The 288358-nt window shown below is 39.7% G+C and overlaps 2 protein-coding genes and 2 long non-coding RNA genes across 8 annotated transcripts in view; 3 read left to right on the top strand and 1 right to left on the bottom strand.

Annotated features, from left to right (window-relative positions):
* Nucleotides 1-30051: 30051 nt before the first annotated feature.
* mid2 (midline 2) lies at nt 30052-165556 on the bottom strand. Of its 4 annotated transcripts, none has more exons than XM_072395613.1 (11): nt 165211-165556; nt 94446-95323; nt 70093-70158; nt 68244-68339; nt 58390-58497; nt 54157-54305; nt 52620-52747; nt 52049-52192; nt 46626-46787; nt 33866-34073; nt 30052-33540 (listed from the first exon to the last, which is right to left on the bottom strand). In XM_072395613.1, exons 2-11 carry the CDS (start codon nt 95265-95267, stop codon nt 33117-33119), a joined length of 2307 nt encoding a protein of 768 aa, XP_072251714.1. In that variant the 5' UTR covers nt 95268-95323; nt 165211-165556; the 3' UTR covers nt 30052-33116. The 4 variants fall into 4 exon arrangements, with proteins under 4 accessions (XP_072251714.1, XP_072251713.1, XP_072251715.1 ...); XM_072395612.1 differs by lacking the exon at nt 165211-165556 and adding an exon at nt 115843-116092; XM_072395614.1 differs by lacking the exon at nt 165211-165556 and adding an exon at nt 115605-115782.
* A 22101-nt stretch (nt 165557-187657) lies between these two features.
* On the top strand, nt 187658-222289 carry tsc22d3 (TSC22 domain family, member 3). 2 transcript variants are annotated; one of them, XM_072395620.1, is made up of 3 exons: nt 187658-188498; nt 219972-220023; nt 220546-222289. In XM_072395620.1, the coding sequence occupies exons 1-3, from the start codon at nt 188158-188160 to the stop codon at nt 220825-220827; spliced, it is 675 nt and encodes a 224-aa protein (XP_072251721.1). In that variant the 5' UTR covers nt 187658-188157; the 3' UTR covers nt 220828-222289. The 2 variants fall into 2 exon arrangements, with proteins under 2 accessions (XP_072251721.1, XP_072251722.1); XM_072395621.1 differs by lacking the exon at nt 187658-188498 and adding an exon at nt 219057-219398.
* On the top strand, nt 188511-194620 carry LOC140318023 (uncharacterized). The gene is made up of 2 exons (XR_011917811.1): nt 188511-192731; nt 192763-194620. It is a non-coding gene; the product is annotated as an uncharacterized lncRNA (long non-coding RNA).
* A 45874-nt stretch (nt 222290-268163) lies between the features above and the next one.
* Nucleotides 268164-288358, top strand: part of LOC140318603 (uncharacterized) — a 20215-nt gene continuing 20 nt past the window's right edge. The window contains exons 1-4 of the long non-coding RNA XR_011917841.1: nt 268164-268224; nt 274704-274747; nt 287675-288136; nt 288215-288358. The exon at nt 288215-288358 is cut by the window's right edge and continues 20 nt beyond it. This is a non-coding gene — a long non-coding RNA (uncharacterized lncRNA). The remainder of the gene's footprint in view (nt 268225-274703; nt 274748-287674; nt 288137-288214) is intronic.

The raw sequence follows: 288358 nt of genomic DNA on the forward strand, positions 1-288358 counted from the left end.
CACCACGTGTCTTTCTGGGAAAAAAGAGAACTCTTAGATATTGATGGGGTATTTCTGACTTATTGATAAAATGATAACTGAATGGACAACAGAAACATGTTAGAGTAAATTCAAAGGGAAAAGTTGTTCTTTAGACCTGCATCTTAAACCTAATAAACTTAAAGCTTGAACATTAAAGCTGATACCTCCTTTTAGTTAATAAGATCATCTATTAAGCATGTGCCTACATTACCGAAGACTCAACAATGCATTAGACAGAGAGAGAAGGTTATCAGGCTGTAGGCTGCACTGCCACTGTGTGATCCGAGTGGGTTAGTGTGTTTGACTTTTTGCACAGTTTCAACATAACCACATCCAAAGTCCATTGTTACCAATCTGAACTGGTGAGGTCAGCCAATGACAGTGACTTTCAAGTGCTGATAGAGGCTGAGAAAGCCCCTAAACATAGTCAGCCCTAATCCAGTGTGTGTGTATGTGTTCTCATTATATTATATAACATCCACATACATGAACTCATTCAAATACACGTTGAGTATGGTTTTAAGTTTATTCATGTTCAAGAGTGGTCATATGTATTTCTGCCCTGTGATAGAGTGGCGACCCATCCAGGGTGGACCATGCCTCTTGCCAAATGGCAGCTGGGATAAGCTCCAATATTCCTACAAACCTGCATTAAATGAAGTGGGTATAGAAAATGAATTAATGGCTGGATAATATGTATTTCTACTCACTGTCTATCTTACTTACTCCTTGTGTTCATGTCAGATGAAAAAGAATATTAATGATTAAGGTTCAATATCAAATGTTCGGGTTAAAAAGTCACCAGAGCTTTTACGCAACTATCTCACCACAAAGTCCATTCAGCTGTTGGAGCATTCAGAAGAGGGAGACTTAACATTTACTCCTTTTACTTGTGATGACACGGTGTTGTTGATCATATTTGGCAGACAATCAAAGCAGAAAATTAAAATCAAACAAATGTAGTTGTTATAAAAAGAAGTGACACCTGCTATTTATAATGTAAATTTGAATTGTGATTCATAAAATCAGTTGGAAAATGAGCACTGCACCATGGGACAAGCAGGAAATGCATTTCAAAGAATCAGACTGTGCTGCAGTGAAGAGGCCGTAAAGAGTGGGATAAGTGAAAATATTGACACAGCTATTCTTAGATGTCTGCAGCTTTACTGAGGGGAAGCTGCATGACCTGGAAGCAGAAATTCATTCAGAGCCATTGTTTGCCATCTGATTATGACTACTGGGTTGTATGTGTTAATGTTTGTTGATTGCTTGTGGGCACACAAGCGCTGCGTCTCGCCCTCAAACAAGAAATAAAAAGCGGCACGAGAAATAAGAACACAACTCAATTGACCATTGACTAAGAAAAGAGGAGTTTGGTCAGAGCAATGTCTTTTACTCATTGCAAAAGCTAAAAAAGTCAAGAAAAAAAAGAAAGAAACAACCTTTAAATATACATTTGTGAGGTAAATTAGAAGAGCCATTGTGTTTTATTATTCATTGATCAATAGCTCAGTTTGGAAACCCAACATAAGGTTGTTACGCAATGATTTCTTTTCCTGCTGCAATTAGAATTTAAATTGGACATTTCTGAGGACTCCTATCAAAGGACACACACATGCAGGCATGGAATTTATGGAATACTCAAAAATCTGTTTTTTAAAAAAAAATTAATTTACCAGCTCAGTGTTTAAGCAGCACATTTGAAATTCCTTTCAAAATTATGATTCAACAATTCATTGTTCATACTTTAGAAACTGAACTCTATATTTATTCCTGTGCGGCTGCCAGTTTGCCCCCATGTCAGGAGACATTGAGCTATGTTTCCAAAATCAGCTTGTTACTTTCATTTAGACTCATAATAGGCTTTTTTTTTCAAAATTATGAATACCTTTCTTTTGGGGATGAAGCATATGTCTTCTGTAACATTATTACATATTAATAATCAATTTAGTTAATCAAAAGGACAATACTTTTGATAGATTGAAGGTTGAGTTTATAGCAATTTGTGTCAGCTAGCTGCACAAACACATAAAGCCCCTAATAAAAACGACAAAACAATATATAAATGTATGATAGCCTTTCTTAGATCCGTTGCCAGTGTTTGGTATGTCTCATCTGCAAGATCTTTTTAATATAAATAGTCCATTCTAAGCTAATGAAAACTCATCAATTCTTTTTTAAATGCAACTCTACAGTAATGATTAATCATTGTATTGCAATTCAGCCACCAGATCGCCCTAAATGTTACACTCTGGCACTTGAAGGTGACAGTGCTTTCAGGATGTGGTTTAGCTAGTGGGTCAGAGTGGTTCAGGGAGCAGTGCCAGGTGACACTGCAGCTGTGGGGAATTTCTGATCAGTCTCCCTCTTTCTTTGTACAGCATGCTGTTGTGTGCGGAAGCCTCCCGACAGCCACTCATCAGCGATAGCGTGTGCCTCTGGGCATATCCTCTGCAAACTCTTTCTATTTTTCTGAATGTAAATTGGAGTGTGTGAACCCTTGTGCCTGGCAGAGGTACTGTGTTTTCTTGTGTTGGGCAAATTAACAGGCTGTCTGACGGAGAAACCATGTTAACAAGGAAAGTGTTACACAGGGGCAAAAAAAAATTCACTGACTGACAAGATTGTGTTGAAACCTCTTTTTTTTTTTTTTACAGAGACTAAGGGCCATCAGAGTGCATCCTGCACCAAAGCCAATGCTGTGTTTTTGCAGTATTAGGAAAAATCATACATTTAATAGGCTTTTACTCTGCTTGTGTTCCAACTCTTAACAGGGAATGAAGTCCCTTTTGTCCACTAGATGTCAGTAAGTGTTAAATCAATTTGGTGCTGACTGAAGAACAGCCGTACACAGTCAGCAGCTGCAGGCTGTGATATTCACCTGCTGTAGCAATTTTTCCAACAAAATGAATAAATAAGGGAATGCAGGCAATGGTATTTTTCTACAGTCTTTTAAAGAACATGTAGAATCCCACTATCATTGCTTTTGATTCCACAAATGGGCCAACAAACAGGCTCTGCAGGCTAATCTGTTCAGTGGAGCTCGAGAGATTCATGTGCTTTATTTGACCAAATTATGTCTTTAGGCTGTCGTTGTACATAGCTGATCCAAAACTATGTTTTAAGAAGGCTGGTGTCAAATTTTGAATTGGAGAGGATTATATGTGCTTTTCTTTCTTCTCCTTTAGATTACTGTAACACATGCCTTGCAAACTCTGCAGCAAGGCTCTTAACTGGAGCCAATAGAAGAGCACATGCAACTCTTATTATGTTATTTTCTCCTCTTTGGTTACGAGTTAATATCAAAATTATTTTTTAAATCTTTGAGTTTTAGGACTCTACATGCTCAAGGTCCTTATTATATTTAAGACTCGTTAAAGCAGTGATGTTCAGCTCTGACTCTTTGGTCATCTGAACAGAAATTGTCAGTAGGTGGATTGTAGTCACACTTAGACTGTGGAATGTTTTTACACTACATTGTGACTGTGTTGATTACTTTAAAAAGCAGCTGAAGACTTTTTGATTCCGAAAAGCTTTTAGGGAGAGATGGCTTTCAATGATGTGTTTTGTTTGTATGGGTTTTCTATTTCATATCTTGTTTTTATCAGTTGATTTTTCTTTGTGAAGGCCTTTGTGATTCTTATCTGAAAAAGGTATCATATGAATAAACTTTACTTGCTGACTGGGATTTTAGGGCAGCAAAGAACAAAACCGACAGCTGAGATAAAGTTTGAACATTGAGTTTTGCAAACTGTAAAGCTGGATGTTTGAAGCTTCTTGGATATTATGTGCAAACGCAAAAACAAGGATAAAATCAACATTAATTAAAAAATTTGTCTGGTTGTGTATGTGAGTGTTTTCATATTTTTATTTAGACATGCACAAAGCTGTCAAAAGCATTGGCATATCATCTGTGGTAAAGATTTCTTATATTGAGAAAAGAGGAGATAATGTAACATTTTCTGTTCTAGAAATGTTCTGTGAAGAGCATGCTTAAAGAATCAAATAAAGATTACTGTATACTTGAGTTAATGTTGACTTTGGATATTAGAATTCCAAAGTCCTTGAAGCGTTCTGTAAAATGTAGGTAAAAACTGAATGTAACGATTTGCAGATCTCATACATCAATATGTTTCTCACAAACTGTCATAGAAGACACGTCAAATTAAAGTGAGATATTTTACTAAAATCTTACCTCATCTTGGACTTGATGGCAGTCACATGTCTCAAAAAAGTTGGGAAAGGGCCAACTTTGTGGCATCCCCTCTTCTTTTAACTACAGCCTGTACAATTATAGAAACTGAGAAGAGCAGTTAATGGACCTTTGAGAAAGAAATATCCCATTCTTGTCTCATAAAATATTCTAGCAGTTCAGCAGTCCTGGGTCTTCTTTGTTGTATTTTGTGTTTCAAAATGTGCCAAGTTTCTTCAGTTGGTGAAAGTGCAGACAGGTCAATCCAGCCCCCAGATTCATCTACTATGAAGCAATACTGTTGCAATAGATGGAGTATGCAGGTTAGTGCTGTCTTGCTTAAATATGCAGAGCTGGGGAGCATATCTTGCTCTCAAACCCGTATATACCTTTCAGCGTTGATGGTGCCTCTCCAGGAATGCAAGTTGCCAGTTCCATCAGCACTAACACACCATCAGAGATTCAAGCTTTTTGAACTGAGTGCTAACAAGCCGGGTGGTCCCTCTCCTCTTTAGACGGGAGGATGCGGTGTGAATGATTCTCAAAAAGAATTTCAAATTTGGATTCATGTGACCATAACAGTTTGCCTCAGTCTATTCTAAATGAGCTTCGGCTCAGAAAAGACAGCAACATTTCTGGAACATGCTCACATATGGCTTCTTCTTTACATGATTTAGCTTTAACCTGCATCTGTTGTGCTTATATAATTTCCAGTGATTTCTGAGATGCATATCATCCATGACAGAAACTGTCTGCTTCTTATGCAGTGCTCTGCTTGTCTCAAGTTGCAACATGTTCCTCCAGCTCTTTCCTTTGATCGTACCACTTATTTTTCCAGCCATTTGTTGCCCCTGTCCCAACTGTTTTTAAATGTGTTCAGGTGCTCATATTATTCATAAAACAGTAAAATGTCTCACTTTCAACATTCAATATGTTCTCAGTGTTCTGTTGTGAATTAAATACTGGTTTATGAGATTAATAAATAATTGCATTTTACACAGTCAGCTTTTTAGAATTAGGGGTTTTTAAAAAGGGAAAAACCGATATGGACTCGAAACATATATACTTAATTAATAGCTCTATTTATCAGATTTAAAAATATTAGTTCAATCCTGTTCAGAATATTCAATCCTTTGTTTACAGGAAGTGATTTTCTTTAAAGTTTTTAATCAAACGTCTGTGTTTCTTCATTGAGAAAACAAAAAATTAACAAATTAAGGTAGAAATTAAAGGCATCTTCAGTTAGGCGCTGCACAAACTGTATGTATAAGGCTTACATTTCTTGCATGAAGGGAGGTTTAATAATCCACTGCTATCACTCATAAATATTCACAAGGTCTTTCATGTGGAGACGGTTTTGTTTTGTGTACTGAACTCTAAAATTAGCCACGACTCCCGGGACAGAAGAGCATCTTTGTCCGATTTACAAACAACTTCTCCTAACAGAGGAAGACAGGTGCTTCTGCTGTCATACATTAAGTTCAGAGATAAGGAAAGCATTTGCATGTTTCAGTATGATATGGGAAATTACCAGAGACATACTGGATGTGCTTGGTCCCGGCGAGAGAATAAAGTAATCGCTCTACACTTGAACTTGAGTGCAGATGAGTCATTGCTGGAGGGAAAAAGAGTCTTTGCACATAAAAGATTAATTGAATATCTCACAAACTACATCGAGTTGTTCCAGGTTTCCACATTCCCATGAGGAAAGACAGAGGGAAGAATCAGAGTGATTATGCTATACAGTCTGTAAAATCTATTTATTTATTGATTGTACTTCTGGGGATTCAATTTACATCTGAATTATACAAAACCATGTGTGTATGTTCGTACCTGTCCAATGTGTACTTCTTCATTCACTCACCTATCCTTCTGTGCATCCATCAGGCCTGCGTGCTGACATCGACTGATCTCTGTGCAAACACTCTGTGGACCTTCTTTAAAGCCTACGTCTCCTCACCTGTCAAACAGAGGTTGTCAATAGTTTTCATGTGTCAAATGTGGATCATCTCAAAAACATCAGTCGTCCAGATTAAACTACCGGAACTGGTTGTGCAACACAGGAAGTTTGTGAACTGCCAATGAGCGGCATTGTTCTTGGAAATTACCACCAGGTAGCGTTGTCACTATTGCATCTGTATTAGTGTGCTTGGATGTTTCAGGGTGAATTGTCCAGACAATCACTCTAAGAGCAGGACAAAGATATTCCTCATAGCTTTGCAATCAGTTGCCCTTATTCAGGCTCTTAGGATTACTGTGACCTGGACAACTGAGCATCTACACCAACATATAGCCTTGGAAGCATGCAATCACTCCTCTGTGCATAAACCAAAATGCCAGTCAGTCCTTGAAATTCTAATATTTCCTTTCCAAGCTTAAGATTTAACATTTTGCTTCTGATTTTCAGAATCACAACAATCTGAGCTCAGCGGGAAGCCCTTTCAGCTGAGACACAAACGGTGAAAACGGTTTAGAAAAGAAAGTTGAGGGATTCATAATTTGCTGTCTGAGACTGCGTAAGTCTTGCTGAATGTCCTGATTCACTGCTGCACAGAACAAAGACTTCAGATTTTGCCGTCCTTCTTCTCTGACACTGGAGTCATGCTGCGAACAAATCAATAAATCTTTCATTGTACCTGTGGGTACGTGAGCATTAGGGAAAGAGGAACTAAAATGGGACTTCCTGCCTTGTGTATAGCTTTAGTCTGTGTGGTTGTGTTGGTGAAATCTAAAATATGAATGCTGGGGCCACCTGAGAGGTCTCGTCAGAATGTGATGTCTGGAAGGAATTGGAGTGACAGGAGGCGTGTGTTTGCCAGCTGAATAAACTTGCAGGACTTAGTAACATCCCTCAGGAAACCGACATGCTTTGTGAGCATGATTTGATGCATGGAATAAGTATACCTGTTATGGCAAATGCTCTATTTGCTGCTGAGGGACTTAAACCATTAGACAATGTGGGGCCGTGACTGGAAGATTGTTTAGCAACATGAGGAACAGTGCAGAGAAACAGTGAATAGAAAGAGGTTGTCTATCCCTAGTCAATAGAAACTGTCTAAGGAACTGTCCAGAAAATGTTCCATAATACTTGAATAAACGAATATTTCTTACTTCACAACTTTTATGTGGTTTTTCAGATCCTCTTAAGCTTTATAAAGATACTGTAGTGTTTGCTCCCAGAAGTTGTTGGTATTTAGTGGAATCTATTCTTTTCCAGTTAAATTTCTCGTGTGCAATGGCTTAACAATTAAGGAGATGTTGTGTTTAAGAAAATTGTATCAGATTTTCTCTTCCACGAAGGTCAAATCTGCGCAGGTGTCACTGCGCAATAGAACGTTACAACATCCCTCCAGAATCTACTATATCTTCTTGAAGGTCTTTTGCTGTCAAACAGGAGCTTCATTTTGTCTTTCTAACAGTTCTCTCTGATTTTGATCATCCGTCCATAACTTGACCTCCACTGCTGTTAACTGACGTTCCTTCATACATAACAAATCAAAGAGGAGGCACCATGGAAACTTAAAAACATTTAGCTGTTTTCTCATTACCTTTTGTCATTTTATTTTTAAAACTTTGTTTAGAGTGCTCGGCAGTGGTTTAGAGAAGCTCATGGCAGCTAATTGTTACGACGTGGGCGAAGGAGTCAGAGTGTTTTTAGTGATTTAGATTCTGCGTCACCTGGTCTCTCCTAATGATGAACATTAAGTGCATTGTTCTGCACAAAATCAAACCTTCAGGTGAAATAACATAAAGCAGAGGAGGAAATGCTAAAGGATGCATAGTGAGGAACCCGTTTTACACCCAAGAAAAAAATAAACAAAAGACCCAGCTTTTCCTGACATTTGAACTTTTAAAGAAAAGATATTATCGTATGCCTCTAATATTCATTAACCCATGTACTGTGTACTTTATAAACTAATAAAATGCAGATGCTGCTTTTGGTTTCAGATTTACAATCATGCATTTCTGCATATGTCTTCTGCACATGAGTTGGGATTTCAGAATGATCAAAAACATTCCAGAAATCCCTGCAGGAATGAATCATCTCAGCACTTTCGTTCAACGTAGCATTCAGTGTGGTACTGAATGTTACATTTTTTTAATTAGAAGTTTTTAAATTTAGAGTTAGATTTAAAGTTTAAATTCTTGCTCAAGCAAACACGAAGAAAGGACGCACATCGTTGTACAGTAGGTGGCAGCACACACCTTGATTCTGCAGCTATATGTAAACTGTTGCCCTAAAACGTCTGCCGACAGTTTAGAGTAGTAATTTGTTGTCTCCAATAGTGCCACCTGTTTACTTAAATGACCACAGCATTAGGTTTTTTTCATGTACACCTTTCAAACAAAGTTGTTACCCAAAAATGAACTTGATGTTATTGAGGAGGATCATATGGTCCAAAGACTGGGTAAGAAAATTTGTAAGAAACATTGAATAAATCAACAGATTAAAACTGTGATACAGAGGATACACTTCCTATTAACAGTGAAATGAAAGACTGTATATTATCTTGTTTTCTTGTTTGTTCTGCTGTGAAAGCTGAATGCTAGCACTAAAAAACAACTCTGACCTTTTGCATAAACATGATATTTAAAGCATTGAATATATGCAAGTGTAACAAATAACGCATATATGTGAAGATAAAGTCTATAACTCTCTACCTTGACAGTCCTCTCTTCTTTCTCTGAGCATATACGTGTGATAGAGCATGATGTGTTTGTGTTAAGGTAACTGAAGACCTAAAGTGCCCGAAGGAACAGCTAGGGAGCAAATTAGACAATGAGAAAAGACTGCGTTATTCAAACGCATCACATTGGATTTAAACCTCTATCCCCAGTGCTGTCCAACACCTCAGAAATTATGCAATCACAAGCAGAACTGATCACCTTGTTGTTGCCCTGGTGCCTGTTTTATTTAGCAAAACATGAAGCAAAGCATGAATTTGGAGAAAAACATCTCTGTGAAAACACAGATGACCTTTTTCTGCCATCCTTAAATAGAAGAAATGAGATGTAGCTCAGCAGGGGTTTCTGTGAGTGAGCCAGAGATGGCTGGTGACTCACAAAACTGAAGAGGACAGGTGGAGGACCAGCCCACGGTGTCATGCTAATTAACACTTGTTCGCTACTTATCTCTGCTCTGTTATGTTCAATGAAAAAATAAGCCAGCCATTTATGCTGATTTGATTTTTTGAATTCTAAGGAGAAAACTGACAGTGGGTCAGAATATTCAGCATGCAAACAGTCAAGGCTACATCGGGAGCATTTAAATTAAATCTGAAATTCAGTGAAGAGATATGTTTTGGTGAATCGTAAAAATAAAAACTCAGGGATATTCCCTGCATTTTCTTACAAACCCTGGCAAAATACGCTCAGGGGATCTAAACAAACACATAAGTCATCCTAAAATCCTTAATTGAGGTACACACAAAAGGAACAACAAACAAAATAGAAATGATCACAATAAGTCAAAACTCCTCCAGCTGTTTACATCTGTAAGCTTACAATCACTCCTATCGCATCAGCTTGATAAAAACTGTGAGACTGTATTCATGTTTGCAGCTATTTTTGAACATTTTATGGCAGAGGGGATTTATCAAAGCTACCTATTAGCAAGTTTACTAGCAAGTTGGCAAACACATCTTTACGACTGAATCAAAAGAATGACTTCAGGAATAGTGTGAAGTCATTATTGTTTTCTGGTTTTTGATGGACTATGGAGATCTTTCCTGATGGTGTATTATTTTCAAGTTGGTCTCACAGAATCACATACTTCTTGATTCTGAATTAAATGACGGAAACAAGAGATGTGTTAAAAAGAGAAGCAGAGAGCCTAACACGAGAAGAAAAGGGCTGCAGCAAGTAAAAAAATAATTCTGTCCTGTCTGTCTTGTGGGCTGAGATAGTTTGGTTACCATGGTGACAGTATCCCAATACCTGGTAAGGTTGGGCCCTAACCATAGGCAATATATATATATATATTTATGTGAGTGCATGTAATTCTTCTTTTGGCCCCACGATCGCTTTGCAAACTGTCCGTTCCTTTTTTTTTGTTGAAGCATTTTTGCTATATTTTCACACCGTTTTTCTGACTTCCTCTGCCTCTACAGACCAGCCTCCTCTGGCAGGCCACAGTGAGTCCAGCTCTTAATCTTCCCTTCTCCCCTTTTATCTGCACCTCGGTCTAAAAATTAGCCGCATTCAATTTTGCACAAAAACAACTATTCTGGATAGGCAATAACCAGCTTTGGGACTTGGAAATCATCTCTTGCGGGCCAGGGCCACCAGGGCAAAAGTAATTACACAATCTGTTGTGGTGTCATCAGCTCATAATTTCTGTGATCACTCAAACATGAAGGAGACCTTGAGAAGTGTGTGTGAGTATATGTGTTTGTGTTCCTCTTTGCAAGCTGCTGTCTATCAAGGTGTAGAAATGTAATAAGAGATGCTTTTCTTAACTTTATTGATTTCAGATGTCCTTGCAAATAGTCAACAACAATCTGATAAACAAGGATGAATTATAGTGGAGAGGATGAAATCTGACAATTTACCAAAGCCGTTCGTATTGATTAAGTGACACACAGTTTAAAATCTGAATCAGGAAACATACTGTCAGAGGAGTTATAACAATTATAACATCAATAAAGATGACTGCTAATTTTACAGTTGGTCAGTGTTATTTCATCAATGATTCATCTTTATTACAGACAAAGAAAATATGGCAAATTAAGAAATGTGTCTATGTCTGGAGGGACACAATGGCCTGAATCACAAAAGCCAATGCTTGCAACTTGAAATGATCTCTTTGCAACAGGAAACTTAAATGGCTGGTGTCAAAGCACATGAAGACTATCACAGGCCCCCTGCTGGATCCCCTGCAGTTTATCTACCAGGCAAACAGGTCGATGGATGATGCAGTCAACACGGGACTGCACTACACCCTGTACACCCCGCCCCCCCAAAGAATGTGCTCTCTGCCTGCAGCTTTTAGTCCTTTACACTAATGATTGCATCTTTATAAACTCACCTGTCAAATGCCTTAAATTCATAGTCAACACCACAGTCATTGGCTTAATCCAAGATAATGGTGAGTTTATGTGCAGAAGAGAGTTTAAACAGCTGAGCCTCAGGTGCAGTCAGAGCAACTTAGAACTTAAGCTGCTCAAAACAGTGGAGATGTGGAGGCCTACAGCTCTTTCCGCCCTACATTCCCAACAATATTGTCTCTGGTGGAGAAATTCATACTTCTGGGATCTTACAGTCCTAAAATTGACCCTCAACACTGACACAGCAGTCAAAAAGGCCCAGCAGGGGATGTACTTCCTGCATCAGCTGAGGAAGCAACCTGCCTCAGGACCTATGATCCTCTTCTATACAGCAATAATACAGTCTGTTCTCACCACATCCATCATTGTCTGGTTTGGATCAGCCACAATGGATAGTTATTTCTGCAGAGATAATCATCAGTGCCAACCTGCCCTCCTTTCTGGACCTATAAACGTCCAAAGTCAGGGCAGAGATAATCTCTGCAGACACCTCACACTATGGAAAACACTGGTTCCAATTGCTCTCCTCTGGAGAATAACCTTGTACATATTGTTGAGAGCAAAACACGCTGGTCAAATTCCATGTTTGTGTAACCATACATGGCAAATAAAGCTCATTCGAAATATGAAAAATTACGTAATTAAATGATGATAAAAACACTGAGGACCAACGATTTTCTGTGGCACTTCTTGTGTTAATACCAACAAAAAATTTAATATTTAAATCAAAGTATATGCTGCAACTGCCATGATATCAGCTAGCATGTTTAGGTGCTGTTACATGTGCTGCCGCTGACTAAGTACATAGATTTTGAAAATCAGAATTTTTCTATGTTTGTAAGGTGGCTTATTCAACAATACAAGGAGAAAGCAAATGTGTATTGTGCTGCTAGGAGAGAACTGGCGTTGTCAGGGAGAGATGTTAGGATACTCCAACAATGTCAAGGTCGGTGTAATTGTCAATGCAAAAGAAAGGAAGGCCCAAGACACGTTTGAGCTCTGAAATCTACTTCCTTATTCTTGACAGGGCAGTCAGCGCGAGAACCAGAACAAACAAGCGGCAGGCAAAAAAAGACAACAATCATATAATAAAACAAGAACTGTAAGAAATAATATCTGTAAGGTCGGACCCCTGGGAGTACAAAGATTTTGGCAAAGACAATGAAAAGGTGGGGGGAGAGGGGTATAAATGACAGAGAGCAGGTAAGTAAGAACAAATAGACGTTACTGGAAAGTGCAAATAAAACATTTCAATTAAAAACTGAAAGCATGTTTGAGGCTAAATGAAAACTGGAAATTTTAGCAGCAACAGTTTCCTGGCAAAACATAGCTTTACCTGTAAATGGGTGTTATATTGTGGTTGATGAAGTGACAATATCTACTCAGGAACAGAAGACTCAAACACACAAAGCAACAAAAAGGTGGGATAAGAGCTGTGAAGTTTTATGTTGCATTTTAGGAAGAAGTCAGTTAAAAAAAAATCAGGGGGTTCAGTACAGAGAAGAAGCAACCAAGTCAGACAGGGGTTTAGCACTGCTAACATGGATGATTCAGTGCGGGGAGATGGGAGAGTGGAGCTTATTTGCTAAGCAGGAGTCACACCAACTCCTGTCACAGATATGGATGATCAGGTAAAATCAGTCAGGCCTTCAGGAGATGCTGCAGGAGCGAGTAAATCTGGTCAAAGAGGAAAGCAAAGTGAGAACTACAAAACAAAGATTTATAAGGATAGTAAATATGTAATGAAAAAGATAACACATCTAAGACTGTGATTTGTGATGCCACAGATTGTTGTACACGTTCTTTAAGCTTTTGTGGTCTGCCAGAGGCCTGGGCATTTTAGGGTTCTGGGCAGTTTTAACACATGTAAAATGAATCGCTTCATCAGTCTGTTGAAAGACAACATCCAGTCACCCGGACGTATAACATCAGTCAAAAAGCACGTCTGCATAAGCACCCATTCCTTTAAATCATCCTGATCTGCAAATCACTGCATTTGAAATGATAAGTAAATGTCTGACCTAGTTTGGTTGTAATATGAAATTGTTATGGAAACGGACTTGGGTGTTCATTCGCACATGATGTTGATAAAAACATTGTATGTCTAAAATGATGATTATGTTCCCAGGACTGCAGTATTCTGGACTGAAACCTCTGATATTGGAGATTACACTGTGTAAAGCTCCTATTACCACTGAGACAACTTTGCACTTCCACATTTGTTCCAGTTGTCTCATTAACTCCTGCTACAATTTGATGTTTATGCTCCTGGTGTTACAGAGGAGACTTGCGTGTCTTACTCATACAACTGCTGTCCTCTGCTCCTTGTCTACTACCTCTACATCTGTTTGGTTTTTCAGTCTGAGCTTGTAATCTCACGGGATCTTAGCTCTGTTGTTTTCAGTTTCAGGTTTCCATTTGTCTAACTGAGACTTGGGGACATCCTTACGCACCACAGAAGTTTATGTACACCATCCCAGCCTCTTGCTTCCCGGTGCTGCTTTCCTCGCTTGCATTTCATATCCTCAACTGTATATAAATAATGTGACTTGTTGGCGATGCCTTGGAGGAGAACAATCTATGGTATTTCACGCCAAGAATAATTAATTTAACTCAAATTTAAGACTTCAAATGATATACTTACATTTTATTTGATTAGTTCTATGCACCAACTCAGAAACGCCGGTGCTTAGAAGTGTTGTGCAGAAGGATTTGATTGATTTCTCACCTTTGGACCAGCAGTGGACCACAAGCAATCTCTTGTTTTATGTGAAAATCAATTTTCAGACTGAGTGTATGAAATCTTTCAGGATTTATTAGACTGCATTTTCTAATCACATTTTCTCCCAACAGGCTTATGAATTAGAGTGATTTATGATAATATATGGACTTAGCCATAAACACATTTTTATCCTTACCCAACAGTAAGAGCTACAGGAAAGTGCAGTGGCACTGGCTTCAGTATTCACGTAAATGAATCTGACCAAAAAATGTTAAAGTTATGAGAAATGTTTTGCTCTCTCTGCAGTAGCACAATTTAAAAGCAGCAGTGTTATCATTATTTTAATACAATTCCTGACCTGTCAAGGGGTCATAGTCTGGGATTAATGGATCAAAACTTAAATTTAGGACTTACATTCCTTAAAATCTGAGCACAGAGAGCAGGATGATTTAAACCACACACGTCCTGGTATTAGCTGAGCTGCAGTGCTGCTATGCATTGGGCCAAATTAAGTTTACATTCATCTTACAATTAAAATCAAAACTGTATTGCAGTCCTCCTGTGAGAAAAGTGCTCCATTGGTTCTGCAGTTTCAGAACTTGAAGATTATTCTACATAACCTTTTTATAATTTCTTTTGGATTATAAGGCAAATGTTAGGCACGGAGATCTGACATTTAAAAGCGGTTGCAGGTTACCAGTCCCTGGAAGGCAGCTGTGTCTCCTTTCTGACACCATGCAGCAGAGCTTTCCGTCATGCTTAAAGTGACACTTGCACACAGGCCAAGAGATAATGGTGCAGTGAATCAGACATTGAGGTGCATGAAGTTGCAGCCCTAAATCTGCATGGCAGCATAAATCAAAACCTCAAGGTAATTATTTTTATTTCTCCATCAGCTCAGGGATTAGTACCCTTGAGGTGGTTTCCTTCCTGCTAACTCTCTATCTCCAATAAAAAAATAAAAGCCCAGTGAGGGCCCTCCAAGGTTGATGGGCATGAATGCTTTCTTTTAATCAGAAAGCACATGTTCGTAATGCATGTGGACAGAATTATGGAAAATTATAACTGAGTGTAGGACAGATGCTTTGTTAGTATGATGTGTCCTTCTCTGTTATGCTTTATTTTTGGTTGGAACACAAATCTTTTTAATGTAACAGTCCCACCAAGTGGCCAAAAAATCACTGTATCACACTCAGTTGAAAAACTGGTTAAATGACTGTTATATAGCTGGTAGTTTACAGCTTAGGTATTAGAACAGGGCAGGAACTATTTTTTAATAAGAACTGAAGTATCTCTAGTTTTACTTTTGATGCTGCTCCTGATATCTCTGTCTGACTGTATCGTCTGAAAGCTGGGAAGAGAGGTGCTGGAGTCTAGTATATGATCCTACAGCCATGTGTCTGTGAAACACATAATACTGCATTCAAAATATCCCTGCTGAGTCTATAATTTTTTGAGTGACTCTTATGAAAACAACTACATTATCCACAGTTTCAAAAATTGTAAGACTGCAGTGCTGCCTGGGAACTGCATCATGCAAAAGGTAACTGAAGCAAACAACATGACCTTTAAAGCTGTCATCCGAGTACATTTTCTGTCCATGGCACTGAGAATGCATAACTAAATTGGATTAATATGGATGTGTACAGTTAAGGGAAGTCACAGATGATAATGAATACCTAAAGCAAAAAAAAGGAAATCTTCCACAGAACACAGAGTGCATTTTTAATCTAATTTTTCTTGTTTGATATGTGAATGGTAGCGGTTTTGGAACTACATATGGAAAGGAAATGCACGCAAACATCGATTTCTGATAGTATTTTGTTGTTTTCATAGATATTCAAAATTATTACCATTTGTGCTGTTGTTTAGTCTGTCATTTCAACCCCATTGTGTCACGTTTGGGATGGGGAGAGGAAGGAGGACCCAGATGCGGACACTGAGCGACAGCCAAGAGGCGAAATAAAAGGAAACTATTGATTCAAAACAAAAGGCGCGGCAATGCCGTAAATCCACAAAAGCCAAACTGGAGGAAAACAAAACCAAAATACTGACAAAACCAGAAAAGACCAACTTAACCGGGGGGAACCAAAATCAAAACACTGAGAAAACTTGGATAAACTAGACTGACAGGCACAAGGAACAGTGAACGAGAAAGTAACGATGAGGATCTGACAAATGCTGAGAACAAACTGGGAGACTAAATACTGTGGGGAGAGTGTATAGTGAGTAAGTGCAGCTGGGGATAAATGAACAGGTGAAGGGAGTGGAAATGATGACTGGCAGGAGGGAACTGAGGAATAAACTGAGGAAATGGCCAAACTGAGACCAGACAGAAAAATACACAAAATACACAGATCATGACTCATGACACATTGCATTCAATACTTTATTGTTGAAGCTACAACAAAACCAAGTGGGCTCATCATTTTAATCTTGTAATCTTTGATTTCTAAAATGCCGCATAATGCTGACACAGTAGAGATGACAGCACAGACTTTGGTCAATCTTTCCAATCTGTTTTTCTGTCTCTCTGTGCTGTAAAGCATCACAAACAGGGCACTCTTTCTTATTATTGTCAGTATTTCTTCTATATGTCTGACTGCCACTGACAATAGCCTCCATCATTTTCCTTGTACCTTCTTTTGGTGACACACTTTTCCATATGATGCCCTAATAGGTCCTTAACTGCATATACCATCAGCATTATATCACTGCAGATTCCATGGTCTGGCAAGGAAGAACAGAAACAGGACTGAGGCATGGATACACATCATAAATACATACAGTACTGTATGAACACACAGTGCCACGGTTTTGTTAATTTTCTCAGAAATCATTCAAACCACTAATTAATATCCAGAGCAGTGTGAATTATTTGTAGCTTACAAGGCATGAAAACTGTTTGATAGTGACAAAGGATCCTTATTAAAATAACGCTAATATTTCTTTTCTAAATTAAAGAAGCAAATCACTCAGACCCCAGTTTTTCAGCTGCGTTTCCTGACATCTACAGAGCGTTTCAATCAATCATTATTTGAAGCTTTTGGAGCAAAGTAAACTGTTCTCTGAGCTAATGTTGCGTGGTGTCTGTGTTTTCCAGACCCATTTATCAGTTGCTTCATTTTTCTCAAACTTGTGCACTGACCAAAGAAATGGGTCGTCTAGGTGAAGTTACAAAACAGACACAATCTGTCATGTTTGCATCCACTCTTTTCATCCTTATTCAACGCAATCATAACTTTCTTTTGCTCCAATGTCATGTCTATGATTTAATATTTGGGAGCATTGAAAAGGGGCAAACATTCATCTTTGTAATTTGGGTAATGTAACTCTGGGGATCTGTCGTCAGTCAATTTGTAAATGGAAATATAGACCATAATTACATGTAGGTCCGTAGTTTACACCTTATAATGTATTCACACCCAATTGACTCTCTTTTGGTTTGCTTTTAATTTCTCTGTATGTCTGCATTTATTTATTAATTTACTGTACAATCTACATGTATTCTCTATGATCTACATTTGTTGATCTATTCATGTATTGATCTTCCTTTGTCTGAGTTGTATTCCAGAAAACAGCTTTTTCAAAATAGCATATTGCATATTGACCTTGGGATTGCTGAGAGCTCAGGGTTTGGGGTTAAGGTTAAAACAACCTTTTAATGCATGAACAAATTTAAACAAAAAATCAAATTAAAGCTAAGAAACGTCTGATTTCACGATACAAGAAATTGACGTAACATTTGATTAACTGAATAAAGTAAAGTAGAGTGAAAAGAAATGTTTTCTTGCAGATAAAAATATTGATGAAAAAATAGTGTGAAGGACTTTTCTGACTTGAAGTTGAATGAATTCCATTTTGGACTGAGGAAACAAGGAGATAAACCAAATGCAGCGGCTTTGTGTATTGCTTGAGCTAGACATACTGTGTTACACTGGACCATGACCTCGAGGAATTAGTTTGTGAATCCTTCAGCAACCCTCAGTTTCTTCTCTGTAATTCTGACTGTTCTGCATCTGGAGCTTAAGCAGCCACGAAGGATGAGGAAAGAAGATTTATGTTGCTGCATTATAGTGAAGCGTAGAGTTAGCAATACAGAACAATGAAGCCTCACATGTGTAAATTAGGACTGGATAGTGTAGTGGTATGATTACCACCTTCCATGTGAGAGCCCTGAGTTCAGATCCCCTGCATGAAAGGTACCTCCAGTATGGGTCCCTAGGCAAGACCCCCTTACCCTACCTGTAAGTCGCTTTGGATAAAAGTAGTGGTGCAACGGATTATCATTGATCCGTGATCCGTTCGGATCAATAACTTCGGTTCTGCAAAAAGAAAGTTGTGCGCATGTTCAGTCCACTCATTATAGTGAAGCCCCGCGTCATTTAAATTCCCTGTATGGGGAAAAGAGGTTAGTGGATAAAACCGTGACGGTGTAGGCACTGTGGCACAAGAAAGTCAAATGACAGTGGAGACACATCAAGCATGTATTTGAAGCAACATCACCCCGGTTTCACTGACAGGAGTGAAAATGAAGGCTGCTATCATCGCGGCAATTATGCAGTCCCTTGTTGCACAATCCGACCGGATTAAAGTCATCACAAACGCTATGAGTGTATTTATAGGTGCAGACATGAAGCCAAATTCTGTTAAAGGAAGGAAATACGCCTTTTTATGTTGCACTTTAAGTTGTCCATTAATTCATTGATTTCATTAGTTTCATTAATTATATTAAATATAATATAATTATATTAATAAAAGAAGATATTATGCCTTGTGCACATCAAGATGATTTTATGTATTTTAATTTAATAATTTAAAAGTGTTAATAAACAAAAAGACCACACTTATGTTTATTTGTCTTGTCTTTTTTTTTTGTAGATGATCCGATCCGAACCGTGAGTTTTTTATCTGTTGCAACCCTAGATAAAACTGTCTGCCAAATGCATAAACATAAATTCATCACTTGTTGTTCAGCTAGAAACATGCAGACTTATTTGATAGACATATGGACAGTAGACCTATCGCTCGTCACTGTTACACTGACAACTTGATTTACGACCTCCTGTCAGTAGGCTCTCCACTCAGATGCCAGAACATTGGCAGAGTTTCCTGTTTCTTGCTGAACCACTGATACTCTGTCAGGGACCCATTAACATGGTAATAAGCTAAGCTAAGTCTCCATTGCTGTTCTGCTTTGCCTTCATTTATTGCTTGTGCCAAGGTCACTGCTCCACTCTGGAAAATGCAACTTTAGGATTCATGCTCAAAGTATAAATAGCTGCTCTGCTGCAACCTCCAGAGAAAAGTACCATGCATTTAAATGCACCAGGGAAGATATTAGCACTGTCAGCCTGTTAAAATGAGAGGACGAAGTGGGCTAACCTCAAGGCCTTGAATACAATTGTCAGTGACAGTTGCCCCATGAAATTTCCGGCAACCGGTGCATCTGGTCAGCCATCACATTGATCAAAGTCATTAACGTTGTGGTCTGCGGTTGACAACAAAGTATTTTCCTGTTGGTTTCAGCAGCCAACCAGGCTTGATTTCTCTTTTTTTATACTACAGTCATGATGTTCTTAGCAATAACTCAGACCAAAACTTACTTTACAGTACTCCCTGAATGGACCTTAAGCTACAGCTAATTTTTACCCAACCTTAATCCAAACCCAAATGTAGAATATTGTTATACCAAAATCAAGCCTTAGAATATCTCATGTTGTTTTTTAACTATATTTCTGCAAATAGACCTAGTTGTGGCAATGCTTTCCACTCATTTTCCAAGAGCACACACATGGCTTGGCATAAGACTGCTAAACGTCCACAGTATTGATTTGTTCTTTGAAGGTTGTTGTTATGACCACGTCTAAATCCATCCGTCCATTTTGTATACAGACCTAATCCAAGGGCCACAGGGCTCCTCACTGGGGTTTCAACCTCAGCTGGGATTCAAACAAGGAACCTTCTAGCATGCTACAGTGCTAACCACCACACCACCGTGCAGCCCTCACATGTAAAAAGTAAGATTAATATGAGTCGAGTTGATATTATGACACAGCATTTGCATTTTACAAACTTCCTCTTTTGTTTAACCTGGCATGTTGAACACAAATTACACACATACTGCTGAATTGGCTCTTAACCAAAACTTGACAAGCAGAGAGGGATTGAAAGATCCCACTCTTTGCGTGGTTTGTTTGCCCTGTTGCACCACTTGTGCTGAAGCTTGCAAAAACAGTTGAATATCCAAACAGAAACCCATAAAAAACACGCTGTCATGGCCACCATCTTGTGATCTCACTTCTCGCTTTGTAACACATGGTAACGCCATTTTTTCACACAAATGGTTGTTTGTCTTTTCATTGTTGTCGTTGCTTTTATAGTTTTCACACAGAGTGAGAAATGGTTTTTGCCAGAGTTTCCTTGATGGAAAACTGCTGTGCAAGCTTCTATTAATTATATTGTACTTTGTACTATTTCAAGAGACAAGTTATTACTGATCTGCCTGACAAGTTATTACTTGCTCTGCAAGTGTCATATCTGGACCCGATATGCACATATTAACCAACAGACACTTAAGACTGATGCTGGTGTCCAGTTTTTAGTTCCTGGTTTCCATTGGTGCTGTGTAATTGATGATTTTCCTTAATAATATGATTGAATATTTATAACTGTCTTTGGGTTCTTATCAATAATTGCTAATAACTAGCTCAGCTCCTACCAAATTACCAACACACACGAATCTACATGTACATTCTCAGTAATGAACCTGACCTGTCATAGTATGTCGCTGGGAGTAACTGCATTAAAAAAGAACCTAATCTCACACTCTAAACTGCTAAGGGCACATTATGTGTCCATTAATGAAGTAGAACTAATTTTCCCTGATTGATCATTAATGACATCATGTTTCAATAAATGGGAATAACAAAAAAGTCCACAGGCAGACATGTCCTCAAAAATTGTATCTTTATAGCAGTAGTTTGAGATATGTTTCTGATGTCACAGCGACTTTGCTTCGATGTTGTTAGATAAGCTCTCAAATGATGTGTTTGCATAAAGTCTTTCTAATTTGTTTGAAGAACTAAAATGATGTATGTATGCTGGTAATGGGGATAATTTGTGGTAAAGACTTGGACAATGTCCGGCTCACACAGCCTTTCATTGAACATTTTGTAAGTAATCAGTGTTTTGAGTTTCAGACCATATATTTATACACTATATTTAGTATAGATATTTAGTAATATTTAGTAATATGTTTAAAGATTATTGGACAAGACATGGAATCCCAAGATTTCCTTGATAAGCATCGTAACCCTGCAACATTCAATGCATCTATGTGTGGGTTGCTAAAATTCATAATGTAAAGCATTTGTTTATCAACATGGAGAAGTGCACGAAAAGCAAGCATTAACAGATCATTTAATGAAACACTATTCCTTTACCATGTGTGGTAGCAGTGAGTTTTCTCACACACCATCAGTTCTGCGTAGAAAGCTTGTCTTTCTTCAGCTTCAATGAGTATGTGATCTATATTACAACTACATGAAATCTGTGTCCTTGTTGACTTGCCTTTATAGTGACCTATCTTGAAATAGCCTTTGCACTTTGTAGGAACCGGCTGACACGCATGCAGAAAGCTGCATAGAAACTTTTGCTCAACTGTGTGGAAAACAGACAGCTTGCATTATGTATTGTGTAAATCAGGATTTTGAAGGCTGCTGTACTGAAGAAATGGCTCCTGCTTTATATTGCTGTCACTTCTCCTTAAGGAATGGCTATGTGAAAATGGCAAAGAAAATTGCCCTCATGCCGCAGAAATGAAGAAAAGGGCATGAATATGAGCACAGATAGGTGCACTGGCAAACTTTCCCTTTTTTATCATGCACTGACTCACAATCAGTCTTAAAAAGTATAACAGGCAAATCAATGTTGTTTAGACTTCACCTTAAGTAAACTTGTGGTCCAGAAAAGTTCAAATTCAGGGCCAAAGCAAAAGAAAAGCGAGTATTGATCAAATGACAAGCATTGTTAATTTGTTTACAAGGCATATAATAAGCAAAATCAGCCTTCAGCCCAGGATTTTATAAATGCTATATAAATGAAACTGTATTGAACTGAATAGAATTGATTTGACTATTTTGCAATCCAACACAAAGTTAAATGTTTTGTAGCAGTGTCCTTTACCGTGGATAGTCCGACTAAAAAAATATATATTTATCCCTCTGCTGCAAGTTAGCTGTAACAAAAGGAGGATAGACCTGCACTGTGTTGAGAAAAGAGGGCAAAGGGTCTGACAAGACGAGCGAGCATTGTCGCAAAGTGATGGGACACAGCTGGGTTTAACAAGACAGAGTTGGCAGAGCAAAGCCAAATGCTCTGCCAAAGCTTCATGAGTTAAAATCAGGTGAGCACACGAGGAAGTCCTTACTTTACTCTGTTAAAGATGAAGGGAAATACAGAACACATATGCTCAAAGCTACATGATAATTAGCCATGATTATAAACCTGGACACAAAAAAGTATTTTTATTGATGAAAAATCTTGATCTATCAAACAATCCATTCGTATACATTGTGATAAAAATTGGTGGACCTGACGTTGAATATTAAGTTTGACATTTAATAAAGGAATCACTTACCTCTCTGACAGGGAGAGGTAAAATAATCAAGACAAATATTTTTCAATGTATTCTTTCATTTCTTCTTAGGTCCATCTTCAAACCCACTGATTCTGTCTTCTCTGGTTTAGGAGCCCTGATTAGGCAAAGCAGTCCTACGAGAGTAGCGGATGAGCCAGGAAAAGCCTAGCAAACCTCATGTTTTATTATTGGGCAGCAAATGTGCACAAATGTGCTGCTGTTGGCTTGAAAGTAAAATGTTTTGCCACTTTTTCTCAAACCTTAACCTTAGCATGTTGTGCGTCGCCCCTTTTTTCCCCCTGATGAAACACAACTAACCCCATTCGTATTGCGTGAACGAGAACGGACAGAATAAAGGCGCTGTTTCAACTAGTCTGCCCTCCTGTCCTCATCAGTGATCTGTAACAATCATTTGTTCCCTACAATGTAATCTGACTTGAGGTTCAGGTCCATGATGAGGGGAGGACTGTGATTTTTAGAGGACTTGTGTGTTGATGAGTCATTGTCTGCCTCTGATCAACTTCAGCCTTATTCTTCAGTTAAGTCAGATTTGCCAGATTTAAGTCAGATTTCTTTGGTTATTACCAATAATGGAGTTTTACTGTGAACCACCATGCTTTTTCCCAAATTCCCCCCCCGCTATAGGCATAGATCTTGCATCCCAAGCTAACAGCTTCCCTCAATGCCATAACTCATCTTTTTATCCTCTTCTGATACTATTTCAGACATGTGTGTTACAGTAAATGTGCACTGTGGAGAACTGAGTTCTGCCAGAACATGAGCTATATTAGATACATGATACAGTTGTATCCCTGAAAAAGTGACATTTAAAATTTGGCTGTCGTGAAATGTCAGCTTATTGAGGAAAGAGGGCAGCTTTCCACCCTCTGAATGCGATTGCTACTGTAGCAGACAGCAGATTTAGAGCTGGTTCCATATGTTACCTGTTGACCCTTTCTCCACATGTAGTGTGCTTTATATTATGATATTAAACCGTCATGATGGGGCTTTATGTGAAGCTGCAGGGGTGACTTTACAGTAGCTGTCTACAGGCTGCTGTACACCATTGAAAAATATCTGTTCAGCTCTATTTAACTCAGTCGGCAGCAGGCAGAAAGCATTGTCAACACCAGGTTCATTATCACAGTGAAAGGTTTATCTATGTATAGAACATCAAAGGTAGATGGAAGATATTGATGTGTAGCTGTGCAGAGTGCTGCAGCCTGAGGATAACAATATCATCTCCTCTCTCAGGGATCCTGCTGTTCATGTTTTGGAGGTAATAGGGGATGAAAAAAGAGTGAGGGCACTGGAGCATTCTAGTGCTAAAATGGATGACGGGATTATAAAAATGTTGGTTCATCCATGTGATCTCTGATTCACATCCCACTATAATGTGACCAGCATTGACAGATTGAATCACCATACTGTATAAAAAAGTGGCAGCTGGTCAAAGATTTCTGATGCCTGCTGAAAAAGACACATATTGAATTTTATTTGTAAAATCCTCCCCAAAACGTCACAGAAATTAAACTCTCGCAGCAAAAGGATTGACTTTGCAAGTCATTTCTCTGTTCTTCGACAAATTTTCAATGTTATCAAACAACCAAATCCCTCTCAGTAATTTTAAACAGACCTATTTACTGAGTTAGTTTAATCTTTGGATCAAATTTTCATTTAGAGAATGCACACACAGTAATATGTAGACCAGTCGTGCTCGTCTTTCATGTGAGACATCAACCAAGGATAAACAGGTCGAATCACCATTTTCAAGATAGACTATACCTTTAAATGTGATTGCATGTGTTTAATGGGTTGGATTTAATGGTGGCACACAAAGGTCAGACAATAGATAAAGATATTACCTAAGGTAAAACAAAGCAAGAAGGAAAATCCAAAACCAGTCATAATTGCAGCAACAAATGCAATCAGAATTTTGTTTACCAAAAGATTGAATGAAGATTTTATTGAGAATGTTTGCCTGTTCCTTCAGATCCTTATCCAAATTCTTCCAACAGGCAGGCTGCCCGTTCTACTGCCAGCAAATACAGTTACTCCTTCAAACACACATGCCTACCAGAGCACGGTTCCTTTTCCGAAATGTTCAGAGCTCAGAGTTTAACAATGATATTGTTACAACTGTCTGGTTTCTAGTACAACAAAAATGCAAAGGATATATGGGACATTTGATCTAACAAAAATCACAATCAAGGCAGCTCTAAAGCAAGTGAAGTTGTGAACCATGACTGCTACAGTTGGCGAGCTTGATTTATTTCCTGAATGGGTCACTTTTTGCCATGTTCTACCAAATTTGTAAGTGCTCCAAAAATCCTTCTTTATAACAACAAAGGTTTTGGAGAAAAACTTTTTTTGTTATAAATAAAATGTATTAGATGGCAGTTTTTGAGATTAAAGTACAGTTTAACATACTCCTCATATTTTTCCCCATTTATGAAGAAATGACAAAGGGGTCAGTAAGTGTAGGTATCACACAGCGCCCAGGTATATTGGCCTAAAATCTATATTAGACAATATTTAGCTTCTTGACTGCTATCGGCATATAAGTAAATTGGATAAAATCAACCTATGGCAGTGGCTGACATCTGTCTGGTGTGTTCCAGTTGTGACTTTGACTTTGCCCTGAAACGCACTAATTCATTAAATTCCCATTTTATATACATTTAAATTTGTTAGGCACTAAATACACTTGTTGGGCTATATAAGCAGTGAAAAAACATTTGAGTTTGTAACAATTTAAGAGGCTAAAAAGTCTTTCCAGACAGATATTCTTCAAAATCCAATAACTCCTATAAACCTATATGAATACCACAAAAGATTTTTAAAAATTTGGTAACTTCCCACCTTATATGCCCACCATATGTCCACAGTGCTTTATTTTCCCCTCTATGTTCACTGCAAACCCCCGTTAATGAGCATCTCTAATCCAGGGAAGGTCTATTAATTTTGTGACCCATTTCAAATGAGGTCAACACGTCAAGCTAGAAGCATTTACAACTAATTGGGTTTCACCTGCATGAAAGATGTCTAAATAAACATTAAAGATGAGGAAAGGTGATGCTTTGATATGAATGATAATAGAGCGCATCATTTAAATGGGGAGGGCTGTTTGGTGCATGTATCAGATATACATAGATCAAAGTGTCATCATGGTTCACTAAACAAAATGATCGGGGTGCTTTTATCATCTCTTCCGAGGGAATTATGTTATGGGTTTAGATAATCAATCCACAGTCACTTACACTGTGTTTAAATGTTCAAAGTCCTCACAGGTCCAAAGGAGGGCTTGTTTTTATTGCCTACAGTTACACAGTTGGAAACGATGCTTCAACAGAGCTCACTTCTCTGTACTAAATCTCTTGATGTCAGTTTACATTTTTCTCTTTATGCCACAGCGATTCTCGGTAGAATTTATTTAGCAGAAAGAGATTGTTTGCAACTGCGAGGTTTTGACATTTCTGTACTTTACATAACCTACTTGAAAAAAGGTTATTACAGTTTCCATCTGTACCTATCTGTAATGATAAGCAGGATTGCACGCACCAATACCGACTTCAGCTATGCCTGTTTGCAACCATTCATTCTAAAATGTTCTGTAACCTGCAGCCCAAGGCTGCTCAGTGAGAAAGTCATGAAGTATTTTCTTGATCCATTAACTTGTTAAAGTGGCTTTGGGGATGATGAAGAGCTCCTCTGAGACACATTCCCTCTGCCTGAACCTAAACCTCTTGTTTCATCCAAGTAGAAGTACTCAATCATAAGGACAGTTTGGCCAAAACACTGCGCTCTCTCTGCAAGTTTCAGAGACACCTTTATGGAACATAGCTGTCGAAAGTATGGGTAATGGACACTCGAGTCATTTTATCCTCTCCAGGCATCTCATAAAACTATAGATCCATTAAAATATCAGGTGTTTGACATCTCCAAAAAATAATAAAGAAAATGGAGGAGTAACTGTATGTGTAAATGCAAATGACTGTTTGCTAATCCCACCATGAGTTTCATTCTGAAGGCGCCTTTAGCATTTATGCCCATAAAAGTGCAGGATTTACTGTAAGTCCTTTAGCTGGTGTTATGAAAAGAAAAATGTCATATAAAACTGTCATTTTGTTGTGCGAAAACGGCTCATATTGGGAGGTTGCAAGAGAAGAAGAATGTAAAAAATAATTAGCAAAGGTCAACAGATGAGAATACCCATAATCCCACATTTTCCTGAGATTGTCCTCCAAAACTATTCATCAAAATATCTGTGCCTGTAATATTGTCAGTGTGAAACAATCACCCTGTCATCTTCATAAGGAAAGATGGAGAGGTTGAGATTTCTGATGAGATCTCCCTGAAAGACCTGGACATATCCCTTTCTTCCAGCAGGATCACCAAGCCACCAGAGCTCTCTGAGATGCCATAGGGTGTGCTGATTGATTCTACCCTGAGAGATTATTCTAGATACTGACAGTGTGCAGTGTGAGTGTTAGAGTGTGTCTGACTGTTGGAGTCAAATATAGACAGGTTGTGTCTGATAGAGACAGAGGCAGAGGGCTCGGTGATCTACAACCAGTTTAGATCCTCATTTCTCTGAGTTCATAGCTCTATTCCATCAGTCTGCAGGCAGGGAGCCAGAATTTCACTCTCTCCTCCATGGTGGGCTAATTCATTCTCACATATCAGGTAAAAATAGCCTTTGTCTGTCTCAACAGGTTCAAAAGCAACACATTCTTATTAGTTCATTTTGATCAGTCTTGTCTGTTTTTCTTATCTTTGATAGTTTTTGTGTGGTGCAGCTTCTTATGTTCGTATGCTTCCTGTAATCAGTATGAAAGCAATAACAGCAGCCTCTGGGGAGTTTCCTTAAGCAAAGGTTAAACAGTTGAAAACGAAACAGAGGAAAGAAAACAACCTTAATATCGCACACATGCAAGTAGCCACCTCAGAAAACAGACACACGACTGGGCACATTTACTCCTACTCATACTGTCAAACTCCCATCTGAGAGGAGATCAGCCTCTAAATCAGTCAGATTTAAATAAAGTGACTGCCTTTCCCCAAAGCAGATGGTAATGAAATTACTACCTTTTTTGTGTGGATATCATCACCCACTGAGATGGCACTGTGTCTGCAGCTGGAGCAGGTGTGTGATGGTGACACAGTGCCAGGGGCTTGATGCAGATTCCTGTTTCATCACATCCAGCTGTGCATATAGCCCTAACACACCTGGATGGCAAAGTCACATCATTAAAACACAGATGGTCGTTCACAATGGATGACATTTTTTTTTTTTTTTCAAGGAGTTAAGGTTTAAGTGAGCATTGATGGCTCATTTTAATGTAGGAAAGAAACGTTTTGCCTATTGCAAAAACAGCAAATCCAAGGCCCATTTATATTAAGTCCAGTCAAAGGAGCTGTGCATCAAAAAGTTTAAAAAGTGATAACATATGCAAATGGACACCATATGACTCTGTCTATGCATTTGCTCTGCCAATTATTGTTTGCATATTTCATTAGGTTATTAGTGGCAGTGCTATTAAGCTTAATATTGCAGAAATGAAAAGTCTGATTCAGTCAGAGAGCAGTAGAGATTTCCTGATTTATGCATATCTGTGTTGTTTATGGAGCTTCCAAATTTACTGCTTTTATGTAAATAATATAATTCCAAAAAGACCTGAAAAACTGCAACAAAAACATAAGTCTTTTATTAAATTATTTGACAGGAAGTGAGGGCCCAGAGCAAGGACTTAAACCTGGGGCGACTGCATTAAAAAGCTTAAGCCTCGATGAGGGGGCACCTCCTCAACCAGTTAAACTACCCAGCATGCCAAAAACATTATTCTTAAATCATTCATATGACTTAACCCCTCTATGGTATAACCACAGTTTTAACCAACACACTCTTCATTTAAATTTTTCAATAAAACATCACATTGCTGTTGCTTCGACAACTTGATTGCTAGCTGGCTAGCGGCGTGAAGAAGCAGATACAGAGGTGGTATCACATTTTTTTGCCAGCTAATCTGTAACACATAATTAGGTAAAGAGAGATCCAATCAAAAGTCCAACACTCAACCCAGTCATCTAAGCTGGACGAAGTAAAGTCGCTCAGGGTTGTAATACTTTAATCAAAACATAAAAAAACTTTGCTAAAAAGGCTAAAATTATTCCTCCACCTCCATAACTGTTGTAATAACTTCAAATGCACATAAAAGGTTGATGTTTTTGTACTCTCAATGTGCAATCACTCACCCCTCAGCAGCACACATAACATGCAGTCCATTTTAACTGCACCACCACTTATACATTACATAAAAAATATTGTGTTACTCTTTTCTAAAATCACTGCCTTTTTCTATTTTCTTATCATGATTGATAACAATTGTCTGTAGCTTTAAGAGTCTGAGATTCCTCTGGAGCCCTCATTAGTTGAATTGTCCTGCTTTCCCAGTGGAAATTATCAACAAAACAAGAGAGCACATTGTTCATCGTTTCAGGGTCAGTGTGCATGTGTGCCATGCTTGCAGGCAGTTTTTGAACCCATGCAGTACAGTTCGGCGTAACAGCGAGGAACTTGTGCCATTGACGACAGATGAAGGCTAAGCGGGTATAGCCCCTTTAACCCTACCCTGAGCTCTGGATGACCTGCCAGAAATTGTTGACCTCACTACACCATCAACACGCAGCCCTTTGGGATACTTAAATTAAAAGTGTATGGAAACACTCAGTGATGACGTACTGTTTCTGTATGACTTGCCTTATAAAAGGAGTTTTATCGTGGATTGTATGTAGTGTACTCCTGAAACCATTTACATGTGATAAGAAAATAAAATGTTTCAAAAAGTCAAACATATCCTTTTGTCTGAGAAATCCTTTGGGCCCTTTTTTTCATTTTCTATCAGTGTCTCCTGTAAGTGAGAAGGCAACACAACTGGAAAGAATCTTAACTCAAACACTTTTGGGATCTGACTTTTAATTGGACTTAAATTCACATAAATAACATTGGTTCATATATATTTCATATATCATACAGCTTTATATAATATATATTTCCTCCTATGATTTACATTCCTCTCTGGCCAAAAGTATCTCTGTTATATCAATGGAAACAGAAAGCATTTCATGAAGGCAAAACTGTTCTTTTTGTGCTGGTTTTCAAGGTTCCAGTGCCAAAAAGGAGAGGAGTACTTTTCTCTTTGTTGTAAAAAAAAAAAAAAAATATCCCAAAATTACACAAACAGGAAAGCAAAAAGGAGAATCTATTGCATTGTTTCTAAGGTATTAACACTGCACTACGAAGAGTTGGTAGCTACTGAAAATCATTCACCATATATATTTAACTGGACTAACATGTGACACAAAAAAAAGAGCACTGCAAACAACCTGATATGCATGGCATTGAAAAATTTTGTGTGTTCTTGTCATGTTTTTCTTTAATTGTAAAAAGAAAAGAAAAAAGAAGAAAAAAACAGAGAGATATAATATGTTTTACTTGATAAGAAACCTCACCGTGAAGAGTTATGAACCTGTAGCAAGGTCACATAATCATGCAGTGACCCAACCAAGGGGCTCGCAAAGATGAGTTGAGCTTGTCCGCCCAGATCACAAATCAACACACGGTCAAGCCTGAGACTGACATTATTCAACAAGATCTATGGATATCTGTAAATCAGGTGACATTCAATAATCTCCCTGACAAAAAAACAAAAAAAAACTGCTCTCATATCAGAGGTCTCACTGTGTTACCTTTGACACGTGGATTATCTTTAGCCATCACTCCTGTCATCAAATAAGCCTACGGTTTCCCTTAATGAATAACTGAAGCACACCGATATTGTTCAATGTCAGATTATCACCACTCACCCACAACTAAATGCTCGCTGGATGTACCAGCAAATTATTTATCAGTGTGAGCCTGCAGGTTGCTGCTTTTTCTGTTTGCTTTTTCAAGGCAATGACATCATTGCCTGCCTGAAGAGACAAGTATCATGACAGTCAACATTATGCACACATGAGAGAAGGGTGGTTGAAAATAGTCATGAGGTGGGATGTTTTGTCATATCTATGTTTAAAAGTCTGCACCTGACTCCATACCTCCAGTGTCTGTTAACTAAAATCTCATCTTTTCCTTTGCAACCTGTTAAATCTGCACGAACTACAGTATAATACACATTTGATTGTCTGAATCCGAGCTGCTACCTGAATGTCAAACCCAAGACTGTCACCCACACGAGGCCTTGAAATCCAAACAAAAAAGCAAACAATGGCTCCAGCTTCAGCTGCTATTTGACAAAATGAGTTGGACATCAAGTCTGCTGTAAGCAAATGAGTATAGAGACAAGGACTTGATCTTGACCATTACTTAAACCCCGGGACTCTACAATATGTCATGCATCAATCACAACAAAACCAACCTGAACAGAACATGACTCATCTTGGTGTGTGTATGTGCATGTGTGTGTGTTAACAAATCACAAGAGGAAAACACAATCATGCCATGACATTGCAACAGACTAAGAATTTAAGTGTTAACCCTCTTTGTCCCTGAAAAGTCATCAACAGGGTGAACTTTTTTTTTTAAACAGCCTTAGTATATCATTATATTGTCTATATTCAAATTTTCATAAATGTCAGCATAATCACATCCTTTAACCAAACCAGATTATTTCACTGTGTGCTATTGAAAAATTGCAATGGGGAGGGCAAATTCCTGGCTGTAATTGAAGTTTGGACTGTTTTCTATTGCAAAGCGCTGGTTGCACAAAATTGGCATGGCGATTTAATCATAATTAATTCCAGACAAGAAATTATTTCGTAAATACGAGCTGGACAACAGAATGAGTTAACACAACCAATAGAAGAGTTTTGCAGTCACCTACCCTCCCCATTACATCCCTGCCACTAAGCTCCATCTATTTCACTACACATAGAGGGCAAGTTGTGTTCATTAAAAAGTGCATCATGAATATGTTGCCATCAATAATAAACCATCTTCTTTTTTTAAACATAAATAACATTTCTTTTCTTGTATATTCAATAAATCTCTTATTATACAAGTGGAGTAGTCATATGATGCAAATCTGCCCCCTGTGATGTTGTTCATTCAATATCCAGGAGCAACGTTTACACTTCCTGGAACACGGAAGCTGTAACCCACCAATACAAAGACAGCTGATGGGCCAAATCTGGGAGGAAGATCAAGGAGAAGACTTCAGCAACAACCACCGAAAGCTACCAAAGACACATGAGCAGTGACAGCAGAATATTCACAAATCCACTACAAGCATCTGATTTAATCGGCATTATAGTAAAGTCTAGTGAACACAGTAAAAGGGACACAAAAAATATATCTCATTATAGGAAAGTATACTGACATATTTGGTAATATGTCTGTATTCTCCTCACTGTTTTCTGAGATTTCTTTTCTTTTTCATGTGAGTAAATCAATAGCACTCAGTTTCCTGCCTAAAGCGTTGAGTGTTACGCAGCATCGGTACACCCTGATCTGGAAGGGCTATTTGGGGAATATATCTTACACTAGTATGATACAAGTGTTAAGCTGAAGTATGGAAAAATGTATTATTATGTTTCCAAAATGTAGCCCGTCAGCCACATAACATTTTCAATTAAACTTCCTTTGACAACTGTATTGGAGTTGTGTGCATTGTGTAAAGTACATAAAATAAGTCTACCAAGCAAAAAACTGTCCTAAGTTAAAAATATGTACGAATCACACACTGCTTAAGCAAACTTAAGGTTTTAAATGCTTAGTTAAAACCTGAAAAAATTTAAAGCTTTTGTCATTTTGAAGTGAAATTTCATGGCTAATTTCTAGATTTGTTTGCCCATGTGCAAATGAATGAAACTGCTAAACTAAGCCAGCTAATGGAACACGCTGCTTTACAAAGCAAAAAATCTTTAATGAATCCTAAATCAATTAATCAATTGATAATTTTACCAAATCTAATTTGGCTTTTGTTTTATTTGTTAACTTGACCTTTCATTAAACCGCAATGTAGCAAAAGATTTCTCTGCATTTTGTTTGGTCTATCTCTTTTGAAACATTGTCTTAAATACATCTAAATTCACTGTTCATATGTTGTAGCTTCAAACTTTAAATGGTAGACATGAAGATTCTCACCTTGGTCTTCTGCCTAGAGGTCAAATCATGAAGAAATACAATGAAAAGGGAAGTGGAAACCAGGAGTCCAGCCCTGCCCAATGACTGACCTCGCTTTGCCAGTGACTTCAGGGCATCAGATAAATTCTACATACATGATGTTTACAGTCAAGACAACTTTTTCCCATCCCCTAATATATCTGCAAAACAGAATGACAACGAACTAACAGGACTAACAATTTTCCAGATGGTGGTGTGCATATTTCCAATCCTTTTCATGACAAAAAAACACTCCAGGGGTTTAGAGCAGAACTCAGTCACGCTGGTAGCATCTCTCAGCTCCCAAATCAACCTCTTAGTCACTGGACCAGTCAGTGGCAAGTTTTCATCCCGGTCAAATATGGCGATTCCTGTCGGCACAGACCCATTTGCTGCTGTTGCTGCTCCTGAAGATCTGAGGCCACCCCGTCAACAAAATCTGGGACAGGCAGCCCTGAGAGAATCATGACTGACTTGTTCCAGATCATGAAAGTGGGTACAACAGGCAGGAGGAAGGAGATTTCGAACGTGTGAATGTGCTGGGAATTCATGGCATCGTAAAACGACAGGGAATTGTTGTCGTAGTCCAGCAGCACACCCAGCCGCCGCAGCTGCAGGCTGGCCTCCACTAGCATCTCCTTACCATCATGACGCACCATGAAGTTGTTGTTGCAGCGTGACAACACCCATGTGGATGAGTTCTTGCCACTCCACTCGTTTTTTGGGGCTGATTTGTAAGCCACGCCGATGGCATACCTTCAGGGAGGGGACAATTGGAACATATTAGTCATCTGAAACAAGTGTCCTATTTAATATCTTGCACTGTCAGGTAACCAAATGCTGATGACACACAAGATAGGAAAAGACCCTTTGGGTCTTTCCTGCATCTACTTCACAGCCAATTATTAGGGGAGTATAATTAGGAGAAGAGTATTCACTGTGCTGAGTGTGTGCTATTGTGTGTGAGTGAGTGCAGTTTGCATAACAACCTAAATTTAAACTCCCAAAAGAAAGATATTTCAGTTTACCAAGCCTCCTTACAAGCTTATATAATGCACTAGTGTGCGGGTGTGTTTCTTACCATGTGGAAGCTCCCAGCAGCACCTCCCAGTAGTGACACCCACTGTCAATAAAGACATTACCGGCAGCTCCGTAGGAGCCTGTGCCGCTGAAACGCTCTGGGGTGTGGCTTTTCTTCAGTGAGCTCTCATCTTTCTCCATGGTTAGACAGTCATTGGACAAACGCAGCTTCTTGTGGGCCGTCTTTGGGTCTAACTTGAAGGGCTGACCTGAAGAGAGACGCATTCAATTTAGTAATGAGGTGCATTTTTTGTCAAAAGGACCTCCTCTCAACTGTTAAATCATAAATATAAAAAAAACATTGTTACTAAACATATGATTTTTAAGTCCTTTATGAAATTTGCACAGTTTTGTTTGATTGTTTTAAGTTCTTTTAATTGTACAGACCATAGCTGCTGAAATAGAGCGGATTATCATTCTAAAAGGACGTATTTGTTAGCTACAGAGTGTGAGAGGTTATGGACAATTGATTTTTTCAATTTCAAATGTAGGCTGTCTGGGGCAAGAGCACAATCTGTAAACAAGTCAGATTTATTACCTCCTTACAAATGTGATGAAGGAAATGTATCTTCTACAATTGCTTTTTGATAGTCCAGCAGTTCCTGAGGAGTATTAGCATTCATGTGCAGTAAAGTTAACGAACACTGTGGTCTCTATGATCCCCTGAGCGAATAACATGTTCTTAGCTGCTGCTGCGATATTTGCAAGTCAGTTATTAACCTCTGCGTGTCTGATACTCTTCTTCAAGATCATTCAAGATTGTTGGGTGGAAAAAGGTAAAACATAGCACAAGATCAAAAGGTGTAAGAGCTGAGAATAAGAATAAAAATTAGGGGAAGATTTTCAGTTAGAGCAGCAGCAACTTAAGTGGATAAATAGGACATGGGGTGAGAAGTGCTTGCATAGAACACACAGGGAGAGACAGATGAGCAGACTGTTTGAAATACAAGGGCGAGAGTCTAAACTTCAAAGCCTCATGCTGCCTTTGATGAAATCATTTCATAACAGTGAAGGAAGTCACTCGGCATTTTCTTCTCTTCCTCCAATCACAAAGACTTGTAAATTAGCTGAAGAAAATATTCTTCACTTCCACTGCAGTAGGTGGTGGTTGGAGCTATTCGGTTTAAATGCTTCTAGCCGACTGCCACAATTCAGTTTGCAATGACACCAGTAATTTAGGTGTAATGGGTGGAAAATCGAGAGGGCACAACTAGGCGAGTGCAGAGAGGAAGGGACCAAAAAGTGAGATGCAGAGGAGAAGTTGAGGGGATAATATGGGATGGTACAATTGGTGGAGGATCACCTCTCTACCTCTCCATGTCTGCGTCTGTGAGTGTGTGTGTGTGTGTGGCTTCTTGAAAGTCAACCACATCCCTTCCAGACCTGACATTTAACTCTGACACCTCTCATCTCATCACTCAGCCTCTCTGAGTCTCCCACGGCTTAATGAGCAACACAATGAGGACCCTGACTCCACCTCCCTTCTCTCTATCTACCCTACCCTTCATCTCTCTTCCCCCATTCTTTCATTCTCATCCTCTCTATCCTCTCTCCACTCTCACACTCCTTTCCAATAATCTGCGTGGTGAGTGTGTGTTACTGCGTGCGGATATGAGACGATGAGGCCAATGTGCTGCTGGCAGCCAATTACATTAATGCGCTCTCTTTGAACTGCTTATCGCTGCCAGCGCAGCCATTTCCAAACACTAGGGCTCTGTCATGCCTTTCCAGGGGATGACTCCTGAGAGCCTGTGCCGGGCCTGGGCTTGGGGAAGGGGAGACAGATGTGACAGTAGAGGACAAGCAGACACATACACACAAACATATTCGCACACATGACATCAGCTACAGCCTACACAAATGCAGGCATATAACAGTAATTTACCAAGTGGAAATGTTTTGAACAAGTGTGAAAATGGAGAAAGTCAAGCATAAGAAGTCTGCACTGCAAATTAAACAAGCTAAATGGCACTAAAAGAGCTGTTGCTTTCAGCAAGTTTCCTCTCACTTTTAGGTACTTCCATTCTTAAACCTGCTCTAGTATTTTGATACTCCCAGATGTTGTCATCTAAATGCTGTACACTTTTAATCCTATCTTGACTACATAATGGAAGCATAGACACTGCTGACCACTTTTAAAGGTACTAATTCGGGACTTTATTTTCTTTTTAATTTGTGGACTAATTATGAGCAGTCAATGTGTTACTTGCAGTATTCAGTGGTCAGAGTGCTTTCAGCTTGGAGAATCAGTAAGTATTCTGTCAGGCTAGCTAAAACTTAAAGCTACACAGAAAGGTTGCCACATAGCGTAGCAACCCGAACTGTATCAGAATGGACCTCAGATCGAGTTGCAGTATGGACTCTTTGCTGTTGAGGAAAGGTAGGACAGAGTAAACGATTGTCTGGTGCAGTACTTCCATAATGTAGCTCTTGCTCAAAGTACAAAGAAATGTCTAAAATTTGTTTCAGATGGGAAACAATGTGTTCTTCTTAAGATAAGACAGAAGCTCTTCTAAACTTTTAGCTGTTGGTTTTAGAGACACAATGAAAGCATGTTAGGAGTTACAAAGAGTATTTGGAAGAAGTCCAATTCAAATGAAAGTGCAAGTCTAAACATAAATTCTGAAACCTTTTATATATCGGCTTTTAAGAAAAAAAGCACATCGATTTAACATCAATGTAAATTTAATATATTCTTCTCATTAATCTACATTAAAAACAGTGCTAATGTGTACAAATGTAATTCATTATGTCGGGACATAGTGTGAGCAATCAACTATATTTTAACTGTGTCAACAGCCTGCCTAACATTTTTGCAAAAACATAGATTAAGCTACTTCAAACATGATCAAGATTGAAAATAGAATAAATCCTCCGCATATATTAATTAAGTAAAAAAAGCAGCAATATGGACTCTTGACACATCAGCAGTCTGACACAACTTTACACAGGTTTCTACCTCCCTGCTGAACAGACAAATCCTTCCTTGTAATTAAAATGTATGACAGCCTGCCCCTCGGCTTCTAAAAGTCCAATTCATATGTAAAGTGGTATGTAATCCAACAATGCTGACTACTGTCATCTGGTTGAGATGCAGATGTACACTGGAGAGATTAAAAATGCATCGATCATCTATCGACCCATAGCACGGCAACAGTAGCTCACAATGTCTTACTAGGAATGTGAGTTTACATGTTTTGAGACTTGTCTTCTCTGCTTCCACTGAAAAAATTATGACTTTTTCTGTTCTACTTCCAAGACAACTGAAAAAGTCCTGGTGTGGTAAAAAGCAAAGACAGAAGCTTTGATCCTTGACCCTTTGATGAACTAAGCAGAATCTTTAGAGACTAGTACTAGTGTTAATCGACATAAATCTTTCCTTTGTGAGATGCTGAAGTTTCTGGCTTTCAGTGCCCACATTCAGTCTATGGTCTGACAAAAAAAAAGAATCTTCCAGCCGACTGGTGCTTTCTTCATTCAACGTCCACCTCCACTTACTGGCATTTTCACCTGCTGTGTGAATGCAGGACGGTGCTTTGAGTGAGCAAACATACAAACAATTCGTCATGAAACCCCAAAAGGCAAATGACAAAACATATTGAAAAATCTGGCTTTTGAACCTGTTATGACCAAGGGTGACGCATCATTTGACCTTTCAAACCTGGAGTGACGCACATGTCACATTTTCAAAAAAAATATTGATAAAACAGAATGCAAAGTCAGTAGTTTACAATAGAAGTTAAAAGTTTAAAATACTAAATGTTTTTTTTTTTCATTTCAAGTTTATCCAGAGTCAGAGAAAGCCTCAGATTTTAGAAAGCGAAATCAGTTTTCAGGAGAAAACCACCTACTAGATGTAATATGTAATTTGTAGAAACTATATGCCATCTGTTAGATGGATTATGATAAAAACATTAAAACTGGTAAGAGCTTCTCCGTTATCTGCTTAAAATAAAATGTCAATATATTATTTCAATTATATAATTATAATAAAAAGTCAACATCATTTTTAGCTCTTTTGTATTAAGTGATAAAGACAAAACAATGTAATAAAAATGATCTTTCTTAAATCTTTGGATTTTTGCAGTGGTTGAAAAATGAGGCGCTTTACAGTTTTATGCTTCAAAAAGGAATTAAGACCAAAGCAAATAGAAAATTAGCCCCCTGTCAAAACTCTCATATTTCTCAGCCCTGTTTGCAGTTCAACTCAATTCCACTGGTGTGTAATAAGGATCATTTGTAAAAATGTGTCACAAATATGTAGTTTCATGATAGTTTTGACTGTGCTGACACGCCTACTGTTGAAATACAAAAGTTTGTGCAGATGATTAAAAAAAATAATCATATGAATAATTTTCAGTGAACCGTTCATGCTGATTTATAATTATTATTCCTCCTGTTGCTGAAAATGTTTGTATTTTCTTTGCTCTCGGTGCATTTTTTGTCTTTATTTCACAAGAAAGTTTCCTGCTGCAATCAGACTGGGGATGTTTTAAATGCACAGCATTCACCATGCTACTATTTCATGTGGCGGCCCACTTTCCTTTTTAATCTGCAGCCTCACTTCTTCCTCTGCTCCCAACACTTTTATTCCCTCATCATCTCTCCACCTCCATCAGTTTAATTTAAGGGCTCTGTGGTAGCTTGAGGCCTGTCATCAGAGATGCAAGCTGGGGAAATATTATTGCAGGTCCTTTAACAGGAAGAGAGATGTGCAGCCATTGGATACCTTGACATGTGATATTTTCAGCATGGATTTTAGCTGCTTACCTAGCACAGTGACCAGAATCAAACAAAATGTACACATGCTTTACACATGCACAAGCTCTCTGGGGTGTTTGCCCACTCCTTGCTTTGTTCACACAATGTGGATGCCCAGAATAGTTTACCAACAGAAAGACCAACGTTGTAAGGCGGCAGTCAGTGTTTCACTGTCAGCAAAGTAGCTGCTCGAAATAAAGCTTGCATGCATTCACATTTGCCATTGTTTGGACACAATATGCTCACTCAAAATACAGGTTTGTTTTTACTTGCAAACAAAAGAGCTGCTAAATGAAAACATATTCAAGACTGGATTTATGATGATTTACTCCTCCTTCACACCATTCTGCAGCCTCTAACAATGAAATGACAAAAGTGGGTGTTGATGTTTGGAGGCTTTACAGAGGGACAGGTGCAAATGTCAAGGTTCCAGAACGCGGGTCAAGGTGGATGAATACAATCAGATTAGCAGCTTATCGCCTATCAGAATGTGAAGAAAATGTGTGAACCTACACATTTATAGAAACAGTTGAGTTGGGTTCTTGGCATCTTCAGTACATATCAGCGCACAACAGGAAACTTAAATAACCTTTACAGAAATTTTGAAATGATGCTGAATTTGAATTTGTAGCTGGATAAATCACTGCTTATAGCTGACTTTCACATGCACCTGCATTAAAGTCAGACGCTATAAAAAAAAGCGCATCCTGCTTTCTTAAACCAGATCTGAAAATCAGCGGCCTAAACGTAAAAGAGAAAACCCATAAGAAGTCACAGCAAGATAATACTGCCAGACTGCCTGCAATCTACACACCTTCTGAATATTACTCTCTCTAATTTCCAACCTGTTTCTCTGTCTTCAGTCACTATAGTCCTCCCCCATTCTGCTGCTTGCTGATTTGAATTAATGAGTGAGGAGATAGCCAATTAAAAAGCACAGACAGGGCACGGACAAATGAAAGCTACCTTCAGTGATGTTTTTGTTCTTTCAGTCACAACTCTAATAAGAGGTGCCCAACCCCAGTTGCAACTTTAATTGATTTTACGCTTGTTAATGCCAAAAAATGTTGAGTCTTTAACACAAATGTAGAGAACATTGTGTCACCAGCCACATGTGCTTGAGTTTTTTCTTTTTCTTTTGAGTAACTGGAGGCAGATCTTGTTCTTTGTCTTTCATACAATATACATGTGGGAATATATCTATATTCAATATATCAAAAAGAAGATACAACAGTCTGAAGCGACTGCGTGAAAATTCTGTGCTAAAAGTGCTGAGCCTTATAAACAGGATTCAAAAAGGTTTTGCTTAGTATTTTGATGGTATTACTCCTCCTGCATTAAATAAATGGCTAAAAAGCAGTGGACCAAGGGGACTGATGTCTGCAGACACTCATCCCTGCAAAGAGCAATCTGGTGTCTTTTATTTACTCGACACTCTGCCTCTTTCACTCTCAATCTGTCACTTTTCATCCACTTTCAAACTCCCTCCTTCCCTGTCAAGGTACATCTTCTAATTTCTGAAGACAGAACTGTGGAAACCTGGTCACAGTTCACTCTGAGGTAAATGCAGAAGTGCCGTCATGGTGATAAAAGGTCACACGCGAGCACACATGCACGCACACACCCTCTTTTCAACTGACTTCTTCATCATGCTTAATTCATATGTTTTTCAAGAAGCTGTGAGTTACTTTACATGTTAGCGTTCAGCATCTAAGAGCACAGTGATTCTTGGATAAAGTACAGCATTAGTGTCGCTCCTTACTTTCAACCGCTCAATGTTCAAAAAGTGGTTGCTTTGGAGTGACCTAAAAAGCTTCAAAAAGCAAAGACACGATTTCAAATGTATCAATAGAACCAGCTGCAATGCACGTGACAGGATGTGAAGCCATTCTAGGATTCAACATTCATGAAACTAAAAAAATAAATAAATTTAGATGAATCAAATAAGATAAAACTAAATTAAATCAACTTAAATAAAAAAATGAACACAAAAGACATCTTTTTCCTTGTATTTAAGGACTGTAATTCTAAAAGGGCGAACAAAAGTCTTTGCAAAGTACAAATAGAAAAAGACTGAATGGCAGGGCTACGTCTGGCAAAAAAGACAAACGGCGTGCTAACACGAACGCCTCATAACAATTGCAAAGCATGGTGGTAGAGGGTTGATGATTTGGGCTTGCTTTTCAGCCACAGGACCTGGGCACCCTGCAGTTATTGAGACAACCATGAACTCCTCAGTATGTCAAAAGTATTTTAGAGACAAATGTGTGGCCGTCTGCTTAACAATTCGAGCTTGGCTGAAAATGGGTCATACAACGGGACAATGATCCCAAACAATGCAGCAGATCTACTACAGATCTTCTAAAAAAGAAACTGATCGAACTATTGCAATGACCTAGTCGGACCTCAATCTGACTTAAACGCTGTGGTGGGACCTTAAGAGAGCTGTTCATAAATGGATGCATGCAAAACTCAATGAAGTGACGCACTGTTGTAAAGAAGAGTGGATCAAAATCCCTCCACAACACCATAAGAGACTGATGACTTCATACAGATAATTATTTTGACTTATTGCTGCTAAAGGTGGCTTTGCATGCTGTTGAAGCATGCTGTACACTATGTTTTTTAACTTCTGCATTTAGCCTACCTTTGCCTTTGTTTTTGTTATATGAATAATGACACAGTATACACAATATGTCATGCTTTGTTCTTCATCCTGAGTTCAAATGGATAGACCAGGTAAGAACCAAATATCCTTTTTTTATTGTGTTCTGATATGTAAACTCTAGAACCGATAAAGTGTGGACTTACTTTTTCACATGGCTACATCACTTGAGGCAATTTATCAGCTTTAACACAGATCCCCCTGAAGCGACTAAAGGCTTCTTTTCCCACATACAGAAAAAAACCTTGTAAACAAACTCTGATGCGTAAAATTGGTGCGGTTCTCCTTTAATGTTCCCCGAGTGCATGATATACCACACCTTCATCGCCTACATACATTTTTTATAGCATTTTAAAAACAGCATGCCTTTGCAGCAAATTCTTACATGCCATTTCATAAGGAGAGTGCTTTTAAACGCAGCTGTAAGGTCTGCGCAGCCAACGTGGCTGAAGCCAAAAGGTGTAACATTTTAAGACAAACAGCTTTATCACTGGGATAATTTGACAGATGGCACAGAATTAAAAATAAGAGGGCACCAGATGAAGAGAGGAGGGTCATTTGTTATAGCCGGCAGTAAAGGAGGAACAGGGAGAGTTTGAGGACATGACAAGTTATCACATACTGAAACAGACTTTAGCTCCCTCTGTCAGTATTAATGATACTTCATGTAAAATCATTCTTCAGACATTTGACTGCTGCTGTCCCAATAAAGTGGACAAACAGTCAGTTATGTCAGGTTTAATTTGTGATCACTAAGAAAACAGTTCAAGTTTAGTAATTAAGTAGAGTTTTTACCTGTAGATGTGTATTATATGTTGACAAGTTCAGTAATAGAGTAATTCACATTATACTGCTGGGAAATGATTTGCAATGCACCCCTCCTTGTTAACTTTTACCTTTTAGTAACACAGACTGCTGGATTCACATCCATCCTCTACATGCATGTGTAGTGCACCTTTTTGGTTATATTTAGAAATTACTCTTCAGAAAGTGAGTCCCCTGATGATGCATGGCTTTCCAGGATCTAGTACTGCTTCATGTCATAATATTTGCTTTGCAACCCTCTACCTGAAATATGATGAGCTTAGGCAAAAAGCTTCCCGGGTTTCTCATCCTGGAAAGAAAATGAGACAGTTAATCCTTCCAATCTATCTGACAGACATAAAGGGAGACTTTAAGTGCAAAGAAAAAAGAAAATAGTTCTCAGCTGAAAAGTTTGCTATTACAGCAGAGCCTGCACAGCAGCAACGTGTGGAAGAAAAACCTAATGAGTCTGTCAAAGTGAGACATGTGTGACCAGTTTTCTCTTGGCCCATTTTAATCCAAACACTACTCGCTATCAACAGAACAGATGAGAGAAGCTCTTTAATATGAATACCAATTCCTCTGACAAAAACAGGGAGGGGAGAGAGGAGAAATACATGTGAAGAGGCACACGAGGTGAGTCCGTGTCATGAGGTTTCATAAAGAAAACCTTGTGGGTAAAATTTTTGAATGTTTTGTGCTATTTTGACGGCTTGTCTAAACATCACAGCAGAGGGAAAAGCTGACTGGCAATCACAGGCTCAGATCCTCCACTAGTGTTGGCTGTGGGTGGACAAGCTTTTCCCATCATAACACAGGCTGCCGGAGAAGGCCAGTGAGTGGGAATCATCCTTCAGCTTGATACTACGCACGTACACTGGCCATTTACTGATTTAGTATTCATATTATACAGTATAAGTGCTAAAATACTGTGTTTTACTGGCAAATATGACACTTCTGCTCAAATGTTTGCATGAACATATATAAATCTAACATACACATAGCTTCAGATATAAGTTTACTGTTAAGCTCAGATGGGATTTGGGATCCTAACAAGATAGAGATTGCAAGCTATTTCATGATTTACTTTATGCCTACCAAATGACCAATATGTTATCATATGTTTACGTGTGACAAATGCATTCCTGTATTACAATAGTTAGGCACAGTGGAAATTTAAGTAAGATGCTTCACTGAACTAACCAAAATGTGAAAGACAAGAAGGTAAGAAAGAAAACAACAGAAATACGTCTTTGTGATAGTTCATGTACAAATCTCAAGTTCAAAGGATCAGATGGAAGTAACACATTCGTGGGAAGAAAACGTACTAAATATGAACTGATAGGATAAGTTCACACGGACCGAGCAGAGGGGGTGTAGTGTTGTGCCACCATGCTTTTAAACAGCACACCCTTGTTGCAGATTGAGAAGTGTGACAATAGTGTTGCTTGTTTGGTGTTATATGTTCCACTGCGACGGCTCTCTGTTGCACACAGATGTAGATTTAGCTCTGTGTCTACCTCCAAAGGTGCAACAATTTCCATCTCTGTACCGGGAAAATAGGGCTGCAAAGTGGAAAAAAGGTGCAAAAGCCTCACCCTGGATAGGCAGTGCTACAGTGGCTGATGCTCATGTGTCATAGTAACTCAGAGATAGCATTCTGCTATCATTCTGCTATATGTTATCTAAGAGGAGATTGTTCCCCTTCAGGAAAAACACTTTAATAAGAGGAATCTTTATACTACACCTTGGAGTCAACAGCAAGTTGAACATCTGAGCCAGGCTGAAATACAGAAAAGGACCAACAACATGGACCTGATCACAATCACTAGAACTGAACTGCTTAGTATCCACTGTGTTATGCCAGCAGGTCTTGATGTTACATTAAAGTTTGACCCATGCATCATCAAATACATCAGGAACTGCATATGCTTGATCTATCACAGCCTAATTGTTTGTCAGCTTGAAGGGAGCAGGAGCACGCTGTAAACACAACACTAAATCAGCATTTAGGCTGATGAGGCAATCTTGTTCTTAAACAGTAAGTTATTCACATCTGTCAAGTTACAAGTCATTTACAACAAAGAATCATATATCATATAAATTCCTGTGGGGTATAAAACATCAACAGCTTGTCACTAACCTTAGAAAGAAGCTGCAGATTTGAGGGATAGTTGTCTATAGTTTCATCACAGTGAACAACCCCCTTCAAACTGTCTAATCGTTATCAAGATCTTCTGAAAATGTACTGGCAAACCCCCTAAACTTATGTTTCCTTCTTCACCTTCAGATTACGGCTGATTAAAATGTTTATTACCCGTTACATAATTGTTACTGGAGCTACTGTGCGGTTGCATTTAATCTGCGACTCAGTATTCAGGCCGTACAGTAGATGATGATAACCAAATAATAACAAGGAGAGAAGCACAAGTCATTTAAACGCTGAACTAATAACGTGTCCAAAAAAAGAGTGTACTCATGTGAGGAAGGGGGAGAGATCATCTTAACTGTGACAGTTCCCACACGCCTTTTTTAGCAGGCTAATGGCATCCAGATTACAGTTAATCCTAAATGCTACAGCGAGACTCCTGACAGAAAGCGGGAAGGAGTTGGCATATCAGCTTCGTCTGAGCTTCACAGCACTACGACTGCAATTTTTGACTGATTTTAACATTTTATTGAGCCCCTTAGGGGAAGTTTGAAATTAGCTGTATAGCAAACGATTTAACTCATTTATTGCCACAGCTGAGCCGGTGGAATATTTCTATAAAAAAAGACTGCCGGGCGGTAGGATCATGTGGACACAGCCACACTGTCTCTTCTTTATCCCATCATATAAAAGTAGATATAAATGCACCTTCTTTTACTGGTGTGTTTTTCTTTTTTTTCTTTCAGTTCACGTTAAACTAACAGGTCTCTACCAGCATCAATCATTCTAAGCAAGTGTATTTCTTCATTCAAAGTTTTATAATCTTTGCGTCTTTCAGCTTCTTTCTTTAGTTTATTTACTGTGAACTGTTACCGAGAAGGGGAGGCATATCAAAGAAAAATGTAGTTCAATTTAAGGACGTGATTCAACAGCAGAGCAACCGGCTTCAGGGTGAAACTGAGAAAAGAAACAACAAAGAGAGGCTGGTAGAGAGGCCAAAAACTAAGTGCAGCCTTTTTTGTGCTGAAAAATTTGCATTCACCTTGCTAAAAAACAAGTAGACTCATAAAAAAAAAAAAAAACAGCCAGTAGTTCTTTAAAAGAGAAGTGATGGAGGAGTTGGTGTTTGGAGTGCTGCAGGTTTAATCCTTGAAGAATCCTCGGCTGTGCAAGTGAGTGCAGAAGACAAACGGCAGCATAAGTCACTATAAGCTGACAGGTGAGTGGGAGTAGAAAATAAGTTAAGACGCGCTGCATTGCTTACGAGCATCTCTTAAATAAACCATGGCAGCAAAACCACAGATAACTTGACGAAGGCCCCGGAACTTGCAGTCTTTCTGCTTTCATAGTGACATGGTGGAAAATTTGAGTGGTCTTGCTAGCTGTCCATGGCTTGTATGAGGGAAAAATGCAGAAAAAGATGGAATCATTTAGTAAGTGACAGTGAGGAAAACTCACAGGCATCACAAAGCCGGTCTGTTTAAAAGCCACAAAGAGCGAAAGAGAGAACAAAATCAGCATAGAAAAGCATCTCATGGATCGACGTGCCAAACTTGTTTGCATGGCATGACTTAGCTCATCATAATTACAGGTGTGCCAGTGTGATAGATAATACAGCTTATTATGTCATTAAAGGTGAGCAATATCAGTTATGGGTGATCAGGTTTACCTCATGCAGAACTGTTATTGGTAGTTGTGGCACATACATTTCTGTCAGTAACTGTTTAAATAAGGGACTTATCAATACATGCAGCTGAAAGAGACACAAGATTACTACGAACCGTGTAAAAAAACATGTAAAAGCTTTGATTAACTTCATGATCTTATTATTCAAAACAATCCAATTAATGATATGACAAATGTAATGTGATCAAGCTAGATACTTTTCCTGCCAAACTAATGGAAATTCTGCTAATAAAAGTAATAAGACATGAGATGGCTGACAAAGAACAGTCCTTATCGGGCTCTTTCTCGCCAAAGATCTGACAAACCAGACTTTAACTCAAGTTGTACAGGTTCTGAATGGCCTATAGCTGATAGCCAATATTCCTGAAGCATCTCCATAGGATATCCTGAGGGACAGAGTCAAGACTTTTTAAAGTGCTCAATGAACATGTTGTCTGGTTGAACAAACAAAAATGGCACGATATTTGTTCTTAGATATTGTTCATGCTAAAAGTAAGACTGTTCATGTGAAGCTGTCACAAAACATGTCAGGAAATGTTTCTGAGACGACTGAAATATGTTCGCACACACACGGGCACACTTGACAGACACAAGAAACCTTTCAATCGTCAAAATAATTTTCAATAATCAAAATTAACAAAGCTTGAAAATGTTCTTAGAAAAGCCGTTAAAAGCATCAGATACGCTCTCACTTACTGTTGGTTTTGAGGCGGGCAGGCTCACTGTTGCGGCTTCCTGCCTGGTTAATAGCCTTGACGAAAAAGATATATCGGGTGCCACTCTGTAAGCCGTGCACTGTGTAGTGGTTCTGCTTGATGTTCGGTACGATCATCCAGCTGTCTGCAGAGTTGTACAAACCTGGCAGAGCCACACACACACACACACACACACACACACACACACACACAGACAGACACACACACAAAGCATTACTATCATGGTTCTGTTGATGCTTTCAGGGAGTATGCAGAGACAGTGAGTTTTGCTGAGAATCCCTTTTTCATTGATGTTCAAAAAAAGCAAAAAACATTTTTCCCAAAATTCAGCTGGAGAAGAGTGTTATTTTTCTTCTTGAAATCTCAAGTGAGTCATCTCACGCTAAGAGGCTTGGAGACCAGATGGGCTCTTGATGTTTTGCAACATTTATGTGTACCTACAGATCCATTCCATTACCCTGCCATCAGATTTATCACGACAAGCGCCCTGTGGCACTTCTGTGCATTCACCAAGCTGAAACCATAAGTCACTTGGAAAAAGGGGTTTACCGTATAACTAGTACAGTAGGTAAGTGCCTCAAGGCATAAGAGTGCGATATCTTTTAATACTCAAACATGAGCAATATCAAAATGACTGTAGTTACGGGGAACTTTGATTCAAGACAGAGGGTTAGTAAAGCTGGCTTAGCTCCGCAGTCACCTGTTTGAAAACAGCCTTCTCAGTCAGAAAGATAAAAAGGAAAATCTCAGCTCTGGGCTGAGGAAGAGATCACCAACAAAGGGGCTGCAGATGATTTACACTTGAGCAGCACGGCTATTTTCACGGTACTTAACACATCGCTCCATCACTGCATAAGTTTAGAACAAGTATTGTTCTCAGATCTTAAATTATAGATAGCAACATGTGGTGAAGGCAGCAATTTATTCAGAGCACTTGTTGCCAGACAAGCTGGATTTTAAAATTCCTAGACATTAATTACAGATCACCTTCAAGCCAAATGTGCTTGCTGCTAGTTTTTTAATAACACAGACCATATGATATGCACCATTCTGGAGGCTGGACAAGATGATAGTTAGCAGACATCAGCAAAAGGAACAACTCTGATCTCATTCAAAAAACCTTTGGCAAAACAAACAAAGTATCCTGTTTGTAGGAGCACTACAGCTGCTGATAACATTTAAAGAGTTAAAAGTAGAATAAAAATCATCTTCATAGCCTCAGCCTATAAATAAAAACCCTGAGAGGTGGGGAGGGGCTCTCGGGGCTGTGCTCACCTTATCCCTTCTTGTCAGGATGTATTCTGAATTATTGAGCAAGATGGAAACAGCATGCATAAGTAATAGCAGAGAGTCTGCTTGTAAATATAAATACTACACAAGACGCAAATAAGGCCTTTAAAAGTGAGGCGTTTTTAAGAATGAATGAAGGTAAGGGACTCTTAAGCTGGAGTGGAAGCTGCGTCTTTATCTGAGCTTTTCTCAGACAAAGAAAACACATCAAGGGGGTTCATCTTCTTTAAAGATGATGGAGTAAGCAAATGGACTTTGTTTAAGCCTGATCTTAGAAATGTTCATGTTCAGTCAGCTGTGAACTCTTATAGTCTGCCACATAAAAAAGCAAGGCAAGTGTTCTACTGCGACAGCTGTTCTTTGTTGTTGGAACATTTCTGCCGCCCACTAGTCACTTTATCAGCATCTTGTAGAAATTAGATGTGGAACTGTGCAATTTGATGTGGGCTTTCAAGGGATACAGGGGAAAGATGAGGGAGAAGGACTACATGCTGCTTTCCATTGTTGAAGCTTTGATCTTGATAGAACCTCTTCATTTCTGCTAAATTAGGTCAGAACGCAGCAGCACACTATTCCTAGTTTTGCAGCCAAAAAGGGGTTTTCTGACAGAAGCTCCGGCACTAGAGAAAACTGTGACTTCAAAGAAACAGGAGAGGTAAGAAAACGTGACACTGCAGAGAGAAAAAGAAAACAGAAAGCAGAAGGGAAAAACTTGCATCCAATCATTGTGTGTGTGTGCGTGTGTGTGTGTATATACGTGCAAGCATACATTCTATGTATGTGTGTATCTGTGAGAAGGAAAGTACAGCTCAAAGTGTCCTGGGAATGGATGTGGACTTGTCTTTGATGATGCAACACAGAGTTAACAGTGACAGTGTCTGTCTGCTTGTAGGCCTGCATGGGTGTGCATATGTGTATCTCTTTCCATCGCTTATAGAAGAAAACAGGGTCTATGTGAGAGCAACAGTACACATAAATCCATTGGTGTGTCTACATTGCTTCAGTGTTGCATTGACTGAAATCTCAACTTCCACAACAAGGTGCTTATAAAGAGAGATTTCACCATCCTGGAGTTTTGCTCCAACACTCACTGCGATTCTGATTTTCTTCTGTGTGAGGGACAACTACACTCCAACATTCCAGTAAATACCATTGTTAGTTTTCTTACAGAGTGTTAGAGATACAGCATACTCTAAAAAACACTGACGCCTAACTTAGTTCAGCATAAAAGTTGGAGATAAAGGCAAACAACTAACCTTGTTTTTGGGTTAGTTTAAAGTTTACTTCTGTAAAGCACTTGATTAATCTGCATCAGCTATCACGTATCACACAGATATCACAATCCCTTACTTTTACCGATGACATTATCAGGTCTAACATCTAATGAACAAGTATAAAACAGAGCTCAATCAACAATGAAGTCATCACAAGTATCAACATCCTAAAGCATTTGTTGACTTTAGGAGCAGAAGTTTAAACACTTTAAAACATTTGGAAACTTCACTATAGAGCAAGCTCAAGATACCGGGGATACAAAGGCGCCTGAAGTAGAACCGAGGAGCCATTCCCCTTGAGTCTGCAAAACAAAAGCCCTTTTAACACAGCTGTCGTGCCATATATCACAGTTATATGCTTTCAAATAGCAAGTCGGTGTTGTGAAGTTTGCATCAGTCCCTAGACTTGGGGGTGTTCCGCCGTGCCGACAGTCCTTTACCACCACTTTGACCTCCTCGTTCTGCCTCCATATTCTTACAAAGAGGCCAAGGATGCTTGAACTTTCATGGGCTTGGAAGCTACACAGTAAATGCAAGAAACTTTAAGTCATTTTTGGTGTATTGACATTGCTTACATTTCTCTATGGTATTTGGTCTGGTTGCCAACTCTATTTTCTGCTGCCATGCTTGGATGATCCTGCAAAGGCATGACTCACAGGACCCCATGACCCCCTTTCCACTCCCACTGAGAAGGCCAAGTCTGAGTATGTGGCCAGGGGAAAAATATACAAAAAAAAAGAGACAGAGAGATTGGATGGCACTCATCTGGGAGCATTTAGACACTAGGAAAGTTTGAGGAAAATACAACGATAGAAACTCAAGTGGTATGGCAGGCTAAATGGGTTTCTCTCTTTCTCAGTTTCTCCTATGAATCTCTGAGGACTCTGTGGCAGCACACTGCTGAATATCTGAGTCACTCAGACTATCAGAGCTGAAATGTATACTGATGTTTCTAATGGCTAGGGCCCTTGAGTTGCAGGGTTAGTTGGAGAAATGTCAGGCTACACAGAGGAGAGAAGAGCAGATGACGAAGGATCAAATTGTAAAGAGGTCCAGGTGTGTGTGTGGCTACAATCTTGAAAATGTACAATTATGTGCATGAACTCATCCTCCTCAAATCAGTAAGTGGTAATTTTCACTTCTCCTATATACCTATTATCCAGAGTAATTTTCTCCTGTTCTCGTGTTTGTCTCCTCCTCCATAGTCTTTTAGTTTCTTTTGGTTCATATATTGGTGCAGCTATAGTGCTGATTAGCTAGTTTAGGCCAGCCTGTAGTTTAATGCCCACGATCTTGTTGATGAAAATCATGTGCATGCTTAAAACTTATACTTACAACTATACTTTTTATTTTGTGCAACATGTAAAATGAATGATGTTTAAAAATATTAGAAATCCAATCTTTTACAAATTCTTTAAAGATTTTCGCTTAAAAAATCTATCAAAATAAAACAGTTTTTAATCCTGCCGGTGGGATTGACCAAACAAGGGATTAAGGTCGACCTTTTTTCTCTGAACTTTGTGCCCTGGATGTCTGCATAGACAGCTGCTTGAAACTATTGAGATATTGGATCCGAAATGTGCTCTGAAGGGTAACTCCATTGCATGCGGTACACCTGCAATAACAAGAAAAGCACTCAAACACTTTCATCATCGTAGCACTCTGCCAGATAACGTCTGTCAGATTTTAACAGGCCTTGATTTGGTTGCAGCTTGCTATTTGCAAAATAAATCACTCTGTTTTTACAGCCCCAAAACCAAAATGAAACGGGCTGCAAATAACTGACCAAGCGTGGAGAAGAGCAGCTCTGATTTTTCATTCTCATTTTTCTCCCTGCCGAATGAATCTATCTTTAGAATCCCCTTATTACCACATCCACTTTATGTCCTATTTTATAATGTGTAGTCTTGATAACTCAAGTTTATGTCTCTATAAATACAATCACTAATGAAAAAAACCCCACTAAAGTTGGACATAAAATCTAGGTTATGCTATGCGGTTGTATAAAATATTGAACATGTGATAAAAGGCTGAGGAATCGGGAAGAATGGTGTTGTTTGTTCTTCTCTGTAACTGCAGACAGGGCCGATTGCAGTGGTGTATCTTATCTGTCCGCCTTCTTGGTTGTAGAATGTGTGCGTGTGGGTTCACATAAATCTAAATATTTTCATGTAAAAGTTGTGAAATCCTTACAAAGGTAAGAACTATCAACAAACAGTTTGCTTTAAAGCTCTGTTCACTTAATATGTGACAAAGTGTGTTAAAAACACAGTCAACAATAGATTTACTGGGCAAGGTATTGTTTTATTGATAGAGCAATTCAGTTCAGTCTGATTTGCTATCTGGCAGCGATTCCCAACGTAATTTGTCCCTCGGCAGGTTGTATAGTATGGTAAACACCTTAATTTATATTACAGAGATACCCAACGTTGGCAGTAACTTTAATGTTAGTGGTCTTAAAGACATTAATATGAGTTATGTGCTACAGATGTCATTAGGGTGTTTTTGTTGGAGACTGCATGGCTACTAAATCACATGGTTGCTTCAATAATGTAGAGCAAACTCCTTTAAAACCACAGCTAAAACAACCCAATTGTTTCAGCCAGGTTCCTAATTCATCCATTAATTTGAATCATATCATATCTTACTCTTTTAATATCTTATAAGATATTAAAAGACAGGTCAGCAAAGTATTTGATCCATCTTAACCTGATCTTGAATAAAATATTCGCCCTGAGCTACTGTTAAAATGTATGTCAAATTAAGTGAGCGCGCAACTTCCTTTCTGTTTTACCAGGCCTGCGTATGAATGTGTGTGATGCGTGTGCACTTGACTCACTGATGAAATTTGTCTGGCCGGTGTAGATGGTATACTGCAGCTCATAGGAGGTGACGCTGAACTCGTCCTCCGACGTCCAGTGAACAGTGATGGTGTCGTGGGAGGCGGTGCACAGCTCATCTCTGATGGATGGTGGGTTGGGAGCTACGTGTAGAGGAAAGACAAACGGTAAGACAGCATGAAATGAAAGTTTTAGATTTAGATTTCAAATAGATGCAATCCTCAGAAAGAGAAAGAGTCCCCTAAATATCTGCATATATTATATATATGTAGTATATCATTAAATGAAGCAGAGAGGGATCAGCTGTCCTCTTTAAATGTGCATGATGTCTGTACCAGCTCATGACTGGTGAACATTGTAAACCCAAGTAAAGCTCTGTTATTTTCACAGTCTTTAATTAAATAAATTAAATAAATATCCAAAGGGGTTGACAATATAATAAAGAATGGTAACTTCATAAACATAAAGGGATTTATTACAATCACAGTTAAGGTTTAATCACATTAACAGGAGAATTTATAGTACATAATCAACTTGATCGTTGTATAGCAGACAGTATGGATGCTTTACCTGTTAGGTAATCTAATCCCTCAAGAATTTTCTTCTCTCGGGAGAAGTCAAGAGCAAAGTTGTCAAACGCGTCATTCAAGTTGACATCGGGAATGAGTACCTGGGAGGAGGCTGTAGCCATGGCAACCCTGTAGGGTGGTCAGAACAGAGGTTTAGGTAAAGGAAAAGTCAACAGAAGGGCAAAGACGTGAGGCATTCATTGGACAGGCGAGAGGTCAGAATAGGTGTTGAGTGGAAAAGAGGGGAGGACAAAAAGGTGGAGAGGGGAGGACAAAAAGGTGGAGAGGGGATGGAGAAATAAAATAAGTGAGGTCAAAAGAGGACTGAGGTGGCAGACATAAGCAGAGAAACAAGAAAAAGTGTGTGAAACCACCTTGGTAGTCTCAAATAAGGCATCCATCAACACAACACCCCTGACTATATATCTCTAACACTGTGTTGTCAAAACAGACATACACTGAAAACATTTAGCCTGCTGCCTCTACAGCTCTATGGAAACTTGTGCCTTCTACTGCTTTGAGCTTCAGGATGCAGCCTATGGCAGGATCCAGTCTGAACCACAGCTTTGGCAGGGTTACACAGAACAGTGCAGAGAGAAGCATAGAGCAGAGCTGCCCCATAAGACGTCTGCTTCTTAGTAAAGAAAAAAAAAACAGTTGAACAATAGGAAACTTGGTGAGGTTCTGGATTTAAGGACAAAAAAAACAGTTGAGCCGGAGCCAAATAAAAGATGCTATGCTGGCTGCAGTTTTTCCAAAAAGTTTTTTGTCTAGAAGAGACACAGAGTGAGAGAGCTTCCGGCCTGAGGTGGGAGGAAGGGATGAGGGTAATAAAGACGGTGGAAAGAAAAACTGCAGAGCTGGCCCTTAAATGATAGATGATTTTCAACAGCAGCCTAACATTGATCGCAAGAGCAGGATGCGTTTAATAAAATGTTGATTTCACCAGCGGCTCTTCCACTGGATTACAGAGGTAGAAATCAAATATAAGAGAACTCGTTCCAGGGCAGAGAATTTGATTTAAAAAGTCAAACAAAGTCATGCAGTCAGATATATTGAAAGTAAGACAATTTTGAAATAAGATGTAATGACTGCATGCACTGCGGAAAGTGAGGCAAAATACGCCAGGATGGCTTGTATTCATCTAAGTTTGTGGTAGCTGCTCTCGATTGGCAGCAAGCGCCAAAGTTGACACCTCAGTACCTGACGGACGAGGCTGCTTTCATGTTTTTGTGTGAATGTGCAAGCATTTCCATCTATTTAGATATTTGCACAACCCATAACGGAACAGTTTGCTGGAGCAATGATTAATGTGTTTAACATAATCACCCCCTAAAACCACAATTTGCTTGTAATTTTAATGGAAAAAAATGGGGGATAATACAGGGACAAATATCTCATGAGTGTATCATAATAAAGTGTGTAGTGATGGGCTTTTTTAATCTACTGAATTATCATGAGATACAGTTGGGTATTTACTACTCCTCTACCTTACAGTGGCTGCATGCATTTTTCTATCTACACAGTACATCACTCACCTTTCTGCAACATTCCTGGCAGACTGGAGGAAGCGGGCGTGGTCATTCTCCTTCAGGCTCTGTTCAGCCTGTGTGATGAGAGCACTGGAGCGCTCCAGACACTGGCGACAGTTTGCAATCTGCTGAGCCAATTTGCGCAGTTTCATCACCTGGAACAAACACAAACATGTTGCTATGCTGCGACACGCATGATTTATAGACATTTACGCAACCTGAGCCTCCACAGAATAGATTTCTGTGGTGATAACTGTTGAAGCTTTTCTTTAGTGGTGAAAACACTGACAACAATACCAGCTTTATGCCACCTTGCCAAGGAAAAGTTTCACAAATGCAACCGCCACATTCTTCTGCAGGAACTTTTAGCTGTCAACGACCTGTCTTCCTCGCTTCCAAAATTCAGAGAAAAGTAGCTCTTTCAAAGTGTCTCTAAGTGGCTGTCCAGTGATGTCAGTATGAGGTATTCAACACTGTAGAAGTCACTAATCCACAACTGCATACTGTTCACACTGCGAGGAAATACAGCCATGCTTTGCAGCCAAGTTTCTGTAAAATATTGACAGAATGTCAGATTTGGCAGTCCCTATGAGTTGAATGCTGCTGGGTGAAAGCAACGAGTTTCCGTATCATGGATTGCATCAGTGGCTGGGGTTTAATTACTGCAAAAGAGACACAAACTACTCTTGAATATGCTGGAATCTAACCAAGTATTGTGTTGTCAGTGGAAACTTTGGAAAACAAAAACAAACAAACAGCAAAGGACTGACAGTTTATATGAGGAGGAAACTATTCTGCAGAAGGAAGTTATCATATACGAAGCATAGCTAAAATATTTGCCTGATGCACAATCACAGACAGTGTTTTAGATGTGTGCACATACAGGAAAACAGAGCTACAGGAAGACATAAAGAATACAGCAGAGAGGAGAATGGCCTGGTCACAGGGCCAGGGCTTAATGAACCCCTTGCTTCTTTATTCTCACATGGACCTAATAAGCAAGTTGTGTAATACAGAGGGGCAGAGCTGCATAGAATACTGGCGTGCTATCAGATATGACAACAATCTGAGCTGTCTAAAATCTGCATATGTGCACATGTTGGTCCCTTAAAGAGGAAAATACAGAGAAAAAAGATTTGTAGGAATAAAGTTGTTTCAGGATGTTCTTTTTTTATCTTCACATTCTGTCATAGAGGGAAGCACATTCAATACGTTTTCATGTTCTTGGTGTGCATTAGCCAAATGTACCACAATGGCCAAACAGGAAACAGATGACTCTGGGCCACAAATACAAATCCTCATCACAAATCACCATTCTATGCACTAAGAGTCAAGTCAGGGTTCACACATAAGCACACACACACAGTTTTGTTATGCTGTCCCTTTTGACTGCAATTTATCAGTAAATGTGCTGTAATGTCATTTCCGTCTGAGCATAGGGAAGCCATTCTTTGTTCATTTGAAATTAAAGTAATCTGTTTATCTTCATTGCAGCTCATATCCTGATTCTGGGTATGATCTTAGTTTGATGAGACTCTCCACTGTAAATGACAGAGGCTGCTTTTGAGCTCTGAGAATGTCAATAAAAGGTGAGCTGCAGAGCAAAATACAGGCGCAGCTTTATGTCCCGTCCCCACAGGCACAGACATCATTCATCCCCGATAATCATGGGTAAATTAAAAGATATCATGCGACCAAAGGGACTTTTTCAGCAGACATTGTACATTAATTTCAATGAGCCTTGAGGTCAACAAAACAGTCAAATGCTAACCAAAACTGGAAATCTGAGCCATATGTGGCAAGACATCAGTGACTATCTATTTAATACATCAACTTTCAGTTTGTGACTTTTGATAGGATTGGCAGGTGATGTATAAATATTACTGTAATTAAATGAATTCATGTCCACTTGCTTTCTTCTAGCAGAAAATCTGCGTTAGATGGCTCTCCATGCTACAAGACTTAATGGTGCTTGTAACTTACGCCTTAGCCTCTCTTCTAATTAGTTAATCAGAATGCGTTTTCTCTATAAACAACATTTGAGCTGGCTGTTGACTGCAAACAGAGATGAAGCAAGGTGGCTTTAATGGATGGGTTAGTATTTGGCAACATATGCAACAAACAACAATTTTAGAGATGATTATTCCCCTCCTTCAGAATAATAGACAATATGGCTCAGTGTGAGAGTGTCAGTCTCAGGGCCGGCTCATCTATTTGAGCAAATATAGTGTACTAGAAAGATTCTTGAGTGGAAAAGTGACACATATGGCTTAAAAATGTGTCTTACATTTATAGATAGATAAATACTTTATTGATCCCAAAGAAAATTATGATTGCCAAATTATACATTTACTTCAGTTTGTGCCACTGGAGCTTTATGATTGGTTAGCAGATCTTTAGTCTCTGGTTATGGGACATAGACTGGCTGTTGCAAATCATTTGACCGCTTTTCAGTCTGAATGCCTTCAATTTCCCAGTGTTCAACAGAGCTGTCATTTTTTTCTTCAAAGTTCAAACATATATTTGAACATGGAGAAATTTCAGCCATCAGTGACTGATGGTCTGTTAAGGGCTTCAGAACACAGGCTGTGCAGATGGATGTTTTAAATGTCAACAAAAACAGTGGAAACTAGTGGGCAGAGCTGTTCGAGGAGGACAAACACAACTGAGAAATTTGGTATTCGGAAATAAGTACTTTGGATTTTACGGTAAATAGCACCGTAAAAAGACGTTTTTAGACTTAAAACTGCATATGGCATTTTTCTTACCGCGCAATAACAACGAATCTGTAATCTTATTTGCTACCCATCCACCCAAGTGAGACAGCAGAAGCATAACATATGAGCAAGTTAATGATAGGTGTTTAGCATCGACCGACTGCCTGTTATCCAGCAGTCTACAAAGTCTAAGACCAAATAGACTGCAGTCTAAGCCTAAGGGTTGTAGAAATCAGTTTTGTACTTAAAGATAGGGTCCAGTGATATGGCCAATGCACTTAAGTTCCTTTGTTATTGAAATGTGAGAGATTACACCAATAATGTCAAGATCCAGACAAAGTTTCTTGTCTGGATCTTGTAGCACCCTACAGCCCATAAAAGCCCTCCTCTGAAATGCCAGTCGGTTAAATTTGTCTCATAATTTCATGTCTTAGTTTCTCACTGCTGGAAAGAGTATAGTATTCAAAGGCTTTACTTAAGTAAAAACATTAATGCAACACTATACAAATGGTGTACACAGATGCTATACAGGTAAAGGTAAGTATAATGTACCCGTATTTAGGAAAATGCACTTAAAAGTACTGAAGGCCAATTGAAAGTGTGTTTTGATTAATCTCCCTAAGGAGATAGAGAGCTCATTGTGAGGGGGTAAGAGAGAGGAATAGAACATCTTTCACAAAACTGTCCGCAACAGGAAACTGGAGCCGTAGTCGTTAAGCAGAAAATGTCATGTTTCCTTGACAATATGGCTGTGTGAAATAGTAATATTGTAATATTTCTTGAGCCTTTAAGTGACTCTGGTATTTTGCATGTGCTCTATTTTTTATCTTTGTCTGTTGTATTTTCTTTGGTACACAGCCTTTTATAGGTCGAGACTCTCAGGAGAACAAGTCTTGCTCTTTGTCTGCGATCACTGTGGACACACCTACACATCTCCTCTTTCTTACACACATACACAAACACACTTATATCTAGTTCAGTCTCTCAACTAAGCTTTTCTGCTGCTTCAAGGGATTCTCCAAAAGAACCCTAAAACGTTGCCTCTGGAAGAGTCTGTCTTCAATTGCTGGGTTCTCAGGTGGGAACACGTGCACATACATGTGGACACAGTCACAGCTACCCGTACAGTAGGTTCTGGGGCCAGATGCATTAATTAATTCAGGACTAAAATGGTCTATATTCAAGTCAGAAACATGCATAGAACCCATTTCCACACAGTTTTAGGGTTTTTGCCTCCTTACGGCCCATTTCAAGCTGCACATGGAGTGAATAGTTAAATAACTCCAACTGGATGTCAACTTAATGCACATACAAGCTTGTTAGCCATACACTTTAATGCTATAAAATGCCAAAAAAAAACAAAAAAACAACCAAAACATAAAGAAATAATAAGTCATTAGCCCCATTATGTCAAAAGGTCTGTCATTGTAACTTTAACTGGCTGAAGTCCTATTAAGTCACATTAAAATACTCCAAAAAGAAAACAACAAATAAAAGCAAGTGCATCCTGGTATTATGTTACCTTAGACTCTTTGATCTTCACTGCGATGATCTGTTTTCTCTGTCGGATGATCTCCACGAGCTCATCACACTCCTCCACCAGCTTAGCTTCATGCATTGCTGTGTTCACCTGGACAGGGAGGTAATAAATCACAGGAAAACAAATTAAAGGCTCATTCCCAGAACTGAGCACATGCAAATATAACATTTACATATTCGTTAAAATCTCATGAAATCACACCAGTTTACTGTATCTTACTTTTTAGTTTTTGCAGATCCAAAAGATTTTTTGTGAGATATTCTGAACTAGATGATTCACATGATCACAAACAGAGCATCTCATTCATTGATTCACTCTAAGATGCCTAACACCTGGAAAAGATGCCTCTGGCAATATGTGCATCTGGATTATTTTAAGATTAATTCAGGGAGATAAGTGATTTCCAACTCATTAACCATGTTGCACGGAGGACCATTAATCATTACACTGCACAGCACACATTGGTCCACAGGGGGATAAGATCATACGTACATAAAGCGGGTTAACTTATAGTTGGCAGACACAGCAGGTTGTGAGAGAAAGACATGTCACCATAGAATAAAGAAACAGTTGTTTATTGCTTGCAGGGAAAGTTTACTGGGTAGCTCATAAAAATGGGTACAGTGCTGTTCAATTTGAACCACTGCTTGTTATGTATTTAACCTGCATTATTATTAACAGACTTACCATTGTTAGAATAATGAGACCTTCATTAAAAAAAAACCCTGAGAGGGCATCTGTTTTTAACGGGCAGAACACGCTTAAACCATGCCAATTTAATATATTCTGTGATTATATCAAAACCAAAGTTGCCAAGGCAACTTGTCATCGACACACTGTTTCTGGCCAACATGATTTAAACAGCCAACTTCAGACCTGGGTGTTGCTGAGCCACCGAGTGTGTTTGCTGAATTGCAACAACAAACCCCTACCAAGAGGTTTTCCAATTGCAGAATATAATTACAGCAAACACCTCTGAAACACTTTCAGCAGGGGTTCACATGAATATCTGCTGAAAGGAGAAAATCTAAACTGCAAGGTGTGCAACTGCTAAACTTTCCTTTGTGCAATTTGACCCATCACAGTTAGAAGGGATAGTTTACCACTGAGTTGTCTCTGATTGTTGTGTCACCAGCTATTGGAGAGGTGCACAAATGTATGAGTTAGAAATAACATTCATCTACTTAATGAAGCCAAAATATCACGAGGTGAAGTTGCCCTCTGCACACAGAAAAGCATTTTCTCTGCTTTGTCTGCTCCAAGAGTTGAAGTTTAACCTATATTTGAACATGCAAACTAAACTCTGTGATGCTGTGCATCTCTGTGAAGATTCAAAAACTCCACGATAAAATGGCCACAGAACTGTGCTCAGCTGTACTCATACTGAGTTGCTCAGAGAATCCAACGTTTTGTTTTTGGAGACAGTTCAGGGCATCACAGAAATTACAGTTACTTTAGAACACAGAGAAAGAAACAGCCCAACACAGTGAGCGTGGGAGGCTTTAACTAGAAAAGTAAACTTCAGAGCTGTCCAGAAAATGCACACAAAAGGCACGGAATTTCATAGCAAATAAATGCCTACCATCAAACATGCTGTTTAAAGCCACAGAATTTCAAAAACTCTACTGTTCCTTTAACTGCTTCACTGGCTTTGATAGCACTTGTTGTCCACATAGGACTGTTGTGAGGTTATTCTACACTACAACAACTGTGGCAAGAGTACTTCTGAGCTGGCAACCTATATCCTACATCAGAGAATGGTCTATTTGGAAGCACCCCTCACTCTTATCTCACATCAGATTAGATCAAATCAGTCATTTATGCACAAAGACACAAGACTTTATGGGGGTCGGTCAGAGGGTTGCTGGATTAACTCCATATGTAAAGTGTCCTTTGACATATCAACTGTGTTATTAGGAATTCTGATTGGCTTTTTACATTGGGATTTTTTAGCATGTAAATTATTGAGCATAGTTGTTATCAAGTTAAGAAAATTGCAACGTTCACTTCATTTGAATTTGCCGTCTTCACTGTCATCTCTGCTGTTTCTATTCTGTGTGTGCAGAAAAGCAGCAGCACAACCCAAAAACTTTTTACCCTACATTCACTCGAGTTCTTGTCCTGTTTATCTGGCTCAAATGCTATAAAAAAATGCTGAAGTGGTGCAATGAATGATGATAAGGAAGAGTATGGAGAGCTGTGGCATTCAATTTTAATCAAAATCCTCATACATGATAACTGGGTGTGTGCAAAGAATAGGGGCCCACAATATTTGAGAGTGGAAAAGTGTCCTCAAGAGTGCACTGAACTACCAAAATGTCACGGTGTCATCCTCTAGTGACACTGCTGGGCCTGACATTTGTTCACACAGCGGTGGAATGCTCTCTTGCGGGGATAGTTTTTCTACTTTTTGAAACTATTTTAACATCACAGACTGCGCTGTGATCTACTTAATAACACAGTCTGTCAGATACCTCTGATAAGCAGATCAGATGCCGAATAAAGGCTCAATACTACTCTAGATTGCCTGTATGTAAATGTATCTTTCGGCAGATTTCTAATTTTAAATGACACTGGTTCCAACCTGGTAAGATTTCGGTCAGAAGTAGTTGTGGAACAGCACCAGCGTGCACATTCTAACACCAACACGTTTAATCACCATTAATGTCTGAGTAGGGCTTATGAAACTACTTACTGTAACAACCAAGTTCCCCTCATCGCTCCACAAAGCTCATTACAACTCGGCAATCCACTTAAGCCTCATTATTCACACTCACTCACATACACACACACGTACTTTTTGCTGCTGTCTTTGTATGGATGCTCATTGAACTGGTGTCTTCTGCCTAACCTTGACCACAACAGCCAACTGCTTAATCCTAACCAAAATATAGTTCTAAACTGAACTGTAAAATCAAGTCCCAAGGGTTTTACAGTCCTCGTGAAAAACTGAGAATCTGCCACTTTTCATAAAGATCCTCATTTAGGTGGCCGAAAGCTCAAATTAGTCCTCAGAAGGACAGACAAAGACAGACACATACACACACACTGAAACAACACAATTAATTCTTCTAACAGCCATCCTATAACTGCAGGTTAGTAATTAAGCAGGATAAATGCAGCCATCCAGGATCACAGTGAATTACAACTGGGCTGCTTGGCAGTTACAGAAACAATCCTTTCCTCTGTCCTCCTCCTCTTTCACCAACCCTCTACCTGCTCTTGACATTATTATTCACCTCCTGGAACTCAGACACTGTCACCTTCTGCATATTTCCCTTTTTATTAGGCTCCTCTGCAGGTGCACTGAAATCACCGTGCCAGCTTGGCACTGAATATGGGTATACTGTTGGAATTACGAAGAATAACCACAGAAGAGAAAACCCGTCCATTGTCAAAGACTTTTCCAGCTGCTTTTGCTATGAAAGTAGCTGTGAAAATTCACAACAGGCTGCTTTATAAGAACTCTGGTAAGCTTGCACGAAAGTAGAATAAAGGACCAAGTCATACAAATCATAAACATCACATAAACCAAACTTACAAGGATCACATTTCTTACTGGATTTACTACCAATCAACCCACCCTATAAAATCAAAGAATATTCCAAAATCAACATCACACGGCCCATTTCTCACCTGACATAAGCCTTTGGCAGCAAGGCAACAAAAACTGAGGCTCTGAGGTAGATAAATAAACTGTTCATTTATCTATTCATTTGCTTATTGACTTATATCTGGCTCAAACAAAGTCGTTTGAAGCGGATATGAATATAGAACTCATTATATTGCGATCCATTCACCAAACGGCAAATAACTCCGTACAGACCATCAAGATCCAAATTTCGCCCCACATATTGCAAATTGGCTGCAGATAATTAAATCCCGGAGAGCTGTATGTAATCTTTCACATTTCGTTCTCTTACAAGAGGATCACACTGTGCATGAGTAGTCTGCTCCCAAACATCAGTCGTGTTGGTTAAGCTAAGGCATCAAGTCAACAATGAATCTATTTACACACATTTTTACACTGGAAATTGTTGCTGCATTATTTACATGCCAAAGTTAAATAAAAATGAACAGATCTGACATCCAGATCACTTTCCTTTCTCACACTCTCTGCTGTTTCAGCGAATAATGACATTGCTCATACGTGTGCGGCCGAGCAGAACCAGCATCCAATCATTCAGATGAGATGTTGTCCATCGCGCTGAGGTGAGTTAAACAGAAAATAACTCAGTGCCTCTTAAATTATCACGGCAGTGTGATTCAACACTGTAATTTCTTTCTATGCCGTGACTGGAGAATATCTATTCTCTCCAGGGAAATGAGGTGAACAGTATGTATGAGTTTTAATGATGTCGCAATGCTCATTCAATGCTGAAAGTGCTATATGCATTTGCCACATAAACTCACATGCTGCATCCCCGTAATAAACCCATCAACTCTGGCAAAGGCTACTAAATTACTCTCTCGCAAAAGAGCCAAACAAAAACAAATCCCAACCTTCTTTCTTACGCTGAAAATCTTTCTAAACTCTTGTTGCTCACAAAAAAATGTTCACTCCAACACAAGTTTTCGAATCATTGTGCAGATCTCAAGATTACAGCACATACCAGCTGTGACAAGTGCATAAAACCCTTTACAAGGTGTTGCAGAAACAGTAAATTGTAGATAGTTTGCATAGTCTAGAATATTAATTCATTACATACTGTATAGATACTTGATGCATTTGCAGTTCTTTCATATAATGCGCAACAAGAATGACATCACCTAGGTGGGCGAGGCCATTTACATAAATAATCATAACAGTTCTGAGACAGACTCCTCACAGTCGAGCTGCACAATCATTCAAAATGAGCTTTAACTGTTCTGTTTCTTTTAAACAGACTTATGTCTGGATTATTGATTTCAAACAAATGATGACTGAAAAAAAGCAAAAATAGGAAGAAAGCAATAAAATAGTGAGGCTACTGGCCCAAATATAAGAAGAAGAAGATTCAGACCACAAATGTACACATCTGTTACACATCTATTCTCTTTTTTCTACTGAGACATATCAGTGTGATGAGTGAAATATGTGATTTATGTTCTGATTTTAGTTGACTGGAATCATGAAAAAATGATAACACATCATTTATAAATTGGCACCTGTTTTCTAAAAAGCTGACAGCACATTTCTATTGAAGATTTGTATAGAGTATAAAGTCAGCATAACCTTGATTATGACTGTGCTCTCAGTTACAGCCATTTGATGTGTGGAGAGCTGAAAAAGCCCAGACAGAACAATGTATGGCTCTCAATGTAAGCTATTCTTGCCAAAATGTCTCTCATAGCACAGCGAAAACTGGTTTGGGTTCAGAACAGCTGTTAACCTCTCGCTGACACCAGAGTCTTTACATCTTGAATCAATTCTGTGCTCAATGCACTTCCGTCAGCCTCGCTGCCTTCTTCTCCTTGTCTCTGTTTGACTGGCCCTGACTGTCTGCTTCACACTGACTGCTCCATTTTTTCTCGTAGTCTCCTTATTTGCTTCTTTCCCTCAGATGATGATGTCCTCAAACAGATGCTGTCCACAGAATCTGGAACACTTCCTGCAGATTTAAGACACCATGTGGCACCTGGCTCTAAAACCGGAAATGGCTTGAATTTTTGGAAAACAATAGAGGGAAATGCAACTGGGATTTCATTGATGCCACTGTCTTTGTTTGACCTTTTATATGTCAGCCAGACTTAAATGGAAAACTTTTATTTCAATTGTCTGCCTTGTTATAAAAAAATATCATTATTGAGCAAAGATCTGAGTTTCATCTATGTTGGTAACATGTTGTTTGTTGCCCCAAAATACGCCCACCAGTTCAGGCATTTGATATCTTATCAAATTATCACAGTAAATCATATGTGTAGAGGTTGTACTTTCACAGTATACTTTTGTCGGTGATATCTTCTTGTGGAAAATCAGCCATTTTTATGTAGAATGGTGTGCATGTAATAAGACAAGCACAAGTCTGCTATCACAATATGTTACTGAAACCTCCAAGAGCTGCAAAAGTTCTTCAGCTTAAATGTTATGAATATGAAGAATTGGCCTGGCAGAATAATAAATGAACAAAATCATGAATATTTTTTGCAGAAACACTAAGATTTATAAAGGATTATTAAACACAATATGAGCTTCTGGTAAGAGCATAAAGAAACAGTATTGACTCTGTGAAAGCAAACAGAGTCCCTCTGTGCCATTAGCCATTGCAATTATGTTCCCATCTTTTACCTTAAAGTGGAACTGCAAATGGCACCGAAAACCAACAGACTAGCGGATCTCCCTTATGCTCCAGCAGAGGGGTAAAGAGAGGCATTGTGAGACCTGTTAGAAAGAATCATTGCAGTCATCTCCGATCAGCTGACGCATATTTTGCACCCAGAAGGATCTGCGCTACAGTTGTTACACACGTAGATGTGTCCTGACAAATGACTTACAGCTCACTGTTTAATCAGTAGATATACATGTCTGAGCATTTAAGTGCAAAGTCTGATGTGATCCTTCTCTTTTTCCATCAGGTCAAATACACACACAACTTCAACTTTGATCCTAAGGGTAGGAAAGACTGCTCCCTGAAATAAGGCTTACTACACATTAGCTGTGACTGAATGATACTTCCAGGCAACCTAAACCTGGTTGAGGTAAGGCTGTATAAAGCTGCAGGTGACTATGCCTTGTATGAGTACAAATTGTTCAGGAGTAGTTGAACCTGTGTGAGGAACATCCCTAAAGTTAAATGGGACAGAAAGTCAGTCACCTGTCAAGTTCCAAAACAAAAAGTCATGCAAAGAAAAGTCTAAGGTTCCAAGTCTAAGGAAGCATAACTAAAATATGAAAGAGAAGGCTCTTTGGACAGGAAATGGAAATACTGTATGCTGAAAACTTGTACAACGGTAAGAAAAGAATCAGTTCATGTTTTGAGATGCTCTTTTTTTGCAGATGAGAGTAAAACTAGTTTAATGCAACAAAATAAAAATGAAGACCAGTTTCTGATTTCTCAAACAGCTATGTGCCAAATGTTACATCAAATAATCAAGCAATTACCATAATTGAAAGAGCTTTGAACATGATGGAGGCGAACAATGTGCAGACATTAGCATGATTGTGAGTATCATTTCAGCTTCCACTCAGGCTGCTTCATTTATCCTAGTATCAGTGTCTCTTCAACATCAAAGTGCTTTTTAGGGAAATGCTTTTTAACAAACAGCCTCACTGAATGTCTCCCCTCTACTGACTATTAATATCCATGCTCTGGATGAATAACACTAATGTGTGTTATCTCAACAAAAATCCTTTCAAATGCCCAGAAATCGCACTATTCGGTCAGTGTTTTCAAGATCACTGAACCTTACTCCGAATGTTGTTAAGCCCAAAGATCTGACTCCAGCTATTGTGATAAGGATAGAGGCCTTCTAAGAAAAAAGCAGCCGACTCATCATCAAGTCAGCTCATCTTTTCTGAAACTGTAGAAAAGATCATTCCCAGAAGAGAACCCCACACTGCCGTGTGTGCTGACACACTGGAAGAGAATTTCGCGTTTGATCATATCTTTGGCGCCAAAAAGGGACGACGCAAACAGAGAGGAGAGGAATCCAGGTCACACTCGAAATCCTCACTTATTTTGCACACACTCGTCTGACTCTATTAAAACTCTCACTTTCTTATTCCCCTTTTTGTGTTATGCTGCATTATTGCTGAGCGTTTCCTTCAGCATGGCGCCTGTGCCTGTTTCGACCAAAGAAATCAGTGGAAGTCACGCTAACATTTACAGGATGTCCTTTTTACCCCTGTTCTCTGTTTGCCCTCTCAACCCCTGCTTTTGTCTTTCTTTTATCTTACACTTTCCCTTGCAGCTCTTCCTCCCCTCTTTGCAGTCCCCATTTTCTTCTGCTTGCTTGCTCTCTCTTCTTCTCTCCTCTCAGCTCTTTCCACCACTCATAAAGAACCACTGTGCAGTGGTGTGGCTTCGCCCAAAAATATTTCAGCCCCTCATCTCTCCCGTAAATAATTAACAAACTGGCCTTTTGTGACTGAGATCACATCAGACAAAAGCTGTGAGTGAGTACAAACATGGTGGGGGAACATAAAGTTTCTTTTAGTAATTTGTTGAAGAGTAACAAGGGCATGTCCCCACCCATGCTACTGCTCCTCATTACTTTTTGATAAATAACTTATGAGATTACTCCATTGTTGCTAGTGACACAGCAGTGGTGTGCAAAGACAAAAGAGGACATGTTTTTTCCCTCTTTCCATGCACTGTTGATGAGCAGTTTGTTTGTACTTGGTGAATCACACAGCAATCATTTCATTTGTACTGGGTGCGCGGAGTTGCTGCTCGTGAACCTCTGAGTTACACAGAGAAAATGGAGTCATGCCCTAGATAAGAAGAAATGAACTACGCACAGAGTGACGGCAACACTAAAATGCATTTGTCCTCCTTGGCCATTAATGTCAAATCTTGCAGAAAAAATATTGCATCGACTAAGAGTGAGTGTGCGGAGACAGAAAGTGTGCGTGTGCATGTGTTAGTGATTCTTAACAGTTGAGGCAAAACTCGATGGCTGCACCTAAGCTATGTACTGGCTGTACCTCCGTAAATCACAGCTTGAGCTAAAATGGAAGAGGTCAACAGTGACACGACTGACAGAGGGACACTTCTCTGCAGACAGGTACAGGTTCACACAAGGACACCAGACTGCAAACACTTTGGGGTTGTCACTAAATTGAATCAGCTGAACTGTGAAACTCTACTAAAGTAGCTTGTGACGAGTCAAGTAAAGCCTTATTTCTCGGCCTAACTGCTGCACATCGTACACTGTTGCCAGCTTAATGACTTCTCCTACTTCTTCAGTGACTTTATTTGTTTTGGAAAAGCCATAGTGACACATCTGTGGATGATGGTGACCAAGAATAAAGAAGCAAATCCTGCACTGATGAGTTTGCCATATAGGTTAGAAAATGGGTGCAATACAAATATAGTTTAACAAACTTGACTCTTGTCTACTCAGTGACATTGAGAACTAAGAACAATTAGCATCGAATAATTGTTCCCTTTAAATGGTATCATTTAACCATAATGACGTCATGCGATCTGATCATGCTGGCGTGATCATAGACCTCAGAGGGTTAAGATACTGGATTAATTTGGATTCTGGAGAGTTTGGAGGCTGTAATAATACTTTTACAGGGCTTTTTACTTCTAAAGCTGTTGTTGAGCAGTTATTGTGCTGTTGGAGCAGATTGACTTGTTGCCATCAGGTTGTTAGATAGATAAACATATCTATCAGGATGTGTTAGACTTTGAAATTGCAAAGGTGAGTTGTACAGTATGTGTCAAAGTGGCATTCACATGGATGCAAAGGGATTTCCACAAGAGAACTGGATTGCATTGCAGCAAGAGAATCAATGTTATTCTTACTCTAAGAAAATTGAAATTCAGTCTCTATGTTGAGATTAATCAAAATCAGAAGCTTGTGAAAGCATTGAGTCGATTTATTAAATCCCAATACAGCCATGGTCACGACCCAGCAGGAGGAAGTGAAATAATACAAAGAGCTTGAAGTAAAATCTATGATAGCTTTACAATCTGGCAAGTGAAACACATTTATTTGATCTTTGATACAAAAGTGCATATTTCCATCTGATTTTCCTCAAAATATAAATGAGTGGCAGCTCGACATCTGTAGTCCTATAAATAAGCCTGACCTCTGACGAATTATACATAGTTTTATGACATTTCAAGTTACAGATAATGATCACCATTCAAAATGTGCATGAATAAACATGATATAGTGCATACCTCAACCTGCTGACAGATCTGGATGAGTTTAGCCATTTGGTTCTCCAGTTCACTGTTCCTCTTTACTAGGTTGGTCAGGTTGTTCTCCAGGGTTTGCTGTTTGGAGGGGGAATGAGGAGGGAGGAAGAGGAGAAGGAGAGGAGGGAGACAAGGAACAAGGAGAAAAGATTAGCTACTCAGCAGACAGACACAACAGGTTTGGATTAAGGTCACATGAATTATTCTAACTTCCCAGTGTATTCACATTTTCATTCATTTGTACAAATTTAACAAAGGTTTTCATTAAATATATTATAAGATTTCAATAGCTTTGCATTACATGACTCATGTTAAGGACATATATATTATGATGTCTGCGGCATAACATCTTTAATGAAGTTTGTGATGTTGGTGTTCCTACTCATGAGGTTAACCCAGAGAACACAGAGGGAACACATGCATTTAATACTTGTAATAATATACTATGTGTGAGACAAAAGAAGTTAGCATTCTTAAGATATAACAGCAGGAAATATTACAGTGCTGTTTCAATGCTTTATCCTCTATTCTACTTGACAGTTGATCATGACATACATTTTGGTTTATGCAATCTACAATCCATGCCCAAAAATCTCTTTAAACATTTGTTCCTTAAGTGTTCCTTAAAACCAGTACAGCAAATGGGTCCAAACGACATGAAAGCCTTTCAGACAGAATAGATTTGTAATATTCCTGGTCATATTAATGCAGAACAGGTGCAGAGGGAGGGGTGCCTATCACGGTAGTCATGACACAATGCAGTAAAGAGTGGCCGATAAACTCTCCCTGACATGAAATCATGTTGGGAACATGTCACATGTGGTGTGATCACAAATGATTTCAGTTCAAACCAAAGTGCAGTGTGTTTCTCAAAAGTTTTCTGCTTTTTAAAAACATTTCGTACACTAATCTGTCTAGATCTTGCCCTGTATTGTCAAAGTGCATTTTAAGGCTTTACTGAGGAAAATGCAGCATTTTGTGTATGTGTACGTGGTTCTCGTGAGACATCAAATTCAAAATTCAATCCCATGGTGCAATTTATTGGTTTTAACAGGTTCACAGACTTAAAGAGTATTTTGTTTTTGATATTATGATTTAACTGTCGAACCTTGTTATACTTTACTTGAAAGCCTTGACAAAACCTCTATGATCCCTGAAAATGAAACCAATCAACCTCAACTGGCAATTTTAATGATCGAACGCTCAATTACTACCACTTGACTACGACTGCTTATCTGATGCAAAACAAAAGATGCGCACCCACATAAATAAACCCATTCAAACGCATATGCACTTGTCTTAAAAGATGAAAATGGAAACAAGCAAATAAGAAGCCAGAACTAGGACCGCTATTCAGATGAAGAAAATAATGATGGTGGCATCAAAACAACATTTGCAGCTGCAAAAGAAAAGAAAAAAAGGCAGCAGAACAAAGCAGCAGACAAGCGGCGGTTGTTTGAAGTATCTACTCGTGGATGTGAAGTGGGGGTGGGCTGGACAAGCACCTGGTCAGAGGGCTGACTGTCTGATAGCACCTGCATTTGTTTCCCTCATCTAACAGGCATCCTCTGTGCTTTCCAGTCTTTCCTCTACCTGTTGCTCAGTCTGATTTACTGTGTTTATCTGTTGTCTGTTTGACTTTGCACCCACTTAATTACTTATCTCCCTGCTCATCTACCTTTCTGCATCCCTTCCTTATTCACCCAGGGGTCCACCTAAGTGCCTGTTTGTCACTTTGCACCCCAGCCGTGGGAATAGAGGAAGAAGGGGGAGGGAGGAGTGGTTAGGGGTTTTGGGCGTGGGGTTGGTAAAAGGCAGCCAGGGAACTCACCGCAGCGCTTGTCTTTGAAGCCTCCATTACAGCATCTGACACTCTGCCCGGGCTCACCTGATAAGCCTACAACACACACACATACACCTACATAAGTGCACACATAAACAGACACACAGACGAGCCTGATCACACAACGTCTGCCACCTTTAAGCACAACAACTGAGGAAGGGAATTCCTTTTATGACAAAGCTGCTACAACTTTTTAAAGAGATTTCCCTCCCCTTTGGTCTTGAATGGAGATAAGACAGTACAGCTTAGTCTGTTTGCATTTGCTTCCTTGAAACTGCTGTTGGAGTTGCATCATGGGAACGTGCACATTTCAGTTTGTGTCTGAGGGAGTTTTGAAGTTGGAGCATTGGTGAGGGGGGACAGATGGGTCATTAATTAGCAAGCTGGAGACCAAAATGATTAATACATCAGAACACAGCTGCCCCCTTGAGACTGCAGTGAAATAAACTCCTCTGTCCTCCACATGCAAACACATGTGCTTCTGTTTTACATATGCGACTCAGAGGGTGTCGGCTTATAAATATTTGCAACACATTTCAGCATGAATATGGTCAGATATTTACATGTTAGAGGGTGTTGAGATTATGCTAATGAAAACTTCCTAGACTGAATAAAAGAGACAAGACACCCTTCTGTGTTCAAGAGTACAGTAGCATGTAAGTTTCAGTAACGGAGAAGGAACTAATCTCCTAACAGCCTCAATCTGACAGGAGAAAATATTATTTTATTGAAAAAAAAAAAAAAAGAAATTAGAAGGGACTGAACTGTCTGATATGTTTTCCCATATCTGTTTCCACAGATGTCTGTTAACAAGAACAGTACAATCCGTGTTGAAATCTGGGAAGGCCAATAAAACTTTCACAGAGAACTGCTCGTACGATTGCTTAAAAGGCTAAAAGTGAAAACCCTGTCTGAACGCATGTAATTCTGTTATTCTAACTTTGTGGTGCTGGCCACATTGAGCAATGATCTACAAGGACGCAACTCAAACAAAAAAACAAAACAAAACAAGGTAACAGTGACACTTCACTGTGAAGCACAGGGTGAGAGGATCACGTTGTGCGCTTCTGTTGCAGCCAATAGGTATGGGGGAACATTTCACAAATAAAAGGAAAATACTGAGGATGAAGGGAGGTTTCTCCAATAAAAAAATTATCCTTAACACCCTCGAAACTCCACAATGTACTAACTCAAGAGGTGCAGACTAACGGTTTTGCCAGGGCCCTAATAGCCTCCCAACCTAGGAATCATCAAAATTCTATAGACAGACCTTGAAACTGCAGCGCATGTATGGCAGCAAAGGAAAGTCACAGAACTAGAAGGCTTTTGCTTAAAAAAAAAAAGAATCTAACTCAAGCCTAGCTGACATTACAAGATTTTAGGCCTGACTGAACAACGCAGAAAAATGTTGGGAGGCAAAAAGCCCAGACCTGAGGCAAAACAGTCATACACTGGTGTGTGTGAATGCTCCAAAGATATTAACTGTGACGTTTATGGAGACGTTCCAGTATCAGACTGACTCTCTCGCCTCAGGTGTGGGAGATTTGAGTGAGCTATAATGGCAGAGCTACAGCCAATGAGAGCGTGACAGATGTGGTCAGCAGACACAACAGGGTTAGATGTAGAAAAAAAAAAATCAAACAAACATGAAATAAACATGTTAAAACCTTGGCATAAACATGATGGAGCGCATGGGAGATAAACTCTGGTCTGCTAAGGAAACTGAGCAGAATTCAATCTTATACTGGAAAGAATATCAATGTGTCCTTAATGTGCAATGTTATGAGAGACATGAAACTAAGAGATTTTAACAACCAGATATACAAAAGAGGGGATATTCCTATCAAATAGTAATGAAGATTTCACGAGAAGAACTCGTCTGCATGACAGTGGTAACTGCTTAATAAAGATCAGTCAGATCAATAAGGGGCGGTGAAAAACCTAGTAGTGGGTGACACTCTATCACAGATTAGCCGTGTAATGTGAACACACTTCGGAACTCCCAAACTCATGAGAAACAAGCCTTGTAGTGTGTACAGTAACAACAACAATCTTATAGTTCAACCTTTGCTTCATGGTCCTTAGAGGAACACAAATGTTGAGAGGAGCATAAACCTGTAAGACTGAGTTGAAACGGCTCAGTGCAGACCCAGAAGTCAGTCTGTAGGAAAGCATTAGTCACTTGAATTTGATTTAGGCAGCCGTGGGTAGTCAGAGGAGGTCAATGAGTAATGGAGTGACATGTGCCCTTTCTGCTTGATCAAACAACATATGCGCAGCTGTGTTAAGGACCATCTGTAGGGGTTTCACTGTACATGTTGACAGACACAACAGAAGGATATTGCAGTGCTCGAGAGAAGAGAAAACCTTGGTTATTACCAAGCGTCGGGTGGCATACTGAATCAAATGCATTTGTGTTCTAGCTTGAAATTTTAAAGAAATATGTCTCCTTCAACTTCATGCATCCGAACACGATGTAAATTGTCCCATCTATCTACAGTGACAGAAATTGTGTGCAGAGGCACACAGGGTCCAGCCCGATTGGTGGCGTGATTAGTGGTATGATTAGTGTCAGCGAGAAGGTGAGGGAGCAGGAGCAACTCTCATCAAGGACATTATTATAACACACAACAGGCATCAAAGAAAGCTAAAACCACTTGAAGACAGTGAGCTGGTGCAGAAAAAAACAGATGGGAAAATATGAATAAAGCAGTAATGCAACTACGTTGGATGGATGGTGGTTGGCATGGGGTAATGTCACTTGATCACTGATTCAGCTTTGGACATGTCATGAATAGAAAGCCACAGAGACGGAAGGGGTTGATGAGATGTAAATAGGTCTGAGCCTGGGCTGAGAGATGCAGCTCAGAATATTTCCAGTCTGGCCAACTCAAACTCAGTCTTCACTCACTCTACTCTGCTCTCCTATTTTCCATTATTATCCATCTTTTTCCCTTCTACTGTACATCGCCTCCTCACCCTGTGCCTCACTACTTCAGTCCTTACCCTGTCTGTGCCAGCACAGTTTCAGCTGCAGCTGCTGACAGCCCATCAGCTCGAGTTAGATCAACACCCGTCTTTAGATTACATCATTGTGTTGAAGAGCTCCTGGGTCTCATTCTTTTACAGATGATCCATTTTTTCTCATGACAGATCACTACTTATACCACAGCAGCGAGAGAGACTGCAGAGAAGGATTGTGAAAGTAATAATGGACACCTTGTTCTTGATGAAGGGATGACTGAACAGATTTAGTCTGTAGTCTGAGACTACTGTCACAGTTTAATCTGTCATTGTCTGCATTTGTAGTTTAATTCATATTATTGCTAAAGAACAAATTACACAGAATTCAAATGCTGTCCAAAAGACTTAACCCACCGCTTATTTCTTTATCTCTTGCTTCCAAGGAGCCACGCTTTCTTGTAATCTTTTAAAGTGGTCTTGAGCAATAGTCCTCCAGGCTTTCTGAGGCCTTTAAATTTGTCTTTTTTTTTGGACATAGGCTGCTTTTTCACTAATTTTCAGTCCAATCCTTGTGCCTGATCATTCTCAGAAGAATATATCTTTTTATTTTTTTTGTTTGCTAAGCCATTCGATGCTAACCTAAAGCAAGGGTTGAACCACTGTTATGTCTACTTTAACAATCAACTCAGCAAATAACCAATTCTGAGTTGATTCTTTAGACACTTTGTTACAAGCAAACAATTTGTTCTCATTTCTTAAGTTGCATCTATAAGAATATCACAGTTGGACAGACCTAAAGTAATATTTTAGTACCAAAAAGTGATTCTCAAAGAGCCGATTGATGAAAACTTTGCATTTACAGGCACGTTGTGCCATGTATCCTTGGAACTGGAGAGATGGAGAACGAAAGAAGAAGTCTACATGAGGACGTGAGAGATAAATCTGACCCTTTAGTTGATCCATCTGCTGCTCACTGAAGCCTCATCAGAAATGGTCTCCATGAAGGGTGGCTGTCAGGAAGCCATTGTTAAGGAAGGGAAACAGGGAGAAAAGGCTGAGCTGTGCCAAATGTCAAGAGCTGAACAGAAAATCAGTTGCAACAGGTCTTATGGAGGGATGAATCCTACCCAAATGTGGACCTCAACATTATTGAAGCAGTGTGGGATCATCTTGACAGAGAACGCAACAAAAGGCAACCAATATCCAAAGAGGAGCTTTGAAATGTCCTTCAAGAAGCCCGGACAACAATTCCTGAAGACTACTTAAAGAAATGAGAAGAAAGCTTGTCTAAGAGGGTTCAAGCTGTGTTGAAGAATAAAGGTACTTATATCAAATATTGACTTTCAAGCTAATTTGAATTGTACCTTATATACTGTATTTCCATCTAGGTATGTGCATGTTTCAATAAATTATTGCACCTATTACCCATTTTCCTGGCAATATATAAAGAAAAGTGTGGTCACTCGAGACTTTTGTGTCTAAAAACAATCATAATATCACTGCCAATAACAATTATCACAAATTACGACATAAAAAATTCTTCAAAAATATAGTGTTAATCAACTTAAACGAAACATTAAAATGTTTTTTTTTTTTTTTTTTTATAAATCTAAGGCTTGATTTTCGTATAATATGTAATGTAATAACTGGATCATCACGAAACAGCAAGACAACAAGTTGTGAAATTTCACGTTTCACACTGGACTAGATGTTATTCTAAAGACTTGCCTTCGGGGCAACAATTGAACCAAGGTTTTATACTGGACTAAATATCTTGCCATATAAGATGGCATCGTCCAGTGGTTGAATCTCTGAGTCATTTCAGCAATGTGACAACAAAAATGCTGCTGCTCCCACATTGAAACTAGAACAGAATGTCCTGAGGCCAAGCATCCAACTTCAATGGGTTTTCTTTTAATCTATTCTATATTGTCCCCTTTGTACAAGAGAAACAAGATGCTAAGAGAAAACGAAATGAAAGCAAGAGAAAGAGTAGAGATTTTACATGAGAAGGAACTGTACAAGCTCACTTTACAGCTGTTGTTAACAAGAGGCTTTTGAAAGTCTGGACGTGTCAGTAACTTGAGCCCTCTGGGAAACAGGGTTTTTGTCTGAGGATAATATTCCATAGGGCAAAGCTTTAGAGGCCAGCGAATTGTAGCAGGGTATAACAAATGAAGATTCATGCTGGTCTCAAAACTTGTAAGCATTGGGATCAATTAATGAGACCAGTAGGGCTTAAAACCAGCTAAAATATTAACACTTTTTGCTTATATGTTATGTACAAAAGCATCATATTTGCAAGTCTGTGCTTTGTCCAGTGTGGCATAAGTAGGGATATTCAAGGCAAGAGCATTCTGCCTCTAATAACCTGACATGAAATATGCATAAAAATAGGCATAAACACCCCATTTAATGTCTTCACTTTCTAACTGTCACATATGTTCAAACTTGCAGTGCTCTCATGTGACCTTGAAGCTACATCTGACTAAGTAGCGCTGAAGATGCTTAGTTTAATTTCTAAGCCATGCGCATGGGGGAATCAGAAAAGGTAAGACAGCAAAGCAGAGACTGGGGATGGAGGAAGGGAGTCCCAACTCCTAAACTCTTACATCCCCTTAAGTAAACTTAAAGGCCTTTGCTATATGAAACTCAGTACCCCCTCTCCGTTTATTACAATAGAAGACCAATCCTAAATGGACACAAATCCAATAATTATTCAAGTTTTTAGCCTCACAGGGGGATTAGGATAGAAAAAAGTCTGAGTTTCAAAGGGAAAAATAAATTGCCATGACTTCTGAGCAGTAGTGAGGAGGCCTGACACAAGCTGGCATTTGAATTTGTTTATAATACTCTTTGATATGCAGGGTGTGTGCTTTTAACCTCCCAGTTATTAGTTGGGGTCAAGAGCAGAATGACCCAGGACTCCTGAGAACAAAGAAGCAAGGAGATAATGAGACTGAATGAGAAAAAACATGTATACATAGAAAAAATGATATATGAGAGAGAGGGATAGAGAGACGGGTAATGTAATTCTTTGGATTAAGGGTGCCTGGCCTGAGATAAAATTGGTTTAGAAGAAAACAGCAATATGGCTGAATGGGCTTGAAGGGATGTTTCATTTAAATCGATCTAAAGTAGGCTCTTGGAGGAGAAGTGCAACTCAGTTTTACAAATTAATACTGGGACAGAAAACAACATAACGTGTGGCGTGGCTGGTCTTCATTATAATCAATACTTTGGCTTAATAGAGAGGGCAGCTGGTTTTTGACCATTCATACGTTTTCTATACCCACACTCACTCCTGGGGACACTTTAGAGTCATCAATTAACCCAACGTGGATGTTCTTGGACAGTGAGTGGAACCCACACATACACAGGGAGAACATGCTAACTCCACAAAGAAAGGCCCCAACCAGGATTTGAATCTGGAACCCTCTTGCTGGGAGGCAACAGTGCTAACCACCACACCACCATGCAGACCTGGTGTTTGACCCATAACAGAAATGTATTACATGTGCTGCAAGCTTGATTCTAGGAAAGAATGTGATTAAAAAGAAGAAAAAAGTTTTACAAAACAAATTGGCTGCAAACGTAATTTATACTTGAACAAATAAAAATCCCTCAAATTATTGGTACAATTTTTGGTATATTTAGTATAAACATCTGTCAAACAGAACAGAGCTCTGAATATAGGTTATGTAATAACCTTGAATGCAATACTGTGGGAGTTTTCTGGCTGCCAAAACTAAAATCTTGGTGTCAGTCAGTGCATAAGAAAAAAAAAAAAGAAAAAAAAGAAAAAAAAAAAACCCACACCAATAAAAGTCCCATTCATTGGATGTTTTGACGATAAAATGTCTCATATATATTTAGCTGATAGGGATGTTGGTTGTAATCGTACTTGTTAGTAAAAATCAAACCTAAGAGCCAAATCAAGTAAAGAATGCCAGCATTCTTCTTTATGGTGCTGCATTAGTGACGACTGCCGCTTTGAAGAGAGAAAGTTCTGCATCTGAACTGGCAGGCAAATCTGTGTCTTTTCTGTTTGGAGATTATATGCTTTCCCTGTGGGTTTTCTTAGGCAGTCAGACCTGTCTCCCACAGACCAATTCATTGGTGAATCTAAATTTGGCTGTGGAGCACGCCAGCTTGTCTGTCTCTCTATGTTACTCCCTGATGAACTGGCAACCCTGTTGGGACACACTCCCGCTCCATGCTACCTTCCACAGGATAAAGTCAGTATAGTCTAAATCAAATGATAAATGCTCGTACTGTATCCCTAAATTTATTGAATAAAAATTGTACCTTGTGGTCAACAATGAGGAGCTCAACCCAATTCATGACCAAGAGATGACACTTGAATCAAATGACGGAGAGAATGTTTAGATATATATTGATTCATGTTTATCTCTATATGGAATGTAACAGGGCCAAATTGCAATATTGCTGTGACCTCTCTGACTCCCATTTGAGCTGAGTGTGTGTCATCTGTTTACTGTTCTTCATTATTTGTGAACTATTCGTTCCACATACGTCACAGAGCATTGCAAATTACACATCGGCAGGTGTGACTGTGTATTTAAAATAGCTTTATCAGTCAGCACAACCAGACTTTTCCCTATTAGATGATAACAAAAGATTGGTGTGACTAGCTGTGGGCTAGATAAAGAATGCTAATGTACTTCAGATTAAAACAGCAATCAAAGACTGACTCCTAACTGAGGATACTGTCGTCATCTGCTCTCTTGGTTTGCATAGATGGAAGGTGTTTTGACAGATTAGCTCCAAGTTTCTCAGATAACATTATTATTTCAGCCAGTTAATAGTTTACATCCAATACTGACTGTACTGGGAAACAAGGAATGTACATCTGTACAGATGATAGTTAAAATCAAACCAGCTATGCTGAAGAAGAAAATGAATCTCTTTTAAACAGTGACAGACATGTGACAATGCTTTGGCTTGATTAATTATGTATGCCTTAACCACAAAAACAACTGTTCAAAGAAAGCAAATGTTGGAATGAAACAAGATTATTTCTTGCAAAACTATAATGTAGCTGTCTGGAGCAGAGCAGATAAAATGTGTGTGAGAGATGTGCAAAAATACATCAAGAAGGAGGAAAAATAGGGAGAAAATAGAAACTGAGCAACACCAGAAGCCTGTGGTGTATCTAGTTCCAATCATGTGGTAAGATAGTCCTAACAAGTTGTAATATTGTCTCTATTGGACACAACAACATTAAAACGCTTGATTAAATACGGTGTTGTTTTACTCTTTTATGGTAGAACAAGTTCAGGTACATCTACATTTATGGGAGTATATCAGAAAGAGTGAGATTCTAAGGGTGAGGTGTGTAGCTCACTGTTTATTCAGGTGAATTGATGTGAAAAATCAAATATACAAGAAACAAACTGATTTAATGTGAATCAGTGTTTCAAGTATTTCAGTTGGTGCCTTTGATTTAAGCCAAGCTCAACCTACTGAGCACAAAGTACAGGTTAACATTACCATCAAATCTCCTGTACTTCACTTTCATTACAAATGGATTTTGTATTCACGAAAAGAAAGAAAATGTTCCAAGAAAACAGCAAGATAAAGTCACTAAAACAGGCCAACAGCAGAGTACAAATATCTATCTGTAACTATTGGCTTGATGGTATATTCATAAGACATGGTTATTTGCTCAGCCATATCGGATCGAGCAGTGTTTAGGTTTGACTCTGGCTGATTGGAATCCAGAGGCTGCTGCTTGATTGTGTTTCTAAAACCTCTCCGATTCACTGCTTCAGTGAAAAATACCAGCATATTTTCAGCAAAATACAGCTGAACGTTCACAGACGTAATCTCAGCAAACAGCGCTAATTCAATTTTGTCTGACTTAGTCCAAATCCATCCATCCATTTCCCGAACCCGCTTCATCCTTCTTCAGGGTCACTGGGGACTGGAGCCTATCCCAGCTGTCACCGGCTGAGAGGCAGGTTAAAACCCTGATCAGGGCGGCTGTCCATCACAGGGCCAACACAGAGACAAACGACCATAAAACACTCACTCTCACCCAAATAGCCTGTTTAGAACCACTAACTAATCTAAGCTCAAACATGAATGTTGAGCAAGTCAAATTACCCAGAGAGCACCCACAGCAGTACAGGAAACACAAACTCTGTGAGGTGACATTACTAACAGCCACTTCATAGAGCAGCCCAGACTAGTGTAAAAACAAAAAAAAAGTTGAAAAAAGAAAGAAGAATGTATTGAATTGAGAGAATGAAAGGCAAAAATCACCTACAGGTTGACTGCTGCCAAGAAAATACAGCCAGCCTGGTTGGTTAGCTGGATGAGGTGTGAAGGTTTTGCACACTTAGAGCTCTCCGATTTCGACGCAGTTGAGTATAAGCTTTACAATTCAAGATTGGTTAACTTCTTTTTGCTTTAATAAACACAATCAGAATGAGCTCTCTGTTAAGCACTATAATCCCATTTGAGCGTAAGCATTGAACAAAAAGTTGTCACAGAAGTGAGATAACCACAACCGTCAGCTGTGCCTGGTTAGCTGATCCAAAAGAATGCTGTGCTGAAACCCAGGTGTTGTTCTCACTAAATCTCCTCTTAAGCCTTTAAGCACCAAAGCATCCACTGAAAGTGAGGATGAGAGGGGTGTGGAGGAACCAACGCAGTTACATTTACATGGAGGTGACGAACGGCGACATTATGAAGCAGATGTTGGTTGACATCAGACAGAATCCTCAAATTGTTATAGTCTGGTTTCAGATTCATCCCGACGCTGGGCGGTATTTCTGTGCCCCTCAGCTGATTGTGGTTGACTCAATGGCAGCTTGAGAACTTGACAATGGGGTTAGTCCCACCCAGTCGCATATAATGAAATTATAGTTTTTTCACTTAAAAACTGCATTTCCACGTCACAATGCCAGAGAATTTTCTGTCAACTCAGTGTAAGGATTCAAAAGCCTGGACCAACTGTCAGTTTATCTTAAATGGATTTCACTATGAAGTTAACTGTGTCACACAAATATTTAATCCTAAATATATATGGAAATTATATCTAGATATACATGCAAAACACTATTATATTTGGGGAACTTAAAATTTAACACACTACAAACACATAGCGGCACATTATTCGCATTTTGTGTCACCTTGGCCCTCTCCAGTTTATCACCTTCATATTACGCTCGCTGTCTTTTGTTAGATTTAATAACAGAGGGAAACATTGTTACCAAAAGCCTCTGGAAAAGCCTGAGATAAAGCAACTGTGTTTTCCTTCCCTGGAGACACTGAGATTGAAAGCTTTGTAGTTTCCCTGTGAAAACACAGGGAGCGGCGGACATGACAGCTGAGGGGTTTTCATCAAGACCCTGCAGCTTTGAGAGTCCTTCGCGATGTTTTACCATATCGCTCAGGGCAAAGTGATGCACCACATAGTCTCACTTACGACACATAGACCAGAGCCCATTTACACAAGTGGAAAATTTATGAGCACTTCACAAACACTGGGCTAGAAGGGCTTTCTGGTTGAGCTGGTATGCAATTCAAATCTAGTTCCCCTTTCTGAGATGAAGCAAACTTGAACTGGCAACAGACTCAGGCTGGGCCTCATTGCCATTTTCATCATCTTTATAATATGTCTTTAAATGTAGAAAATGCCCAAACTGACATCAGAACATGTTCATGTCAACCTAACTGTTAGCTTGATCTTATTACCCTACATTTGCAGTTTAAGGGCGATCGTTTTTTCCGTTTTTAAAAAAAAACATTAATAATGAACTAAATCAGCCTTAACTGTCACAGTTATGGATGCTGGATGGGTGGGACTTTTTTGCTGTCAAAGTGACAGACACCATTGGTTGTTACTACAATTTACATGTTTAATGCTAAGAGGATGTCTTAATTCAAATATCATTTACTTTTCAGAAAAAGTTCCCTTGTAACAACAATCAATATGGAAGAAATGTACATAATAAGCATTTGTAAAGCCATGAAAGAAAAAATAAATCATAGAAACACAGACCATGCTCTCACTTCTTATGATAATGTCCCAGCAAGAAGATAAAAGTTCTTGTTTTTCCCTGCATTGTGAGTTTGAGTGTTCAAAAACACTACCACTGTTAAGCCTAAACAAACCCTAAGCCCTAACCCACCCTGAACAGTATAGTTTTACAGAACTCGACTGAAAAAAGTGGCTGAACTCAGACCGTCCTCCTTCTCCACGTGGATGTGAGTGCTGGCTTGTGCCTAATCAAAAGGATCAAGGTAAACTGCTTGAAGTCAGAGAACTTTTCTTTCAATGAACTTATCAGGAGCTAACAAGACTCTCTGAATGTGTCATTTCCCGATTTTGCAAGCAAATCATTCACCAGGAGCGCCGCTGCACTCTCGTGACTTGCATTGGTTAAAGACGAGCTCCAGCGCCCCATTCTGAACCTCTTAGTTTAACGTGACCTCTAGTCTGATGTCCCAAGATAGTTATCACACATAAGGAAGAGTTCTGTTAAGCTTTACATTTGACTCAAAGCAACACGATGGAATCAAGCCCAAAGAACCCCAAACAATTGAAACTGTCTTTGAACTCCAGTCAGGATATCTTCTATCAAATTCAAAGGTATCATTTTTCCAGGTACTACCTATCCTCTTCTTCTCTTAACTGAGCTGTGTCACCTATCTTTAACGCAGTGAAAGATCCTGTAATTCTGTACTTCTATCGCTTCAATGTTATTCTTGATAACAAGCGTGTCAAGTGAATACATCAAATCTGGGACATAAATAATTATCCTCTCCAAGTAGCATGAATCTCCTGAAATGAATAACATAAATGTTGTGTTTAATAGGCAGTGCTGACAGCTGAAGCCTAACCTGTGGGTTTACTGGAGGCTTGAAGGGTAGAAGCGAGGACTTGTCATTTAAATCTTCAGCGATGACGAGTGACTCACTGTGAATGTTGACACTGTTGAATCCCTGCTCATTCAGTTTCCTGTCCTCATTTTTTGCCAGTTCTACTCTGCCATCTCTGATCTATGACTCTAATATCTCTGCTGTCTCCCGCTCCTAATGTCTTCCCTAATACTGAAACATCGTTTGATTTTCTTACTGTAAAAACTAAATAACAGTGACATGGTTCTGTGAGTCAAGTCATGATTCTGTGACTACTTCTGAAGTTAGATTTTACATGTCCCATCTTATCTTTAATTATTAAAGGTCTTCACATTCCATTGTTTTTTTTGGACTCTGCCATGTGTAATAACACTTTACATTATTCACCCTCTTGTTAAACCCTCAGAGAGGTTCATCTGAGCTCATCGACAACAAATGAGAGGCTTGGTTCTGTTAGTGTGATATGGACGTGAGCAACTCTGTTCGTTGAATTTTTTCTGTTGAAATTGTTCAGAGGCAGTGACGCCCTCCAGCAGGACGGTAAGATGAAGAGAGCAGCTCAGGTCAAGGTATGAGCCGAACCTTGCTGCAGGGCATCTCAGTATGAAAAAATGCATCACTCTATGAGTCAGGATTTGTGGGGTAAAAGGAGATACAGAGGGTTCAGACCGAGAGCATTTATGATTTGTAGCGACATTTTTTGCAACCTAAAATTTTGCTTCAGACTAGACTTTTTTCACTGAGAATATTGCCAGTCTTGACAGGCACTAACCCAGTCCACTACAGATATACTTCCCCATTTCCTTATGTTTCAGACTGAAAAAGGTACTTTCACACAAATCTTTTCATTTTTTTTTGTCTCTAATAGCCTTATTCCCTATTATGTCCCTGAGCTCTGTCCATCGGTGAATAAATTAACTTGCAGTGGAAAAACACCAAGATATACAAAAGAAACGGCATCTTTCAGCCGGCTGCTGTTTCAGGGGTATTGGATGCGACAGTAGATAATGCCATCCCGACACCAGTTTCAGACATACTGTGAGATTTCCAGCCCCAAGCATTTTATCTTGGCTACTGCCGTGTGACCCCCTTTGGGAGGCGCAGGAATTCAGAGGTAGAACAGAAAGACACCCAGACTCCCATCTGCCCAGGCTGATGTCGGTAACACCCACACAACAAATCAGTCTAATCTTAACACACAGAATGCAGAAAAACACGAAAGCACAGCCCCCCTTTCTTGTTCAAACCCAGAGGCATTGGTCAGTGACAAGACAGAGAGTCTCTGTTAGCATCAAAGCTGCTCTATCCACCCTGACAGATGAGTTTGTTTCCTTCAAGGTAAATGAAGTGATATACTGTAGCTCAATGGTACTTTGATTTATCTAATTGGTCTGACCATGTCTTGGAGGCAGGTCAGTAAATCATGTCAGAATCGTGTATTTATAGGTCATGCCATGTGACTGTTGTGCTGATGGCAACTACATATCATCTATATATGACACTTGTTACCATGCTAACTGCTGGCAGGGTGCCCCAAAAAATTGAGATGGATACTGCAGCAAAAGGAGGATGAGGAGCAAAATGGAGGAGGGAGCAAATTCAAGAGCCTGAGAAAATTAGAACAGGAGGAAAAACTATGTGATCTCTACGTACATTAAAACTCTGACATACTTAATATTGTTTTCACTTTGATTGTGTTCTGACATTGTGGACTTACATCCTGTGAATTTAAGCTCCAGCAGACTTAAGAAAATAAAAACTCTTAAGGAATAGCTTCCCAAGTACAAAATCATGTAACCTTTGCTGTGGTTCATCTTCACTGCTATTCACCACTGATTTATAGAGCGGGGAACCACTCTGCACAGTGTCTGCGATGAGCTCGCCACTAATAGGAGAGACACATTCTCTGCGTTCCAGCAATTCCGCGTGCTTAGCTCTGTGCTGTTGATATCTGGAACAGACATTCCTCTCTATGCGACTCCCTGGGGAGCTGAACTTCCTTAGAATGGCCCCATTGAAATAGAAGCTTTCAGGGATGGCGTTGTAGATAAGCGTTGACCAAATTTGGCCCATGAATTCACAGGGTTTTATATTTAAATTATATAGCTCTCAGTGAAACCCAGCCTTCCAAACAACCTCCTCACTGATGGGGGTTCTATTGGTGTAATGCAAGTACAAAAACTCTAAGGGATTTATTTTAGGGTCTGCACGATTGTGTGATGGTCACCGCACAGCAAGAAGGCCTCTCGTCTGTTGTGGGAAAATTAATGTTGAGACTCAAATAAAGAAAAATGATTGTCTTTCTGTGCATTTATTACCTTACAACAAAAAGGTTTGACAGTCAAACAATGTGAGAAGTAGCCTGCTGAGTGCGAGACACCAAGTGATGAACAGGCAGTCTCTTGCAATCATAATAATCCAATTCTTTATGCATTTGAGACTTTTCTTATCATTTGTGACGCCTACAGCTGTCAGTTATGTACCGTACAGTAGTTATGGTGATGTAGTTAAGATGTGGGCTGCTAGAGGGAAGCAAACACAGTGTATCATAATGTCAACTGTGCACCCAACGAAGATTACCAAAAGGCACTTAGCAAGACATATGAACACTGGGTACAAAGCCAGGCACAGAGCAAAAGCAACTTCACTAAACACGCCAAAAGGCTCCAGCACCCCCTGGAACCGGATAAAGTTGCTACAGAAAATTGATGGATGTTAGACAGAGATCTGAAATCATGGACTGTAACCTGTTACAGATGAATTGGATTTCATAATATCTGACTCTGTATAGGTAAAAACACAATGAAGGGGAAAAAAAAAGAAGCTTAATGGCTTTAAATTGTCGACACGAGATATAGAGCTGTGGAGAAGACGCCAAGTATGGCTAAAAACAAAACTGATGATTGTGAACTGACTTTTAAGAATCTATCCTTTTCATTCTTAAATTAATTAATTTAAAAAATTGTCATTTTTTCCGTCTGGTCCGTATCTCTGGTAAAATGTGGTCATGTGCACATTTCCAGCATGTCAAATAATTCAACAAATTAATCATTCTGTCTGAATATATGGATGCTGTCTTTGCACTGTTTGTGCATCGCCTCAGACACCGAAATGACTGCTTCTCTGTGGAACCAGTGGACAGGGTGCTGTCTGCTGCTGTCACCACCACTGACCAGAGAGGATAGGGGATGTGTCCCTTTTTAGAAGAGATAAAAGAATCTCTGCGTACTATTAAGCATGCATCAGCGCCCTCCTTTCTCACTGGCTTTAAGAGGAGGATATCAGGGCACCGCACTGTTAACTTTGAGTTCTCAGTCTCTCTGTCACGTGAAATGAAGTTGTTTGGAGAGTAAGTCCATCATCTTCTTGTTCAGTCTCTGTTCCTTTCAGCTCTTTTGGCAAAGATTTTGAATATGTTGGAGAAAGAAAAAGAAATTTCATGGTCTTTCGTACAAAGTTTTGCAAAGAAGTTTGACGCTGTGTGAATTATATGAAAACGGTCATGATTTGCAACTCACTGAAAGTTTGTAAAGAAGAAGAAAAAAAAGTGGTGAAACTGAAAAAATGCTTTTAACTGGTAACAGGTCAAGAACATGACTGGTTAGAAAAGACTTTGCTTATTTCACCAAGATGATACCATACCCTACTCATCAAACAGTACAACAGCATGGCTCAAAGAGAGTCTACGTGCTACACTGATCTGCCTGCAGTTTAGGTCCGTCACACACTGAAAACCTTTGGTGTATTATGAGGAGAAGATATGACAACAAAGGCCACCAAATATTGAGAGGCTATTATCTTATATAAAGCATGTAAGGGAAAACAGTTTGCTGGCAATACTACAGAAATTGGTCTCCATGGTTCCCAAATTGTTAGTGGTGTTTGATACAACTTTAGTAATGTGTTGCTCACACAATCATAATCAGGGATATATAAGAATACATGGCATATTCTGCATGAGAAATGCCTATGTTCCAGCTTTTTACACATTGTGTTCTTGCTGTTTTACGTTAACTACAGAGTTAAGCTAATACAAAACACTGCATTCCATTTGCGTGCTCCACTATTTCTACCTTGTTAGCAGGCTTAAGCAGGAGCAGAAGATGAGGGTGCAGTATGTAAACATTTCCAATGAGAATACCTGCCAGAAGCTCTCTTATATTAACACTTTACTACCTTATTTGATTTGCTCTGTCGTTGGTTTCATAATTTTGTTCAAAGGCAACTTATTTCTGAAGACCTGGCTTGAACAGAGAAGTCAGTTTTCTCTGGCATTCTAACGGGATTCTGCTTAGGTCTGCTGCAGTGTGAGGCTTTGTGGTGGAAGGATAAGAAACGTTCCTTCAGACACTTGAAAGCAAAAGAGAAGGAAATTCATGAGATGATGAGTAAACTGTGATTGTGAAGCAAACATTCAAGGTTGCTCTCTCACACAGCTGTACATATTGTGGCCTTCATCCACTCATTTGCGTGTCTAAAACCCCAGAGTCATGGAACTGCTTAGCTCTCTGATCAAAGAGAAATGATGAGCTGCTACAAAGAAAAAAAAAACTAGCAAGCTTTTAGCCAAAACTCAAATGAACAGAGCTGCTCTCATCCAAACATCAGAAACAATGACTGTATGACAAGAAGAGAGTATTGAAGAGACAATTCATTTGTCACAAAGAGTCCTTATAATACTCTTGTGAGATGTAAATGAGTGTCATTTTGTCATCTGCATTCTTAGGTAAGCAGCTTCATCAAACAAAACATAATGAGAAACTAAGTCTGCATCAAAAGATGAGTAAAGCAAAGGATTCAAATGAATGAAGTCTTTTAATTTTCAATCGCTCAAGCTCAGCCACACTTAATGGGGCAGATTTCAGCTAATAGTCATTCTCCTATTAGATGTGCTTTGCTCTGCAAAATCCTGAGTGATAGGACTGCCTCTTTCACTCCAGAATTATTCGTTATGTACACTGTTTATTTATCTTTTTAATCTATTTGGCTGAATGAAACTGCAGTCATGTAATAAATGAGTCATAAAAATAAATCATAAATGAATAATGTTAATAATTGATTAATAATAATAAAAATAATAAACTATGAGTGATCCCTTTGTCACTTTAAATATGATTTAACACATTTTCAACAGTTGTAATATTAAATAAATCAGCTATAAAAACCTCAAGTAATATTTACAAACAGAAAGCATCAAATCAAACTTCAATCTCATAAAAAAATTCAATCTCATCAGATAACAGAGATGATTCAGAGGTGAAAACTATTATGAAACTGTTGTCATTGTTTACTGTGAGAACCTGAGACAACTAATCAATGGTCTATTTAAGGTTTGGAATGAATTAGAAGTCTCTGTGGGTGAATACGTGCTTTTCATCTCACACTGGAGTCATTAGTTCAAACTAAGCATCTTCCCAGTGGCGGCAGGCTGTTCCTGCCTGGCGGCCTTACAACAGCACACAGAAGTCATCACGCAGACAGAACACACAAGAAGGAAGTGTGTGTACAGGTACAGGCACAGAAAGTGACTCAAGGTTCCTTTCTGTGTATACATGTGTTGAGACAAATACAACACTTCAGTGCATGTGTGTGTATGGGATGAAGATATTCAGAAGCGGGGTGCTTACATTCCAGATTCGGTACAAATATTCCTGTTATGATACACTCCCCCCCCCCCCCTATTGTCTCTGAGCCACAAGCCAAAACAGAATCCGAGAGATCCAGGCAGCTTCTGTAAGGAATCTCTTATATGATCAAAATGCGAAAATGTCATCAAGCCCGCCCAGTTTTATAAATCCACTCGAGATGATAAAATTTAATTTCTGTATCAAGATCCATAATAATGTTGATACACTGCATGTGTCATCAGTTTCCTACAACACTCCCTCCTTTCTCCTCATGTAAATGTGATCTGTGCTGCAGACTATAGCAGATTAATGCCAGGAAGTGCTTGCTCATCAGATATTGCAAGAAATTAATGAGGCACTATATGAAAGGTTGGCATCAAAATGCTTGGAAGCCAGTGGACAATAACATCAGCCTAGCTAAATGACTTTCCACTGATGATTAAAGTGCAAACCCCCTTGTCGTAATGAGCGTTGCTGTCAGCCATCTCGCTAAATACATGAATTCCAATCCACCATGATTTGACAAGCAAGTACAGCAGAAAATACAATCAAATGCAGATGGTTTCTATGACAAAATATGGTCACATATATCAAAGAGACAGCTTTCTCCAAACTGACTCTTGCAGGGATGGATTCATTGTAAGTTGTCTATGTTTGTAGGCAGAGGTCACAGAAATCCAAAAGTTTCATTTAGAAGGTTCTAAGTTAAAATCATTTTCCTCGAGTGTCAAACGAGGCTCAGCTAAGCTTTGCTATGCTGTCAGCTTTTTACAGCTTTACCCTAAAATACATACAAGCCTTCGAGTGCCTGAATTCCACTTTTAAGCCTTGCAACGAGAATAGAAGAGGTCGCAATAAAGCACATGAAAAAAAGAAGCAGGGTATGGCCCGGAATATTTCAAGCTAATATTTAGTCACTATTTACTAGGGGGAGTAAAGAAAAAATAAATATGTCATCACATCGGTACGTGGACTTTGATTATATAAAATTTGCAATAAACTGGTCAATGGCCCGTTTTTTTCATTAAACCCACTTGAATAAGGTTTTGCTGCAGATTCTACGCAGAGTCAAAGACAGACTTCTTTGTCAGCGACAGAATAAACACCAGACTGGACCCGCACCATTACTATGCTGACGCATGCTGAGTGAGCAGAGTCTGGATGCCATTTCAACCGCAAATCAGCTGGCCTGCCTGTTGGATGGCCTAATCAGAAGTAGATATGAAGGTGGTGTGAATGCTCACAATCACACCCATCAGTGACACAGTTTGCAATGCACCATGACACCAAATGTCTGCAAATCATTTGGATTCAATAAAACACTGGACTAAAGCCCGTTGATTAAAGTTTCCCACTGTTAAGAATCTTATTTTTCTACTAAGTTCTAATTCTAAATCTGGATTTTATGTGTTACAAGACATATCCTGAGCAAAAATGATTGTATCTAGATAAATACTGAATCATCTTATATGGGAGACAAATACACCCTTAACGCGATAAGAACTAAAATTGTCAAAAATATTATCAATAAGTATGATTTGTGGCTTTCAGATAAAGCACACAAAACACATCTAAAAGTAAGGAAGGCTAATGATGAACATATGTGGAATAAATGTTTTTGAATAACTTTACTGAATGTCATGTTAGCTGAACTGAATTTCATCTATCAATTTGCTCCCAGGAACAGGAAGAAATTGATTTGCAAATGAAAAAAATATGTGGATCACATAGATAAAGCTATAGTTGATGTAGTCCAATAAATCACACAAACCACTGATATCATTATCATGCGATTGCTGCTTGCACTGAGAGTTACATAGATCCAGTGACACAAGTGGAACATGCACACAGGAATATAGAAATATATTTGATACATTGATTAAATGGATAGTTTTGTACATTGGTTTCAAACAAAAACCCAAACCTCAAGGATGAGTAATGTTATTTGGATCCCTCAGCCTGTGATAATTGTATTCCTGCTGACACTGAAGCTTTTAAAGCATTTAGCTGTTTCTGCATAAGAAGCGCATGTATGATGAAGTGGCTGGAAGTGATCTGATGTGCTTTTTGTGCCACTGAAGTGTACGATAGACTGCTGTGACATAGTCTATTTATACTTGATGCTTGAGCCAGGCCTGCTTGTGCGCAGGGTGAGGCTTTTTTCTCAAATAGTAATTCCACAGATGCGTATTTACTGATAGGCAAGCTGAAGCATATATACATACAGGTACGCTCCATCTCACACTCTAATTCAGGTAGAACCATGATTTCTGATGACACTATACACTCAGCCTCCAGTCATGTCTCACATTTAAAATTATAGCATCTGTGCAGATACATGCTTGTGGAAGCACACACACACACACACACACACAGTTACAGACCTGTAACTACTGCTCGGTGGCACACATATTTGAAGGCAATCACATGAACACACCAGAGGGCTGTGAATCTCTCTTAGCAGCAGTATCCTGATGCAGTGTGTGTGGGTTTGTGGGTGACTGAGGCTGGAAAGGAGTGGTGTTAAAACAAGGCAGACTGGCTGAGGGCCAGGAGAAGGAGAGAGAGGAGAGACAAAAACAGTGTGACAGAAAGCAGGTGGGAAGGATGATGTTTATCTGCCTTTATGCAAATACGGAGAAGGTGGGAGAACTATATTGACAGTGATGGATACAGTGGGAGCATATGTATGAGGGAAAAGTAATATAAAATCTGTAACTTAATGAGAAATGAAGAGTTGGGAGTGTTCATATTTAGCTTGAGTACTTGACATAGTTGCTTTTTCATTTTCTCTTATTATGGCAGTATTTGGTGTACAATCAGATCAAGAGTGCTATACTTTAAAAATACTAATAAAATACAGGTGCGTTTGGTGGTGTGAATGTGATAAAAGGAAAATGAGTTTACTCATGCACTCATGTATAAAGCTCGCCTCTGGATTTGGCAAAATGAAAACAGGTAGAAATACGGTGGGAGAAGACTCAGCAGTAGGAGCAGACAAAGCATCCAATGCACTAAAAAAGAGCTAGGCAGCGCCTTAAGGAGCTTAGGTTGGGTGAGACCAAATTATATGAGAGGTGAGGAGGGTGAAGGAAAGAAACAGTTGGAATAAAGAAAAAGAAGAAAGGCTGAAGGGAATGAAAAGGGCGGAGGGGGTAAGTGAGTATGGGGGTGGACGCGGTTGTGTCTGCGACTTGCTTCATCCTCAACAAGAATTAATTCAGTAATCACATGGAAATGTTTTGCAATCTTTCTCAAAATGCAATAACACAAATATGTGAAATACCTGGGGACCTACAGTATAAAGACATTAGAGACAAACCCAGCAGAGTCTCCCTGCGATAAAAGAGCTCAAGATATAGAGGCAGCTGAAGGTCAGGATTCCTCAAGGATGGCTGTTGCTCTGAGTGTCGGTTTTGCCAAAGGTATGCCACCATGTCAGCCCATTAGCTCATGATGCTAAAGCTTGCTTAAAACCCTCAGGAGCCTGAGAGCTTATAAAGTTGGAGCCAGCAATGATGATAAGAAGAGCAAGAACACTTATCCTTTTTATTTGATTTATGTATCATCATTTCTCTATTTCCTTCCATATTAATCATCTCCTTCATCTGCTCATTATTCCAACCTTGTTCTTCTTTGTGCATATTTTTTCCAGGGGGTTTAACCCCCCCACAGCACCCAGCAGAGGGGGAAAAAACAAAAGGGCAGCATAACCAAGCCACATGTTAAATGTGTCAGTGCTACTGGTAATGCTAGTTCTTGAAAAGCAAGCAATTAATAATATGTTGACCTAGATGACTGTAAATCAACACCAACATGTTACTGCTTCTGATTAATAAATCTGGTTGCTTGTGAGAGGCTGGAAGATTAATTGAGTTTCACTCAGTCAAATGCCAGTTAAAGGCTAGGTCCTTCATTTATTTGTGACTAAGATGTGAAGAAACCAGGTTATAGATGTTTTGTTGCACTTTTACTGTGGCGCAGAGTCATCACCCCTTCATGCCCTGATCCTGATGAGAGATACTGTCACAATTAAAAATATTTAAACCATTATTTTTTCTTCTTTATACAAACAAATGTGTCAAATATATTCTTTAGTGCTTTATGTAAATATGTTGCAAAAAAAACAAAACAATGTACTGCAGTCACACACACTGCTTGTGTGTCCACCTTCACAGATTGAATTTCCAATGAAGGAAATGTGCCAAATATGTTTATGATTGTAAAATGAAAATGAGCCAGTCCTGTCAAAACCTTACAATTTACTTCTTGATTTTGTCACCCAGCCTCTGAATGATATTCCTGAAATTACATTTCAATGGATCTGCAGCCGACGCATTTAAGCAGTAGTGATGAGATATTCACTCCAACAGCTTGCTTACTTACTTACTTTACCCGGAGTGACTAGTGAATCTGATGGTGTGAAAACAAAGATCTCAGGAGTAGTTCCTTGGGGCTGCAGTCTTTTAAGTATATCAAAGTAAAATACGATTACTCTGCCAATCATAACAGACCAATTTCTCCACCTCTGAGCAAAGAGCTCCACTTAGCAGCTTCTTGGGGAATTAAGTCACCTCCCTGCAGCTTCAGCTGTGGCACACTCTGTCTTTAACAGTGCCAGCTCTTGTTGCCATTTTCACTCATCTTGCTTGAGGGAAGCTTACCTTTCCTTTTAATATGGGTGAAATCATAGTGACAGTGTAGCTCTGAAGCTGCACAACATATACAGGAGGTAATGTAAAGAGTGATCAAGAAGTCAAAAATGAAACGAGGTGAGATTGGGGGACAAACTGAATGAAATTTAGTGGTATTGACAAATGCACACACACACTTGCTGTGGTGAGAAGAAGATTATAAGTAAGCAGCGACTGGTTGGTTAACTGGAGCCTGGAATGGGGCGATTTTCCCTCTGGATTTAGGGCAGATTCAAAGTCAACAAAGTACAAAGTCTTGGCTGGGCAACGTTCAAAGAACCACAGCCAGCCGCGTAGTGGAGAAGGAAGGGGGGGAGGCAGCAGACAGCTTACAGAAAACCTTTCCACAGCCTGAGCAGAATAAGGTAGCTAACACCATGGGGTCAGTCGGTGAGAGCACTGGGCAGGAATTTTGCTGACATGAATGACAGTCATAGTTTTGGTAGCACAAAACACCAGTAACAAAGAACGAGGGACAGCATTTTCACAGAGGTAAAAAGGATGTTCTGAGGCGTTAAGAACATTACTGCTGCCGCTGTGTTCACCTCAGAGCCCCAGTGAGATGAAATTCTGCTGCACGTGGAATGTTGACAATGGAAAAACATGCTTCGCTAACATATCTCACGCCCACATTTTTGTACTGTGGAGTGCCACATAGATCAAATGTGAGGCCATTAAAACACATCTCTGTTTTTCTCAGTGAAACAGAACAAAGCCACTCAGAGAGAACACATCTCACCACTGGTACCATGTGTGTTTCTCTCTCCCTGCCACATAAAGCCATTCATTAGATGAAATAAAGCACAACGAGATCAGTGCACCGTGGGAACTGAAAACATTAAGGGGAATTTATGAATCTTGATGATGGCAACTTTACTGTACGAACAAATATAATGTATACACGAAGAATAAAAGTCTTCATAAAAAAGTTAGTAATCGACAAAATGATACCGTATATCAATGGGCTTATGAGCTGATTTTCAGTGCTTCTGAGTATTCGTAACTTCAATCCCTCCAGAACAATATCCAAGTTGGCTCCAACAGAGTCAACATCTGAGCTTGAATTGCTGTGTCAGAAATTAGTGTCCAGACAGCACCTATTATCAACGGTGCACAGAAAGGCTTTGATTCATTTATTATTCTTTTCATCTTTCTGTTTTCACTATTTCAGTTTTAGTTCTGTGAAACCAGGAATTTACACAGCATTACAGGACAGTTGCAATCTTTCTCACTGTCGTTATCCTCCAGTGAACTAATTATTTAAATCCCTGTATGAGGCTGGTCTCATTATTTTTGACCAGCACGCGGGAAAGAAAACATGCACTGTGGGCTGAGTACAGTATATCTTAAATGCTGTAAAATAACAGGTTAAACTGTGTTTATCCCTGTTTTTGCACTAAATTCTTATCCGTACAATACTGTACTGGATTATATGTATGAATATTGTTCTGTGTACAGTCTTGTTAAACATTGTTTGAAATATAGATGTTAATCTTATTACATCAAGGCTAAATGGATGAAAATATACACAAAACAACCGACACACATACAGTTTGTGTACATATGCTTGCCAGACACTCAAGACAAAAACCTTTCTGGCCAGCTGGTGCCACCTCTTCAGGCCTTTAGAGGTGGAATTAGCTCTAGCTAGTGCCTTCCTCTGTTGTTTTCACCCTGATTCAGCAGTCCCGGTCTTTACTCAGAGCCTCTGAAAGCTCAGTGGCCACAGGGAATGCCAGCTCATCGACTATTATAATGACGGCCCTCTCTATTGGTCTCCATCTCTCTCTGCCCTTCTCACCAGTGAACCATACCAATTGTTTCTCTCTGTCCTTCTTGCTCAACAAAGGTTCCTATGTATGATGGAATCTTTGTGCTGCTGACAATTTGTGGTCAACAAAAATGCACATTCCCATGGCAGGAATGGGTGGATTAAAGACTGCAGAATTTAGTTAACTGCATACAAACATGTTCCAATGAATGCAGCATGCTATGCATGAGAAAATGGGAATAACTTCAAAGCTTAGCAACAAATTGTCATGTTATAAATCCAGCTGGCTGTGACCTACCGAGCTCCACATACACAGAAGTCACAAAACACAAAATAGAGACAGTGATGACTTTATTGCATGCTTTGTAAATCGAGGAATAGTGAAGGACGAACCTTGAGTTTGTCGAAGCGCTCAGTGAGGGAGGACACCTGGTGCTCCCTGTGGCGCCCCACCAGCTTGCAGAGGGCACAGATGAGCTGGTCATCCACCAAGCAGTACATGTTGACCTTCTCATTCTCATGCTCCAGGCAGGTCAGGCCACGGATGTGAGTGTCTGGTACGGGCTCCACCAGGCGGTGGCTGGTGAAGGGCTTCTTGTTGGGGTGTGTTGCACGCAGGCAGCGGTCACAGTACGATACCTCACACGTAACACATGTCTTGACAGCCTCGCGTGGTGGATCCTGCTCACAGAACTGGCAGCTGATACGCGGATCCATCTTTGCCACAACAGCTGGGCTGTGGTTTGCGTTCGTGTGGTTGGAGTGGTTCACGTGGTTGGCGTGCGGGTGGGAGTGGCTGGAAGTGGCTGGGCTGCCACGGGCACTTCCTCCACTTGTCCCACCACTGCCGCCAATCGTTCCAGCTATTGTACCACTAATGGTGGCGGTGTAGGGCCGCTGCGGCTGCAGGCGACGGCTCTCAGTGGGGGAGTTGGGGCCGCTGAGGGAGGCCTTTTGGAAGCGGTCAATGATGTTCTGCAGCGTCACATTGCGCTTAAGGCCCTCCAGGCCGCGGTGATTCAGCGTGATGACGTAACGACAGGTGGGGCACTGAAAGGCTGAGATGGATTCGAGGGGCTTGCTGGTGGAGCAGTGAGACACCAGGATACGGTGGGCACAGTTGAAGCACAGGCTGTGGGCACAGGGCAAGAGGAGGGGGTCTTCAAACAACTCCAGGCAGATCGGGCACGTCAGCTCAGACTCCAGTGTTTCCATCTTCAGTTAAACCAATCTAAAGGTGACATCAAATCCCACGGAAGCTGGCCAGTTACCTGTGAATAAATAAAAGAAAAGTATATGGAGTTAAATAAGCTTATAACGACTATACGCATTTGGTCTCAGGCTATTCATTATTGAAAATGTGAAGAATTCATCAGTTTGCAATTGTTGATTGTAGTTGTGACACACCTGATGTACATATATTGACTGGCCTTTCCAGATTTAGCAGAATCATCTCTAGCATACAGATAGCCTAATAACACCACATGGGTTATAGGGCTATTATAGATGAACTGTTCAGCATGTATTGCTATGGGCTCAGCTCGTCTGCTGAAGCCTTTTAACACGTGATTCTACTTGCAGCGTCGTATGAAAAGTAATGGCCAAACCAACAGGGAGAAAAATGATAGAGGTTGGCTGAATGTTAGGAAAGAAGGAAAAAAATCAATGCTGTGAGAAAAATAGAGCAACTGAGATTTTAAATGCCTAGCAGAAGAGGACACACAGGCTTTTACAAAATGACCTTTACCTCTTTGTAACACTTTGACTCTTAATCTTATAGGTTTGATTATTAGAACAGCTTCACATATTGAGTGTAAACACTTAGCTTCATGGAAATTGCAAGCATGATCCCAAAAGCAATTTCAAGCAGGGCAGGGAAAACGGAGCCTAAGCTAAACAAGAAAATTGATTTCGGGTCCTCCCCCTTATTCTCCAAGACCTCCAAATCTCAGCACGTTGCAGCCTGCATATCAAACTTTCCTCCCCTCAAGGTGGCCTTAAAAATCACTGACATGTGAAATCGCCAACCCCCGTGCTCCCAACCTGCTGATTTAGTGACACAGGTGAGCAGTTTGCCGGGGCTTTCTATCCTTTAAATGAAACCAAGCAGGCTGCAGAAATAAAGCAGATGGCAGCCAAAGACAATTTCTTTGTTCCTGGAAGATGTTCCTCATCTCCTTCATAAGAAATTTACGGATCACTTGGTTTTAGCCATAATAATCAATCAAAACAGTAAAAAAAAAACAAAAAAAAAAACCTGAAGGCTTTTCAGCAACTATAAACACAGACATTTGTAGGTACCGTAAATCTAAAAATCCAAGAATAAAAATAGTGCTTTCCACAATCATCAATAATTCAGTATTGAAGAATTCAACCTCCCCTTTTTCTCTTAATCCCATACTTAATAACTACCACTTGACTTTAAGGTACTTTAACCACATTGCATTCAAAGAGGTGATTCAGTTTTGTTAAATGTACTTAATTTGACACTGTTGCCTCTCTCTTCTTTGTTAGTACAGGTAATAACATAGAAAAGTTATCTGCATGCATATTTACTCTTCCACATGCCTAAGTTAATGTTTAATGCATTAATTGCTTTAACTTGTATCTTGAAAAACAACTAGCTCAACGACTTAATGTTGTAGCAAAGCAGCTGCATTGCATATAATGTGCATTGTTCAACCAAATGGGTTAGTGTGATGACCATACTCAGTTGAGCATGACTCTGAATAGACAATAAAATTGACAGCTCGTTGTCAAAACATCATCATGGTCTTCCTTATCAGTTTTGTTTCTGATATTAGGAAGTGACAAATTTCCAGTGGCCTCCGGTGCCACATTTAGAATAATTCGAATGTGCAGCAACCTTTCCTTTCCTTGGTAGCATCTGTTCAATGGAACAACAGCTCCAACCGACCCATAATCACTGAAACTAACAGAGGAACAGCTGAAGACGGGCTCACATAAAGATTGAAGCAGAGCTCAAAAGGTTCAAACTCATTTGCACAAACTGAAGTCTCCTCTCGCAGTACCAAAAACCACGCCTCGACACTGAGCTGTTTTCAAAGGGAACATGATTTGTGTAGCACTTACATTGCCTGGGAAAGGCACTCAACTGAGTGGAGCAGTTGTACACATGCAACTGCTTCAAAAAAAAAAAAAAATTCATTATGTGGAAAAGAAATAAATAGCTGCCCTCAAATCATCTAGATATATTTTGCAGATGAAATGCAAAGCACGTTATGATCATCAAATAAATGTGTGGAAGGTTATGTTTCTGTGTATAAATGTGCACATGCACACAGTTTTTTCTCCTCTTATATTCACCTTGGCTGACATTTACCGAAAGCTTAATTTGGCTGATATCTAACAGTCTGGCTGTGTTTGGCATAAACAGAGTGAAAGTGCATCTGTAAGCTACCAGCCAGCATTAAGCTCTGCTTCATCACGCCCACAATAACTCTAATTTATCTGCACTGTATCAGATAGCTGATAACCAGAAGTGGGCAAACGGAACTAACCGGAGAAAATGGATGTTGGGGGGGGTGGGGTGGGGGTGAGGACAGCTTTCAGGACCTTTTCATTGAAACCAAGGTCCCTGGCTCCTCAACTCAAGGTAGTATGGAATGTAATTTAGCTCACAAACTCTGTAGCTTTTACAGTAATGTAAGACTGTAATTTCAATTTGATTTGGTTTGCATTAATTTTTTAGTGGGTGTTTGATTCATTTTCTGAAAAAAGAAACAAAAACATTCAGCACAGCAGATTTTGGTTAGAAATCTTGCTAGATTGTGAAAAGATTTCATGTACCTTAATACCTACAGATGACGACGTTCCACTTGCACAATTATCTAGAAATGCTATTACAAACAACAAACTGATATCACTGCTTTCATATGTTCAGCTCAGCTGCTTATGACTGCTGCTTCAGTGGAATAAATCCAACGAGAAACAAGCCACACATTCATTAGGTTAGTTAAAGTTAAATGAATTCAAATATTATTGCCAGGGAAAAAAATGCAAAGAGAATCAATCGACGCACTATTTTCTCTGTTCTCTAAGAAATAGAAAAATGTTACACTAATTTCGTACTTACGTTTTTGTCAGATATGAATGGAAGTATTAAGCATGTGACTGTAATTTGGACAACAAGAACACAGAAAATAAACAGCCCAACAGTTCAATAGAGAATGCATGACCTCAATTGTGTGTTCCTTTTCAATTCAAGTGCTGACTGAATCAGCATTCTCCCTTATTTCCTGAATATAAAACTCAACAGTGCTGCTTATCCTGATGGTAATGTGACGATGCCTAACAAAGCTTGGTGTTATAATTAACACCAAGCTTTAATACACCATCAGCAGGCCCATTAAGCTTCAGCTATGTCACTCTGGGGAAACAACATCAGCAATGATGAGAGCCACTTAGGGGCTGAATCACTGGCTTCATGGCACAGGTGTCTGTTCTGCAAAAAGGCACCCGGACACACGCACACGCTTTAGCAACACCACAAGCACACAAAGCCAGTGCTGCACAATTACAAGCACCAACTCTCTCAGTCTTGTCATCTCGTTTCATCTGCCAGTCTTGTTATGGTGAAGCAGCCCATCTGTAGGGTGAGCAGCTTGAGAAAAGCACACACATTAAAGCATGCGCACAAAGTACCATGCAAACCTAAACAGATGCACACGCTCAGTGACATATAGCTGTAAGGCCCTCACACCGTTCTTGTGTTGAGGAAATCGCCATAGCAAAATGTTTTGGTCTTAATCAGGGCTTAAAAGTGACTTGATTGATGATTAATTAGTCTGTCTGAAGAGAACAAGAGAACAGAAAGATCGATTTTCCTTAGAACACACACGCCAAGACTAAACTTTTGTCTGCCTAACAGCTTTTTCATGCAAGACGGTTTTCGTATCTAATGCTAATGAGTCAGTTAGAGTCAATAAACGCGGCAGTAGTAATGAAGTAATGGTTTGTAAGACATAACCTTGGGGAATGCCCCAAAATATAAAATGCTCCAGTCACGCTTTCTGTCACTTTTTAATCTTGCAAACACTGAAACAATGACAAAGGCTGTTTATCTGAAAGCACGCAAATCACAGTCCCATGGGTGTATGTTTGCATGTGTATGAATTCCCTTAGTTGACGCACGCATCAGTGTAGAGCAAGAAGATTTGTGAAAAAAAAAAAAAGATTATCCCTGTGTAAACAATCCACTAGTAAAAACCAAACTGCTCCACAGTGAACTGCAATCACACAGCTAAAGAGCCAAAACAGGAGCTCAATGGACACTTGACGATGAAGCAGTAAAAAGTTTAAACAAAGCACCACACCTTACCCTTTGGGAGAAATATACAACTGTTTTTCTAATGCAGGTGTAATATTTATATTTATATACAGTCAAAAACACAAACTCTAGAATCATTTTATCAGCTTAACAATTATTAACTGATGCATGTTAAATGTATCAATAAATCTCTCTAAAGCCCAATATGTTCCACTGGATCCAATCCAGACAAAACACATATCTAATATTTGCCCGTTTTGCCCGAAGCTGAAAATTCCAGGCTAGGCTCACAGAAGTTGACTGAATGTGCATGGAGGCCTTAATATGTGCCTCTATTGTGGCATACCTGTTAAAAAGTACATGATGTTACAACAGAAAGCAACACGTTTTTCCATTAATGATTTGGTGACCAGGGAGACACGTCCTGCCTTAGGTGGTGAGGATGACATCCCTCCTGGAACTGCCATATGTTTTCCACAAAACTCACCTCGAAGTTTCTGGTGCTCAAACCTACCCAAGCACACCCTGAAAGTAAAAGTAACAATACACTAAAGAATAAGGTATGAGTCTCTTGGTTGAACATTTTGCCTCTGGGCCACCATTCTCACCGGTGACTTTTGTAGGAACTTTGTATGTATTGTGACAAAGCCATTGACTTACTCACTCGGTGAGATTTGGTTGGAGAAGGAAAATTATTTTCCTTTTCTGACTGGAATGGCAAAAAAATCTTATACCAAATAATTGAAAGCATTTAACTTCAAAAGATGCGAGAAGTAAAAGTTGACACTGATGTTAGACATCTACGAAATGGGAAAGCTGATGGGAAAGCTGGATAAAGGGTTACTCAAACAGAAAGGCTATATTTTACTGGAAAAGTAGATTTTACAGTATCAACAAAGAGTTGTTTATAAATCTGCACGTGTACCCCCAACAAACACATGTTACAGATGCACTCAAACACGAATGCAAACCAACATACTGAGATGTACTTTGAGTCCTTTGTCACTCCTCCAGTACCAGCCTCTTTCATTCGTTTCAAAGGGCTCAGTCTAACCACTGCGACAATCTGCAGTGAAACCCCACTTTTTATTGTCAGACTGACAGTCTATATATCAGCCTAGATCCCACAGACCTCAACACAATCCCTCCATCTGCATTCACTCTACTCCCTACAAGTGTAACCTAAATCCATCCATCTCACTGGAGGCTGTCAATCACAGGCTTATCACAGTAAAGGAAGAGAAGCAGAAAATCATGTGGTTGAGGTTTAAAGGCTCCAGATAGCAAGGTGACAGTAAACAACAGCAGCAGGGGGTTTGACCATCTTCTTTTTACACATGCTCTAGAAAGTAAACCGTGAGACTCTGCCATGTTTAGTACTGTCAGATGTTAACGTTGAGGGAATAACAGTTGCGTTCCAATACAACACATACCCTAGCTGAACTCACACCCTTGCTGACAGTAGCTAAATGCACCTGAGGACAGAAAGAGACATAATAGTGTGATAATAAAAAGCACCCTATGCATGTATTAGGAAACAGTGGTAGGAGGTGCTTGGTGTCGCATGAGAGCGCCGTTCAAAAACAAATAGAAATCCTAACTTTCAACCTGTCAAGCAGATTGTGCATCTCTTTTCCTCGAAGAAAAAGTAGAGTGAGGTGAACTGTTTGTTGCCTCTCTTTGTTGTAGGGTTTTCAGCCAAGGAATGTTGTGGTTTTGTAAGCCATGCTATATGCATGTCAGTGCTCACATGCACTTAAAAACAATTGTCCGGCTAGGCTGCGGCAACACAGACAAGAGCAGCTTGAATTACATTAAACACAGAGGGAGAGTGATTGTGTTCATGCCATTACACCAAATCTTCATATAGCAAAAAAAAAAAAACAAAGACAGTAAAACATACAAAGACACAGGAGGGAAGTTGTTGTCAAAAGAAAACAATTTCAAAAGGAGGTAACTAGATATTAAACCTACAGACATGTGATTGGTGGTGAAAAGATGTAAAAAAAAGTCTGTAAACAGCGCTAGCCTAATTTACAGGACTTTCAGCTGACTTGTGATAAATGTTGCTTATACTTTAACCCTGTTATGGAAGGTTAAAATAGTTGTATGCTATCAGCTGATTGCTCAGGCTAAATGAAGACACATGCCATTCAACTGATAAACCTGTGGACCTGTTGTCATGCAACGCACATTTCACCAATATCTCCATCCAGGTTAAAGACACTAATAAATCAAAACCTTTTGTGACTTACTTGCACAACAGTAATATGTTATTAATGAAAAAAAGCTCTATGGATGAAACAGAAAGAAACGGGGCACGAGAGGTTTGCGAAGTATAAATTATGACATGGCACAGCAGGGCGGTGGTTTTCTTTCCCTCTTGCCTCTCAAAAGGGCTTTCTAATCTAAACAAGGAGTTTCCATTCATTACTTTATGGGGTAACCAAACATCAGAATGAGAGCCAACATGTGCGTATCCACAGTGAGTGGCTCGCCTGTGTCCGCAACGCTGAATCACCCTCACACATCTAGCTGAGCCCACATTAATCATGGGTACACACATTAAAGTGACTAATAAAAACAGCCTAACATAGTACTGCTGTATGAGTGCTTTCATCAGTGGCAAAGTTAGCAAACATAACTCTCAAGCCCTTCCTATGGCATTTGCCCTAATCACCTCAGCTGAGCATTGAAAGCGAGAATAAACGCGGCATTGTTTGAGTGGAATCACTGGAATTCAGTGTCATTAGTGGACTGAAATGCTGACATTTGGGAGGGCAATTAATTCATGCAGCTAGTGATAAAATTACTGACAAGTATAAAGCGTGTCAGGAGCAGGCAGTTTTGCCAGACATCAAGCGGCTACATTTATTCACAGTTCTGTCAAAAGGAAATTGGACAGCTGTGAAAATAAGAGCTCTCCTGTTGACCAGAATAAAACAATAATTGTACATATGATTACACGAGTGGGACTAAACAGTACATTAAGATTGCCATGTGCCTCACTGCAGCTGCTTCGTGGGATTAAAAAAACAAAGAAGGGTTTAGCACATGAGAAACTTGTCAGTGCTCACCACCTCCATCCTTAAAATGATCCTCCTTTCTACTGCTCTTCCTCTGCTCTCGCTCTTCTTCCCTCTCACTAACAGGCTGGTTTCATCCAACATGCGATTCCTATTCATAAAGTGTAAACAGCTCTGCAGCCGAGCTGGTGTTTCCATTTCACCTTTGGTGCAGCTGAGGAGACTGTTTCAATCTTAACCCTCTGACTTCTACAGTGGAGACTGTGATATTTCAGCACTTTCCAAATGAAATATAAATCGTATATCAACAAACTGTGTTTTATTGCTTCCACCTTATACCATTTTGCTCTTTTCTTTTAGTGCAGGATTGGTGTTGGGTTTTTTTTGTCAAAAGCGTACATTTACAAATCTGACACTGTGCTGGAAACCTATTCCACATAAATACGCAGCATTACATTGGCTGAAATAAGCCATTTCTCCACTTGTATTTGATTTTATGCTTTTAAAATTCACACGAGACAGCAACAACCCAATGAGATAAAAAGATGCAAAATTTGCTCTCTCTCTCTCTAAATATATATATATATATATATATATATATATATATATAGAGAGAGAGAGAGAGGGAGAGAGCAGGATATATATAAATAAATAAAAACATGTATACAACACAGCAGGCTTTCTCCCAAATGCAGGATGCAGACATCCTGCTTCCCAAATTCAAACTTCCTGGATTAATGAAAAACCAAAACAATGTCAAAACACAAACAACCCTTGCTCCTAAACTGCAGCAATGGGTACAAGCTAATTTTCATTTAAACAGGGTGTCCTCCTAGTTGGACAAGTAATAATGGTCTCTGTGAGCAGCCGGCAGTGTACAAGGACCATTTAAAGCAATAGTAAGGAGCACAGCAGCTTCCGCTATCTATCGCGCTTTAATGGGATACACTGCAAATACGTCAGCTGGATTTAATTTGTTAGAAAAAAAAAGAATCACTTTATTCTGTAAACTGGTGCAGCTTTGTAAATGTATATAATAGTCAGTGTTTATATCAAACATAGTTTATTTGTTCATTTAGGAGAAGTTACAGTGCGTATATGAACAATTACAGCTAGAAGAAAGAAAGAAAACTGGAACCAGCCTAGAAAAACACAGTTGGTGCATCTCTAAATGATGTAAATAATGTAACAGACTTGTTAAAAGTTATATTGCCTCAAGCAGCTCCGAAGAGTCCATATTATGAAAGATTGGTACATCCCATTCCCAGTGATCAAGGCTAGCACTTAATAGCACAAATTCAATTATTAGACGTAACAATTTACATTGGCACAATGGGGACAGTTTTGGTCAAGTTATTGATGTACTGAATGGCATCCTAACAGGAGGACTTTAATCATACAACATGTGCAACTTTCCTCCTCTGCAGAAATGTACAAGCTCCTGTTAAGTATCCGTACAGATGCACATTTCAATGGATCAGCATCTACAGAAAGAAGTATTCCTCACACTGTCCATAGACAAGTCAATGTGGTCACAACAAATTCCTACGTGCAAGAAACTTATATCTATTATCTAGTTATTAGTGACAGACCGATTGAAATTACATACCTCAAACTGTTCTTTAAATCTACAACATGAATGTCCGAAATCTCTGAACATTTCGTGTAGAACCCACATCCCGTATCAGTCCGTTTTCTTTACCGACACAAAAGCAATAAATCAACTTCACCTGTCTTCTCTATAGTCAGATTTCTTATGGTTACCATCGATTGCAGAGGGTCCCTGGGTTATTTGCTGTTCGAAGGCCACAAAAACATTTGATGAAGTCCTTATTGTGCTGCACAAACAGCTCTGGCTTTCGATATTTTTAAGCTTTTTTCTTCGAATGACATTTGAAGAAAACTCTTCATTTGACATTTTTCTAGACAACACGCTGACTCATCACCACCTTTTTTTCTTTTCCTTTTTTAAAAGAAAATCCTGACTAGCCAGTTCAGTGCTTTTTTGTCCATTTGGAAAATATATACAATTCTGCCTGCCTCATCCTGCAACTCCTTTAGTTTTTTTTCCCTTTTATTACACCTGGGCTCTGCAGCCCCTGAATGCATCTTTATACAGTCTATTTTCTTCTTTTCAAAACACTTTTTATGGCTTTGCTGGGAAAGTGAATTAAAGAGATCTTGTTTTGGAGTTTTTGAAGAGGGCTGTTGCTTCAGCTCATAGCACACTGAGCAGATTAAATTGTGCAGTGATGGTCAACGTAGCACGCACCGCTTCAGGAATATTCCGATGGCATTCACATCATGCACACCTCGGAGCCTCACACAATTGCAGAATCACAAGGTAGAGCAACTCTTTCAGTAAGTACTGGACTGGACACACTTTCTCATTCACTATGAAATATTAAACGTATCAAAACCTGAATGGTATTCTATATATGACACAATCTTCTATTCTTGTTGACAATTTAAAGTGCTTTTTTTCTACAATCCATAATCCCCCCATTTTTCAGACTTCATTAGTGAAGACAAATCTATTGTCTTCCTAAACAGACAGTGTAAATATGTGTGCACTGACCAGTGCTGGTGGTGATTTGACAGCCCTGGTGCAGGTTATTGGAGGTGCACATGAGGCCGTTGCTGCAGAAAGCCGTACTCATTTTAAAAGCCATGTGTGTCTCCAATATTCTTTTTGCTCCCCGTCAGTAATGCTGATGAGGGCTCTATTGTGGGAAGGACATTTGCTGATGCAACACACTGAAAGTAAAGTAAACAATCAATTTTTGTCAAGAGCAAGACCAAGCCAGACTTGCTAATGAATTTAATACATCTATACATGAATGCAGACTGAAATGCGATTTTCACAGAGTTGTGACAGTGAATAGAACACACCTCCTCTCCCTTACCCTCTATTTAATACTTCTGCCTGTTAACAGCTTGGCAGCCTGTGGGTAATAAAGTTAATACTGTCACATGGCGTCTCGTCAGCTCTCGGAGGCTTTTTTCCTGTGGTGGAGAGCCTTATCAGGCCTCAACACAGCTCTGTAGCAACTATGCCCCTGCCTCACTTCATGCTGCTTCTATTATTCATGTGCATTTGCCCAGGTGAGAACAAACCTGGGATCAGAAGTTGGCAGAACAGCTTATTAGATATTTAGACGCAGCTGTACAAGCTGGAGGGAGCAAAGGATGAAGACAGGGGGAGAACAGAGATACAGCCAACAGTCAACAAAAGGAAATACATCACTAGTGAGGAGGCTTCAAACACAATGGTAAGTGTTTAGGTTGTAACCTTTTGTCAGTGATTGTCAGTGTCATAACACGCACTGCAAGTGGACAATACCAAGTATATGCCAACTCTTCAATTACATTCTTTTCTGTTAGAATGCTACATGCAATGTTATGCAATACGTTATGTGCTTTACATGACGAAGAATCTTACTCCCTTTAAGTTTTTCTTTCTTTTTAAGCATCACTTTGGCTGCTGAAACTCATACACTCAGTAGAATTGACTCAAGTCTTCAAAGCCATATGTTCTGTTTTCTTCTACTAACTTCTGCAGGGCTCCACAATAACTAACACTGCGGGGCAGAAACAATTCCCTTTATGCACTACTGACTACAATGGCGGAGGATGAGACGACAAGTGAAAAAACACATGTTGCTGAACTTGAGAAATCCATTTCCTCACAGGAAGCAAACTTTCTTCTATTGACACTTGACACCAATTCAGCCTCAGTATTATATATTCCTATCTAACACTATATAAACGCACAGTACATAGTGTCGAGTTAATGGCTAACACTTTACTGGGATTTTCTATAAATATGCAAATGTACGGCAAATCAAGTGAAAAAAGCAATCTATGCAGTGCATAAACAGCTCCCTCAGCATCAGAAAGTACTTTTTTTAGTAGGATATTGCATTCTCTGTGCCTGTACACCTGTACCAGGTATTCAAAACTGTAAAAAAAAAAAAAAAAAGACAACCTTTTACATGAAGACTGACAATATATTCCTAAGAAGATTCCCTGGTGCCAAACACGGCTGACAGCTTTAAATGCATCACTTCCGCGCTCTAAATGAGGCAGCCAACAGATCTGTGTGCCAGTCGCTTTATCGGCAGCTTGAAAGCTGTTTTACTAAATGATAATGTCCGTGCTGGTGTTATTGATTCTGGAGGAGTCAGACGTCCCAGTCAATACTGAGGTCTCAAAAACATCAACAATGCTCATGGTCAAATGCAGTTTACCTTGTTAAACAGCATCTCAGTGTACTAGCTGTGCCAGATGAGCACCTTGGATTAGTCTACCTGAAAGTGACGGGGGTTGGGCGTTGTTCTTGTCTTTGCTGCAAGATTTAAAAAAAACCGCAACCTTTAGGGGGGAAAAAAAAATGCTTGCAGCAACATTTGCCAGCAATGTACATTGATAAGACTAAGACAAAAGAAGACAAAGAGTCAAACGAAGAATGTCTTGGTGCGGAATGTGTGTGTCCTTGTGTGTGCTTCCTCTTGTGCACCATGTTTCCTAAACCTCCGTACACCAGCAGCTGGGGTTCAATCTTACAAATTGTGTAGCCTGCCAGCCGTGGGAAATAAATTTAGATGCATGATACAAAAGATAGCACAGATGAAAGACTTGTTGGAGTTCTCTGAATCACTCATAGCCCGATTACATATAGACAGAGCAGCTAACCTCACTGAGGGGACGACTCAGTTTTCAGAAGAGGTGGAGAAAAGAAAAACTGTGTGAAATGAGAAAATGAAATCGATGTTTTAATAACCTAAACCAAAGATGGATTTCTTCCACTCTCCTATGGGTGCCCTCTTTATCAAAAGCCAAAAGTTGCATGCTGTAGGGCCATGCATGCAAGGCCAGGCATACATGAGCTGCATTTATCCAGATGCAAATCGCAATTTCTCCAAACCATAAAATTAAACTGAACTGCCAGCAGCAACAAAAACTGCCTGACAAAAAGCTATTAAACACCAGCCTCCTTACACTTTCACTTTGGGTCACAGTCTGTACTCTCCCTAAATCCAGAAGAGCCATTTGCCGGTTCAGCTGTAGTAGATACTGCCATCAATAAAGCATAAGGTGTTTGTGAAGTGTTACGAGAGTATTCAGTTATTCATGGTGACTGAGTGTTTGAGAAAAAGCAAGACAGAGTTATAAAATATAAGTAAACCAAAGGGGATGGACAAAAAAACCTCAGAGGCCAGGAGAAGTCAACACAAAATAAAGCAGGCACTTCGAGATGGAGACAAAAAGAGGAATGAGGACCTACAAGAGAACAGCATGGAGGAGAGGTGGGAGACCTTGCCATCAGTGTGACCCCGGGGAGGGGGTTCCTGTCCTCTATCTTGCTCTACAAAGTCAGAGCCTTCTATTTATACAGCATTGTAATGTTTGGCATTTCCTTCAGAGGGGGGGGGTTTAGCCATTGTTTTCCTTGGCTGCTGTTCGACTGGCTCCATGTGCTGAAATGTCAGCAGCTCGTGGCTCTATTTGTTCAATTAGTTCTTTTTATCCCTGAGAAATAATCATGTGATCCCACTCATGATGAGAAATCTTTTCCATGGTGACGAGATGTGCTGATTTATAACAACACGGATGACCTCAGACAGCCATTTAATGGACTGAGTTTTTTTCGGCTCTCTTGAGACACGATGCGGGTCGTCACGGTGAGCATCCCGACTTGGCTGTCAAAAGGCCCATCTGATCTTGCCGACAGCGGCTGCAGCAGAAACGATGTTGCAATCATTTGCAGCAAATAAACAATAACTCATTTGTAATGATGAACAGTCACTCAAAACTTAAGGGTCAGACTGTTCCACTAATAAAGAAGAAGACACCCGTCGTGCTATGGAACAGGGAGAGTCTTTATATACCTAGAAAGTGTATAAAGTGTTTGAAAAGATCTTGCATGATATCCACCAATTATACAGCTTTGGATGCCACATCTGTGTAATTATTCCTCTTCTTTCACCTATTATCAAACTGATGAGCATTTAGTATATTCTTTACATGATAATTGTGAAGCCGCACATACTTTGCATATTCTGTATAAATCACAACTGAAGTACAGATTTGAGCAGCCTATGGAAACACTCTGGGCCCCCATTATATACTAGAAATTAAAAGTTTTAAAGTACCAGTAAAAAAAAAAAGAGGCACATTAACCGGGGTCTGAGCTCTCATACACCCTGCACACATTCAAATACTATACATAAAGTGTTTGAGAAAACAAACACACACACACACACACACACCTCTTCTCAGTGTAGCCTGTCAACAAAGGCTGATACAAATCAATAGGTTGTTAGTTTTAACAATAGCTGCCCAGCATCGCCATCATCTTAAAAATAGCCATTCCCCAGGCAGTACAAAACCAGGGAGTATAATTGTGTAAGTTAACAATGCCTTTTGCTACACTACTGAACTGAGTCAATGGCCTTGAGACATAAAAAAAAAAAAAAAAAGAAATATAAGGAACTCAGTTCAAGGTTGTTTTTCTTTCCTGGAGGCAGGTTCACAAGCACTGCTGCTCAAAGTAATGATGGGTCTCTATAATCTGGTCAGCAGGCAACATCACATTTTAAGTAACAATATAACCTCATGCAGGGAAAGACAGAGAGAAGCGTAGTAAGAGATATTTCAAGAGTATCTGAGACTCCTAAAGATCAGCATAAGTAGCTGTGCTGCTTAAAAATGCCTGCTGGGTGAGTGAGTGTGTATGATGATGAAAGTACACACGTGTCTATGAGCATGAGTCAGTCAAAAGAATTTTTTTCCCTCCTTCTACCCTGCTGACTTTTTGTCTTTACTCTTTGATCTAGGTACGGTAGCTATTAACTCTCCCCAGGATGCTACAAATATCCTTGTAGCTCCAAAACCTTTTTTGACGCCTCCTCCTGTTTGAACCTACCTTGCTGATCAGTCTCTTTATAGCCAGTTCTCTCTCTGCCTGCAGTTTCCAATCGCCATCCCTCTAATGTTGTCAAAACTGCTTTACAGCTTGTGCTGATGACTTTTTTTTTTATAGCGAGCAGCAGCTCACCACTGTTGAAATAGCTAAAGACAAAAAAAAAAATGTGTAAAACTTTGTTCTACAGGTTTCCATTATTGTAAGAAGCTTTTATGAAAACAATCCAGTTAATGTTTCATGCTTTTTTAAACTTATGCAAATTTAATAACCCTCCATACATATTATGATAATCCATTAAGAATTTAAAACCACTATAAAATCGAAAAACTACATCCAGCTCACACCACCCTGCCAGAACTCCTCATATCCACGGTCTCCTGCTCTTTAGAGGGAGGAGGTGTGATACACTCAACCCAACAGAGGCTTCTCGGGTGGGCAGCATGATGTCAGAAATGGGCCTGATCCCTGGCTTCTGGAGCCAGCAGGTGAGATCATGGGAAACACGTGTATCGCTACAGGAGTATAAACAGGCAGCTGGATGAACATTGGCTGCCTCCTTAGTTCAGCTGCTGTTGTTACACTGTGGTGGAAACATGCCTGATCTATGACCCAACGCCTCGCCCTCGATGGGTAGATAGCCGGGAGACTGGCTCCAGTGTCTGCTATACTTCACATGAACAGGACAAGCTCACAATCACACCTATGTTTAATTTTTCTCACTTCAAACCACAACACAAATATGTAGAGTTCCAACCAGAGGTTTGTACACACCTGCCCATTTATTTTGAATGAGTAGGTAGTGAAGGCTTGTTGCGTCAGCCAGAGGATAATGTCAACACAGTAAAATAAGTCACATCTCAGTCAGGTGTTTATTTTGGCCATAATGTTGAAATTCTTTCCTTCAATTTTTTTTTCTTTTAAATAAGAGAGTTATTGCATTTGAAATCTCCTGAGCATACGGCCACAAACTGAGGCTAAGGTCATTGATAGTAGTTTCTTTACTTTCAGTGTATTTATTTATTCATGAAGTGGGGTTGTGTGAGAAATCTGCGTCTTACCTGAAGTCATTTTAGAGAATCCGGAGGGAATTCCAGTGGGGGAGCAAAGCTAATAGCTACTTACGACAGGGCCATAGAACGTAATACGTAATACCAACACTTAAATCTCTAATGCCATAACAAGAGATTACTTTTTTTTTAATACCGTGTCACTTTTGCATCACACATCACCGTTTTGTCCATGTTGCTACACATCATTGCATGCACAGTAACTGCATATTGTATCCTGGTGCTGATCAGCTGACTCCAATGCAAAAAAGAGAGGAAAATCTAATTTGCCTTGCAGAAGCTATACAAAACACTGTAAGCTAAGTTATTGCTCTGGGATATTCATCTGCAAAACATGCACTCAGGAACAAGGAGAGAAACAGCTGGAGGCCTGATTGATGAGTGGGATCTGAGATGTGAATTGGATCTTGATATTAATATGCACAATATTTGGACTGCGGCTCTGACGGGTTAAATACTGACTAAATTAAATATAAAGGAATCTAGCTCTATAAAACCTCCAGCCTGAGCATGTCTTTAGATTAATGCCATTACCACCGAACACAAAAGGAGGACAGAGCAGAACAAATAACACCAGCCGACCAGCACACACCTCAGTACTTTGCTAAGGTTAGCCCAAATCTGATGAGGAAACAAAAACCACATCTAACAGTCTTTCTTTTGAAAGCACTACACCCAAAAGTCTATTCTCTTGGAAACAACTATTATAAGTAGGCTATTATAAGTAGGTACATGAGTAGAAGAACTGACCACCAACGGATTAAAATCAAAGATTAAACCATTTTTCAACATTTTAAGCAAGATGTGTGTATGATGCTAGTCATAGAGCTCTTAGAGAGTTCGGGCACCACAAGAAAAGTATTCTATCAAATATATATACTTCATAAATCATTAGTTATTGAAAGACTAGGTGATGCAAACTTGACAACTTTACAAATATTCTCTCTCCTGATTTAACTATCAGCAAACATCATGAGGCTCTTCAAGAAACTGCGGGCACTGAAAGTTAAACTGATCGATTGCAACAAAGACAGAGAGGTTGTGGAAAGATAGCAAAGCAGTTTCAGCTAGCCATTTCCTCCATTCATAACATCATTTAGAAAAATTGCTGATTACACAAACAGAAGGGATTCTGAAAAAATGCAAAAGCAAAAAATACCTGTTTTACTTGTAAAGTTTGCTCGCTCAGGCCAAGAGTGCTGGTGATCCATGACATTTGAATCCATACCGGGTGTGACATGACTCGAAAAGTTCTTTCCATTCCCCCTAGTGTGTAAAAAATGTTCTTCAAAACAGGCAGAAAACCACCTCAAACAAGCATATTAGGTTGTTTTTTTGGTCCTTTTTTCTATCGTTTCCATCCACCTTTTCCTTCTCAGATCTTCTAAATACAAATGCAAGATTGCAATGGAAACCAAGCCACAGTCTCCTAAGGAAAACATCTGTGGACATCAATAAAGCAACACACGCAACAAAATGAGATATAATCTCCCAAACAAGAACTGAAAGACTGGCTATGGTTCTCTTTAAAGGGGGCTTTGCTGAGTACTGACTATGCCGGGTGGCCAAATTTAGCTTCAGACCCTTTTCATTCCTGTTATTGTGAAACTGGAAAAGAAAGAAATATCAATCTTGCCATGCGACAGACAGAAGTTTATCAACTTAAACGTAAAGTCACATTGATACTGTTTTTTTTTAATGAGGGGCGAGCACCGAGCCGTAGGCTGCCATGCACAAGAACTCTTTCCTGATCAACATGGAGTGAGAATGAGTGGACAGGCCATGCCTCTCCTGGCAAGAACCCTTACTGCACTCAAAACAAGGTGAAGACAAAAAGATGAGGCAGAGTGCCACACCATCCATCCATCCATCCATCCATCCATCCATGCTATGTATGCTTCAACTCCCACATTCATTTGTTTGATAAATTCCACATCACATTTGAACTATTTTGTCAAATGAATGATCCCCATTCAGATATCTATAGTGATCTGCATTTCTGATTCAGTCTGTTTACTTTTCACAACCAGTTACCACCACCTTCATATCATAGTTTATGGAACACTTTACCTCCATAATACTCATTGTAGCCAGAAATATAGATTACAGTCATTCTGCTCACAAATGTGTCCGGTCTTTGTTTTAATGGTTGCTGAAAAACGTGAAGAAATCGACTGTGAGAAAGTAATTGGCCAGTAATTGCATTTTTTTTTCACTTGCACATCCATCTGTTCTAAGAATTCAGCTTGGTCTTGAAAGGCTGGATTGTCACTTTCTATCTTAGGCAGATTCTTGTTTTAGATCCCTGTTATTTTCTTGCAGTGTTTATACATAGATGTGCTTTTGTCAATGCATGTGCATTAGTAAATGTTCAGTAAGTCTCAGGAATTACTCAGCATTGTGATTCTTCTTACTTGAGTGCTCTCAACCCAACATTTTTCCAGGTATCATGAAAGCAAAACCTCCAGGCAATTATTACCAATATAAAATGGACAAATAAATAAGATTTCATCCATTCACAGTAACACAAACACTATGTAATTGCAGGCCCAACATTTACCAAAACATTAGATTATTCTCAGCACATGAGCGTCTGTGCATAAACAGAACAGCTGAGATTAAAAAGACTCGAGGAACCATATCTGCCAGCCGAGATGATTTGACAGAACTGCTGAGAAGAATTAGCTGAATGGCTGCATCCTAGATTTGTTGCAGAAAGCTGGAACAATGTGGCAGATATTGAGGCACGGAGCAGAGGGTTTTGTCAGATTTTAAACCATCAGGAAGTTCGGGAGCATAGCTTCTCTTGGTATGTGCCTTGACTGTATGAAACTGACCACCTCTCTGCACACATGCAAACTGTATTTGGGGTCCCAGTTGCTCCTGTCGTGAGGCTCAAATTATACTATGTGCTTATAAGTATATTAGTGGCAGCTGCACAAACTTCAGACTGACAGGATTACTGCGCCTCTAAGTTTCATCCATACAAATGGAAGCCCGTTGGACAGAGGACGTTTTAATGCCACTTGGAATTAGACTAAAGACTTGTGTAACGTCTGAAATAAAGATGAAAAAAGTCCTTTCAGAAAACAGGTGGCCTAGTTGAGATTAGTTCTGAGATGCTGAACACAGGATTTTATTTTAGGTTTCGTGCTCAAGGACTTTCGAGGACTTCTAGATATGTCAGAAATACAACACAATTCATTATCCAATGACGTTTGCAGAACAAATCGACGAAATCAGACGAATATAACAAATCACTAAATACAAAAAAGGCCAAAGGGCAGCCAGAGATTTTAAAGCACCGCAGTAAGAGACCCTGCTGTGTTCTCCTGGTAACTGAATTCCTGTACTGAATTATCAACAACGACCAATGGTGACATTAGTCAGTTTTATTTCAGTTGCTTCTCACATTTCTGAATTAAAGGGAAAGACTTTAGAGGCAAATACGCTGTAAACTATCAGCAGTGTGAGGCCTCTTGAAATCCTAACCCCAACTCTTTTAAGATGTCATGCCTTAAAACCTTGTGTTAATAAATAATGTTAAAAGTATATCCGTTGGAGCATTACATTCAGTGATCCACCATGCATCATTAGACTAAAAAACTGTAAGACTACCACTTTAGACCAAAGGACTGTAAAACTACCACTTTCCCTTAATCTTTTTGCTGTCCTCTGTGAACAGAGAGGCGTTTATGTACAGAAGGTCAAACAAAATAGACTAATAGGCAAAAAAAAACACAATTGTGGAGCTCACTTTGACAGGCCTTGAAGCACTGACAGTGAACAGCACCCACTTTTCCTCGGGGGTAAAGAGAGACTTGGACAGAGGGAGACAGGAGGGAAGGAAGGGAATAGGATCAGAAAGAGGGAGACCACAGAGAAACAACCCCATAGACAGAAGGACTGTCAGAAAAGCAAATGTATGGTATCTGAAGGTTTAAGTAGCATCCCAGAACATTGACTCTGGTCTTGTCTCTTTGAGACGGAAGCATTCATGTGCGTGCTGAAGTGTAATCAGCCTGATGAGCCTTGTTGTGTAATGGTATGACACAGTCAGCTCCCAGGCTTCATAAAAAAACAGAACTTGATAAACTATTACGACAACTACACTGGAGAAACGCAGCGCTGATTGGATTTGTGCTTGGGGTTCATTTTACTGTGGTTGTGCTCTGCTCGAACAGCTGGCACAGGCACAGTGGGAAGACTGAATCAATCTGGAAACAGGACTACAGATTCAGCAAGGAACCATCGACTGAAGTAAACGCTGCAGCCAGAGAAACGCAGCAAAGTACAAGCATACGACCAGGCCAACATTCATCTAAAAACAATAGTGGTTAATGTTTCCAAGTGCTGCAATGTAGAGGCATTCGGAGCAGCAGAACAACAATCCTGTTTCCTCACACTGTCAGCTGAGGTCAGCAGGACCATCAGAACTCAGCTGAGTTCAGTGGTTGGCTCTCAGCTCGGGCCACGGATGAGTTACGTGCAACACGTCAACACCTCGCTGATGTGTTTGTACATTTCATCACAACTTGACAGCGTATCAATCCCGGAGCCTACTTCAGTGCTGCTCAGTGGCAGATTTAGTTTTCACTCTGACATTAGGGTTCATTGATTTGGATCAGTTGAACTGAAACAGGAAAGGCTTCTTTCGTACAAAACAAATACATCAAAACATCAAATACTGACATTTTTTAAGGAAAAACTCAAGAAAACTTCTCGATAACTGTTTTTCTACTGAATAAATAGCCACTGAGTTTCAGGACGCAACAAGGACCTTGATGTAGTTCTCATTCTAAACAAAAATGAGATCAAATGTACACAACAGGAATGTCTGCTTAAGGAAAATCTTTCTGTTCCCAAGCAGAGACCATACAAAACATTTAACGTGATTTTGAAACTCTTCTACATACTTGGCAAGACAGCAGCACACGAATCTCTCAGCTGATATCGAAATATCAATAAAAATATTAATAATAATAATTAAGCCGATGCGCATAAAGACGAGCCTTCTGGTACCGGTGAAGGTTTAAATTATGTTTTAATATAGGTAACATTTTACGAAAATAACCGTGTCCTAAACAGACTGTCGACAACTTTGGTAAAATTACTGAGCTTCATCAATGACTAAAATATATCTCCGTGAATGGAACAATATTAGATGATTATTTTAGGTCAAATAAGAGAACCTGTCCAAGCCCCAATCCTTCAAGTTAGAGCAATATACGAGCAGCCTACCTCAGACATGTTCATGACCGTTTGACTCAGGTCCGCACACAAGAAATCTTTAAGCACAGGCGTCAAGAAAATCCCAGCAGATGATGGGGAAAAAATAACCACCGGATCCTGTCTCTATCCCAAGGCGCTTCACCCCCGGAGTGTCTGAGCGCGGCCACCAACCAACCTGAGCCCCATTTCACATCTACACCAAGTCAGACACCCCAGAGCGTGGAGGGGAGGGGTTTCAGACACCTACCAGCTTTACATGCCCAACGCTCTTTTCCTCTGACATCTTGGAAGTATCCCGAAATTAACTAGGGAGAAACGCGGGAGGTTTGACAGGAGGGGGGGGACTGAACCGAGCCGGGATACTGGAGAGGTCTCTTTCCCACCACGTCTGCTCCACAAAGCGCAGCGCGAACTACCAGCCCCGTGCGTTCAGTCTGTGCTGTCAGCTGCTCCACTGGCGACAGCTCCCAGACAAGCGGAATATTCAACTTTGGAAAAATGAGAGAGGGAAAGAGAGTGAGAGGGACAGAGAGGGGAGGGAGGCAGACAATCGCAGGAAAGCGGCTCCTCCTACCCACACAATGTAAAACGCAGAAGCAAGCAGATACAAGGCTCAGTGCGTTGAACGAACAGCTGCGCACAAAGTAACGCGTGGTTACTTCAGCGTGCACTTCATCAGCACAGTTAAATATCCTCAGTATAATACTATTTCTGAAGCTGTGGGTAAAGTAGGTTAGATCAAGTCACCCCAAACGTCCAGCGCCAGTTCAAAAGGTCAGACAATGAGGACTCACGTGGCTAATTCACCTTTATGGTAGCATTTAGAAAAGACAACCGTTTTCCAGTCTGGATAAGAAACTAATGTGTGGCGACATTCACTTTATTCTGGATATGATGCAATGGCTGGGCAATAAAAGCAGGCTTTCAGATATGCTCTTAAACAGTACACTCTACATTATTATCAATCAGTAAAACAAGGAGGTAAGCGCAGCAAAAAGGCCCAAAGGCAGCAATTATAATATTCATAGGTTTAAACTTGAGCAAAAGTGGCTTATAACAACAGCAACATCACACTTTAATTCCCTGTATTAATTACATGATTCTCTCTCTCTCTCTCTCTCTCTCTCTCTCTCTCTCTCTCTGTCTCTTACTCTGTGTGTGTGTGTGTGTGTCAAGTAAAGCCTGCATGTTCTTGTGTGTGCCTAATACTTCTATATTCTGATATTATTTCATTACAAGATGTGAGAGCAATACGAGTATGAGCAATAAAACATGCTAGTTTGCTTAAACTTTGCTTTGAGGAGGTGGGTGGGCTGTTTGTGAATGCAGGTGTGTGCTCCGCTGTCTGGGTGTGTCTGTGTACTTGGAAACAATGTGGAGGTTAAGAGGTTTTGCAGGCTTTTCCAGCAGACTGCTCGTGCAAGTTGTCGTTTCTATTTGCCAGCCGTGACCTGCACCTGCCTGACCTATCGGCTGCTTGAAGTTTTTTCGCGTGTACTGCTCTTTGAGTGTTCACATTTGCTCAAGTACAAGTGAAATAAAACAGATCACATACAGCGTTTGCCTCCAACATAGTTAAAAACGGCACATTTGACATTTCAGAAGGCTGGTATTTTATTTCCAACCTTTTAATGTCCTGGTCTACCATTTGATAGAGCAAATATTTCTGTGGCTATACTTTTTTGCAGCATTTGAGGAGGTTCATATACCCAAACCACTCAGTTTACGTATGTGCTGCTGAAGTACAGCACATGTTAAGCCTTTACTTTTCAGGTTTTCATAATTTTACCATAAAATGTCACCCCAACCATTTGTGATAAAAATGCTGAGTCTGATTCTTATTGCCCCAAGGAAAGTAGAAAATGCTACGCAACACTTTTCTTTAGCATTTTTCACAGTGCATACATTTAAGTTTTGAGACAAAAAAAAAAAAAAAAAGAGTTCAATAGCAAAAAAAAAAAGAAAGAACTATGAAGACTTATGTGTACGTGTTGGTCATGTCAAATACCAAAATATATTTTTTTCAATGATAGCAGCATACACAACCAAAGTCACTTTCAAGGCCTCACCGATGCTTTTAAGAGATCAAAATGAAGAAGAACTATTTTCCTGATTAGGACAGAGGTTACAGAGTAATATTTCTGAAATATGAAAAGCATATGTGATAGTAAGCCACCGAATAAAACACGCCTATAACAAAACAGAGAGGCTACTGTGGGTAAATAGTGCCAGACAAGGAGAGGCCTAACAAGCAGGTGTGTTCTCTATAGACTATACACAAGCGGGTACCACACAAAGCGTCTGAAAACCTGTCGGTTTCTTTAAGCCTGCTGCTTACCATATTTACCCAACTTTCCTGTGGGATACATCTTTAAACACAAATGTTAGGGCCTATGCTTTTCTTGATACCCGTTTGTGGCCAGTGTCCCTGCCAAGCTTTCTTTTCAGTAAGCAAATCCTTCTGCCGATCTGCTCTCAGATCTGTTCCAAGTTATCTGTCGGTCTGCATTTTTGTTCCACCAAGGTACCAAAGAGTCATGGTGGTGTTACACAACAAACAGGTCCAATGGAATTTAAGCACGATTACAGGATAACAAACATTTGATACTGTTTGTGCTAATCCAAACCGTGGATCAAAGTTTCAGTTGACAGAAAAAATAACAAGTGAATGAAAAAGATCTGATTTGAAAGTCAAAGACATGCTATCTATGCCATGAATAAATGGAATCATCGACTATTTGCTTTTGTCAAAAAGTGTAAAATTGACTTTTTGCATTCTGATAAGAGCAATGTATATTATTTTTCATTTCTGCTTATATAAAACTTCTGTATCCGTTTATGTCAAATTATCAAAAAAAACCCACGTATGTCAAGTGATTATCTAATTCCCTGTGGAGGTATTTTGGATTTTAATGGGTCGTTTACCCTTTAAGCCTGACAAAATGGCTGGCTGATTGAGAGAGCATATTAAGCCTGGACTCAGCCCCAGGCACCCATCAGTGCTGTCTTCACTCGCTGACCACATGGACTTCTGAGATCTCTCTGTGACTGGCAGTCAGCTACACTACACAGCAGCTTTTAGCATCCAGCACTCTAAATGAACTCAGCAATTTGTGGGTTGGCGAGTACTAATGTACGTTTACTCAGTGTGTGTGCAAAAAGCATCTCTTCTCTTCGCCACAGTGATTGGTCAGGGGATTGCTATCGACATTTTGTTAGAGGCCGCTTTCTTTTCTTTTTTTCCTCTCACGCTGAGTCAAAGAGACTGTCGTGCAACTGAGCTATCATTCCCATGTGATTATAGCAAATCTATCACCAAATACACAACTGAAAACAATGGGTTACAGTCTTAAGATTTCCCTTATTAAGAAAAGGCTTTGAGTTGTATGGATGGGGAAGTTAAGTGGAGGGATGAGATCAGTAATTATACACTAAATATCAGTTTAAACATGGTCTACATTTAGATTTATTTTGCCCTTTGGATGGCCTCAATGTTGAGCTTATTGAGCATATATTTCTATCATAAACACAGTAATACTAGAACAGCTGGGGACTTAACTGCCAACCTTCTGATTAGTGGAACACTTACAACAACAAAAGATGCAACACTCCTATTACTGCACAAGCATGGATTGTATTTACATAAAGACGGCCCTTCAGAAAACAGTGACATGATGAAGAGTGATGAATTCATATAAGGGAAGTGACAGAATGAGGACGGGCTGGAGGAGTGAGGCTGCTGTGGACAGTAAACACATTCGCCGCTAGAGACTTGGCCAAACCATTGTGCCTCTGTGGCCAAGGCATGGGGCAAAGCACATATCATATTAGCATCAACTTAACAATGCTTGTGTGTGTGCATGCATCCGTGTGCAAGTCCCACACACACTCACTCACACACTTAGGCATGCCTGCTGGCATGGCAAATAACCAGCACCACCAAACAGTGTGTGTCCAGAGGAAATGCATCAGCTCTTCTCTTCCTCTTTCCTCTCCCAGCCCACTGCTCATCAGGGACTTATTGTAAAGCACCAGTCTTTCTGAGAGCTGCCGCAACATGAAGTGATCAGGAAAAAAACCCCCACTTTTTTCCCTTAGGAACACGGGAATATTTGGCCCAGTGTGGAAATCTTAGAATGGGTGTTTCCACATTCCCTTTCTGCATGTTTCTTTTTACTCGGTTGAGCAAATATATGATTACACCACTAGATAACTGTACATTTTTATTCCAACATTACAGAATTGAATTTCTTTGACTCCAATCACAATTTGTAAACTTGGATGCACCTGTGAACATTTCTCTGTCATTTGTTTAAAAAAAAAAAAACTAAAAGAGCAATAAGTTTGTCATTCAAACTCAGATCAAATGTGCGATCTCATCTTCATTTTAAAAAGTTGTCCACATAAACAGATAACTGTTTATCACTGTTTCATCGCACCATCAGATTTACATTTGTCTCAGTACCGACTATGTGATAGTTGTCACCAATAGATGGCAAAAATTCTGTTGTCATTGTCAATGATGTGGAAAATAATATGCATGTGACACAATAATAATAATCTTGTTCGGTGAATAAAACCACCTCAGATCTTTAAAAATGGAGCACTGCAACCAATGTGGGCTTTTTAATGTTGGTACTTTGACATCTGTGTAATTGAAAGGATGGGATTTTCCCTCCAAAGATCAGAAAGTTTAGCTCAGAAAGGGCTAGCTGCATGTTTCTGAATGATGTGTACTGTCTTTAGTAATGCCAAAAATTGCAACTAATGAAAATAGACATATAGCCTGAAGGAAAATGGCAAAATCCATTAATCTTTCTTCTCAACTTAGTTTGGCATGAACATTAATGGATTTAGAATTTTAACAGGTTAGATAAGAGTCACAGTACAGACAAGGTCAGATTAGCAGTCGCTAAAATACTGGATGTGAACTGGGAGAAAATGAAGACCAAGTGACTTTTTGATAAAATAATACAACGCCTTTTGAATTGCAACAGCTCTGTACGCATCTCTGTGTTCTCAGCAGAGAAGCTGCCGAGACTTTCTTATCACAGTCACATTGCCTTCTTCACCCTCTGGCTCCACACCAAGACAGACTGGAGCCGAACACAGGCTGCTAATGGACATACACACCAAACTCTGAGGAGTGACGACTGCCTTGTTTGCTGCTACCAACAGAGAGAGAGAAAAAACAAACCAACACAGTCTTTACAAGGTCACTTGGATGGACGCTGCACGGACCAATGTTTTTCATCTATAGCACAATGGAGAAAAAGATGCACTACTGTACAAAAACTGTACAAAAAAAAATACAAAAAGATGAGACAACTTTAGAATAAGATGTATGAAGCAAAATAATCCCATGTGCACTTTTTGACATTTGCAATACCATTTAATCCTGGAATTTATACTATCAGTGGACAGGTTGAAACAGAGTTTCAAACAGCTTATTTTCCACAGGACTATTTGTAACTAAATGTAGTGCTTATCTAGTTATTTGGTTCATTTGGAGCATTTCAGAATTCAGATGCCTATTAGGAGTTTTGGGGGCATCACATTGTGATCGTCATGCAAAACCAATTTTTCTTAAATTGAAGCGGAATGAATATCTGATGGAAGAAGACTGGAGACAGTTCTTCCCGCAATAAACAGATTAATTTTGTATCTGACTGACTGTAGAGAATGTGTCTCTTATCTTAAACTCTTCAGATATGTTATAACATATCACCAATATACTGTATAAATGTGATCCACTGAATGCAGCGGAATACTATTATGACCGAAGCGCATATAAATAACGCAGCTAATGGCATAAACCATCGTCTTTGGAGACAAAACTAATGTTTCATGACAAAGCTGTTAATACTTCCGTAACTTCATCTGACAAGCTCTCACATTAATGTGGCCTTCTGAGACATTATACTGGAATCTGAAGTCAAATCGGGCCATGCGCTTGGTTACAATGTGTCACATCCATGTTCTTTCCTTGAGCAGCTGACCAGCTGCAGAACATAAAACTCATTGTTGGCTGTCAGAGGCTAGAGGATGACTTGGTTATGTGGGTTGCTGTTAAATTAAAATACAACATCAGTGGGACCAACAGGCCTCAGTTCTTTTAAATCAGCGAGTCTCACACTGCTCTTATGTTCAGGCAGAGGTTGAAAACGACTTTGAGTCTTTGAACAGACTACACAGATGAGACTAAATTATTCTATGCTGGGCATTCCTTTAAGTCTTTGTGCATTCTGTCATCTAATATTCCTAAAATCAACATTTAAAATAAATTTCCAGTCTGTTAGCTTTAATTTGTTATGTGTGATATTTAACACAGTTTTACCGTTTCTTGTATGTTTCCAAGTGTGTTTGTTATCAGTTTTTAGTGTTCGGATTTGTGGTGCTGCCAGCACACTTTAGGTAGCAGGCCTTTAAAAGACACTCCACAGAGTCTGATTCAGAGGTCTGCTTAGTACTGGTAAGTCACAAACATGGTATATTCTGTAAAACGAGTATCTCAACTCTGCTGTGCAACACAGGTGCTGTTTAGGATTAAGAATATTCAGAATTGGCTCACTTCCCTTTTGTCTGTCACACTAAACCAACAGGGCCCACCTGCTTTGAACATTTATTTTCTTCTTTGATAAAAACCTCATGTTTCCTCTGGAAGGTTGCCTGGTAAAAGCTATAACTCTCTTTACATTACATTAGCTGTAGATCTCAATGACATTTTATTTCTGTTTGGATAGCTCCACTGAGCAAAACTGATTGTTTTGAGACAGAGAAGTGATATAAAGGAGGATAAACTGAGAGTGTTCTTTATCACAGATCATGACGGACTGACATGGTAATCAATTTCTCTATCGAGACCAGACGCTGAGATATTGGCATTAAAGTCTTTCTGGTTTAGAAAAGATAATATTACTGATTACTCTTTGACAAAGCATGGATATCCTGCAGCAGAAGGCAAGCCAACTGAGGTAGGAAAGATGGAGAGTGCGAGAAATATGGGTCAGACAGAGAAAGACAGCAAGAGCCCAATGTAAATCGGAACGTGTAAACACGTACAGGACTAATCTCATTATCCCCCCCCCCGTCCTACTCGGCCTGTGATCAGATGCACGATTAAAGCAGAAGATGAAAGAAGAGAGCTAGAGGACAGAGATGGAGGTAGGAGGGATGGAAAGAAAACATAGGATGGCCGAGGTAGATTCTGAGAGATAAGAAGGTATGAAGCAGGAAGCAGAATGTATTGTATCCTATGTAAGCTGTTTATTAAGATAAACAGAGTCATTGGAGCATGAAAAAGGGAGGAGTTTGTTAAAACAGAGAGCTTATTGTATATTGAATGGAATACCTAATGAGGGCAATATAGTCTCTGATTTACACATTCACATTTTCAGTCATGTGAGTGATATAGAAAATATCATGTCGCCATTTTTAACATGAAAGGAAACATGGCACAGTACAGAGCACAGACTCCCCAAATCTTTCCCCGCAACTGATTATTCATACTCTACACCATTTGCTTGTCCTTCTCACTCTTTATATTGCATAATTCTCAGTTCTGCAGCAAATGATCTCATGACTTTTTAAAGAGACATCAGGTATATCCGAGTTTGAGGCTTTTTTTTTTTTTTTTGCGCATAGTACAGTCAGAGTGGTGTAGTAGTGCATGAGGGGTGTTATGTTACAAACCTAAAAATCAGCCTTTTGGTTATCACAGGTTGTGGTACTCACTGGTCATTTGAGTATAGCTCTTGTATGCTGTCCAGGTCATTCTGACCCATTTTCATCGTTTAGTAAAAAGAGAAATGATACTTTCAATCTGAGCCTGAATCCTGGGCTGATTTTCTGTGGAGAACATGTCAAAGAACACATTTTTGTTGAGAGCACTCTGTGGACCTTTCTATAAAGTTTTTTACAAATGTGGTGTTCAGGTCAACTGGACACGAGGGTAATAAAAGTGTGGAAGTTTTGCGTGTTGCGAAAACAAGGTTCGGTAAAAGTGAAAGCACAAGCTTTGCTGTGTACCTTCCTACTGTTCTCCCCTGCTTGAGCATACTGCGATTATAAATGTGTGTGTGTCCATGGCGATTGCTATAAACGGTATTTGCCAAGAGGACGGTTTTGAGAACGTTTTTTGCGGGCGTATAGAAGTCTGCCAACGTGTTTTTGGACAGAATCTGTCAACATGACAGCATCACAGACGTGAAAAGTGAATTCAGGTTATGAAGTTGGGTGTAAACAAAACAAACACTGGAATATAATCTTATCATGTAGCTTTGTGACAAAAAAGACTCAATTTAGATGACTGCCACAGTCAATAATCTGTTCATTTATTCAATCCAATCAAAATGCCTCAGCAAACATGGTGCCAACATTCACTAACTCAGAGGAGGATGCTGAGTCAGGATAACCATAACATGGCTGTGCAGGACTGAGCAAGTTTTAGTCCATTTCATGCAAACAGCGGAGACACCAGTATAAGACACAGTGTTTGCTTACATGTTGTCCGGAGGCCATTTAATCCATTTTTTACAATGAAATTAGTTGTCATTGTGAAAATGGAAGCAGTATTATGCAGATACAGACTCACAAAGACCTCCTGTGTGACATAAATGCCATATGCAGAAGTTATAATCGCATCAGCAGAGCCATGCTTTGGTGTGTGCTCTCTTTACTTGCAGACATCCAGCTTGCAATAATAACCTGGCAAAAAAAAAAAGGGGTACACTGTTACTGACTATTGCACACAGGTGTTGAACCAAAACGAACAAAACAGATTTAATAAATGCCTTCTGACTCAAGTTGTTTGTTTTTTCTTTTTTTTTTTACCCGGAATCTGTGAAAGCGGCAGAGCCAGTTGAAGATTTATCAAGTCGGTCTTTCAGGTCTTACATTCAAACCCACACATTTTCCCAGATATAGACAACTGACAACACAACTAAATCAGGCGCACTGAGTTATTGAGTTGGGGCCAATAATGCAGTGTCATTTCACAGTAGAAATATGTGCTCCCACTGTTAGAGCATGAAATAGTCAGTAAAGGTGTTGTTTAAACACAGATTGGCCCCAATCTAAAAACTGGGCGAAGAGTTGTTGCAACAACACAGGCCACATGAAATAACAGCTTGAACTCAGGTCATGGCAAAAATGTCTTGAGTGTTGTTGTTCTGGCTTGTCCTTCCTCAGCTTTTCTTACCCTTTCTTCTTTCATTCTCTGAAATCCCAACAAGACCCCTTTCATTTTCCTCAGCATTTGTTGTACGGCAACTGCACCCTCTTGCCTCTTTTCTGCTAAATTCAATTCACTGGTGTCCACACCTTATCAGACTCACCCTAGTCCCTAGCTCTGCTTTCCCATTTTACCCCATCCCCCGCCACCTCTTTCAGAGGAGTAGCAGAGCTCTTCATCAGGCAGATGTCAGGCATCTGTCACAGTCCGGCCCAGTCTTGGCATGATTGATTTCGGGCCCACCTGCGTCTTTCGTAATGACCAACTGTCAGTTGTTTTACTGCCTGCACTGCCTCCATCTCCTGTCGTTGCAGTATCCAGAGGCTAAATCTCTCAGCTCAGTCCTACAGTGCATTATCCTGTTTGTCTTAGGATAAGATTTATGTAGGTATCCCATAAAATCAGCCTGTCTCCTATCATCTCAGCAGAGATTACCTTAATAGACAGCTATTTTAAGGAAGCACATCATTTGCATTCTGCTGACAAACACATCTCTTTTACCCTTAAATGTTTTTATTATTTGTTTGAACAACAAAGGTGTTGCGATTTGACTAGAAATTAAAATTTGAAAAAAATAAATAAATAAAAAAAAAAAAAAAAATGAAACGGTAACATATCAGAGCACTATTAAGACATATTCTCTGTGTGGCAACCCAGTTTCTTTTTTTAGCAGAGGCTTCTCTGCTTTGTATTGATTATTTCGGCAAGGATGAAATTCAGAGCTTATCCAAAGACAACGTGATATAACAAGGGAACCAAGACTGTGCCAAAGTAAATTTGGCCAAACAATTTTAAGCTCGTCTGCCCTGAGAGGAGGTCATGGAGGTGGTTCTCACTGTTCCCTCTATTTTCACAATGTTGACACCCCTTTTGTGATACAAGACAAGTGAAAATAGGCAAATATAGAGATTAAATGATGTTAATGTCTATAGTAAGAAATCTTCCTATTATTTGTAGTAGGAGTTTTAAAGTTTACAAGATGGCTTTCTTGTATATTTTTCTGATGGAAATAATATAACATTCATTTATGTTAGACGTTGTATATTAATCATCTCTCCTCCAGTCTCGGATTTGAAGTGTCCAGTGTTGCATTACAAATAATGTCATTACAAATAGCAGCTGTCCACCTTTCTTCATACCAATGTGACGCAGCGATACAGGAACCAGACAGCTTCCGTCTGCTAACTGAGCCTCTGCGAGACAGTCAATGTTTGGTGATTTGTGTGTAGCTAAAGGATATGTGGATAATGCATATCACAGATAAGACTTAATGCAGAGGAAGCCAGTTACTGCAGTGTTAATCAAAAGGCTTGTAAAAAAGAATAAATCAAATAAACCAACATAATTGTCAGACTATGGTCCACTGAATTTGAAATGTTATGTCCTGCACCTTCTAACCAAAGCTTTCGCAAACATGATGGGTGACTGCTACTCAGATGTCAAAAGGACAACAAACAGAAACCAGAAAGCTTCTCTAACCAAACTCTTGCCCCTGTTTACAGAGATTAGTGTCACAATTGCTGTAGACAAGCAGCTTAATGTTGTAGGAATTCAGAGAATGAGCCATGGTGCTACTTTTAAGATTGCTTGAACAGGAACATTGGACACCTGTTTTAGGAAGTTTTAGGTTTAGAATGGTGCATTTCTCTGGATGCTGCATGTCAATGTGATACAATGGCCTTGACAAGCATATTTAATGTTCCAGGAGAAAAAAAAAAAGGGGCAATCTTTAATTTGTAGAGAAACATTAGAGGCCTAGTCTTTAGAATCTTCTTGATTGCTTGGGAGGAGTTACATGGGAAAACATTAAAAATATTAGAGGTAGACAATCATTTTCAATAACCATGACGGCACCTGTTTCACTTGAAGAGAGAGCAGTTTGGTTGCAATGTGAAACAAAGGTAATAAAGTTGAACGAGGCATTTAACTTACTGGATTTATATGAGCGTATAAGATGCTCTTTAAGTGAACTCAGACCTCTGCCTGACTCTAAGACATCGGAGGTTAAACACATGCCAGGAACAAGACCAGAAGCGGATTCATGTCTTTTGGCGGCATTCAGACTAAGTAAGAGGAGTTTCAAACTTCAGGCTGAGTGAAAGAAGGGGCACACCTCCCCTGGCTGTTCTCATCTGGATGTCAAACTGCTTTGATTTTGATGTACTACTTTGAGGAAAAGTACAACTTCCACACGTGGAGTAAGAGCAAGTCTGAATACCCCTCTATTGTCTGTTCCTGCTTGTCTACAGTAACCTTATCTCCACTCTTTTTCTCTTTTTTCCATCCTTCCTTCCTCTCCTTTCCTTGCCCTCTTTTTTTCCGTCTGCCTGGCAGGGACAACTGATTGCCCATGGAGAATAGAGATGCAGCAAAAGGCATCTTTGAAAGAGAGTTCTGGCTACAAATCTTTCATCTGTTGAGCTGTACCCGGCCAAGACAGGCTGCAGGGTACCACTGTTGTCAGAAGGCATGCACCAGAGGAGGGATGAGGTAGGAAGAGAACAAGGAAAGAAAAATGCAGTGGTAAATGGACTGTGCTTGTATAGTATAGCTGACCACTCAAAGCGCTTTTCAACACTACATGCCACATTCACCCAATCACTCACACACTCATACAGCACGTCTTAGTCTATACATAGCTACATCCTTCCTGCTCCATTCAAACACCGATGGATGCATCGGTAGGCAACGTGGACAAGTGACCCGGGGAAGCCGGAGTCAAATCAATTACCTTTTGATTGGTGGGCGACTGTTCTTCCTCCTGATCTACAGCCGCCCCCAATGACTGGATTAGAAAAAAAGGGGAAAAACTTCCCTCTTAAATTAATTATCTTTTTATGCTTTTCTGTCAGGCCTAAAAAAAGAGAAGTAAATGAGGATGAATTGAAACAGATTTCAGAGGAATAAGAGGGAGATAAGAGATAAGAGAAGCAAAAGTGGAGCAGAAGGATGAGAGGACTCATGAGGCAAATGAAGAAAGACATTTTACAAAGAGCCTTCTAATGCAGTTACTTGGGTCAATCAAAATATCACTCTGAATGACTAAATAAACCAACTAATCAACTAATTAAAACTAATTTCACCTTGAAGCAAAGGATTCAGTGCAATTCTTATGGTACACAGACTTGAAATGGAGAGAACGGAAACTGCGTATTTCCAGTTGGCGCTCTAAGCTTGCTTTGGTGGTATCAGACTTCTGGGCTTTTGCACAGCGTCACACACCAACAGGTCTAATTAGAACTAAAAACAAACTGCCACAATGCCACAAAGAAAACAATGAGCTAGATGTTAAAAGAATAAAGAAAGTGTTGACAGAGGATGAGTAATACAGAAAGTGACAAAGCAAGAGACTGAACAAAAGGTTGTTAAGACACCGAGCTGACCTTTTACTGTTTGACTAGTAATAATAACGTAACTTAGCCTGACATATCTGGCTTGCTATGTCTTGTGTCACTGCTCCAAAGTGATGCTCAGCTGTGTTAGCAAAGTTTTGACATGGTGATTTTTGGATGTAAACCCAATTAACATATTTCAACAGGCAGTTACTGTCTCAAATTACAGGGGGCTTCAAAGCCAATACTACATAGTGCTTCTTTATGGAGAGTGAAGTGCCGTTTTCCAAAAACCTTACCTCAGAGAATGCTGATTGGTTGAAAGTCATTGGTTGAGCCAGAACAGGAAACAACAGAATTCTTAAATAAAGAATGAAACCATATAAAAACCACAGCAGTGTGGGTGTAAAGTACAAACACTAGACCAATTGGACAATCCTCAATATTTCAACCCTTAGTTTAATGCCATCCTAAGTTGGATGTTTGCTCACAATGACTTATTTATTATTATTGTTATAACAGCAGCAAAGCTAAAGGACCAACAGCCCAAAGCTCAGACTGTTCCACATATCTGAGACTGCCCCCTGGAGGCAGCAAGATGCTGTAACATGTAGACATGCGTTTATGATCACAGAACAGTTGCAGAATAATGCATCATTTTAAATTAAAACAGGTATTGGAATGTGTTGAAAGAATTTCTGGTCTTTTAAAGCCTCGATTCAGCACTGAATCAGGTCTTCCAGCTTTGGAAGCATTACTGTCAACATCATCTGTAGACCTCTTAAATACACTGCAAAATGTGCCTCCTTGACTGGCAAAGAGTGAGAACTGAGAATGTAAAGAGACGAGGAAGGTAATGTGTGTGTGTGTGTGTGTGTACATGCATAAATCCCTCTAAAATCTATTTCTAAAAACACTGTGGATGTTTCTTTTGGTAAGGCACATAATAACTCAAAAACCCCCCATTGACAGCTGCTGTCTATAGCCGTGAAGGACTGTTAGTTTGACAAATGAATTCTCCCAAAGCTGTCTACCTGGTTCTGCATGGGGAAATCAGACAAGAATGCTGCAAGGCAGGTCTGTCCTTAGTCCCAAATGCCACGTCTGGGAATGTAGACAAGGATCATTACTGAGTCAGAACATGTAGTTAGGGCTGACAAAACGTTGTTTACTTTAGACATAGCCAGCACTTTCAGCTGTCTACATTACAAGGCAGAAAATGGAAATTTGTCTTTAAAATCGATAGGTATTTAATGTATAATCTGTTGTGGAGAGGCCATCATTTAAAGCATACACTGTTTGTTAAATGGTCCTCAATCTTTTTTTCTCGCCCTTTTCCCCGAACTGTTTGTCTGGAGGACAACCTTGTCCATACTCACATTAAATGTAAATGTTTCCCATCATAGACGAGCACTAAAACCATGGAAACAAAACCACAGACACAAAAGACTAATAGAATACTTTTTGTTTGCAGTCCTTGATTAAGCCTAACAAGCCTTGGGGTGGATATAAATACATATGAATACTACGTCACTGACAATTGATGCTGCATTAATTAAAAAAAAAAAAAAAAAAATCTAAAAGAGTTGCCTCGATGAATCACAAATCAAAAGAGAGTATTGTAAGCATAAATTCTGCAAAGGGGAAAACATTTTTGTTAATGAAGATCATTTGCAAAACATAATCAAAGTGTATGTAACATCTTGCTATTTGGGCCAATAGTTCAATGCTGCCACTTTGAGCGAACTGCGCGTCCACTTCAAGTGTTTTCCGTAACATTAACAGACCTCTATCTCACAAGTGCAGAATCTGGAGAACGTAGCACAAATCTGTTGGTGGAAGTTATGTGTATGTAGCTTTTGTCACAAGAATGTGCTTGAGGAAGGAATGAAATCATAAGGCTAGGGAGGGGAGCTCAGAAGCCTCTGGACCACACAGTCCAACAAGCGCATTATGTTTCCACTCTTTGGGGGGGCTGAGGTGGCTGCCAGGCTGCAAGGCATGGTGGCAAGACATAAATAAACAGTTTTATTTTGTAATGTAAGTTGGTGTGACTCTCAGGAAATTCATTTCTATGAATAAAGTGCATACTACTCAAGGTCTTGATGGAGACCTTGATGTATCCTTTCTTTCTGATGTATCCAAGCAAAAACAGCTCACACTTTTCAGTAGTTCAATATTCAATCAAGGTGGGTTTTTTTACCCCCTCCCCAACCAAACGAAACAAAAGACTGGTATTAATTAAGTGTACACCTTACACAGGAGATGTGGACAGAGATAAGTGCTGGGGCTGGAGAGTGTTGGGGAAAGATTTTGGAGAGTGGAGTTAAAAATAGAGCTTGAAGTGGAGGAGGTGTAGAAGAAGAGGAGGAGGTATACCTGTGGGCTGGAAGGCACCCTTGTTAGCAATGAGCAGCATCACCGTGGATGTCGATGGGCCGGAAAAAGGCAGACAGAGCTGGAGAGAGCAAGAGACCGATACAGGATGCCTGAGATAGGGGCCATGGTGACAAATGAGAGAAAAGAATGAGGATAAAGGGAGACAACTTTCAGATGAAAGATAATAAGCTCGAAGAGTAGAGGAAGGGAGAGGAGGGGCTGGACGAAGTAATGAAAAAACAACTCAGATTAGCATGAAACCCCATGTTTGTGTCCAAAACAGACAATAGTTTCACGGCAGGGTGCAGATGGGAGCAGTGGATAACAACAGAGCATGATCGATACATAGAGCATGTGCAATCTACATGCAAACACTCATATACACAGAGAGTCACATACTGGAGATGCTCGTTGTAGGGATGCCATAAATTGTTTTCTTTTATAGAGACAAAACAGCCACATGGAATCACTTAATATAGGTCATATATTAAGGCAGCCTTTCTGTTTGGCTCTGATTTAACTTGATGGAAGAGTGATCATGCAAAGAGCATTATCACAGCAAGTCCCTCCCCTCTTTACATAATCTTTTCTATTCAAAACCTTAAGACGAAATCACCCCTTTATTCATTTGTTCACTACTCCTTATAATATCAAATGGATACTCAATAATTACCCCCCAAAAAATGTTGTAAACATACTAATGAGGTATCAGGAGACGGTAAAACAGATTAAGCCCATCATGTGCTAAAAATGAATCATATAATTCCAGGCCAGACACTTCTGCCATGTTTTATCGCTGTGAAACATTCTGAGAAAACGGAGCACATCCATCATTTGGATTCCGAAAAATCTTAGCTCCCAGCTAAATCATGGGGGACTTAGATGAGTCATTCACGACCGACAGTGAGGAGACCTTGGCAGGAAAGACTGATATGAACAGCTTGATTGAAAATACGTCAAGATTTCAAAGCCCGATACTTAGATATGGAGAATTCAGTAACATTCTTTAAGTAAGTAATTGTTGCTATTCCCAATCTATTTGATGCTTTTTCACATCATGGTACCGTCACAATACTCGTAGAATAGTGTGTTCAAGCTTTTTTAACAACCCAATTGCTGCAATCAACCATTAGTCAACCATGAATAGAGATTGTGATAAAGCCACAGAAGTATAAAATAAGTTAGTTCTGATAAAAAATATGATTCATCAACGAAGAGTTTTGAAATGATTTCATGGTCTCTGTGCACAGACATAATGAAAGTCAGAGTTACAAACCATTTGAACAACAAACTGATTACATTTGTGTCCACTTGCTTGTCTATTAGTTTTGTTTGCTGCAGACTGAATAATGAATTATGGTTATAAATCACTCTGAAAGCATTTATTAATTTTCAATACAGCTCATTATTTAGCAGAACAAATTAACATGAAGTGCGCTAACAAAACCCTGGTTAATTGCTGACAAAGTGGCTGCTTGATGCCAGTCTTTCCTCCCTCTGTTGTCCGCCATCACTCCTCTTGATGTGCATCAGTGTGTGCTGCGATTCACTTCATCGTTAGACTAATAAGGGAAAATGAAGGGACAGACTTGTCAGTTACCTAAAAAGAGGAACGACAAATTTCAGGAATGCCAAATCAATGATCAGCCATATTTTATGACTATTCATAAATACTTTTTAAAGCAGCCAGTGACACACACAGCCTGGGGGAGGCAGCTACTGTATAATGAATTTAGGTAGGGGGTCAGTGCTGAAGTAACATTCATGTGAAGGTCAGGATGCAGGCTTTCCCAACAGAACATTACATCCTGATATGATTAGCTGCTGTACTAGTTTCAATTTAGTGGCTGATTGGTGTATGTCCCCTTATCAAATACAGAAAGAGAAAGATTTTTCTCTTCAAATCATGTGTACAAAGACATACCGAATGTGAAGCCATGGCAAAGTAAATATTGTGCAAATTCACTTCCAATATACAGCATGTGTATATGCAAAAATGTTCTATTGCTATTAAACAGAGTCTATATCTTGAAAACATTCAAACTGCAGTAAATCTTTGAACTTTCACCATGTTTCTTTTTCAAACCTGGTTTGCCTTCCTGGCTGCCTTGCTTCAGCTGAGCATCATTCTGTTCCATGGTTATCATTCTGCCAATCATCTTCACTCACTCTGCATGCTTGTTGGTGTCTGTCAGTGTTATTGTAAATGTGAGATTAGAGCCAATATTTGCCATCTGCTGTAATGACAGCTGATATTGGTCTGTTTGAGCTGTCATATCAATAAGCGACCATAAATAGAAGAAACTAATCTTGTGCTCTACACAGATGACATGGGCTTGAAGAGTATATTGTTTTTCTTCCCTAGCATCAGTGCATAGTAGGTAATGCATTGAGCAGTAGGTCTGGAGTTTTGCAGTAGCCAATATACTCTTTTAACAAAAGGAAGTAATGTGGTTTTGTACTCTAAAAGGAACTGATGTTTGAAAAAGTAAGTGTAAAACAAAATCTAAGTTCTTTATTAAAACTGATTTTGGCAATGCAACTTGAATTTCTAGGCACTTGCCTTTGTTGAAGGGCCAATTTGTAGGAAAATCTTATCAACACTTCCATCAATATCAGAATACAATCCAACTGTTAGGACATTTGTTATTGTAGGGAAATCCTGTGACCCTTTATATGCCAGATTGCTCACATGGTTCTATTATGTTCAGCCTTGGAGGTATATTTAGACCCATCAACGTGTCCACCCACCCTGCAATGATGAAAGCACCAAGTTCTCAGTCATTCTTTTGAAGCTGTAGGCAATGTAGAAACTTAATAAAAAAAAAAGTAACTGGACTGACAAGAAGTCAGCTGTACAAAACATTTTAAATAACCTGTTTCACCACTATCAAATATGCGTTTCACAGAAACCTCAGAACTTTCCTGTGACGAACTGGAAGGGTTTGGGACAGAATAATGAAAATGTATGTAAGAAAAACTCTTCTCAACAATCTCTATGGTAATTTATGTCATTGTAAACTAAACCCTTGGATACCTTGCTGCTTGATGACATCCATACATTTCCATTTGCCTATCCAACGGTATGTGACAGTTGGCTAATACAGCTGTTTCCCTCTAACAGGTGGATACTCAAGCTACCAAAGCAAGATGAGATATATGGTTCTTTCAACATGTTTAGCATATAACAACAGCTTTCAACACAAAGTTTCACTCAAAGTTCGGTCCAGATTTATTAGCTCTAACCGTTAAATCCAGCAAAGGAAAATTCTTCATGTTTCATGTTGCTTGAGTAAGGTATCTCACATGTGATGACAGTCAAATCTCCTCCAAGTACACTAAGCAATCAAATCAGTGACATCGAACCAAAAAAAAGGTGGCTATATCCTGTAATCTTCACTGTGTTTTTACAGAAGCAAATTCCTGAGTGTGTCGACTGTGGAACATTTGGCTTCTTTAAAAAGAAACAGGTGTGGCAATAAAAACAAAGAGGGAGCACATGTATTACTGGAGCCGGTGATGCCAAAGAAGTCCCTTTCACTTAATGGGAAAATTTCTCTTGGAAACAGGTTTGTCATCAGCATGTGAGCAGCAAAACAGCATGACTTCCTTTCTCTCTCTCAACTCCACAAGTTTCCATTTGCCATTCTCTTCCTCTTTCACTTATATTTTCAAAGCTGCTTACAAAAATGACGGTATTGGCCCACCATTATCTTCCTGTCAGACGGGAAGGTAATCGAGAGGACACACAGAGAAGAAAAACAAAGAATGAGCCGGAAATTCTGTGCATCCAATAAGGTCCTAAATAAGCTCTGGTAAGTGACGGAGAATGACTGTTTGAAATGAGATTTCACAGCTGAGCTTGATAATGCTCTCAACTGATCCTGCTGAGAAAAATCTCACAAACAGAACTGCATGATTTGGATAACAGACAAAAAGCGAGTGGGTTCTCCTGTTATTAAAAACGCTCATGTATGGAGCCAAGAAGAATTATATTTCTTTATCATTTCAACATTTTTTAAAAAGTTCTATAACGTGCTAAGAAAGCAGGCTTATAAATCTCCATGTTCAGACGCAGTCTGACAGAGGAACAGCTTCAAAAGTCTAAACTGGAAGGCAGAAAATATTTTAAAAAATAAAGCTAATACTGGAAAAGAAGCACATATTGAGCACATCGAAACCCTGATGTGAATTAAAAGACTTTTGTGATCACAAGAAATTGTCTCTAAGACACACTCAATGCTGCCTTATGAGTGAATGACGTCCACATTGGGAGGTTGGAGACAAAGTAACGGGACTTTTGTTTTCGACCTCAGGTTCTACTCACACATGTGACTTAGTTGTTTTTGTTTGCTTTAGGCTTTATCCCACTTTCACAAGATTTGCATATGCCATGGCACACCAGAGATTTTCAAGAGAAAGTGCAGAAAATTTGGTCCAGCTTGCTTCGCACACAAGCACACTAACGTGGCGTCGATGCGGTGGTACATGGACAGGTATGTAGACGGTGCATGAGGCAGCTTCTGATGCACAAATTAGGCTGTGGAAATCGCTGCGTTATCTTTAAACCACATAGAGAATAACAGATGAGGCTCACTGTGTTGATGTGTACTGAATGCATCTGTACATATTCACAACAGCGAGAATTGAGTAGAAAGCAGCACAGACACAGCAGAAAAAACATGTTCTTACCTGCTCACACACACACACACACACACACACACACACACACACACACACACGCTCACTTGCAGCAAATGCTCAGTTATATTTGATAATATTTACATGTTCATACATTGTGTCACTCACTAAAGTTCTGGAGATTTTACGAGGTTCTGGGTGGAAAATCTCTGCAAGAGGACCAGAACAAGCTTTTGTTCTGGCATGACACCGCTCCAGAACATCTCAGGAACATTTCAGGACTCCAGTGCCTGTGTGAAAACTCCTTGTTGACGATGTTAGTGAAAACATTCAATAATGAAGTCATATGCGATGCATATGTTAGCTGATCCAAGATCAAAGATCTTCTTTGGTGATCAGATCAGTGAACACAAGCTAAAAGCCTCACAATTTGTGTTATTCTGCAGATTCAGTACAGGTTAGTCAATGTAACAGGTTCCAGTTCATTAGCTTCTGTGAACCATTTTGATACAATGAATCCTGTACAACTAAAGGTTTCTGTAGATATTTCCTTTGATTTTGCAAAATCTATTTCACACAAATGTACCTTTATTTCAACCTATATGTAAACAAAACTAAACTGTGCAAGATCACAAAGATTCACAGATAGCAAAACTTATGTTCTTCCACCATTGCAGTAACATAATCCACCTTGTGTGGCTAAATTTAAGTTCATGTATTGAAAATGCTGCATTTCGCCTACGTTTTAAAAGGTATTCCCTTCAGATCATCCTTTTTTCCAATTTCTACATCTTTTGATCATGTAATGAGACAGTGGCACGGGGATAAGTGCCAGCAGGGAAACACACGACTGTGACAAGAGACAGTGGATTTTTGCAATGCAGGTCAAGTGGGACCTCAAGGGGGTCTCTTGTGTTTTAGAGTAAAGCCCTGATTGTTTCTTACATACCAGTTTTGATCTTATTCAACAAAAGTCAGCTGACCACTCCTTTCTTTTCCAGGACAAAGAACCATAGACTCCCGCTGATAGCAAATACATCTTGATAGCAGCTGTCCCTTATTTTTCCTGACTACATTCTTCCAGCAGGTCTGTGGCTGTAGACAACTTTGTAGTCACAAACCCACTTAATAGTTAGTGGTACCATCCAATATTCCACCAATCCCTCATCTGTCTTGATCACATTAAAATGTCTCAATTCTCTTGGCCACTGCAAAGCAGCTATTAATATTCTAAAATGCGGTATCTCATACAGACAAATGTCAGTGTTGCAAAGTACGAGGGCTAATGAGTTTTGAATATGACAGACACAATTTAGCTAAAAGAAAAAAAGAAAAAAAAAAATCTAAAGGACAAGAGTGATGACTGGTTCAGTTTTTTCAATTATCCTGCCTTAGCTAAGGCTATTGCGGAGGAGGCAATCTTTTAGTTTTCAAATAACGGGAGTAAATTAACTGCCAAGACTGGGAAAGGCCAAAAGCTGATGACAGTGTCAAGATTATGGCATATAAAAAGTTGAATTATTTTTCTTTCTTCACAACCAAATGAACGGATGGTAAAGCTGGTGTTAGACAAATCACAAGAAAAAAATAATACTCTATTTACACTGCGTGCTTTTGATGACACAATCATTTTGAACCTAGCTTGAAATGGTTTGGGAAGCACTAAGATGGCCTCTTTCAGGTAGCTTAGCACCCACACACACACAAATATACACCCACTGTGTGCAAGCTCATTATCAGCTACACAACGAGTCACACTGGACACTTTGTATCTCTAAGGAAACTCACTCATCTGAGCTATGTCCCTAAAATGACCTCATTCACAACAGGATAGAGAATGTGTGCATACGTCACCCATCAGCATTTTTCCCATCACGAGGTAATCCGCAACATGCCTTTTAAACTACACTATAAACTTTGCCTGCGTTGCAGCATTGTGCGCTGCAGCTTTAAAAATGAATTACTTGTACTTTTAAGAGAACAGGACACGTTTGAATTGATTCCGAGAAGACATTTTAATTTGATACATTCCTTTGTGGTTTTACAATGCTTTTTCAGTGCAGTGTTTCATTCTTGGGTTACACACCATAACCAACTATTTACGGGCTATATTTATAGCCTGATTACAGATAGAATCTGGAATTGTCCTGTGTTTTTCAGCTAGTTTTACAGAACTAAGACTAACACTGGATAGGTCTCTGTTTAATTGCAGATGGTGTCAGCTGGGATACAGCTAAGATATACGACTTCCCCTTCTGTCTTTTCTAGACGCTGACAACACAGCCATTGAGTAATATCACCAGCAATGGTCGCTGACTACATCCACCTTTCTAAATGCGGCACTGGTGAAAAATCAGGACAGTTGCTTACTCATTCGCATTGATGAATTATCTGCAGAGACTAAATTACAAGCCATGGGAGACTTATTCTTTTTTTGGAACTTGATGGACGTTTATGGGAGATTTGGAACAAGGTGCTCAGGTATCAGGGTAAGCATGAGAAAATCAGCAGTCTGACAGCTGCGGCAGCATTCATTGCCGATTGGTCAGCATCTCATCTTCTGCACTTTTGCAAAGTAACAGGTATGAGTGAGCAGCAGTCAAAATGAAATGAGGGATGAAATGATTTGACAAACTGAGGCTGTGTGCATTTGTGGCTTCTAACCAACTTAATCTGTAATGCAATGCTTTCTATGGCTGGGGTCCTCTGTGGAGTGCTCAAAGAAGCTGAACCTCTCATCTTAATGACTGTCGACTTTTTTCCACAGTAGAATGCTCTTTTAATTATCAGCTCTGTGGCTCTCTGTAGCACCTGTACTCCAAGGACAGGTCTGGCCTTTTAACTAAGACCCTGCGACTTTAAAAGTTGGCTCAAAGTCAGTCAGACAGTCAAAGCCTTTTAGAATGACTGAATTCATCTCTACAGCAGCAGAACTGCATTAGCTGTTTCATAACGGCATTCTCCTCAGCTAACTGCAGCAGAGCAGTTATTAACAGTCCTGAAAAAGGCGACGAAACTGTGACGTTGTGTTTATGACATCTACTGACAGTTAAATTTGTGCAGAACTAGTAATAGTTTAGCTTTGAGTAAATACAAAATTGAATACTAAAGAAAAAAAAAATCTTCTGCCATATTTGTTATTTTGTCTTGGAGCAGTCTGACCTTGAGCAGCCAGCTGGAAGAGCTGTTTTAATGTGAAATTAGCTCTGAAAAGCATGAATCATTCCAGCACCAGCTTCTCAAACACATGCAGATGCAGGGTCTGTTGGAAAATCACAACATTCTGCACGAGCCCCTTCTTCATCTTACATTTCCTCCAACAAAGAGATAATAACACAAGCAACAGATCTTATCAGCAGCAGCTCGCTCCACAGAAACAACAGAAGAATAATCAGGCTGCACAAACACAGGGTTGTATTTACCTCGTTGCAGAAGGTGCATATTTTGCCTACTTTAATCATTCATCCAATCTGACAGCAACAATACCTGTCTCCCAAGCAGCTGTGCTATGTGCTAAAACTCTCCCTGGGGCATCATTACTGAGGAGCATATTTCAATTCATCATCTTCCAAATGACGCGTCATTTTATAGAAAGTGCTTACCAAATGAGTCTAATTTCAACTGTGATGGTGTATGATGAACAATAATATCATGTTTACATGCCATAGTAAAAAAAAAAAAAGTATTATTCGTATCTTTGATCCTTTTTTAAAATCTAGAATTTTTTTCCTTTAAGGCAGCCAGTGACACACACTTCCTGCATGCGATTTCCTCAGCAGAGACACACAGGAACCCGAACCAGCTGATTAACAGTGGATTTCTGTTGGAGTAGTCAAAGAAACTGATTCCAAGGAGCGTGGTGAAACAGACACAAGTTCTATTGTTAATGATCATGCTTTAGGGTAAGTTTATCCAGTTGTTCGGTTGATTTTAGTTCTAATGAAACTAAAGGACTTGCACACAAACTAACAACACACATAAAACACAGATCATAAACACTATTGAATTGGGTCTTCACAAGAACTCGACACAGAAGGGCATTTAAATCCCCTGTCTTCATGTGATTCATTGTCCTGCCCTACCACATACTGAAGTACGCACATGCAAATGAAACCTGTACAGAGTATAAAACTATTTACAGCCAAACACATGGATAATGCGTCAGCCATTTTGTTCAGAACTCCTTCATAAAAGTTATGCTGTCGCGACCGCCATTTTGAACACGTGTGACAGTAGCTGAGTGACACACGCCTGCTTGGCTAAGTCACCAGTCTGATTAAAAATATTCTGCTTCCCTCTTTTCACCATCATACATTCACTAATCACTAATTTATCAAAAGGGGCTGAAATCTAAGCATACTTCACCCCGGTCGATAACTGTTTGTTTTTGCAAATTTATCGAACCTTGTATACAGGATTTTTTCTGTCGACAGAAAAATAGTCAGGGAAATGAGAGCTCATCCGTGAGTGTCGCTATCTGTTTGCACGGGCACTCAACAATTTGTACAAAACAAATCCACCAAAAAAATGTCTTTCTCCCTTGAGAGAGAAGTCTTGTTAGCACACGTACAGATAACGTTCAGGGTTGAAGCTTTGAAACAGTTCCTCCTTACAAGGTAATATCTGCTCCACATAAATGGAGTGAAGAATCTGAAATGTATTATTGTTTATCATCAAAGCTTGAGCGCATACAACCCAAATAGCAGGTATGTATCACAGATGAAAGCATTGCCTGAATGCAGCATACTGACACTGGCTCTGTTCTACTACATTATTAATAAGCATCTTATTTGTTAGGACCATCTAAATGCCTTCTCTTTTTGATGTGGAAAGTAGACCTTATGGGGTAAAATAAATTACAAGTCTCTCATCCTCTAAAAATCCCCAGTATGAGTGTAAATGTATTAATAATCCAAACACTAGACCTGGATTGGAGAGAAGAAAGCAGGAACACTTGTGCACCATCGCTAATCATAACATTTGGGTTAAGAAGACTTACAGGATGACTGGAATAGACATTGGCGACAAAGATAAAGACGAGCACCAGAAGATAGAAATATGCTCAAAGTGAACAGGGTAAAAAACAGACAGTATTTAAACAGTGCACATCAAACACATAACAGTGAAGAGGAGGTTGTTGAGTGGGAGTCTTCTTATTCCTCTCCCTCCATGTTCCTCCTGCAGTGCTTCCTGCAGCTCCATTTTTTTGTTCTGATCTCACTCTGCTGTTTTCCTCCCGCACCATCTAAATATTTTAGATGTAGCCTGGCATTGTTTTAGGCTTGTGACCTGCTCTTTGATCACACATATTGTCATTGATTTGTTGCTGGAGCAGAGTAAGGCGTCGACTGTTTAGTCACGAGGGGAAGAAGACAGACTCACTGAAAGAAGACAAATACTTAAATAATGAATCACCGGCGTGTCTTCAACTGTTGTAGCATCATTAAAGGTCCCATACAGCAAAGTTTCACAAGTATGAGGTGCTGCATGCAGAAACCTGAATGTTCTGTCACATGATTTCATATGTTGTATGTGTCTGTTAGTCTAACTGATGTACGGTTACTGAACCTAAACTGCTGCCACGCTGGCTTTGATGTTAAAATCATCTTCCTAACCCACCAGACAAACAGATTTTCTGTAAAAGAGGGCTAAACATGGAGTCAAAAGGAAATATTTCTGCTGCCGCAATCCTTTGGGTAATCGTTTACATTTGATCGGAACACATGAATATGAATGCTGTTCTGCGTGTCCTTGAAACATCCCCAAACTTAAAGTCAGTCGCAGGGGTAGAGGGATTGATGCGTTTCCACTTCCTCCAGAACATGACAGCTATTCAAACAACTCATTTCAACAGCTAGAAAAATGATTGTGACGCAGAGTCCCAAGGGGCACTTATTTACATAACTCAGTGTAAAAAAGAAAATAACATGAGAAGCAAAAAAATGAGAGAAGGAGAGGGTGCCATACTGCAAAAGAGCAGAGATTTTTGTGTGTATGCGTCTGTGGTGGTGGGTGGGATTGATGTAAATCGTGAATGCCCCTCTGAACTTCTTCACTATGTTGTATACTAAGCTTCATGCAGCAATAGTTTTCGGATTTATTCCCCAACTTAAAAGAAAAAAAAAAAGTGAATCTCAAAAGTCTAGCTCCTCTATCACAGAGCAGTTAAGATCCCTGCAGGGTGGTCTGAGAAGACACGTTGAATTTTGAGGATCAAGTCCAACTCTTTAACGGATGTAATTTCTTGACTGAAAATTTGAATATTTGAACATGACTGAGTCTCTCAGGAGGCCAAGATCAGCTTTTACGCTGTAGTGTTGAATCTGGTTGTTCTTTCTTTGGACAGATTGAGGCCAATGTTAAGCATAACATGCAGGAACTGAGGTGACTGCAAGGATAGAAACTACATCAATGGAAACAAAAATGATAGTGTTACTTTAAGAGATAACTGAGCTTTTCTTTGATTTATTTTCTGTTGTCTTCCTAATCAGTAAGTAGGAGAGAACAATAAGCAATCCTTCTCACAGATCAGATAAGACATCATATAGATGTAGATGATGAGATAACATTGCATCAGCTGATACTTACACAACAGTGGTCAACAAACAGGGATTTTTCACTGGCAGACAGGTCGAGCAAGTTTATTTAGAGAGGAATCTCATCAATAGCCGTTTTTTTTCTTCTTTTAAACAAACACAATATCAGACAATTAATTGCTGAACTTATTGAACATTATTATCTCTCCGCTTTGTCTCTGTTAGCTTAAGCAGATCTACTCTGCATTCAGTCTAACATGCTCCGTATTAAAAAAAAAAAAAGAATCGTGCATCATGGAAATATCCAGAAGCAAGGTTGTAGCAGCACAGATGTGTTTGTATTCTTTCTATTTTTTGTCTACAGGCACTGTGGACTACTCAACAGCCGAAGCTGAGCCAGATATTTCTCCTCTCCTCTGATTTGTTGTAATCAAATAATTTCCTTTGTTACAATACTTTCTTACAAACCGGCATTCTATGAATCCATCTGGACTGAACTGGATCATAACGGGATTGAAATGGATAATAATTAGACTATAATTGGACTGTGTACTGGGCTTTTTTAAAAAAAAATTTAATTTTTTTTTTTACTTTTTCTGTAAAGAGCTCAGGGATTAATCTTATGCGAACTTCAACGATACAAATATAAATTGAATTAGATTCAAATTAATGTTAAATGTTCTGCAGATTAGGATTTTATCTAAATGGAAAAGTCCTCCATTCTCTTTATATTAAGATATGAAGCAATCTGAGGGCACAGCCATGAATGTTTCATTAGACAGAAATGTTATAGAAAAGCTGCAGATAATCATTTTGCAACATTTTGAGTGCACCTGTAAAATATTAGTTTGCTTTGCCTTAATACATAGCTTGTGTTTGTATTTCTATTTCACCGGTCTATATAGGGATTATTCACTGAATCTGGTCCATTTTCTTTTGTAGCACAAGTTTCTTGTGTTTACTTTGAATGTCATCATAATCACTAATGTAAAATACCTGAGAAAAACAGGCTAAGAAATGTCACATTCCTAGCTGATGCAGTTTCTATAAAAACAACTATAAACATAGTCAAACTTTTGAATTTGTGCATTAGATAAACTTTGGGTAGAGCTGAAAAGCTGAGAGACAGCGTTTGATGTTAACTTTGAACAAAGGGGAAAGCTTTCGAGTTGCCTTCAGTCAACGCTGGTATCCGGCTTTCCTCTCCATTGATAATCTCAAAAGAATGGAAATCATCGAGATGCGGGAGGTTCTTATCAACCTTTTCACATACAACATTTATCAATAGAGTAATTGTGTGGTTCCTGTACAGTGAAGTCGGTGCTCATAGGATTGCTTCAACGCTTCAACACGGTGGTTTTAGCTGAATCCAAGTGGCCTGGGTATCTGCCCGGTGGAAAGAAACTGGCAATAGTTTCAGTTGAGGTGTCAGGGCTAAGGTGCAAAGTAAATCTTCCCTTAGGGACACCTAACAATCAAAACTGACACCAAAATGACCTGCAATGACTTCAGACTTATTCCAAGTGTTCATAATCTGGGAATTAATGCCATGATATGACTGAAACTAGAAACATGAGACTCTCAAGTCACAGCAGTTCCTAGTTCCCAAGAGTCAAACCAAGGACAAAAAGCCCCAAGCGGTCACAATCAGTCATGATGCAAACCTCTACCCACCCAGTCGCATTTTTGATGTTTAAGCTTCTAAAGAGCCGAGCGTGAAATGGGCCCTTTGTGCAGTACAAAGTTTTACAGAGAACAGTATGGCAGAATATCTGGTGGGTATTTCCCCATGAGTCAGGGAATGTCACATATGACAGACGTACACAGACACACAAATAAAAATGGGCACTCACACAAGGGCCATTCAACTAAATGCATGCACAGAGATTCTCCACACTTTGAATTGAATGTGCTCTTACTTACACACACTCTAACACACTTTTTTTTTTCTCCCCCCTCCACTCTCCTGTGACAGAATATGCCCTTTGTTACACGGCCTTTGAGGGACGGTTGGAGAGCTGGGCTCTGGGAACAGACATGAATAAATGGACTGTCCTTCATAGAAGCCTGAGGAGGGCAGCCAAACACTCCAAGCACGAGATCTTACATCCAGTATAAAAGGATCTTTCAAAAAAAGCAATTATCACAACTGCAGCGTGTTCGACACCCGAGTTACACTCAGTCAATCTACATGAGCATCTTGTGAACGTGCGGTTTGGTACTAAAAAAAAAAAGAAAAGAAAAGAAAAAGAAAAGAAAGAAGTTTAGAACCATGAAAAGAGACTAAAACAATCCTCTCTACATCACATCCGCCAAAAGGAGCAGTTCAAGACTTCCTCCCTCCACAAAACTGAATAAGAAATTCCTGGATTAGGATCCATGTCAGGATCAACATCAATTCATAATCACTTCTTTTGGGTCAAGCCCCTCCTCTGGTAACATTTTCATACAAATCTGTCCGTAAGCTTTTGACGTAATCCTGCTGACAAACACACAAATGAACAGTTTAAAGATTTTCAAATCACCCCAACTGCAGCTAAACAAATAAACAGTGCTGCAGACCAGGGCCACGGAGAAATACTGAAATCTGTCAGAAGAGGGATTAAATATTTGATTTAATCACAGCTGCTTTTAAGTGGGTGCTGTTTTGTATGCCTAACAATGCATGCAGTATAGCACAAAAACCATTTGCCCACTTAAAGTTGAGTACTTAAAATGGCCAACTGAACTGTGTCTAGGGTGTAAAATACATGAAAGAACCTAAGAGCATGCTCTCATTTATTCTCCTAAAAAGCCCCTTTTTCCCACGGTGCTGGTTCCCAGAGTGGTGTACGTCTTAATATGCATGGCTGCCATATTTTCAATTTTGAAGCCATTATTCTCCATTGATACTAATCTGTCACCGCTACACTTGCCATCCTCATAATGCAGTGAGAAAATGAAGTGCTTTCTGGTGAAAATGGGTTTGGCTTTCTTCAGGTAAAAGCTCTCCTTTTAGGAGGATAGAAGGATGTCAAATAAACGGTGCCTCTGAGGTGCTGAGAAACTGGGATTATGGAAATGTGACCAAGACTACAACACTCGGTCCACGCTTGGAGAAAACATTGAAACACAACAGAAAATTCGTACGTAGTTGAAAACTTAAAATGACACACCCTATGAATATGAATGTAGACAGAAAACAGTGAGTTGAATGAGACGAGTAGGACATAAATACATTTTCCTATCCTCTAGAGTAGCTTGTGACCATGAATACATGCATCATCGCTCTACCTCAAAGACGGGGTGATTAGAGTCTAATCTTAGATCTTCAGAATCTAGACTTGGGAGAGATTGGTTCATGATAAAAACTATTGATCTGCCCTCAAAGCCAGACGAATTATTATGTGAATTTTAAATCAGAGTCAGGTGAAGCAACACAGTACTTTGTGAGCAATGCAGTGATTTTTAAAACTATCATTTGTGTTTCAACACTGTTATTTAACAAAGTTATGGAAAGTTCTAATATGGGACCATCTTGCAGGGGCTACAATTAACTAAAGCAAAACCCCCCTGGTCACCTCTACACAGGTGACATGTTACTACAACTCTGTAGTTCAAATGGAACGCACTATGCATACTGCTTTCCAGTTCACTTGGAATTGTTGTATGCGCCACAATTATTTTACTTTTACTCTAATGTAAAGAGTCAAGCCACCAGTGAGTGGACAGAGCACTTCAGGGGCCAATCAAATTCCAGCAAGGACCAGTTCCCCTTTTGGCGGTGCCAATGGATCTTCTCCTGGCCGAATAGAACCTTATCCCAGCTAAGATGACAAGAAAATGCTATTAAAGTGGCAGTGTCTTAGTCAGAGTAAGGTCTTAATGAGGCTAATATCAGAACATGACTGTGCATGTAAACGTTGCCAGTGATAGTTGAGTGTGAAAAGGACCAATGTGTTATAAAGTGCTCTCCACTAAAGTCATCAAGAAAAAGAAGGGAAAAAAAAAAAGTTTTTTGGAAGAATGAGGTTCCAGAAACTTGTTAAATTGATGCCAAGACACTCTCTGAAGTGACAGGATATGGATATCCATCGCAGTCAGGAAACTATGACTATGGTGACAATAATTTAGCCACTCTTTCTGTTGAGCATTGGGTGCTTTTCAGTTTTAGTCACTCACATCTACTATTTGCTTTGATTCATTTGGGGGGGGGGTTATGCGATTTCCTCACAGAAGCTTTCCACAGCTATTAGGTTTTAGAAGTGATTAAACTGTCATGTCATACATTTTCTCAAAGGCTTTCCCCAATTCTGTCATCTTTGAATATCACTCGGCTGGCAACTTAACGCTAAGTCACATTGAAGAGTTCAGCTGTTAGAAGCGGTCTTCTCTGCAACATCACTTTAAGTCCTTTAACCATCAAGCATCTGTCACTACACTCAGTGTAAAGCTGAGAATACTGACAGTGAGTGAGTTATCATTGACTACATATATATATAAAATCAGTCATTTTCCTCCCTCTGCAGAGTGGATAAGCCGTCTTTGTTTTGTTGTATCAGGTCTAGTGGTCTTGTTGTGTTGTGGGCTTGCTGAGCTCTATCAGTACACACACACACACACACACACACACATCCAGGCACAGATATATACACACACTGCCAGGCAACTCTCTTGACAATGAAGTGTTCTAATTAGTGCGAATAAACATTGGAGTTGAACAGCGTGCTTGTTTAAAGCTAATAGAGCTTTCCTTGTGATTGATCTGTTAGTTCTGTCTGAGAAAAGGTCACAAAGAGTCGAATCCCAACAACTTTACAAAGTGTGTAAGAAACTAGACCTAGACCTGAGTCTGTAGTCATGTGACTGAAGATTAGGACAATTGGCCTTCATTTCATTTAAATGCTAGAGCTCTATAGCACTTTACTGATTGCTCTGCATTTCAGGTTAAACACTGATCACAAACACTGCCCCAAGCTGCATGTGAAAACATTCACTCATTCGCTAAGTGTATTGTATAGAGTGACAGCTCTTCACGGTAACTTAACGCATATCATACCAGTAATGCGAGTAACGTCAGTGCATGATGAATGATTGATGGAGACAGCTTTACAAAGCCGCACTATGGTTTACACTCGGGAATCCACAAAGCTGCAGGACCTCATCCTTTGGGCACCATAAATGTGTGTGTAAACTTGCACAGCAATCTAACTAATAGCTGTAAAATTTGATTCAGGACTAAAGAGGTGCACTATCTAACCAGCTGGCCTTAAAAAAATACTTAGAGCCCTGCTGTCTGAAAATTGCAGATATTCTGCTCTTGATGTTAAATGCAAGACACGGCCATGTTCAGTATTACCATGAGAAAGATGTTTTAGATCTGTTCACCAACTGTTTAATTGTTTTCCCAGTGTTTGGAGAGGAAGTCACAAGCTGAATGCACAGATATGCAAACAGTCTTCTTCTGCTTGTTTGTAGAGTGTAGAAAAGCTAAAAATTGCCAGTTGAGAGTTGAAACAAAATCTTCAACCAAGGAAAAGGGGGCTGATCAACCTTAACAAATTTAGCAATTTTCTCTGTTATCTATTCTCTGGAGAAAATTTCTCGTACTGCTTCAACGATTCCAACCAATTTCTACTGCTTTGGCAAATACATAATGCTTTTAGCCCGAGGACGTCTGCCATGCTTTAATGTGAGATATTGCTTTAAGTAAGTTTCTACCAGTCTTATTCTCAAAGCACTTAAAATCCCCTTCATCTTCTAACATAAAACAAAGCCACGTGGTCCACTTAATGCTGGTCAACAGCTGTTGCGCTCACATAACAATGTATCCCAATGGCAGGTCTAACGCTACATTGGAATTCCATGTAAACGTGAATTTCTCTAAGTGTGTTCTGATAAAACATTTCTTATAATCTGTACTGACAGTTAGTCCAGAATATCATCTCAGGTCACATGATGCTGTCTTGGGTGAAAATCAAACCAAAAAAAATTAAATGGATGAGATAATTGCACATTGCGAATTCTTCATTAATTCAAGATATCTCCGGTTAAAAGTTATTGTTCCTATTTAAGAGAACTGACTGAAACATGGATAACAAAAAGTAGCTGGCAGATTTTGCATACTATCAAAATGCTGGTACAAGGCTGACCATGTGTCAATGTTAAGTTGTTATTATTGTTAAGTAATTACTGAATGAGCCTTCACTTAAAAAAAAAAAATCTAATTAAATTTCTAAGTCTTCTGAACTTTTTTCCTGTGTATTTATATTTTGGATACTCACAGCTACACCAGAGCAGGGCTCACTAGATTGCATTGATTATTACTGAAGGAAGCCATATGGGAGAGATGAGAAGAGGGACAGCAGGGAAAAGGAAAACAGAGGCAGAGAGGGGGAAAGTGAATGATGAGAGCATTAGGAATAAACACATTTCCATGCAAAAGAAGATGAGGAAAACTGAAGAATGACAAATGAAATACATGGAGGGGAAATATGATTTGATGTGGAGAGGAGAAGGAGAGATCATCTTCTCTGTGGATGGGGAGGCTAATCCCAAACATGGAACAGATTAAGTGCATGACACAAAATGCACATTTATGAGGCAGAGCTCTGAGCTGAGGAACACTCAGTTAAAAAGGATTGCGAGCACTCACAAACACACACAAACGTGCACCGATTTGTGTCCCTGCAATTTATGTGATACCCCCCCAACCCACACGCACAAACATTCCCACAACCTTCCTTATTCTAATCCGATGCACAATACATAAACAGACATCAACCTCAGCTCCTCTTAGCACATTTATTGATTGTGTAGCGGTTCCACCGCACATGAGGTGGTACCTGATGAGTTTTTATAGGACTAAATAGCTATGCCATTACATGTTCAGAGCATCTGAGGTTTTGCAATAAAGGTTCCAGATTCAAAACAAAAAACATGTGCACACAGTCACATGACAACACACAGATACATGGTTAAAAAAAAAACCAGCTGCTCGCTGCAGAACATGCAAAAATGTTTTCTAATTATCCCATGAGCATCACACAACAAAATCCATTTCTTTTTGTGTATGAGTGATTGGATGAGGGAGGCGATAAGGTTTTTCGGTTAATATACATCCACAGTGCCATCTAGTGTCCCCTGGAAAAACACAAACACAAATGAGATTGAAACTTTGATTATGAACCTTAGAGAAAATAAAGTGAGCTTAACGCTTTCCTTTCAAGTTTTCATATGGTGGTCATTCATATTCCCCACTGATTCAAATGTGATGTAAAAAAAAATCACTGTAACTGTATCTACAATGAGGAATTAGATATCAAAGGATTGTGGAACGAGTGGAGAGAAGAGCCAGAGAGCAGTGGTAAGATTTTTAAAACGCCATAAGTGTTCCACCTCATTAGACAGCAGCGGAGCAACATATTCTGCTAAATAATTAACATCATATAACTAAAACGATGTAATACATCATGAACTCAATTATAAACCCATTAAATCTGTGATTTTGTCTTCTGATATGATCTCTAAATGGTAATGATAATCCATCCATCCTTTTTCTACACCCGCTTAATCCAACTCAGGATTGCGGGGAGGATGGAGCCTTTCCCAGCCGTCATTGGGCGAGAGGCGGTGTACACCCTGGACAGGTCGCCAGTCCATCACAGAGCCACTTCGATACAAACAACCACCCATGCTCACACTCACTCCTAGGGTAAATCTAGAGTCACCAATTAACCACACATGCATTTTTTTTGGGCGGTGGGAGGAAGCCGGAGTACCCAAACATACATGGAGCAAACATGCAAACTCTACACAGAAAGACCCCAGCCGGGATTCGAAGTTGGAACCCTCTCGCTGTGACGCGACGGTTCTAACCATTATCCACTGTGCAGCCGTACTGATAATTACACAGTTTAAATATTATGAACTATAACTGATAGAAAACGAAGAGGCGCCTCCACAGTAGCTGCACATACGACATATACATATATGTAAATTGACCTGCTGTAGGTCTCATGGCACCACTCAAAGCAGAAAAGTAGACTGTATCCGTTAATCAACAACAGAGCAAATGACCTACAATATATGACTTTTGTAGGTGTATATTGTAAACATATAATTAGCTTGTCAAACGTGTCAAAAATCAAATATAATTGCAAACTGGTACACTCAATTAAAACTGAGACAGAAGAAAGGTTTTTATAAATACTGGATGCCATGAAAAATATATGAATTACTGTCAAATATTAATATGACAGAAATGTTTTCCTCGACTCATATTGCATACATCCCATCAGAGCGTTTCCTCTGAGTCTGCATCACCTCACAAACAAGTATACAAACCTGTATTTTATGCCCAAACAGCCAAGTTTCAAATCTCAAAACTCAAAACCAGGTACAGTCCTAACAGAGCAGAAGCACAGAAAGTGTGATGTTTCACTGCAGCATTGAATGGCAGTGCAACGGGAGCTGCTGTTGCTGTTCAAATAAAAAATGCTACAGTTGGCAGGAGAAAGTCTACTATGAAGCAGGCCTCTTCTTTAGAGTAGAAAGGTTGCAGGTTTGCTTTTCTATTAGTACACTGTAATTTCACCAAAGGACACTGGAAATACCGGAGCACCTAATGAGTAGAAAACTGCCCCCTCCTCCCCACATCCTGCCATTAATGTTGTCCTTGGTCTTCTTTCTCAATCTGTTTAATCTCTCCTCTTCCCCCCCAGGCGGTATCCATCTCCAGTGTGTACCCCACTCCACTTCATCACACACTCCAGGATCTAAATGAGTTAAATGGCCGACTGTTTTCAGTTAATGAAATAGTTGCTGCAGATGCTATCTTTGGTCATTTTAAACTTCTAATTTCTTTACAGGATTTTTTTAAATTTATTTTAAAAAAAATAAAGAACAGTATTTGGACATGTATGTGCACCAATCTGCTACAACATTCCAGCCACACATTAGTGAGGAAAACAAGATTATCTCGTTGCAACATACTATTCAGCTGGGAACCCTAGCATTTCTGTGGGTGTTGCTTTTATCATCCATGTTGACATGATAACCTCTTGTTCCAATAACTCAGCTGGATTGAGATACAGTGACTGAACTTCACTGACCATGAAACATGGAGTTTTTAGACTTATCAAACCAAGCAATGACCCCTTATGCTCTATGGATGGAGACTGTCCTTTGAGAAGAGACTTCTCACATCATGACGGAAATATTTGACCAAAGGATGATGGGGATCGCTCAGGGCAACTTTGGGCTTATTTGCAGTAATACTTTTCTTCAAGGAGAACAGTGTACAAAACAAGATGTCCCACACAGCGTTAAAGAGCTATTGTAGAGCTTCAGTTTCTTGAATATGTCACCTGTAAGTATCCAGTGGGCATCCATCACAGACAGCAGGACACAGATGCAGGGTCGAGTTCAAGGAAAGAAGGTTTATTTGGAATAAACAAGTTGAGGATCTCCAGACAGAGAAAAAACAAGGGGCTATGAAAATCCTAAGCACTCACCTCAATAACTATATATATGAGGATGGTGCAGCTGTGAAAATTATCAAAACAAAACTCTCTCCACTCCAGGAGGAAAACAGAACAGGCTATTAAAGATTACAAATAAACCTTCACGCTCTCCCAATGAGGCAGACTTAAACAAAAGACGCTCACCTGACCAAAAATACTCAAGACCAGAAATCGCTCCAAGAAGGGAGGCTCTATCAAACTTTAACAATTATCACTAAACTCTCCTTTAACGGAGGCAAACAGGATATACTAAAACTCAAACACAAAATCACTCCACAAGAGGAGGAACTATGAAACCTAAATGCTTAAGTCTACGCAACACTCCTCTAACAGAAGTTTCTATGGAAAAAAATTAAAAAGATAAATTTAAAAAAAAATCAAAATCACTCCCAAAAACGGAGGAACAAAACAGACTATGAAAACTTATCAAGGCTAAACTAAGGCTATGGAAAAACTTACAACAAATGACAGCACTGTCGGAGGATCGCTCAACTACAGGCTCGTGGTTTCAAGACTATTTGAACACATGAGGAGCCGCGGGGAACAGGTGGAAACACTTTAAAATCAGGGAAGACAATCAGACACTTGACACAGGAGGAAGGGCAAGGTACCTGAAATGAGAGGGGCAGTTAGTATTTCAAAATAAAACAGGAAATGACGAGACAAGACATGAATCAAAACCTAAAACGTGACGCCATCTACTGAATGTATGTACGTCACTGTACACATAAACCGGCCCTTATATCAACTAAAACATTTGCCTGATTATTTAATTCAATGAGTGGGACCGCAGATTCAGCCAACAAGATAATCTGTGTTTTCTTCAATGACATTTCATTGATGCTTTCAATTTTTGACTGTTTCTCAGCCTCGTCTTTGTAGAAACACCTTTAACCAACTTTTTCATTCATAGCTCTTGATACTTTTCACTCTTATTGGGTTAGAACCCAAAACAGGTCGCAGATCTATATGACGAGAGAGAAATGACACCACGTCTCGATTGTCTGTGGTCTTGTGCAGTTCCAGAAAGTATCTTGAAAGAGATTTCACAAATGTCATTAATTATTTGCACACCTCAGCCGAGTTGTGAGAGATAAAAGAATCGGCCCCGGTCCCTGTAAAAGTAACCTAATTCAGGTCTATCTGTATCTCAGCACGGCAGAGGATGTTTCGAACTGTCACCGCCACAAATCGAGGCAAAAACATGCTCCAGGAGGAGGCTGGTGAAGAAGTCCTTGAAAACATTATCTGAGCATTGCATCAAAATTTAATACACTGGGAGAGGATGTGAATAACTTCAAGCTATTACAGGAGAAGCATGAACTGGGAGGGAAATCTGTGTATTTGTATGGGTTGATTGACCTTGATAAGTACTTGACAATGATTTCACACTAACAATGAAGTCTTTTTAATATTTGTTCCAAAGAAATGCACAATGTGATTTTTAAAAACTACACATACTCTTTAGCAGGGGCAAGGGCATACACAAAGACATGCGCGCGCACACACACACACACACACACACACAGACACATACATTCATGCACAAAAAAACGGTTGCTAATTCAGTCATTAATTCATTCATTTTCTTTTATCCTGTCCAGGATCCACTGGGGATCGAGTCAATCCCAGGTGTTATAGGATGAGAGGCGGGGTAAACACTGGGCAGGTCCTCAGTCCATCATAGGATCAGCTTATAATTAATTCCCAATTATTTTTAGCCCCCCCATTCTTTCCTTCTCCCTCTATTATCTTTCTTTTTTAGCCGTGTGCTGTGCATTGAACCGTGGGCTTTTATGTGACATAAGATAAAGACCAACATACATTTTGTTAATAACACAAAAACCCATCCATCCATCTTCTATACCCGCTTAATCCATGTAAATGTCATATGGAATGGACATTGTGCATCTGAGGAACAGAAACACAAAACGTGATGCTTTAACGTCCACTTTAGTGGCCTATGTGCAACTTTTACAAAAAAAAACAACATTTATTATGATAAAAAAATATATATATTTTTATTTCTGTCCACTCAAGTGGACATCGTGCATGAATGGGTTAAGAGTCACCAATTAACCTAACATGCATACAGTGGGGGGAAGCCGGAGTACCTGGAGAGAAACCAAGCATACACGGGTAGTACATGCAAACACAGAAAGGCCAACACAAAAACCCTTTTGCTAAAATAGTTTTGTCACTTCCTGGTTAAGTTTTGACTATTATTACTTGATTAGGGTAAGAAAAAGGTCACGGTTGGGTGTAAAGTACATTAGTCTTTTTATAGCCATTTTGCTGGTTGCCTCAGTTACACGTAAACACAAAACGTTACAATGATACGTCACTTAATGGTTGGCTTTAGAGAATAACGTCACTTGATTAGGGTTAGAAAATTAGTAATGAATAGTTCTAAGGCAGGAATTACTTCCTCCTACCTGTCGTGGCACTAGTTCAGAGAACATCAACGCGGGTTTGTATGGGCATAAGCAAACCACCAATAAGATTGTATGAATTCCAAGATTTGCTTGATTGATACTGAGTCAATGAAATCTGTTGAGGCACTGATCCTGCCTGCTTGTCCAGGTTGATTTGCATCTTGTAATGGTGAAGTAAGATTTTTAAAAAAGTAGTCAAACTAAACGGTATGATCTGTGGAACAAGACTTGGAACATGCTGCTGAAGCCACAGTTTCACCAGGAGAGGCCTCATTTTTCTGTGACAAATGCAGCACCAGAGAGATCAAACTGCCTGTGGACCCTGGCGTACATGCAAAGCAGCAAAGATCTAATTATGAGACAGAAGTGGCCCGGATGCTATATATGCCAGGCTCCATTTGGAAGCACACTCAAGATCTATTGGGGAAAATAGAAAAGTTCAGGCCACTTATTCTATCCACTTCTCTTTCAACCACAGTCATCCTGACAATTACCTGTCTGAGGACTTGATACAAAATGAGTGGAATCACTTTTCAATGCTGCTCTGTTTAAATCTGCTGTACAACTTCGACAATGCTTGGAGGAGGAGCGAATGAATGACAGATGATGGTGGCCGCTATAATCATTACCACAATAACTTGTTTTCAATTCTTTGAATGCTGCAGGAAACTGCTTTCTTTTCAAGGTCAAGAGCATAGCACAGCAGCAATTTACACGTCTAAACCTGAGACTAATTCATTCAAATCAATGGAACTGTATTGATGTGTTTTCTAAGGTTTGTTGCACTCAACAAAAAAAATAGCTTGAAGAATCATTAAACAAATTTCCACACAACTGAAATACATTTTTATTCAAGAAGTTATTATTTCAACCAACAAAACAGATCATTTAATAAATCTAAAGTCAATACAGTAAGGTGATGCAAGCATAATTCTATTCTGTAGATACATGTGTAAATATTTCTGATTGTGTGTTCATGCCTCGTGGATAATTTGTTGTGCGGTGGTTCTTTTTTCCACCTGCCACTAAACAACAAATGTCACACAAAAACCTTGGATTGCCTTTGAGAATCGTCAGGGAAGACTAGTGTCTGTAAGGAAATTTGGGTTGTTATCAATTCAATTATTAATGAAAAAATTAGATATATTCTATAAAAACTAATAAGTATAAGTAAGTTAAATAGATCTATCAGCTAAAGTCCCAGTTCTAGATCTATTTTTATCCAGTTTAACCAGCATCTTCCAAAAAAAAAAAGAAAAATTTAAATTGTTTAAGTTGAGCAAAGAACCATTTTTTCCCACAATGCCTGGAGGAGACGAGACGAACGAGAATGTTTTGAAATCTGTTAGGATATCAAAGAATATCACAAAGAAAATAGCCTTTAACCAATCCACTTGGGTCCGTCTATTCAAAAGTGAATATGTACGGGGTGAGATAATGTAGTCACACCAGCAGTAGTGCTGTGATAAAAATTTCAACATAAAGGCCCTGCTTCATTATCTCAACCCATTCGAACACAATCGTCATCGCCATAGTTTCATATCTCAGTACATGTGACAGACAGACAACACCCACATTCAAAGTGGTTCATGGAGTTTTACAGATAACCAAACCCGCAAATAAACTTGCAGAATGAAAGCAGTTTTCTTATTTATTTATTTTTCTTAAATCTTAGATCACATCCTCAACACAGCTGCAGAATGCTGGCGGGTGAGGCTGCCGGCCTTTTCCCAGGATGCTTAGGCTGCACGGTTTATGTGAGTTTGTCTTTGTTGAGGTTTTCTGAGGTCTGGCTTCCCCTCTTGTCAGCTGAGGAATTCAAGCATGGGATTTGAAAATGCCACGATGCAACAGTAAATCTTTATTTACTCTGTGAGAAACCCAGCGGTGGTGGGAGGACAGAAAGAATGCTGGAGCCTTTCCAACATCTGAGAGGAGTTTCAAGATCAGCGTCCAGATCTGACCTTAGCGCATGATCACAGCTGACCAGTCTTCAGTGACAGATAGAGAGTCGAGCACATTTTTCATAGCTTCAAGGTTTGTTTTGGTCAAGTATTCTGGGACATAACTTTGCAACTCTTAGAACACTTATTCTTTATCAAACCTTTATGGCGAAGGGATCACTTGAAGAAAAAAAATAAATAAATCGATAAGCTGATTAGTGGAGCTTTACTTTTGTGGAGTTATTGTATCTCATTTGTTCCTGCAGCTCAGTATTAAATCCTTCAGCACGCTCAGTTTTAACCAGGAAATGTGAAAAAACATCACATTTTACTCTGTATTTTAAGTTCAAAGGGTTTTTTTTTCCAGCAAGTCAAACCATACCAAATCACTCCTTATACAATGTCTAAGTTAGGCAACGTCTCATTAACATGCAGCTCTCATTAACAAAAGAGCTGTCTGTGCTTTGACTTGTAAAGACAATTCACTGATTTCTGACGTTTATGAGCTAACTTAACTAGCTAAGTGGATTTATATCTCAAAATGTGGGAGTAAAATTACAAAGTGGCGAATGTGGAATGTCCCTGTTAACACGTTTATGTAACTATAATTATCTGATTACATGTTATGTAGACAGCAGAGAGATGTGGCACGTAACAGCCAAATTTGTCACCGACTTCATTGCACACAGGTCATTACTCATCAGTGTAAAGTTACAAGACGGGTTGATTAATCTCCATCTTTGGAGATTAAGAGGAGCGTCATCTTAATGAGACTGACCATCAGGCTCCTCTGCCAGCTGAACGGGTTGATGATGAGCTTTACAAAATTAGTAGGGGTCACTGAGAAAAAAGGTGCGCGACCTTCTCATTTGACGCCATATGCTTGTGACAAATGGTTTCTTCTCTTTACAAACCTAATAATTAACATTCCTATCAGCACAGCAGAGGACATGAAACAGATAATCTGGCTGGAAATTGGCAGCACAGAATGGAGAATGCATAGGGAATGTGAGGGAGATGATTAGAAACTACAAAGGGAAGATTTGGATCATGTTTGTGGGATGAGTGCGCGCGCCCGTGTGTGTGTTTGTGTCATATAAATCGAAATGAGAGCTTCACAATGATAGAAAATGAAAGAAAAGGCTTGGCGGAGGAAGATGGAAGCAGAGAGGGAAGAGAGTAAATTTAAATGTGCTTACATGTGGAAAACCATACATTTAATTTTGGCAGCAGATGTTAGAAAGACAGTGGTTCATATATCATAGTGAGTTAAGATGCAGATCCTACCCACCCCACATCCCTGACAATGTTTCTAAGAAACAAGTGGTGACAGTGAAAGACCAGGGGTCGTCGTCTTCTTTGATTCAGTTCCAACTAAACCTACTCTGTCCTTTCCACTCTCAACAGAATGACATTAATGAGGCTGATTATCTGCTATTACCATAATTAAAACTGCTACTAAATAACAAAGAAAGACAAGCACTTGAGCAGCCTTTCACATACCTTCAGATGCTGCAGAATGACATTAGGTATGGTATTAGTGGTGATATTTGTACAGAGTCAGCTTGCACTCCAGACAAACAAGGTGCAAAAATTGTATTAAACTTTATCCATCTTTTTAATATTAGAGCTTTGTTCAAAAAAGCATTTTATCAGAAGACAAATGTCATATAAAATCACATTCTAAAAAAGTACTTCATCGTACGGCTACAGAAGAAAAACCCTGCTGTTTCTCAGGAAGGGGAAACTGAGTTTCATTCAATTTATATACAGTATACAGAGTAGACACCAACATCGTTTTCTAAAAATGCATTTATCTACAAAAGGAATGAGAATTATAATAAGAATTGTGTTGCAATATAGAGATACTGCCCTATAGTAACTTTGTGTAAAATCCCTAACTCAGAGAAGCTGGACAAGGAGGCAAAAGAGGGTTCCATGATAAAAACAGTACAAATGAATGGACCTGAGGCACTCAAGCACAAAGTAAAGGGCTCTCAACATGATCCTTCATGCTGCACTGCGTTTGGCCTCCAGGTGGCTGTTTGACTTTTGGCTAACAGACCAAAAGTAGACATTTGAACACTTATCTAGGACTGTGGTTTTATCTTTATAAATGAGATGAAGTTCTAGCATTTCACAGAGGAGTGAAGATTCAACCTTGTTTAATAGGCTCCTAACTGTCAAGTCGCTCTGTTTGGCCAAATATCTGGCTGATGTCAACAAACTGTCACTGACAGCCATGAAGGTAGTATTTAGTCGAGCTGAAGCTCAGCTCTCATGCCACCAGCGCTCACACAGCAACAATAATACATGACAGGCGTACTAACTATGACTGCTATTACAATTACACAACAAATTTGATGAATGACCTGAAAACAAGCTGACAAACTTTAATATTAAGTTATCAAGCATGGATAAATGTTGAGTTATATTAAGAGCAAATAAGAGATTCTCCCTCCCTGCTGCAGCAGCATGCGTCGATGAGGTCATCCCACTAGACTTGTGTGTAGAAAGCCCAGATAAGCCCCCGATAGCCCCGGATAACAACAACATGGCAGCTATGAGCTCACAGTGCAATAGTACGCGTTCACTCATTCATTCATTCGTCTTAAAGTATTGGTGAAATAAAGACAGATAATGCCTTATTTAGAGGCTGTTGTCTATGCCCCGCTTATTCCCATTATATGGATATAAGCAGCTGTCTGAGGCCAAACAAAAATTACATTTTTATGTCCACTAGAAATTACAGAGATTGCTGAGTAAAAAAGAAAAACATAATTAAAAAAATAATGAAGAAATGTAAAATTAAAGAAATACAATTCTTCCCTTTTTCTAGGTCAGAAATTAAATTCTAGCAAGTCATTGGTATTGACCATGTTAATTAAATGTCAGATTTCCTTGAAATGGATTAATTTCATTACCGCTCACATGGATTTGATCCTCGTAACACGTCTCTCTCAGAATAAGAGAGAGTTGTGATTCTAGGGAAAAGGTAGCATCTTTAAACCACCAAAGTGTACGACATAAATAAATCCTGATAAATTCTGGTTTTACAAGAATGACAGAAGCAGAATGCTCGCTGCATCGACTTCGGCTCCTTTCTGACCGCGGAGAAGTAACGCTCTATTCTTCTGCAACTTGCTACAGTCGCTGAAATACATCTCTGCATCAGCTGATCAATGAAAGCAGATCGATGGAAATTGATCAACTGGTCTGCCAGCACTGGAACTATTATTATTACCCAAGATATTCTTAATTGCTTAGTATTGAAGACTGCCATTCATTTTGGGAATGTGTGTAGGTTGTCAAGCAATGGTTTCAGTCTCTGTTCAGGCACTTTCCCAAAGATGAAAATGTTGCATTTCTGTGAAATCCCTTGAGAGAAAATTTATTTTATATGAGACAAAACAAAAGTCTAATCAAGATAATACAATCTGTAACTGAGGTTAAGTGAGAAAACAGTTCAATACTGTAATCTCAGTAATAAATAAAATTTAATAGCCCCCCATTGGAATAATATAACAATAAAATATAGAGCCTTAACTATCACAATGCACTGAGTTTATGATCTGCCTTCCTCTCATCTCTTGTCCAATGCGATGCCTTTCATCATCATAAACCCTGATTAAAATATAATAGCAAACAGTGGCCTAGTGCTCAGTTCTACAATTTTGCATCACCATAAGGTTACTTCGGCAGAACACAGCCTCAAATACAGGAAGCACAGCAAAAATAAACAAAAAACAAAGTTCTGCTTACGTCACTCTCTTGGCTTCCTGCTGTGAAAAGTCATCTATCTAATCCTTTATATTCAGCTGGGAGGGCCTCGCTTGGCCTTCTCTATTTGCCTCTTTTTCAACTACTGAAACGCACTTTTGCATTTGCACTCCATCATTTGTCAGCTTGTATTTGTTGTCTGCTGAGGGAATGTTGCCGTGCAATTACAGGCTTTTCCCTACTTTAGATACCCCCATCTCATCTCATTTTTTTTTTTAAATCACTCGATAATCCTCATTTAAACAACATGTGTGTTTGAGCTCACAAACTCCATGCTTGTATATGGCAAAGTGTTACATAACTATGTATTTAGTTTTTTTTTTTCTTTTTGATAAATGTAGAGTAGATGTGCCACATGGAGCAGAAAGGTTGGCTCACAGATTAATTTGTACGTTCTCAAACTCCTGTTGGTATGTAGAGCATGAATACTACACTTGATTACAGTTGAAGAATGATCATAAGGGAAATGACTGAAATAAACTTGATGGTTGTACGACTGCAGATGCATCCGTTCAGGCCCTTATTTACCACATGGTCTGATACAGTTGCATTAGGTCCGTATATGGTAGTTATGCCTGTGCAGCCCATATTTCTATAGCTGTAGTGTATAAAGGCAGTATGTACCCTTTACAACTAGAATCAGTGACCCGTGTGACTGGATACCCAACAATGCCTCTGTGTTTTTGCTGCTCCCATTTAACAGAGCAGAAAAGATGTGTACGCGCATATGTGGGTTTGAGAGAAAGTGTGTGCGCATGAAGGTTATGGAGGACGCAGCAGTCTCCCAAAGGAAGGATTTATCTGAAAAGAGCCTCCCATGAGTTGGCTTGATCTTGCCTCTTCATTCTTTGGTGGGGGCTGTACGTGTCGGGGTGTGTGTGTGTGTGTGTGTGTGTATGGATGCTCAGTGGTGGGGATTTAAGATGTTTCAAACGGCTGCCCCCTGTGGACGGGATTGCACCCCCACCACAGGTTCATAATGCTAATCTGACTGGCAGTTTGGTCCAGCTTTCAGCCAAGAAAACAGCCCACCACCAAGGTCTAAGTACCTGACTGCTGAAGACTCTTATCTTCCATGAGATGACAGAGAAGAAGCTGCTCTTGCAACACTGTGCCCATGCAAATGCTGAACTGCCTGTCACAGTCTCCGCCTCTTGCTGTCTGTCAGCACCACGCTGTGAGACCTACGCTTCTTATGACTCTGCTGGATATGACGGTTTGACAGGCTGTCATAGTTATTAACCAAAAGGCAGTGCAATGACACTCTCTTCGTGCACTTCTGTACGCATTTTGAAAGAGCACCTTTTAACCTCCAATTTCACTTTAAACTTGGTGTGACTGAACACTGTCTCTCTGACGTTCTCCTGTTTCTGCAGATACCCACGAAGAAGGCAAAACTACAAGAAACTCCTGCCACGTCATTAAAAACACCCCCACACGCCATCTGCCTCGTTTCTTCCTCCCTCAGGGGCAAACTGTGAGCTTATTTAGCTAAGATGCCCACTCATCAATCAGTGGGGATTTTTCACAAGCCATCCAAAGCAGATTGCACTAGAGGACCCTCCTAATTGAATATTAAACCCCTGATGAGAGGTGTGAGGAACTATTGCGATGTCATCTGGAGGCCGTGATTTGTGTTGCACAGACAATGTGGTGCTGGTCAGTGTCTGTAGTGTCCTACCTACCCAAGGTTAACCTGTTGCACCGCCAATGTTTTGGATAAGAAAAGTAACCACAGACACGCATCCACACACACACACGCATCCACACACACACACACACGGAGGGGTTCACAGATGCGAGCAGGTTTGAAAAGCAAACAAGCAATCACAGCACTTGTAAGAAGACTGTGGAAATCACCTTTTATTCCATTGTGATCAGGTTGATAACAGACACTAAATTTAGTTTTCCGTGCACTCATTTTGGCTCGTGTTTATTAAGCACGCCGAGAACCGGGCGAGAGGAAGCGGCGCGCATCAACAGATCACACGAAAGATTAAGGAGAAACCCATGACCCCCTGATGCAATGAATTTAATTAAATCCTATCTCTGATAAAAGAAAAAAGCGATAGCAATCACAAAGTTACAGGGAAAATGTATATTCTAGTGTGATGACATAATCTGATCTAAGAGATGGATGATGAAGTGCAACATGATAAGAGGAGGCATGTTTGAAAAGCTTCATTGTGTGCAATTACAAATTTTCACAAGTAAAACAAAAGGTAAAAATTAAGATTTTGAAGAGAACCCTGACTTTTGTCTAGTTCCTCTAGTAACTTGAACCAATTTAAGCAACTTTTTCAAAGCGATGATTTCACCTGCCAAATACCCTGTTAAAGCTGTTGCAACCTCCTTCATGACAGATCTGTTGTTGGTTTGGTTTGCTTGTGTGTTTGTTTGTTAGCCAAATAACCCAAAAAAGGGTTATGGATGGATTTTTTCAAGGCGTTTTTAATAGAGGTGGAGCATGACCCAATTCAAAGGTGATTAACTTTTCATGCCCATCTGGTTTCACATCTGGCTGGAGGATTTCTAATTTCAGCTTCATCTGATGAGCAAAGTTTATACTGTCCTTGTTAATATACATAACCAGAACCAATGAGGCCGCCATACACCAAGTTGTACAATGATTTTCCATTTTAATAGCAGGTTGGAGTTAACCAAACGACTGCTGGTCAGACTGGAAACAAGAATATACATGATAATTCGTCAGAATCCAGTGCCTATCTGTTGTTCATTTTGGGACTGGGGTTCGAGGTTGTTGCATGTTCTTCCAGTACATGTGTTTGACTCTTGAAGAAATAAGTCACTTAAACTTGACTTCAGCTGAACAAAACCCCTGAATTAAAACGTTATCGTGTCAGGTGTTCATTCCTTCTAAATGATCTATGAAGATGTAAATGACATGTACAGAGAATACAAATAATGTGAGTAATATTGGTCAAAGATTAACTACAATGAGTTACTGTGTGTCCATGATGTCATCAGACAGTAAATCATTCTGCATCAATTTAAATACGGTAGAACATACAAGAACTGACAACTACATTGCAATTTTACTGTAAAGTTAACTATTTTATTTTTCATTTTAGATTGCTAACATTTTGATACGACACAGCGGTGCCCTATATGGCATACCAGGAGAGGGATTTGCAATATGTGCATAACTAGGGCTGTCATAATCATAATATTTTGACTAATTGTGATGAATGACTTACAGTAATTCATTTTAGTTGATTTAGCCTCACCCTTGTGGATTAAGTACTTATCTTGTTCTTTTTTTCAATGAACGGTATTGAGGCCTTTCACTGCCACCTTTTTGCTACAAAGTCAACAAATTATGTCCAAGTAATTGAGCTCTCCTTTTTAATTTGAAAAACTAAGATGTGCCCACTGCGTCGCTGTGCATTTGCTTTGCAACTAAATGCATGGTGTTAATGGCAGCAGGGGGTTGTCCACGCACAATCACAATCATATTCGAAGGTGGATTTTCAGCACAGGTTCCATTAACGCACACCAGGAGAGCGGGTCGCAAAAAAGATGGTAAGATTAAAAGTGGGAATGTACAATATTGGATTTTATATTGATACCCAATATGTTCATATTTTCTAACTCAGGCCAACTGCCAATACTGATACCAGTAAAGCACGTTTTTTCCAACGCACTGCAAGTCTTTCCAAATACCTAAAACTAAAACTGTGCCCATCATGATGGCCCACTGGCAGACGCAGACCAAATACACTGCTTTTCAAAGGTGCTTCTTTACTCTTTATAACCTTCAGTTTACATCATTATGTGTATTTAACATATTTACACAAAAATATATTTCTTAAAAACTCGAAACTATGAAAATTCAATTTAGCTGATATCTAATATGCTGATATTCCATTCCGAAGCCTTTATCAGCTGATGCAGATAACAGGGACAATATCATCCTAAATCTCTTATTAGTAGAATTAATATAACCTAAAACTCTGGGAAAAATAATGGGGCACAATCCTACCAGTACTAATAGTTTCATTAAAACACTTTAAGCTCTAACAAGTCACATGAGCATAACAAATGCTCTCTCTGATTAGCTCAAATTTGATAAGAAATAAATGGGTAAAAAAAAAGCAGCCTAAAAATGAGCACTTACTGTACATATGTGTTACCACCAATCTTCAAATTTCTCAAAAGTTCTTGGTTCTTTTGTGTCTTTCTGAAAAAACTAAATAAATCAGCAAACAGACAAAAAGTCTTTTTTTTTAAGTTTTTTTATTTGCTGGAACGGGGAGTTGTACCTTCTGCCATAGAAAGGACATACAGAGTCACACAGGTGCACCACTCTACAATTCTTGGAAATCATTGCAACTGCAGCAGCATCCTCACAGAATGCCAGTCCTCTGTCAGAACTATAATCATCCCAGCACATACACACTGACACCCTGACATTCCTGCAGAAAAAGGCACTGCTCTTGTCATCGATATAATGTCTTAATAATTATCCTCTGAGGGCGCAACGTGAGAGTGTGTAAGAGACAGACACGCAGGGATGGATAGACTGAGAAAGCAGGCAGCACCCTGTAGATGCATGATGAATGAGGGTGTCAGCTTTATTCACCCAACGAGCAGAGCTGTCTCCGAGAGTGTCGGGCACCATGCGCTGAGACCTGTCTCATTAACCACTCTGATCATGCATTAACAGGAGATCAAGAGACGTGAGGAGTAAATCTTCCTTTTTTATTGCTTCTTTTTATGAGATGGTGTTATTTTCTGCAATTGATCAAAAGGAATCAGCCAGAGTCTCATGCTCCGATCATGTACTGTACAGGCACAAGTGTTTGATTGTGTTACTATATTCATTATTAGTTATTTCAGTCAAACAAATAATTTGTTGACCAACTGTTTGAAAAAAAGACAAACAACACTCTCTGACATTGGACACTACTTCCCTGCCCAGCATTGTTTTGGTCTCCTGCATAATTGATGCCTCACTGACATTTTACACTCTGCCTTTTTGAGGCCAAACCCAGAGCCCTTTCTCCTCCACTATCACCAGCAGCAACAGCAGCAGCAGCACTGCCCCCCACAATAATCATACTAATTGCAAGAGCCAAAAGGAGGAAATATACCCATCAGAAGTGCGTAGGATTTGTGTTGTATTTATTAGTGACTCTGTGATGATCACACTGGGTCATCTTTTCTATTGTACTATGATAACATCTATATTGTTTGCATACAAATATAAATGCAATATTCATCCAACTCTGACATTATTGACTGCTCAGTGGATGAATAAAGTGCATTTCTACAGTATGTCTGTTGCTCTGGCTGACATCAGGGTCCAGGCTGGAAGTCAGCTCAGGTGATTCCCTTAGTTCCAACTTTACCATACACTGAAGTAAATGATGACTGCAGAGCACCAAAAACATTCTTAAAGAATCACAAAACTATCCAGTTTCTCATTAGGCGGAATCAACATTAACAGATTTCAAGGTAAAGTACAGAAGTAGTTTCAAAACACTCCAACACTTCCAAAAGCTCATTTCTAAATCCCTTGACATAAACATTAATGACTAATTATGTCCCAGATGTAAAACTGACACAACACATGAGACATCTGCCAGAGCACGTTTGCTCTTACGCACACACTCATTGTTTTCATGAAGCACGTTTTTCGATCAAAAGCTGCTCATGCACATAAAACATGAGAAAGGCCAATATGTACCCGTGCACATCGTTGCCTCGCACAAACTAACTGATAAATAAGCCAGCTTGTATCGTCCGGAGCACGTTACTCTTTTGCTCCTCCACTAAAAAAAAAAAAAAAGCTGAGAAAAGAAGCAGCCTACCTTGGTTCGCCGTGACAGCTCTGGATGTCGATTTGTAGCGGGAACTGGCAGGGACGAGGCGCTCGGTTTGAAGATCACAGTTCGTAAGCGGAGAAGTTTTAACGAGACAGAGACTTCTGGGTCACACACAGAGTGTCAAGAGTAGCAATAACAACAATATGTAATGACAGCGCCCCGAGACACAACTGATCTGCCTGATCCGCCACTGGACCATCAACGCTTCTTAATGATGTTGCTTCCCAACTCGGCTGTGCGCAACGGTGCGCTCCCTCTCCTTCCTGACGTGGTCTCCAAACCAAACACTCCCCAAGGACACGTGACCAAGCCACTGGGGACTGGAATAGCTCTGGTTCCCCAACGGCAGCAGCTGGGATCGGTTACACTGCTGCTCCTGTGCCCGCGCAACAAACCCGTGCTGTGCGCACCCATACTCCTCCTCCACCCGCTCCTCCATTCCCGGTGGCCTCATGGTGTCGCTGTCATTGGTCTTTATCTTTAGGTTTTCCACAGGAAAAGCACACGTACTTCACTGGTCTGTCGATGGATGAGACTAAAAGACTAAATTGCTTGAAAGGTTGCAGTGATAAAACTCCTCATTTGGAAAACGAACGTGAAGCAAAACACACGCACTAAGTTGTATGATGTTAAAATGGATCAAATCTGAAAAAGTCATCCTCAATCCGCTCATTCAAAACTGCATGTGACACAGGCCGAATGCTGTGCAAAAAGAGCATGATTATGTTGCTTTTTGTTCGATTTTCCTTGTCACTCAGTTGCAGTCAGACATAGGCCACATTTCATGTGATGAAATTGATCTACAGCCTGCTACTGAAGCAGCACTACAGAACTTTGTGAACCTTAAAACTAAGTGCTTCTGGCTCTTTTTGAAGTACATTGACCTATGCTATCCCGATTCTGGCCAGAAGCTGCAGTGGAATTTCAGTGGACTGAAATACCACAGTTCATAACTTACGGCCCTGCACTACATTTGCTTTATGATAGCTTGATGTTTTTGTGTTTTTTTTTATCTTTGTGACATATTCAATATGACAACAGATTAATGCGTATGGCTGCACATGTGCAGACCTCAGATGGAGATTAGTTTTGATAGCTAACTGTAAGGGAAGATGGGGGGATATCATAGAATCTTTCTTATTGTTGTTTTTAAGTCACTCAATCTCATTGCAAAGTGTAATATTGTCATGTTAATTTGATGTTTGATGCGTCCACAGACACAACTGTAGCTGTTTTTCATGTTAATGAACATGAAATTAATTCCAAAGAGTAACACAGTGACAAATTTCTTTTAAAGAGTCACGCATATTGACCTTGTAGCCATAATATACCTTTTAGCATACTTTCAGTGTGTTGACCACATGTAACAGTCATTGGAAATACAGCTTACCTTACCATGACTGATGATGATAATGTTTTCTTTTAAGTTAATTTCCACATGATGTAGCTGCTCTCCATTTCCAACTGGGAAACTTGTTTGCTTTCACTTTTCAAGTCATACGGATAACACAAAACTTACCTGAGGCATCCCTGTCTTTAAGTACAAATGTGCAGCAGTTAGTGAACTGCAGCAGAATCACAATACAGTCCACTGGTGTGTATACAAACATGCAGCTGCAACGCAGAAGTTCAGTAAAACACACACAACGTGCATGTTCTCGATGCAAAGTTGGCTCCACACGCCCAGCTGTTAATTGTGAGAGTCAAGAATGAGTGCCGTCCTGACCACTGGTACCTTCATGTATATATTACTATTGCTTCTGTATTCCTTAATCCCACAAGTCCTGGTGTTTTCACTTGCTTTTTCACACAGCTATTATGGCTTTAAAACTTCTTGGACCCCATAATAGCTTATCTGTTCAAGACATCCTTTTCTAGATCACTGGCTTCCAAGTCACTCGGCTGAACAAACAAATCATGTTGGATTTATAAGCCAGTCGTCCTACTGAAACACATTACTTTGAAGGCTGTGCTGTAAGAAAATAATAATACAAAAAACGATTTCAGCTTTATTATACTGTAAGGTTCTGCTATGGGAATGTTTCAGGTTTGACACGAGACTGGGCTTGTTAAGTCGTATGTCTGCCCACTTGATTGGCATTTTCCTGCTACATTTCTGTAGGACAGACATTTCAAATTAAAAGCAGAAATTTCTGTTAACGTCAGCTTACCAGATGTATTTGGGGCTTACAACATGCTGTTGGCCTGGGGATCAGCAGACGTAGTGGAAGAAACTTGCCAGCCAAGCAACTTCATCTCTGCAAACAAGCCATAATCCAGTGCTCTATCTGTAATAGGTTTACTCTTTAAAACACATTTTCAACATTTCAGGACCATTCTAATACTTGTCCTGCATGTCTACTGGCACACCTGAGTCTATATTGCTTTTTGTTACACTTTGTGTATAAAGATTAACTGAATTGGATCAAACTGGATTCAACTGAATTTGATTAATGTTACTATGCAAATTGAATTGAATGGAACCAAACCGAAAGATAAGTTACATTTTTTTTAATTAAATGTTCCATATCCTGTTCTTAAACATAGTTTTGAACTTTAATAAGATGCTCTTTCAATTATATTTTTTTAATGGGAAAAATTAATCATGTGGCTAACTGCAGTACAGTTTACAAAAGAAATGAGTCATTCAGTTATATCTTTTAGAAGATAACATTCCTTCAGTTTTGACAAGTGCTTGAGATTCAGTATGTAAACACTCATGAGGAGAATAAAAGGCAGAATTTTTCACTAAGCACACCCTACTTAGAGAATGGCTAATGTGATCAAGATCTCTATCCTTTGCAAATACTTACTGGTTGAGCACAGGAAAGGGTTCCAGTTGGACAAACATCAGACAAAAATTTTATGTTTTTTTTCTTATAAGACATGCACAATCTGCCTGTTAAAAAGCTGAAAAAGGAGTCAGGCTTCAGTAATGATCTTTGCTAACATCAAGGCTATCCTTTCCATCAACACAGTCACCCAGCTGTTAATGAGAAGTGTCACAAAGTTGATTTATTGATTTGTGAGTTGTTTTTTTTTTGCATGGATATTGAAATTATTACGTATTGTGATGGGATATCATGAAATTGTCTTGAAAGGAGTGTTTACTGCTTTTACAAAGCAAATAAAATTTGCGTCGAAGTTTATGCATCATGTTTAGTTACACCTTCTCATCAATTTGCTTTACTCTCCCCATATAGAATGAATGATAATAATGGTTCAACCTACATGCAGAGACAAAGTCATATGCATGGGCAGCCAAATCCCATGCATTAGATGGTGCTTCATTCTAACCATGAGACTGCTGTTTTCCACTTCCTTTTCTGTCCTGTCTTTATTTTCACTTCTAATCTTCATTTCCCTCTCTGTACTAATTCCAAACACATACGGTAAACAGTACTCGGTTAACATTTGGAGAACATCATTGCTAGGCCTTAAAATACGCTATGAAACACATTTTATTGTGGAAAGCTTTGCGGACATTTTCCATGTTGCCAAGGCAACACACACCGTAGCTTTTACGTTACCAGCAGGTAACCCTTCACATCCAAAAAGGACACTAGAGGGGCACCATCTGCATTCAGCAGGCTTAGAACATGAACAAGTGTAAAAACAAACAAAAAAAAGTCTTATCATAAGCACAGATAAGAAGTGAAAAGGGAAAGAAATAAAGTCAGCTCTATTTAGAAATTCGTACAGGCATAATAAGCCAGCACTGGAAACTGATAAGTTGTCAGCAAGGAATGAGAGAGTGAATACTTATGTGTCTAACCCAGCAATACTCTGCATTGTCTGCTGCTTCAACTGGGACTTAATGTGCCACTGATAGTAATTAGCACAGCAAGACTAACAACCCACCAGAACTGGTACTGGCTCATCTGGTCAGTAGCACAGACAGGTTGGCAACTAGCACACCACTAATCTCAGTCATTAGAACATTCAGTCCTAAATTTAAAGTGCAACCATGTTCAAACCTTCAAGGTAGAGACAGTGAAACTGCAAAGACTAAACGGTCTTAATCACAGGCATTTATTCCACCACAAACAAGTTATTTGTGTGCAGTGAGCTTTGTCTTTTCTGACAGGGGAACACAAATGGACCCACAACAGCACAAATACAAATAAGAGTAGTTAGTTAACACTTCAGGTTGTGCATCTGCAAAGCTGTGCATGATACCAACACAGAGAGAATGCATAACCATACCATGATCATTAGGCATTAAAATCAACTTGCTTAGGATAAGAAAAACATTGCCTAGAAGAAACACTGAATAGAATATCTTAGAAGTCCCCCTCCCTGACAATAGCTCACCAAGTGACAAGACACAAATGTCTCATGGCAGTCTGATGCAAAATGCAGAGCAGTGCAATAGAAAACAAAAAAGATCATGTCCAGTTGTATACCATGAGACCAAGCTGCTTGATATTTGTGTAAGGTTTGCTTTAAACTTAACAGACAACGTAATTAATAGTATTAATATTGATTTAGATCTGTCAAATACAACAAAAATGATCTGAGAATTATGTGCCAACCGGAGTTTATCTGAGTGAGGACAGTAGAGCTCATTTGTTAAACAGGATTCATAGACTGTTTACCTTACATAGACCACCTTTGGAAAAGGTCCTCTTGAACTAAAACCACTTATCCTTATCCTAAACTCAATCAAGGTTTTGCCTAAGCTAACTAAACTACAAAGGGAGGATTGTGTGCAGATTCAATTAGTTTCTCAGGATGTTATGATTAAAGAGATCAATGCATTGTGAACAAAACAAAGGGGGAAAAAATGAGTGCATCTTAGAATTTTCTGCCATTAGACACAGTCTCTTTGACTGTTTAAAAAATGAAGGTGAGAGGAGCTGTTGTATGTAACAAGAATTTGTCTGCTGGATAACTGCCTTCAAACAGCTTTTAAATACAAATAGGATAGATGTTGAATTGTGGCAGAACAGCTTTTTGCCATTTTAATTAGTTCCTCTGAGACAAGGTGCCTCCTCAGTTAGAAAGACAAGAAAGACAACTCTATGCTGGGCGACAGTTGGTAGGTAGTCTTTTTTTCCTCTCTGTTTTGTCTCCTAAATCCACCCTACCCCCTTCTGTATACAGCGTCCTCCACTATTTCCCCAAAACAGATTATTGATTGAATTGTGTCATAGAGTAATGTGCCATGTTAAATGCAGACCACACAACATGCATTTTCAATCTAACCTATTCAAGATCAATCTCCATTTGGCCCATCAATGCTCACTCTAATGACACACAGTGTTGTCAGTGAAGAGATCCAAATAGCATTCAGCAAAGCCTAATGGGAAACCCATATATTTTCCCCTCAGCTTGACTTGGATTACTTTTAAGTATTTGCCTATGACATGCAACATTTCATGACTTGAGCATGTGATGAGGGCACAGGCATGTTAGTATTTCTTTCCCATGTTACATTTCTCTGTTGATCTGCTTTTCCAGATGTGCAACTTCCTAGTTTCAGAGGCACTAATGCACCCCCATACCATCAACGATGCAGGCTGTTGAAATGAGTGCTGATAAAAAGCGGGATGGTCACCCTCCTCTTTTGTCCAGAGGAAGCAGTGTTTGTAATTGTCAAAAAGAATGTCAAGTTTTTATTTGTCTGACCACATAACAGTTGTCCACGGTGTCTCTGTCTATTTTGAATGCTTTTGATGATGTTCACATACGGCTTCTTCTTTGCATGTGCCTTGACACTCTGATATGAAAAAGTTTACTCTGTAACTGCTGCAGATTTGGGTCAGATTGCAGGCCACAGCCTGATCAGGATTATTACAAGAGGGAAATGCCAAAATCTGAAAAATAAAAATAAAAATGGAAAAGTGGATCGAGTGAAAACCAGTTGCAAATGGATTAGCTTTAATCTGTGTTTGTGGATGGCACGGTGAACTGTGTTCACAGACAATGATTCCTGGAATTGTTCCTGAGCCCCTGCAGTGATTTCCAGGCCAGAATCCTCTCTGGTTTTAATGCAGCACTGCTTGAGGGCTCTCTGCTCACAGAGATCTCTCTGTCAAAGATACGGTGGATGAGGTAGGACCCAGATGCAGTTCTTCACTTCAAAAAAGGTTTATTCCAGAAAACACAAAACAGGGAGCAAGGCAACAACAGAGGGCGCGGCAGAGCTGGATTCAAAAATACTTAACTAGAAAAACAAGACTATGGATAAATAACAAGACAAAAAAAAAGACTATGAAACAAGGCTGTGGTTTAACAAGACTTAGCTTTTCATGAACGACATGAAGGGTTGGTGAAAGTGAGGATTCCGCAATGAACATGAGTGAACCAGGAAACTAAATACTGAGGACGGTGATTAGTGAGTGAGTGCAGCTGAGGAAATGAAACAGGTGACATGAGTGAGACTAAGTCACAGGGGGAAAAACATGACCAGAAACCTGAAAAGACCTGAAATGAGATTTAACAAAACATGAGCTGTGACACTCTCTAGATTCTCTGAATCTTATGGCTATATTATGGCTACAAGGTCAATATACGTGACTTATGATTTTATGTACTGTAGATGATGGAAATAGTGATTTTTCATTGAGGCATATTTATCTGACATTACAATGTGTCGTCCCAGTTTTGTAAAGATTGCTGTAATTCCATCCCTCTTTACTTCACAGAGACTCTGCCTCTCGAAGGTGCTCTTTTTATGTCCATTCATGTTACTGACCTGTCACCAGTTAACTGAATTAGATGCAACATCCTCCAGCTGTGTTTTTTATTTATAACTAGTTACTTTGGTCTTTTGTTTAAATCAAATTCAAGACGAGCTCGTATTTTTCAAGAAATGGCAAAATGTCCCGTTTTTCACATTTGATATGTTTTCTATGTTCTATTGTGGACAATATATTGGTTTAAGAGTTTTGCAAATGACAACATTATATTTTTATTTACCATTCACTATTAAATTGAAAATTGAAAGTCTGTCAAAGAAGTATCTTCATCCTTCTAAACAACTATTTTATGTTGCTTCTGCGAAATTAAAAAAGAAATGATTTTACGTTCACCCTGATGTAATCTTAGCCTTATCATGTAAGATAACCGTACGATATAACTGTCATCAAAATTTCTGACTTGACACCAGGAAACTGAACAATCTTTCTACATGGTTAGTATCTCCTTGGAGCCTTTTTGCAAAATAATGGCCACAATAATGCTAAAAAAACATGCCTTTTTTCCTGTAGAAGAAGCTTAGCTCAGCATTCTTTTTTCCTCTTCTCTTGTGAGTTCAGTTATCTAACTTCACAGAGTATTAAAATGTAATAACAATAACTGTTTTTCACCCCTACAGTGGCAGGGTAATTGTATTCAAGTGATGTATGACTTTGATCGTCGTAATTACTTATGCTTATGCCTCTGGACAATCTTAATGACTTGTTTATGTTACTCTTAATGAACATAAGACCCTTTTTTTATTTCTATTTTGCTCGTGATCTCCTTTACGCTGTGGCCTATGAGCTGGGCAGCAGCAAAGCTAAAGAAAAAGCAAAATCCTGTTTGTTCAAAGCCATTGTTTCCTTCTCCTTCTTATTAAAGATGTGCCAGAGTTTGAAATGTAATAAACCTACAACTGTTTACCGGACATTTGCTTATTTTTCACATGAGACGTGCCAAGCTAACCACAAAGCCGGCATTGTGCAAATGTGTTCAGCAAAGGAAGAAAAACCTGGAACACAAACAATGCTTTTAAACTACTTCAGGAGCAGCATCTTCTATGAAAGAGAATAACTCTTTGATGTAGACTTTTCAATTAGTAACTCTGCATTCCTTCGACATGCACAAAGTTAAAACATAGATGAAAATGGGGAAAAATCCAGTACAAACTCTTACCATATGAATGCTACCAATTCAAAGATGAGTACAAACTCTCACAGAGCGCCAACTCTGAGCCAGCTTTGCATTCGGTGCTGAAAACTGTTGGTGATTTGAGAGGAACCTGAAGAAATGTAATGCTTTTTATGGACAAGCACGATTCTCTGTCTCTTCAGGTTGGTAGTTTGCAGGAGGGATTGTAGGAGTTGGTTTGTTTTGAGACTTCTCAACCTTATTTCTGTTACTGCAAGACATATTACGAAATGCAAACAGAGAGAAGTTATATCGGGATTTGTTTGTCACTTTGTGGTGTTTGCAGTTGTATGCCTGACAATGAAAAATAATTCTGATATCCTCCTCTGAGCAAAACATCAGTCCCCACCAACTTGAACCCTTGGAGATCAATAGAAAACATTAGGCAGTGTGTGCTGATAAGTTTCACATTACATTATCTCTTACAAAGCTTTCCTAATTTACATAGAGATTAGCCCAAAACATATTGTTAATCATTACAGAGCTTATGAATAATTAATCGCAGAGGGATAACTGAGAATGGGGAAAAGTAATAATTGATGAAGTTGTGTGCAGATGGGACAGAGGGGGTGACTTAATTAAATTCTGGCTCAGGCAAATGACCCAATTCTGAAATTGTGTGGATTACAGAAAAGTGTAAAGTCTCAGAGAATTGCATAAAATGCAAACTAGGCGCAGTCCATACAAACAAAAGATTAAAACAAAACAAATAGTTTTAATGGTGTTTTTCTTTCTTTCTTTTTTTTTTTCATTGTAGCTGACAGTTTTAGAAATTAACGGCAATCAAACAAATACAGACAAAAGCTTTATATGCCTTGAGGCCAACACAACAATATCATGCACATTGGAAGTGTCCCAGGAGTGTTAAGCACTGTGTTTCATGTGTTATGTAACTGCGTCAGTGACCTAATCTCTTTTCTCCAACTGTGCATGCTTCAGCATTTCAAGGTTTAAATACATTCTTTTGTTGAGCAGCTGAGGATACAGGTCTTTGTTGTCTGGCTGTCTGTTTTTTCTGAAGATCAGTACTGACATAAGTAGCTGCCAGATGCTGTCTTTCAGCTCACTGTCCAGCCTGCTGTCCCAGACTGTGAGCCAGACACCAATAAAATCCTGCAACTCCACCGGTCCTTAAATGCCTGAACAGGAAGACGTCGGCTTGCAGGTGTTTCTGCTGAGCAGTCGCACTGAAGTGACTGTGGCAAATATTTTGTAGCCTCCTGGCTGATCATTGTACTTTTGTGCATCTGTGTGTACCAACACACACTTGGAGATGACACGTTTGCATTCACAATGCTGTTTGATATGTTTTTTTTTCCTTTTTTAATCTTAAACTCAGTTCTGGATTTGGCAGTATGGCTTCTCGCAACCCTTTAAAAATTCCAGTTAAATTTTTCTCCATGATGTTGAATTTTAATAAAAGTGTTGAAGAACTTGGCAACTTTTGAAATGTTGTGCTACAAAAGCCCAAGGCCTAGTTCCCAGAAGTATTCCAAGGTTATAAAGAAATTGTTGAGCAGTAAACTACTTTGTATTTGAAACAAATTTGATGGTAACATAAGGTCAGTACTGTGCAAGGTTTGATTCAAACAAAAGTTGAAAATAAAGAACTAAAGTAAGTTTGAGACAAAATCTGAAGAATAGAAAACTAGAAAAGTGGACTGAGTGAAGACAAGTTTAAAACAGATTAACCTGAAGGTTTGTCTAAACAATAAAGATTTTAATATTCTCTGTGAACTCATACAAGCTTGATAAGGCACAGATAGGAATTTGTCTGACAGTCCAGCAGATATGAAGATGAAGCTATAAAGCAAGGTTGATAAAGACAGATCTCACAAGGAGGCCATAAGCTCAGATACTGTTAACAATATCTATAAAAGAAGAGTTATTAGAATTATTTGTCAACTCTTCTCTCTTTAGAGATAGGTTTGGGTTGAAGCACGTGAGTGTTGGTATGAAACAAGCTGATGAAACAGTCCATCAACCAGCTTGTGGCTGACTGAAAATTTCATGTACTTTTGTCAACCTGGAGGAGAATTTACATGAGAGCTGTGGAATGACATGATGAGGTTATTTTTAAAGTCTTGATGTTATTTTAGAGTCTTTTTAAAATAAAACAGCAGATATCAGATTCAACAATATAGATAAAAAGTGTTGCCCTTGATCTTGATCTCAAATAGTGAGCTTATAATGCTTTTAAATGAATTTAGAAATAATTCATGACGTGTTTACAACCCAACTTAAGAGCAAAGTACTTATAAATCCTTCACAAAGGAAATCTTATTCAAAAGTGGTGCCATTAATCTAAGGTCACCCAGCTGCCACCTTATGGAGACAGGATAACATTTTGTTGAGCTCCAGAAGCCTGAGGCAGTGGTCTCCTGTCACAGTGGAGCTTAAATGACTATCAACACATATGCTCCTACCAGCACAGGAGTCATTGCCAGACTGAAAGACCTGGAGGGCTCTCTGATTATCTTAAGGCTCTGTAATACGACAGACTCCTGCTTGGCAGCGGTTCGAATAACAATGTTGCCATTCTGAAATTGAACTGGGAAGGATTTAATGAGTTTAAAGACTTTGGCTCTCAGTGTGAAGGAATCAGATAATGGGGAACTTGTGAGGAAACGCACACAAAGACAGAAGAAATGGAACACAGTCGAGACAAGCAGATGGAGAGAAAGACATCAAACTAATAAGGTGATTTAAGATAGTTTATCTTTCTCCTGCTTGTTGTATCGATTGGAATAAGAAGTGACTCCAAAACTCTAAATGTATAAAAAAAATAAATCATCATGGAATCAGTAACTGCCAAGTTTTAAAAAGAATATATCATAACATAACCAAGTGAAGTAATTGCCTAAAGCCAATCCGGGAATGATACATTTTTGGCATTACATGTTTGTTTTGAGGCCTAACTTCTTTTTTTTAATCTCTGATCGAGCACTGCTTTTGTCTAAACCCAAACTCCGATTGTGCATAACCGTGTCATCCAATTTATCCAAAAACGCCTTTCATGCAGGCATTCAGTAACTGTGAAGAGACGTAAACACTGTTTAACCCAAATAAGTGAACGACACACACATTTGGACTTCCAGCTGTTCCTCAGCTCCCAAGAGGTAGACAAAGTTGAGTTCAAACAAAGTACACACATACAGCACATAAACGCTGACGTAAGTGATGTAATGCCTCAAGTCTGACAGGACAAAAGGTCGCACATCGACAGCAAGAGTGAAACGTAGATTTTTTACTTTTATCTAATATTTTCTATGTGCTCGATTACATGGAGTTCAACTTGTGTTTTAAATAGCATGCTAACAATTTGCTTAAAAGAACTAGTAAAACCTTTGTAGTTGAGCTGTGCTGCGGGAATCATCAATTTTGATGACTGCTGCATGTGTCTTTTTGATTTTCTGCTCAAAACCAAACCCAGTGCCCTCTTTAAAAATTCTTTATGTTGTAAGAACATACAGAGCTGCATTCTTTAGCTTTGAGAGCTAAAATGTTATCCGGGATCTGTGCCCTGTGTCCTTTCATGACTCCAGATGAGTGTTGGGTGTGATTAGATAAAAATGAAGGAAATATGTTGCTGCTTCCTTCTTATGCACGCAGTCATCCCACTGATGCATAGAGCTTATAGGACATCAATACATCCGAGCATTGGAAATCAAACTGTTGCAAGATGTTTTGCTTACACTTTTCAGAGATGATCTCTCGCAGCTTAAACCCGCAGAGTCGTGACCAATCGCTGTCATGGGTCCCAAACAGTCCTAAATATGGCAGTCCCTCGGGACGGACTGCCTGCATTTATCTGGCCTCAGAATCAGCTGGCCTTGGGCATGACTGGAAGACACAGCTCAGAGAGAGACATGGAGGGAGGAGGGAAAGAGAGGAGGAAAAATATCTCTATTTGTGCAACCTTCATAAAAAGAGATAAGCAGACAATGCAACAGCAAAACATCAAGCAGATTTAAACATTAAAGGTTATTTAAAGTTCCATCTTTATTACATTCCTCATTAACTTAAATGACTTACAAGAGCACTCTTGCCAGATGTCATTTTATTGCAAAGACCAAAAATGAAGAGCTGAAATTCATTGTGATCTTTAGGTTAAATATGGAGGGAAATATGATGGTAGAATGCTGCACAAAATGTTGTTTGTGACCAACCCATCAGCACCAACAGCTCACAGAAGAAGGTCATGCTGTGTTGTTGGGCAGACATCAAAGGCAGAGGCCTCAAATAGTTTCTCTGTCACACTGGGTGACCCAGCAGCACTTCGCTTCCTCCATATGTACACAGATAATTTGATATTTCTAATACCAATGCATACTTAAGCATTTTGGTGGTGAGCATCCTTGTTCACCACCAAAAATATCCGTTGTTGGGGCATTTAACTCGGTTCCACAGTCAGTTGACTCAGCAACCAGACACTGTCTCAAAGCTGGAGACAGGAATCTGTCACAGTTGTCTTGACCTTTAGATCTCCAAGTCTTTGAAATCTGTGAACCCTCTGCTGCTGACACTTGCAACCCCATGCAGTACCCCCAGTGTTGCATGTCTGGAAATGAACAGCATTGTATTTGTAACTAAAGTTAACATGCCGTGGAGTTGAAGTCAAACCACACAGGAAGAGAGGTGAGGATGTTGCTGAATAATGAGTCCTGAGATTTTATGCTGTTTTGCAACTGGTGTTGTGTTCAGTGCCGAAATAAACTCTGCAAACACATAATTTAGCTTTGCCGTGGTGGTAAGTTGGGTGGACTGATGATAAAAGGATGTGAACTTAATCTTTTTAAACATGAGTCTGAAACCTAAAAAAAAACAAAACAAAAAAAACATTTTAAAGGCTCTGAAAACTCTCGATCAGCATCTAAAAATATCAGGTGTTCTCATGTCAACTCACAAGAATCTGAGAACTGGCAGTTTGGAAAAACACACTGCATAATTCAACCATTTAATTTAATTGCAAACTCCGTACCACATAAGTGTAAAGTTGCCCTGAATTGCAACCACTTAGACATTTCGATAACAAGCTCGAAGATAACCTTGTCGCCATCACACAATCTTAATTATCCCAGGGAGCCTGAGACAGGCAAATCCTAAAACAGCTTTTGGTTGCCCCAAATGTATGTACCATCTTACTCAAGGGTCTATCACATTAATATCCCATGTCAGGGTTTTTTCTGCTTATTAGCTGTTTATCTGTAAATTTCAGTAGCTGTTACCTAGAGGATGATTGGTAATGGGTCAAATAAGTGATGAAACATGAAGCCAAAAGGGAAGGAGGATGAATTAAACCTAAAACAGAAGATGGTAAAAATAACACATTTAAAAATCAAAAGAAATTCAAGAAAAGGAAATTTGAAGCCAAGCACAGGTTGCATAGGTTTTCAGGTCCAAGCCATGAGGGGCTTTTAAAGTAATTTGAAAATCAATCCGAAAACACATGCAAATCAGTGTAATGTGTTAATTAGTTTTGGTTTGTGTTAGAAGTCTCATTGCTGCATTCAGTAGAATTTGGAGGGTTTTTGTAATACAGCTTTGAGGAAATCTGCATCAGCATGTATGTTTGTTTTAGTGCCATCAAAACTTAGAACTATCCCAGAAATATTCCTCATGCCTCCCGTCACTCTGCAGTATAACAAGAGTTTTCTTTCTCAAAACCTAGGTTACTGTGAAAAAATGCTGGCAAGTTTCTGACATTTGATTTAACAGGAATCAATGAGGGACCTCGCAGAGACATGCAAATACATTTTTACTCTGGCTGAATTTACTGATAGGAACTCACATGAAAATTCAGATGTGTAACATTCATGAGCAGAATGCAGAATACATCTGCTCTCCCAAATGCAGAGAAATGATACAAAATACTATTTCTGCTCTAACCGCTGCAAGCACGTGTCCTCTCTCTCTCACTGACCTTAGCATTTACTGGAGACAACAAAGTACGAAGTATGGAAAGAAAATTAAGAAATAGGTTGAGTCTGGAGGTTCCTTTTTGAAAAGTGATCTGTATGTATGCAAGTGGATGGACTTCCGGCCACCTGCTGCTGCCTGGGTGATTTGTCTAATGGTGTCTGTCCAGCCAAGATACAGTAAGGACCAGCATATGGAACGACCTGTGGGATTTAATTAACAGGGAGTGACAAGCCCTGCAGCTGCAATGTTTTCTTCCACATCTATCTTTTCACTGTGCTGCATTGAGCAGATGGATTTGTGGCTGTTGGTTTACCCTGGGCCATTTTTTAAAATTTTAGATTCTAAACATGCAAAACATTACCTAGATTCAAGGTTGTAGAATATGGCCCCATGTGGCCAATTAGTAATGCTTTCACTCCTGTTTCATTTTGATGACCTGAAAAGTAAAAGCTATCTTGGAGATGACTTTGCTGAGGACTTAGATTGCTAGTGTTTTCGCCCTCCGCCAGCCTACAGAGATACATCCTCTCTGACTGGCCGAACAAATACTGAACGCTGCAATGAGCCTCAGGGAGAAGCAAATATGCTTTCAAGAGTCATGACACCCAACAGCACTTCAGCCTACGGATGCACAGTCTATTCATCCCAGTCCAGACAGTTTTGTAAATCAATTGTTTCCCAGCATATCCCTTGACCACCCATGTAGAAAACGAATGAAACAGGAGAGCTGATCTAATGCTCTCACGGGGTCTCTGTGTAATTAAGCAAGAGGAGTTGGACTTTAAAAGCCAGCAAGGGTAAATCGATGCTGATTCACATGACAGTGAGCATCAGAGGTCTCCTCTTAAACACAGGCCACCAAAGGCTGTGTCAATCAGGCAGAGTACTCCTGCCATTTCCAATTTATACACTGTCTAACTTAGAATGGGAGGAGTGACCAGAGGAGTGCGTCATTTCTTAATGCTTTTTTCCCATTTGATGATGATCAAAACTTAGCAATTTTATGAAATTTATCATACTAGCATCCTGCATAAAAGTGCTCCCACTTGAAAACCCATGTGGCCTCCATTAAAGATAACCAATACTTTATTGACTGCTATTACCATTTTGCCTTATTCTGTGCAATGCTCTTGCAAACATCTGTACTGACATCACATGCACAGCCTTGTGATTATGTGTATATGTTAATGTGGATGTAGTGAAACCATTTTCACATTAAATTACACTTAAGACTTTATTTTCAGACACTTAAAGCCGCTTGATCATGGCTCAGCTCCCCATGATTTCCTGTTATTAATAAATCTTTCATATTTGGGATTACATTCGGTTTTAAGAAGGATGACGTTAAGGTAAGAGCAAAGCCTTGAGTTTATGCAGCATCTGCAACAAGATTAGTTTCTCTTACCACACATGTTGACATTTGTGGAAGGGTTCAGTGCTATTTTCCATTTTTTAAACAAACATCTCACTTCGACTGAAACTGAAGATCTTAGCAAAGTAAATTTTTTTAGTTTCAACAATACCACGTAGCGTCATACAGGCTGCAACACGAAAACCAAAAGCAAGACCATATGGAAAAAAAAAATGCCCTCAGAGAGAAATACTTGCTGCTGTTGAAAGTACATCACCTGCTGAGCAGAATTCCATTTGAACTTTAAATAAGATGGAGGAAAACATGCCGGGGAGATTAAGCATTCAAATCAAAGTGGCAGCATTTCAAAACTGACTGCAGGGAGACGTCATTCCAGGGAACACGTACTTTTTGTAACATCTGCTATTATTGTGTTAAATTTCTCAACGTTTTTTCCATTTTTTGTCCATATATCATGCTATATTACACTTTAGACATGCTTAGGTCTGAATTTGAATGATTTTGACATCTGCCGTGCATTAGGGATACACAGACACCATGATTAATTTACGCAATCAGTTACAGCAGCTATTCTCTCTACAGTAGCTATATGTGTCTTTATAAAAATCCATCAGACATATGTGGAGAAATCCACATCAAAGAATGTGCATTACTTCCCAGGTACAGGAAGCAACAGATAAGGCCTAATGGATCTCTGCAGCTGTTATTGAAATGAAAGTCTTTCGTTCTTTCTTTCTTTCTTTCGTCCATCCTTTCTTTCTTTCTGTCCTTTTTTCTTCATTTATAAATGGTGAGTATGGAAGGCAGAGGTATGTGATGAGTATAGCCCTTGCTTCTGATAGAAAGTTTGAGAAAACAAAACTGAGGGCTAACAGTAGTAGATACTGACAGTAAGTCAGTCCAGGTTTCCTTTGCCAGGAAGACAGACTGAGACAGCGGAAAATGTCTTTAAGGGAGGGGGAAAAAAGAGAGGAAAAATAGAAATCATAAAATTAAAGTTGAACAGTGAGGGGATGTGAAGATGAGCACTTGAGGGCGTGGGACCAAGTTTTGAGAGTCGGGGAGGAAGAGAGCTCAGACGTCAGCTTCCTGACAATAGTTATTACTTCCTTGGCTTAACACATGGCCTGAATCTCCTTGGCAGTCAGTCAATGCTCACCATTTGAGCTCGGTGCCGCATGTTCCTGTGATGAGGGATTGCCTGTAAGGAGTTTCTGCATTACTTTTAAGAATCCAAGCCTAACCAGTGGGCCACATTTCCTAAAGATGACTGGACAGCTAATTTAATCCTCAGAGGGCGAGAAAAGCTTATATGCCATATCTTACCAACCAATGAGGATATGAGCCTGCTGGTTCTGATGTCTTGGCCAATCACAGCCCAAATGCACACAAGGGAAAGCAGCAGTAAAGTAATATTACACCTTTTTGGGGACTGTGTTAAGAAGGGTCTCTTTAATGACCTGCAGAATCCATCTATCCATTTATCCATCCATCCATGCATCCATCCTGCGAGACGATGGTGCTAACCACCAGACCCCTCCAGAAACCAGAAATCCAAAAGATATCTGAAGAAATCGAAGATGTTTATAATTTTCTTTTGTTTGATTGCTGAAGAAATTGATACACAAATGCAACTTACCTTTAGCTTTTCCATTATTTCTTATCCCTGCAGTGCTTGTTAATTTTGTATGTGTGTGTAATTCACAGGACAGTGCATCAAAACAACAAAAGGTTGCAAACGAGAATGCTGAGGTTTGATGATTAAAGACGGTACCTGTTACGACATATTATCTAACTATTAAAAATGAGAATAGAAAATGGTTCTAAAGAGCACCTGCTACATGTTTTGGTAACAGTGTACGGGCAAAATGAGGTCCCTCAGAGAGAAAGGGGAGTTTTCTGTTTGCTTTTACTGCCCTCTAGTGTCAGGTAAGTTACTGCAGCTGTATGGATTTTACTGGAAACCAAATGAAGACTCAGCAACGCTTCATCCGAAATAACTAATTTTTGTATTTGCACAATTGTCAACGACTAAATGTATGCACATCTGTGATGCATTTCAAAATAGAGTCTCACCCGAATAACGTGCTATCCTTTCCCCCTTTAAAAAAATAATAACTAAGAAGTCAAAGGCTTTAAGTACTTTAAAGTACTTTAAGAGAGACACCTCACAATACCTGGCTGTAGGACTGAAGCAAACATTTATCATGCAGCTGAAATAATGAAAGAAATTAATTGATTTGATTGTTCAACCTGTGATAAGATATCTAATGCAAATGCACCAGAGTTCATTTTACACAAAGTTCGATGATACACCAGGACATCAGTGGACTTTGCCCTCACCTATAAACTGTGTTATCTCTCTGATTTCCTGCAAAGCAAATTCAAAGAAAATTCTATCATTTTTTTCCACTCAGCACAAATTCAAGCTTACATAATGCTCTTCTTACTTATAGATGTCAGTATCCTGCGCTGAGACATGAACCAGTTAGCACTGGCCTCACAACATTCCTAATAGGTAATAACATACCTGTTAAATTACATGCATACTTCTCCCTCCTGCCTTTCAGTAACAAATACATGGGATTAGTTACAAGAATTGTAACCCTTATATTGCACTGTGCAGTTTAAACTGGCTGCTGGTTTTATAATATACCACTGAAACCACCTTTGAACAGGAGCTAAGACATTAGATCAGGTAACATGATAGACTATGTAGAGAAGACCGCATGCATAATCGTTATTGTAATCAATATTGTGCGTATATTCCATCGACTATCATATGAACTTGAGTAGTTTATATTTGTGTATGGCCAAAAGTGTTGCACAGAAAACTGTTGCACCATCAAATGTTTTTTTGGGGAGCCCACAGGGTCAGGGAGCACAAAAGTTGCGACGTGACACGGAAGCAAAACTTAAACATGAAGCAACTGGGAACTCACATGACTGAGAAGAGAAACGTCTGAGATTAATTCATGGACTGACTGCAAAGTAGGAAACAAAACGTTAGACGAAGCATATTTCTTTAGAAACACAATGTGGACTTTCTTTGGAAACACGATTTATCCAATATGTCAAGTGGGAAAAATGGTGTAACAGTAAAAACTGTGAAGTTCTAATACTGAGACAGAGCAGTCTGCGTGTTTTCTGAGGGGTTTTAAATCATCTTAATGAGGATATAACTCGCCCTGTGTAGTAATGCTGCTGCAGTAAGAAGGTTTAATTTCCCCTGGAATGGTTAGAAATGATGATGCGATCTTGGCTTTGAAAGACGGCAAGTCTTTGGCAGGAAAATGTTGCTTAAACAACAAAGCCTTGACTAATGCCCAAATTACACAATTTATTAGTTTTTCCAAAAGCACTTTTTGGACAACAAACAACTGAAGCAAAGCCCACTGACAAGTCTATCATGCAAGGATGCATTTATCCAGAGTGACAAAAAAAACAAAACACTTTTGACTCATTCTGTTGCCATTTCTTGTAACTTTTTGGAAAATGAGGAATATATCAAATGCAACTAGCACTGCAATATCCTGAATGCTGGCATGGTAGTTCAAGACTTACAATATGTTGGCTTAATGAAAAGGCAAATTAGCAAATTGTATCTCTTTCCTACGATGTATGCGAAGTCTTTTATGTAGCTGTTTGTGCAAAAATACCGTAGGTTGACTGGTGAGTGTATTATTAATTCCAGCCAAAAAATAAGTGGCCCTTTAAACCTCTTTTTGGATATCAGATGATTAAACTCACAATATTTTTGTCAAAATGAACTTTGACAGTATGTTTTTTTTACACAATTCAAACCTTTATCGTTTGCGCACGTGCCAGTTTGTTGCTTGGAAGAAAATATACTCACATGCTTCCTGCTGAATCTAATCTGGCTGTGTTATTTGGACTAATTCTGGGAAGGTGCCGCTGATAGCACAGCACATCTACTATCATAGATTCACTGACCTAGTTTAGACAGCTCTAGGGGTCTGACTGCTGAAGAATTTCTCCTCAAATCAATATTTTACACAAACCTCATTACTTACCATAGTGTGGCCCATTTTTGGAGAGTCAAAGCAAGCATTTGCAGCTGCCAGAGAGATCAATTCGGAAAATGTATTCATAAAGTCAGCTCAACATCTGTGCCTTTTCAAAAATTTCAATTAGAAATCTAGTCTGAGCACAAGGTTGAGGTGATGACTTAATTCAGTGTAGTGTGAAATGTTTACGTGAAGCAGGTGTTCTTAGCAACTTTTATTACAGGTGTGAACAGTCATTGGTACGGTGAGGTAGGCTCCAGCCTCCTATAACACTAAGTGATATGCAAATATAGCTGATAGATTGATGAAAATGATTTTCTGTATTATCTTTGCCTTCATTTTCTTTTTTTCTGCTGAGTGACTTGTTCCAAAGGGGTGACATCGGGTTGTTGCATCGAGTCCTTGATCATTTCAAGAAGCCCTTTATCATTCATCGTGTGTGGACGCTCGGAATAATTACATTTGCATTATCTACAGAGACTTAAAGGTGGAGCTGTCAATTCTTATCAAATACACTTAGCCAAATTCAGCGAATACCTCTGTTCTGTTGGTGCCTTAAACAATAACGTGGTGTCCCTACATAACTCAGACTATATAAATAACAAATTAACAAAGCCCTGTACCCCTTCAATTTACAAATGAGGATTCTTTTTAGCCTGTGAGGAAATACTTCCTCTGTGGACTTACTTTCCTGTTCAGAGGAGACATCATGCTTGCACGCACAAATCACTAGACTAGAGTTTTTGTGGGCTGTAGCGAAAGGTGCTAACATCTGCAATGTAGGGGAAATGTTAATACCAAGAGCTGGAGAACAGCCAGACAGGCAGAAGGGCAAAATCCACTGCAGAAACTACATTTTTTTTCTGTATGGCTGTCTTGTGGTCTTGTTGCCCAACCAAAGTACTTTACACAACAAGCTCTTTCTCTGTAGTTGAGAGTTCCCTTTTCCATCTTTCTTTAACCTCATGAGGTTTTCCATTGAATTCAAGGAAATGTGTATTGGTAAAGACACTGGAACTATATTTTTGACACAACTTTTGTCACATGACATTTAAATCTTGGCAGCAGGACAAATCAGGCTGTGTAGTCACTCTCCTCCAGCTCCAAACCACTTGTGTGATGACACATGTGCCCTGATTGGCTTTGAGTTTGACTTGCATTCAAGTGGGATTTTTTTTATATTCTGTCAGAACTGCAGATACTTTATCTCCCAAGTTTAACTCTCTATAAGGACCCATCATTCATATGATCTCTGGGAGGACCTTTTTTTTTTTTTAATATTTTGGCACTACACAATGATTTTAATTCTAGCTTTAAAGCTGGAACATTATTTTCATGTGACAATATGATTTCATTGTATTCTCAAGTCTCAGACAGATATAAAAAACTGTGTTCTTTCAGAAAGTGTTCTCCTAGCAGGTATTCCTGTGAGATCGACAGTGCTAAGAGATTATTCATCCTAGTAAAGTGCGACCTACCCTGACTGCAGTCGTTGTATATTCTACTCATGATGTTGTTTTCATTGACCATCAAGCGAGTCAAAATTGCACTGGAACACACCTTAACACATTGCTTGGCGCCTCTGATTGCATACCTGTGACTCTCACTGGAATCCGGCTGCTTCATAAAGACAACAGTTAAGGTGCCAATAGGCAAGATATGTATGTGCAAGATATGTGCATAATTTTTTTTAACTACAGCTAGTGTTGTATTAGTGCAAATATTTCTAATATAGTGTTTTTTGGTTTGAATTACGGTGTCATAGATATATAGTAGTCATCGAGGGGTTGCCTTTTCTTATTGTTAATAGTAGAATTTTACCTTGAAAGGTCAGAAATGTCTTTATCATTGACCATACTAACAACTGTCCACTAGATGGCAGTCTCTATCCAAATTAGTCTTCATCCAGCCAAGCAGCATTGGCCTCGCTGCCCGAGGACATCATTACACACTCAATAAAGCAATAGTCAGTCATTTTCTCTGCTAAATTGATCCCTTTGCTACACAACAATGGTGGTGTGGCATTTTTTTACAGCAGCAGAAACAGCGGCACGTCTCAGAGTGTAACATGTTCTTTATTATTATCTTCTTGTTGTTGTGCTCTTGCGTGACCGGCCATCTGTTGACAGCATGCAGGACACTTGTTGGTCGGCGGCAGAGGTCAGCAGTGGCATCCTCCCGGAGCATCTGAATGGCTGTAATGACACTGTCCTGGTATGTACCAGGGCTTGTGAAACGCTTGTCTGGAGGGTATGAACACAGCACACACTTGCTCAATCCAACAATATTTGAGAACAGATATGAAAATCGACAATTCTGTTATCAAACACAGCAGAGACCTGATAAGAATAGGGCTGTGTTTACTGTGCAAGTTGAGGACACAGAGTTTCTTGCTCTCACTGAGACACAAACACAGTCATACTGTGGACATGTAAAGGGACACTGACAGGCATTGCACTGCATGCTTCATGAGACATTGTAACTTTAGTGGGTGAACAAGCACAAGACATTGCATTGCCTCGCAAACCCTTTGTCTTCAGTTACACTCAAAGAAGTTATGCAGATTTAGAGCACCCATTTGCATTCATTATTTAGAGTTTATTCTTCTTTTAAAGTGTACACGTTTGGACTTTGCAGAAGAAATCCACACATGCATTAAAATCACTTACTTAATTTGAAATCTGGTGGTAATAACTGCCATGATCTTTAGTTCAGTTTATATGTTCTGAATGAGGAAATCCTGCAACCAGTTTATTTGCATTGAGAATAAGTGTTCTGTAAATTCTTCTATAAATGAAAAAAAACTTTATCAGAGGTAAAATGGCCAAAAACATACAAACTTAACACAGAAACATTTAATCTAAGCATGGGAAATTCAGTGCAGGCAGCTCACATCTACTTTGCGTCTCATAAATTAGCACTAGTGACATCTTATCTCGGTTTAGTGTGTACTCCTACAGCCTCCTACTCTCAGCCACTCCTTGGTTTGTCAGCATGGAAGGGTGGAGCTCATAGAACTGCACATGTTTCAAGCATGCTGTGAAAGCTTCACTCCCTCTCTGTCTGTTTCCCTTCTCAACATTTAATGTGAGCACGGCTGAACTAAAGAAGAGAAGAGGAGGGGCCAGTGGCTGTAACCATTTATGCTTTTTACCAATCAGAAGGGTTTCCCCACCCTCTTGGTCTCCCTCACTCCCTCCCTTTCCGCTCCCTCCCTCTGTCTCTAGGCACGCCAACTCAAAGGAAAAAAAAAAAAGCCCAGGGAAAAAAGTGATAAGCAGCAGGCAGCTTCTGGGTTTTGCTTTCAATCGGTCTCCTGCTGAATCGGTGCAAGCGAATGTGTACATGTGTGCGTGTGATGCATTCACTCTTTCTCCTGCCACTGTAGGAACACATTACAGCAGCGTCGGCCCTGAACAAAAGGCTAAACGCAGCAGAGCCACAGGAGGGGAAACTCAGGGATAGTTGCTGGCAGAGTGACCCAGCGGGACTGCACAGCTCAGGGAGGAACTCAGCCTGACATTTAGCCCTCCTGGCCCTGGAGTGGAAGCAGGACAAGGCAAGTACACTGGCCCAGGCTTCCTGTCCTGTTCGCGTCCTTGTCAGAGCTGAGGAACACACCCTTTCTCTGACAGCTGTGCCTTTCACTTTATACACCTCAGTTTCTGTCATCCTCTACTGAAACTGTTGCACCTGCTCAGAGTGTTTTTCTTCCTCATACTTCTTACCTCCAAGATGTCAGATGATGACTGCCGCTCTCCCATCGGCCTGGACTGTTGCAGCTGCTGCCTGGACCTGGCTAGTGGCTGTGATGAGTCCCTGTCCAGCAGTCCATCTCAGGGCCTTGGTACCACAGGAGGCCTGCCGGGGAGCCCCACCAGCCCCAGTGTAAGTCACTTCCGCCAGCTCCGCAACCAGCTGATGTACCAGAACCTGAACACAGACAAGCTGAACAACATCATGAGGCAAGACTCCCTGGATTCAGTGGTGAGGGACCCCTGCTTCCTGCTCAATGAGGGCATCTGCAACAGCAACATTGACCAGACCATGTTGTCCATATTGCTCTTCTTTCACAGGTATGTCTGTTGTTTGTCTACCTGATCTGTTAGCTAGATGTTGAACTGAATCTCTCCTCAAAGTATGAAATTTGACCTGAACCAAAAGTGATTCTTTATTCTCCTCAAGACACAGTCCGTGCAAAGTCCTCCTTTTCACCTGCGGATCAAATCAAATGAGAATATGTAGAATATAGTTTGTTTAAATAGACCATATGGTAAATGGAGACTAAGCAGTTTTGTTGGATCTTGAAAAAGTTTAATGTAAGTGTTTACGGTCATGGATTAAGTATAGACCAGGATGGGTGTGTTCACTTTGTTGGAATGAGATAAGACTGTTTGAAAGCACCTTTTGAGCATCAATAGAAAGTGTGGAAAATAATATTGGGATTTACTGACACATTGTGAAATGAAGCTGTGTCTTTATTTACGGCTGATAAGCACTGATTTGTATGTGATGGTTCACAATCCTGAAAACAATTATTGTATTTATGAGGTCACATTGCAAACATACACATACATAACTCTGACAACTCTTTTTTTTAAAAATGATTTTCAGAAGCCATTCTGTTTAAGAGCAAGTATCATTTGTAAGACGCAAAGTTTAATCTAGATAGAAGAGCTTTAGATAAACACAATGTAGGCAAAACAATATAGAGAAATCTTAAACACCAACACTTTGTTGTCATGATTCAGTTAAAATGATCTGTTGTTGTTTGAGGTCAATTAAAACTGGCTTCACTCCTTCCCTGTCTCTGCCAAACTGTGTTGATAACAGAGTGTTTGGCAGCTCTCCTTGCAGTGTTTGTGAGCGGGACAATGTCCTTTCACAAAGCTTCTGTCCGCTTGATGGTTTGTTTGGCAGAATCTGTCAGAGGACTTTAGCCCTAAATGAACTGTTATCTTCGTTGCATTCACCAACAGTCTTTAATCTACTGAACCTTACATAAGTGCATATGGTCTCTGTGGTTGCAAAGTGAAATGTTGAGCTATGTGAGCAAAGGCAATGCACATTAAAACAACACAGACCTGCTCGATAAGAGCACGAGAAGATCTACTTGTCATGTGTTTTGCTAAAATGTGTTAATGATCATGACATATCTATCAGACACGCAAAGAGATGTGATACCATTGTAACAGTTTAAACATAAAAGACGGCTTTCGCTTTTCTTCACGGAGGCGCGTAGAAGTCATCTTGATAGACCTGAACTTTTGCTCCACTTTTTCCAGTTCTTTTGTGTCCTTGAAGGGTGTTTTTCTCCTGCTGGAATTACTTCATTCAGTTTCTGGTTGTTCATTTTTCTAAATCCCAAATAGTAAAACACTTGAACATCTTCAAGTGAAAAGAAGGCTATGGAATTCCATTTGCTCATTTATTTATTTTTTATCTGCTCATTTTTTCAGAGAATGTGCACATTAATCAGCATCACAGTAAATGCTCCCCGTGTTAGTGGTTCTTCCTGACCCACATATTGAACTGGCCATTAGAACAACAACATAATAACAACGACTAAAAATGGAGTATGAAAGAAACCAAAACAAAACACACAAAACAAAACAATATAAGAAAAACAGGAGAAAAACATGACAAAAAACACTCTGTTATCTAATGTCTGCTTATCGTTATTGAGAAGTGCATCTGGAATTCAAATCCTGAGCGTATTGTGAGTGATATCTCTATTTGAACAGATAAAATATCTGGGGTAATGTCCACGCTGATAAAGTATGCTTGGAATGAACATTGCAAAGTTAATTATTTTCTTCGACTCAATTATTTATAGGTGTTATCATATCAGTGATGTTCTCTGGCCAAGACGCATTATCAGTATTTTATCAAACATCTCCAGAAGCCAGGCTACCATGGAATATTCAGACAAGTTAAATTTGAACCTGTCTTTATTTTCCTATATGCTATGACATTCTTCTTATCTCTTACTGTCATGATCTATATTGCGTGAGTACAGACTGTACCGAGGAGGCTTAACAGTTTACTGTGCTCTGCACCTGATTGGACTGATGACAGCTATTAAACACCTGCAAGGTTGCAATTGATTCTGTTGCCTTGAGCTACAAGCGGCACCATACAGAAACACTGATTTCTGCCTCAATAAAGCATCACCTATAGGCTATTTGGAGAACATCCTCATTTTTCAACGAGTTCAGCTTGATGTCAAGATATTGAAAAAGTTAACGCCTCTTCAAGATTTGGTTGTTCCTCTTTGGAGTTGCACAACTGATTAAAGGAACAGTCTGTTCTTGATTCATTTATGATTCTGAAGGTGCCATTACCACAACAGCAACACTGATTTTAACGACTGCAGGTCCAAATCCGGCCAGTGCTTAGTTTCGAACACAAAGATCTTAGACATGATAAGTGTTTTATTTTGGGAGTATACTTTCAACATCCTTTAAACTCTTTGGTTAGGCTCAGTTATTATTGTTCAATGCATTGCACAAGAAGGCTTTCCTTCTGCTATGCCATTCAGACTCAGTCGTGTATATAAATGGCAGCTTTGTGGATTTTTCACAAAGCCAGTCTTCATATTGTAAGACTTATAGAACTTATCGGAAAACTCATGTGAATTAAACAGGTTCTATAATTAGAAAGTAATTCAGCATTTGAATATTTAGTTACTGGTTTATTTTATCACCAAATGTTTTACTTCAACATTTTTCTAAGACACAGTTCACTGAATTAAAAGAAACACTGCTATTGCTCAGGAATGGGAAATAGTTAGAATGTAAGTCTAGATTTATTTATCTATTAAGTATGGCTGAGAGGCCATTGATCATTGTGGGCATACATCTTTCTGTGCCAGCTCAGCTGTTTGCCTGATAAACAGAGTCTTTAGCAAGAACACTGTGTCCCTGAACCTTCACTTGAGAGGGAATCACAAATATGGATCATGTGGCTTTTACAGTATAGTAAAGCTTCCTTAGTGGATTAAAACATTGATTTCAAATGTGTACCCTTTTTTGGGTTTTTCATGTAGAAACACAAATGCACCCATTCATTCGCACATGTGCTAACAGTCTAATCCTGTCAGTTAAAACAGGAACGCTGCCCTGATGAACTAAAGTTTGCAGAAGCTCATGCATTTAAGTATTCACTCTAGAAAAGTCTGGCCTCCGATGAAAGCCTGGCTGACGTTTATGTGGTGACCTCACCCAGGGTAATCAGTCTGCCCAGCCGCTATCATTCTCATTTGCCACTTGTTAACAGAATAAAACGTTCAGCAAAGCACGAAGTAGCATGCCGGGATAACTTTTGGACTCGTTGAATATCAGTATGTGGCAGTGGAAGCAGCCAAGATCTGCTATGTGAACGATTCAAGGGTCACAGAAATGTGCTGAGAGGAGAATTTGAAGTCAGACGTCCAATTTGGTGTTTGAGGCACAGAAAGAAAGGCCTGAGGTGGGCAAGATCAGTGATTTCGACAGGATTGAACCAAAGGAAATGTGTTGATTTCTTTTTTCTACAGCTACAGTTGGCTGTAGCAAAAAAAAGTGCCAATACACACCTCAACCACAGGGTTTAAGTCTGAGTTTAGCAGCCACTGCACTCTATCGTGAGCTGGGGTGAAGAGGGGTTAAGAACCTGCAGAGATGACACAGACATTTATCATAAGATTTCAGGTCTGTGAACAGTCAGTCAGGCAGTAAGCAGTCAAAACACAAAGGGGGAGAAGCTTAAAAAAACAGCAGCAGTACAGAAGACAGCGTGCCAAAGACCTCATGAGGAATTTTTATCTGCAGAATCTATGAAGGTGATCATGAGAGTTTCTCCAATCACACAGAATATACAGACAGTATACAGACTTTTACTTTCCTGTCTCAAACTCATCACTGTAAGGAGGGGAAATTTCAAATACATGTGATAACGTTTGCTGGGGAAGGGTGCAAAATGACAATGAACTGCAAAACAAGAATTAAATATAGCTTTAATCTCTTGGTTCAGGTCTGTTGACCAACAAAGAGAAATCATTTTCCTTCTTGGTTGGGAAAGGCTGTGATAAATGACAGTGAATCTGGTAAGACAGGGTTAACGGTGAGGTTGACATACACTGATTTTGTGTTCTGATGTAACTTTATCTGTGATTTTATTAACCCGATGACCTGGACCTCAGTATAAGAGGTACGATTTTTTTTGCTTTGTGGAGTGGAGACAGGATCCAGCTGTGTAAGACACCCTGCAAGGCTTTAAAGCTCCACTCTCTGATCCACACAAAAACCACAAAGGAACACATTTTTGGAGTCAAGGCCTACATTTAGTGACTATGTATAGTGTATTTGCCATCTATAAGCTATCCACAAGTTTATACAAATGTACATTTAACAATCCTTAAGAACACAAAAACCCAAGTGTATCAATGAAACCCAATGAAACTACAGGTTCAGTCACAAAGAACGGGATTCTACCTCACTCTGCAACACTGTAGAAGTTGTACATTTTAATCAAAGGGCATCATTGTGGATCAGGTTTTGTGTAGTGCAATAGAATGAAGAGTAAATAGCTTCTTAATCCAGGTGGCGCCCAGACAGTGACCCATTTACTTTATTTACATAAAGGTCACTCCCGAGAACTCTCTTATCAGAGACACTAGAGCTGAATACAGGGCTCTTGTGCCTGCTCTGTCACTGAGGGCAAATGATTTGCATGAAGAGCAACACACACCTTTGAAGAACTCACTGGATCATCGTTTCACCTCTGACTCTGGATGCCTTTATCGTGTACTCTGCTTTCCAAAACGATCTTGTTTTCATATAGACACACAAGTATCAATGTAGGGTCTTGAGAGGAGAACTTTATATTCAGGATCACATTTGAACATAAACACAATTTAAATATTATTTATGTACCCCATGATAGATCCCATTTTTTAACCCCCGTAGTTGGTTGTTTTTAGTTATCATCATTTGGATTTACACAGATGAGTCAGGACTGTATTTGCCAGCTCAATACTATGTAATGAAAAAGACAATTCCAGAGACAAGATCACGCCCATCACAAACAGTTCAATTTCATTACAAGCTGCAACAGGCACAAAGATCAGAGTGAAATTGTTGAACTGCTATTAAGATTTAAATTCAAAACCCCACTGCCACAAAGAAACTCTTATGAAAGTTCTGTGTAATCTAAAGTTATACGGAGACTCAATACAGTTCGAGGGAGGGAAAAAAAGGCTGTTGTTTTTATTAACTATCCCTGCACTGACCACATAAAAGGATAATAAATGCAATACATTGTCCCTGACCCCAAAACCTTCCCAATAATATTTTTTGGTCCATGCATCTATTTTGCAACAACACAAACCACAAAGCAATTAGATGGAAAATCTTCTCCCACAACACAGGGTTTGAATAGAAATGGACTCTATATTTCTGAACTGTAGGTGGCAGAGACGACAGATGGAAACAAAAGGTTAATTTACGGTCAATCAATCCAATTTCATTTAATTTATATTGCAAGTCATGCATCAAAGATAACTGCAACTGGTGGGCATAAAAACACTTAAAAAGAGTATGTCTTTATCAAAAAGAAAATTATGAAAATAATAAATGTCATAAGACTGTAAATTGAGATAAAAACTTGGATTAAAAAGCCATGAAAAAATGGAGTTTCAAGTTTTCTTTCAAAGATAGGCATAATCTCAGTCATTTCAGGTCCCAGGCAGACACGCACACAAAGAGGTCCCAGTAGGTTAATGTGGCTTGAAAACGAGGGATCCGAGTGGACACAGCTACTCCCGAGTAAGATCATGTAGTGATTAGTTGATCTACAATGCAATTTAACACCAGCTGATATACCAAGTAGTGATTTAAAAAAACTGTACTGTATATGCTGTCTTTCTGGTCCCCATCTGCACATGAGCAGCTTGACTTCTGCAGGTGCATTCTGTCAATATTTTTCAAGTGATAAGAGACAGATTAAGGTATATTCTAGATTTGGGAATGAGAGTCTAAACCAGATTCTGTGATGATAGCTTTTTCTTAGGCTCATGCCTTGGAACTGAGTACCTGTGACCTTAAGGAGGAGGTCAATTTTTCTCCCTGTTCCTGTTTCAGTTGACGGAAATTCGAATGGATTCGAGCATTAATGTCTGCACTCATGTTGGGGTGGAAAAAATAAACAGATGGCCAAGTCTTAGAAAAAAAAAACTGTTAAAAACAAAGGTGACAAAGAGCAATGCCAAGAGAGAGTTGGCTGTCAGACACGAGGCTGGAACTAAGACAAAACATAGTCAGGACGGCCTAAACACAGTGTGCTGTTGATGGTTATTGGAACCAAGATATAGGCCAACTGCAGATGCTTGTGGTAAAAGTCAAACAGTTAACTATAGCTCTAGGAAGTCCTTCCTTTGTGACTCTAGGAAGTAAAAACTCATGAACAGTGTTAGTTTTACGGTTGCTTTTATGAGTTTCCTCATAAAAACAGGCTTTTACCTCTTCTGTGCTGAAAAGAGGCATTCTGGAGGTAAAGGACTGATTCACGGTTTCACATGCCATTAGAGTTTCATGTTTGTGTATATTTGCTATGATAAACTCTTTATTTATGAGATAGCATGTTAAAGAAGGATGAACAGTAATGGCTTCTTAATGGACCTGTTGTGATTGCGGGAGTGTCCATGGTGCTATGCCAGAAGATGCTTGGCACCACCTTTGAATGGTGCCACTTTTGTGTGTGTGTGTGTGTGTTACAATGTCTCACATTGTAAGTGAATGCTTTTCAGTGCTCTAAATCTGTTGTCTGTAAAGTGACGACCCTTCTCGAGTTGACAGACTGTTATGCATGCAAATATTGGCTTCCTAAACTCACCCCAAAAAAAAAAAAAAAATCTATTTTTATGATCAACTTCGAGAACTGCGTGTGCAGACTCAGAAATCCACAGCCCCACCCTGAACCAAAGATTCATGCGGCCTCTGCTGTACAACCTTCTGTTCAACAACACAGATTTGGTTCCATGTTCAGTTGCCCTCAGCAACAATGAAAATTTAATTAGTCTATCAGATACAAGAGCAAATGTAGCCAGCCTTTCTGTACATTGTGTTTTGATTGTGTCCAAAAATCTTACATGTCCCCTCCCTCTTTTTGGCATATTGGCTTTTTTTTTTTTGGCATGTTTTGCTTTGTTGTTATAATAAGGCATCAGACCCACTACAACTGTGACAAGTTACTTAAACATATTGATCAAAAAAATCAACCAATAGATGAAAATCAAGCATTTCTAATATTATTCTCAAAATGTGCTAATTAAAACTGTTTTACTTTTTAAAAAAAGATCCTGTAGCACTTAATACTTTTCTTAGTGTTAGATTCTTGAAATTCATTCGACCAACTTCAATATTGTCCTGGGAAAAAAAAAATGCTCTTTCATTGTGAACTCCAGTACTTGGTAGTTTATTTTTAGATGATTTTCAGTGGCATGAGTCCTTTCTAGCCAGTTCAGTCTCACAAGAAGAAAATCAGCTATATGTATGTTTTTTCACATGTTCAAAGTAGAAGTTGTGTCATAATAAAGGCTGAAATTTAGACTAAACTCTGTGTTAAACATGTATTTATTGACTTCTAACTATAACAATTTCTTCTAAGTCTAAACCTAACCAACCATGACTGACAGAGAAATAGAAATATTATAAATCATTGGATAATATTGGTTTGGATGGGACTCAAACTCATTTCTGTGGTGTGACTGTAGTGTGCACTGCAACACCACTATCCACCGCATCCTACGTCCTTATAAATGTTTCAAAATATGTTACAGTCGTAGATTATTAGTTATTATGACAGTTTTATTTTGGAGCCTTGATTGAGAAACTGCTATGTGAGGTATTACACATTCTGGTGTGAGACTGTGCTGTTTCTGGCATTTAGGAAATCTCATGGCTTCTAACTATCCCCCACATACATTACATTATGTACTTCTTTCTGCAACTTTTCCCTGAAAACTGACTGATCTCTTTTATAAAATCCTTCAATTTTGCTAAAGACTGTTAAAACAATAAATCCTGACTTCCATGTGCAGAAAGAATGAATGGACAGATTTTCATTTTGCAAACTGCCACTAGTCACTTCTGAGTGAAAACACGATTACACTTCTGCAATGGGTGCTGGTTTTTCCGTCAAACTCCTGCTCTCTAATTTCTAGCTTCAGATTTTCCACTGCACTGGAGACATACGGCATTCCGACAACACAAACACACACACACACACATGAACACACTTCCTGTACACAGAGGTGACCCTTAGCATTATGCTGTTGTTGACACATCACACGGCAAAATCCATCTAAGCTCGTTTGTCCCAAGTGACAGAGTGCGGATACAGTATGTACCAGAGATGGATTAGAAATCTATAAGTAACATATGTAAGTCATCCATGTCAAATCCTCAAGATCACAGTGTGCAGAAAAAGTCATAAGAAGGAGCTGATGACGCCCACTTTCCAAACCTGCAGGATTAAATACATGGAAAATAAACTTTAAAAACAGTCACAGTCACTGGCTGCAACTCCTAAAAAGCCCAGTCTGCTCTGACTGGTCAGCTCTCACTGCCACAGCTAACTAGGTGGCTCTCATGGATGTGTAAAAAAGAACTAAATATCCATATCTGATATGTAAAATACCACGTGGACCAGATAATGATAATTGAATAAATCAGTAAAACACTTTACACTTTGTAAAAGCCAGAATTGATTTAGTTTTGATTCAAACACATCAGTATTTCCAGCTCTACTCACATCCTCTGTGAGGCCCTTCCACCCTGCATATAGTACTTCTTAATGAGTTAATATCTGCATTTCAAGACATGACTTCCAGAAAAAACAGGAACTGACTAATTATTATCATATTTTCGCACCAACATTGCACTGTAGTTCATGTGCAGTGTATTTCTATTATAACACATTAGCTATATTGAGTTTTTGAGTCTCTGTGAGTTGATTTTGACATCGCCCTCGTGGACAGCTCACTAAACGAGAAAGGCATTTAAAAATATTGCCACCACTTTTATTAGTGAGGAAATGTCTGCTGGTAATCTATGTTGCATATTGTCACGATTTACTGGACCACTTGTGCAAAAACCCTGGAATGATCCTTTGATGAAGCTTTGGTCATGGTTGTCATGATGCAGCTTCTTCTGAAATCCCATTAGGCCTAGCTTTGCTGCATAAACATGACTTTAAAAAAAAAGAAAAGAAAAAAACTGGGACAGATTCCTGCAGGAAGTTTAAAATGATGAAAAGCAGCCCTACTCTTCCATGCAAGCACGTGTTGGATCATTTTAGAACTGCAAATGGCTTCAGCAGCAAAGAAAGCGTTCTTGATTCTTGATGATTCCTCGACAACTTCAAAACAGGGAAGCAGTGCCACCCAACCTGTTAAAAGCCTTTCTTCTGTCATGCTTCATGTGAAACTCTTCATCTTTACCTCATTTATTTCTTCTCTATCCCTGTTTTATCTTACAGTCTTATTTTTTTTTTCATTCTCCAGCTCTCCATCAAAGTCCCAGTTGGCAGTTGTTGGAATTATCTAAGTGTGCAGAAGGGGGTGGTGATGTGATGGGGTGGAGTGACCATGGCTTGTGCTCCCTGTCTTATCTTTCTGGACCATGACTATGGCGCCTAATTAGATAATAAGGAAGCCTGTCAACACACACTTACTCCTCCACATGCAACCCTGTGCTCGACAGTGAGTAATAGGATCACAAACGGTCAATATAGCCACTATTACACTATTTAAATAGACAATAAAGAGTAATTTAGCTTGTAAAAATCATTTTGTATGAGTCCTGTTGCATTCGATTGCAGCTCATAAAAGAGGACCTGCTGTATGATGTGTTCATCTGGCAATGGGAAATATCAGCCTAAGCACAATAGATAGAAAGGGAGGCTGAGCAGCACACAAGGCTGAGGGTAATAAAACGCTCATTATGTCATGTTTTGATTAGCGTAGGTATTCAACTCTTTTGTAACTCTGCATTGAAAGGGAAAATGTCGTGCTGCTGGGGAACAAATTAAAGATTGGCTGAAGTGTGCCCTTCACCATATCAATGAGAAATGAGTAATAACAAAGCTTAAAGCTGTCAAAGCTTAAAGACTCTTCATGTATCTTTGCTTCATTAAGATTTGCCTTGTTTTTGGAAATTCTGCCACATACTCTTTTTTTGCAAGAGGGCGTTCCTTAAAAATATTGACACATGCAAGACTTTATTAGAGTTTTTTTTTTCTAACGCTTACTCCATCTGTTCTTCCTTTGATGTCTGTTTCATAATCCCAAGTGTTTTCGTCCCACACTGCGTCGGTTTTTTTCTCACCACAATAGTCAGCGAGACAATGCGCCCAGACGGTGCTTTTGTGGAGTGGGTCTCAGCCAGGCCTATCATTAGCCTATGCTACTCTCCCTGGACTCTATTCCCAAGCAGGTTGGGTACATGATGTACCCTGACTGCACACACACACACATACACACTAGAGAAAAAAAAAAAGAAAAAAAGACTTAAATGTAGTATCACTGAGATACACATCAATAACTTACCTCAGCTCAAAAGCTACAGGAATGTGCAAAGCTTTACTGCAAAAAAAAAAGAAAAAAGAAAATCAGTGTTCTCTCTCTGCACATTCCCAGAATATACACGATTATGACATTATCTTTTAGCCTGTGAAGCATGGAGCCAGTATTAGGACATACTTTACTTAAGCAAGGCTGTTGCTGCAAGCCATTACTTAGAAACGCTCCTTTTTGTCTTTCTGAAATAAAACAGTCCCTTCTCTGAACTTCAGCGGGTCTTGAAGCCATGAGGGCACAAGAAAAGTTACGACACCAGAACCAATTGTATGTTCTATTTTTGGACTTACTGGACGTCTGCAGTTGGGTAACACGCTGCTCTCTGACTAAACGCCTGTGTTGGTAAACAGTTTCCAGCTCTTGGGGTGGAGTTGTAATTTAGGGGCTCCAAATTTTCCAAACAAGACTCGCCTGTCATGTTAAGGGCCAAAAGGTAATGTGTTTGGTATTGAGACTCATAGCATAATCCAGCCTATGTCAAATCGAGTTATGCACCATTAAGTTAAGAGAGCATTAGTGTTGTTTTGGCACATTAAATAATTCTAGAACGCAAGTATTTAAAAGTAAACATAAACAGGCATGTGATGTGTCACCCCAACAACACGCAGCTTACTTCTTGGAACTCCTGTGATGTGCTGTTATAAGATATTGCTTAATTGAATTGGGCATTTGCAATAGATGATGAGGATAAGAAAGGGTAAATAAACCCTCACACCTGTGTCAGCTTTGAATCTGTGGGAAACATCTGAGTGCAGAACACATTAGGCAACGCGCTCTGTGGTGCAATACAATTGTTTCATCAGATGTGTTCAAGTAAACTGCTTTACTTCATCAAGAATGTTTGGGTTTTTTTTGCTCTGTAATTGCAAAAGCAATTCTTGGCAGAAGTTCAGTGTAATATAACAGACTATGTCAATCAGGTTCACAGTGGGCATCCTCCAAAAAATGGTTTGGAAATCCCACAAACCATCCAACAACTTCAGCCTAGTGACTTCGGCTTCCTGTTTGTTGCTGGTGTGTCCAAATTTCCAAAAGGTTCTGAGAAAAACAGAAAGACTTTCAGGGGTATTTCTTCTCAGTGAGGTTATCGCAGTGATTTTATCAGCGTTTTCTTGCCCACTCCTGTAACTCCTGAAATCAAGTCAGTCGTAATTATCGCAAATCTGCCTTTAAAAAAGAAAAAAAGAAAGAGAAAAAGAAGGGAAACGCACGCTAGATTCGCGACCGATAGGACCTGCTGGCAAAGACAGTAGTTGAATGAAAAGGTGGACCTTCTCTGCCAGGCTCCTTTTTCTTTTTCCTCTCTCTGGATCGCTTTCTGGCAGACAAGAAGCTGTTAGAGAGCGAGAGAAGAATGAGAGCATTTGCCAAGTTTCAGAGTCCGTGATTATTTCTGGCTGTTCTGCAGTGGAGAGAAAGAAAGAACGGCAGAGAGAGACAGAGAGAGAGAGAGTAAGAGGCACCAGCCAACTCAAACGAGCGAAAATAACAAGATGCATCCTGTCCAAGACCTGACTTCTGCCTTTGTGTCACTGAGTTTAAAAGACAGGCAGTCGTACCATGGAGCACTTGCTCGCTGAATCTGATGGGGCACTATCAACCTCCACCACCCCATCATACTACTGTATGCCATCATCAGTCGCACTAAGCACCAGTGACATTCAGTAACCTCCTTATGCATTCTTTCCAGTAAAGTGTCACGGAGATGAGAGAGTCAGAGATTCATCGTTATGTTTGCATACTGTTGTTTACACAATCTGGGATCAGGCGGAACAGAGGACCTCTGAAAAGATACTTCTAGAGCAACACAATTCCAGTGCTGCGAGCCTGCTGTGAAGATAGTGTGAGACTGGGAGGACGTCGATGAAAAATAAACTCTCTCTTTTTTTTCTTCCCTTTCTTCATCCCTTTTTCCCCCCCAAGTATTTCTCTCTTACATATACACCCCACATCTCATGTGGACACAGATTCCATCCAGGCTGCCATCCACATCCCTGACACAAGTCTTTCAGAGGCCTAGAATGCACACAAAGACCTATTTATTTCTAGCCTGAATGCAAGGTGCCACATAGGGGGAAGTGGAGCCTCTGAGGGAACGGGAGAGAGGAGAATTTATGTAACATATGGGGTCGCAACCTTTCAGTACTTGTGAGCAGACAGTGTAGAGGCTGCTGGAGCTTTGGGAGTTTTCTTGCATCAGTGGGGGCGTCTCTTGCTAACGAAAAGCTTGAACCAAACAGGAAGACAGGCATCAATCACCTCTCTACACTTAGGCTATAAATTCACAGTTCTGTGTTCAGCACAGGCCACCCCACACATGGCAAGACAATTTATTTCCTAGCAGTACATATGAACATATATTTAGGTGGGGCACCAACAAAAAACTGAACGCACATTGGTTGTTATTTTCCATGCAGCTTAAGTTTTGTTGCAATTACCGAATTCAACAGGAAATCACTGTCATCTGGTGTAGGAGTCCGTTCCCTCCCTCTCATTCACCATCAGAGCCATTTCCATCTGTCAGTTCCACACAGTTGCTTTGCCTGACCTTTAAGTGTATACTGATCCATCATCCTCGGGCTTGTTTAATTTAATCTAAGCATTGCTGTTCTGCAAGCTACTCTCACATGCCAGGTCACGGTGTGGGAGGGAACGGTACACATACAGAGGAGGCTGTTACAAAACGCTGCTTTTTGTGCTGAATGTTGACAAGTCATCAAGTTCCTGAGACAGAGTGTTGAGCTAAAACAAATGTTGCAGCTTATTTTACAACGTGTAGATTCAGTGCAGGCACATGAAATAAATTGCTGAGCTGCATGCAAGAGAGATGGCAAAGGCATCTGTCCAAGAGAGGGAAATGTGCAGCTACATGCAGGTCAATCCAGGTAATCCCTACACTCATGTCTATTGAAACCTGTCAAATGAATCACTTTTCAAAACACATTTCTGCAAAATGTCATGTATAACTTTGCAAATAACCTGCAAAGTTGCGCTTTAACTCTGATCTTCAGAAAGCAAACTTTCCAGCATGCATAAAGCAAATTCCAGTAACAACATTGTTATTGAAGAAAATGGCCCCTGAATTTGCATTTAACAAATATATTAGTCAGCCACAACATTAAAACCACTTACTTGTTGTTGTTTATGCTATTCATTTGTCCTGTTAGTGGTTTTCATGTTGTAGCCGATTGAAGTAAATTTAATGTAAGGTTTAACAAACAGATTAAAATGCTACATTTGCTCTTATAGCATCTTCGATAAAATATTAGAAGAAAAATATGGGAAGAATCACACCTCCTCAAATGTAGTTTGAGCTAGATCTGAATGATGAGGGTTGTGTTGGATAAGGGCGACCGGTGGGGGACCACTGTTCTGACACACCAACCGCGAATGATCTGTAGGTGTTCTATTATGGTCAAGTGCTCTCTGTGCTGTCCTGTTTCCACCAGAGGTTACATAACAAGAAGACAGACACAGACAACAGTGTGAAAATGTTGGCTAAACACAGCCAGTCTTTTCATGCTTCTCCCATGACAATTTCAGTTGGAATGCGTGTATTTTTTATCTGATCAATTTGTGTATTTTTTTTTTTTGTTTTTTTTTTAGTTGACGTGTTGTTGGTGTGTTTTTAGTTCTTTTTTTGTTCGTGGGCCCACTTCCGAGGCCTCTGGGGGGGATAGGATGCTATTGTAGCTCATATCAATGGGAAATTCAGAGAAACTCCCTGATAAAAAACAAAGTTTTTCCTTCTAATTCTATGATAGCCAGGCAGGATATATAAACACACACGCGTGCACACACACACACTCACACACACACAACTGAAAGACAAGCACGATACTTCCTCCTATTCATATTCAGATGTGCTCTCTAGAAGGCGATATCAGATTCAGACGAGATACTGTAGTATTTGTTCTCTGAGTGTTTTTCTTGCAGTATTAAGTAGCAACAATACCTGGGCCGTCTCACTCTATACAGCATCTCTAAACAACTCTCCTGTGGCATTTCTTTTTTGGCATTTCATTCCTTTGCCTCTCATATTGACATCTTTAGATGAGGGGAGCAAAGATTTTGAATTACTCCAATTCTACCGGGAATATTAATAATAAATCACCATTTTCATGACATGTTTTGTTCTTTTCACGAGGCAAAAGCCAAGGTTGCGGCTTCTTCGTTACATCACGTGTTTCTGTCTTTTCACAGCTGCCACTGTTGAATCCTGATGTGTGCCTGAGGTCATAATGATAATAACAATAGGGTACAGTCATGGTAAAAACTGTTTGCCTGCAGTGACACTCTAAAGAGTCTGTGGCACCTGTTTTCACAAACGCACTGAGACGTGCAGTGGGACAGATTAAAGACTTAGATTCCTCTTATCATCTCGATCCCATGATAAGAGGCTAACAAGTTCTGCAGATGTCTGCACTGTTGCTCCACAACAGCCTCGTGAGCAAGCTCTGGGATGTGTCATCTAATGAACACAGATGAGGTTTTGATCTGGCACGACTAATACATTATCTTCATCATTCTCCTTGTTATTACGTACGCAAATTGCCATTAAATAGAAGTTTATGCCTTCTGAAAAGTGTCTGAATCCTTGAATAGTGCATCTATGGGGTTGGGTGTGCTAGAAGTTTTTTTTTTTTTGCTGATTGTGCACATACCCTGCTAAAAAATGCAGTCTTTTTTATCATTTGGACTTCATATATTTGTTGTGTCAGGACTTTATCTCACTCCCTCCTTTGTAAACACACCCGCATGGCCCCCCCCAACTCAAGGTAACCATGTTTTTTGATAGTTTACCTAAAGAACTGGGAGTACAGCCAAAACCTCATATCAGAGGAAACACTGCCTAACAACAGCTGTGAAAGCCCCCCCCCCCACACCTCCCTTTTTCTCCTCCTCTTCTTTTTCTCTTCCTCCTTTTTGCATTTTCCTGTTTTGGTGTTTGGTTGCCCTCGCCCAGACTTTGATACAAAGCAATGGGCTGTCCTCAGACAAAGACTGTCTGCTAAACTTCAATCTGATGAAAGGTGATACAAAGAACTGTTGTTATTCCAGCAACCTGCTTGCCTGTATAATCCACCATTTTCAGCAAAACCAAGGTAGAAGACAACACGGATCATAATATTTTATTCTCAACGCCCCACAGCAACACAGTGATCTTGTAAGCAAATACAGGAAATAAAATGCTGGCTCAAAATGTGCTTCAACATGAGGAAACACGCATATCTTGCAGTACTTCCCTGTAATCCATGGGTGTGCAAAGAAAGGCTTAACGCAAGTTATATGTGACATGGTCATTTACACACGCTTATATGCACAAGGGTGTATCATTGGGTGTATCAGACTTAACTATCCTGTAGTTTCTTCTACCCAGCCTAAAAAAGAAAACACCTTCAAGTTGCTGCATGCTTTTAGTAAAAACCAGATGAGCTGTTCTGGCTTTTTTTTACATTTCTAACAAGATGGCAGGGCATGACCGGGCAGCATCGCTGTGTGTTCACAGACATGGAACACTTGCAGAGCAAACACAAATATCGAAGTTCATTGTGCTCAAGGCTGACGTTGTTTCACCATAACCCCTCCTTGCTTGTGTCCCTTTGCTTCTCGCACCTGTATTAACGCGGACCAGTCTCAGACTCTTAGATTCTCTCACAATGCAACAGCAGGACCTGTGCCAAAAATAGGTGAGCGTGTGCCAGACAACACCTAGGACTATGACGAGACAGGTCAGAGACAGGATAATTATCTTGAGGCAAGTCAGGGTTAGGCCTTCCTGAAGCGTGCCAGTCAGAGAGGATTTACTGCTCAGAGACAGTGTGCAGGGCCAGGAATAATAATAACCTTTAAAGGAGGAGGTGTGCTGTGCAGACAGAGAGAAAGAAGAGAGGAGGAGCGAGACAAACCCAACAAAAGAGCTGGAAAACAAGAGACAGCAGGACAAATGACTGTGCACAAGGTGGCAGACGAGACACAGAAGTTGAAAAGCCAAATTGGGCCAGTTAGCAAAGTTTTTGCAAATATGAGCCTGTCTGATAAAAGCATTTTTACAAGTACACAGAGCACATGCTGTTATTATTCTGAGGTGTTTGCTTTGTTAAGGTTTTCAGATTCCATGCGGGCACCACGCTGTTCTTTGTTGCCAGACAGTAATTGCAGTCAATTGCAATAATCTCAGCCATTAACGATGACAATAAGTCTCATATGGTCTTGAAAACATTCTGACTGGTGGTGATATGAGCGTGTCTGTATGTGTTCCTAAGTCAGGCGTTATCACAGGAACCTATGAAATACATGATTTTGTTTCAGTTCTGCAAATCCCAACATAGTTCCTCAAAATCACTTAACTGACCTTGGTTTCCTTTGTCATTCATGGCTTAATTTACCATTGTAACAACGAATTGGCAGAAGCAAAACCTCTAACATTTAACCATCAATATACAATTGGTACAAGCAATGAATGAGTCACAGGTATTACAGAATAAGAGGTCTTATTTATTTAATTGTCTGCATGGATTTGATACTATAGCATGGGATTTGTATGAATGGACGGACTAATAGATGGTCTATTTGACTGCAGTCTGAAACTATGTTAAGATGGTTTTAACTGTTTCTCTCAAGCATGCTGGCACATATCTGCTGTGTGCAATAATGCTGCAATCACAAAGCTAAACCTCTGATCACTATTGGTCTTTGACCTTGCTGGCCTCTCCCAGTGTCCTTTTCTGTTTCACATATTTTCTGGATTGCTTTGTTTGCTTTCCACATCACAGTACAACGTGCTGCACAGCATACATCCCTCCCTTATTAATGAGCGATTGCATTTCTTGCTGTGTCAACATAAAGCTGAGAAACTGCCAAGCTGGTGGGAATCTCGTACATCATCAGTGCTTGAGTTCTGTGATTTTCTAACCCAATGATAGGTTGACAGCTTTCTGGCTTTCAAACACTGCTCATGCAAGCAAATCAGCCAAATCTCACAAACAATAAAGGGCTCTTACGCACATTTTCTTGCTTTAAGGCCAGATCTGATAAAAACTTTTACGTCAGCCACAGCTTTCATTCCAACAGATTTTAAGCGTGGCCATCGTCACTTGCTTGTTCCTTTGTCCAACTGTTTTGAGTGAGAATGACATTTTCAGAACGATTTTTCTTTGATCTTTATTTCAAGCATTGTTAATCTTTATATCTCCAAGGGCATTTCTTTTTACTGTGTATTGAATCCAGTGTGAAAAGAGCGCAGTCTTTGGAAGAGTGCCAAGTTGGTAATGATCTCCATTTTACTGTCTGAAGAGTGTGAGCAGTTACCTGTCAAGCACTTAAGTAAGAGTTTGACAGGGAGAGAAATGGAGTGTGTATGCCTGATTGTGTATGTATGTGAGTGTGTATTTCAGAATACATTTGTATGCATTTGCACGTCCGTTTCTGTCTTTTTACGTACATCTGTGTGTCTTCCAGATCCTTGTCTTTCTTGCATGGAACATTGGTAGGAATCTGTTTTTGGCATCCTCGCCTGAATGCACACCCTCACTTGCACTGGAGTATGACCGATCAGTGTACCTGTACGAAGTGTGCGTGCAGAACAGATACAAGAGTGTTCCCTGCTTTCATAAATGAACTTTGGACCCCTTCTGTACATGCTGAGGGCAAGCCAGTTTAGCCTACATTGTTTACCTGAGCCTGAAATGACCTGGGCAGCAAATCGTTAGTTTCCTGTCTGTGCAGCTCCAAGACCAGGAACACCACGTCTTAAACAATTTGTCCAGTGGGCTCAGAGTAATTCCAAGTTCAAGAGTCTCTTTAAGTTGAGGTATTTCCTGTTTGTTTCTTGGAAGAGAGCTTGAACTTGTTAGACAATCATTTGCTCTAAAATCTTCAACTTTACAGAGGATGTACTATTTATGGAAATAAAACACAGATAAAAAAACGACTGGACTGAAGCTTTTTCCCCAGAAACACCACTGTTTCATGTTTTTAACATATAGTTGTCCAAATCTCACATTAGTATCTTATTTGTTTGAAACCATTACAATTTAGCTAATTAAATGATATTGTTAACACTACTATAATCTCTAACAACAACAACATAATTGGTATCACTTCCACTTCCATAATCTATTTATTATAATTTGGCTTTGTCGCTGTATATTCTACAGTCAAGTTCTTCCCCTTCCACCCAAGGCATGTCTGCAAATGGAAAATGAACGTGGAAATAAACAAACAAAAAAATTTATATGAATAAATCAAAACAGAAGATTGCTTTTATACGTACAAGTTGCATTTTTCATCCATGTCTATCCACACGTAAAATGTAAATGATCATCATTTGATCCCAGTTGTCCTGTGACACAATCAGCATCACATGCCATCACTTAACCGTTAGCATCGCTTTTTAACATGCAGGTCAAATCTCATAACAGTGTTTATTCTAAGTCAAAACAGCTTCTTTTTTTTTTTTTATAAACTATCGGCAAAAACTGACCAAAAAACAAATGAGAGCAAACGAAAAAATCAACAATGTCCTACAGTACTCACAAGTGAGGCAAAACATTGAATCCAAGAGGAAACTATGTGAAAATAAAATGGTCTTTGTCAAACCCAGATATCAACAATCTCTGCATGTGGACATTTTGTTCAAAAGGACTGTCAAATATTAATGTATTAGGCCCAGGAAACTATAGTGGGTTGTTTATCCAATAAAACATTTGCATAAAGTTAGGTCTTACAGCACATGCAAATTCTAATGTTTTGTCCAATGCTGTGTTTTGTGACGTCACAGTAACCCAAACCTTTAACCAGTTGGAAATCAGTTGGAACTGAGCATTTGTTCCTCATTTATAGGCTTTTCCCACGAGGTGTACAAAATGTATCACATTCATGAAAATTAGGACAGATGAACTGACAAACGGCCTGAAACACAATACTTCAGGCCATGGCTGTTGCTGGAGAGGAAGCATTTAAAAACTCATAGGAGCAATAAGTGAAGCTTTTAGAGCTTAGCTTTTAGAAATCACCATGTTCACAGCATATTTGGATCATACAGCGGAAGCTGAGGCAGCCTTCCCCTGACACAGTCACGTTCTGAAATACTACCCAAGTGTTAAAACATATTCCAGCTGATATGATATCAGACAAAAGGAACGAGCTGTATATCTGAGGATGAGGGGAATTTGAATTGCAGTCAAAATGTGGGTTAATGTAAATCACGCCGAGCCATTCCTGTACTTACTGAGTTCTAACCGTGTCTATCGTATAGTCAGCTTAAACCTCTCTTTTTAAAAGAGTAGCTTTCAGGATACGTGTCGAGTTTATCTGAAATACTTGCCCAAATACTAGCAGAAATAAAGTTTAGAAACAATAAAACTGTTCAACAGCACATCTAAACTGAGGCAACAGTGAATGATTCTGAGTTAATCAACAGCCATGTTCACACCTCTGCAGTTAAGTCAGACTTCTATAAACTGTCTACAAAGTAACACTTGTACTGAGTCAAAGTGCTTGTATGGAAACGTGTTAGTATGTTATATAACAGAACCTATGGTGACTATAGGAATACTCCTTATCCTTATTCCTTGCTTATCCTCTGCCAAGGTCAATGTCCCTGTTTTACAATCACACACAAACCTATCCAGATCTGCACAAAGATCTAATCTCTCAGCCCATGCTACACCTCTCCTTCAAGTTCAAAATTCAGTTGTAGTTTTTACGTACACCTTACTAACAAACTGTCAAACAAGTATTCAAACAAAGAAAGAGCAATAGTCATATGTATCTTCCAGTTTTGGGATGCTTTTGACACAAAAATACAGAGCAGGCAAAGAACTCTAAATGCAAAGACTGTGGACAAACTGTAGACATATACAACAATATCTACCACAATGAATTTTCTTTCTTGCTTTTCATAAAACTCTCAAACCTCAATTGTTACATCCTAATAAAAATATCAACAAAAGTTAAAATTAAAATATTGGTAAAATAAAGTAAGATAACCAGAGAACACAAAATCTCGCCAAGAATTAAGAAAGATAGCCCAAAACAACAATTATCACTTTGCCTTTCACCTTTTTAAAGTGTGTTGCACTGAACCTGAAGTTTACAGAACATCTAGGCAGACATTTCACTCTTTCCCCTGAAGGAGATAGAGCTGCCTTCAGCCTCATATTCAAATGCAGGCTCTTTCCTTTTAAGACTTAGTATGATAGGGGCCTGCACATCTGGTCATGTCCCTTTCTGTCTCAGGCTGTTCTCTGTCAGTAGGGGATTCTCACCATGCAGACAGGCTGAGGAAATATTGTGTACAGCATGTTCTCACAGACCTCAGCTCTCTTCTCTGTTTGCATGTGATCCACACTGTACCTCAGTGGGACATCACAGACCTATTACCCCTGTTACTTGAAAGGGAGAGTTATATGATGTGAATAGACATGAGATCCCAGTTGCACTGCCTCACAGCTGCACTTTGAATTGTGTCAGATTCTCCTTTATTCCCACTTCATGGCTCTGTAAAATTTCTGAACATATTTACATACGAACTCAGCATAACTTAATGTCCCGTCGCACAGATTTTGTTTCTATAGGAGTCAGTCAGGGATGTCAGTAGTGTTGCTCCTTGTTAAAACACAGACAATAGCTAAGACTGTTTAAGTGAACATTACAGATCTGCCGAGTAGCAGCAAATGAGATGAGGAACAGTGCCGATGGAAAGCTTTCAGATCCTTTTTATTTTCTATTGTCTGATGATTTGTTCTGTTTCAGACTTATCGGAAAGTACTTTCAATATATTTTTTTCACTCATAAACTTACACAATAAAGAAACATATTTCAAAGGGTTTAAAAGGCATCTTCCATCTTTTTGAGACTTTATTGGAATTCACAGAGGAAATTTACATAATTATAAAGTCTGATTCTTGATGGTTTATGTCAGTATAAAACCAAGCAACAATACACCTCTGATACAGGATTGTTAATTGACATTAATCTTGCAATAATAAAAAAAAAAGACTGCTGTAAAGTGCCCAAAAGCACAAATGTCAATTCCAAACGAGCCACAAATCATTCCAAAAAGTAGTTTGTGAAAACTGTTTTCTTTGATCCATCAATAAGGATTTTTTTGGTAGAGCGTTCTGACAAAAAAGCTCACTGAAAGGCACTTGAATTTGCCAATAGGCACCTAAATATATCACGTACATATAACCAGTAAATAAACGTCATATTCTTTTGTTCTCTTCATTTTGATTTGCAGCTCACAAGGCTTTTTGTGATCTGAGTCACTCCTGTGGTCTTGATGAAAGAGAATAGCTTAGACTTTCACTTTGTGGCTTGTACAAGATTGGAGGCAGCCTGATCAAACTTCCACAGGCTAATAAAACGACACTAGAACACAGCCCTGCTTCTGTCAATGACTTGGAGTCCATAGGCGTGCAAAGATTTCAAGATATTTGGCAAGAAAATGATTGATATGAAGTTTTATTTTCAAAACATCAACAGACAGATTATTTTTTTTATTGTTAATTGGGTAAAGGTTAAATAATTGGTTCTGTCCAGTCTTGGTTGATGTCAAACATACTTTAAGACATGAATTATCACATACATGATATATAGTTTAGCATCTTATGTCACAAAAGGGGTGTTTGTTGCTCATTGGCGTAGCCGCTAAACTTGTTTATGCACTCTTCTTCCCAATGACCGCCAATAACTTGCCTCAAATGATCCATGGGAACTTAGTCACGGCTCCACCGTCATCTAGCAGGTGACAACGGATTAGCTTTAATGCACAGCGGAGGAGCCTGCTGGAGTCTGTGGGAACGATTCAGTGTTTGGATGACACTGACAGTGAGCGTTAGCAGGGTGCCTATCATCCAGTTAAATCCAGATCGTGCTGACAAAGTCAGACGTGCATGAGCAGGCTACACACGTAGGCATGCGTGCGGCCGACCGCACACATCAGCATACACACGGGCAAACAAAAACACAAGCAAGCACACAAACACACAGCAGGGGGCGTCATATTGAGGGCCATCTTCCCTCTGGTGTTGTTCCAGTTGTTGGGGACTCGGGTCACGCAGCTGCAAGCTCGGTCAGATACATGGCTAGAAAGAGATGAAGAAGTGGGAAGATGGAGAGATGACGAGGAAGAATTTTTGCTAGAGGGAGGTGGAAGGAGGGATGCTTTAGAAAGGATGTAAATGAGGGACAGCTGAGAAAGAAGATGACAAGTGTTTAATCTTCCTGATTGTATCTGGTGATTTCATCAGTATTTTCTACTTAACATATCAGTCATAATAAGTGTTTGCCATTAAGAATCTGTTTTTTTTTTTCGACCGTCTGTTGTTTTTAGATCAATTATACCATCAAAATTATTAAATTATTCTTTGATTTTCAACATTCATTGAGAATATTCCGGTATGTAAATCCACTAATTGTTGTATCTATTTAGCAAATCCATTTTTTTTTACAGTGCAGCTGCTTCCTGCCTTCAGTGACAGCCGTAGTCATGATGAACATACAGTATCGCAATGATTACTTTGTGATGCTCAACAGATGACAGAGTTTGCAATAAAAACAACACCTGCCAGCATGGAGCTGGCATCCAATAGCTGTTAAATGATTTTCCTTTTAAGTATTTTGCATCCATCAATCAAATTTGCACATCCAGTAGTCCAGCGAGGGATGAAAATAGTATTATTAGGCCTCATTAGGCCAATGTCACCATAACTCAGATGGCACATAGATAGATATACACCAGCTCAGAGAGTTGAGGTATACAGTATGCTAAAGTCTCCATAGGCAGATAAATATTGACAGATGGCACTGAACTCTGTAACCTTTTGTTCTAGAGCATGACCCAGACATGCAAATTGTCAGCCTCTGCAATACACTATGTTTTGGATCCAGTTTTTGAATGTTATGAAACATACTTAGTGAACGCAGAATGATGATTTTACTCATCAGAAATACACAGTCATCCGTAAATCTTTCATAAAAAAAATCAAACAGATTTTTGGACTCCTAATAAGTACAGCAAAAGAGAAAGAAAATTACATAATGAGCATTGCAACAGCTCTCTTATAAAAGCGCATGTTGCATTGTGTCACCTGTAACGAATCAAAAGGCTTACACACACAGCTCATAACAAAGTTCACTGTGACTGGTAACTGTGTGAGTCATAACCTTTGACCTTTTACAGAGCATCCGCGGAGCAATTAGAGAGATCACTTAACAACACCAGCTAGAGAGTCTAATTCCTGAGCGTTCAGAGTGGACAGTGTTGTGTGAGTGTACTGATGTGTACACACATTCGCACTAAAACACAGATGGGAATCCTATGAGCCATGGAATAGAACATGTTATTATATCTTTTGGGGGATGTGGAGTTTGGTTATGAATGTTGCCTGACAAGGTTTCACTCCCCTAAGACATTCCTCTGGTTTTCAGCTCCACTTCAGTACTTCCAGTATTCTCACAGCAAATTTAACCCCAGCCTTCTGCCCGTTAGAACACAAGGTAAATCTTTACATTATGGCCTAAAAATGACTGACTTCTGCTGAGTCGCAAGCCTGGTGCCAGATGCTGAATAGTCCCAGAGCTTGTTAGCTGCAGTCTACAGTGCAAATCACCATTTGCTGCAGCACTGCTTGTCCTGCTTATTTTTCCAGTAGAAGCTTCTGCAAGTGACATGCATATCATTCTGTATTAACTTAGATTTAAGGTAGTGACTTCTGGCAAGCAAGGCATTAAACTGGTCCCTTGTCTTGTCTTGGCAAACTGAAACAAGTCATGGGCAGTGGTTCCAGCCTTCTCTTAGTGGTAATGAACAATGGTTAGCTAGTCACCTAGGCAGCTGTTAAACAACAAAGAAGATGTTCTGTTAAGGGTCTAAGCAGATAAACACCTCTCACAGATAGTGAAGAGTACGTGTGTCCACAAACACACACAACACCACCCTGTTGTTTCTACTAATTCTCTAACAACTGACTTTTGGAAAAGCAGGGTAAGACATGATTCTAACTTCCCTGCTATGCAAATCATAATTAAACCTTTCTGCCACTAAGCAGACCCAATTGAACATCTCTTAAACCACTCTCTGTTGACTTACTCCTCTTGTTTTGTCCCAGTCTTCATGCTTCTTCAGAACAGGAAATACATTTCTGTTAGTTAACGCCACAGTATTTAACAAGGCGAACTGGCTTGTCACTTTTGACGTTCACCTGGATGTGCGTACGTGTCTGCCAATATAAGCACAGACAGCACTGGTCATGTAGATGAGGTGACTGTCTGAAGATGTGCAATTAGATGGCACCATTTGTTGCAGAAAAACAAAAACAGGTGGTGCGCTAAGGTTTGCAAGAAGCTATAGAAATACATGAATTCATGTTTAACAAGAAGGAAAGCTTCATCACACAAAAACAGCCTTATTTGAACAAACACTAGTTGATGAAAATAAGGAGGAAAGCAATCCACCTGAGCTTTAATGACTTAATAATAAAATAAGAGCTGTGTCATTTTATTCAGTTGCTTCTGATTCAATGAGTACAAACATGCATTGCAGTCCATCCATTTCTACGGCTGATGTGATGCAAGCACATTTAGAGGCCTGCTTTCCCAGCAAAATAACCCCGAATAAGGATCAAGATTAATGATTGTTAAACATTGAACTGAATGAACCTGAAATTCCACTGCCACACGGAAATAAAAGAAGAAAAAAACACCTTTTGTTGACACAGGCTGCATAGTGAAACTCTTTGTACAAATCAACCAAATAAGTTAATAATGCTATTCTTCTGAGTTTCTTTCATTTAAACAGCTTTAGTCTACCTAAAGCATACTTTGCTTTAAAAGCTTTCTATTTCGTGACCCTGTAAATCCAGGACAGAGTAATGTGAAACTCCACGCAGAACACAGAAACTGGTTTTACTGTAAGTGACTATCAGCAAAAGCGCTTGTCTGTGCATCACGATCTGGATTCCGTGTCATATGTCAAAACATTTCACCTGCCAACAGAGGGGATTAAAGTGAGAAAGAAAGAATGTGAGACGCTTATGCAGAACTGTCAAACTGGATAGGAGAGTGCAATTTGTCACGTCAAAACTGGCTAATTATTTTGTTAGACCTTTCTCAGCAGCAATAGCTCTCCCAAACAATTATGTCCCTGATGAGAAAGGCGGCTTACTGCAGATGACAGACCAAGTAAAGGTGCTGAGGGATTGTTCAATATCTCCTATATTATAACAAATGCTACATGTAGAATAGTTGTGCTAATTTATCTGCCTCAGCTTGTTTTTCCATGCAAAAACAATTCCTCTGTCAGGTGCCAGAGTTGAAAAACTTTCCTATGTAAGTCGACATATTAGAGAGTTTGTTGTTGTCTGACTGCCTTTAGCGTCTTGGAAAGGCTGGCGCTGGATAAGTTCTCAAAACATTTTTTTTCTTTTTTTCACATCATGAAACTATGGCTCAACAGTGAGTTTTATTACCACTGATAGAATAAGATACGGAGATTCGCATTTTAATTGTTCCCCACAGGTACACTTAGAGAAAGAGCTCTTGCTTTATCTGCCTGAAACACAAGATCCAGTGTCATAGAGATGCAACAACTGGTTGCATTCCAAGAAACAGTCATTTTCATTGTTACACTCTGGCCATTGTATTCCTCTGGATTGGAGTCGCATCATACAAGTATCAGTCTGAGCGTGGCACTCACAGTTATGGCTGCAAACCCAGAAGTATTGGCAGTATTCTATTGTCTCTTTGTGCTCAGAGAACACAGTTGTTGAGACCAAACAACAGCAGAACAGTGAGCAAACAGTCGACGGGTGGCTCTTGCCTCTTCAACAGTCGCTTCATTTGAACGCAAAGATGGGACAGTCTCAGACGCGTCCCACTGGAGGTGCCCCTTTTGGGGCTAGGCCGCCCTCTCCTAGAACGGTGTGCGCTCTCCGGCTAGCCGAACCACCTCAGAGGTTCTGTTGCCACTACCAGCACTTCAGCTTTCCTGAAAGAGCGATGAGCTACTCACCCCCTTACTCACCAGGTCTCTTCAAGAGGCCAGATCGGCGGTAAGTGGGGGTGGCAGGGGACAGTAAAGAAATTTGTCTTGTGTGTGACAGGATGTTTGGCAGGAGGCTGACATGTGTCAGTGACAGATGTGCACTTCAAAGACAATTCAGGAGAAGAAGCCTGTGCAAGACTGGCAGTGTGTCAGTGGCTAAATAATGAGAATTGTGATGGCGAATGTTTCTTGTGGTAACTGGGAACAAGTCCTCTCAAATGGAAGGAATGCAGCTACAGTTTCATGAAGTTTTATAAGATTAAAAAAAAAAGCAAAATAGCAAATGACATAACGCTGCAACCAGTGCTCTTTATCGAATGTGATTAACAGTTATTTTGAGTATCTAATTTTCATTCCTCTGACAAAGCCTTTGATTATCGCGAGGTAGAAATACATATTTTGAATTTCCACTAATGGAAACTAATCAGAAAAACAGACATGCACACTGTTAGTTATTGCGCAGACGGCACTGACAGCAAAAGACACTGGATGGCAATAGCAGCCCTGTCATCATTCTCCACATGTGCTCCCTGTTTGGCACAATACATCACACAGAGGAATATCAAATGCAATCTAAGGGCAAAATCTGACAGCTTGTTAAATTTATTGAGACATCTCGTGAGGAAGACCAAGGTCGTGTGCCTTCCTGCTATTCGTTGCTCAGGAGATTGGAGGAGATGCGATAATGACTGCCTCTGGGTGTCCGAGCATATGGAGAGAGTTTAGTATTCATTGTTCGTAAACCAGTCTTGCTGCCCACACTGACAGCTTCCTCTGAGATAGCCTCTGGCTGCAACCTATGGAAGGCATGTGTATTGTCAGGGCACAGTCTTTTACAGGCCATGCATTCCTAATAGAGAAGACACAGCATAATTTTGACCAAGAGGCTATCTCAAAACAATATAATTGGATTTGTTTGTGTCTTCTCTTCTCCTGCAGATTTGATGACCTGCATTTCATATAGTGATATACAGTATGTGCACATTTTGAACCTTGTGTGTCAAAACCCCAAAATGTTGCTCATACCAGGAGCTGGATGGTTGGCAGTACATCTCTGCCTCTTTCTACTTCAGCCTTTACTGCAGATGGACAGAATTATATAACAGGTTTGGCTCTTGTGCAGAGGACATCTGATGGGAACAGTGGCCCATTGCAGAGCTTTGGAGTGACTCACTGGATCTGGCACTGCCAAGCATGGTTATGCACTATGTTTTACTCAAAAATATGAGCCACTTTATTTTTCTAAGCAGGCAAGACTTGTCAGTATGTGTGGCTCGTAAACATAATATTTAGAAACAGCCTGTCATGAAACTAAATGAAGTTGTTTATGTGGTGCGTGTTCTGGAGCGGTTCTGGAATTTTGAACAAAGTAACCAGAGCAGGAATATCCAGTCATCTTTCGGCGTGTTGTGTATATTTTTCTTGAACAATGTAACTGTTAGAAGTTTCTATCTGTGCTTTCCAGCTTAGCAATGGGTCTATCTCAGCAGGGCAGGGGAATTCACATGCGTCTCATTGCTAGAGCGGGGCTTGAATTAATCCTGGCAGTTATACTGTCTGCATGAAATTGAGACGACAGGCCCTATGGGTCCTAACACCCTATCTGTGTTTATTCTGTTTAGCTGTGTTAGGCCCACCAGACGTATTCCCTTCCATTTTTTTTGTGATATAACAAAATTGTGAAGAAAAGGACAATATTGGCAGCAGTAATGAATCCTCATGAGAGATCTGTGTGTTAAAAGTCTTGGGTCATTTAGCATAATTAAAAAATGTAGTTAAACTGTTTCGGTCTTAATAGAGCAATACAGTGTCACTTTGGGGCAAACTAGAAACACTTTTGAACATTGTAACCTCAACTTCAGATTTAGTTCAGCCAAATGTTATCTTATCCTTATCAAAATGGAGCTAATGGGCTAATATGTATAAACCAAAATGAAAAGCTCCCACAGTTGGATGTCAGACCCACACATATAAAATTTCCATGACGACTATTGACTAAGTTGCAGTGTGCTACTCATTGGGTCTGTTGGAATAAAATGTATTATCCAGCGGCTCTCTGAAAAATGTAACAAGCTTATCATCAGTATTGAATCAGTAAACTGCACAAAGAAAATGGTTCATAACGTGACAGCTGAGAAGCACTGGGCAATAACATTAAAGCTATTAAAACCTGCACGCAACAAAAACAAAGCCTATTGCGCAACAACAGACTCAGATGCGACTCAGTGGAAAATGCTGTGGGAAAAAAAAGACATGTTGACAATAAGATTGTTTTCTCAGTAAGTACTACTATCCACAGTCTGTTTATTACACGCTTTATTACTCAGAGTCTGAGACTCTGTACAGTTGCGTCACACTTGGCAGAAAGTTCAAAATACTACCTGAAGTGCAAGAGGTCACGCTGTTAGCCTCGAGAGCCAATCTGATTCTGTTCAGCCACTGAATATTGATATACTATAGTGGCGTAGGTGTAACAACTAGGACATGTTTAAGTTATTTGGAGATAATTTGACAGCAGTGTTGCACACATTGGCGTCAGTTGTAGAAGAGCAGCACATGGACATCAAATAATGGATAAAATGATCATACAAAGCTTCCTGTTTGGCTGTCATGTGTGTTCTTTGTGTGTTGCATGCATGCAAAACAAGCTAAAAATGTCAGGAAACAGGTCAATGGAAGAATCCCAAAGGAAAGAAAATGTTGATGAACAGAGCTTCTGTTCTTGATGTTGTGACCTGTGTGTGTTGTAGCCTACATTTTCACCACTAGAGACCAGTAGAGTTTTGGTATAAAGTAGAAGGAAATTTACCAAGCCATAGGACGGAAAAGTACCTATGTGCACTATACGTGCGCACATCCAGATGGTGTAGGACATTGTGTTACAGCATATAGACTGCAGCGATAAACAATTCGACAAAGGACAAAGTGTTTTTGATATTGGAGTGTGCCCCAAGTTATCAGTGACATGAGTGATGACATTTAGCGGGTCAATAATCTATCTGAAGACTTTGAAGAGAGCATACCTAACGCAGTTACACTTTGAAGCCCCTCTTTAAATTCTCTGTCCCTACAAATAATTCAAGTAAACGTCACATCGGACAAAACAACGTAACACACGTGACATTATTTCGATCAAATCGGTTTTTTTGTTTACAGCACATGTATGTTCACTTGGTAATTTTTTTATTTTAAAAAATGGTACATCGTGTTCTGTTTGCAACAATTAGTGCGGATTTGGGTTTGTGGGTTATCTGCATGAAAGCAGCATGTTGTTGAGGGCACAAGTTCAGAAGCGGGGCAGCCGTGAAGCTGCATTCAAACGCTCGTTGTAAAAACGGGATTTTTGAGTGGCGCTTTTGTGTTTTGGTTGGCGCGTGAAATTTGAAATTCGTTGTTTTCTGTGCTTTTCTGTGCAACGTTTTACAAATTAACGGACAGGTTAACGCTGCACTGCATTCGCGTATAAACATGATAAGACGTTTGTTTTAGGTTAACTAGGACATCACTTAGGTGCACATGTGAAATATTCCGTTTGTGTTTGTACAAACAGAAATGAACGTTTTAAAAAAAGATCGAAATGAAAGGTCCTTATTGAGCTGCTAAATGCAAACAAAGTCGCTTAAGTTTTTTGTGAAATACGTGCCGGTGTGACGTCTGTTATTTCTTCATTCTTGCTTCCACCACTGTTTCACATTTGATTAAATCACAAAACAGCGACATGTTGTTAAGTAACCGCGTGAAAAAAGTCACATGAGTGGTACAACGTGACAAAAGGTACTTTGTGTTTTGTGGACACACATATGTAAAAGTTAAGGTGAGGGTGCATTTATCAGAATCCGATAAGGTATATAGTGTTAGTTTTCCCTACAGTACACGAAGGCACCACGAAGCTCGGCCTCCTCCATGTCCCCCTCCAACTTATTTGACTAATATATGCGCGCGTCAGATGACGCCAGAACGCCAGCCTTACAAATACAGTCCGGTGGCAGAAATAGCATCAGACAGTCGCTTGTAAATAGCAGCGAAGCTGACACACTGACACAGCACTGAGCTCAGCCTGAAGCGAGACAGTGCATCGCTACTTAGAACGAAACGAAACGAAACAAACCCGGATTTATATTTCAGTGACCAGCCAATCGCAAACGTGGCGAGAAGTATAATCCAAACGAGTCTAGTACTCAACATGAGCACAGAGATGTTCGCTAAAACGCCAATGGAGGTAGCCGTCTACCAGCTGCACAACTTCTCCATCTCTTTCTTCTCCTCGCTGCTCGGAGGAGACGTCGTATCGGTCAAACTTGACAACAGGTAATTTGCCGATCCGGTCAGCTGGTGTTGGAACAGCGATTCCTCATTGGCGTGTTTTAGTTGCCTTGGATGGAACAGACTTAAGCATGTTGTTGTTCTGTCCCGGGCCTGCAGAAGCTGAATGATGTTTACAGTGGTTGGAATGATTTGCACCCGCGCGCGGTGTCATCATAATGCTTGTGGCCACAAAGGCTGTCCGCTCAGCTGAGTTTCTCTGCGCTGCTGTTTAGTCCAACTTTTGGCGGATATGTGTATTGAGCCCGTTGCATCAGTTGGCATTGCCTCATAAACAACGTTCTGGTGATATTGTCACCTCAATAGACCTCAAGCCAGACTACCAAAGTAATCAGCACGCGCTTTACGCCTTGCAAAATAAACAGACTACATAGGATAACAGCAGAGTTAGTGTTTTCCTGTCTGTTTTGCAAGCTTTGTGTGTTCATTTCTCGGGACGGTGATTTGAGGAAGAAGCAAACTGTTTATGTTATCAAGACATTTTTAAGTTGACAGCAGTTGTGGTTGTGGACTGTTCATTTATGGCTTCTTTGTCTTTTCTTTGTCTTCTTCTTGCAGTGCCTCTGGTGCTAGCGTGGTGGCCATTGACAACAAGATTGAGCAGGCAATGGTAAGCTGAAATAACAAACACACACTCATGCACTCATTCAGTCTGCAGCACTTGTTCAAAACCTTAGTGACTGGTCTCCAAAGTGCAAAGTTAGACCCACTGTCTAAAGCAAGCCAGGAATGGATCGCACGAGATGTGTTGCTTATTACCAGCAACAAACCTGTTGTAGATTTCATTACTAGATTTTGCACTGAAAGAGCAGCTTTTGATCTGTTAAATCAGCCCAAAATTTCCCCAAATGCCAACCAGTCTGTTGGAGGTTTCATTCTCATGCCAAATAAGAACATTAGTGGTGATGGAAGGCCAAAATGAGGTCAAACACCCTCAGTTGAGCTTTTAATGTGTAAACTTGACTGAAATATTGTATCTCTGAAGAGATGCATGTGAGTAAACGAGCAAAATTGAGCATCAGATGTCCTCTGATGGAGAACTGGACAGGCAACCCAAGCATGTGCATCTGCTGTGCGATCAACACACTGACTGGCGATTTAAAACTGATCCATCTCTCCTTTCTTTTGACAGGATCTAGTCAAGAACCACCTGATGTATGCGGTGCGTGAGGAGGTGGAGATCCTCAAAGAGCAGATCAAAGAGCTGGCAGAGAAGAACAACCAGCTGGAGAGGGAGAACTACCTGCTCAAGAACCTGGCCAGTCCAGAGCAGATGGAGAAGTTCCAGTCCCGCATCCCGACAGATGTGCTGCTGCCTTTGGACAATCAGAGCGTCCAGATGACCCCAGAGCTGCAGCAGCATCAACAACACCAGCAGCAGACCTGTAACCACAGCACTGGCTCTGCTGTATAAGTGGCTCTGCCTTGGGGCGGGCAGAGCCACTGTTTCTTTCCAGTAATGGACCTCCATTTGAACCTAAATCGGCGCCACCGAAATCCCTTCGACCAAAAAAAAAAAAAAGACCAAAAACGAAGGAGAAGCTTCGGGGCTGTAAATGATCGATGGGACAGAAAAGAACTGTTGACACTGATGAGCACAAACCAGAACTTGAGATGCTCTGACTGGTGCCATGTCAGGCCCGTCCTCTGATACCTTCCAGCTCTTTGTCATAGTCTCACTTTGTAGACACAAGTGTTAAGAATAGAGGGCAGGCTAGACACAGATGAGCAATTGCTTTCAGACAGAGGGGTTTTTCCCCTGCCTAGCCAAACCCTTCCAACAAACATCCTTCACTCTCTAGAGGTTGGGGTGAGGAGGTGTTGATTGGGCTGGCCCTGCAGGCGCTAACCTGGGAAGTGTGGGGGGGGGGTTTGCTCCCTCATGACCCAGAGGAGACCTGTCTGAGATGGTCCTCCAAGTCTCAGCAAGAACAGCCCCATAATGTGGATTTGACCCATCTCAAAATACAGGTTTCATGGACCTCCAGCTGCACATTTCAGCCACATACACAAGGACTTCTTCTGTACCTTCAGTATATTGTTGATGTGCTCCTGTACATTTAAACATACCGAGAATAATCGACAGGATAAGCTAAGGCAACAGAAGTGGAGGTTAATACAGTGTAGACTAGTCGAGCTGGTGAACCGCTGCAGTAGACTGATCAATATACTGTCATCATTCACCAAAATGTAATCTTGTATTGTTTGCATTTGGGGCTTGCTGCTTATGGGGGAAATTAATTCTGCAATATCTTCTGTTTTCCTTTTTTTGATTCTGAACAAGAAATCAGTTTGTACAGTAGGTGCAGCGTACGGTGGCTTTTAAACGTTCTGTTTGTAACAAGCTGGGCCGTATCTGCCCATGTTGTTTGCCTAACTCGCAGGATAACTACAGTGTACATACCGTTGAAATGTCCTGAGGTAATCAGAGTGAAGATGGTTTGCACGCAGATGCCTGCATTTCTTGCTGCAGATGCACTCCTGTTTTTTTTTTTTTCTCTAGCGGCGTCATCCAGTATCTGGCCTCTGTTCTTGCTCTGATACCAACTTGAAAACAATGGCATGAGGACAGTGCCTGTAAGGAGGAGCGGAACACATTTCTACACTGAGCTCGGTTGTTGTTGTTGTTGTCCTTCAGTTACCAAAGACTATGCTTTTTTTTTTTGTGTGTGTGTGTGTTTCACACAGCAACAGAAGCTGAGCAAACCAGGACCATGTGTAAAACTTCACAGGGAGAAGTCTTGCTTGTAGCTAATTCTAAAGTTTGTTTTGTAAAGATAACGGTATTGTTGCTGTAAAGTATCCTCAAAACAGTTGTTCACTATGGTGTTTGGATACGACTGCACATTTGCAATAAACCTTATGTTTACATAATACATTATGTTGTTGGCCTTTTGTTTATTAACTGCTTCGGTTTCACATGATATTATGCATTATTGCGCACTCCCTTCAAAACGGCTACTGTCTGCTAACTTGAAGTTGATCACTTAAATCTTCCATATTTTATTTCCTGCATGTCACAATGCACTTAAGCACGATGGTGCACCAGATATGGTTATTCCTTATCTTTTAGGGTAGCTTTTAATTGTTTAAAAATGTAATTTAGCGAGACACGAAAACAACGCTCTCGTTTCAATTTCGCGTGAAACAAACCTTCCTTTCCTGTATCATCGATGGAAATTTTGATGGAATTTTGTCCTTGAAAGTAGGAAGCGCTCTATTAAGAAATCCTTGCGTTGTTTTCAAGGAAGCTTTGTGAGCATTGTTTGTGTTTACGAGGTCCGTGTGTGATGTGTAAGATGCTGCAGTTGGACACAAGGCTTCTGTTGCACACAAAGATATGCATTTTTGTTTAATCTAAAGCAGCGTCCTCGCAGTTGTAGAACACTAATCTTCTATTCTTACACACTGGCACTCTTACGGACAAATGCTCAGCATTACTAAGTATACATTTCTCTTTTCTAGACCCACACAAACTCAAAAAACAGCGCAACCACTAATGATAGTGAAGTAATAATAGCTAGGTTGCCTGTTGGATGGAATTTGCGAGAGGGGAAAAAACACTTTGTACTAGAGGCATTTTCCCTCAGACGAACTGGCAGCCTGTGCGTAACCAGATCTGTTGTGGCTTCCCTGTTGCGCAGACTGGGCTCATATCCATCTATTGCCGAAAACAAGGAGTCTTAGCTGTGGCTTAGAGTCATCACCACAGATCAAAGTCTGTGGTCCCTTCAGGCGTTTTGTGTCAAAATAACTGATTTTGTGTATAGTTGATAGTCCAGATCAATACCTGCTCTGAAATGCATCCTTTACAGTGGAAGGAGAGACACACAGTTCATTGACTGAGGTGGACATTTACTTAATGTAGCAAAGAGGAAGGAGACAGGTGTTTATTGGCTTCTTTGCACGAGATAATTGTACTCAGTCTTTCGACCCAGATACCAGAGCACATCATGCATGCCAATGAAAAGAGGCTGCAAAGCTAGCTACCGCAGAAAGTCGTACTGCAGTTCAATCACACTTGTGCTAATGGCTAATGCAGCTTCAGCCACAAAGGAAAAAGTCAGTCCACTGGTGGAGCAAGCATTCCAAAGAAAAAGCCCGAAGACAGTTAGGACTGTGGTTTTATTTACTACTCTGCTTGATCTGTCGTTCTATTCTGGGGCTGGTTTGGAAACATTGTGTTCCAGAAGCTCTTTTGTGGCTTTTTATTTTAAACTGACTGATGATAAGTTTCCAGGCATGGCTGATAACTGACATAATACAGAGAAATTTACGATTAATTGTCCCCTTTGGTTAATCTTGAAGGCATTTTAAAGGGAGTTAGATATGGTCATATCGGTAAGATAATGAGCATATTTTCTTATTCACTTAAACAAGCTCATGTGCATGTTCAGGAATGACAGGAGACAAGCAAAAAATCCATTCACAGTTTTAACACTTCAAACCAGAAATGACTCAGAGTTCAAACATTAAACTCACCTTGGTAAAACTCTCACCAACCAAGGTATAGAACATGTTCTCGTTCATTCATTTGTTAATGCCTAAAAGACACATCCTCTGGTTTCCAGCCAAATTCCTAATTGCAAAATGCAAAAACAGTCAGTTATTCCGTCTAACTTTGTATATAGTACAGTTAAAAATTAAAGGCCTTGGAAAGGCTTTTGGTGAGGAATTAATCTTCAAACAGCCTGAAACCAGGCAGCCAAGAGAGGAGTTTTTGTTGGATTACAAGCCTTATGCAACACACACACACTCATATACACAAAGTAAAAAATAGAACATCTGTTTCAGATGGAAATTTGAGGGTGGTGTTGGGGTAAGCGCACAGCTCACTCTGCCTCAGTGTGATTGGGTTTGCATGCAGGAGAATAATTTGGTTAGTGTTTTTCATTCAGACGTACACAGCTTGCGTGTCTTCTGAACATCAGCATATTCAACATGTCAACATTCGAGTCAGAGATAAATGAAAGAGAGTCAGAGATGAATTAAACAAATGTCGAATTGTTTCAGACTGTTAGGCAGTGACATGCAGCACATTTTTAGCAATATGGAGGGGCTGCTATGTTTTTTTCTTTTGGGAAACACTTCAAAAGAGTTGCAAATTACCAAAGACAGATGGTTACGTAATTTAAAAAAAAAAAAAATTACGAATATACGTCTTCCCCAAACTGTTTAGTAACTTCAAGGGTACAACACTTTACACAACTCAGAAACATGTCTTTCCGGACATTTTATTCATGGATAGCTCTCTAAACTCACCGCAGCATTTCAGTCAGGTTGAGGTCTGGACTTTGACCGGACCATTGCGACACCTTGACTCTTTTCTTTTTCAGACATTCTGTTATAGATTTGCTGCTGTGTTTGGGATCATTGTCCAGTTGCATGAATTGTCCAGTTGTTTCAGCCAAGCTTTAGCTGTCAGACAGATGTCCTCAAAGTTGACTCCAGAGTACTCGAGGAGTTTATCGTCGACTCGTAACTGAAAGGTCCAGTGGCTGACACGATCAAACCCCCCCCGCGTATATAATTGAATTGTTTTTGTTCAGCTGCTATGCATTTTGCATCCTGCTCTGTTGTCACATTCAATTCATTTAAAGTTAACATGTTAAATTAGATTTGATATTTACCATGCCAGCTAAAGCCTGCAAAGTCTGAGATGTGGCTCGTGGGATTGTTACAATATTCCTGAGTAGTGCACCACCTGACTTTGAGGGGAACTTACTGTTACAACAATTTCTGGATGTCCCAGTCTTTAAAACGATGGACTTCAGTGTGAAAATGACCTAATAACCCTTCCCAGTTTAATTAGCACGAACAATTGCTTCTCTAAGATCATGTCTTTCCTCCCTGACATTGAGTGAACACACCCCTGAAAACTCCAAACCAACAAACTGCCCAAACTTCTGCTTTTATAGAGGCGCAGCACCTGACTACTTCTTCCTAAGAATAATGCCTTAATACACAGTTTACAGTTGCAAGAGGGTGCACTTTCTTTTTCTTATGACACACGTATTCCAAAAAAGAGACATGAAACGCCAAAGTGAGACACAGAAGAGGCTTAGATGAAGACACATAAAGTATCTATAACACAACTTAAACATCTCAGCCGTAAAGACACAAAAAAGTCACAGACAGGCTCAAATATAATCAGAACTAAAGTTATCAAATGCAAATAACCGATTAATAAAAAAACTAAACAAATTGAGACATAAAAAAGATGCACGACATGAAACATTTGTAAGAAAATGACTAAATATGGACAGAAAATGTGACAAAAAATTACAACAGATTTGAAACAATAAAACACAACATGATCAGAATGACTACAGCCACTAAATGTTTGCAGAGTCAAGCAAAAAAGGGATGCACATCACCAGATCACCTTGATTAGATGCAAAAAGAGGAATATGAAACATTAAACGAATGAGCAAAATTTCAGTGATGGGCTGGATGTGAAAAATGACTAAAAGATGAAAGATGTCTAAAATAAAAGGAGTAGTGACACAAAAGAATCGCCAAGTGTGGTTGTTTTGTCTTGCTATCTGCCTGAGTGAGTGAGGGGCCTTTTATATATGCGTTCCTATGGGCCACCTGTTTTATAATCCATCCGTGTCTGGCTGTGCTGTCGTGCCTGACAGTGTCAGTGTCAGTGTTTTACATTTCATATTCACTATTTTCTGTCTGTCAAGTGTTAAATTTGAAGTCCATTCAAATATTGTGATTCTGTATCAGACTGTTAATGTGTGTTTTACAATGTTGGACGGGAACATTTCAAATCAACACATTAACACCACACTGAAAAAATGGTGCACTGACTTTAAAGTGGTTGTTTTTCATATTGTTTGATTTTCACCTTTTTATTTTTATCCACACGGGTGTCACATGCATTTGTATCCCAACTGATCAAAGCCACAGTTGGAATGCTGGCAGGTCAGAACATCTTGAATATATGAACAAAAGGTCAGGTTTCGGATTTACGGTGATACCGCGGTTCATGGCACCACTGCACAGCAAGAGTCCACACATAATTTAAAGCCTTTCAGACCTCAGCTCTAACATGTGACACATGCAGGCTTCGAGAGGAGGAGGTTGCATAACCAGAATAATGTAGATATAGTAGCATGCAAAAGAAAAGCTATATGCATTCATAAAAGTTGTCCACCTAATCTAACATTAACAACAATACAGATTTGCAGAGTAGCACGTTGCTACATCTAATGAAGATCATCAAATGAAACAGAATAATATGGGTTATTGTTTTGGGCAATGATCCACAAAACAAAAAAAACAGAGCAGTGTTTTCAAGTTTCTAATCTCTTAATTGGAGGACTAGGTGTGGCTATTTGTGCACATGTTTTTTCAAACAATACAAAGAATCTAAATCATCAATGACATGCAAAAATGTAAGTGACACCACAGTTCACAGCTGTGACATACAGGTAGAGTTCTGGAAAAGTCCCCAGTGATTGATTTAGCTTGGTGCGCAGGCAACATTACACAAGCTAAAAGCATGCAGGTGAATACACAATGCTAACGCTGATGGCTTTTGCAGACTTCATTGCATGTAGATAACAAGGCAATTAACAGGGTGTAGATTGAATAAGTTTGTGGTTGTATTTCATTCTGCCACAAATATGAATTTAAGAGCCAGTTTGCAGGGTTGGTAAGGCATTATGTAACACCCTGCTAGATGTAACATCTGCTAGATGTGAAAAACATGATCCTACATCATCTAGTGATCATCGCATAGCCTTAAGTGGGATTGCCTTCTTTGTTAGTCGCTAATGTACCATCTTACTATTGACAAGATGAAACCAAATCTGGATTTAGCCTCTGTTTATTATGCACTGGGGCGTGGAGCTTGGCTGAGAAGTCACAGAAGTAAATCCTGTTAGCAACCTGCAAACAGGAACAGACAAACACATAACGAAGACCTGAAAGTACAAACATTGGTTTGCAATGCAATGCAAAGACAAAAAGGTGAGGGCAACAGCATTATTTTAATGCATAAAATGTTATCGTTTGTTTCTTTGTTTTGGAGATCAGCCTCTGGCAATAACCTCTGACTAATAGAATAACAACTACTCTTTTCTGGAAAAAAGGTCCACATTTAATTCATGATAGTGTGACAGTGGTTTTATCAGGATATTGATGCTAAAGTAGCTAAAATGCTGTATGTATATAGTGAGCCAGTTCAGTGAGGAGCTCCTCCTGACAGGGCAGTGATATAGAGCTCTATATTTCAGCCTTCTGACATCTCAACTTGTCAAAACAGAACTCAGGTGTAAATGGTAATGACTTAGATGCATCAAATGTCAGAGAGTTATGCTAAAGCCCTGAGTCCTAGAATAGCTTACATAACTGCATTATGACACAAGAGATGTTTTGAATTGCACCTTTGCTTTTCTTGCTTTAATGTGTCAAATGTGTGAGGCGTACAGAGAAGGGTGTGTGATACTTAAAATACAGAACCTTGTGCAATTTGCAAGGTTAGTAATAATAAACAGGCCTCCTTGTGATTCCTGCTCACCAGCTGAATGACTTGCAGCTGAACAGAATTTACAGTAATAGATAGGATAATCCTTCTGTCCTGTGAAAGTTTACTTTATGTCTGCAAAATATCTTTCTGTAAAAAACAACAGCAAATTTCAGATAAACACTGAAAAACAACAGGACATGACATGTAGCTGCAACTGTTTATATTTTATGTAACATTGAAGGTCCTGTAGGTTTCCAGGCTGAGTTCTTATTAAGGTGAACGCTGTGGAAAAAGACAAGCTGACTCACCTCATTTTACACAAATATGTTTTAAAAACAGGTTTCTGTTACCATAAAAGCCCGCAACATGTAATTTGTTGTGCGAGTACAGTTATGTGAGCCAGAGAGAAAGGGATTCAACAGGCAAAAAACATTTCCCTCTCCACCTCCCTGTCTGCTCTCTGACGTTTTTGACAAGTTGATGTCCCAGACTGAACAGGAGGCAACCTGCTCGGTGATAAAGGCTTGTGCAATTTGGAGTCTGACAACTCCTGAAAACAATACTGAAATGAAAAATTACCTAACAATCAACATGCTGCTCCATTATGTGTAAACCAAGACAGTTTGTGCTGTTAACTGCTGATCACAATTCAGCTTGATTTCTGTTGTTCCTGATTCTATTAAACCAAAAAAAAAACCCACTGGTAAATATTGCCAAATGTTGTCAAAATCAGAAGGTAATTTATGACATGTCGCACTAAGCAATAGCATAATAAGTCACTGGAAATGTATAATTACATTGCATTGCTAAACATTTAGTACACCAGACATCCTTGAGGATCCTGGCATGCTTCTGTGATAGGATGCCACCTACTTTGAGCACGTTTGGATGGCAGAACAGTGTGTTCTGTCTCCTGGTTTATTGCCTTCCTGTGGTTTTCCGGGGTTGTGAACTTTATGAGGATTGCTTTACAGCCGTTTAACCTGTTCCCAGCTGTGTGGTGCTATTGCAGATCAGAGGGGATTGTTAGTGGGCCAAATCTTTATGTTCCCATATTGGCAGCTGCAAGAACATGGGTTATATAAGTAAGCGAGATAAGTGAACAGCTATATCAGTTTTCAGACACAATCTTATGTAAATCTATTCATCATGACCATTTTTCACTAGCAAACCAAAGTAAAGGTGTCCACGACTGTCGGGAAGAGACCATTTATTCTCATTTGGTTTATTTTTGCACGTCACGCCTCGGAACGCCCTGTGATGAACTGGTGACCTGCCCAGGGTGTACCCTGCCACTCGCCCACTGACGTCTGGGATAGGCTTCATCATTTAAGCAGAACATTGGGGCAACCGTTTCCCCAGAATATGACTAATGAGCAGATGACTATTATTGTACCTTGGAGGCACTTTTGTCACCCAGGCCCACAGCATGTGCTGTTATCAACAATCGCTTGAGAGCTGTTCCCTCCCACAGGGTGAACTTTAGTTTAGTCATCAGCATAAGAAGGATGAGCATGTTTATGTCTTCGTGTTAATAATTGAGTCATTTAATCAGATTCTGCCTGGCAATCTGTCACTTCAATGAAAATGTGAAGATTCTGGCTGTTTTGGATTTGTTAACTTTATGGATGTATGGCATGTTGTCACGATTCATCACTTTCTGATCGTGATGAATTGCAACAGTAGGACACCTCTGTTTGATTATATCATTCTGAGATTGTCTCATGTGTATTTCATGTAAGCTGCAGTGGAATGATGAGGCAGTACACGATACGTCCAACACAGGTTGAGAAGTAAAGTATAAGAATACAGAACCCCCCCCCCCCCCCCCCCCCCAAAAACAGCATAAAAGAAAAACAAGGTTCCACCACCAAGAGAAGGTTGATAAAATGAACAGCAGTTCAGGCCATAACACGTTTTATGATCTGTGACAGATTAATCCACTTTCCGAAGTGTACAAAAGCTCATAGACAAATGACATAACTTCTGGCCTTGTGTTTTACTATTAAATATAAAAGAAGAGTACTTGCACGCCAGTTGAAATGGCCAAATGTATTGCAATTTGTTTAGGTGGAAATCTTGTCACAACATGAACAAAAAAGCATTTTCACATAGATATGAATGTTTTATTAACAATGTGGTGCAGTTCAGATATAATTTTTAATGAGCGAATGTACATATGAACAGTGGAATGGGTCAGCAAATAAAGAAAATGAGATGATTTTCTCTATCCACGGGCTTTGAATGGCTCAAAAAACACCATGCGAATCCAAAATTGACTAAAATGTCATTTTGTTTTGCTGCCAACGTAACCACGGCCACAGCTTCTTCAGACTGTAAATCATTCGTCATGAAGTAAAGACAGTGAGCTTTTTTAGAGGTGTCAATTTGCAAAGAAGTCACATCAACACACACACCATTCCCAGCTGCTGACATTCCAATGACTGACACCCGGAGAGAAAGAGGGCCAGACGGATCACAGAACGATTGCATGCGAAACACTCATAGCTCTGCCATGATGAGTTTGGCAGGTTTTATAGCTGGCTGACATACGTCTCCATGCAAGAAGCACATTCTGTACTGCACATTCCAAATATGAAAATACACTGCTTGCCCTGCAGAATGAAAACATTTCACCCTCACAGAACTGCTTTAAGCTATATGCAGCTGTTCTGTACAGTAAATGTACTAACTTACAGCGCCATCTTCACAGCTTTAGAGAACAGGAAAATGTTACCATGACAAGGCGGAGAACCTGTCGAAGATTCACAATGAATGTGCGTCATGGTGCACGTCTGTCAACCTCTCACTCAGAAAAAGCTTTTTCAAGTGCTTTCAGAGTAGGTGTTACGCCCCATGAATGCAAGCAAAAACCATTTGCACAGACAGGCACTTAACAACTGTATCCTGCTTCTGTTGTGTTTCAGTACTGATATTAGATGTAGTTTTATGTTTAAGTTAGTCCTTGTTTTCCTTTTGATAAGATTAGATCATCTTAAAATGAGATCATCTTATGATCTAATCATTATCATCTTTATTTTCTTACTACTTCCATCTGGCCATAAGATTCACTGTGTTATTATTTCGCCCTCTCTCATTAAATGTGTTCTTTCATTGTTCAAATAATGTGAACAAATGTTTAGAGATGTTTGTTTCCCATTTTAATGGCACCTTCTTGCACCTTGCATTTCCCCTCAAAATGGATTAACCACTTTTGATGATTTGAATTGAAGTTCAAGATGTAAGCTCAATGTAGAATCGATATAATTTTGATTAGGCTCTCACATAGTTTTGTTTTGAGTTGCAGTGCCCTATCCTCTCTTACCTTAGCCTACAGATGCTCCTCAAAGTCAAAGAACATTTTCTAAATGGCTGCATTTCTAGTTTAGCATGTCATTGAATTTTGCAGAGGGACAATAACGATGTCAAACTTCCTGTCAGGGGCTTTAAAGAAATTTCAAGGAAGCCTTCTGGGTGAACACATTAAAATCAGTGAGGGTGAAATGCTGATTCACTGTTGAAAACACACCATGCTCTGTAGCATGCAGTATTCAGCCAGAAGTTTTCAATCCCAAATATAGCTGAAGATGTAAGCCAGTTCACTTCTCCTGACATCGAAACATTTACCCAATAACTTCTGTGTATCCTCAGTGTTCTCAAAGCACCCAGAATACTTTTTAAAGATCTAAAAAGGTGCAGAGAGAAGATAGGCTGAGGTTAATGTAGTGACCTTTGACCTTTCTGCTTGTTTGTTTTCACCATTACCGTAAACCACTGTTAACATCAAAATGTGTTCCATTAAAGGACAGCAAAGTATGAATTGCCAGTGTAAAAGGCTATTTGGTTGCTAGCTAACATCAGCTTCCATGTTAGATCATTAGCTGTTGACTGCTTAGGGTTTAACTGATCATCACTGTGACATATGTTCATGTAGTTGAACCATTATATCATGTGAAATAGCAATTTATTTTACAAAAAAGCTCATGAAACGAACAGGTACAATTCAACAGGTATTATCAAGATACGTCACGATGCATACATTCAATAAAAGTGAGCCATAGCCAAGTTCATCAAATGCCTGTGACACAATATAACTTGAAGTGACCTTATAGAATTGCTAAAATGCTCCTTTTACACAGACAAGTAATTTTCTAAGTGTTTTCATATTTGTGTATGATCAAGAATACTGTTGTTGTAGGTACAGGTGCAGAAACTTCAATCTGTTTTTATTTCACACACAACTCACCATAGTTCTTGAAATACCAGTTGTTTTATCAGTGTCATTGGTAGGACAAAGAGCGGCAGGCCAGAACTTGCTCTCAACATCTCTAAATGTAGGATTCGTGTCCCCTGGTGAAGACACACACACACGGGCAGTTATTGCACAACAAATTTGTGAACCTGGTGTCTGCATGCATAATGAAGACATTTAAGAGGAAAGTACGATCCTGACCATACCAAGTTGTTTTATCGTGTAACCTCGTGCCAAAATACACAGAAAGAAACCTCAAGCCAAACTGAAATGAGACTGCTGATAGCTGATTAGATTTTTTTTATGAGATCATTGCTGCCTGAGAGGACTCTCTATTTGCAGGACAGAGGCTGGATCTAAATGACTGTGCAACAGCAGCCAGCCCGCATGTTTGCCTTTCTATATAATCACACTGTGTTTAAACCCAGAAGTCTCATGCAACCTCTCTGCAGATGCAAAGTGCCGTGTCAGCATGTTCAACGGACGAAAAGATTGAAGTAATTCCAACTGTGATGAATGTAAACAACTGTCTAAATGAAAGAGACCAGGCGACCTTGTGGGTTGAAACCTCAGATGGCGGATTCAGTTTTAGTTTTTTAACAGACACACATGTATATATTTATATATTTCATCAGTGCTTTTGATAAAACTCTCTTTTTTATTCCTTATTAATCTGTCAAAATGATTTGCTACTTCTTAAAACAGCGTTAAAACAATTGAAATAAGGAATTAGGATGTATCATAGGACCACAACAGGGAATCTAAATAGCATGTCAGAAATGATGACACATGATCTATGATAGATTTCAAACTTGGTATCGGAAATAACTGTGAGACAAACAGGCTTGCGTGAATCCAGATTGTGACCCTATAGTCTTAAATGCTGAAAATCAATACATGAGGCAATTTCTAAGAATACAGCCTCAGTCGCACAGACAGCCCGTACGAAGAGAGTTGCCAAGCAGGTCGCTGCCCTCTCAGTTTATCATGCACAGCTGTATCTGGCATCAAAGAGATGTCCACATGACCAGTGGTGTGTTTATTTTAGATGTCCACCTCTGGGACAGCGAAACAGAGAGAATAACAGGGATTTAAATTGATTCCTTGTCCTGATTAGTATCAGTGTCAATCATTAAAAGAACAGACATCACTTCAGCTGAAAGAAGGCAAGCTACTCGTTCACATTTGCCAAGTGCATCTTTAAATAGTCAGAACTTTTTTTTATCTCTGGTGCTCTCATGATGTTTGTAAGTTCTGAGAGCGACTTTTTCATGCATAGTTTCGTGCATAGTTGAAGAGTTAAGGCTTAGTACTGGTCATTCTTCAGCTGAACAAGTCAAATGGGAGAGGGCTATCTTTTTCATGCATGTGTTGGCAGGTGTATGTGAAATGTTGATTATTATTTAAGACAACTTTTCCAGTTTTGACTTTCAGGCTTCTGGATTTCAATCTGAGTTAGATGATTCAGCTTTGAGTTTCCTTCTTTTTCGTCCCACAGTTCCTCAGAAAGTTAAGGTACTTTTACTTAATAATTCCCCCTTCTGTTTCCAGTTATGATCAAATAAGAAAAAGTATACTTTTTGAAGGATCTTTTTTGCTGCACCATGGGTGCTCTGAAATGAAACGATCCTCTTCAGTGAGATAAACTCTAGAGAGAAGCTGTTTTTTGGGACAGGGTATTCAAATTAGTAAGTCCCACATAGCCAATCAGAAGTTGGCATGTGGTGTGGCCAAGCCTGTGTTGCATAACTCAGAGGCAGACGGAGCTCAGAGCAGAGACTGTCTAGCTGTGCAGACTCAACAACCTTCACACGCAACACTCCCCAACCAGAGGGTTTGTGTGCACATTCACTATGTGTGTGTGTGTGTGCCTAAGTTTTGCTGGCTTTGCTATGTTTGCTCTGATTTCCTGACAGAACTGTGCCACAGGATATACAGATTTTTTTCTGTTAAAAAGTGATTGTTTACGTCTCTAAATGTTTCTGTCCACATCTTTTATGACAGTTGAGCTTTATCTTGCATTGTGATCAATAACGACATTTGGAAAGAAGAAATATGCAACAACATTTGAAACAAGCAAATTTGAAAAAAAGTTGAATGTATTTTTTAAACACTGCTTTTGAGAAATTTTATACTTTCTGGATTGATTATTTTTTTTCTTGCTTTTTTTCCAGATCGATAATTTAAATTCGACATAAATTTATAAATTTGTAACTTAATGTCTTTGATTATTGATAAAGTCTAGGAATAGACACATGCAGGATGCCTTTTGATCGGATTATTCCAGCTAGATTGATATATGGAACGCAGATCACCGCATCTGCAAACTCACTGTAGCTAAGCCAATCAGTGCCTCGTGCTCAGGATGTTCTCCACAATTTTGAAATATGTGGACCCACTGAATTCAATGTGTCTGTAATATTTGCCGAATGTGACATCGATATAAGCTGGGGTGCAATGCACAAGTGTTATGCTTTGTCTGTAGGGAAAAAAGCTGTAGGGTGAAAACAAGATTTGAACAGACTTTGAAAGCTTAAACACATAAAAAGAATGTTACTGAAAGTAAAATAATTGCTTAAGGTGTATCTTAGATTTCTTTAAAAATGGCCTTGGGGTCAGTAAAAGTGAAAAACAGCACAGTTGCCTTATGTAATTTACACAGTCTACACTTTAGGACTCTCTAATTTTTCTGAAGTGTGTGGGTCCAAGCTGAGTGATTCACACAAAAAAGTAGGGCCAAGACAAAGTCAGGTTTGGCAGTGAAAACAGAGGAAGTGGTTTGCTCTCAAGCAAAAACAGCATATGGAAAAATACAATGGCCAATCCCAAAGGAACAAAGTTAAACAAGGTCAAGGATATGTCAAGGCCTTGACTTCTTTGTCTCAATGGCTCACACTGGTCTGAGACAACATTCTTGCATAGATTACTCATATAACAAAAAAAAGAGAAGAAATCGCAATAACACTAGTTCCCAAAATCTCTGGGCTTTTTACAGTGCAAGGAGTCTAAATGTACTGCAACATAAGTGTAAGCCTGGATGCTTTGTAGCCTGCATCAAACTCATGGTTGTGATTTCTGGAGTGATCATATTTCAGCTGCTGGATATCTCTGTCATTTCCTGCTATCTGAGCTATCCATTGACAATAACTTCTCACAGTGTCGCAGAGATGAAAATAAACTGAGGGGAAAACTTGAAATCCTTCTAGCTTTTCCTTCTGCTGCCTCAGCCATAGTGTTGGACTCACAAAGCACTATTCAAGTCTGACTTTGCGTTTTTCAAGGAGTTTCCTGAGGAAAAGCTATTTTCTGGCTCACAGACAAGGCAAACATGCTCAATCTCCGTTCTGCGGCCACAGGGACTTTTGGGCCTGTAAGTCAGAAAGGAAAGCTCACCAGACTCCTTCAAAGTAATTTCCTCTCAGCTGTCAAAGCAACACCAGGCCACTGAACAGTGGGTCAACTCTTTTATAATATGGAGTTATGGCCCTCTGGGCTTAGGCCTCAGCTGTTTGCTGTATCTGATGAAGATCATCACATCCTCTGTCATCACTCCTCAGAAAAAAGGGTGCATTGTAAGACGGTTCACATTCACGTGATACAGTCACTAATTTGTCTTAGGCGGTCCCCTGTGATGGCACATAAGCATGGTAAAAGATTTTTGTACATCTTACAGATACTGAATTGTTCCCAAACAGTTACTGTATTATCTTAAGTATTAAACATGGGGTTACAAGCTTTTCTAGCTAACAGCATTTAAATTTGCAGTTTCTTATTCCTCTCTCCATTGAACATTCATTGAGATTCTTAAGTCTAGGAAATGAATATTGGTTGTGTTAGGAAATACTCTCGTTTGAGAGAGACGAAATAGGTTAGAGGTGGATGACGAGAACAACAATACCACTATTACATCCACAGTCAGGAGTCAGGAGATGGTGAGCTGAGATTAGCATAAAAAGGTGCAAACCAGGCAAGACAGCTGTCCAAAGGTAAAACAGAGAGAGATGAGAGTATAGCTTGTTTGTTCAGTCCATTCCTATAGTTGCCTTATGGGAATTCTTGGGCATTCCAGTGAATATTTTGTAACTTTCTGAGAGCTGGATCATTAAATCAATTGGTAATATCTCATTTGCCGAATCAATATGAAAAAAAAAAACAGCCTAAGAAGGACATGCCATTATGTTATTAAATAGAGGGATATTTGGGACGATTTCATGTTGTAGGTTTAATGAATATATTTAGTAATTGTAATATCTATGATTCATATTTGTTTTATATTTTCTATTATAGCTCAACATAAGAAGGGATTTGAAGATGGCAATAGACTTTGGGTGCGGTACAATAGTAACAAAGAAATATAAATCCCCTTCTGTAGTCTTTTCCTAAGCATGTTTTCTTGATTTTGTTTGAAACACATCAAGAGGATGATGGGATATGGTAATAGAAATGTCTATGGACTCCAACCACATTCACACTATGCTGTAACGTGGGTTTGCAGCAGTGGAACTTCAGCAGTTCAGCAGTTAAGACGTGTCCACAAAAAGCACTTCAGACACTTTGTCTAATACACCTGTATTACTTCGGTTTGAAGAGGCTGCATCATATACATCATATCAATAAAAGAGTTAAACGATGTTGTCACTTGCATGTCACCTGATGACACTCCTCATATTTGTCTGCATAAATTCCATTAAGTACAACTGTGTGAAAATAAGAAGTCATCCAATCAAAAGAGTCATAAAGGTCATGATATATTTCCGTAAAATAGCACCCCTGCAAGCAGCAAGAGTGAAATACAATCTATGACATACAATTTACACATCAACGCAGATGTCATTCTCAAGCACTTGTTTTAAGGAGCCTAAAAATCCTCAAAAGGAGGAAGAAGGGGTTGTAAATGGCATGGTAACAGTCAGCACTTTTGATCATTCATGTATTTGTGACACAAGTTGATGACCAATGTATGACAACGTTTTTTCTAAATCACATTTTTTCACCCTCATGGAGATGACTTTGCTGGTTACCTTGGCAAAATCCAAACACAACATTGTATAATGAAAGGTTTTGACTTCCTGGTTGGTTTTAGGAAACAGTATCACATGGTCATTTCAATATTCCAAAGCAAAACATTTGACAGAGTGGAATCTTTGCTTGAAATAGTTGAGAGTAATGCCATGTATTGATATGATGCCTCTGTGCTTCACGGTTCACCATTAGACCTTTTCCTGTTTTTTGCACACTTACCAGCAATGTCTAACTGTAAAACACGCACACAGTTGAGTTAATTTACTCTCAGGGGTTTATCTTTGTCTTTGATTCTTTGTTCTGTCAAGGAGGATATCTCGTTCTCCTTCCTCGGCGGTGCTGCTCCACTATCTAACATCAGTTGTGGTGAGCTTTATTTGCGTGTGCATGGCTGTAAATGTGTTAATGCTAGGAAACAGTAGCCAAGGTTGAATTTTCACCCTTCTTTTTTAAAGCTGTGGCACGTAACAGTCTATTGTGTTGAATCAAATGACCAACATTCATTCACATGATCTGCACGATAACCTGCCTTTCATCTCTGGATCAGTTGTGGGGAGGGAGGGGGGTCATGTCAATCACAGACAACAGATCTTTCCAGCTGACCATCATTAGATCCGCTGAATTCAGTGCCAATAGAGTGAATGAGGTGGAGATGTACTTAAAAAAATATATAAAAAAAATACAGTTAGGGCCTAGATTGAATGCTTTGCTCTCTTATGCCTTTCTCTGGTGCCCTTTTATTAGCTCTTTATTATGTTGCTCTGGTCAACCTTTATCTGTAGTTAGGATTAAGAATTGATGCTTGTCCAATATTACCCCCCAACTCTAGTAATATATTCAGAGCAGGGGTGAGCTTCTCTTCTGTCTCATCACACTTTGTGAGAGAACACATCCATGTTATTCTGTGGCCCTCTTTGTTGACTCAAAACATTGATAGAAAGCCGTACAAATTTTAGAATTTCAGGTGATGCAGAGGAAATAATTACTCTTTTAGCAGTAAGAAGCCTTCAGCAGAATCAGACTCAGAGAGTGCAGGTTCTGCCTCGCTTGTTTAACAGAGTGGATATTGTATTGAGCTATTACAAATGATGATACAGCACATTGAGTTTTGGTGATCCTGACCAGCCAAATCATTCCTTAAAACTGATTCAATTAATTTCACAAGTAGAAACTACCTTCAGACTACTTCAAACATTTGAACTCTGCTGCCTTTGAGAACCAGTAATTACATGCTTGCGAGTCCAGTCCAAATAATAGGAGCTTCTGCTCATAATCTGATTCAAAACTAAAAGAAGGATCAGACCAAAGTTTACCCTTTTTAAGCCCCGTGTAAGGTGCTCAGATGTGCTATTCTGCAATTAAGTGCATTGGTAAATAACTGTGATACTTTCCCATGGTGCTACAAGGCTGATTATGTGCAGAACTTTGTATTATCTAAATTACAGACCGTTGAAACTTTTAAATTTCCACCAGAACACTCATAAGCAACTCAAATGAGTTTACAGATGACCGTGATTGATTATGTGTCCCTGTGCGCGTTGCTATTTTGTTTCTTTGCATTTCAGAAGGCATTGTCTTTCTTAAAAATAGAACTTTTTAATCTGTAACGGACATCTGCAGTAAATACACTGTGGTTAAATGCGTAGCAAATGTCACCATGAAAAGGAGAAACATTATGGTTTAATTTAGCAGAAAATACACGCTGTGTTTTATACCTCTGTTTAAATAATTTTACTGGTTGTGGAGAGTAAAACAACAGATGCTCACATATGACACCATGCCATTCGAATTTAACTCAAATAGCTTAAAAGATTCAAAGCCCTAAACAGACTGACAGGCATCCCATTTATATACCAATAAAGCCAGTCAATGAAAACAGCTGCTGAACTGGCAGAAAGAATTTTTAACGAGTCTTGGATCCAATGTGCTTGCTGGAGGATGTGTGTGCAAATCAAGTTCCAAGCGTTAGCGAAGGTGCAGTCTCTCATTCACTTTACAGCTCTTTTACAATCCATCACATAACTAACTTAAGAGGCAGAATCAAACAAACTCTGTGGGCTGTGGGGAAGAAATGCTCATAAAAACTACTGATCTGGATGCTGCAACGTGAGGCATATGCCTACAAAATAACTGTGTTCACAGTGTGCGCAGACCGAGAATGTCGTCCTTGTTGAAAATTACATTGCATGATAGTGGACTCCGTCTATGTAGGGGAGCTTTCATAGTGCAACAGTGGAGGGTATTGTTCACACTGGCGACAACTGCATCATTGGCAGGCACTGGTAATGTCAAATGCCGGATGGGTAGCCCCTGTGCGTGAGCAACAGTGACTCATTGACAAATGGCGTGTAAAACTTTGCTTTGTTTTGACAAACAAATGAAATGTAGGGAACAAACTGAACAAGCAAACTTGTATGCTCTGAGCATAATATCAGTCAATGCTGTCAGAGAAAGTCAGAACTATAATGTGGTGCCTCAACGGTATGTTGTTAACACTGCTGGTGCTAAAAAACATGGCAGGATCACAATGAAATGTGTTTGTCTACTGATATTTAGAGGCAATATAGGTGTAAAAACATAAATGTAGGTGGCCAAATGAAAACAAACTTTTCCTATAACTCAAGCATCACTGCATATCGAGACAGGAAGAAAACTCTATTGTGAAGTTTGCAGATGACACCATCATCTTCAGTATACTCAGGAGGGAATCTACAATCTTATTGGTGCAGAGACAAGTAAACTAACAAAACTAAGGAGCTGGTAGTCAATCTTACGGTTAAAGAAAAAAAGTTATGCAGCCCTGTCCACACCAATGCATCTAAGGTGGAGGGGATGAACAGTTTTAAGTTCTGTGGAATTAAATTGCCATGAGAATGTGTCATGATTATCTCACAGGACAAAGCACCATTCCAGCCCCAGTCTGTTCACCCTGCTACCATCTGGAGAGTGATACTGAAGAATTCACTGCTGTACCAACAGACTTATGGGCAGTCTCTCTCTTCAGGCTGTGAGACTGTTTGATTCTGAATGATAATTCGTGGTCCCTGACTCGGCCGCTTTTTATCTTTCATGCAACATTAGTCTTTTTTCTCTAGAGCATGAAATGGACCATAAAGTGTCGCACCAGAATGTGTAATAGTTTTGTAAAATTACAGCATTTCCGAGGTTTTCTTCTGCAAATTGTAACATGCTTATATTTTCTATCATGTGACACTGCTACAAATGTGATGTTGGAAAAGTATAAAATACTTCTTGAAATACTTTTTATTTTTCACTTCACTTCACTGTCTGTAGCGGTGGACAAATATACCTGTTACATGTCTTATGAAACTGGGCTGAAATGGTCTGAAATGAATCTTGAAAATATTTGCTTGATGAGTGAAACAAAATGTTCTGTTTGTGATCATAGATTAAATTCAGGTACAGTGCATTTCGACACTTTATCATGAGATTCATCTTATACAAACTGCTGGTACTGTGCAAAATACAGGCTAAGTGGAGAGTTTAACACACTGTAGCTGAATTGTACTATAGCTTCTGTTTCCACAGCCAAAGCTGTGAGGAACTGTCAAATGAAAAGTTCTTTTGGACTTTTCTCTGTTGAATATAATGCTTGTAAGTGGTTAATGCTGTTGGGCTAAGTGTTTTTCTTTTGGGCAGCAGCCATTTAAGGATCTTAACTTGCAATAGTTCCAGCGGTGGATAAGCTTAACCTTGGTACAGAGATCTTAGTATATACCTGGCTAAATGGGAAGATTGCATTGCATTTTAAACTCACAAATTGATTGTATCATTTGTTTAAAAATAGGTCATCAAACCCAAGAACTACGCTCCACAAAGAAATACAAATTTAGAATTGTAACTGAACTGCTGTGGTGGTCTCATTTCCTGAAAATAAGCTGTGTATCTGGAGTTTTAAATGGCCTTAGACCTCAGCTTGGGTTGCAAACTTCAGAGATACTTGAGAACACGAGACTCAGATACTTAAACTAATATAAGGAATACAACTGGGATGCAAATAAACACAGAAAATTCAGAGGTCTTGCTGTACCCTTTATTATTTCTCCTCAGGAGGTGTCAGTGGTCAGAGTGGGGGGGGGATCAACAATGACAAAGAAAGAAAGAACACACCGCTAGACTTTTATGTCAACAGAACAGCGTGTTATGTTTGGTTCATATTTTCAAAAACAAAATATTTTCCTGAAGCATTATATACTGTGCTGTGGGTTCGTTGAACGTGTCTAACATTCTGATGTAGCCTTTGGTTGCCTGACTTTGAGAGAAATCCCATAATTCATTGCAGAGGAGGACATCCAAAACTTCCTGCCGGGACTGCATCTGCTGATCTGGGAAGGAGGTTTTCTTAAGAAAGTCTGTAATTTTTGGAATTCCTCAAGATAATTTTAAACCTAACCAGTGTTTTGCAGGTTGGTGGTCCATAGCAAGATTGACAGCTTGATTGTTTGAAATGAAAGACTTAAAGAATTAAAACCCCCAAATCATGTACCGTGACACCATTACAGTAAAATGTACACTATCCAGTCATGTTTACTAGTCTGCTTATTAGACTGAAACGCTGCTTGGTGATTGTACATTTTCTGACTGCATATCACTCTGGTAATTCACACTTTTCCCTCTGTGTCTTTCCCTTTCTCTAGGTTTGTCTTTGTGTTGCTTATCTACAGTTACTGGCCTTGCAGACCTGCTCAGTGCAGTGTTTATTGTTGTTGGTCATCCACCCATTCCACCTCTGTTGGAGGTTTCTTCCTGTAAGAAGGACGTTTCCCGCCACTGTGTCCCCAAGTGCTAGCTCAAAAGACGTGTTTGTGTCTCTCTCTACGATCATGTAAGGTCTTACTAAATTCAGAGGGATGAGAAACGGTAATGAAATTGAACTGTGTGCTTCCAAACCCACCTGTTTTTGGATCCCAAAAGGCCCACGTGGGGAAACTACATATTAGATACAAGGTTTTTTTTTATAGAAAAATTAATCACTGTTGCTGTGGCTTTAAATAGCATTTTCTGTTGCAGTTAATAAGGAAAGCTCTTCAAGATAAAAGTCTGTGTCAAACATGAGTGATCCTCAGTAATGCTCACATGATTTAGAGATGCCTGAAATCAGGTGATTTAATAGAATCCACATGGATCATTGATGACTTTTATGGTCTCTAAGTAGTTGGCTTCATGTTATTTTCCCCTGAATAAATGTGATATTCTCTTTTCCCATCTGGACCGCATGTAAATGCCCTTGGAATTGCACACAAAAAAAGAAAAGAGACTTTACCAAGGCCTCACAGGCTATTTAGACAGCTGCACACATCAGCCTGGTCTTAGCTATACTCTTTAGTTATATCAGATCAAATAAACCCTTGTTGTTATCAAACTTTATACATAACAGGTACATGATCATGAATACACTTTAAACCAGATCTTTGTTTATTCTTGGTCTCTTACAGTAATGGAGCCTAATCTTCCAATGAGCCTAAGTGGAATTATAGCTTCTGGCAACCAGCACAAGCTTTACGGACACCCTTGGGACAATGGCCACCAGGCACTGCGTGTGTATCAACTTTGTCCAGCTTTTCTGTTGAAAGAAGCTGAGCCGGCACTCCTGGTGTCACACATCTGTGCTGAGCTAGATTTCCACAGCTGACCAGGGCATGACACATTCACTTTTCTTTTTTATTCCTCGCCCTGTTGACTGCCTGGGAAAAAGTGTTGATAGAATCATGTCAAAATAACCCTGTTGCGTACAACTGAACCTCCCTCTACTTCCCTCCCACCCTGTGCTTCATAAGGGAACAAACCAAGCGTTGGAGCTCAAGAACGTCTATTCTTGGATATTTTCGGTTTGCACTCATGAGCAGCAGAAGAATTTCTTAGTCAGATTTTGTCTGCTGGCTATGGGTTTCCCTTTACCACTGTTACTATGGTGATAAAGCCAAGCTCAGTAACAAAAACAGTGGGCGACAGTGAGATGTTAGGAATGCAAGGAAACAAGGACTCATCTGTATATTACCCAACAGTCTTAAAATAGCCCATCCCACGAATGTGTAATGTGTTAATGTCACACATTGAAACTGGGTGTGGATTAAGGGAAAAAAAAAATAGTTTGTTCCAGTGGGATGGGGATTTTCCCATGGTGTGTTTCATTCAATGTAGGTATAGAGAGGGGAGTTGGAGTGAACTACAGATTTTCTTCCTGTGATGATGATTTAGAGACAGTTTGGAAAAACTGCGTCATATCCAGGTTTGGGTTAAAAGGGGGGTCTGACAGTGCATGCACATTTGTCTCTTTAAGTAGCCTCATAATGTACAGACATACAGAGAACACACTGTGAATGCTATTTCTGAAGAAATCTGACTAGATACTTCATTATCAGTTTCAACATGTCAGTGTTATGAACAACATTAAAGCATAAAGGAGGAATGAACGGCAAGATATTGGGCATTGTTTAGGCATAAAAAAAGGGAGTTACATGCTGCTGCATTTGGATTCAGATCAAACTCACATGGAACTCTTTAACTTTCAAATCAGTAAGACTATATCAAGAGACAGTACGCCTCAGGTGAGATTCAATTCATTTGAACAAGGCAATGATCACATGGGTTTGGAAATAGATGTTATTTAAATCCCTCACTAATGCCTAGACACACACACTCTCTATATCAGTCACACACACAGACACACAAAGCTTACTGTGCACGGATATATGACAGACACATGCTGTTTTAGAGCTATTACAGCCCAAGTAATGCAGGATTAATTGTAATGACTTGCTTCAATTTGTGGTTAGAATTCATAAGTCCCTTCTCAGTTCACTTACTTGCTGATATAATCTACATACACAGCTGTGTTTGTGTGTCTTTGTGACAACAAATGTTCTAAAAAGTAAATAATAGCTTAATCATAATGGGTTGTTTTTTTTTGTCAATTTGGTCCCATAATTAGTTTCCATCATGCACGGACAGTAATAGCGAAGTTTGAGCCGGAAGCAAAGGTAAATGAAAACACAAACAGTCAGATATCCAATCAAAGTGGCTCCACAGTTTGGCATAAAGAAGCTGATGGTAAAATACTCACTGCAGCGTAAGCACAAATTCACCTGCCACTAAGAAAGACTCATCAGTTGCCACTGTGGAAAAAAAAGGTTCATTATGTGGAATTAATTAGGGCATTTTTAAGAGCTTGACATTCACGTTATCAGGAACCTGTCTGTTCAAGAAAAGAGATGGTGAAAACATAGAAATCTATACTGTTTTCTACCACTATGTATCAACTTTTGGTAAGTTGTCACTTTGTAATATGTGAGCAGACAGCTTACAGTAAGTTGGTTTTACAAAACAGAATGGCATTTTCTTGAGTAAATATAAAAAAAAAAAACATTAATGGTGGCTGCTTAAAATACCTTTAGTTATGCACCAGCTCTGTTTGTCAAAGTAAATGGCCTTGAGCAGGCATTTGTCTGCGTGTGGTGTGTCTGACTGCAAACAGATGGGAATGTAAACACACAGTGATGATCTCTAGCACTAAACACACAACATGATCATTTAGCCTGAGAAAAATGCAGGTTTAGAAAAGAGGTTGCAGTCTCAGTGCTTTTAGTGTTGGAGCACAGGGAGGGTTGTTAGGTAATGGCTGGCACCAAGACAAACGGGGAAGCAGTTAGCCTCATAGCCTGAAGTCACCGAGACAGCATGACTGCTAGTAGGTCAACTTTTTTTCATCTTGCTCATCTGGTTTTCCATTATATTTCATTTATTTTCCATGAACTTCAGTAACCTTGTAGTGTCCTTATATGCTAATAGTACCTGCAATGAGACCAGTGTACGGACTGAGTTGTCTGGCTTATGAGAAAAACACAGCAGGCCAGTAAATAATTAAGTAGACAGACTGGATAAATTAAAAAGGAATGAACCATCGACATATGTCGCGGCATTAGCATTTTTAATTCACAGAGAATGTCTTCTTCTTTAGTTTTGAGATCAAATGATCAGTTTTTTAGTTGTGGCCTACTAAATACATGCTTAACAGCATATGCCAGATAGAACATTGCTCTTCCTTGTCATGAGTCACCTCACGGCATTTCATCAAGCAAGAGTCTTATTACATTATGAAAAAAAAAAGGCAAGATTCTTTTGGAGCAAACCCTCACTGACATTGGAGAGGGAAACATCTGATACGGACACGCTATCGTGAACAAAAAGGTTGCGAACGCACAAGTGTTACACATGTCAGGCGACATAACCTTCGCCTCTTCATGATGCACAGTGACACTCCAACAAGTGCTGATTGCAAACACAGTCAGGACAGTCTTAGAGAAAAAAAATGGGCACATCCTGACAGAGCTCAGCAGCATCTGTCTTGTGGAGGAAACTTTACAGAATCAGTAATGCAGTGTGACCAGTTGACCTATGTGTTTAAGGGGCTGTTTCCCAGTCACGTCTCATTTTGCTTTTAGTTTTCTCCCTGCTTGTCGCTGCCCATGCTGGTGGTGTGCTGTCAGCACCATCTGGCACTGTTTACTCTGTTCAGCAGTAGTGGCTGGTACTCGGTGTGTTGTGTTTAGTTTTCCTCTCCTGTACTGTGTATTCAAACCTCTTTTATCATCTAGTATTTTTCAGTAATATGGCCACTTTATGCCTATTTTTAGACATAAATCTTCACTCTGTGATTAAAGCCTTGCAGTAAGTGAGTCTTCCGTACATCTGTTCAAAGTCCAAGCAACCAACAAAATATACAGATAGTCACATAGTGCAGTTGCCATAGTTATTAGGTAACGATCACAGAAATGATGACGAGATGTGAACGCTGATAAGGAAGGACGTATTTCATCATTTCCTCTGTTAGTAGGTAGTCTGTTGGTAGGGAAGGGGTGAACTGCTCTCTGTATGAGTCATGTACCTTGGTTACCAACACTAACAACAACAGCACCGTGCTACTCCATGGAAACTGTGTGTACCAAGGTTGGCATGAGGTAACAAGGCAAATGGAAGATGCTACCTTTGTTTACTGAGAAAGAATAAGAGACACACAGCATCAGTAAACAGGTCTTCTCCCTGTGAAACATGACTTTTTAATGTAATCTCTTCTGCATCCTTAAAGGGAACTCTCAGGACTCTTTTTGTTTTGCTTATCTCACTCTCACAACTCCACCCTCTTCAACTTTCCCGCCCGCTTTGTTTCCTCCCCCCCAGTTGTTTGCCTTGCTCGCTCTCCTAGTGTGTTCTCGAGTACCGCATTCCTCTTGGTTTCAAGTCCTGTTCAGAAGTTTCTGTTTTTCTTTGTAGTGCCTCGACTTCTTTTTCAATGTGTTTACCAACAGCAGGTCCTGCTTCTCATTCAATGTGCTCCTCAGTGATGCAGAGTATAAAAAAAAAAGAAGAAGATAGAAGCTTTTTGTTGGAATGAAATGCTTTTATTTGCGAAAGCGGCAAGCACTTAGTTCAATAGACTTATGGGTGAGACTGAGGGCTTACTAGTTCTCTGTGTTTCGCTGTTCTGGAGAGCCATCACAGTGGCGTCATTTTGTACTTCCATCGGCAGAAAACTAGAAACACTGTGCTCATCTTGTATTACAGAGTAATCTATTACTAGATAAAATGAAGGTTACCTTCATCAGCTGTTGGAGATCTTGCTATCATCATGGAGAGGTCATCCTCATCTATGTGAGAAGGTCAGTTTTGCTGTGTGGCTTTTCTATTTATAACAGAAGATTAAGAAGTCTTCATCCTCTCTACTTAAAACATAGCACACCACAATACCTTGAGGGGATAGACGACATAACTAAGGGGAATAGAGGGATTTCCTGAGGCCACTTGTGGACCTGTTTGTTTGGGATGCCTGGCAGTATTCAGTACACGGGAAGCACATTGGTCTCAGATCAACAGACACGTTTGTCCATTTATAACCTTACTGGCACTGCTGTGTGATTTGAAATAACATTTTCTTTTCAAAAGACTTGAGAAATCTCGTCTAATCACAGAGGTGCATAACAAGCCTTTATGGCAGGATTTTTGGTTTGATGAGAGATTATTTCACATGGCTGGTATCACTTTCAATTTCAGTTTTCTGGCTCCACTGACTTCCCAAACAAGAAGAACAGAAACCAGAGGATAGATAACAGAGAGAGAACGTGCACGTGTACCTTCAAGGTCTGGGGATGATATCATGGAACATTTGCTGAGCAGGCTGTTTGACTGCTGACCTATCGAGGGTGTACCCTGCCTGTCGCCCAGTGGCAGCCGGGAGGGGCTTCAGACACCCGCGCCCCTGAATTGGATCGAGCAGAAAATGAATGGATTTATTTACAGTGTTTTCAAAGAAAGAATAATAAATAAGATTGGGGAAATGATGAATTCCAGCTTAAAGCGACACAGGAGACGTTTTTAACCTCCTCTGGTGTCGATAAGGTCTCTGCATGCTGAAATTTATCCTGCTCGGAGGCCACTTTTTCATTAATAGGCCTCTTCCTCCAGACTGCTGTAAAAGACTAAACATCACCAAACTCCGTAGCCTCAGAAATAAGTTGGAAAACAGATGATGACAACCCAGGAAGTTCAGCAGTTTTCCTTTTTATCTGCATCCTGTTTACCTTTCCCTGTATCTGCATATGTCAGTAGGAGCGTCAGGGAAACACCTAAAGCTCAGCTCCCCAGGAGAACTCCAGCGTGGTGGAGACTGTCAACAGCAGACCTGTTGTCACAAGAGCCCTTACACGACCTTATAAGGACAGACCCATGTTTTCTCCCCCCTCTAAGTGAAAGCAGAGGGGAGAGAGAGACAGAGGGCTGGAGGAGAAGATAAGGACAAAAACAGTTATGATGAAAGGGTTAGAGAAAAAAGTGGTATTAACATAAAGGGGGTGGGTGGGGGAGACAGCAATCACATGGTAGACTGAGGAAACCCCCCTCAGTGTGAGTCACCATCAGGAAGAGAGCCAGACCCAGACAGCTTTTCCAGCTAAAATCCTTCTTACCCCCTCCCCCTTACTTCTAAATCTGTGAAGACTGTCTGACCAATAAAAAGTCAGACAGCTCTCTGGCTCTTGAGGAGCTGCAAACAACTGAGGGACGTTGCTTTGAAAACTGAATGTTCCATTTAAGAGCAGTTTATCTGTTTCTATGTGAAACGCTTTGGGAGTGACGGTAGTTCGCTTTATTGCAGCACAACTTGTTTTTACTTATGTGTTGCTTCTTTGCTGTTCTTGGTAGTGCTGCTAAGTGGTTACTATAGCGACAGTCTGTGGATGTAAACAAGACTGAAAAAAAGGAAGCGATATGAAACATCACTTTACAAACAAGATGCAACTATCCAGACTGTAACGACGAGCTAGCTAAACGTGGAGAAGTAAAAATAGCATTTTGCATAAACATCACATCAGTCTATTCACCGTCAGTTCATTATTAAGCTATTATGCAGGAAATGACTTAACATGTTGAGCTCCGCCCTCTTAATGTTTGGCCAAATTGGGTAAAAATGAAACAATTCTCTGTGCACAAGGATTGGCTGTTGGAGATGTCATGCCACCCTGTCGTCACAGTGGTTATGCTCACTGCGCAGTTTCTAAAGTGGGCACATTATGTCATGTATAGCGCTTCTATATTCGGTGCTAAAATCAACACTACTGGTTGTCAGTGATGCTGTTGATGCAGAGGCGGTCGGCACAAGTGTTTCATTCATTTATTCACCCCGCTACTCCACCCAAATTGACTCACTTCATTATCACTGGAGGTGAAGGGGTTCAAGGCAAGCCAGTTAATCCAAACATACTAAGCAGATGCAAACCAATAAAGGGAGTGTTTCAGTTTTACAGGCCTTCCCCTGTGAGGAATCAACCCCCATGTTGCTAGAAAACAACCACAAATCTGCTTTCATGTTCATATTTACTTTCAAAGGCTAATTTGACATTTTGAGTCACAACGCTTTTTGTGTTGGAAATACATTTGCTGTTGATGTTGTTAGGATGTTTGTACTTTTAAACTTATGAAAGAAAGGTGGATTTCTGCAATTCTAGGACAAGGTATATATAGATAGATATATATGCTCACAAATAACATTACGACATTCTTATCTAACAAACAGTACAGTTTGTTCTAAATTTTCTGCAGGGAAAAATCTTCCATTGTTCGTGTTCTGAATGGGTAGGAGGGGGGCACAATTTATTTTTCCAGCGCTAACGTCAACTCAACAGTATGGCCCATTCTTGGCATCGGTGTCAATCTTTCCCCATTATCTGAATCAGCCAGTTCCTACGTTCACGTGCTTCTATTTTTGGGCTCCTATTTCCATCATTTCACCAGCAGGCAGACGTATGTAATTGTGCTTTTTATTACGGAAAAGGAGCTTGACTAGACCCATGCACAACTATTTTGGTGCCCTATTGTAAGACTTTTGCACCAGGACTGACCACACAAAGGTGTGTGATCCACAGGTCAGCTGTTTGGACTCTGTTGCCTACCGTAGACGCCTGGGTGTTTAAGAGACAAGCCGCGAGGGAAAATGTGGGTCAGCCTCAACACGCAGTGTATGGAGGAAGTAATTTAAGCCACCTTGAGCAAACAAGGTGTAGGAGCACAGAGACCTAAAACATGTTTGTGACTAGTTTGTGTCACATCAACCTAACCTCATGTTTTGGTTGAGATGTTGACGACAGCAAGCGTATAGCTTCTTCTGAAAGGCAGCAGTGTCATCACTCTTAGAGAGAGACGTCGCACTGGTACCCTAGAAAAATGGTTTATTTTGATAATCTTTTCTTTTTGGGTGGCAAAGCCTGTTAATTATTAGGAAAGAAAAGAAAATGAAAGGAAATTAATTTCATTAACAATAATGAAAACAATGACCCTACATGGGACACAAACTCAGGCCTGGGTAAAAAAGTTATGTCTGAGACATGTTTCCATCTCACCAATCAATTCCAAATTCAGATTTTATTCCTGATTCTAACTTTCCTGGTTTCCTGTTGGAAACAATAACTAAAATATTTTAGGTGTGTTATACATGTAAAACATACAACGTTATTGATTCTTGTTAGTTATAAATTAAACATAAACCAAATGGTTTTTCTTCCAAATGCTCCTTTTTCTCCCTCTTGTGATAATTTTACAAGATGCCACGTGTCTTTTAGTAAAACCAATTGAGCGTACCAATATGTAATATTCTGTCTGACAGGACAGCTTGGCAGGTAAAATGACCAACTCTTTGCAGATGGTTGCTTGCAGCCAAAACAAGAGCTGGACTAGTCCCTATCCCATTAACAACACCATGAATTGATGCTTAATAGAGCTGCTTTTTTCCAGCTCAGGTGGGGACGTTCCACATTAAGTGTACACAGCAATTCATATCTTTTGCCCTGGAGTCACTGACACAAAAAGTGTCAAATATAGGGAAAAGAAAAAAGCCTTAAAAAACTTTCAATTTGTATTTTCCTTCCTGGGAAGTTAATTTTGAAAGACGTAAATGCCGGGTGTAATGCTAGAGTGCAAAAGTTGTCTTATTCAGGAGTAGCACTATATTTTGGGTCTAGAAGGTGAATTTACCTGCAGAAATAGTGCTTAGCTGATTGTTCACCATGTTCGCAGCCAATCAGCGGATAAGATAAATTGTAGATTGACCGTAAATGTACTGGACTTTGACCACTCAAACCTCTTTTTACACGTCAGTCTCCACCAAATAGATAGTTTAATTTGACAATACTTTGTAAGAACAACTCGCTTAATTTGCAGCACTGAGCTGCAGAAGCAAAGACTCCACCTATGAAGGTGAATTGTAGTTTCCGGCAGCAGGACTTGCAATTTTAGAGACCTAAACCTTAGGATTTCAAGGATGCTTTGTTTCTCATAGCCATCCACTTCACTGATGTTTAATATGCTGATACTTATTCAGTATATTAGTGACACTGTGAAGAGATACTCAACATTATACACTTCAGCTGGGTTCTTTTGTTTTGGATCAGTGGTTCAAACCTATCTACTATATGTGAAGAGCTCCTATCTGGAGCATTGTATGCACTTTGCTTCTGAGGCACTCTGTATTAGAATTTCCAAATCTTGTGTAATACATCCAGTATGCATATAGTACAGCCAGATCGGGTCACTGATTATTTGAGGCACTACCAAGAAGCCGTGCTCAATCTAGCTTCAACAGCTAAATCCCTGAAGACACAAAACATCTGTGGTATGAGCTTGTAGATCTGTCTTCAAAAGCTTTATGCCCATATTTGTGGTATAACTTTAGAACACGAGAAAGTCTGAAATAACACTAGGATGACCAAAAAAATAACAAAAAAAAACGTTTTTATCCGGTTTGTGTTTATCGTGGGAAAGGGCATCGAGGTAGATGTGAACCGATCCCACAATTTACTGCAAAATTCAAATTTCACATTATATGGTGACATTGAATAATGGACTTTATTGAGTTATGCAATCCAAAGTGTCCAAGAGAGAAATGACCAAACAGTGAGCTCTCTGAAAGTGTGCCTCCGAGATTCATGAGCGAGAAAATAAAGAAAAGCCTATAAAAAAAAAAATCAGAGCAACGCTTCACTTCTGTCCTTTGTCACTTAAATCTAAAGGACTTTGATCTTCTATTCTTTCTGCCGCTTTATGATTTAGTGAAACAAAAGCCTCTAATGTCTCAGATTAACAATCTCCAGTTAACAATGTGGACAGCATCTCTCTTTAGATAAATGGTAAATGCAGCTGCTGTGCCCCCTCCCTCTGCCTGACTCAGCAAGACTTAATGCACAAAATAAGCCTTGAGCAAGATGCATGGGAGTGAGAAAAGAGGAAATCTGTTGTCTATTAGAGACTGTTTTTTTTCTTTGTGGGGATGAAGTAAAAGCTATTATTAGAACAAGATGCCGGGGGAAACAACAATGGCATGTTTTAAAAAACAAAAACAGGTATAAACAGGACATAACAATGTTCCACAAATATAGTTTCAAGGCCATCAGTTTAGTTTATTACAATTTAGTTTTTACTTTAAGTTGTTCTTGATTCTACCCCCACTGTCCCTGTTATTGCATTTAATTAGATCATGAGAGTTGTCTTGCATGAGTGCTTTGAAACAAAAAGAAGTCCTGAACAGAAGAGAAAAGGTTCTGAGAAAAAGAATATATGGAAACATTTTCAACATGACAGACAGGAGCCTCCTTGTCAGCTGAAAAGAAGCTTCTTTGGAGAAAGAGTGTGTTTATATGCAACACTGTCAAGGGAACCACTGAGTCACTCCTGCAAAGAAAAAACACAGCGTCAGTGCTTTTCAGATTAGTTCAAAGGAAATTCTGAAAATTGTGATTGACAAGTTTTGTTGGTTTGTATCATTAGTTTTCTTGACAGAGTGGTTTATCCCCCCCCAAAAAATAGAGTAAAAAAGGTCAGGAAAACTGTTGGGCAGAGTAGCTTTACAGGCTGTGCCTCTGAGCGCCACGAGGCTTCTAGAAGAAAGACAGTAATTTTTGCAGTTATTAAAGTGACGTGGAAAGACGATGAAAGGAAGACACAGAGGGCAGGGCGGGGATTTAGAGAAAGACGGAAACAAACAGACAGAGAGAGAGAGAGAGAGAGCCCTGCCTCAGCTTCTCTGCACCAGCAAGTCATCTATCTTTGGCTGTGCTCACGCCCCAGCTGCTGCTGGTTCAAAGTACGGTCATTGGCAGGGAACCAGTCAAAGGGCTGCGAAAAACACTCACGCAGCCACTTCACATGCAGAGGGAAGCAAAAGGAAACAGAATGTCTTTGGAACAAATGAAAGTCTGAAACTCAAGCCCGGTGTCACATATCTGGGACCTCAGAACTGCCAGAGCGTCGAACTTACATTGAATGAGAAAAGTCTGGAATTGATTAATGTAAAGGTTCATTGATGATTGTTTAGCCTGTTAAACAGTGCACTTTTAAATGCTGAGGATGTTGGAAAGTAATAATCACGTTTACAATAAATCCATGCAGCTCCACTGTTTTGTGTATTTTACAGGTCAGATCTGCAGTATATGCAAAGAACCTGGTGCAATAAAAATAGAGCACCAAGTGTGTGTACACACCCCCCCCCACCTATGCACACATACATGCATGTTTAAGTAATTACACTTATGGGCTTTTGTTAATTCAGTTAGAAAGGTGAGCTGCAACATGGAGGTTACTTGGCATGGTTTTAACGGTCGACGCTATCCTCAAATGCTCTCCAAAAAATAAACATACGTCGACTGGAAAAAAGAACAAGCATTTTCAATCCTAAAAGTCTGTTTTTGTGGCTTTGGTCCAAATACCAAGGCAGAAAATATTAAATACCTAGATTTAAGTTAACCATTGCAGAGTGCACCGACTTTCTTTCTTTTTCCATCTTCACTTTTGGTCCAGTGCCAAACTATTTGAGCCAAGGTCTGAGAGTCAGTCTGTAATTAAAGGGCAGTTGAATGTGCGGGCTAGTATCTGCGTTTCTTTGGAATACAGAAAACGAGCATGTACATACAGTGTGTGTGTGCCTCCTGTTCAACCATGCATGTGTCCTTACACAGGCTTTGCAGGTGTGCAGAGACCCATGCTCACAAACCATGAATAACCTTGTACTTACGGGTAAGTCTGTGAGCTCAGCAGCACATACACACAAATCCAAGTCTAACAGTTTCCTTGTAAGGACTGACCTGCTCTTGGACTGTGAACGTGACTCTGCCAGTGTTGCTGCAGCGATTGTTTGACGTGTCTATGTCAGCACTGATACAATGTTCTGTTTTGTTTTCTGGCAGTATGGTTAAGGTGCGGAAAGGGGAATGTGTTGAGTGGGCCAGTGCCATTTTTAGGGTGCGGCAATCAGTAGATCAACGCTAATGAGGGTGAATTGAGCCAAAAAGAGAGAACCCATTGGGGCTTAGCTGTGGGGGTGAGGCCTGCTTCCTGCAACTACCACTTTTGGTTTGATTAATAGCCGTCTTCCAGGGAAGCAAGGCTGCGCCTGTTAATTATATCCAACCAAAACAGCGTCATGGACAAGCTGTTCTATCTCCTTTTGTTTAGGCCTTGGACAAGAGGACGGGGTATATTCTATAAACTTTAAAGCTGAACTCCGTGACTGCAAAATATGTAAAGTCATTGAACTTGTGCAGGATTTCCAGAGCGTCTCCTTAAAGTTAAAGGCAGGGATGATTGGATTTTATTTTCTGCCCACCTTCTATTCAGTTCTGTTACATAAGCTTTCTGAGCTTATCATAAAAAGGACGAGATGTTTTCCATGTCACTGATTTATACAGCTTTCCCACACGACTTCACCTGACTGCTTTGAGGTTCAGGTGACATAACATACTTTAGGCCCAGGTGAGCAGGCATGAACAGTTACAGACAATCACTTAAAAAGTATGACTCAATATGATGTGTGTAATGACTGTGAAAGAATCTCAATTATTGCTGTCAATAAGAGTTCAACAATGTACTTAACTTTCTGATAAATTTGCATCCCGCAGGCAAAGACAGAGTCCCAAGAGTTCCTTTAATTAACTCTTACAGTTATGTAATATCATGTCTCATCTAACTGTGATTTCAACAGCTAAGCTGCACGGAGTTGTGAGCACTCCTCTTTCATGAAGAGATAATGAACACATCACTAAGACCCCTATATGCTGCCAACACAGAAGAAATTTACAGATATACTGTTTTTTATATTGTATCATTTTTAAATGCACTACTTGTTGATATCATAGATATGCCAGTAAACTCTGCACGAAAGAAGCAAACACTCAAACTAAAAGGAAATAGTAGCTGAGCCCTTTCCCTTCCTTGAACCGACCAGATTTATTGAAATTTGTACAGTAAGATAAAATCAAATAAAAAAGTTATTTCTTGTACTTTTCATTTTGAACCGTTTTCAGACATCACAGATCAAAAAAGAAGCAGACCAACTTCAACAGGAACAGCTATCATGCGAGGAAAATGCAGAGGCTTCTAACTGTGTGTGACGCACAGCGTTTACCAGCCAGGCCCTGAGGGAGCCGAGGAGGTACAGTGTGCCATACTCCTGCTCATGAGATTAGCAGCACCACGCTGCTTTGTGCATTTGTCTTTCATGGTTTGTATATGTCTGGGTTGGTGTGCGTGCAGTCGAGCACACGATGTGCCTCTGAGTTGTTTCCAAAGCCATGCCCAAGCCTTTTTCCTGCTGATATCGGCATATGGGCAGAGACGACATCCAACTTCCTGCCCTTGGCGTCAGGTGATCGGCCTCACAGAGCAGAACGGTTGCACCTGCCAGAGGTTTACTGGCATCTTCGTGGAGATTAAAAAATGAATTGGAACTTTACGCCCAGTGTTTTTTCACTTCCCTATGTGGTGCTCACTCAGGATGGAGGCATGATGGGTTGGGGCTGTGATACGATGTAATAATGTTGCATGATAAGGTACTTCATGGGGATGTTTGATGGAAGTAGATGTAAAGAAAATTTAAGAAACCCTCTCAAACTGTTGGTACTATTCACTGAAGGAAATGTTTTTAAGTCTATTTATCGTAACGTGAACTGTAGGTTAGATCAGTTTAATAGGAGATGGTAACACTATAGTAGGTGCTATTGCTATGATCGACTGCAGGTTAACATACACTGATGCTGGCACATGCGAGACTGCGTAAACAGTTATGCAAACAACTGTATGTAGCATTTGCACCAGCACATTTCTCTGTCCTTGGATTTTCACATAATTACCACGCTGCACGTGGCATGTTCTGCAGTATAAAAAGCACATGTGCAAGTGCAGAGGGACATTCTTCACCCCCACATCACCCAAACTAGAACATACCGCCCCTAAATAGACAGTCTCCCACCTCTAAACCCTTATTAACTCCTACCTCACGGATTAAGTCCTGGGATCCAGACAGCTAACAACCCTGTATGTGTCTGGTAAAAGCTGCTCACCCATTCACAATGCTTTATGACTGGCCTCTACCCACAGCCTTCCTCTACAACCTCCTGCAGGGGGACATTTGGAAAACAAGTGCTTAGTTTTAAGGGACATAGGTAGATGGAGAGAGGAAAGCTTTCACAGATTAAAGGGAAATTGGTGGGTAGGAGGGGATGACAAAACTGTTTTGGTACGCTACACCCGTATTGAAGCAAACTGCTTCATAATGCTGCACATGTATTCTTCAAGAGATAGTGGTGGACTAAGTGAGAGGCTGATGTCTGATGCAAGAAACAGGGCAATTTTTGCAATTTTTTGTTCAATTCAGATAAAACTTTCTTTAAAAAAAAAACCTTTTTTTTAAAAACTAGTTTTTTACATGCCTCAGGCCATGTGTAAAATATGTATCATGTTATTTCCGTTTGGGAAAGGATCGGGCCAATTCACCTGGAGCAGTCGCCAACCTTTTATCAGGTGTAAAACCAGATATTTCACAAATAATTAAAATAAGCCGTATTGTTAACATTGCCATGGATTTCTCTATGCCTTGGTATGTGATGCGGAATGTTGACAAAGCTGATAAGTATAACTCATAAATTAAATAGCAATAAAGTTTAAGTCAAGGATTTTAATCAGTGCTAACGCCTCTATACTCGTCAATGTGTCGAAAGATACAATGCAGGGTGCAGTGCATTTTTGACTTTCCAGTTCTGTTTTGCAACATATTTCAGGGTGTGGGAAAATACAAAAAGACTTACACAACCGTGAGCTGAAATTCCAGTCAGCAGTTACAGAATGATGGCATTTAGTAAGTGTTTTTGCTGCAGATGCACTTCATGTTCATGTTATGGAACATCTAAAGAAAATTCCTCTGTTGTCTCTGGAGTAGGTCATGGCTTGTTGCTCGACCTCAAAACCTGACACGATCTGTCAAGACTTCCTGTGTAAAGATTTAAGAACTGCTATAATGAACTCATTTGCGAGAGTAGCCAACAAGTGACAAATACCTATGCGCACAGTTATGTTCTTCATACGAAAATAAAGAAGCAAAAGAAAAAAGTCAAGCAGTTTCATAAGCACGTTAGGTAGATTAGGGACTCACGTTTGTCCCTGTGTGAAATTTTATGACCTTGCCGCCTGTTTGCTGAAGTTATGTAATGTCCCCAGACAGGTGAAAAAAACAAAAGACCAATTACCAGTGTCTCCCCTGAGAGGGAGAACACGGTTCCAGCCAAGATGAGTGCAACTGCAGGTGAAAACATGGTCTGTTTTTGTATCGAATGTGCTTTGTTGAGTCACTGATTGCGTGCAAGTGTGGAACTGTGTGATTGATTCTACGTGCATGTGCATGCCTGTGCACATGTGCAGCAGTGAAATGCATGCTCAGCGTGTATGCCTTGTAAATGGCATGACAAACATTCCCAAAGCAATGAATAACAAACAATTTAACTTGCATTTGCACTCAACAGAAAGCAAAACAACGTAATTCACAAAGCAAAAATTATAGTAACTTATAAAGAATTATGAGAGAAGCTTCTGATATGATCTTCACCTCTTTTCTAACCTAAGGGGAAAGAGAGAGTTGTGCTTAAACAAATATTGATACGTGTTCATGTGTGTTGTCTGCTGTGTGTTGTCTGAGCCGTCGCTCAGCTCAGGCAGTGTTAATCCTCAGGTGATGACATTTCATCTGGTCACACAGGTACAGGAGCAGAGCACTGCCTCTGCATCCCTCTTTGGCGAGTTCATGTACCTCGATGCAGACAGCTTCTTGTTTGCCGATGTTTACTCTCTACGAGAATGTGAGGCTGTGTGTATGCACTGTGGCTCCGGATGTTCTTTAAAACATTTACACTACTGTAGCGTGATGACCCTACCTGCATTTACAAAGCCTGCAGTTAACAGTTCCCTTACTGAGAGTACACATAAGTACACATGTCAGATTGGAAAATTGTTGTGAAACGCAGAAAAACCTTTATAGTTACCTGGTAAGTTCATTTAATTCATTTGTGTGACATGAAAGTGTGTTTCTCATTAAAAGTAATGCAAGATATGAGCCAGCTATAAAGATACCAGTATTGCTATTGAAAAATTTAATTTTATGCAATAATCAAACCTTTTCATGTTGTGTCCATGCTGCTTTATTATACGCTGCTACACAGAACATTACGTGTGTTTGTTTTGTAACTGCATGTCTCTCAGCCTGACAAATTATACCCTTCTACTTCTCTGATGTCTGTTCTAGTTCTGTTCTGTTCAAGTAGTAAAACACAGTTATACAACAGCAGACAACTACAATTTTTTTCTTTCGGCAGAGGTCTAAATTGGGCTCTAAGGAGTTTTTTTTAAAAGAGGGAGATCTTATACTCGCGGCATTCTGAAAAACGAGGCCAAATCAGAGGAAGAGAGCTTTGATATAAACAGTTTGCCTTAGGGATGGTGTCTTTGGTCAAGGCTTAATGAACGTTTTTATCCAGAATTTAAAAGGCGCAGTGCAGTGCTGTCATCAAAGGGTGGGTATTGAAACCTGTTTCTATGCATTTTTTCCATAGGCAGTACAAAGACACGTACGAATACATTCACATAATCATAGCTGCTGAAGTTGAATTTCACACCTACACGCACACACCCTCACAAACACACAGTCTACACAGTAATGATCTCCATCTTATGCAACTGCCCTTTTTTACAAAAGGGTTGATTTATTTCAAATACACACAGTATTCCTTGATTATCGACTTCTTCTATGTTAACAAAACTACAACAAAAAGTTAGGTCGCGAGACATGAATGAACTCGCACAGTGATTTTGAATAAAGTAAAAAGAGTTCTTAAAGAAATGAAAATTTTCAATGGTTGTGAGCGCTCTCTAAGTTTCCAGTTCTTTTAAACATTGTTTATGAAAGTTCTTCCAGAGATTCCAGAACTACAACATCGACAACTGCGCAAAATCGCCACAATTACAATCATACCCAAGCTGCGGTTCTGTCAGAGCTCTGACACACGCTGAGCACGAGAATAACTCCCGTGGGTTTTATAGCTCCTTGAAATGCGGAAGTTCACCACGTGATGGTGAGGTGACATCTTCAGATGGTTTCCCATCACGCCCTGCAGATGTGATGTGCAGGATCGAGGCACTGAGGTGACTGTTCTGTGACCACAGACTTCCTCTTATCTGTGGGAGCAATCGTGAACCGTGGTGAAAGGACCCCCACCAAAGGACCCAGCCTTTGGGTGGCGCTGCTTCCTGTGATGAAAATATCTCCGGTGGCACCTTTTCAACCGAGTGATGAAACACGCAGCAAACAATCCCATGCTGAAGAGTATTCAATTCAGCAAAACCTTTTGAAATGGATCGTGAGACTGCTACTCAGATTAAAACTAATAGTTTTTTTTTTGTTATAGCCTCTAAATAATTGTTTTTGTCATATCTTTTAAAAACAGCCAAGTGCTTATGAGTCCTGGGATGAAATGGGGTACATGGGTCATCCGTTACTTTGTCTCATTTCTGAGACTTTATCACACCTTAACTGACTGGCTTTTTTTGCTTTTGATGTATGATGTACTTACCACAGAAGTAATTAATTTCACAGCCAATGTTGGATAAAGCTCACTCCTCACATGAAATTTGGAAGTGCTCGGAAAAAGATCTCTGCAAAGATCTTTGTGGTCTATCCTGTTCAAACAGGTCAATTATTCCTCATCCCCAATATTCTTATAATCACATCCATTTACTGGAAATAAGTGTGATATAACATGATATCCCAAGCAGACTACTAAAGTGAAACTGAATCTGTGGGGTTTTCCAGCAGCAACATGCTTTACACGCCTCTAATGTCTTAAGCATATAAATGCATTTCAGGGAAAAGGTTTCAGTCTCATGGTGCCCTTTTCAGCTTCAACAAGAATTGTTTTCTTTCAGCAGTTTGGCACCATCAAAAGCCAAGCTGGGGTTTATTTGTCTGCCAAGGAGAGGAGTCTTGTATATGAACACAAGAAGCCAAACAAATTAAAAGAGACTGGGTGAGATTAGCATCCCAAAAAACAGCTTTATATGGGATCTATAAAATCTCGTCCAGGCAGTGTTTGTTTGTGTGCCAGTTAAAGAGCTTCCCACAGCTGGTGGGTTGTTGAGAGGATCCTGGCAAAACATGAGCTGTAACATGTCTGACAATGTGCAAACCAGGAAAATGGAGGAGGCCACAAACATTTACTGACAAAATGTATGTTGACATCATTCTCCTGGAGCTCCGTGCTGCCCCACCCCCCCTAGGATTAGAAACAAATGTGTAATGGTCAGCTTGACCCTGGCAGGTCCATCAGAGACATAGAGCAGATGCAGAAACCTGGCTGACTCTGCACTTGTCACGATGGGGGAAAGAGGTTGTAGAAAATGTCTGCTGGCACAAGTCAGTTGGCTTCCCTGCTAAAGCTCCTAAAATGTCACAGCTTTCTAACACCGAATCAACAGGCCAGAAGTTGTTTTTACAACCTTTAAAATTTTCTTCAGGGTGAATGCTTTTGCCAGCAACACCTTACTTGACATTTATTTATTTTCACACTTGTGCTGTGACTAATGTTCTGCTCTTGGCCACTGATACTGTCCCCAAGAAAACCAGCCGTAATAAATGCAGCTGCAAATTTCAGCATTATGCTTTATGGATAAAACTTACATCACGCAGGAATCTTACATAAATCTCTCACATGGTAGACAAGAGATCCACCTCAAAATCACTGATGCAACATCACTAAACAGACACAGGTAGTAGAGGTAGTATTAGTGGGCCCTCTAGAGGTCTGAGGTTCCAACAGTTACACTTACAGGTGGCCACTGAGCAGCTCATGTGGAGCGGTTATTAGTGTTTAAGACCCCCACCTTTCATTATAAAGTCCTGAGCCAAGGTTACTGCTAATTTCCTGTTTTCACAGCTAGTTCACTGCTTCTTGTTGCAAGCCAAATGTCAACAGTCCCCAATAAAGAGAACAGAGGGAGAGCCAGCAGAATATTGAAATTCTTATTAAGATCCATAATTCTTTTAACTATTCTTTTCCTGAGTGAGTAAATAAACACTGATTCTCTAACGTACATATGTGTCAGTATACAGAAAATAATTTACAGCCAGTATATTGTTCCTATTAAATAACCATTAAAGTCAATTCACTGGATGTGCAGCTGTGTGAGCCGATGGCGAATTGAATGAGGAATCTTGTAATAGTGAGCCCCCTAGAGGTACATATTCTAACTGCGGGTTTGGCTCATGCCCAGAGGTTGTATCCCTTAGAAACAAAATGCCTGAGCCCTCAAATGTGACACATGGCACACAACTCCAGAAATATTATTAAATGTATTCCTGTGGGTGAGAGTGCCTTGGTGCAGAAGTGTTCTCTGACTGTCAAGTCTGAGTGCTCCGGTTAAATCATTATACTGAGTTATGCTGCAATATGTTTTGCTACACTTTGTCCTAAAAAAGAAAGAGTTATTACTTACAAATAAATCATCTTCTCTATGGGATGTTATTCTCATGTGCATCAGTTCAGAAATTCCTGCCCTTCGCTGCAGAAACTTCTCTTGTTTTTTTGGGGGGTGTTAAATTACAGTCGTATTTACAGTAAGCGTTGTACCCTAATGCATATAAGTACAAGTACATATTGCAACCGTCGACCACTTTGCTATTAAAGCAAGAGGCAGTACGACACTCACATTCACTGCTGCAGTGGCATGTACTAAAACACAAGCTGCATCTCCCACCAGAATTATTGTATGCCTTCTTATTATTTCCATTTTTTCTCAGATCACAAGCACCATCTTCAGATTTCCCCCTATCAAACCTGCTGAGTAGGAAAACAGCATGACCTCGACTGTCCCCAGCACACTGTGTCTCCTTTCTCAGCCTGGCACCACGCCCAGACGGCTGCTGCTTGCGTGCCACCACTGTTTGTGTAGATTTGCATCTGGGCTCTAGAGACAACGCGATAATTCACCAGTCACTGTGCGTGTGTGATCTCAAATAAGTGTGCAGTCTGCGTGAAGCCTTTTCTCTCTTACTTTCGTTTCTGAGCGGAGCAGTTTCCATGTCATTCTCCTAGGGAGCAATAAACATTAAAACAGGGGGCAAAAGGGTTACTGTACCAATCACTTTTTATTGTAACTTAAACACAGATGTGGGAAGCCCTCCCTGTAGGACACAGTAAGACAGACACAATGCGGTAACAAAAAGGAGTGCACAGGAAGGCTGTATGATATCAAATGGGTGGACATCCGGTATACCAAAGGGAAAAATAAATAAAAGTCGCTGGGGAAAAGAAATAAAAAATAAAACTCTTCTGGGGGTGGGGACAAGCTTACCATTTTTCGACCCACTTGGGGAAATGAGTATTTATGACACACTCATACATTTTACAATGTGCCCACCGGGGACTACGCTGTGGGCACCTGCAAAAAAAAACAAAAAAAATGTTCCAATTTATCATGAGGGCCAATGCGTGACATAGGCTTTTATGTAAACTACAATGTATACAGTGCCTCCTTGATAAATTAAGTTGTCTACGGTGTGCTTTGGTGCCTAAAGGAGATTTTAATCATCGTGACTCTAAAAAGTTTTTTCTATTTTCTTTGAGAAAAATTGCTCCATCTCCAAGAGTTGGACAGATATAAGGGCTTTTTATCATTTGGTTTGACCTAATTTCTTGATTTTATTTTCTCATTACATGCAAAAGTGGTAGCGGCTGATTATTTGCAGATATTTGCGTGCAGCGGTCATTTGACAGCCTCTTTCTCTTTCCCTGTGACGTAGTTTGTGGGGTCAGTTAGGTGATTGAAAGGGGCTTCACAACGTTACAAGTAAGGTATGTCATACCAGGAAAAACTTTGTTGACTCTAAAATGTTACTCATGACTTGTTAAATATCTGCGTCAGTGTTAAGAAAAGGAAATGAAAGGGAAATCGCTTCTGGGAAGCAACTAAATCTTTGCGTTCAGTGTGAAATATGATTGTGCACCACTTCTCTATCAAGAAAAAAAGCCCACACATTTGTGATTTACTTCACTGGGGAGAAATCCACACAACTGCTTTATGTTAAAGTACCTGAGTTGGCCTCACTCCCACAACATCCACTTACCTTGGACCACCTTTCTAAACAGAGAATCCTGCATGAAATGCATTGTACTTCTTTGTTGATTGAAACATGAAATTATGCTTTGCCTCTTTTTCAGACAACTTGGTAAATGTTTAAAGTGCATTTAACACAGCAGCTATTGTGGGTGTTAATTGACGTTAGAAAACGCGTGATATTGAAATCTTTTCAGTTCAGGCCGACAGATGCACAACATCTCCTCTACAAATGATGTGTGTATGTGCGTGTCTATGTGTAGGAGGTTTTCAGCCACTTCCTTTTGTGAAAACCAACCAAGGACATCATGTTCTGAGCACGACTGCTTTCACTTTACAGAGCAGCCACAAAAAGGCAGATGACGAATGCGCAAGTTTTCTGTGAGAGACAGAGACGCAAACCTTCAGTAATGAGCTTCTGGCTCAGATCTAAGACAACTGCTCAGTCACCTCCATTTATTGTAGCTACTGTGTTTTGCACAGTTGTTTTGGTTTGCCGTCCTGTGAGACATGTGATGAATACAAAAACATCAGCACACAAACTTATGTATACACACACATCATGGGGCTACTGATAAAAACACAAGGACTTTTCTGTCTAGATGTTGTTTGTCACTTGCGATCGTCGGAATAAACAAGTTGATTCCACATTATTTCACCCTGCAGCTTCAGTTTCTCTGGATGTCTCTAATCTGCATTGTCACCACAAGGATGTGAGCCCAACGCCCTCCATGCTGGCGATATGTGAAAGATTAGTGAAAGAGAGAACAAAGGAGGCTGTTTTGGCTGACTGGTAAGGCCTTTCATGGGTTTAGCGGTGGTTGCTCTGTACATTTTGTTCGGTTATGGGATATGTCTGCTGACAGTTTTGCCCGCCTTGTTGGTAGGTTCTCACCATAACTCCCTCGGTGCTTCACAGAAACGCTGCTGGAGATTTTTCGAGTGTCAGTATCTTCCCCAGAGCGGAATTTAGCCAAGCTGGCACCTCCTGAAAAGCTTTGTCATCGTGACCATCTCCTTCTGTGGAATTGAACAAAACCACAATGACTTGATTCAGTGACAGGACAACCTATTTGTTTCCCTCCAAACTACCAGCTGAAGCAGAGACTCTAACTTCAGCCTTTGTCCCTTTGTGGTGAATCACAGATTATTGCGGCAAGGCAGCTCGACTGCCTGCGTGCACATATGTGCCACATGGGGACGTTTTCAGGGCGGTCAACGACATGTGGAAATGGATCATACTTGACTTCAGTCAGGTCTTCACAGGCCAGCGGGGCACCAGTTAATGTCTTACTGAGAGACGGCTTTAAGAACACACAGACATCATACCAGCTCCTCCTCACGTACACACCCACACGCTCTCCTTATGTTATCGTTGCTGGATCAACAACGCTGATAGACATGCTCACACACACACCAAAAATGTTCTACATAATACAGTGAATATGAGTTATTATTAGTCTAATGAGTTTGTTTTCTTTCAGTCTCATCCACATGTCAAATAGAACAATGAACTTGTATATTGGCTAGTTTTGCTGAGTTATCATGAGTCTCGGGGCAACTGAAGGAGTCAAATCCTCTCAATCTTCCCACATATATATGTGGAATCCAGTTTAAATGCATTTAAAGGCCTCGCATAATGAACAGATAAATAAATAAATAGATAAATAAACATTTCATCTGTAACAAACACAACAAAAGTCAAGGCCTTGTTTACTGGATTTGAGGTTGACTTTGTTTGTTTGCTTGCTTTCTAAGTTCATTAAATGCTCTAACAACTTTAATTCCACAGCAACAGTGGACACAGTTCCTCTGTTTACTCTGAAAAGGACATTCCTGTCACAAGCTCTGCACATGAACGTGAAATCTGTTCTCTTTCTTTGGCCACAGTTGCCTGAGTTGTTGGCCTTTAAGCTACTTAAAACGGTTGACCTCATGTGAGAAAATAGGGAACGATGGATGAGACTAGAACAAAATGTCCTAGACGCTCAGGGTTGAAACTAGGTCAGGAGCTTGGAGGGAAAGCATGTGCTTCCTCCTGCTGGTTGTTATATGTAGTGTATGTGGCCTGTATGTTTGCAAAAAAAAAAAAAAAAAACACCACCAGGAGCTGGTTCAACAGATGATCTGAATTACGTTCCCATTCTCAGTGTCTATCTGCAACGGATTCTGATTTGGTTTGTTTTATCACTGCAAACACTAATAAAGTCTCCTGCTTAAGAAATACATACTAATTTTACAAAGCTGCAATAAAACAAATTGTGCTCTTTGCATCTTAAAAGGTACATTTGAATGCCTTTTAAACCTTTGGGAGACTCAACATCCAAAAAATTTGGATCGAGGGTTGGACAAATGAAGAAAGAATGCTTTAGGGAACTGTGTATGCCATGCCTTTGAACATTTCTTTATGGGGCAGTAATATTAAAGTTCAAGGACCTTTAGGCTGTCAGCAAACCTGCTTGCATTCATGCAACATTTGTAATGATAACCAGTGAAGCAGGACACTGTTTTTTTTTTTTTTTAATGTGTTAGTTTAGAATGAACAAGAATTAAGAAATTAATTTAAGAATTAAGAAAACAGCAAAAGCATCCATTTGAAATCATTTGTATGCATCTGTGATGGTGCCCTTGCTTAATTCATTCTAATTACGGCATATACACTCAACTGAAGTCAAGAATGAAATTGAAATTTGGTGGTCAAAGATAACTCAACAATTCAAATGCAAATCATTACAAAAAAATCTCAGATATGACTTTATACAGTAAAATGGTGAAGTGATGATATTTTATATCCAAAGCTTTAAAGGTATTGCAAGGTCAACTGTGACAAAAAAGTTAATGTTGATAAAATCTAATACCACAACTCAGTGAAAGTTAAGTAAGAAGAAACAGAAACTTTGGCAAATACCAACAACCATGAGGCGGCACAAATTGTTTTCCTTTGGTTGGTTGAGAGTTAAAACCGTCGTATCAGTTAAAACCATAGCCGTAATCATGAGGTTTTCCAGCTCCGGGATTTTCCTGCTGTTTTTTCGGATTCAGTGGACTATACGTAAATGGCTGGTCTACCCCTTTGACTTTGTACTTATTGGTTTGTGATTTTGAAGCCTTGAGTTTGGCTTTCGGCCGTCTCGATGATGACCCTCGTGGAGCCAGACGTGACCATATTTGGACAAGAGGAAGAAGGTTATTCAATTATTTTCAGAGGGGCCAACAGCACACTCATCAAAAAGAGTGGAACAAACTTGTGGGGAAAATTTAGAACCTAAGCATTTCATAAGAGAGGTTGGTGTTTTTTTTTATTAGAGTCTGTTGGAGCTAAAGATGTTTTGGAGCCAATGCCTAGAATCTGTCAGTGATATGATACAGATGAACTGGCATTACATCCAATATAGATGGCTTTATCCATCATTTATACAGTCTATAGTTTAGACAAAAACAATCAATATGGCTCTTCTGTTTTCATGTCTTAGGTGAATTGTGGTGCAGGACTGTGTTAGTACAGAGTTCTTTATTGAAAAAAAGCACTTTTTCCTACTCTTGTAAATATTAAGCTCTTCCTCCAAAACCCCCTTTGTTGTGTTTGACCAGTATTTTTTATATATACAAAAAATGGCATATGTGGCAGGTTCCCATGGACAGAATTAAGAGATCAACAAGTTCTGCTCAAATTGTCTGGGTGGTGTTATAATTAGCTGACTTTGACCATTCTAGGCAGGTAAAGAATTTAGAAGGTAAATAAAGGGTCCATTGCTTGAATTCTATGCCGCCAATTAAACTGAATTTTATTTGACTCTCTAATCAAAAACAACACAAACAGCAAAAACAGAAGCCTTACCTTCCCCTTAAAATCTGGGCTTTCTGGGCTCCCTACATTATATCCTAACAGCCAAATTCTGCAGATACGTTGTTCTTTCATGTCTTGAGACACAAACAAGCAACTGAAGTAATGAAAAGAGATCAGATTTAATTAGTCATACTGATGAGTGTAAAACAATGCTAAGAGAATATTTTTGCCTTCAGTCTCTGCTATCTGGCTGTTGGATATGGACATCCTGATGTTTGCACCATCAAATGTCAGGACCCTTAGTGTGCAATTGTGCGATTGCAGTCCATCCACATCAGGCTTTGACAAGTTGTTTGATTCCCCTCAAAACATCCCAGTTGATGCCGTAGTCATACTTGTACTTTTGACCCGCGCCATCAGTGATGGGTTGTTTGATTTCTTCCTGGTGTGAATGTGCATGGCCTTGAATGCTTAAATGTGAACCGTATAAAATGCAGAGTGAAGAGGGGTTCTGTTTGAAATGCAGCAGCTGACATGTCTGGTATAAAAAAAAATCGTTATACTCCATTTAAGTTTCCTTAGATCACTGATTGTATCAGCCAAGGAACCACTGGACTCTGGTAGTGATTACATTCTGTACTGGAGTATGAATGACACCATTTTGACTGACTGTGTCAAAACAGAAAAACACCAACATAAATCCTCTTTAACTGCAACTTGTAATAAAGTTAACTCTGATTAAAGAAACGGACAACTTTAAACACACGTGAAGCAAGTAATGTAATCTCACAATACATTACATCACCTGTTTTATGTGAAAACGCACTGTTTGACACGTGCTTCATTTACACAAGGTTAACGCTGCAGAACACGTTATCTCCCCTCCACTAGATATGTGCATAAACTATGTCGACTGATGTGGTGAGGCCAGTGTGTGTATGAGTGTGTGTTTGAATGCACAACATATTGTGCAATCTTACCGAAAAGAACACTTTTATCTCTAAGCCCGTCCTCCATCAGCAAGGCCTCAGACACAGTGTACTTTTGTTCTAGAAAAAAAAAAAGAAAAAAAAAAACATTTTTGGGAGAAAGCTCCCACTTGAATTTCAAAATGAAATTCAAACTGCATGCAAGTAGCTGTGATTATGATGCAATTGTGGGCGATGACTGGTATGAATACTGATAACGTTTTTCATCCCAGTGACAAAGAGAAGCAGCAGAGAGTGCAGTGGGTTGCTGAGTCAGCTGCATGCAATGGGAGCTTATTTGGACTGTTTTTAAGGTCAGAACAGAACACAGGCGTCAAATTAAATCTGACACGCAGAACATGTTCAAATTTAACTTCACAATTCACCTCAACACCGCTGCGAGTCAGGGCACATCATAAAGAGACAATAATAGTCCAAGTTGCAGACTGACTGACATGCAAAACGTGTGGTCCGCTGTGGTATTTGAAAGCTCAAAACACCTTAGCTGCACAGAGAAGATAGTGGCAACTGCAGTTCAAATACTGTTGTCTTTTCCCCTTGATCTTTATCTCCTAAAACAAGGGTCCAGGAGAGTGTCTGCGGGAGAGTTTTTATATGCAAGAGAAAAAACTGACAGTGGAAAGAATCCATTCCAGCGGCAGAGGCACACGGGGAAGTGGGATTAAACTGTTCCTGCTCTTCACCCTAGACACTTTGTAGTGCTGCCCTGCACACAGTTTTGTAGAGAGGTTAACAAGGGGAGTAATTAAGGAATAAAACTCTCTGCTAGCACTTTCCTTCTCCCTTTCTCCCTCTCACTTTTCCCTCTCTGTAGCTCTGTCAATGCCACTTCCCCTCTCCCAAAGCCCTTTGTTGGCTGTGTGCTCTGCTCTAATCTGGCAATCCGTTTCTCCCTAATTCGGTGAGTTGTTACAGGAGTGATTATCTCAGTACATACTGTGTAAATTTAGCGGAAAGACAATAAAAAGAGGTTGCTGAGCTATCTGTGTGTGCACCTTGCAGCTTGAAATACAGAGCATATGTTTCAGTGCTGAGCTCGGAACAGAGATGATGTGCAAATGTGCCAATATGAGCATACAAGAAGTACAAAGGTGTATCTTGTTGTTTTTTGATGTATCATTTGATTTAATCTGTTCAGTAATCATCGGTCATGTCGCTGCAGATTAAAGTGCTTCGGCCTCATGCAGACCAAGATAGAAATGTTGGTGGATTGGACTAAATGTAGTACAATAAACAATGTAAAGGTATTTGGTGCACCCAGACAGGGCAGTGTATGCTAATTGGACAACATGGCAGAACAAACTTGCTGTATGAACAAGAAAGAGTATAAAGAAGGAAAGGAACATGGCTTTGCTCCTGAATTTACATGACTAACTTATCAAACTCACACATAGATCATATCCCTGTGTAAGTAACAAAAAAGGGGCATGATTAGATTTTAATAACACCTTTTAGGTGGTCTCAATTAAAGCTCATAATTAAGTCAAATTGATAAATGAATTCATGAATCAATCTTTACCAGGATGTGCTACAAAGATCACATGGATTAGATTAGAATTGATTCTCTTAGGTCAAATTAGTTTATATCAGCTGGATTTGTACTTAAAAATCATTTTGTTTTGATTAAAGAAAAGGACAAAATGTTATGATCGCCACTTCATCAAAGCACACATCAACCATAATGATAAGTTTGAAGAGAGCACAGGTAGAAATCATTCATGGTGTTCTCAGTGACACAGTTTTAAAGCAGAATCCATGAGGTGATCGGTAAGTTGCGAACAAACTGTTTATGTTTGTAGCCATCTGATGTAAGCTAATTTTACTGGAAGGCAAACAAGTCATATGTAGAGCATCCATGAATATGAAAGTGAGAGACTGCCACAGGCATAGACTTCACTCTGCCCAGACAGACGCAGGGCTTGTCTCTAGACCCCTGATCGTCAAAGAGATTTAGTGGAAATTTTAAATGAATAAATTGCACTGAAGAGTGTTTCATCATGTTCTTGATGCACTGATTAGAAATGAAAGGTTGTATCTCATACTGCCACATGATGGCACTAGTTAGCAGAGCTTCTGTGCATGCTTGTGACTTCCCTCCTTCACTCCATCACTCCATGTTGAAAACAAACCGAACTCTGCTCATTTGCTGGACTTATTCAGTGATTTATTATTAGAGCAATTTACAGAATATTGCGAAAAACACTGGCATACACAGCGGCCATATTTAAAAAGGAACTGCAGATAGAAATGCTAAGAAATCAGCTTCATAAACTGGAATATGAATGATGTCTATTAGAATCAAATCTTTATTAATAATATTCATTCATTAGCTCGAAATGACTTAAAATGTTTTCAGATAAAGATCTTGATGACACTGCATACTGTTAATTTATACTTTGTTAGGTAGGTACTACCACTATGTGAAAGATAACAGGACTAAATGTTCCGCTGTGCTGTTGTTTAGGTAGTTCATTATCGTGCCACTCATACAATAGAGCAAACACTCATACAATAGATGAGCGTGGGAGGATATTGTGTCAGAGTCTCGTAAGGAGAAGTCCACTGCTTACAAGGAATTTAACTGATTAATCAAATGCCCATTAATGGCACGATGTTGCTGTCAGTGTGACCTGAATTCAAATGTGCATAAGTGTCAATGCCCAAGGGCCTTGAGGGAAACTTAGTTTCTTTTAATGGCCAAATATCTGTTTGTGATAAGAGACTTTTTCATTCCAGCACACTCAGGAGTTTCATCCCTTGGCACTTGCTGTCTGCAAGCTCGACATAAGGCAGCAATCAATTGCTAATTCACACACAACTGGACAGGAGTCTTCAGTCAGGGCAGCAACTCAAAGGCACTAATTCAACAGCCGCTCAGCCTATTTGTATCCCAAGCGGCTGTTTGTAAAGATCCACAGTGACCACACAAATACAGGCCTTCGTGATTAATGTCCTTGCTACACTGGACTGGAGTTGCGGATAAAGAGAGCGGGATCGATAGCAACTTTATTGATAGGGCTCGCGGAATAAAGATGACATTTGCTCTCTTCAGGAGATCTTTTAATTTGTCATGGTAAGTGAAAACGTATTTCACTCTCAGCAACAGTGCACCTTGGAAAGGTCACACAGGAGGCACGGAAAAGGCAGAAAAACAGAGGTAAAACCAATAAAAAAAAAGACAGATAAAAAGAGAAGAGAACAATACCGACAGGCATTGGTGAGAACAGGAAAAATAAAACTTGGCCCAACATTTAATTGTTGCTTTCCATAGTGTATAAGTCAAGCCCACCCACTGATTTGCCTCTCTCCTTCACTCACACACACACACACACTCACACACTACATGCACAGTCCTCGTTGTGTATTTAGTGGAAAAGCCTTGGTGTTTGAACAGCTTTGGTAGAAAGTTTGACTTAAATAAAAGCGCAGACCTCCCTTTGAGGCAGTGCATGTCATACAGGGAGCATTGAGCCATCAAGCCAGGCGGCCAGAGGCATTGTTGAGAAATTACACATGGGGGCTTGTGATTCGGCCTTGCTTTGGCGAGGGAGAAAAGGGAGGATGGGATAGAGCATTCAGATTTTCAAAGCTCCAAAAAAAAAGAAAGAAAAAAAGATCCACACATCCGGGGGGAAGGTTTCTCTCTTAGTCTGCAAACAATTTGTAGTTTATACAGCAGATAATGGCTACTTTCCTGTCTGTCATCTCATCCCATTTCATCCCCTTTTTTTTTCTGCCATCCGGCCGTCCTTTCTCTGGGCCCTTTACCCTCCCTTCCGTTATCAAATGCTTTGTGATCTGCGCGCAGTGTGGGAGCCTCCCCACGACAGCATGCTGTGATTCGAGCCGCTTGCTGCCGAGGACGTGCTTGTCGGAGGCCGGATCAATACGCAAGGATTCCGCACACAAAGCCGAGGTGACAGGCAGAGACTATGAGAAAGGGGAGCGTGACCTTTGGAGAATACAATTTAAAACATCTCTCCGACGCTGGCTAAGTTAACTCTGGCACCACGCTGTGCCTGCACTTGCAGATCGTTTATTTTCCTGGACAGTACCAATTGATGGGGGGAGTGGGCGGTGGGATGGAGGTGAGAATAGCAGGGAGGTGGGATGGTGGTGGGAGAGGGTTGCAAAGAAGTACACCAATTTCGGCACGTTGTGCCAGCGAATGCACTTGTTTTTTCTTCTTTTTACTCTCTCTTTCTCCACTCGTACCTCGTCGTGTTTCATCAGTCATCCTGTGGAGGTTGCTTAAGGAGGCAGTCTTTAAGGGCTCAAACATGGTCTCAACACACACTCTGCACACAGGGTTCCCTGAAGCTCATTTACATCCAATACACCAAAGACATTTTTCAAGTCTGTACAATTACAATGAAACGCTGACAGAAGATCTATATCGGACTGTCTTAACGATTTAGTTGCTTCTCACAGTCTTTTCCCCTTCACATCTCTGCATCATTCCCCGTCTTTTCCCCTCGTTCTTTCTGTTGCACGTAAGTGGATAATGTAACGTCCTCTTGCCAAATATGAAAGTGAACACTGAAGTGCGAGTCCACACATTCAATCCACCCAGGAAGATACAAATTTCATTTTCATACCATCAATCTATAACTGCATATGACTAACAATTTAGATTTTGTCGGTTGCACTGATGGATATAACAACTTGACGCGCAGCCTACTTAGCAGGCCTGTATTTTTCATGTAGTTTGACTGACTTTTTGAAAGCATGTAATCTATCTATTCATGAAGCATTTCATTAATTTTTTGGTGTTTGAATGGAGTGTGCGAGGTGTGTAGCTTCAATCATTCCTCCCCACCCTCTCTGAACGGAGCTGCTCTTCCCATTTCCAATCAGCAGGGGGCAGTGTTAAATGAGGTATCTTTTCCCGTTGTGACTTTTTGTCCTCTCAGACTGATAGGGTTGCTGCAGTCTTGTCTGGATGAAGATGGGGAGAGAAAGTGGTTCGGCCTACTGCATTGCACAACACAACGGTGTATCAAGAAGAGGACAGAGAGGAAGCTGGTGCTTTTACATTTGCAGCCTTTCCCCACTTGTTTTCCATCTCAATTGTGTCTGGACTAGCGCCCCTTCGCATGTAATTACTACTAACACTGTTGCTTTTTCCAGACAGAAGTTAAGGCCAAGTTAACGCTCAGGGGATTAGTGTGCTTTGTGTCCCAGGGGCAACTGTAAATACAAAAACCGAGCCCCCTCATGTGGTAGCCAAGTATTTGTTTTGTTTCGCTTTTTTACGCACTGTCCCCATCAATATGAACTTACTCTTATCAGTAGGAAAGGAGGGGATGCACATGCAAGTCTTATTTAAGTTACTTGTGAAATCGCCAAGTGCTGAGCGTATCAGCAGTTTTATGAGTAATTCTGGGGAATTTGACTTCTACATTTCCTGGTTTCACCATTTTGGATTGAAAATAACACCCTATTATTGTAATGACAAATCATTTGCTCTCCCTTTCAGCTTGGACAAAAGGGGGGAGGATAACAGTGATATTCCCTCCAACAGAAGGGTTTACACTAATATGTATAACAAACCATTCGTGGCAGAGATTACATCTTCTAGGAAAATTAACATTCATTGCCACGCAGTCGAAGATTAAATCAATTTCTCTGCTTCCGTCACATCATGTTATCAGCCTTGAGATAGTAAACAGACAGAAAGTGCCATCTTCCTCATGGTCCAGAGGCACTCTAACACACATCATAATGGGCCCTGTCTGATAATGTTCACAACAGAGAAACATCAGTATTCACATGGCCTGAATTTCTTAAGGAATCCGTCTTGACACACATTTAGACAGCAGTTAGGGGCATTCATGTGAGAATTAAAAGATGACTGCAAGTTTTGTTTTGCCTTTCGATGTCTATGACCACACAAACACGCACGTACGCAGAAGAAAACAGTGCATTTGAAAACTACAACAAGCTAATTGACTTGGACATTAAAGAAATAGACAAAAGATGAGAAGATACAGTATTTCACTCACCGGCTTCCTATTCATCCATGTTTCGATGTATTGATGAAGGACCTTCTTTAAGAAGAGGAGAGCAGTTTGATGCATGATCATATGGGAAGTGACTCTTATTAAGCCCCTAAGCAAATTCTTCTTTCTTTGGCTTTGTGTTTACTGACCAATAAACTGGTGACACATATGGCGGAAAAAAAAAGAAAAAGACTGCTTCGACAGATCCTATGGGAGGTCTTGCATTTCCTTCCCCCCATGAGTCCTCTATTTGCCCCACCACCACAAAAAGCCATCCTGCTATTTGATGTTCCGCAAAAAAGCAATTAGCTGGTCACATTTCCGCATGTAAATGAAATGACTTGTTTCTACGGAACCTGCAGGACCTCAAAGGCTTATTCCCACTGCAAGTGCATATGACACGAGGTCTGCCAGCATTAACATTTGATAAGAAGGGTCGTTTACAACTCCCAGCTGCTTGCCAGCACCAGACAGTGACCTTTCGAACAACAGTAAATTTTACAGACCTTTAAAAAAAAGGCACCCTGCTTTGCCCAGGCTCTGTTTCATCATCTCTAATGATTCCCTTATTTTGACCATGGCACGTGTTGTTTTTTTTCCTCCATTTACATGGCCCAACCCACGCAAAAAAAAAAAAAAAACAACAGATAAATAAAAAAATCCGTCAGTCTTCCTGCTTGGTATTTTGGTATTTCAAATCAAGCCCCCACTGCCTGGATTATTACTCACGAGGAGCTTATTTATTCATTCTTTTTCTTTTTTTCTTTCAGCAGAGACATATTCTTCACCAGGCTCTACTGGGTTACATGGTAAGGTAAGTTTTTCCTTCCTCTTGCTTCTTTTCACACACATAATCTGTCTGCCTTTATGGTTGTCACAAGACAACCTCTGCACACAGCTCTTGTACATACTACAATTATGATTTTGGCAGTGACTGATTTCCATCACTGGTCAGTGGTTTATCATTCCCATTTTAAATCCTTCTGAACACATATTGGTAAGTGGGTTGCGAAGCATGCTGCCAGTGATGTTTAAAAGAGAATAAGGACAAGATTAGCCTTGGAGGTTGAACAGTACGTGGACTCCTTGAAAGGATTGGGTGAATAATACATTAATACTGCACAGATGCAGAAACAGTTAAAAAGGAACGGGATGGGCAGCGCAAATCAGCAATGGTACAACAACCTTGAGAAGCAGGAGACATCGATTGAGAATGCCAACCATATTCATCCATGAGGGTTTAAAAAGCAAAGGATCCATTGTATAAGAGCAGCTCATTCTGTTTTGCTGTCTGCTTGCCATGGCAACAGGACCTTCAATAGTTTCAATAGTGTGTTGAAATCCTTCAATCTGCCACTATTGAGCTCTACTGATAATCAGTGAAATGTTTTAAGCGGTTTTATATTAGTGTCATAAAAAGTCACCCATAAATTAGTCCAATGCTGCTATCACATATTGATTGTTATGTACTGCAGGCCCCAACAGCAGGGATGCAACATAAAATGTGTCTGATATCGTTTTATGCGCACCACAGTTTTTATTTCATTCTACACTTACCTGAGACCCACGAATCTATCAAATCAACAATTCTTTTTTTAAACTTACAACACAAGAAAGTTATGAAAAAGAAGCAGCACAAGTTCTGAGCTTCCAAAGCGGCATCCTCTTTTGTTTGATGAACAATGCAAAAAGGAAAGCAGAAATATTTAGTTTACAATGAAATGAAACTGAGGAAATAGCTTAAAACTTAATTACTTATTTCTTACCAAATTGTTGTTTTAAAAGACAAACGACTGACTATTAAATGACAACAGTAACAGCTCCACAACAGCAAGGCAAAAGTTAATAAAGCTTGGCTCTATGAATAACAGACACGAAGGAGAATTGTGATATATGATTATAAAGAAGACTCGGCAACAGAGTTTGAAAAGAACTGCAAATAATGATGGACTACATTGAGCCTTGTTTACCGCTCAGAAGCTTTCATGCAAGCCACGTTCACATTCATAAAGCACCAGCTATACTGAGCCTTTTTTAAAATTCTGTCATATGCACTCTGACACACCGTTCAACAAACAGGAGGAAATGTAGTGTTCAGTGCCCAAGGACATGTTAACGTGTGGACTTAGGAAGCCAGGGATCAAACCACAAAGCTTTTGATTAGTAGACGACCAGATGATGTCAATGCGATAGTGTCTATAAGAGCAACAGCTCTGTGGGTTTCTAGAGACTCATTTCTGGTTCCTCTGAACTTCCAATGAAATAATGATAACTTCTCTTTCTAAAAAATAAGTGTGTAAACTTTTCCCATAAGTCATTACGCTATTAGCTACCCCTTCTGGTCATCATGCCGGTGGGTCTTTGACAATAAATAAGTAATTTAGTAGACATTTGGCCATAGAGAGAATTTTTTTGATCAATATGAGTTAAGGCGAGTGACTAACGTGAGGTTTCAACATATTCTTGTATCCAGCTTATCAGATCCTTCTTCTTGTTGAGAGCTCCTCGTGTGAATTTTCAATCAAGCCTTTTAGCACGTATTTCAGAAGCATAAGGAACTGCTCTACAGCTGCACATTGCCAGTTATCCTTCTGTGGTGGTAAGGCACCACCACCTATTGTAAACTGCAACAGGGTAAAGTCATTCTGTAGTTAGAGGAGGATGGAAAAGAGGTGGGGGGGGGGGGGGGGGGGGGGGGGGGGGGCACTCTCAAACCTGCCACTTCTGTTCAAGTCCAGCCTCAATATAACTGTTTTTCACCTAACTTCTGCATTTTCTTGCTGTACTATTGTGCTATTTTGTTAGGCGTTAACAGTACTTGGGTAAGGTTAAGCATGACACCAAAAATAAAGTAAATGCATTTATTGTGAAAAGTTTCACTGATATTTCCCATGCTGCCATGGCTACATGTCCAGAGAGTGGTACATTACCATCTAAACCTAAACTGCATACATTTCTGCTTAATTTATTTTATTTTAAGACTGTGATGGTCAACATAAGATACAATACATGATTTAGTATGAGTTACCTAAACCAGACACCGTTGCCCTAACTGAAGGGCCCTGAAGACAGAAAAGGCCATGCTCAAGGCTGTGCCTCAGGCTTGAAACAGTGTCTATACCAATGTTTACTGATGCATGTGTTATGCATTCTATTGCTAAAGTTCTTTAAAAGTATTTTGAGAAATGAGAACAAGAAGATAGAACTAACTTGTAAGACTTTATGTTAAATACAACCGAATGTCCTTTCATTATGCATTCTCTCTGCCCTTATGAAAGGCTGCAATGTCTGGATGACCACTTGTGGGATTTTCTTCAAATCCCTCCGTGATTAAAGTTTGGCATTTTCAGAAACATGTGCACAAAATAGGTGTGCCCACTAACCTATTCAGACTTGCCTGCACAATCCCCAAGTATACCACAGAATAAGTTACACCTCCACGAGACAACTATGATACATGGTTGCCTTGTGATAAGACCGATGAGAGTTAGTGTACCACACTGCACATGGCTTGATAAGTGTGATGTAGAGGGATTTGGAAGGGATTTGGATAGATGTGAGGACCGTATGTAATCTCTCTCACCCTCCTTCAAATGAATCCTTTATTCCTTTAAGCCACATCAGATGGGACCTCCTTGGGCACTCAATCAAAATCTCTCACTTTCTCACTTTCTCTTTCACTCTCCCCTGCATATGGAAATTTGTCGAAGCCCTCTTTCAACAACACAGTTAGTGAAATGACCTACATGCCGGGCGGGACACTGTACTCTGCACATGAATATGTCTGACATGGGTGATATTTCTGTCTTTAAGCTGTCTTTCACATCCACACACGAAGCACAAACACTGACAAACAGTCAGGTCATCACTTTCCCTCTGGTGTGACTGTGATGGCAAATACTATAGATTCCACCCAGTTTATCCCCCCTGCTGGCCTCGGTCTTATAACTCAGCGATTTTGCACTTAAGGAGACTGAACCAAAGCAGCTGACCTATAAAAAAAACAACACCCCCTCCCAGAAGACAAAAACAAACACCAAAAAGTGAATGTGCATGAACGACTGGACTATTTCAAAGATTAATTGATGATGAAAGAATTGAGTTTTGCTGTGTGTTGTATGTAGATTTTGGTGGACATCCCTGTAGTTGGTCCCATAACTGTCTTTATCTGGGCAAAGCTGCCCAAATAGGAGCTCAAGATTGGAAACCTGTGAGCGCTTCATATATTTTGCGACACACTCTCCTTGTGTTATTGAGGAGCGTGTGGGCAATTAGACACATTGTTTTTGCACTCAAAAGACTTTCTCCCCGTCGTGTTTTGAATTATCGAAACTCGTTGCCACGTTAATGATGCACTTATAGAAGCTTCGGCTGAAAAAATGCGGTGAAGAAAATTTAATGCAGCGTCTTAATACAAAGAATTTCATTTCAACTTTCAGGTCTATGGAAACTTGACCAGAATTGAACTATCTGAATGCTCATGATTAGGTCCTTATTTTTATTCTATAAATAGTCAAAAGACAGACACGGAATGTCACTTATTTGTAATTTAAGAAAAACATTCAGAACTTTTGGAAATTTAATGGATTACAGGCAATGTGTGCTCTATTGCTCATATGGAAGATTTTCATAAGGGATTCACAATGGGAAAAAAAACAAGGATAATGGGTACCATATTCACAGGTATTTAAAAGTCTCCAAATCATCCAGCTGAACATAAGGACATCCGGCACAACGTACAGACTTGACTGATGTGTGATATCCTTTTTGACAACACTACATTTGAAAGTGCTGAATCCACAAAATAAGCTAATGAACAACTAATGACCTGCTCGAGATCCAGTGGCCGATTAAAAGCTGTCTTTTGAGTTTGCTTGATTTTTAAGAGGAGAAATGTGATCCTTCTTAATAAAAACACTGCTATCCGTATATTGTCCTTAAAAAAAATTCAGTTTTGTGTTTGCAGAATGTTTACATCAAAAATAAGTTCATCATTCAAGTTCACCATTTTACAAATCAATACACACAATCAGTATTTAAGAGGGGGGTTATTAAAAAGATAATTACAACTGATCCTGGATTAAGCACTTTGAGCAAAAACTATATTTACAGGGAACTGATGGAAGTCAGGAGAACCAGTCCACGTCAAATTAAAAGATTTTTCACTTTGCAACCAGTCAAAAGTGTTAAAACTGCCATCCTGGTGCATTTGACGAGTGAAAGAGGATAAAGAGGCACACTTCTAACTCGTTCTGAGAGATTTGTGATTCATGTTAATGATTTCAATTCTTTAAAAAGTGGCATCGCCTTTCAGCTCTGACTCCAGTCAGTCATCTGAGAAGTAGAAATCCTCTTCCTCTTCGCTATCAGACGGCGCTCCATCGTTTCCTGGGAACATCTCCCAAGATGTGAGCACTGGAAGGTACATAAATGGAACCAGTTTGAGTCCATCCTGTGCCAAAGGAGGAATGTTCATGAATGTTCCTAAAAAAAAAAAATTAATTCTAGCAAATCTGAATTTCCAACACTGGCCAAAGATTTCAACAGAGATCTGCGCAATGGGCTCTCATGCTACATATTCTTTCAAAATCCAGTTTCCTCAAGTTGTGCCCTTTGATTTCTTCGGACGTGTCGCAAACAGACTGGCTTCTGTTCGTTTAACTCAATGAGGTAGAAACCCTCCACAGAAGAAGTCATCCATTGGACTCTGGACATTTTTGTCCAAGTGAAGTCTTGTGCAGTTAAAGAGGCACATCATTGTAAATCTTATTGAGCAACATGAAGGAATGTAGAAGGAATGGACGTATTGACTAGAAAACTACCTTTGATAGCCATATATGTCCACACTGTAATTGTAAAGTCAATAGTTCAGACATTTAACACATTGAACTCTCTACAAACATTTTTAGTTTACACGTCAAGGCATTAAAACTTTAGGCAAACTGTATTGCCTCGTCAACCCCTTAAGCGATGGGATACTTGTTTACTTGTAACTTTGACCTGAAAAAGATTCTCAAGTTCATTCAGTAACCGTTCCAGAACAGCTTGTCTAAACTAAACAGCCTTTGGCTCAGTGGATGAAAGAAACAGGGTAATTCTAAAATACAGGAAAAAGATTTTCTTCTCATCACCAAGTAAGAATGAGATTAACAATGAACTTTATAAACTGATGTTAATGCTACTGAACAAAAATGTCAGCTGCAACTCTCCAACATTTGTTAAACTGAAATAAACCACATCAGTTTAGTGCATTGCTGTAATAGATAGCCTCCTCTGTTTGAAAACGACACAGATACACATTGATCTAGCACAGGGGCTCCAGGTTGGAATGTTCATCTATCGTAAAGCCTTAAAACAGATCAATCTATAGTACACTGTCTGTCAGACTGTCAAAAACTAAATGTGATTAAAATTTTGCTCCGTTAGGAGGAACTTATTGAATTATGATGTAACCTGCCAAAAGAAGTCTGATCAATATTCCCTTAGAAAATACTGCACTTTGTGAACTTACTGGCTCATCAAAGGGTTGAGTGTAATATGTGTAAGTGTAAAACTGTGAAAAAAAGTAAAGGTTTGCTGTAAAGTGAGCACTGCCAGAAAGAGTAAGACTTGCAATCTGCATTTAGGCCTGTTTTTCTGCTCCTTTGAGCACGTCTGCGTGGCTGTGTCTTCCTGTATGCATGTAGTCCGTGTGCATTAGTCTTCTGTGTGTGTGTTAGTGTGTGTGTGTATGAAATATCTCTTGGTGGAAGAGCAGCTCCATGACTACTGCTCCCAGGGCAACAGAGGTGCAGGGAATGTGGAAGGAGACTCAGCTACACCAACAACCACCCCCGTGACACAGACACACATGCACACACGTACCGAGTTGTGAGCAGGAGACTTTGTCTCTCCTCTCTCCATCTTCTTTTCTAACTCCTTCTCTTTCTCTCACTTGTCTCCTCTCCAAGTTCCCCTCAACAACAGCCAGGCCAATTAAGAAATGGCTCTTGAAAGGGTAGCAATTATTCCTTTGCAAGACATACACGGCTCCTGCTTGCCTCCACACATTATTATCTCTCTGGTATCCTACAGTGAGGTGCCCGGCCAACCATTCACCGAAACGTCTTACACTTCTTGCCAGCCTCACTGCTTCTTCTCTCTATCTAGCTGTCTGCGCTGATGAGACCAGATTGCAAAGCATGGCAGTCTGAGGCCTGATGGTGAGCAGAGAAACACAAGATAATGGTTGGATTATTAAGGGAAGCCCTGTTGAGAGAAAAGATTTTTTTGATATCTTTGCCACCACCCATGCAACCTACATTCCATCTTTCATCTTGCATCTACCAGTTTTTCCATCTCTCTCTCTATTTTTCATGGTTTATGTCATTTATTTTTTACACTAAATTATCATCTCAGCCTGCCACATGCAAATGAAAGGCACCGCTGTGGGTTTAATGCTAATCAATACTGTGCAAATATTCATTTAAGGAGATGACTGCATGGTGAGAGAGGAACCTGACCTACTTGAAATGCATGAAGTTATACATTATTCTTTCCTGAGCATTTTCACATGAATGCATATGCTTGTATTTTGCACAATACTATACATCACTATACTCATTTTCTGAAACAAAAACAAAAAAAACTAAAACAAATCAACCTCTGAGGAAAATCAGATGGTAAAACAAGAGAGATAATCACTGAGGAAACTATAATGTGAAGGAGCTTTGGTGCTTTTAAATAATCATTCTACCTGTATAAATAATAGAAACCTCTTTCACTATCATTACGTAAGGCTTTTGTGTTAAAATGGTGTATTGCTGTACTCCGGAAGGAGGTGCAAATGGAAAAAGGCAAAAGGCTCTAGGTGCCACAGACGTGGGCTCAATGATGGCTCCATCATCCATAAAAGCACATAAGTAGACACCAAAAGGGCTGGATTAAGAGCTCCACTGTGCGAAGAGCACCATGGGACATGTAAAACAGCCTGTTGATATAACTTCAATCCCTGTGAGTCAATCATTCTGGATATTTGGCAGAGAGAATATGTTAAAGTTAGTTCAGTCATCACTGCACATTTTTTGCTTTTCCCTGTCTATAAATCTTACTGTAACTCCCTAATCCCAGATTCTAACTTAATTATATACTTTTGACCCTTTAATCCTAACCCCAAAACCCCAAATTCTAACCTGCTTACTCTCATTGTAATCAGCTATGCGTCCGACCATCTCATTTTAATAATGTTTGAAGATTACTTGTCTTGTTTGAAAGAATAGCTTTGTCTTATTATATACCTGCTCATTGCTTTTTTATTTTTTTTATTTCAGAGGACTGTGTTGCTGGTAATATCTTAGCAATTTAGTCAAAAATGCAAAGGCGTGACATGAAATTTTGTGAAAGCAACTTTCTATTTGTAAGCAGTCTTATGTTGACATGTCGGGAGCCCATGTCAAAAATAAGGTGAACTAAGATGAAAATCCGTTGCCAGAAATGTTGAAACGTTTTCTAAAACCCAACAAAACAAAAACGTAGCTTTTTGTTGAATTACCTGCTCGCTACCAAAGTGATTAGAAGGCACAAATTGCTGCTTGCAGCTATATTTTGCGTCTATGACATATAGATTTAAACAAAGTAACAAACACAAATGCAACGTCTTCACTGATAAACTTCAGTGTATTTAAAACAAATTTAATGCAACAACAGTCGAAAAAAGTTGGGATGGGGTCTTTTTAATTACACTGTTCAATTGCTGGGAACAGAGGAAGTTATTATAATTTTATCATTATTATTATTATAGTCATGTGACTAAAGAATACATGTCCATCCACTGTCTTTCTGTCTGTCTGAGATGAACTCGTGCTCAGAAATCTCAAAGGCGTTCCTGCACAGGGTTGCTACATGGCTTCCTCCTCGTATAACTCCAGAGTCCACAAAGCCATAATGATAATGGCAGCGTGAGGGTTTCTCATGCAGTGCCACCTAAAGGCTCAAAGATCATGGACATCCAACTTCCCCAGACACCCCTAATCTTCTCACAATATTATGCACTGTAAATGTTGAAAGGCCAAAGTCTTTTTGCTTTGAGAAATCATTTTTGAACAGCTTGACGGATTTTCTGATGGAGTTTGGCACAAAGTGGTGAGTCACGACCCACTGCTGCTGAGAAAAACTAAGCTAAGCCTTTGGTGAGTGGTCCCTCTGTAACCAATCCTGACACCAAATAATCTGTTATAAATATAATAATATCTAATATGTCAATACACCAGAAACTCTCTAATTCTCTAATTTTCACAACAGCCACCAAATTCTTTACTGACACAGACAGGATTGTCCCTTTTATACAGCTATGGCTTTGTCCTTGCATACATATATTATGCACTATTTCTATTTTGAGAGCTCAATGGTGGACTCATGGACAATATTCACACTAGCTGCTCTGAGAGAGACCTGTTATGGTTGGGAAGTTATTTTTGGATCCTTTGTTGCTTCACAGACGCATCACACGTCTCGCTCTCCAGTCCAGACTGATCTTTGTTGGTCGAACACCCCTCGGAGGTGTAAGAATCATCTTGGTTTTTCCCCATTTGTACAGATCCTGTCTGACAGTAGAATGATGTCGAAACTTTTACGGTGTGATTTTGTAACCTTTTCTAGCTTGATGAGCATCAACAACTCTTTTTTTTTTTCATAGGGTCCACAAACATGTGCTGTAAATACTTTGACAGATCCCTGTTCTTTGAACAAAAAAGGCACTTGTTTAAACTGGATGTCATCCCAGAGATTGACACGTGACAAATTCCACCTTCAAAGTAACTGATGGAGGTTCATGCCAATTCCCCCCGCTTAACTTTATGTATCACTGGATAATTTTCCAGTCTTGGGATTTCTGTAAAAATTAGACGACTCTGCACAATCCTTGAATACATGACGTATAGCATTTAGAAATTTAGAATTTTGAAAATGTGTGAGTCCTGTAATCCTGGAAAAGTGTTGGAAATGACAACAACTTTTTCTGGGTGGGTGGGGTATGAAGCAGTAATGCACCCCTTTTCATTTCCCCTCTGACAAATATGTCTTATTTTTTTTTTAAAATTTGTACCTCAGCAGACGCTTGTTTGGCTGCATAGCACAGCTCCTTGGAGACACTGTCCGACTGCTTGTTTACAGAGGATGCTCACACACCTGCTGTCTCTTTGAGTTGTTTACAGTAGTGGTTTGTATAGCGGTCCAGTGTGTCTACTTGGTCTGACCCTCACATAGAATCATGGAAAAAATAAGAAGACAAATGAAAATGCACCTTTTGTGCTATCATTTAAAATGGCCTCTCAGCTCAGAGAGGTCTTGGTTTACAGTTAGCTGGAAGCAATCAATACTTGGTTGCCATCATTGCTGTGCTACCATAGTTGTACTGGGAACATCATTTGCACTCTCTCCTCTCAATGTCTCTATAAACTCATAATTTATTTACTTTGTTTTGTCTTGTTTCTACTTTCTTCATAGTTTCTCTCTTCCTCTCACTCTAAGAGAGAGAGCAGTCTTCCCAAATAAACTAATTTTCTCATTGTCATTGGACATGTTGGCCACAAGTCACTCAATCAATCAGTGTCCTAAATAACCCTAATCATCCCTCCCAGAAACAGCATTACCCCATCCAAGTACCACTTAGATAATTGTTTATTACGGGGCATAGTGTGGGGTTTGATTCCTGCCAGACAGCATGGCCACTTTCTCCTGAAGATGAAGACAGTTATCCACTAAAGTACACGAAGGCCCTTTATAATTGTACAACAAAGAGAGGTCAGATCCAGATATGTTACGTACAGATCTACAGCCACAAATGCACTGAAATGAGCAGAAATCTGAAAGCAGCGCAAGTAGCTGTCAGCCAGCAGTTGAAATAAATGGCTGCCTCCTGCCCTGTCCAACGAGCTCACTAATTGCATTTTCTCTTACTTGGTGGCATTTGTTGAGCTTCATCAGTCTACCATGGCATGTATAAAATGACAGTCCACCTAGTTGACATTGTGAATGGTGGTCAGGTCAGGCCCCCGCTCTCCGTTGAGGCCAATAGGTTTGTTCAAACATTTTGCTTCGCCTCATTAATCCTCGCGGAAAAGAGGAAGGCAAGACTATGTCATCCATTATCTTTGGCTTTGTGCCACATGCCACACATTTGCATTATGTGAGGACAGGTAAAGTGTTATTTCTGGTAAATTTGTCCATGATATATACAGAAACGAGAAGTTAAAAAACAATGAAAGCATCAACATTTTTCAGAGGTGTGACAATGCTAGTAAGTCATAGTGAATGTCACATTGTCAGACAGAGTTGCACAGACTATCAAGTAAGCATGAAGTGACAACATGGGCCTTTGAGCAATTCACATTTTTTACTCCCCAATATGCTGAGTAACAGACTGGAATCATTTCCATAGTTCCATCTGAAGGGTATTTTTCTTTATATCGATTATTAGGCTGATGTCTTTGTGATATTTGGCACTAAATATTTTTGCAGAGGTTGGTGTAACCTATTCCTCAGCATTTTTAGATACATTTCTTTATGAATAGAACTCTTAAATATCTGTCTCTGGGGAAAGTAAAGACAGGAAAACAGGCCTTTGGGCACATATATGATTGTAATTTGCAAGCATGTTAACAAATGATATGCAACGGTGTTGCAAATCACCAGGCCATCCTCTCACTTCATGTTCTCAAATGTCAATGTAACACTGTGTGAATATAAACGCTTAACATTTAGTGGCGAATAATGGAAGGTGGACAAGGCATTTGTAGTGCTGACATTTTAGATCAGTGCTCATAATGTGTTCTGGGGAAGCTGTAAAACAGCTAATGTGTTAGAGAGTCTCAGCGGCTTAGAATGCCGCTAAATTGGAGAGAAAAGCAGAGAGGGGAGTAAGGGAGCTAGAGACCAGCTGAGGGGGGGGGGATGAAGGAGGAGGAAGAAGAAGAAGAAGCGATGAGTGTTTCTTTTTTAAAAATCCTCAGCTAAGAAAGCCACAAGAAGAGAGAATTACACAGGAAGAAAAATTGCCTTTGTCGCAGGCAGAGACAGTGGTAAATGGTGCGTCATTTTGCAGTAATTTACAAATCGCCAAGTGGAAACAAAATTAGATTAAGTGGCTCTGTTGAAATGGACCTGCTAAACATCACTATTAATTATGTTGCTGTCAAGAGTAAAGATTATTTATTTTCATGAGAGAGAGTGAAATCACGCCATAGGTGACTGCTTTGGGTTTTTAGGGCAGTCATTTTTCATGTGCACATGCACATCTAAACAGAACAACAGAGAAACATGGCCATTCAATCAATGGCTTCTAATGTCTACATTATTGTTGAGGGCAGTAAATGGCTTAACCCGATTTATGGAGAAAAACGGGAGCAACCAATGGTGCAATGTCACTGCCGATGGTAATGAGGGAAGGACTTTTTGCCATGCTCTGATTGGCCAAATAGATGTTGTATAGTACGCAAAAGCTATATGTGAGCAGGTGAATAAATGTTGCACCTAATAGTCAGTGACATGATATTACTCACACACCAGGCCTCTTATATAAGAATAGAGAATTACACAGAATATCAAATGAAATCACCATTTCCATTTTGATCTGCATGTACAGTCTTCACACCAAAAATAATCTAAACAAGAGCTGTTTACAGAGTGCTTTATTCTGGTAAACTTAGTCTTTTCTCCAGCTTGACATCATGAGGTCAAAGCACATCACAGTATACAATGATCTCATTCACACGTCTGCATAAGGGCTGTGGAAGGTTTGCATCAGTGGAAATGCACAGCTGAATCAATACTTTGGGTTCAGGCAACAGTGTCAAAACATGATCCCCTTTGGAATCAGGATCTCTAAAAATATGACATTGAATATGATAATGATAATACACTGTTTCATAAGCAGTTTTTTTCTTGTAATTGAGTGATTGTTTTAATTTCATATCCAATTGTAAAATGTCTCTCCCATAATAAAGAAACCCAGAATCCATATTCATTTTTACCATATTTTCTAACCTGCCAAAAGAGCATTAAAAAAAAATCATCATGCCAGCCTCGTAGAAAGGGGAGTTTTCGGCCTTTCTGCTTCATATGTAAGCAGTCACGGGTAAAATAATGAAATCTCTCACACTTTCTCATCACTATTTAACTGCACTATGTGCTGACAAGTCAACAACTTGTTTGTCATTCGTGCAAGTAGTCTTCTTGATACTAGTGCAATTTGAATAAACACAAAAATGCCCAATTTACAGCATGAAGACTGGGACATTTCGGATCAGTGCAATTGTGGTACGTTGCGTAGTATAGACTTGTTTAAAATGGTCTATTTATGAATGTAAAACTAAATCAGAAACATGAACTATCCCACTGGATTTAACCTGGGTTTAAACCGCATGAAAGATAATCTCGCTGTATGAGCAAAAGCAGAATAAAACAAAGACACACACACAAAACAACATTGTTTACAGATCTTTGGCACAGCAATCATTTTAACTTGTTACGGCAGCAAAAGCCTGTGTAGTTAATAACAAGTGCCCCGGTGAGCAGAGCAGTCACAATACAAGGGCCTCCTCTATTTGGAATACAGCCATGATTAATTTGTCATTAAATGTGATTTTCTTGCTGTGCTGTTCAAACCTCTGCTCTGCTAAAGGCCTTTTCACACTTTATCTCTGTATGAGGAGAAGACAGGTGTGCAAATAGGTTGTGGGTATACAGGTTTTCACTTTTGTTGCAGAGGAAGGTAAGTGTGGAACACTGCTCCTGTCTCGAATAAGCAAGAGAAGCCACCTTTTGAATAAAATGAAGTGCTCTTTCTTTCCCATACATTTTGAGTTGTATTATGTCTTGTTGCATGACAACTTGGAAGTAACGCATGACTTGCTTTGTGGCTTTTCAGCCGTGAGACAACAGCGTTAGCTGATAGGCTAAGCCCCCGTTCCACTTCCCATATGCTTGGCAGGTTGTCCCCAAGTCATTAGGCCTCTCCATGGGTACCCAGCTTAGGGGGAAGTAGAGCAGGAGGGAACAGGGCTTCCCCCAGTACGCCTGGCACTGGCCATCCAGAGGGGGGCATCTGGCAAGGCAGCACCCCAGGTCAGGCTATCTGAGGAAAGAGCACAACAGCAAGCGCTACATGGATGGCTCACTGTCTCTCCCTGGCAGTTTGTCATTTATCACTGGTGAGCAGCTATGGCAGGTGGGAACGTGATTAATTTCACTTTACCATTCTCAGAAATAAGCCCTATAAATCATCCTAAGCTTGGCTTGTGTGCAGGTTTTCCTTTTCGACCAACTGACAAGTCTTTACCTGGTTCCAACGCCCTCCTCAGGCCTTGTCTTACACCTGATGTCGTGGCAAAAGAAGTTCGGCGCCAAACACACATATCAGTGATGGGAAGCGTCCTGCAGAAGAAGAGAG

The sequence above is a fragment of the Leuresthes tenuis genome, unplaced genomic scaffold, assembly GCF_036924035.1.
Source record: "Leuresthes tenuis unplaced genomic scaffold, fLeuTen1.0.hap1 SCAF_11, whole genome shotgun sequence".
NCBI lineage: Eukaryota > Metazoa > Chordata > Actinopteri > Atheriniformes > Atherinopsidae > Leuresthes > Leuresthes tenuis.

Bases quoted from the DNA above. Each gene is read 5' to 3' on its own strand.
- mid2 (XM_072395613.1), bottom strand. From the start codon at position 95,267: ATGGAAACACTGGAGTCTGAGCTGACGTGCCCGATCTGCCTGGAGTTG. The intron at 58,498-68,243 runs GTATGCACTATA...CTCCCTGTCCAG, and splicing joins AGATCTGTCAGCAGGTTGAG to GTGAACACAGCAATGCATGA. The intron at 34,074-46,625 runs GTAAGTGAGAGC...GTCTCTCTTCAG, and splicing joins TGCCCGCCTCAAAACCAACA to GTCAGCCCTTCAAGTTAGAC.
- tsc22d3 (XM_072395620.1), top strand. From the start codon at position 188,158: ATGTCAGATGATGACTGCCGCTCTCCCATCGGCCTGGACTGTTGCAGC. The intron at 188,499-219,971 runs GTATGTCTGTTG...TTCTTCTTGCAG, and splicing joins ATATTGCTCTTCTTTCACAG to TGCCTCTGGTGCTAGCGTGG. The intron at 220,024-220,545 runs GTAAGCTGAAAT...TTCTTTTGACAG, and splicing joins ACAAGATTGAGCAGGCAATG to GATCTAGTCAAGAACCACCT.